This window comes from Dama dama, chromosome 3, assembly GCF_033118175.1.
Source record: "Dama dama isolate Ldn47 chromosome 3, ASM3311817v1, whole genome shotgun sequence".
NCBI lineage: Eukaryota > Metazoa > Chordata > Mammalia > Artiodactyla > Cervidae > Dama > Dama dama.
The window spans coordinates 56086090-56369393 of NC_083683.1; the positions used below are offsets into that span (position 1 = coordinate 56086090).

General features: G+C 36.5%; 1 protein-coding gene across 4 annotated transcripts; it reads right to left on the bottom strand.

Annotated features, from left to right (window-relative positions):
• Positions 1 to 46303: 46303 nt before the first annotated feature.
• LRRK2 (leucine rich repeat kinase 2) lies at positions 46304 to 239837 on the bottom strand. 4 transcript variants are annotated; one of them, XM_061129857.1, is made up of 51 exons: positions 239559 to 239837; positions 239194 to 239279; positions 234717 to 234826; positions 232114 to 232202; positions 228945 to 229079; positions 226445 to 226579; positions 215938 to 216069; positions 213357 to 213476; positions 212768 to 212910; positions 212596 to 212675; positions 210850 to 210956; positions 198737 to 198866; positions 196169 to 196290; positions 191193 to 191305; positions 180460 to 180604; positions 180186 to 180325; positions 177755 to 177883; positions 177510 to 177680; positions 168541 to 168799; positions 162898 to 163086; positions 157824 to 157942; positions 156857 to 156926; positions 155935 to 156152; positions 151118 to 151368; positions 150687 to 150835; positions 146428 to 146521; positions 143453 to 143639; positions 142159 to 142340; positions 135356 to 135585; positions 134821 to 134948; positions 132721 to 132939; positions 129208 to 129409; positions 128282 to 128370; positions 119059 to 119246; positions 118023 to 118177; positions 116815 to 116961; positions 116486 to 116677; positions 115685 to 115831; positions 112412 to 112512; positions 109460 to 109650; positions 99598 to 99758; positions 74245 to 74415; positions 72717 to 72817; positions 68596 to 68790; positions 66737 to 66930; positions 65435 to 65507; positions 64479 to 64663; positions 51926 to 52078; positions 50484 to 50692; positions 48047 to 48118; positions 46304 to 47179 (listed from the first exon to the last, which is right to left on the bottom strand). In XM_061129857.1, exons 1-51 carry the CDS (start codon positions 239707 to 239709, stop codon positions 47058 to 47060), a joined length of 7581 nt encoding a protein of 2526 aa, XP_060985840.1. In that variant the 5' UTR covers positions 239710 to 239837; the 3' UTR covers positions 46304 to 47057. The 4 variants fall into 4 exon arrangements, with proteins under 4 accessions (XP_060985840.1, XP_060985846.1, XP_060985833.1 ...); XM_061129863.1 differs by having other exon boundaries at positions 48065 to 48118; positions 196169 to 196293; XM_061129850.1 differs by having other exon boundaries at positions 196169 to 196293.
• Between the last annotated feature and the right edge of the window lie 43467 nt (positions 239838 to 283304).

The following is a 283304-nucleotide window of genomic DNA, read 5'->3' on the forward strand; positions in this document are numbered from 1 at the left end:
AAATTGATTTTCAAGAGATTTATAATATTTGCATTTATTCTTCCACAAGTCAGTTTTAGTAACATATTAGCAAACTGATATATAGCATATATTATCAAATCTCACAATAAATCCTTAATTTAAAAACCTTAAGATGTTTAAATTGTTGAAAACCATTAGGAAATAGATTTAGTAATAAATAAAGCTATCTACACTGTATGTTCACTTATTTTACTGCAATATGGAAGGAAAGATTAAGTTAAAATGCTTTACAGTCTAATGTTAATGGAGACAACTGAAAATTACAACAGATGGTTACACTAGTGCTTTGGAAATAAAAACATATCTATGAGGTACCATCTCATGCCAGTCAGAACGGCTGCTATCAAAAAGTCTCCAAACAATAAATTCTGGAGAGGGTGTGGAGAAAAGGGAACCCTCTTACACTGTTGGTGGGAATGCAAACTAGTACAGCCACTATAGAGAACAGTGTGGAGATTCCTTAAAAAACTGGAAATAGAACTGCCATACGACCCAACAATCCCACTCCTGGGCATATACACCAAGGAAATCAGAATTTAAAGAGACACATGTACCCCAGTGTTCATCGCAGCATTGTTTACAATAGCCAGGACATGGAAGCAACCTAGATGTCCATCGGCAGACGAATGGATGAGAAAGCTGTGGTACATATACATCATGGAATATTACTCAGCTATTAAAAAGAACACATTTGAGTCAGTTCTAATGAGGTGGAGGAAGCTGGAGCCTATTATACAGAGTGAAGTAAGTCAGAAAGAAAAACACCAATGCAGTATATTAATGGACATATATGGAATTTAGAAAGGTAATAATGACCCTGTATGCAAGACAGCAAAAGAGACACAGATATAAAGAACAGACGTTTGGACTCTGGGAGAAGGCGAGGGTGGGATGATTTGAGAGATTAGCATTGAAATGTGTATATGACCATATGTGAAATAGACGACCAGTCCAACTCTGATGCACGAAACTGGGCGCTCAAAGCCAGTGCCCTGGGACAACCCAGAGGGATGGGATGGGGAGGGAGGTGGGACAGGGGTTTGACACGGGGGAACACATGTACACCCGTGGCCGATTCATATCAATGTATGGCAAAAACCACCACAATATTGTAAAGTAATTAGCCTCCAGTTAAAACAAATAAATTAATGTAAAAAATATCTATAGGACTTACCTACAGTATCTGTGAATTGGTTAGGTGGCACAGAAACATACAATTGCATCACAGGAAAAATTTGAATTTGCATTTTTCCATGAAAGTATGTTTCTGCTTGAAGGTATGAGGAAGATGAATTGAAGATCTGTATTTGGTCTGTTAAAGTAATAATTTATATTAATAGCAATAATTAATATGTTAAACAGTTTTTATGTCTAAAAATGCCTGTATATGGAATATATTTTTAAAAACAGAAACATTTATAACATAGCTAAAAATGGAATAAAGTAATGCATTTTATGTTTATAATATTTTAAATGATATCATTAAACTTACCTGAATAATAATAACCTTGATTTCCAAACTTGTCATTTGTGACTGTTCCATCTCTATTGAACACATATTTGTCAACTTGAGCAGACTAATATTCAAAGCATATTGTTAGTTCATCTTAATTTTCAATATGAATATATCTAAGTATAATATTAATAAATGAACCTGAGATTTTCCCCATAAAGCTTCACTGTAATAGACTAACTTATAAATGTCTAAAATATTAAACACATTTAAAGCATTTCTTATATCAATTCTTAAAGGAGGATTATAAAGGACTTTTCAGCCCTGATTTGTAGATGAGGAAGCTAAAACCCAAGAAGATAACTTGGATTTCCAAAGGTCAACCCACTTGTAAGTAGCAAAGATCAAGCTAGGTACTCTCCCTCCCTATGTAGGTCATCTCCAGTTAAAGTGGTAGTCCCAAATACATGAAATTCTAAGCAAATATAACTGTCTTCTTAAAAGGGCCATAGATTTTAATAATCTAGTAAGTGTAAAAGGTTGACCTGTAATTAGCACCTTAGTTATGTGCCTATGTTAATTTTGATATTCGTAAGGATCCTTAGAACTATACAGGTCTCCCAGAGACTTTATCAATCTCATTTATGGTTTTAATTTCACAGTAAAGTCTCTCTTTTTCAACCTCCAAAATTCTGAATTTGTAGAGTAATTGACTCGAGTTTGCTTTAGGAAGCTGATTACTTACCGAATTCAAGAGGAGTGTAACACTATTTAAGCATGTTCCTGACTGACCACTTGGACATGGACGAAGCTCAACACTAATAGACCAATCTTTATCCTGTTAAAAAATACACTTATTAAATGTTTATTAAAATGTCATTGAATATATGTTATTACTATGTGATTCATTCATAATACATATTTGCATTTTTAATATGCAAAAGACTTACATTCAATCAGTCTGCTCCGAAACTAGAAACCTAGTTCAAGTCCATGGGACAGTCTAGGACTGGCCAAGAGTTTTACAGATGGTCCAAGTGTTTTGCATAAGATATAGACTATCTAAATAGTCTGTGATCTGTGGATTCTCTCATTAACCTTTTTTTTCTTTAAGCTTTACTTTTTGTCTAGTCTCTACGGGAATTGTGCTCCATTACTGAGCCTCATAGGACTTAAAGGTAACACAGCTTGTTTATTCTCTGGAAAATCCATGATGTCAACTTAAATCCAATGAGAGAAGCATTTAATTTGTAAACCCATAATATAAGTCATGTCAAATATTGACTTCCAGTTCTTATTTCAAGATTTAGGAATCTCTAATCTATATGAAGCAAATATTCTGTATATTTTTATTTATTTCCCTCTCACTTTGCCCATCCCCTAGCTTCATGGATTATAAGAAGAGTATGCAAAAAAGGAAAGGAGATTTGGAAAACTGACTTTTAATAACAGTAACTACATTTTTCAGACACTGGTCCCCATCTCTCACTTCAGGAGTCACAAATTCTACTCATCTTTGTTTCTGACCAGGAAGTTAAGTAAAATTGCTTATTCTCATGCCAGTTAAAGGCACAACCTACAAAATGGAATCTCTCTTTTATTGAAATTTTACTTAAAATTTTAATACTGAAAAGAGTTTAAATGTAAGGATAACCTCTATCATACTGTTATATTATAAAACTAACACATTATGAAAACTAAAAATAAATGTAAAGGAATAATGAAAAAAGAGGAAAATACTTTATGGAGTGTAAAAGATAGTTTCATTTGAGGCACTAGTGAACACATACAAAGAAAAGTAGAAAAAGAAAATCTTTTCCTGATATATTTAGAAAATTAATAGTAATAAAGATTTTGATTGTTTTTGCTTAGCAAAGAATTTCTAAGGAACACAGGTAATAATGATTGTCAATGTCAACATGTGACACAAAGCAGATACTGAAATATACAACCAATGGTAGAATGGCTGTTTGTTATTTTTTAATAGTAAATAAAGATGAAGATTGTGTTTAAAACTAGTAAGAAAAAATTTGGTGTCTGTATCAGTTTTCTCAAGTGTTGCAGACTATTACATACATGGATGGCCAAAAAGTGACAGTTTCCAGGATGGTTGTATTTAACGCCATCAAAGGTGGTAATCAAACTTCCTTCTATCTTACATCTCCCAGGACATAATGTTTTAGTGCAAGACCACTTTGCTTCTTGGCATGTGCTGTTAAAATGTAATGGTTATGAAAAGGTCATCAATTACATTTTCTTTATAATAAATAATAACAACATGAAAAAAATCACCACTTAAACATCTCGTTAAGTTTTATTATACCATCATCATTCCCCTCCCAACATCTCAGCCTTGATAAAATGTCTTTCAGACAATGGTATCTTAGTAATTTGTTTTGTACTATTTTTTAGTCTCTCAGTCATGTTTGACTCTTTGTGACCCCATGGACTGTAGCCTGCCAGGCTCCTCTATCCACGAGATTTTACCAGGCAAGATTATTGGAGTGGGTTGCTGTTTCCTCCTTCAGGAGACCTTTGTAACCCAAGGATTGAATCCATGTCTCCACACCTCCTGCACTGCAGGCGATTCTTTACCGCTGAGTCACCAGGGAAGTTCTAATTCCATTGAACAAAATAACTTCTGCCTGCTCTGCCCGGTATAATATGGTCTCCCACATTGCAGACAGATTCTCTACCATCTGAGCTACCAGGGAAGTCATAAAGAGACATATAGCTATTGATTATGTGAAATGTGGCTTGTCAGGCCAGAATGAGATCTTCTGTAAATGTAAAATACACATAGACTTGTAAGAACTAATACTGAAAAAGATGGTAAATCCTCTCAACATTTCATAATAATTTTATGCTGAAATGATAATATTAATATTTTGCATATGTAAAGTGGTGTTGTTTAGTTGCTAAGTCATGTCTGACTCTCTTGCAACCTCGTGGGCTGTAGCCCACCAGGCTCATCTGTCCATAGGATTTCCCAGGCTGGATTGTAGTTTCCTTCTCCAGGGACTCTTCCTGACCCAGGGCTCAAACCTGCATCTCTTACATTGGCAGATGGGTTCTTTATAACTGAGCCACAAGGGAAGCCCATATGTAAAGCACATGACTATGATTAATTCCACTTGTTTGTTTCTTTGTGCTTTTTAAAAATAATCAACTGAAAATGTTAAATTATATATGCAGATCATATTTGTGATTCACATTATATTTCTCTTGAACAGCATAGCTATATAGATTCAATAAATTATAGCTCTTGTTTTCCATAATATATTATTAATACATCATTATTTCCATAATTATTAATATTATTAATATAAAATATTTGTAATATTTATTATAAATTATATAATTATATATTATATAGTATCATATTATAGATCATATAAATAAATATTAAAATATTTATAATATAAAATAATTAATCATATATTAGTATATTATTAATATATACATAATACATTGCCTATTTGCTGAGAAAATATTACAATAAAAATGATACATTAATTTTCATTGAGTCAGATTATTTCCCCACAAGGACAAAGTACATTTCTAGAAAGTCCCTTGAATTCCTGCAGATATTTTGAGTTCCAGAGAAAAGTCATAATGAGGGATAGGGAAAGCTCTCTGGTCAGCGTTTTGTCCTGAACTTAAAAGTAAGAATCAAGTTATTCAACTAAAAGAGAAATAATCTACACTATCTCTGACACATTAAAATCCACTCTCAATCAAATATAGCTTCACCTATGTAACCTCATATAAAAATTATTTGAAAAGGGTTGTTTGTAATTGTATGTTTTAAAAATATTCTTGAAAATTAGCATAATTATTGTTTCATTATTATAACTATAATTTTGTAGTATTCTTCCTCTGTTTTGCAACCAGCAATTGGTTTACTATTCAAAACATTATTTCAGCTCCTTAAAAACATTATCTTTTAAAGATACACAGAAATCTAATATATTTACATGAAACACACAAAAATTCCTCAAAAAATGAAAGAACATAAACACAGAAAATGCCAAGAGGTTGAATTTTGTTTCTGAAAAGTGTAAGTGTGGAGTTAGGGAATTATTTCAAGTTATGCTAAAATATTAGTATTATTTCACTATCAATAAAATATAGACAAAAGGCACACACATACCACAGAGAACCACAAGAACCTTCGCGGACTTCTCCTGACTGATATACCTTTCCACCAGATTCACAGGGACAGTCAGACTTCAACACACATCTCCCTTTCTCTCCAATATCATCCAATAGATAACCTAGAGTACATTATATAAGATTAATCTCCAATACTATACAAACATCAGTAAATTCTCAAGCAGTGTATTGAGAAATCACTTTTGAGGTTGTTCTTTCAAGTGTAGACATACACTTAAAATGATAATTTCTATTTAAGAAATTTGAAAACTGGCAAGGGTATAGTTAACTTTCAGAGCCACACAGTAGTCCTATTGGGCCCAGCATAGGACTAGGAGATCATCTGTGTAGTATTATAGAGATAGAAATGCACATTAACTTTAAAAGTATCTCTATCCCTCCCTTCCTGTATGTTAGAAGGATAGATTATGAATAGGTGATAATTTATTCAATAAATATCTTGTTAGAAACAAGATCTCATTTTCAAATGTTTGTAACTTCATTTTCAAATGTTTTACCTTCTGGGCAGGTGCAACCACTCACACATTCAATGTCTTGAAAAGGAGCCACATTAGAACAAGTTGCAGGATTTGAGGGACCACATTCTTTGTAGATATGTCTTTCTGGGCAAATAGGTTTTTCTGGAGAAATATAGAAATATGCATACATAGAAATCAGAGGAAAATAAATGTGATAAATATATAACATTCTAATGAGGATCTTTTAGAGTAGGTATCTAAATTTCAAGATATGGGTCAATTTTTAAAGATAGTAACTAAATTATGCCAATTTCCCATGCATTACTTTATGATACAATATTTAATTTGAAGAAAATGTACTTTACATAGTATCATTTTACCTTACTTTGACATTGATATTCTATTTATGTTTTAACTTAAAAGATTGAACTAAGTATAAATGAAAAGTATATTCAGATTTATATGAAACTCATTTAGATTTTCTAATTTTCTGAAAGAAAATACCAGTCAACATACTTTTGATAACTTTCTAGTTATTTTTATGGAGATTTTACAGAGTTTCACAAAATTATGTATTTTTCCCAGTGACTTTTACTAATTACAAAGTCTATAAAGTCCCTAATTATATCTTAACACAAAGCACTTATGACAAGTCACTCCACAAAAGGGACCTCAATTTCTTCACAAGTACTTGTCAGAGACAAGACCTTTCTTTCACCCATGAGGTTCCTTCCAGGAGTTACAGGTATTTGAGAAAATTACTTTGAGACACAGCTCAACTTTCAATGTTATAGAATCTTCTTGATTTGGAGTCTACAATACATTTAAAACCTACCACAAACCACATCAGGATCATTTCTCCAGGATTCAAAGATGCCAGGACCATCCGAGGCACAGAGGCGGGACAATTCTGAGAAAGTGTCACATGTGGATGTTTTGTCTCTACTTTGGCAATACTCATCAATGCAGATCATTTTGTAGTCACTGGATAAAGTGCTAACCTTTCCACATTTCTCAAAATAGGTTCCAATAATTTTGTTACAGTACTGCAAGATAAAGCATGAAATTTTTTTAAAACAACAGAAAAATGAGGAATCAAAGGAATATTTAGGGAAAGGTAAGTTCAGAGGGGGGCGTTTGTACAATATTCTATAGCTTCGACAGGGGAAGTTTTTGAACACTGATTGAAACGGGGAGTTTTGAATTATGACAGTTCCTATAGTGACTGCTAACTGAAAACTTCACCTCTGATAATATGTAGTGACTTCAAAAATTGTACCTAATTTCATCCAAAATTTCTCTAAAGGTGACATGAAGTTCAGAACTCAAGAAAATGGAAAATATGAGAAAAGAAAAGATTGTCCATGCCAGAGACTGGGATAGTGGATGATTTTTTTTTTTACCATCTTGTTATAGGAATAAATTCCATGTATACAACAGTAAAACATAATACTACTACAGAGCTCATAATCTCATAGGAAACATGTAAGAAAAGCATGAGGCATTTTTATAGATCATAAATTCTAACGACTGGCATAGGGTAAAAGAGAAAAGAGAAAGTAATTCTAACTGCAAAGATCAAGGAGCACTTCACAAGTAAGATAGCAGATGATCTTATACAACATTATGGTTTAATTTGTTTTGATAGAAGCTGACAAGATGTTATAAATACAACATCCGTTGTCAATAAAACATGTTTCTTCTACCTATACAATTCATACATATCTTGATCTAGAGAATTTTACTCTAGATTGAAATAAGTATATGTGAAAATTCCTTCAGTCATCAAATGAATGCAATCTACCAAAATCAACATTCAGAGAATCATGGTAAGTGCAGAAAATTCAAAGCAAATGATGAATATTTTCAAGTGGTGTAGTCAAAAAATGATCTGTAACTTTTTCAAAAAGAAGATAAAGTATACTGGAGGTGACAATTCAGACTGGCTGTCTGAAGCAAAAGTAAGGTAGAGAGAGCAGAAAAGTAGTTCTTAGGAACACACTACAGAATTTCTAAACTGTAAAAGTCAAGCTAGTCCCCACTGAGATAATTATGGAGAGGTGAAGCATGTCAGTTTACAGGCCAACTAAAACACTGTTCAAAGGAAATTAGAATTATTGTACTAATATATAGTAAGTATCATAATGTTTTAGGGAAAAAATACTTATTTAAGCATCTACAGCTAGACTATAAAGCTGAGAAACAGATCATACGGACACTGGAGAAGAAGCAGTTGCAGAATTCTAAAAATAAGGTCTTTGTGTTAAGAAGAAAATGTTGGCTACTTAAACTGAAACCAAAGGGACTATTGCTGAAGTCTGCTATTAGATGAAATATGAATTTATTACCTGTACTCCATCTTCACAAACTTCATAGCTTTTACTAACAGCTTTGGAACAATCACCAGGAATTTTACTATCAGCAATGTGCTCACTGATATCATCTCCTTAAAAAGAAAGCAATGTTAACTTCAAGATATTAATTATATATGTGCATTGTTTTCAAGATAAATATAGACTTGACAATATAAACATACATTTTAACAATCATTCTTTATACAAAGGCAAATAGTTAGCTTTAGATTTACCCAAAATCAAATAATTGTAATTTCCTTTTGGGAGGGAGTTTTCTTAGATAAATGCATTGAAATCCTACCTGGAGTGCTGTTGAAGTTACCACAAAGACCACAAGTTGGATATTGCTTGTGAAGAGTGAGCTTTAAAAAAATTACATGTATGTTTATAAAATATTGAAAATATCTCAAGACAAAATTTAAGCAAATGGAAAGAGAGAGCCTCTTCATGTTCAATTTTACCTAAACTGTATACTTAGTAATATATCAGAGTCTTTTCTAAATGACCTGAATTTAGAATTTGCAAAGATCTGACTTCACCTCTTACTGACTATGTCTTTGCTTAGATTATTTAACTTTTATTATCCTGAATTTCCTGAGTCCCATTATCTGTAAAATAAGATTACTAATATTATGTACTTCAAGATATTTTAGATATTAGATTATGCTTAGTACAGTCCTTGATACATAAAGATTTCTCAGTAAACCTTATCTCTTATTTTCCTTGTATTATATTATTTTTATAACTGAAAGTAAAGAACAAAATGAACAGGACTATAAGAAAATCATAGGTGGACTTACTGAGAGTTTGTTGTTTTTGTCCCACATTAAAGACAGGATTCCTCTACGACTATTCAGAACATTATGTTCTCCATATTTTTTTATGTGAATCAACTTATTGTTATATGGTATCTGCACACTGAAAAGTATAAAATACAGTTACATATAAAAGATAACAGTATTATTGCATCAAAAGTTTTCTGATAATTCATGTTTCTATATTTAGTATCATAAATAATACTGCTGGTAAATATTAAAGGTTTTTCTAGTCATTTCAGAAGGGACACAATGACTTTTTTCTGATTTTGGAAAGACTTTTAAGAAACAATGAATAAATCTTTGGGGCTCTGGAGAAATGAACAAGAAGAAACTGGTTCGTTATAAGAATAAAATGATTAAATAATTTGAAATGTTCATAAGTAGCCTATCATATCTCATTTTCTTATCCTGAAAAGCATTCAAATACGTCATCCCTTCCAAACATAAATTGCTACTTCTAAAAATAATGGCCTAAGTTTCAGTGTATTGTGAAACCTCAAATTTTTATTTAGCATTAAACATACAAATGAAAGTTGAAATATTCTATTAATAGTTTCGTTGAATATGTGTGTTGCCCCAAATCTAGACTCAAAACAGTCAAACAGAACTACTCTTTTGTTCTACCACCTTGTTATAGGAATAAATCCCATGTACAGCAAAGTCTTACATATGTAAAAAGATTTTTTTTCTAAATGTCAATATGAGCACCAAAATAGGAAAAGAGTAGTATATCTTCACCAATCAACCTTTTTCCCCCTTTTTTGCTCAGGTTACTTCAAAATATTCTACATACTTTATTCAAAACACTATGACATTTACCTTTCACCATTAACTAAAAGTATATCACCAAAGATAGAGACATCATTGTTGTCAATTATAACTGTTATTTTTTCAATCTCACTATCATTGTTTCGTTTGATCTCAATATTGAAATCTCCTCCCGATTCAACACAGTGACGGCAGAAAGTATATGTGCATGAAGACTCAAAGGAAAAAACACGACCGTTGAAAGCTTTATATGCTCCTTTGCCCCAAGTAGAAGCTTCACCTACAAAATATTTAGGGTGAAATATTCATTATCATTTAGAACAATTAATGTAGCTTAGTTTTTATTTTTTAAGTGTTTATGTAGCAAGAAAAATATTCACTGAAAGGTACCAGTCTCACATCCATCTTAAATCTTTAATTTTCTTTACTACATACTGCAAAATGTGTTAAAAGTAATACCTGAATTCTTGGAAATACCCAAAGGTGGCTATTCCTGCTAAAACAAAAGAAGAAAAGCATCTTGTTTCCCCGCAGGAAAGGGAAACTGTCTCTACTGTGGGAGAGGATATATGGAGGGAAGCTAGCTCTGTTTGCTTCTTTGTTTCACTTTTTATAGAGATAATCTTTCTAATGTTGTCTGAGTGGGTTACCATTAATATTGGATGTGTCACAACTAAAAAATAAACTTTAAAAATTAATTAAAATGTGAAAAAAATATTAAATAAGTGTAAATAAGTATATTCTTTCTATACATATATATGTGTATGTATATATATATATATATATATATGTGTGTGTGTGTGTATGTTTATCTGTATGTATGGTGTATCTAGGTGTATAAAACAGATAGATGACGGGAAAATTTTTTAAACTGGTTTCATATTTTCTTTACTTTGAAACCTCATTACGTACTGGCTGATGGGCATATAAATACATATACAAATTAGAAATAAATCTATTACTTACCAATAATTGCGTTTGTTTCTGAGTATTTTGGCGTTGCTTCTGGAATATGGGATCCTTTTTCTATTCAACAAAATGAACAGATTACTTAAATTTCTAATATATATTGGCTTTAAATATATAGGATATTTGGTCTTCTATGTAGGAATTTAAAAATTGGTTTTGAAGACCATCCAATGGGTTTTTTATCCTAAATATATAATTTCATTTTGTGATGCTATGATTTGCCAAAGTCATATGCATGAGTATCTCTGAAGCCGATATTTTTTATTGTAGCAATCAGCTACAGTATGTTCAGACATCATTAACAGTTTATTCATTTTGGGTCATGAACAGTTAATAACATACGCTGCATTCCTTACAGAATTATTTTTTAGACTTCAAAAGTAGAACTTGGTGGCCTATTTTTATTGGAAGATACCACCCAAACAGGTCCAAGATAGATTTATTAAACCAATCTACTGTCTAATACTAGTAACTCAATTATCCATATATTAAAAAATCAATTATCCTGATCAAAGGGAAAAATTCATAACCTTGAAACTTGGGTTTCCCATAATCCTTTATTTCCAATGCACTGACTCTTTTATATGTGACCAAGTAAACACATGAAATCTTAGAGCAAGGTCTAAAAGCAAGCAACATAATACAGCAACAATTTTAAAAAGGGAATACTTTGATAGAACTTTTAAATATTTTTCACAATACCACTTATTGTATATCTTGAGGCCACTTCTCTTTATTACAGGCTGTCTTACCCAAGTTAGGCGAAAATAGATTGAATTCTGAATTTATTTATAAAATCAACCTTTAAATACTATATCTAAAATGATAAATGGGAGGTTGTATTGTTTTATTTAGGATCTGTTAAGATACATTTGAATGTTTCTTATTCAAAACTTGTTTCAAATATCCAATTGGTCATCTGAATTATGGTATTCAAAGAGAATAAGCACTTAGAAGTTCAATATTGCATGAGAAACATATAATAATATCAAGTTCCAGCAAATCAATAATCAAGAGAACATCTTATAAATACATTTTAAAAACTGAACATTAAAAATCAAACTACCTGGAGTGCTGAGTGATCCAGATGTACTGTAGTCAGATGAACTTGTGGTACCTAATTAATACAAAATGATTAGGCCATTTCTGTTTTTAATTTTATTTGGTAAAAATATGAAAAGTATATTTAAAAATCTGAGATATATATATATATCAAAGATCTAAATTCATCAATGGTGATGATAGCAGATTTAGAACCACATGATGCTATATAAGAAAAAAATTTTTATCAACTCAACAACCTGCTGGAGTAACAAAATTATAAGCCTCACTACTAAATGAACTGATACCAAATCAATTTATTCCAGATCAATTGCTTAAAGTTTGTTCAGGGAAAGAGAAAAGGGTTGTATAGACAGAGTTCCAAGTCTGCTTTTCCAGTTTCAACCAAACTTACTCTCACTATGAATTCTAGGTACTGTTTCAGAATGTCAAGTGCATAAAGGATTCCGCATTCATAGAAACTGGAAATATTAAAATTATTAATCTAGATGAACTGAGATGTTCAATCTCAAGATGTCTAATGTCAAGAGATATTAATGTCAAGAGATCCAGAATCTGCCATTTCAAAAGCACTAGATTTACTAGCAGCAGATATGCTACTGGGGAGACTATTAATTAATAAAAGTCTATCACCTAATTTGGAAAATTGAAAGCAGTTGAAAACTGACATCCAAATAGCAGAAAAATCTCAAATGGGCAACCACTCCACAATAGAAAGATAAGAGATAATAACCTCTTAGTACATGTCTCAGGAACAAAACCTAATAAATTTGAATACCTAGACTAATAACAGCAGGTCTGGGGTTCAGAATTTCAGTGTCTCTCTAACCATTTGTATCAACTGTACTTAAGCAAAATCAGTGACAATAAATAATGAAAGATTTCAAATATCTGAGTTTCACTGAAGTTTTGACCCCAAAATGTGTGTCCAAAGATTAAGAACAACCCAAAATAAAATTATTATTTCTGTATGACCAAATTCATTAATAGTCGGCTCTGAGGCCAACCATTACTACACCACACTTTATTTTTTGCTAATTATATTTCATTTTTTAAAAAGGTATTAATCCTAAATTTGAGTTCTAAGTATGAATTGTATTTTTCAGATACTCACTGATAACTTCATCAAAATAGTTCCCATAGCATATTAAGTGTTACTTTAACAATGTGCAACACAAATTTCAATACTATTTAATCTCATGCTTCCATTAAGTGGAAATAATAAGTTTTATGAGATTTTAAAAAAGGATGGCTCTTATTTACTCTTCTCAGGAATGGACCTGTTAAAAAATACTTTAGCCATCAAGGCCAGATATAAAATACAAAGTTCAAGCCCAACAAATCAACTGCCATTCTTCCACTTATGCAACTCCAAATCAATTTCACATAAAGACAACAAAAACTATCCCACACCAATATATTCACAACCACAAAACTAGTTCCACATTCTACACCAACATATTAAATTAATTTCATCTGATATCATCTAAAGATATTTCATCATTTTGGCACTTTCCATTGCTTTTTATATTTTATTAAGAAAAGTTATGATTTTCACTATTTTTTTATAATTTATGTTAGAATTCTGACTTTTAATTAACAGAAATAAACCTCAATTCTCAAATCAGGGGAACCAAATCCAATATCATCTTTTCCAACATCACAGGTACCTGTACCACTAACGCCAGTTTCATCAGATATGTTTGGTCCAGAGGTACCAACACCAAGTCCAGCTGCACCCTTGTTTCCTTCACCACTTCCAGAATTAGAAGACCAAATGTTTCCTCCTAATGGAAAATCAAGATGTGATTAAAGAAATAAAGAAGGAAGCAATTAATTTGGATTTCTTGGGAGCAGAATCCAGGTTAAGATATCTGAGCCACAGATCCAGGACTCAAGTATTCAGCCCCAGCAGATCCACCACCACTCTTTCCATTCCCACCAATTTACTGACTCCAAATCCCTACTGGTCAGATGACTCCAAACCAAATCCTGAATCTTCAGAAATGCCACTAAAATATTCAGCCCCAATTCTTGCATTCTTTCCAAATAGAAAATGATGGTCAAGAGAATTATTTCAAAGCATATCGTGATTTAGAAGTCTATGCAAAGACCATCAAAACCTATAGCACTAGAACTAGAGCCCAAAGAACCACCTACTCCATTTCTATCAGTCTATACCACTACGATCACTGTCGCCAAATCAATCTGAACCAGAATCTCCAAAACCTTGAGTTTAGCCCTTCTTTTCTCCATTTCTAAAGCTAGAAGTCCTTCCCTCTAGTGGAAAAATTAAAATGCTATTTTGAAAAATAATGAAAATTTGAAATGCATTTCAATTTTACTGAAAGAATCCAGGTTAGCAGAAAGCCTGAGTCATGGGCATTGGTCCTGAGATTCATGGATCCAGGCCCAGCGGACATTTCCACCCCATTCTATCAATCTGCTGCCTCCAAATTCCTTTTCACCAAAAGGTCAAGCATCAATCCTAAATTTCCAAAATTATCACTACTTGTTAATCCCTACTTCTTACACCAGTACTCCTACCAGAATATCAAAACTTTGTCACCAGAATATATTTAATAAATGTTATGGGTCAGAAACTTTTTTTCCAAAACTCTTTACTTCAAGTCCAAAATAAAAAGATTCAGGCTTTCGAGCTAGCAGAAAAATCAAAATATTATTAAACAAAATAATAACTATTTATAACTCAACTGGCTTTCTCAGGAAGGAGGCTGAGAGGATACCTGAACTACTGGCATCAGAGCCAAAGCCTTTGCGTTCGTCCTCCACAGATGCATTGCCACTCAAGCCATCCCCTCCAAGTTCATTGATTTCCAATCCCTGTTGACCAGAAGACCCTAAATTGGATTCCAGATTTTCAGAGCTATCACCAACATAGGTACTAGCACTTCTCAAACTGGTGTCACCTGCAGAATATAAAATGGTTGTCACAGAGTTTATAGAGAATATTTTATGATTCAGAAATGTATACATGCAAAAATGAGATATCAATACCTAGATCACTGGAAATGGATCCTTCAGATCTAACCACTCGATTTCCTTCAGCTGTTTTGCTACTAAAGTCACTGTCACCAAATGAACTTGAACCGGAAGCTCCAAAACCAAATGCATCATTGACCCTTCCAGCTCCAACTTCCCAACCAAAAGACTCTGTTTCAATTGATGAGAAAACAAATCAAGATGTTATTAAAATTTAATCTTTAATGATTAATTTGTTTTAAGGTATTATTTAAATGAAAGTGTTTCCGTGTTTCCACCACTTAATTTAATTAACTTAAAATTTTCCAGAGTAAGTCTTGATTGGAATACCTGAGCTACTAGCATCAGATCCAAGATCTTTAAATCCAGCCCCAACAGATGCACTGTCACTCAAGCTATCCCTTTCAAGTTCATCGATTTTCAATCCCTGCTGACCAGATGACCCTAAACCAGGTTCCAAATTTCCAGAGCTATCACCAACAAAGGTATCACCACTTCTCAAACTGGTGTCACCTGTGGAATACAAAATGATTGTCACAGAGCATACTGAAAACATTCTGTGATTCAGAAACTTGGCATGCACAAAGATGATATATTAATACCTAGATCACTGGAAATGGATCTTCCAGACCTAGCCACTTGATCGCCTTCAACTGTTTTGCTACTAAAGCTGCTGTCACCAAATGAACTCGAACCAGGTGCTCCAAAAGCAGATGCAGCATTGTCTCTTCCAGCTCCAACTTCCCAACCAAAAGACCCTGTTCCAACTGATGAAAAAAATCAAAATGTTATGAAAATTTAATCTTTGTTAATTAAGTTGTGAAATGTTATTTAAAGAAAAGTGTTTCCACTACTGAGTTTAATTAACCTAAAATTTTCCAGAATGAGTCTTTATTGGTATACCTGAGCTAATGACAACAGACCCAAAGCCTTTAATCCAGCCCCAACAGATGTACTGTCACTGAGACTAACCCCCCAAGTTCATTGATTCCAAAACCCTGTTGACCTAAACTGGAATCCAAATTTCTAGAGTTATCACCAACAGAGGTATTCAAAAGTATTTTAACCAATTAATTAATTTAATCAATTTAAAATTTTTCTGGAATGAGTCAGTTGGAATACCTAAGTCACAGGCATCTAAAATCTATGGATTTACCCCCAGCAGATCCCCTACCGCTAATTTCCCTCCAGTCAGCTCTACTGATTTCCAATTCCTTTTGACCAGATGTCCCCAAACCAAACGCTAAATTTCCAGAGGCATAGCTACTAAATTTAGCCCCTCTTCCTATGCTAGTGCTGTCTGCTGAAGTTAAAAAAAGAGACTGTCACCAGGGAATATTTAAATACAACTTATGAATCAATACTTTTTATACACAAAACCTAAATAGTAATATTTAGATCACCAGAACTTGATTTTCCAATGCTCCTTAGTTTTTTTTCAAGACCACTGACACCTACTCCACATGAACCAGAATCATCAAGACTAAATCCAATTTAACCCTCTTTTTTACCATCAAGTCCAAAATCAAAAGGCAAATGGAAAACTAAATGGAAACTTAAACTATTATCAGGAGCAATAAACAAAGGATGTAAATCATTTATGTTTTTTTCTTAATAGAGTCTGAATCAGAATTCATAAGTCACTAAAGAGAGAGCCAAAGTCCATGGATTTATGAACAAACTTCTTGCCATTCATTCTATTTCCATCAGTTTCCACATCTTTTAAGATAAATTGCTCTGACACAAAAAATACCTATATTTACTGTACTTTAATGAACCTCAGTTATGTCACTGACTTTAATTTCCAAATATAAATTGCTATTTATCTACAACTTTTGGTTATTGAATATATAAAACAATATTGAAGACCATTTTGAAATAAAAATTACTGTAACAAAATTTAACACTTTTGTTTTGCTTATCACCTCCTAATTCTTGACCATAGATATACACATTTGACAGTTTCAAACATTCTTACATTTCTTTTCAGGACAATCAGTTCAAATATGAGTAATAGAACTTAAGAATTCCAAAAATCATACAGAAACATGAGACCAAAAAGTTTTTGTTTCTTATGACAAAACTTGGAAACAAGAAAGTTTAAATGGCTTTCCCAAAGTCCACAAAAGGTTCATAGGAAAGACTATATAGAAACTGAATTTCTTCATTCCAGGTCCAAGCCCCTTCATTAAGCATTCATTCCACTTGCCTCTTCACTAAAATGTTTAAGTTGATTTCTGTTGATGAAAGCACAGATCCTTTAAGAATCAAACGTAGTTTACAAATCTCTCCCATGAATTCCTCTGACACTAAATCTGATTTGGTCAAAAATAACCATCAATTCCTGCTTTGCTAATTGACTGGTTTTTCTGTCGAAAGAAGAAACTAAGAAACAACCCAGAATATCTGTTTCACTTGCAGCAAAATTAGAGCCAGCTAATCCATTTACTGAATTCACACAAAATCCATTTTGGCCAGATGCACCCCAATAAACTCTATTTTTATTTGAAGCAGTGCCACCAAATTCTGTACACCAGAGACACTGTTGGCAAGACTATATGCTAAACTGGTTTTCTTTACCATACAAAAATAATCATTACAAAGAAAAGTTGCATTCATTCATATTGTAAAATAAATTAGTCTATACTCACTGCTTGAACTAGGCCTTCATTATAGTTTTGAATGTATCATCCCTTCCCCTCCATATATCTTTCCATATATAATTCCACACAGTATAATCAGAGGTGGGCATGGCAGCCAATATTCATGAGGTTTGAGAGAATTCCATAAGAAAAGTGATGAACTGGGTTCAGAGTTCATTTAAGATAAAGTTTCAATGTGTTCTATAGAACCTGAGCAAACAATTCACACCTCAGTGTTGTAAACAAGAGCAAATTTTTCTGTGTTGACTTATTAGTCATATTGAGTTTGTCAATCCCAAAGCAGATGACTGGACAGACAGGAAATGTTCGTGTCTTCCCTTCGGATATTTCAACCACAGCCCCACACCTAAAACTGCTGCTCCCTTTTCAGTTATCACCACCTGGACGCAAATATTAAATTTTTCACATAAAATATTGAAGCTATTTTCTTCACTGGATCTCTTTCTTTGTGTCTTTTGCAGAGATACAAACTATAGAAACTTTAGGGGCCAGGTAAGTAAAGTAAAAGTTCGAATCAGCCAAAAGGAAGAAGCGTATCAAATCAGAAAAGACATGCCTAACTTAAAGGAATCTAAATTTGTTTCTGATCGAACCAAAATTGAAGGCCACAAACTGCCTAGAAATCCTACTTTATAACATTACTTGGCAAATTGAGTATGTAATTTCAAGAGGAATCTTGATATAGAAAGTGGATTGTGGTTGCAGACAGAAACATGAGTGTGCACGTGTGTGTGTGTGCACGTGTGTGCGCGCGCTGTTGTGTCCAACTCTTTGTGACCCCATGGACTGTAACCCACCAGGCTTCTCTGTCTGTGGAATTTTCCAGGCAAGAATACTGGAGTGGGTTGCCATTTCCTCCTCCAGGGGATCGTCCCGACCCAGGAATGGAACCGGCAACTCCTATGTCTTATCTTATGCGTTGCAGGCAGATTCTTCACCACTAAGCCATTGAGGAAGCCCAAAATGTGAGAGACTGCACCAAAACTGGGTCCAGAAAGCATTTTAAATCGTTCGTTTACAATTATAAAAGTGATTGATCATCACAATAATAGTAAGAAAGATAGTTTAAGAAAATAAAATTTATCAGGAAGAATTTAATTTAATGTAAACTTTCCCAAGATTCTCTTAAAACAGAATTCATTACTCTCATTGGCGCTGGAATTAGTGTCTTTAAGGCCATATGCGACAAATCAAACAAAGATTATCTGATTATCCCAACTGGGAAAAAATACTTCTGAAAAGCGAAAGTGAAAAGCAAAGTCGCTCAGTCGTCTCCGACTCTTTGCGACCCCATGGACTGTAGCCTACCAGGCTCCTCCATCCATGGAATTTTCCAGGCAAGAGTACTGGAGTGGGTTGTCATTTTATTACCGCAACTGGGAAAAAGTACTTCTAGGTCAGTATTTTTCTCCAACCGTACCTGCTGGAGTGTCTTTTGACTCTAAACTATTAACCTCCCAAAGTTCTCTGATCTGTCTGAAGCAGCTCCTTGAGTGCTAAATCCAATGTTAAGGAGTAAACCAAGAGATTTCTTTCTTCTGCTTAAGTCACCAAAGGATGAACTACTGTTTAAAAAGGGACTTACTGTGAATAACAGAAATTGTTATATGAAAGCAGTATTGCTAGCACAATAAACGTGATTTGATTGCAATACTATGAAAAATATTATATTTTATTTTGTGTAAAAGTATTTTACACAATGTAAAAGTATTTTATTTTGTGTAAGCACCTTTATTCTGGTGGTGCTGGGAATGACATACACCCCTTATTAATTTAATCACCATGTCCATATCTTTTTGTCATAGTGGTAAGACTTCAAGAAATAGATGAATAGAGTTGTAAAGATTTAACTGATAAATACTAGAAATTCTTCCTCTCATGAATAGGGCAGAAACCTCCCCATCTGCTTCCTTCTCCAGTATTAAGCTCCAAGTTCCAAGGGTCAACCTTCTCCCATCAAAATACTCTACCATGCTGAATCCACGCTGTCCTTGGTTTAATAACAGCTGGTAAAATTAAAATGACATACCTGGTTCTTTTTTCCGTATTTCTGCAAAGAATAAAGATGAAAACATTTACTCATAAATTAACATTTACTCGACTCCTTCAGGTGCTAGTTTAAATGCCATTTCAGTGAGGCATACTCACAATGTAAAGTTGCACCCCCCATTTTAATCCTCCCAATTATCATTATATTCCTCTAATTAATTCCATAGATTTTATCACCTTGTATATATCATGTTTACTACTTATAATGTTTATTGCTTGTGAACTGTTTCCTTCCAGATTTTAAGCTGTTATAAACTCAAGATTTTTTGCTTGTTTTATTCACTGAGGTATTCTAGATGTCTTAAAATGTGCTTGAACCATAGAGGACACTCAGTTAATATTTATTTAATAAATATGTTAATAAACAAAGGCCTTTTGTTAAGGTAATATATACTGTATAATATATAAGGTATTAATGAGGTATTAATATACTGTGCTTTGTATACCATTCCTGGTTTTTTTAATCTCTATAATAAAACTGAAGTACTTTAGAATTAGTAACGCCTTAATAACTATAATATTCTTGTAAATTCATGGAAGACATGCATTTTGGTCACTGACTAGATAATAAAATGCATGATTTGTAAGCAGAACTTAAAGACTATGTAAGAGCAAATACAAATAATAGGAAGAAACTTAATTCTCTCTGTTGACAATAAGGGAAGAGAGACTCCCCTCTTTTTTAGATCATTTATTTTAGAAAACTTAAACTCCCTACCTTTCTCTACCTCTTTAATATGTTTGTTCATCTTCTTAAAGGTTATGTAAGCAACTCAGTGATGTTTCCTTAAGGGATTGGTGACTATCTTTTTGAAATGCTATCATCAAGGGAGAGAGCTCCCCTATGTCCTGGGTGATATGAACATAACTTCAGCTGGTGTCTGACTCCAAGGGCAAACTTCCCTCCTTTATGATTTTAAAGATACAAGAAAGTATTTTTTCTTATAAAGGCAACTAGCAAACACAGGTGGCTACCCTAACTACCAAGCAAACTTAGGACAAACCATTTGTGACAATTGCTGATGTCAATTGCTCTTATTTGAGGACAAGTTATTGTTCATCTTAAGGACATGTATGTAGTGGGTTTTATCTTCCTGGCTGTATAAAAGAGAACTATTTCTTTCTGTTCTTGCAATCTCTCCAGCTGTGATGTGTCTGTGATGTGTATCACACTCTGGTTTAATCCTTATTCAATAATAAACCTGCTTTCTTTCTCTTCTGCTTTTGTGAAGAGGTTTTCTGGGGTGGCAAAAGATTTTGTTTTTAATTATATTTCCCCAACTCCGATTTTTGGACTTAACCATTTTGCATGTTTCTAGCAAATATATTTTTCTATAGCAAACAATATCCAGAAATAAAATATTAAATTTTTGAGCATAGCAATGATTTAGTCTCCCATTAGTTGGAGGAAGAGATCCTTAACATTTAAGACATAATGAAATTATAATATTCACTTAATAGTGTTTGGTTTAAGATGAATTCAAGAGTGCTTAAATTACAGCCAGTTTATATTATTATGTTATTAAGCAACCCTCAAAATACTATTACTTTTACAACTCTTTTCCATATACAGCATTTTTTACCCTGAACTTTCCCTAAACCTGCCCCACTTCACTACACACTTCTCCCTTCTTTTATCTTCTCTCTCTCATTGTCTTTCTTCACTTCCATGCACTTTTATAACTGCATCTTGAAATCTAAATATCTTAGTTTGATGGCAAAGCAGAAAGAAATAAAGCCATATTCAGTACAGTGGGAAATTTGTGAACTTTTGAGTCAGACCCATCTGGACTCCCAGACTTGCAATCAGAATGCCCTTTGTCAATACCTCTCTTAGAGGGGGGATTCCTACTGTAAGCCACACAAGTTTTACTCTGGCCTTCCTTGAGTCATGGTCCTCCTTAGAGGTCAAAGAATACAGACACAGGGTCAAGGGTACATGCTAACCCAGAGCCAGTTCCATCTTCCCTCCCCCATTGTAGATCATACTATGCCTCAAATAATCTTGAGAGAGATGCCCATGAAGATTCTGGTAGAGGATTGGGACAACAGGGCTCCGGGCACACATATAAAAAATGAGGATGAAAAATATCTGCTTTATAATGTGTGTGTGCATGCTCAGTCGCTCAGTTGCATCTGACCCTGCGACCCCATAGACTGTAGCCCACCAAGCTCCTCTGTCCATGGGATTTTCCCAGGCAAGAATACTGGAGTGGGTTGCCATTTCCTCTCATTATATTTCACATATTTAATTCATGGTAAGTGTTCACTATATTCATCATATCTCTCCTGAGTTTAACCCCACAGATATAGTAGATCCTTTATTTTGTTAAACAAATATTTCTTCTGAATTTATTCATTCTGTTATTGAAATGAACAGCCTTGTATCTTAGCTGGTGTGCCATATTTGTTTCTACTATTTTATCCTTCTAGTATTTTATGATATAAAACTTGCTCAGAAATATAATGCCACTGGGGTCACCAGTAGTAATGGCCAGTATGTTTGTTGTATGTATCACATCTTATATGTGGTATGTATACCTTAATCTACATTCACATTTTTCTCATAGGTTTAAGAGATTTTTATAAATCTAGTAACCAGAGCAGTTTTCTATTTCAAAGGTTACTACCTTCATCAGTACTGACTAGGTATTAAAATGGTTGGCCCAGATCATACTAGAACACACTATGGTATGTTTGTTTGTATTAATAAGAAATATTTCAAGTGTTTTAATGATTTTTCCATGGAAGACATGTCCTGTCTCCAAAGAAAAGCAGTTCCACTCTATTGTTATTTAGCAGAAATAGCATAAGAAAAGAAAACAAAGTAATTTACCTGGATTTCTTTCAGCTATTATGTCATCTGAAGAAAAAGAAGAGAATTGCTGTCATTAGTAGCTTTTTTGGATAGATTTGCCAATAGAAAGTGAATCTTGATCGCAGCCAACGCTGCAATATATGAGATATTCCCATATACATCTGCTAACTGAGTCAATACTCAGGCATGAATATAGTAATTATTCACTGATCATAGTATCTTAATACCCCTCTAGACCAGCCCGCCAACCAGTTAATAGAGTCAGTCTAGATGCATGAATTAGGACACAGCAAAACATAATTCTTAGATGACTGAAAAGGTGTTTCAAAGCATTAATTATTATTCTATTGGCAAAATGTAGATGTTTTAGTTTAAAGTTTTTCATGTAGCAGAAATAATGCATAAACTAAAATTAATTAATGTGAATCAAGTGAGTACAACTTCTATTTTACAGCTATATACTAAAATTCAAATATATACAACTTACAGATAGTTACAGTATTGCTATTATTATGAATCAAGATGAACGTTCTTTGTATTTAAATAAATAAGAAGCTTGTCAAGCCATAGTAAGTGTGTGTGCTCTGCTTAGTTGCTGAGTTGTGCCTGAATCTTTGCAACCCCATGGATTGTAGCCTGCCAGGCTCCTCTGTCCATGGGGATTCTTCAGGCAAGAAAACTGGGAGCAGTTGCCACACCCCCTCCCTCCTCCAGGGGATCTCCCCAACCCAGGGATTAAACCTGCATCTCCTGCATTATCAGGCAGAGCTTCCCTGGTGGTTCAGCTGGTAAAGAATCCTCCTGCAAACTGGGAGACCTGGGTTTGATCCTTGGGTTGGGAAGATCCCCTAGAGAAAGGAACAGCTACACACTCCAGTACTATGGCCTGGAGAATTCCATGGATTGTATAGTCCTTGGGGTCGCGAAGAGTCAGACATGACAGAGCTACTTTCACACTCTTTACTACTGAGCCAAGGGCATGAACTAAAACAAACAGCAAATAAAGCCAGTTAAAAGGTAAAGGGCTTCCTATGTGCTTTGATAAATTGTTGCCAAAACTAAATTGTACATAGTTACACACACACACACACACACACACACATTTAGCCCAAAGATAAGAAAAAAATGGTTTACAGATAGGTTTTGGGATTGTTTGTCTCTGAAGAAAAATTATACAATAACATTCCCCATATAGGTTAAATATCTGGAAAATTCAATCTGAAATGTAGGTTGCAATTAAGAGTAATCCCCAAATCCTCTTGCAACAAATAAAGATGTCAAAAAACCATGCACGAACTCTTCCCTTCATGAAAAAATGTTCTGGCGTCTCACACAGAATACATACTCTTTCAACATATACAAGGATAATGAGCTGGGATCAAAGGTGCTCTCATCACAGGGAACTGAAGGCAGTAAGTAGGAACTAGAACTGGGTGCTAAAAGCAGCTGTAATGCTCCTATAAAAACATAAAACTAGATATTCAGCATAAGAGAAAGAAAGGCAAATTAAGAACAAACATAGAAACTCAGACACTATCTCCAGAGTAGACTCCAACTGTCATGCACATATCAGTAAATCCCAAGGGCAAAATTCCATGGTATTTAATATAATTCGCATTCATTTTTATGTCCTCAAAATAAGGTTAATCTGTGTTCAGAAGTTCCATTTCTTCATCGGTATGAAGATAGGCTATCTGTGGTTCATTTCAATAAGTTTACCTTGCAGAGAATTTGGTTACCCTCACATAGAAAACTTTTATATGTAGATCAAATATTTGTCAATGATCCTTAATTATTTTATTCGTTCAAAGCAAGTATATTGAGTGTCATTGCACCCATAGATCAAAATCCCACCCTTGAGTAGCTTACAAGTGTGAGATAAACAGTGAGGAGTCCTCGTAATTCACGAACAAAATCAAGTATGTATGAAAACTAAATATATCAATTTTCTGTGTTCCATGTTGATGAGAATGTAAATTGGTACAGCTATTATGAAGAACAGTATGGAGGTTCTCAAAAAATTAAAAATAGCACTACTATATGACCTATAAATTCCACTTGAGTATGGACCCAAAGGAAATAAAATCACCATTTCAAAGAGATATCTTCACTCCCATATTCAGTGCAAAACTATTCACAACAGCCAAGACATGGAAACAATATAAGTGCCCATCAATAGATGGGTAGCTAAAGAAAGTGATATATATTACACACAATAGAATACTGTTCAGCCTTAAAAAAGAAAATCCTACCATTCATGGCTACATGGATGGACCTTGAAGGCATTATGTAATAGGAAAGAATCTTTTGTATTTAAGTTAATGACATGTAAGTTTAAATTACACATAATGACCTATCTCTGGTAGCCGTGCCTCCCAGGTAATGAGCATTAAACTAAAATACTTTTGCTTAGCTCACAGGAAACATCCTGACTAGGACCAGCTGTGAACAACTACAGGAAGATTCCCTCCAGAGGCTAATAGGAACCAGGAAATGTTTGATTTATTACCCCCGCCTCCCTCCACACACAAACTTTTAGTATAAAAGAAGCCTGAATTCTAATTCAGGCAAGATGGTTCTTTGGGGCATGAGTCTATCTTCTCAGTTTGCCGGTTTGCTGAATAAAGTTGCTGTTCCTTGCCCCAACAACTCATTTCTTGATTCATTAGCCTGTCATGAAGTGAGCAGTATGAGCTTGAACTCTGTAACAATTACATTAAGTGAAATAAGTCAGAAAAAGGCAAATATTACACAATTTCCTTTTTATGTGGAATCTAAAAGTATCTAACTCATAGAAAAAGAGTAGAATGGTGATTTCCAGGAGATTGAGGATGGGAGAAATGGGAAGATCTTGATCAAAAGTACAAACTTCTAATTATGAGATAAATAAGTTCTGGGAATTCAATGTATAGCATCGTGACTACAGTTAACCATTTTACATCACGTACTTTAAAGGTGCTAAGAGAATAGATCTTAAATTTTCGCATCACACACAGAGATACACACACAAAATAACTGTGTGAGGCGATAGAGGTGTCAAGTAACTTTATTGTGGTAGTCATTTAAAAAATATATGTACACCAAATCATCCATCACATTGTATGCCTTAAACTTGGTCAATTATATCTTAATATAACTGAAAAAATTTTCTGTGTTCCAAAAGTGGGCTCAGAATAGACCTTGTTATCTAAAAGTGAAGATTAATTTCTGAAAGATACTGACCTGGATTTAGCCTATAAAATAGGGCTTCCCCATCTATAAAAAATGAAAAAAAAAAGGTGACAACAGTTAGATCATTTTATACTTCTATATAGCATATGGGTTTTTTTTAGCATATGTTTTAAAGCAATCAGAATAGTTCTATCATTTCCATTCTTCTTTTAAATTCAATATAAGCAATCTACTTTTCATATAAATAACTGTTATTTCAATATTAATTTATTATTTTGGATCTTTCTTATTTAACAAATCTCATCTACATAGATAGAAATAGTATATTTACCTATCAATATACTTAAAAGTTTCATTGTCAGTACATTCTTGGGAACATAGGTAGCCAATTAAATTAAATTCACACATTAATATTAACCAATACTTTATATCTTTTAATACTAGTTATATGTTTTACAGCTGCCAACATGAAGTTTATTTTCTGATTTATATTTCACTTGATTTTCCCTAAACATTTTCTGGTTAATGTGTTCATAAACAATGAATTAGACCAAAAAGGGGAAGAAGATAATCAGTTGTACAGATTTTACTCGAGAGAACAAAATAGTCTGGGAATAAAATAAGAACTGATTATCTATTTCATGCCAAATCTACTGAAGATTTATTCCCACTTAGCCAGGGAACTGTTTATTTCTTTGTATATATTTGTTGTTGTTCAGTCACTCAGGCATGTCCAACTCTTGGCCACCCCATGGACTGTAGCACAACAGACTTCTCTGTCCTTCATCATCTCCCGGAACTTGCTCAAACTCATGTCCATTGAGTCAGTGACACCATCCAACCATCTCATTCTCTGTCATCCCCTTCTCCTCCTGCCTTCAATCTTTCCCAGCATTAGAGTCTTTTCTGACAAGTCAGCTCTTCGCATCTATATGTTTACGGTTGATTTAACAATACAAATATTTCTTCTGCCTAATTCTATGAATGTCTTCTAAATATTTTCTCTCTCCAAATTGTGGTCACTAATTCCTTACCATCCTGTAACCTACTGAAAATGAAGGGAATCTGTTTGGATCCTAAAGTTCATTGACTAAGAGCAACAAAAATTCATTTTCACTAAGGCACTTGGAATTTCTTTTTCCAGGTATACTCCTTACTTCTCACTGTGAACTTAAAAAATTCTTGAATTTTGTCAATCAATAACCAGCCTATGGAAATCCTATTGAAACATTTGTGATCATTTACCAGAACTAACATGGAGATCTAGGAATTTACTTTAGAAACATTCTCCAGTTATCTGGTGAATTTAATATACTTTAGCAAATATAAGGAGAAGGCAATGGCACCCCACTCCAGTACTCTTGCCTAGAAAATCCCATGGACTGAGAAGCCTGGTAGGCTGCAGACCATGGGGTCGTGAAGAGTCGGACACGACTGAGCGACTTCACTTTCACTTTTCACTTTCATGCATTGGAGAAGGAAATGGCAACCCACTCCAGTGTTCTTGCCTGGAGAATCCCAGGGACGGGGGGGCCTGGGGGGCTGCCGTCTATGGGGTCGCACAGAGTCGGACACGACTGAAGTGACTTAGCAGCTGCCGCAGCAGCAGCAAATACAAACACATTTTGTTGTGATATATCATTTATGTTTTGAAAATGAAAATAATGTTTCATGATCTATTACTTAAGATATAAGAAATATATCTATGCAAACAGTCAAATAATATTTATATTTATATAAAATAGAAGCAAAGATTATAGAAAAATGCTATGTAAGATTATGAAAGTCTCCATTACTTGAAATAACATTATCTAATGGTCTATCAATTTCCCATGTAGCCAGATTAAGAATAGGAATGTTTCTCTTAATCATAGCAAATAATTGTAGTCTTCTTCATTCTAATTTCTCACAGGAAAGTAAAATGTGTCCTACTCAGGCAGGAAGGCCAGGGGTCTCCAAACAGAGGAAATAGGCTGCAGGTGCCAGACATTTTTATCTCTCTTAAGCTGCAGGAGGAAACAAACCAGCGATATTTTTTCTTCTCTATACAAATTTAAAAGGAGGTTTCTCTTAAAATGCTGTGTTGCCATGACACCTGGTTTCACCTGAAGCTAACTATTCTCAAACCTTGAGTTAACCAATACATTTCTTTTTCTTATGGAAATGTTGTCTTAAGCTATGTTAATGTGCTATGCATTTACCCCAGACTGTAAATTCCGCCAAATGGCCTAACCTACTTACTCAGATAGTGTTCCCCTAATCTATGTAAACGAAACCATTTGTTGATAATCTGCCCTTCTACAAGATTCAAGTCAATCGTTTTATGGCCAGGGATGAATTATCTGGTGCCATTCTAAATTCTAAGACTTTCCTTTCTTTTCATTAACAGACTGTGAGTGACTATATAACTTACAGCTAAAGACTAGGAAAGGGGTACTCTTTCCACCCCCTTCTGATGTCTATGTCAGAAGCTTTCTCTATCTCCTTTATACTTTAATAAAACTTTATTACACAAAAGCTCTGAGCGATCCAGTCTCATCTCTGGCCCCGGATTGAATTCGTCTCCTCCGGAGGCCAAGAATCCTGGCGTCTTATCGTTCAGCAACAACATTTCACTCCTAGATTTATAAAATAGATTTTTAAATTTCAATATATAACTAATCTCTCTTTTGCAGACTTTTCTCCTTATATTTAGATGTTACAGTTTCCTACACTTTTCAGAAACAAACTAAAGGTTGAGAAATACATTTGTTTCTAAATATTTTTATTTTGTTTTGCTCATTTAAAAAATATTTATTAGCAATATTATCATTCAATAAACTCTAGAAATTAATTAATTGATTTTCTATAATATCCATGAAAGTGTTAGCTTAAGAAACATTCTCCTTATAAAATTTTTCTTTGATGATGAGCTAGTCTTTTAACTGGTGATACTTTTATGATTTGTGAAAACTGAAATTATTGATGTGGGTCTTTAGTCTTGAGGTAGATGCAAGCTCAAAACAGAGTCATCAAAAACCTGTTCACTAATATCTCTAAGCATATGGATTACAGATAAAGATATTCCCTTAAGACAGGCTTGTTAAAGCTGAAATAATACATAACAAAATTAAAATCTAATTTTCTTACTTATTATCCTACTCATGGTACAGGAAAGATTTCCCAGAAGAAAAATATTTGAAATATAGAACATGAAACACTTCAACAAATATATGCATGGATCTATCAAACATGGAAGGATTCTCTAAATTAGTCATTTACCTTTGCAGATGATGCAAAGTGCCACAACCAAAGACAAAACTATTAACTTCATGGTGGTGGGTGGGACCTAGAAGCAGAAAACAGTCATTGTGGAGAATCAGATCCATAGGGTTCCTTCTATCTGGGGCTTTTATATGCACTCATACCACTGTCTTTCATCACGGGCTAGGTGTGGTAAGCTTAGTGATGACAGGGCAAAGGTAAATATCATAGCACACCAGAGATGAAATCCATCTCAAGTCAGTTTAGTGTCTTATTTCTGTGACATCTTCTATCTTGAATTAAGTCCAGCTCATGCCAAACGCAGACCATGCCTTCTCGCCGCCCTAGGCAAACAGCTAAGGCAGGAACTAAAAGTCCCAGGATTAAAAACCAAATATACCAATGATGTACATTTATCTGTACTTTACTAATCATTGCAAAAGTCATAATAGCTCAAGAAACTCAAATACTATGATTAAATATTGTAATTGTCTCTCTGTTAACAACGAAATGTATTTTAAACATTAACCTACCTGGAGACAAAGAACTCTTTTCTTATCGAGATATTAACAGGTATTTCCATAGAGAAATATGTGACTATCGCATAGGGTATACACATAGACATACTGACGTATTTAAGTGCACCATGGTTATAGTAATTATTACTCACAAGGATACATAATTCTCCAATAATACACATTTTACCATGAAATTTATAATCAGACATATAAGTAAGTAGAAGATGTATGAAAGCAGGCACATCAGAAAAAATGTTTCTGGCCAAAACTTGAATGCAAAATGCCATCCATGAATTATCTATGTAGATGTTCTGGGATAGAAAAATCAAGCTCAAATTAGGATTTAGGAAGAGAAGATTCAACCTGGGCTGAGCAGGTAGAGAGGATTGAATGCCTGATACTGGTCAATTGGACCTGAAAAACAGGAGGGCTGACCCCAAGGCTTTGATGATGCTTTGATGCTTTTCATGGCTTTGAGCTGCTTCTTATCTGCCCCCAATCACTACCAAAGAAGAACTTCAGAGGGAAAATAGTCTTCAGTTTATTCTCTCCAGAAAAGCAGAAGAATCCCAAGAAAAGGAAAAGGTATAAAAACCTTCCTTTCCTCCCCCTTTATTCACTCATGTCTCCACTAATTTCAAGGAAAAAGTGATGCCTGCCTCTTTTGAGGGCCTCCTCAGTACATCCTGACTGCTTGTGCTCCTGGGTTCCCTGCTCCTGAAGATCTTGCTGAATTCTTAGATCATTTTGAAAGGGGGCAGAATTCTGCAGATTTATACACTTAAAATTCACTTTCTTATTCAAGGTAACACATTTATTGAAGGCCAGGAATTTTTTAATCTGACATCAGTGAAAGTACCAGATGTTTACCAGTAGAACAGAAACCCCAGAGAGAGGAACACAGAAGCAATGGGGAGAAGGCTTTCGTGACACAAACAGAGAGGGAGGTAACAGAGGACTACTTCACCAGCCATATTTTTTTTTTAAACCCAGCTCTGATCCTTTCAATAACTCACAAATAAAGACTGCATGGTGAGAAGTTTTCTCCAACACAGAAAGCAAAAGTACAATTCAGAGAGAACATTGCCACCATTAAATACTGCCATTTGGGATGTTCTTTTCTTGAATCATACACTTCCTTGTAGAGATTTGGTCGCTTCACATTATCATTGTGACATAATTATTCTTCCATGTGCTTGACTGGGGGCTTAGGCATGTAGGAGATCTGAATGAAACATAAAGTTACTTAGAGGCTTTTGAGGGAAATAAGAATACATGAAAGATAGAAATTTTCTATAAGTAGAGTTTAGTATGCAACACTATCAGAGTTCCAAGAAAGACAGAGATTTTTTCACCTTGAGAAAATCAGGGAAATATTCATGATTTCATAGTCTAAGGGCTGGAAAAAGGCTTGGACATGCAGAATCAGGGAAAGATTCCAAGTGGGAAATGCATTAAGAATAAAGGCAAATGCAATTTCAAAATTTCAGTGTCTTCCCTCTTTCCAGATCACTACTTCTAGTAGTCTGATTATAACAATCCACTGATTCCCACTCAGAACTACAATCCATCGAGCCTATTTACCTTGCATTCATTTCATGACAAGAGTGAACATCAACATTTTAGGAATAAGTGAAATAAAATGGACTAGAAAGTGTGAGTTTAATTCAGATGACCACTATATCTACTTCTGCAGTCAAGAATTCCTTAGAAGAAATGGAGTAGCCCTCACAGTTAAAATGCAGTGTTTTGATGCAATCTTAAAACAACAGAATTATCTCAGTTCATTTCCAAGGCAAACCATTCAACATCACAGTAATTCAAGTCTATGCCCCAACCACAAATGCCAAAGAAGCTGAAGTTGAACTGTTTTATGAAGACCCACAAAATCTTTTAGAATTAACTCTAAAAAAAAAAAAAAAAAAAAAGTCCTTTTCATCATAGGGGTTTGGAATACAAAATGTGGAAGACTAGAGGTACCTGGAATAACAGGCAAGTTTGGCCTTGGAGTACGAAATGAGGCAGGGCAAAGGCTAAGAGTTTTGCCAAGAGAATGCATTGGTCATAGAAAACACAGTCTTCCAACATCTCAAGAGACAAATCTACACACAGACCTCACCAGGGCAATACTGAAATCAGATTGATTAAATTCTTTGCAGCAGAAGATAGAAAAGCTCTATACACTTAGCAAAAACAAGAACATGAGGGGGCTCTGGTTCAGATCATGAGCTCTTATTGCAAAATTCAGACTTAAATTGAAGAAAGTGGGGAAAACCACTAGGCCACTCAGTTCAGTCATTCATCATATCTGACATTTTGCAACCCCATGGACTAAAGCACGCCAGGCTTTCCTGTCCATCACCAACTCTTGGAGCTTGCTCAAACTCACATCCATCAAGTCAGTGGCACCATCCAACCATCTCATCCTCTGTTATCCCCTTCTCCTCCTGCCTTCAATATTTCCTGGCATCAGAGTCTCTTCCAATGAGTCAGTTCTTCACATCAGGTGGCCAAAGTATTGGAGTTTCAGCTTCAGCATCAGTTCTTCCAATGAATAGTCAGGGCAGATTTCCTTTAGGACTGACTGACTGGATCTCCTTGCAGTCCAAGGGACTCTCAAGAGTTTTGTCCAACACCACAGTTCAAAAGCATCAATTCTTTGGTGTCCAGCTTTCTTTATAGTCCAACTCTCACATCCATACATGACTACTGGAAAAACCATAGTCTTGACTAGATGGACATTTGTTAACAAAGTAATGTCTCTGCTTTTTAATATGCTGTCTAGATTGGTCATGATTTTCTTCCACGGAGCGAGCATCTTTTAATTTCATGGCTGTAGTCACCATCTGCAGTGATTTTGGAGCCCCAAAAAATAAAGTCTCTCATTGTTTCCATTGTTTCCCCCATCTATTTGCCATGAAGTGACGGGATTGGATGACATGATCTTCATTTTTGGAATGTTGAGTTTTAAGCCAGCTTTTTCACTCTCCTCTTTCACTTTTATCAAGAGGCTCTTTAGCTCTTCTTTGCTTTCTGCCAGAAGGGTGTTGTCGTCTGCATAACTGAAGCTTTTGATATTTCTCCCAGCAATCTTGATTCCAGCTTGTGCTTCATCTAGCCTGGCATTTTGTATGATGTACTCTGCATAAAAGTTAAACAAACAGGGTGACAATATACAGCCTTGACGTACTCCTTTCCCTATTTGGAACCAGTCTGTTGTTCCATGTCCAGTTCTAACTGTTGCTTCTTGAACTGCATACAGATTTCTCAGGAGGCAGGTAAGGTGGTCTGGTATTCCCATGTCTTGAAGAATTTTCCACAGTTTGTTGTCACCTATACAGTAATCCAAGTCTCCTGTTGTGCTCCTGGACTCCCTGCTCCTGAAGATCTTGCTGAATTCTTAGATCATTTTGATCTAAGATCCATTTGACGCATTCAGGATGGCCTAAATCAAATCCCTTATGATTACACAGTGGAAGTGACAAATAGATTCAAGCAATCAGATCTGATAGGCAGAGTGCCTGAGGGAACACAGACAGAGGTTTATAACATTGTACAGGAGGCAGTGACCAAAACCATCCCCATTCTTGGGGTAGTGCAAGAAGTAGTGCAAGAAGGCAAAACAGTTGTTTAAGGTGATCTCAAAATAACTGAGAAAAGAGAAGTGAAAGGCAAAGGAGAAAGTGAAAGATAAAGCCAACTGAACACAGAGTTCCAAAGAAGAGCAAGGACAGATAAGAAAGCTTTCTTAAGTGAACAATGCAAAGAAATAGAGGAAAGCAATAGAATGGGAAACACTAGAGATATCTTCAAGAAAATTAGAGATACCAAGAGAATATTTCATGCAAAGATGGGCACAATAAAGAACACAAACAGCAAGGATCTAACAGAAGCAGAAGAAATTAAGAAGAACTAAATAAAAAAGGTCTTAATGACCTGGATAGGATAACCACAACAGTGTGGTCAATAAGTGTGAAGTCAAGTGGGCCTAAGGAAGCATTACTGTGAACAAAGCTAGTGGAGGTAATGGAATTTGAGCAGACTATTTCAAATCCTAAAAGATGATGCTGTTAAAGTGCCGCACTCAATATGTCAGCAAATTTGCAAAACTCAGCAGGGGACACAGGATTGGGAAAGGTCAGTTTTTATTTCAATCCCAAAGAAGGACAATGCCAAGGAATGTTCAAACTATTGCACAATTGGGCTCATTTCACATGGTATCAAGGCAATGATCAAAACCCTTCAAGTTGGCTTCAACAGTATGTGAACCAAGAATTTCCAGATGTACAAGCTGGATTTAGAAAAAGCAGAGGAACCAGAGATCCAACATCTGCTGCATCATAGAAAAAGCAACGGAATTCCAGAAAAACATCTAACTTCTGCTTCATAGACTATGCTAGAGTCTTTGACCTTGTGGATCACAAGTTGTGGAAAATTGTTAAAGAGATGGGAATACCAGACCACATTACCTGCTTCCTGAGAAACCTGTATGCAAGTCAAGAAGCAACAGTAAGGCCATAAATGGAACATGGACTGGTTGAAAACTGGGAAAGGAGTACATCAAGGCTGTATATAGTCACTCTGCTATTTAACTTATATGCAGAATAAATCACACAAAATGCTGGATTGGGTGACTCACAAGCTGAAATAAAGATGACTGGGGGAAATATCAGCAACCTCAGATATGCAGATGACCCCACCCTAAGGGCGGAAAGCAAGAGGAACTAAAGAGTCTCTTGATGAAGGTGAAAAAGGTTAGTGAAAAGCTGGTTTGAAACTCAACATTCAAAAAACTAAGATCATGGGCATCCAATTGCATCACTTCATGGCAAATAGATGGGGAAACAAAGGAAATAGTAACAGACTTTATTTTCTTGGGCTCCAAAATCACTGCAAATGGTGACTGCAACCATGAAATTAAAAGATGCTTGCTCCTTGGAAGAAAAGCTATGGCAAACCTAGACAGTATATTAAAAAGCAGAAACATTACTTTGCCAACAAAGGTCTGTATAGTCAAAGCTATGGTTTTTCCAGTAGTCATGTATGGATGTGAGTTGGACCATAAAGAAGGCTGAATGCCAGCAAAATGATGCTTTTGAACTGTGGCATTGAAGTCTCTTGAGAGTCCCTAGGAGTGCAAAGAGATCAAATCAGTCAGTCATAAAGGAAATCAGTCCTGAATATTCATTGGAAGGACTGATGCTGAAGCTGAAGCTCCAACACTTTGGCCACCTGATGTGAACAGTCGACACAGTGTAAAACACCCTGATGCTGGGAAAGACTGAGGGCAGGAGGAGAAGGGGGCGACAGAGGATGAGATGGTTGGATGGCATCATTAACTAAGTGGACATGATTTTGAGCTTACTTGGGGACATAGTGAAGGACAGGAAAGTCTGGCCTGCTGCAGTCCATTGGTTCACAAAGAGTCAGACATGACTGAGCAACTGAATGACAAGTACCTTTCATTCACCTTCACTTCCCTCAACAATTCATGTACCTTCTTCCTTGAAGTTTATGATCAACCATTATCAATATTCCCTGGCATGAATCCCCAGTTCCCTTGACCTTCTCTATACTTGCTGGACAAAAATACAACCATGGCTTAAATTAAACTTTTCCCTATCTATACTAGGCAGATAATCATCACAGGGTAAAAAAAAAAAAAAAAAGGTCATGCTGTCCCATCTCTCTTAAATTCACCACCCCCAAGTGGATCCTTATTTCAGTCAGTCAAATATATTTTGTAATCCTTTTGCTTTTATGCTCTTCTACTTCCTATTTATTCTCCTTCCCCAAAAGCCAATGTCTCCTTCCCAACCTCCTGTCATCAATCACCTTACTTCCAAATTTACTAAGAAAATAAAAAACATTAAAAGAGAAAATCTACATCCACACATAAAGACATCTTTTAATATTTGTACCCTGAACTCTGCTAACCTTCTTATTAATACAAATGAACACTGTGTGCTGCCCCCTAAGCTTGATCTCCCATTTGTGTACGGGGTGCCATTCAGGAGCATCATGCCAGTAATTTCTTCATCTCTATCTGTATTATCAAGTTTTCCCTCCTCTTCTGGATTATTCCCAACAGTATAAATACATGCTATTATTTGTCTTTACTAAAATAAATGAATAAATATAATAAAACAAACAAATTTATGTATCTGAACTATTTCTCAATGAACTTGTTATTTTTTAACTATTGAACTCACTTCCCTCCCAGGTTTCTTAACACACTTCTCCGCTGCCCTTAATGGTTAAACTTCACAAGGGAGTTTCTTATGTTCATTGACTCCAACTCCTGACTTCTCATTGTCTCAGGAACTTATTAACTTCCATTGTTTTCTCTCTAGCACTTCACACAATGTGCTCTTGTCCAGGATACAGCTGATACTCTTTTGTGAATCCAATGGTCAGTTTTCAGTTCTTATTTTATTCACCTCTCAATAATACTTAACACATTTAATTCTTCTTTCTTGACACACCTGACTTCTGCAATTTCCAGTTTTTCCTTCTTCATTTCTTACTCCTGTTGATTCCTTCTCATCTACAAGCCCTCTTAACAAATGGACTAGAAGCTTAAATTTGGATCTCTTTTTCTAAACACTTTACTTCTGCAGTAAGTGTACCCAAGTTCTATGGATCTGCAAGGCCCTACGCCATCAGTCCCAACTCCGATCTCACCACCTACCAACTTAATCTCTTGCTCTTACTCTCTTTCCTCCAGGCTCAGAGGCCCCTCTGTCTTTGGTGAAGCTCACCAGACAGAATCAAAGTCTTTGCATTTGCTATTTCTCTAACTGAAATACTTTCTCTTTGGCTATCCACAGAATTTGTTCACTCACCTCATTAAAACTTGAGCTTTAATGACATATTTTGCAAAAAGCTAATGACCTGGTTTACATGTTATAATTTTTTTCCTCCAAAATAACTCTTTTCAAGGTTATAATTAAACCTTAGCCTTAAGCCACAGTCATCAAGACAATATGGTACTGGTACAAAGACAGAAATATAGATCAATGGAACAAAATAGAAAGCCCAGAGATAAATCCACGTACCTATGGACAACTTATCTTCAACAAAAGAGGCAAGAATATACAATGGACAAAAGACAACCTCTTTAACAATTGGTGCTGGGAAAACTGGTCAACCACTTGTAAAAGAATGAAACTAGAACACTTTCTAACACCATAAACAAAAATAAACTCAAAATGGATTAAAGATCTAAATGTAAGACCAGAAATTATAAAACTCCTAGAGAACATAGGCAAAATACTCTCTGACATAAATCACAGCAGGATCCTCTATGACCCACTTCCCAAAATATTGGAAATAAAAGCAAAAATAAACAAATGGGACCTAATTAAACTTAAAAGTTTTTGCACAACAAAGGAAACTATAAGCAAGGTGAAAAGACAGCCTTCAGATTGGGAGAAAATAATAGCAAACGAAGCAACAGACAAAGGATTAATCTCAAAAATATACAAGCAACTTCTGCAGTTCAGTTCCAGAAAAATAAATGATTCAATCAAAAACTGGGCCAAAGAACTAAATAGACATTTCTCTAAAGAAGACATACAGATGGCTAACAAACACATGAAAAGATGCTCAGCATCACTCATTATCAGAGGACCGCAAATCAAAACCACAATGAGGTACCATTACACGCCAGTCAGGATGGCTGCTATCCACAAGTCTACAAGCAATAAATGCTGGAGAGGGTGTGGAGAAAAGGGAACCCTCTTAAACTGTTGGTGGGAATGCAAACTAGTACAGCCACTATGGAAAACAGTGTGGAGATGTCTTAAAAAACTGGAAATAGAACTGCCATATGACTCAGCAATCCCACTTCTGGGCATACACACTGAGAAAACCAGATCTGAAAGAGACACGTGCACCCTAATGTTCATCGCAGCACTGTTTATAATAGCCAGGACATGGAAGCAACCTAGATGTCCATCAGCAGACGAATGGATAAGGAAGCTGTGGTACATATACACAATGGAACATTACTCAGCCATTAAAAAGAATTCATTTGAATCAGTTCTAATGAGATGGATGAAACTGGAGCCCATTATACAGAGTGAAGTAAGCCAGAAAGATAAAGACCAATACCATATACTAACACATATATATGGAATTTTAAAAGTTGGTAACGGTAACCCTATATGCAAAACAGAAAAAGAGACACAGATGTACAGAACAGTCTTTTGGACTCTGTGGGAGAAGGCAAGGGTGGGATGTTCTGAGAGAATAGCATTGAAACATGTATATTATCTATGGTGAAACAGATCACCAGCCCAGGTTGGATGCATGAGACAAGTGTTCAGGGCTGGTGCACTGGGAAGACCCAGAGGGATGGGATGGGGAGGAAGGCGGGAAGTGGGATCAGGATGGGGAACACATGTAAATCCATGGCTGATTCACGTCAATGTATGGCAAAAACCACTACAATATTGTAAAGTAATTAGCCTCCAACTAATAAAAATAAATGAAAAAAAAATAAACCTTAGCCTTAATGAGTTAAAGCCTCTCTATATGTAAAAGATTTAAATTATATTAGATAATTTATATATATTTTAAATAAATGTCCAGGAGATAAATAGCATAAATATTTGTCACTATTACTATTTCTATACCCTAATGTTTTATTAAAATTAATATTTTAATTTCAAAGCAAATTAAAAGCACTTTTAAGTTTCCTTTAAAGTCATTTTATACTTTTATGCAATTACTAATGCATCCTCTAAACACCACCCCCTCATCTCATATAAATCTTTGCTCAAATGCTACTTTCTCAGAGACACCTCCCTGAATATTTTAAATTGCAAACCTCACCCCAAGGCCCTTCTTCCCTCTCTGCTTGACTTTTTCCTCCATAGCTTTCACCACCATCTAATGTATGCATTTTTATTTAATCTGTTTAATACATGTAACTATTATCTATTGCTAGTTCTACAATACAAATTCAATTAGGACAGGTATCTTCAATGTGTTTTGTTCATTGGTGAGACCCAATACCTAGAAAAGAGTTTGGCATATACTAGATGCTCAGTAAATATTGAATGAATGATTTAATGAATAATTTTTGTTGGGCTCAAAAATAAATGTTACATTAAATAATATGGCAATGATAATAATAATAGGTGTTAGTACTGAAGCTATTTATGTTAACAGATTTAATTTAAATAATACAGTATCACTGAGTTAGACATATTGTACTAAAACAGAGAACACATTGATAGTTAAGAAAAATTTCCCACTATTTAAACTTTCTAGATCAGATTTATTCTCAATTAATAACACAGGGAAAACGCTATACTAGCAGTATTAATAGTTTTATTCGAGTTATCAACTTCAATTTGCCTGGTAGTAAGAAAAATTGTTACAAAGTTTTAATATGTTTTTCTTAGAATTTTTTCACTCTAAAGTTAATAACCATAGATCAAATTTGGTTTACAGTGGTGCTAAAAGCCAAGATGACAATAACATGCCAAAATTGATGCTTTTGAACTGTGGTGTTGGAGAAAACTCTTGAGAGTCCCTTGGACTTCAAGGAGCTTCAACTGGTCCAACCTAAAGGAGATGAGTCCTGGATGTTCATTGGAAGGACTGATGCTGAAGCTGAAACTCCAATACAATTGGCCACCTCATGCGAAGAGTTGACTCATTGGAAAAGACTCTGACACTGGGAGGGATTGGGGGCAGGAGGAGAAGGGGACGACAGAGGATGAGATGGCTGGATGGCATCACCAACTCGATGAGCATGAGTTTGAGTAAACTCCGGGAGTTGGTGATGGACAGGGAGGCCTGGGGTGCTGCGATTCATGGGGTCGCAAAGAGTCGGAAAGGACTGAGCGACTGAACTGAACTGTATTTATATTTGTGATCTTTCTTTGAGGTTTTTTTTTTTTTTTTTCATTGTGAACCAGATAATTCAATGATTATGCATGAAAGCATATAAGCTACAAACCTCATTTGTTTGACCCAAGTGCCTCTCTCCTCAAGCACTCCTTTTAGGATTACACTCCAGGTTATTCTTTTTGACCTTCTAAGATTTCAAAGTAACCATCACTGGTATTATAAAAGGAAAAGTATTTTTAAAGGAATTAAAACTATCAACTTAGCAAATGTTAAATAGTGCTCTTAAAAACAATTTTTCTAGGCAGTAGGCTCACTTTTGTTCTAGAATTTCTCATTAGGTAGCTGTGTTTACAAGGAAATTAAGCACTTTAACTCTTTTGTAATAGTATATTGTTTGGATAAAACCATCTAATAATACTAAAACATACACTGCATAACTACAGTACATTGCTTAAAACACATCCATCAAAAAGAACAATAGCTAGATGTTTCCTTCTTGATTTAAAAGGATGTGGCTTAAGTGTCTGTACACATAATGATATACTGGTGGAGGAAAAATCAACATTTGAAAGAACAGTGACATTAGAAAGGGAAGATATTTGTTTTATCAATACTGTTTGTACCAGAAGCAAATACAGAAAATGTTAAACAGTGTCTGTTTGGATTGCGGAACCAAGTTCCCTACTTTCATATATTATGATCTGAAATTATGTTTGTAAGTTGAGTGTCTGGAAATTAGAACTTTTTGCTGTGTGGGAAGCTTCATATAAAAAAAATAATAAGATACAATTGAATTTTTGAATCAATATTATTTAAATTTATATAAGTAATTAATAATATTCAACATTAGATATAGACAGTGAATAATTTTCTACAGTAAATTACCACCTCCAATCTAACTTTGCCAAATGTTCTTGCAATAATATTTAGTAAGCAGAAGAAATTGGTAATATAGGAACAGACTTTCAGAGAGTGATCTTATAAAAGAATAAACAAGAAACTTTGTCAGGGTTCTGATAACAATATTATAGTGGCCTTGATACATACAGCTATTCAGTCAACTTCTCTGAATAAAATTTTAAGAGGAGTTAGACTATTGCCCTTCTCTTGATAAAGAGGTTTATAGTAGTCATATCCCTCACTAAACTTTATGTCTTCTCTCTGCCCTGGTATCATTGAAATCATTTCTTGTGCTCAATGTAAGACATATTTTTAAAGATCACTCTATTTGTCTTTTAATATTACCCTCTCACCCCATTTATTATATTGTTCCCTCTTTCTGGCTTTCTTCTGCTTCTTAGCATTCACTGCTGTCTTTTCATTCTTCCTGGACTTTCTTAGTTAGGCATACTTCTCAACCCACTTCCATTGGCCTTCTACTCTATAAACCGAGTTCTTTAAATGGTTACCATGGACAGCTTCATCACATTTACTTGCATTGTTATTTAGTCCAGATAGATCCTTATTGAACAGTCTGTCACTTTTGATACCATTGGGCATCTTTAAGCTGTCTCCTCCTCAGCCTGTTCCTTTTTCTCTCTTCTGAAGCCAGATGTGCTCCAGCGCCTTCTTTCTCCAGTATGACCCTCTTCATTGGCCATCTCATACTCTCACATTTTAAAATGATGGTGTTATAGAATGAATCGTGATCCCTCAAAGATTCATATGTTCAAGTCCTAAACTCTAGTGCCTCAGATTAACCATATTTGAAGATAGGGTCTTTAAAGAACTAAATTAAAATGTCATTAGGGTGGGACTCAATCCAATATAATTGGTGTTCTTAAAAGAAGATAAAATTTTAAGACGTGTATACAAAGAAGACAATCTGAACACACAGGGAGAAGATGGCCGTCTATAAGCCAAGGAGAGAGATCTAGAGCAGTTTCTTCCCTCACAGCCCTCAAAAGTAAACAGTCTTGTCAACACCTGTGATCTTAGATTTCTAGGCTCCAGAACTGTGGGAAAATAGATCTCTGCTGTTTAACCAGGGGGCGCTAGTGGTAAAGAACTCTCTTGCTAATACAGGAGACAGAAGATTCGCGGGTTTGATCCCTGGGTTGGGAAAATCCTCTTAGAGGAGGGCATGGCAACCCACTCCGGTAGTGGGTTGGAATTTTGCCTGGAGAGCCCCATGGGCAGGGGAGCTTGGTGGGCTACCGTCCACAGGGTCACAAAGAGTCAGACACCAATGAAGTGACTTAGCACATATGCTGTTTAACTGCCCAGTCTTCAATCCTTTGTTATAGCAGCCCTAGCAAACCAATAAGATGACCTCTCAAAGGTCACTTACAGATCTACCTTTGACATTATTTTTTCTGAGTCTTGGATCAGCACTCACAACTACCTACTGAACATTCCCATCTGCATGTTTTACAAAAAGCAAAAATAAATGTCAAAAATGAAATAATCATCTGCCCCAAACCTGCTACTCTTTTCTACTTTTCAGTATGTCTTAATACTCAACACTCTAACCTTAGAAGCTCAGAATTATTTTGTGTGTATAGTGTTAACTGTAATGTTAAAACTGAGTAAGGCAGTGTGCAATGATGTTAGCTAGCAATAAATGATATATTTCCTTATCTAAGGAATGTTTTGGAATGACTTATTCCCTATCAAACCATATGCCCTACTAAAAACTAAACACAAAGAGATAAGAAGAACTATAGAAACTTAAAAGATTTTTTAGTAAATGTCTTCAGGACAATTTACTTTGTTCAGTGCAGGTAAATTAGTATGATCTCATTTTCAATTGAGAGATAATATGAGTAAGTATATAAAATGTAAATGTATAATTTAAGAAATTTTTATACAACCAAATCCCATCCAATCATCAATGTTTTAGATATAAACCATTTTCCAGCATCCTAGAATCCCCTACCTGCCTGCTTCTGAATCATAATTCCCTTCCCCCTTTATAAAGATGATCACTGTCTTGACATTTGTAGTCACCATTTCTTTACTGCTTCTAGTTTTGCCATGTATCTACGCATACTTAAACAATAGAGCTCAATTGTTCATTTCATTTTAAAATGAACGAAGCAAAATGTTTATTATGTTTTGCTTTAATCACTCAATGCAATGTTTATGAGAATCACCTAGGTCTTTTATTTTATTTGTGTGTCTATGTGGAGCTATCTTTTAGTTTATCCTAATTTAAATTCTCAAGTCTTCTTGTATGAAGATTGCTATTTTATCAGTTCTAGCCATTTCTTAGCCATTGTCTCCTCAGATACAACTCTCCCCTATCCTTCTTCTAATAGTCCAACCAGAAAATTGAAATTCTTACCCCTATCCCACAGGATTCTTGACTACTCAGCATATATGATTGATCTATTTTCCTATACCTGCTGCACTATAAAAAATATCTTTTGACTTATCTTTAGGTTCATTAACATTTTGTTCATCTAAAATGCTATTAAACTAATCTATGACACTTTTGGGCTACCCCACTGGCTCAGAGGTAAAGAATCTTCCTGCGGTGCCGGAGACCCAGGAGACACAGGTTGGATTCCTGGGTCAGAAAGATCATCTGGAGGGAAAAAGGGCAATCATCTCCAGTATTCTTGCTGGGAAAATCCCATGGACAGAGGAGCCTGGTGGTCAGTCCACGGGGTAGCAGAGTCAGACACGACTGAACATGGCATGGCACATGCATATTTGCCCCCAAAAGTAAGTCAACAAAAGACTCAATTTCACCATGCTCTCTGAATGCAAAGACAACAAAAAAGAAAAAGATGGCTTCTTTTAACTATAACTATTGTACTTCTCCTTTTTAGAAGTTTCACTTGCTTTATTTTCAAATCTCCTTAGTCATGCAATACTTCCGGTTTCCCGATACCTGAAAAAATGTTCAAGCTTATCTTTTTTGCAGATTCTGTTTCTGCAGAAACAGAATTAGGACTCTTAGATGAACTCTTTTGCTCTGAGTTGATCCTGAAGCTTCTCTCTCATGTTGTCATCTTTACTAGTAGGTTTCGTATATTAAAATATATACCACTAGTCTTTAAAAACTTATGTTACTTGAGAAAAAGGACAAATAATTCCTTCAGAGAAGATGTAAGTTTTTTTTTTTTTTTTTTTTTCTAGGCACCTAAACAAAACAACTTTCAATAGAATAGTCTTCTGATGTTTTTTGGAAACACATGTGATGTTAATTTGGTCTGTAAATCAGTTATGAATTAAGAGTTACAATGTCTCAGATTTATTCAAGTCTCCCAGATTTATTCAAGTACACTAGTCACATAAAACTGAAATTACCTCATTTATGTTATAATTTCCTATTATAAGAAGGAACTGTCCAGAAATTTTAAGAAATTAATAGATGGTTTAGAATGACAAATTAAATTTCCCATATATGACTATGTGCCAGGGGTATTGTGCTAGCCTATAATGTAGCTCAGACATGGTGGATATGAAGCAGATAAATTTTTTAAAAACCCATATTGTAGGAGGGGAGGGAAGAAAAAAGGGGTTCATTGCAATACATGAAAGTTACCTACAAAAAAAGTAATTCTTTGCTAAGGCAGAAGAGTTTTCATTGGATGATCTTCAACCTTAACCTTGTTCTCTACTCCCAATTACCCTCCCGCTAATAAAAATTCAGAGCATTCTCACTCCACCCTGTAACACAAAACATTACCCAATTCAGAACAGGGATGTACCATCAGGAAATAGGCAGCTGCAGGCAATTCACTGGAGAAGAGAAAATCATAAATCCTATCAGTCACACTGATTTTCATATTAAGAAGTTATGTCCATAGTTAACACCATTGACAGAGTTGCACCTAATATGTTTATTTCAGTAATTGAAGAAAAAAATCCTGTTAGCTGTTTGCAACTACCACTTTGACACAAGGAAATCCCCTTGCTGTAATAGTCTGACATGGAATTTAGACCAGTGTAGGACAGAAAAAGTGGAGAAGGCCATGGCAACCCACTCCAGTACTCTTGCCTGGAAAATCCCATGGGAGGAGCCTGGTAGGCTGCAGTCCATGGGGTCGCTAAGAGCCGGACACACGACTGAGCAGCTTCACTTCACAGGACAGAAAAAGCAAACCAGTAAGCAATGAAACCAACAAGAAGACCATCTCTTTTGCTACTTCTGCACTGTTTCATCAATATATGTCTTACTGTCTTGATGAAAAATAGCTAAATAGTTCACACATAATCAATAATGCTTGCCAGAACTAGATTTATAGAGGCCTCCTTTTCTTGACATCTAAAATTCCCATATAAAATGTATATTTTTTATTATAGTAAATACTTATGTTTTGATGATGGTTAGTAGTTTTTTTAGTGTTCCAATTAGAAGAAAAAAATTTAATGACTATTTTTTAATAAATCGGTCTAATTTTTTGTATAGTACTCAAGAGTGAGAAATTCTTCTTAAAATTTCTATGAGATTTGAAAATAGAATATATTATGCCCACTGGGTTATATCCTAAGATCCTGACAACTGGTTGTACTACAGGAAACTGAATAAATCTCCAGGAGAAAACTTCAGTTAGCAACTCCTATAGTGGAATGTAACATGCACAGATTAATACAAAGTTTAGATGGATTACAGACTTATATGTGAAAAACAAAACAAAGTTTTAAAATTCACAAATGTGTTTTTAAAATGAATTTAATGTTCATTTTGTATTTTTCCATAATTGCCTTTTGGAAAAATTGGCATGTAAATACAAATAACAATGAGAAATATCACAGAAACAAATAACTCCATTATTTCTGACTTTTTTTTTTAACTACACAACAAATAAATTAAAACATAGATCTTTTTGAAAATGGAGAATCAGGGTTAATAATTTATAAAGTACCATTAACATAAAGAAATTTAAAGGTTTCATATAATAAAATTCTCAGTTATGAGTCTATTAAATGGACTAGTTATCATAGGCTTCCCTGGGGGTTCAGACGATACAGAAACTGCCTGCAATGCAGGAGACCCAGGATTGAACCCTGGCTTGGGAAAATCCCCTGGAGAAGGGAATGGCAACCCACTCCAGTATTCTTGCCTGGAGAATCTCAAGGACAGAGGAGTTTGGTGGGTTTCAGTTCATGGGGTTGCAAAGAGTCAGATATGACTAATCAGCTAACACTTTTACTTCACTTTCATCCTATCACAGGGAATAGTTTGAAATAAGAAATTTTGGCCAGGGCCAACAGATTTACCAAAAAAAAAATTTCTTTTAAAGCAGAAATGACACTTAAATGGTTACCTAGGTACTTGACCCTGACACTCCTAGTATGAAGGGAAGGGAAGGGAAGTGAAAGTTGCTCAGTCGTGTCTGACTCTTTGCAACCCAATGGACTATAAGGTCCATGGAATTCTCCAGGCGAGAATACTAGAGTGGGTAACCTTTCCCTTCTCCAGAGGATCTTCCCAACCCAGGGATCAAACCCAGGACTCCTGCATTGCAGGCGGATTCTTTACTAGCTGAGCCACAAGGGAAGCCCAAGAATACTGGAGTGGGTAGCCTATCCCTTCTCCAGCAGATATCCCTGACCCAGGAATAGAACCCGGGTCCCCTGCATTGCCGGCGGATTCATTACCAACTGAGCTATCAGGGAAGCCCAACACTCCTACTATAGGAATTTATTTAAACAGCTGAAGTGTAATTTAGAAGACTAGGTTAGCAGGTACCCATCAGAGCTAAAGCTCTTTTCTATTTCAGCAAACTGGAATGTTACATTCTTATCCCCATGGTCTTGGAGGGAGTTGTATAATTCTCTAATTCTGAAAATAGAGTTTCTACCTGACTGATGTAGAATTTGCAGGTCGCAAATTAAGGAAGAAGATGAGTACTAATATTTGGAGTGAAGAAGATTGGGAATAAGTAGTCAGTGGTGGGGTTTGGCACTTAAAATCAAAATTAAAACATAACAATATCACTTGAAGGACTGAACATTTTATTTACACCAATTATAAAACTTTACGACTTCACATTCGAAGACAGAGTTGCAATATAGGAAAGGAAATAGCTACCTCTTTCTTGAATAGGTGGATTTTGACATGTTGGTTTCTTATCTGCACATTTTATGGCATTTTGTTTTAGATGAAGTGAAGTTGTATGAGATGTATTGTTTACATCAGCAACAGAAAGAACTCATGTTCCAGCAAAGGGCTTCATTAGTGCAAATTCAATGACTATTTAGAAGTATATATGATAACTGCATTTTAAAGCAATCTAAGAAGGAATGTATTACATTAAAACTTTTCTAATATTTTTATTACACTTTGCAGAATATCTAGACATAATCCAGCAACAGACCTGTCTTAATCACAGAATGCAAAATAAACATAACCTTCATTATGAGTAACAAAACAAAAAATTATCCACTTTGTAAGTTTCAGTATAAGTACTACAATCAAGTACTTTTTAGATTTCCTTTTATTACTTAATCCACAAATTTAATTAGGACATATAAGAAATATTACATTTAAAATAGTTCTTTAAAATATACTTTCACTGGTAACAATTTTGTACATTTTTACAAAATAAAATCTATAAACATTCCTTCATATACACATTAGCAAACAGCAAGTAGTGGAAATCACTCTTTTTATACATAAACATTTTTTAAAGATATTTACAGGAGAAGATAACCATTTTTCTATCCAAAGATAAAGATTTCCAATATCCCTCTTATTCAACAGATATTCTTCTCATTTTTTCAGCTAATTCTTTTCTCACTTCAATATGTTTTTCTAAATTTTGCACTTCATGTGGAAGATTGATGTCCCAAACAGACAGGCAGGACTGTATCTCTAGAAAATTAAAAAACAAATCATGTTACAAAGATCTGCCATGAAACATTTTTATCTTAATTTTGTTAATTTATATCTAGCTGTTGGACAAATGTGTATGTGTGTATATGTGTGTGTGTGTGTGTGTGTGTGTGTGTGTGTGTGTGTGAGCTCAAGCGTGCCTGACTCTTTGTGGCCCCATGAACTGTAGCCCTCCAGGCTCCTCTGTCCATGGAATTTTCCAGCAGGAATACTGCAGCAAGTTGTCATGCCCTCCTCCAGGGCATTTTCCTGACCCAGGGATTGAGCCTGGATCTCTTAAGTCTCCTGCATTGGCCTCTAGATTCTTTACCATTAGTGCCTCTTAGAAATACACACACACACACACACACACAAATATACACATATGCATATAAAAGTAACATACTAAATTATTACCATTTATAAGAAATTATATTTGGAAAGTGTTTAAAATACATTATAGAACTAACCACTAAGTTTTAACAATGGACCTTTAGTAACATAAAACTTCATTTTCTGAAAGAATAAAGCTTCTTCAAACACTTTTCAAAATCAGACTATGATTTGGATAATATGGAGTAGGTAAGATCTAAGGAAAAATACCCATGCTGGGTTTGAGCTAATTCTCATTTAATAGTGGTTGCTAGCTCTACTTCACCTGATAAATATATTACACTGCTAAATCACTAAAACCTAATTTTGAAGATTTATATCCAAATTATTTGAACCATAAAGAAGCTATCAGTTAAAAATGCCTAAAGTTTTATGCATATGTAATCTTTACCCTAAATGTATAAAAACATAATATGTTATAATCATTCATGTCATTGCAGTCCATTTGGAATACAGTATCCTATTAAACATTACCTTTTTGGTGCTGCGTACCTTCAGCACTTTTCCGGTTATACCCCAAAACCAGCATGACATTTTTAAGGCTTCCTTTATTAAAAAAATAAAACAGTTCTATTAAAACAATATAATAAGTTGGACTTTAAAGAGTGCAAAAGTTCATATTCTAAGACACAAAAACCTTGGAAATTAACTTACAATTCCACTACTTAAGAAATCCCTCAACTGAGTTTGAACAAAAAGTACTCTGCAAGGTGACCAGTACGTTGTTAAAGTTAGAAAATTTGGTCTACCTTCTTGTTATGATTCTTATTGTGTGAATCTGAGAAAACAGCTGAAACTCTCTGCAAAATGGGCTCAATATTTATATATTACTCCAACAAAAGCTAAATATCAAAGAGATAGTGTATGCAAAAGTGATTTTAATACTATAATGTGCTGGTCAGATGTGAAGCATTTGGATAGAGAGTTGCATGGACATGTAATATACTGACATACAGTCATATAACCATATTTTATTCCCAAGTCATTCAATAATTTATTCAACAAATATTCATCAAATCCTCTATGTACCAGGCCTTAGGCTAGGGCCTGGGAATAAAGGGGAATAAACACAAGCAGACTCAATCCATCACAAAAATAGGGTTAAGTTCGGTAAAACTAGAGTTCATGTAATGTTGGGGCTTCCCTGGTGGCTCCGCAGTAAAAAAAAAAAAAATCCACCTGTAGTGCAGAAGACGTAAATTCGATCTCTGGGTCAGGAAGATTCCCTGGAGGAGGGCATAGCAACCCACCCCAGTATTGTTGCCTGGGAAATCCCATGGACAGAGGAGCCTGGCGGGCGTCAATCCGTGGAGTCACAAAAGAGTCGGACATGACCTAGCTACTAAACAACATCAATGGATGTAACTTTAGCAAATGAATAATAAAAATGCTGGAACAGGATGAAGACAAGAGTAAATTCCTTTTCCAGGAATGTATTAAAGAGAGACAAATGGAGTTTATAGTCTAGGGATGAGATTAGTTACTAAACAGTAACTAAGTTAACTAGGCAAAATGAAACAGCACACAGAAAACTTTGAGGTAGGATGAAGCATGGGTTTAAGAGGGGCTGAACTTTCTTCTAGAGCAGAAAGAGCAGAGAAGAATACGGCTAATGACAAAGGCGAGAGAACTGAGGTGAAGCTAGATCATGCTGTATATTGTAGATTATGTTTCAATTATTTAAAAAATCAATTAAACTCATTGAAATTGCCCTATAATGTCAGTAATGAACAACCATTTGGATACCAAGTACACACAAATTAAAGGATACAACCACCTTGGTGAGGAAGACTAGAGAGACAGCCCCTCATACACCTGCTACTTTGCTTGCATGGATAAGTGTCCTGGCAGTCGCCAGTCACTAGGAGCCCCTAATTCTAACTTTTGTGCAACTGACACTATTCATGGAAAATTTGTGAGACTGAAGAAAAACACTTGTCTCTCCTTAATATATTTCTGTAAAAGGAATTTATTGTTGTCTTCATCCTGTTCCAGCATTTTTATTATTCATTTGCTAAAGTTACATCCTTGGATGTTGTTTAGTAGCTAGGTCATGTCCGACTCTTTTGTGACTCCACGGATTGACGCCCACCAGGCTCCTCTGTCCATGGGATTTCCCAGGCAACAATACTGGGGTGGGTGGCCATGCCCTCCTCCAGGGAATCTTCCTGACCCAGAGATCGAATTCACGTCTCCTGCACTAAAGGTGGATTTTATTTTTTTTACTGCAGAGCCACCAGGGAAGCCCCAAAGTTACATAAACTTTAGTTTATAGAACTTAACCCTATTTTTGTGATCAACTCTGTTTAAATACTAAGTCTATTCCCTAAAGCAAACAACTAATCAAAATAAGAGTTCTGAGTGAGCATCATGTGCTATCATGATTTCTTCATAGTTGAGTAGAAAAGTAGGAAAAACAGAAAACACAAGGTAAATAAAACATAATGATTTTCCAATATTTGTACTTAGATTATGAAGTATATATTGCTATAAGAATATACACTGTAGCAGCATATACTGTAAAAAAATATAAATTTATTTACAGAAAGAAAAACTAAATGGTATTCCTTAACAAGGGTAGAAAGTTTAAACTAAGATAAAAATAATCTTCTGCTTAAATTTCTTTGTCAAAAAGTTAAAAATACTCAACATTATATATTTTTTGCCTTAATTATAAAGAAAAAAGAGAAAGTAAGACCTAAATTTAGTGTTCACTTACAATACCTGCTTCTCTTATGGGACTAAAAACATCTACTCACTTCATGCTTATAAGGCCCCTATTCAAAATATATCCTGCAAAATTTCACTGTGAATTTCTGAGACACTTCATACAATGTTGGGAAGTGAAGAGAAAACATATTCTTATAGTCTTAAGAGAATATAAAAAAAGATTTAAAATAAGTAAACTTGCCTAACTGTGCAGTCATCATGACTCTAACAGAATCACAAAAGTTGTGAATTATACGTATAATTCGACGAGTTGAAAGATCAAGGAGTAAGATATGGCCTCCTCCAGTTCCTATCCAGAGAGCAGTGTTCTTCTGAAGGCAGAGAGTCTTCACTCTCCCAGAATAAGACATTTTGTGTTTCGATTCCTTGCTTACTCTGACCAGTTCTTCCCTAAAACCATAAAGCAAGCATGCATTAATCTTTTTTGTTCAAAAATAAAGAGATAAAATAAGTGTGACTATATATACAGACACACACACACACACACACACACACAAATATATATATATACAACATTTTGGATTATGAATATATGACAAGATTCATTACATATCATTAAAATTATATGAAACTAATTTTGCTAAATATAGAAAGTCAAAGAGCCACATTTTGCTATTTAAAGCATAAATTATCAAAGATAACAATTGCCTCTTCAAGAAACTCTGAAATAAATAAGATGGATATAATTTTTATATATAACAAACCTATGCAATCCAGCAATAAATGAACAGTATCTGCTCAATATAAAGAAAAAAAGCATTAGTTTCAAAATTTTTTCATGAATTTTGTTATAAAACAAAAGAAAAACTACAGTCATATACATGTAAAAGATATGAATCCAAATCACTGAATTTTTCCCTGAGCTAATGAATAATTCATGACAAAAATGAGGTATCCAGATGTAAAAAATTCCAACAATTTTAGAACTCCAGGAAAGAACCTTTTTTACCAGGCAGAACTGTCCAGTCTTCCAAACAGAAATCTCCTCACCATCCAGAGAAAAACTAAAGTGCTAGTAAACTTTGAAATCTCAATTTATGAATATAGTATATAATCAAAATGTTCTCCAGAAGGTAAAAAAAAAATTCTATACAGTAAAACCAAAATAAAACTATACAGTAGCTAGCAAATAAGACTGGTGATGATCCTAGATGCCAGCAGCAGCACACAAGGTATGCGGGTTATGTGAAGCCTCCTACACACTTGATCCTGGTTAGTCTAATACATTTTTCATCCATATTTTATATTGTTTTGTGACTTCTTCCTTGTAATACCTTGAAGAAACCATATCTATTATGTTTCCATTTTTTTCCAAAGAAGAAATTTGCTGGATACCAACAGATGGTGCCAAAAAGCATTAACGATTTTGTTTCCGGATTTTTTTTTCCTTAACATTTTTCTATTTAGAAGTATAAAGGAAGAAAAAGAAGCCATACTTCCTCCCTCTGTGAAATCTGAAGTGTAAGGACAGTTACGGGCATGAAATAAAGAACCCATGACACTGTACCTACATTCAACAACACAGTCACACTTACAAATGTGATCAGCAGCTAGGCCCCATAGTACTCCCTCCACAGTAAAATAATTCAAAAAAAATAAAAAAATTTTAAAAAATTGATTTACTTTAAAAAGTGCACACAATCTATCAGTTCACAGCGTTTTTCAGTCTTCTTATCCCACACTTCCACACATGGGCTATTTTTCTTAGCAACATAAAGAACTGTGTCTACCACCACTGCGATGATGTTGGAATCACTGAAAGATGTATTAGAAAATCTAGAGGGAATGAAAAGAATGTCATTTAATTTTTTTATTATTTCAAAATGTAATACAACTTCATATTAGCTCTTAATGCATATAAAGGATTAACACTATATTGAAAAAGAAACAATTATTTCATATTATCCCCTAACCATTCTGAACAGAATACTTTGATACTTCACCTACTTCTGGTTACTTCATATTTCTTCCTTGATGATAAAATTTAAATTTGTTTCCCATTTTATTAATTTCAGTTTTATCTGGTTATTTATAGACTATTATATTATCTGAATATGTATAGTATCTTGATTTCTAAGAAAATCATCATAGTATCTGTAACTTTATAATACTGCAAAAAAATCCATATTGTCAAGAGTGACTGGGAAATTAAGGTCACCCATTTACACGTAAAATCATAAGAACTTTAAATCCACCTTAGTGGCAGTCTTCAAATATTAAAATATATCTGCCTCAACACAAGCCAGTCAAGGGATGGGGGAAAAAAAATCCACACTGTCATCCAAATATTAGAAAGCAAATTGTTATTTTTCCCCTTTGAAGATAAAGGAAAATGACAGACATTTTTAAACAACTACCTTCCAACCTAGTATATTTGGCATTTCACACATTTTGCAAACAGATTGGCTACCAAAGGCTCCATCTGCATGGCAAACTCCAAGCTGTACTTCAAGGCTTAATTTAAATATCAGCTCCTCTCAAATTCCTCCCTGACTGACTGAAACAGACCAGCCATTCCTTTTCCCATAACTGATACATTAAATATAAAGTATTAACCTGTATTTAATAATATTACAGACATTATTAAATATAAAATCATATTCATTAGTATGTCCCGACACCACCCTGTCTCTCTACCATGGTATCTGCTTAATGGGAGGGAGATGTCAGACAACGGGTGACAACTTCCAAGAAGAAGTAAATATTTCCAAGTGTCTGTGAAACTGGGTCCTAATCTCTTTTCGGAAATGAATATCTTTGAGAGCCTGATACTTATGGCCATTCTATCTAGTAAAGCATCTACATTCCAAATCTTAAAGGGAATTTTAGGGGGCTAATTGATACCATGACCTCATAACATTCTATGTGAAATATAAGAATTGGGGGCAGGACTTCTCTTCTTATATATGCAGGCCTGTTTAAGTTGGTTAAAAGTAGAAGCTACAGAATAAGAATATGCATGTGTGCTAAATTGGTTCAGTTATGTCTGACTCTTTGCAGCGTTATGGACTGTAGCCTGCCTGGCTCCTCTGTCCATGGGATTCTCCAGGCAATAATAATGGAGTGAGTTGCCATTTCCTTCTCCAGAGGATCTTCCCAACCCAGGAATCAAACCCGTGTCTCTTACATCTCCTACACTGGAAGGCAGGTTCTTTACCACTAGTGCCACTTGGGAAGCCAGAATGAGAATAAGTTTAACCAAATATTTACCATATGCTAGGAAACAAATCTCTGGGCGGGGAACAGAAAATCCTCAAGCATGAGAATTTACCATATATAGCAGTGTATCTGAACTCTGACCACACTTTAGAATCACTTGAGAGCTAAACATAAATACAAACATGGGGGACCCACCCCAGTCTTAATTCATCTGCTTTAATTGCTCTGAGGTAGGTTCAGGGCACCCTAGTGGCTTCTAATGTGCGGCCAGTTAAGAAGCAGTATGTCTAGTGGTATTGAGAAAATTATTTTTAAAAGTACATTTATAAAATTTTGTGACAGATACTGTGAGGGGAAATAACAAATACAATGGAAGGAAAAAAAAAATCCAAGGCACCCAATCGCCGCAGGTGGGATCATAGAGAGCCACCCAGAAGTGACTCTTGGACTAAAACAGACAACAGGCATAGTAGTCTTCCAGAAAAACAAAGAACCACATGTAAAGGCTGGAGTGAGAGGGAGTAGGCTGTCTTCAAAATTAAGACAAATTAATTTTGACTAAGGCACAGAGGGTAAGGAGGTTGCGAAACATGAATCTACAGAGATAAGCAAGGACTAAATCATGAAAGTCTGGTAAGTCATCTCAAGGAACTTGGAGTTCATGCAAAAGACACTGGAATATACTGGTCAGTTTTAAGCAGGGGAGTGGCATCAGCTTGATTTGCATTTTAGAACAATCCCTCTGCCTGAAATGTTGAGAATGGATTGAACGGAAGACAATCAGAGGTTTGAGAACTCTCTGCCATTGTTAAAATGGCCAGGCCTTTGATGGTAGATGGCAGCTTGGCCCATGGTAGCAGCAATGAAACAGTAAGAAGTATAAGTATTTGAGAGTCAAGAAGAGCATCAAGTGGTTAAAGAGTTAACACAGAAGAATCAAGGATTTTTCCCAAGTTTCAGTCTTGGGCAATTAGATGGATGTTGAAAAACTAGGATATTCCCTGAGATAAAGAATTCTCATTTAAAGCTAATAATAATCATGAGAATTATCTAACATTTATTGGGTGCTTACCAAGTGCTGGATCTTGTATTAAGTTCCTTATATTACTTTTTATTCTTTAGTTTTTCAAGTATCTCTTTAAGACAGGTTACATTACCATCCTCAGGTTAGAGAGGACCAAAGATTTGAGAAGTTCTTGCCAAGTTCACATAACCAATACATGACAAAGGCAGATATGAACAATCTATGCTCTTATTCAAAGCCTACACCGCTTCTCACTGAGGAATATGATGAATAAGAACCAACTGCAATGCTCTGGTTAAAACACAATTTAAAAAACTGAAACAACAAATTGGAACAAGGTTTATATTTTATTTTATTCTGCTTGAAATTGGTATCACTAACTTTTCTTTTGAGGAAATGTCTGCATAATTTTCAACTCTAGAGAAGACTTAATTCCTGGTTCATTTCCTACAATCAGTAGTTAAAATTATCCACAGGGAAAGTGTGCAAGATAAGTGGAGGAGAAGACCCTGAGTCGACCTCTTCTCACAGGCACACCATCACAACTATTTGAAAAACAATCATAGATTAAAAAAAGACTAGAACCTACCAGAAAAGATCTTCTACAACCAAAGATACAAAGAAGACATCAAATTGAGAGAGGCAGAAGAGACTGGGTCATGATATGGTCAAATCCAATACCCCCAGGTAGGCGCTTCACAAATGGGAGAACAGTTACGACTGCAGAAGCACTCCCAGAGGAGGGAGAAGTTCAAACCCCACTTCAAGCTCTCCAATCCAGAAGTCCTGCACCAGGAAGACAAGCCCCCAGAGCATTTGGTATTGAATGGCAGTGGGGCTTACTTTCGGGAGTCTCAGAGGGCTGGGGAGAACAGAGAATTCACACTTAAAGGGCACACACAATACACCACATAGTCCGGAATAGAAGGCAGAAGCTGGGGTAGGAGGCAACTGCAGCTCACCCAGGGGACACAGACACTGGCAGGCCAACACAAGCTTCAAGAAACCACAGGCCACACAGCCAAATATTTCAGGAACCAGTCCCACCCACCAATAACATGCTCTGGGACCCCTTTGCCCTGAACAAAGAATCCAGGACTTGTTTCTGCCTGCCAGTATGCCACACTAGCTCCACGACCTGATTTTATCCATTAGTGGGCAGGAAACAGCCTCTGGGTCTCCTGGACCCTGACTCCATCCATCAGTAACCCAGCACTAGTCCAGGGTTCCCCAAAGTTCCACAGTCAGATGCCTGGTAACCCAGTACCACAAACCAGAGGTCATCTTAGCCTCCAGACAAGGCAAGATTGAGCAACCAAATGGACCAGAGGCCAACCAAGTTTAGCAGACTGCTCACATAGTCAGCCAGCTGCAACAGAAAGACCATATACGGGGGAACCTGTAGAGCATATAGTGCTGGTGATGAGAGGGGAATACACTGCTGGGAACAAAAGATGTCTCCTGCAAAAGGCCAGTTCTTCAAAGTCAGGAACCATAACCAACCTACCAGATAAGTCAATATAAAAAAGCAATTCAGGCAAAATTAAGAGACAGAGGAACATGTATCAAATGAATAAACAAAATAAAACCTCAGAAAAAGAGCTAAGTAAAGTTGAGTTAGGCAATCAACCTGAGAAGAGTTCAGAGTAGTGATCATAAAAACGATCATAGAACTCAAGAGAACTGATGCACAGAGCAAGACATTAGAAGCTTTAACAAAGATTTATAAAATACAAACAACAACCAAACAGAGATAAAGAATATAAGTGAAATTTAAAATGTACTAGAAGAAACCAAGAGTATATTAAATGATACAGATGAATCAATCAATAACTTGGAAGAAACAGTAGTGGAAATCAATGATGCTTAACAGAAAAAAAAATAATAATGATAGAAATGAGGACAATTTAAGAAACTAATGGGACAACATCAAGACCAATAATATTCACTATAAAGTGAATAAGAGTCCAAGAAGAAGAAGAGAGACACGGAGAAATGGGCTGAGAGCATAATAGAAGATATAATAGATGAAAAATTCCCTAACCTGGGAAAGGAAATAGATACCTAAATTCAGAAAGCAGAGTCCCATAGAGGATTAACTCAAAAACAAACATACCAAGACACACTGTAATTAAAATTTAAAAAAATAAAAATACAGAGATAATATTATAATAAAAGAGAAAAACAACAAATAACATACAAAGGAGTTCCCATAAAGTTATCAGCTTATTTTTCAGCAGAAACTTTGTAGGCCAGAAGGAAGTGGTATGATACATTTAAAATGATGAAAGGGAAAATCTTAAAAACCAAGAATACTCTATCTAGCAAGGCTCTCATTCAGATTAGATGAGAAATCAAAAACTTCACAGACAAGCAAAAGCTAAAAAAGTTCAGCACAACCAAACCAGCCTTACAAGAAAAGTTAAAGTAACTCTCTAAGTGATAAAGGAAGGGCAACAAGAAAATTGAAAATTATAAATTGAAAAACTTCATCAGTAAGGGCAAACTGGTACTAAAGATAGGAAAGCATCCATACACAGAGCTAATAGTAAGGGTAAAAGACAAAAGTAGTAAATTCATGTATATCCACAAGCAGTTAAGACACATACAAAGAAATTATATTTAAAACATGGTGTCAAAAAACCATAATTGTGAGGGGAGGAGAGTACAAATGCAAGGATGACAAAATGTATTTGAAATTAAGAGATCAGTAACTTAAAACAGTTAAAGACTCTGCCTGTTATGCAGGAGACCTGGGTTTGATCCCTGGGTTGGGAACATCCCTTGAAGAAGGGCATGGCTACCCACTCCAGTATTCTTGCCTGGAAAATTCATTGGTCAGAGGAGCCTGGCAGGCTATACCACAGGTTGGAAAGAATCAGACACAACTGAGAGACTCTCACTTGTATTTTCTTCCATATATATTTCCACATGTAAAACTCACAGTAGTGACAAGCCAAAAGTCTATAATAGATATAAACAAAAGAAAAAGGAATTTGAAACAGCACTATAGATATTCATCAAAATACATGAGAGAACAACAAAAGAGAGGAAAGGAACAAAACGCACCTACAAAAACAAACTCAACACATTTAGCAAAATGGCAAAAAGAACATGCATATGAATAACTATTTTAAATGTAAACTAGACTAAATGCTTTAATCAAAGACAGAGTGGTAAAATCAATACAGAGACAAGATTTGTATATATGCAGCCTACAAAAGACCCAATTCAGATATAAACTGACTGAAAGTTCAAGGACAGAAAAAGGAATTCCATGCAAATGGAAACTTCAAAAAGCTGAGGCAGCAATACTTATATCAGAAAAATAGATTTCAAAACAAAGTCTTTTATAGGAAACAAAGAAGGACATTACATAATGATCAAGGGATCATTCAAAAAAGATATAACAATTGTTAATATCTTCACCCAACATAGAAGAACCTAAATATGTAAATCAATTATTAACAGACATAAAGGGAGAAATCAACAGTAATACAGTAATAGTTGAGGACCTTAACACAACACTTACATCAATGGACAGATCATCCATACAGAAAATCAATAAGGAAACACTGGCGTTAAATAACAAATTATACCAGATGAATTTGACATGTATATAAACTGAATCACATTCTATTCAAAAGCAGCTGAATACACATTCTTTTCAGTACACGTGTAACATACTCTTGGATATATCACATGCTAGGACACAAAATAAGCCTCAGTAAATTTAAGAAACTTCAGTTCAGTTAAGTTCCGTCACTCAGTCATGTCCGACTCTTTGTGACCCCATGAACTGCAGCACGCCAGGCCTCACTGTCCATCACCAACTCCCAGAGCCTACCAAACTCATGTCCATTGAGTTGGGGATGCCATCCAACCATCTCTTCCTCTGTCGTCCCCTTCTCCTCCTGCCCTCAATCTTTCCCAGCATCAGGGTCTCTTCAAATGAGTCAGTTCTTCACATCAGGTGGCCAAAGTATTGGAGTTTCAGCTTCAACATCAGTCCTTCCAATGAACACCCAGGACTGGTCTCCTTTAGGATGGACTGGTTGGATCTCTTTGCAGTCCAAGGGACTCTCAAGAGTCTTCTATAACACCACAGTTCAAAAGCATCAATTCTTCTGTGCTCAGCTTTCTTTATAGTCCAACTCTCACATCCATACATGACCACTGGAAAAACCATAACCTTGACTAGACGGACCTTTGTTGGCAAAGTAATGTCTCTGCTTTTTAATATGCTGTCTAGGTTGGTCATAACTTCCCTTCCAAGGAGTAAGCATCTTTTAATTTCATGGCTGCAGTCACCATCTGCAGTGATTTTGGAGCACAAAAAAATAAAGTCAGCCATGTTTCCACTGTTTCCCCATCTATTTGCCATGAAGTGATGGGACTGGAGGCCATGATCTTAGTTTCTGAATTCTGAGCTTTAAGCCAACTTTTTCACTCTCCTCTTTCACTTTCATCAAGAGGCTCTTTAGTTCCTCTTCAGTTTCTGCCATAAGGGTGGTGTCATCTGCATATCTGAGATTATTGATATTTCTCCCGGCAATCTTGATTCCAGCTTGTGCTTCTTCCAGCCCAACATTTCTCATGAAGTACTCTGCATAAAAGTTAAATAAGCAGGGTGACAATATACACTCTTGACGTACTCCTTTTCCTATTTGGAACAAGTCTGTTTTTCCATGTCCAGTTCTAACTGTTGCTTCTTGACCTGCATACAGGTTTCTCAAGAGGCAGGTCAGGTGGTCTGGTATTCATATCTCTATCAGAATTTTCTACAATTTATTGTGATTCACACAGTCAAAGGTTTGGCATAGTCAATAAAGCAAAAATAGATGTTTTTCTGGAACTCTCTTGCTTTTTTGATGATCCAGCGGATGTTGGCAATTTGATCTCTGGTTCCTCTGCCTTTTCTAAAACCAGCCTGAACATCTGGAAGCTCATGGTTGACGTATTGCTGAAGCCTAGCTTGGAGAATTTTGAGCATTACTTTACTAGTGTGTGAAATGAGTGCAATTGTGCAGTAGTTTGAGCATTCTTTGGCATTGCCTTTCTTTGGGATTGGAATGAAAACTGACCTTTTCCAGTCCTGTGGCCACTGCTGAGTTTTCCAAATTTGCTGGCATACTGAGTGCAGCACTTTCACAGCATCATCTTTTAGGATTTGAAATAGCTCAACTGGGATTCCATCACATCCACTAGCTTTGTTTGTAGTGATGCTTCCTAAGGCCCACTTGACTTCACATTCCAGGATGTCTGGCTCTAGGTGAGTGATCACACTATCATGATTATCTGGATCATGAAGATCTTTTTGTAGTTCTTCTGTGTATTCTTGCCACCTCTTCTTAATATCTTCTGCTTCTGTAGGACCATAGCATTTCTGTCCTTTATTGAGCCCATCTTTGCATGTAATGTTCCCGTGGTATCTCTAATTTTCTTGAAGAGATCTCTAGTCTTTCCCATTCTATTGTTTTCCTCTATTTCTTTACACTGAACACTGAGCAAGGCTTTCTTATCTCTCCTTGCTATTCTTTGGAACTCTGCATTAAAATGGGTATATCTTTCCTCTTCTCCTTTGCTTCTAGTGTCTCTTCTTTTCACATCTATTTGTAAGGCCTCCTCAGTCATTTTGCTCTTTCGCATTTCTTTTTCTTGGGGATATTCTTGATCCCTGTCTCCTGTACAACATCATGAACCTCTGCCCATAGTTCATCAGGCACTCTGTCTATCAGATCTAGCCCCTTAAATCTAGTTCTCACTTCCACTGTATAATCATAAGGGATTTATTTTAGGTCATATCTGAATGGCTTAGTGGTTTTCCCCACCTTCTTCCATTTTATTCTGAAGTTGGCAATAAGGAGTTCATGATCTGAGTCACAGTCTGCTCCCCATCTTATTTTTCCTGACTGTATAAAACTTCTCCATCTTTGGCTGCAAAGAATATAATCAATCTAAATTCAGTGTTGGCCATTTGGAGATGTCCATATGTGGAGTCTTCTCTTCTATTGTTGGAAGAGGGTGTTTGCTATGACCAGTGCGTTCTCTTGGCAGAACTCTACTAGCCTTTGCCCTGCTTCATTCTGTACTCCAAGGACAAATTTTCCTGTTACTCCAGGTGTTTCTTGACTTCCTACTTTTGCTTCCAGTCCCCTATGATGAAAATGACATCTTTTTTTGGTTGTTAGTTCTAAAAGATCTTGTAGCTCTTTATAGAACCATTCAACTTCAGCTTCTTCAGCGTTACTGGTCAGGGCATAGACTTGAATAACCGTGATATTGAATTGTTGCCTTGGAAATGAACAGAGATTATTCTGTCGTTTTTGAGATTGCATCCAAGTACTGCATTTGAGACTCTCTTGTTGACTATGATGGGTACTCCATCTCTTTTAAGAAAATTGAAATCACATAAAATAGCTTTTCAGATCATTTGCTGAGATTAAAAATCAACCATAAGGAAACAACTGCAAAATGCACAAATACATGGAAACTAAATAATATGATACTAAATAACATGGGTCACTGAAGAAATCAAAGAAGAAATAAAAAACAACTGAAGACAAATGAAAATGAGGCATGAAGATCCAAATATATGGGATACAGTAGAAGCAGTTCAAAAAAGGGAAATCTATAGTGAAAAAAGGTGACTTCAGAAAAATTAAGATTCTCAAATAAACAAGCTAACCTTTCACTTGAAGGAACTAGAAAAACAGGAACAAACAAAACCCAAAGTTACCACAGGGAAAAATATCATAAAGATAAGAGAAGCAGTAAATGATATACAGTCTAAAAAACCAATAGTAAACATAAATAAAACTAAAAGCAGGTTAAGATAAAATTGATAATCAAGAAAAAAAAGGGAGAGGGCTCAAATTAATAAAATCAAAAAGAAAAATAAGTTACAACCAACATCACAGAAATACAAAGGATCATAAGGGATTACTACAAACAATATGCAAAAAAAAAAAAAAAAAGATGATATAGAAAAAAATGGACAAATTCCTAAAAATGTATAATGTAACAATACTGAATCAGAAAGAAATGTTAAATATGAACAAAACAATCACTACTATTGAAATTGAGCCAGTAATAATAAAAAAAAATGTCCCAACAAACAAAAATCCAGGACCGGAGAGCTTCACAGATGAATTTTATCAAACATTTTCAAAATATTTCAGAAAATTATAGTGGAAGGAATGTTCTTGAATTTATTCTATGAGGCCAGTATCACCCTAGTACTGAAACCAGACAAAGAAAACATACAAAAAAGAAAATTACAGGTCAATACCACTGATAAACATAGATGCAAAAATCCTCAACTAAATATTAGCAACCCAAATCCATACATTAAAAGGATCATCACTATCAAGTAAGACTAACCAGGCAGTGCAAATATTTTTCAGTCTCCACAAATCAATCAATGTTATATACCACACTAACAAACTGAAGGATAAAAATCATATGATCATCTCAATAGAGGCAGAAAAGCCTTTTGACAAAATTCAACATTCATTTATGATTAAAAAAGCTCTTCAGAAAGTAGGCACAGAGGGGACCACAATACAGGTCATATATGGCAAGCATATAGTTAACATCATTCTCACGGGTGAAAAACATCTCCTCTAAGGTCAGGAACAAGACAAGATGCCCACTCTCACCACTTTTATTGAAGATAATATTGGAAGTCCAAGACACAGCTATCAGACAAGAAAAAGAAATAAAAGGAATCTAAATTAGAAAGAAAAAAGTAAAACTGTCACTGTTTGCAGATGACATGATACTACACATAGAAAATCCTAAAGACACTGCCAGAAAACTAATAGAGCTCATTAATGAATTCAATAAAGTGGCAGGATACAGAAATCTGTTGCATTTCTGTACACTAACAACAAACAATCAGAAAGAGAAATTAAGGAAACAATTCCATTAACAACTGCATCAAAATGAATAAAATAACAAGGAATAAACCTACCTAGCAGATAAAAGACCTGTACCTGGAAAACTGTAAGACTCATGAAAGAAACTGAAGATGATAGAAACCGATGGAAAGATATACCATCTTCATGGACTGGAAGAATTAATAATGTCAAAATGACCATACTACCCAAGGCAATCTATATATTCAATGAAATCCCTACTAAAACACCAACAGAATTTTTCACAGAACATAAAATTTGTATGGAAACACAAAAGAGTCAAAACAGTCTTGAGAAAGAACATAACTGAAGGAACCACCGTCTCTGACTTCAGACTAGATTACAAAGCTATGGTAATCAAAATAGTATCGTACTGGCACAAAAAAGACACACATATCAATCAAATACAACAGACCAGAAATAAATCCAACTCACTTATGTTCAATTAATCTACAATAAAGAAGGCAAGAATAAGAATGTACAATAGAGAAAAGACAGTCTCTTCAACAAATGGTGCTGGAAGAAATAGGCAGGTATATGGAAAAGAGTGAAACATATAAGATTCTCTAACAACATATACAAAAGCAAACTCAAAATGGATTAAAGACTTGAATGCAAGACTGGATATCATTCTCTATCATAAATTGCAGCAATAATTTTGGGGGGATCTGTCTCCTAAAGCAAAGAAAATAATAGCAAAAATAAATGGGAGGAGCTAAGTAAACTTAAAAACTTCTGCACAGTGAAGGAAACCATCAACAAAATGAAGACAACCTACTGAATAGAAGTAAATATTTGCAAATGATATGACTGATAAGGTGTTAATATCCAAAATACATAAGTAGCTCCTACAAATCAACATTAAAAATACAAAAACAAAATTAATAAAAGGACAGAGACCCATTAGACATTTTTCCAAAGAAGACATACAGATGATCTACAGGCACATGAAAAGGTACTCACCATTAGTATCATCAGAGAAGCTTAAATTAAAACCAGAGTGAAATATCACCTCACACCTGTCAGAATGGCTAGCATCAAAAAGACCACAAATAACAAGCATTGGCAAGAGTGTAGTGAAAAGGGAAACCTCATACACTGGTTGTGAAAATGGTGCAGCCACTATGGAAAAAAAGTATGAAGATTCCTCAAAAAACTAAAAATAGAACTACCATATGACCCAGAAATACCACTCCTGGGTATTTATTCAAAAAAAAGAAGAAATGATACAAGCACTCTAATGATAGGCAAGATATGGAAGCAACCTAAGTGTCCACCATCAGATGAATGAAAAAAGAAGATATGGTATTATAAATATACAATAGAATAATACCCACCAACAAAATGATTGAAATTTTGCCATTTGCAACAACATGGATGAATTTAGAGGTTATTATGCTAAGTGAAATAAGTCAAAGAAAGACAAATACTATTTGATCTCACTTATATGTAGAATCTAAAAAATAAAACAAACTAGTGAACATAAAAAATTAAAACACACTCACAGATACAGAGGACAAACTAGTGTTTACCAATGTGGAGAGGAAAGAGGGGAGGGCCAAGATAATGTTAGGAGATTAAGAAGCACAAATTACTATGTATAAAATAAGCTAAAAGGATATACCATATAACACAGGGAAGATAGCCAATATTTTATAATGACTATAAATGGAATATAACCTTTGTACCTCAATAAAAAAAGAAAGAACAAAGAAAATTATCTAAAATGTATGTGTAAAATTCATATCTTCTGTAAAATAATGAGTTGATTGTCTTTCAAATTCCATGTTTAATTTGATACAGAGATAATCAAAATGATAAAAATTTAAAGTGATAAACACTACTAAAATTACCATGGATTTTCATATTTTATCCCAAATGTGATTAGACTGGGTGATTTTTTTTAACATTCCTATGCCAAGTTTCATAATGAATATTTACATTTACAACAGAGAAATAAAGTATGCATTTTGAAAGATTTTTGTTGGGAACTACAGACAGTATTATTGACATGATTACAAAGAATAAACATTAATAAAATGGTAAATTATCTGCACAGAAAGGAATAACTCACCGCTGATTTGTCCTGGTCTCAATGAGTTTCTGAATGGTGAAATCATCAGAAAATGAGAAAACTTTTGTACCACATCCTCCCCACATAATGTTTTTTTCAGTTAAGTTCACAGATTCACTCAGACACATCAGTGGAGTGCTGACATTTCCTATGTTGAGTATCTTCAAAGGAGTGGCTCCTTTACACTTTGCCAAAAAGAGAAAACACATTCAGTAAATTGAGTATCTACAGAATGAAATAGTGTAAAATTTGAGATTTTTAAAAACTACTTTCCCTCTTAAATGGTTAGAGGTATAAAAAAATATTCAGCATACATTTTTCAAATGGCTTACAAAAACAGGATTTAATTCAAATAGTATTCAGTTATCTTTATAACCAATCTCTTCACTTCTCCATGCAAAATTTGTACAGCAGTAACCTAAAAATTATACTATAATTACTTTATCTCTCATTAGATAATAAGCTTTTTTGATAACAAAGAGTATGAATGGGTAGGATGTTAAATGACTAGATGGAACCACAGATGAATGAAGGGTGGAGAATCAATGCTTTAATGATAAAAGTGAATCTTAAGAACAGAAAGTCAAATGATTTCTTCAAGATTAAAGAATAGGTTGATAGCAAGCCAGACTTAAAACTTGTTTCCCTTGTCTTCCACAATATATTTATAAGAAATTATCTACTTCACTTATATAAACATGGAATTATTTCCATCACTAACACTATATTATAAATCAGATCTCATTTATCAATTTTTCCTTGGTTCATTCATATACACAGTTAATCACCAAGTACTTATAAAGAATCTATTGTGTACAAGACTTTCTGAAGCAATGAAAAGATAAAAAGCAGAATACATGATCCTTGGTGTCAGGGAGTTTATAATCAGAAGGAGGCTGGTGATGAAAAAACATAAAACAATTTAAATTTTGATGCAGAATGTGTTCAATATTTACCTTAACAGTTTTATCTTCAAAAATTGCTAAGTTGCCATCAGCAGTTCCCACTAAAAGGAAATTTTTTTGCTTGCTAAAAGAAAAAAATGTCAAAATTGTTGTAAAAACAATGATTATAGAGACCAAGATGGCTTCACATTCCCCCTAGCTTAACTAAATTTTAGACAGGTTTTTCTTCTGGTTATTGGCCCTGACCTCCCTTTCCTTACAGCATTCACTAGAGAAAACGTAAATTGTAACTTCTTTCTCCGCCCATTTAAAATGCAGATCTTCTCCTAGACCCTTGCAAGTTTTATAACTTAAGAATGACTTTCTCAAGGATATGAGAGCCTACTCTGAAATGTCATCAGACTATGACATGCCTTCTCATAGTCTTTTTAAGACAGTAGGAGCTCTATTTCAATAAGCAACGATCAGCAACACAGATGGCCTTATCACATTGACCCTCCTCCTCCCCCAAAGTCCTCCAGCACTTTTCCACTAGCTCGTTAAAGGGTTTAAAAACTCTCCCATCCTTTATTTCAGCAGAGCTGAGTTCAATTCCTCTCCCCTACTGCAATTACCTTAAACATAAAGTCTTCCTTGCCTATTTGACTTCGTCTGATGAAATTTTTGACAGTATCCAAACAATAATTTTTGGATCATTGCCAATGGAGTTTATATTTCAGCCACCAAAACTTGGACTTCACATTTTTCTAATACTTATTTATTTTCTGGTACTGACTGAAGGATATGACTTATAATCTAAATGACTCATGGAAATCATACTGCCCCAAATATTACAGCAACTAATCTATCACTCATATCTGAAATTCTGCCATTTCAATAACAGATAATGTTTAAGCCATTTTCACCTATTAACAATTTATGAATTCATTTATTGAAGTTTTTTTTTTTTTTTTAAAATCTGGTAGTTAGTTATGTGCTATGCTTTAGAGGCATATAACAGATTATCGATGTACATGTATTTAGAGAAAGAATCAGAACTCTTTTTGGTAGAAGCCCTATGAAAGTACATTGCTGTCATGAGTTGTGAAGAGTTAGAGCGATAATTGAGGTAAAATGAAGCAAGGCTGGGGGGTCTGAAGAAATGACTGACCTATTTTTTAACTGCCTCAGCCTTATCTGTCTACAGGAAAACACAAACATCTTTGAGGCCTCCTATAATTCCCTTTAAGACAGGCAACCAATGGGAAAATGTTAAAAATTAGGAAGCTGTGCTGATACTGCAATAATTTTGCACATAATTAAGTCAACTAAAAGATAGGTAATGTTCCTTCAAGGTCAAATTCACTGTCTTACCTTTGCTTGGAAAAGGAATTGCAATACAAGCAAGTAACAGAATCAGTCATCTTTTCAAGAGTATGCCTCTTTCTCCCATCTTCAGTATTAATGACAAGGAGCATGCCAGACTGTGTTCCAGACACAATCCAACTTTCCTTTTCAACAGGAAGATACACCAAGGCAAGGCACAGTATTCTACTATCAGTAACTTCCTATTAAGAAAAGAAAACACACTCTAAAGGACTTTGTTCTACCTTAAGTGTCTAGAATTTGTACAGAATTGTGTAATCCACATATTTAACTTCTTATTTTCTTGCTTTTAATTTTAAAAACAGTGACGATTTTAACTTGCAACAATAAATGAGTTAATTGGCAAAGAAAAGAAAAATGTCTGTCTAGAATGTACCTGAAACTAAAATTTAAAAACTGAAAATTATTTTCAGTATCGTTTCTCACTCCATCAAAATAATACAAGAACACTGTTCAACCTTAAGAATAATATTTAGGCACAACACATTTCAAAGCAACTGTCAAAATATTAGACTTTTTAAGTCTAGAAATTTACCTTATAATTCCCAGTACAATTAGTGACCCATCTTATAGAAGCCAAGCCCAGATCTCCTCTATCACCCACCCTCAGCTGTTCTGAGTGTTGGCTACCAAGAGCTCAAAGCTGCACCCTTCACTACCTTCAGCCCACAGGGAGCTGGCTTGTTCAGAAGTGGCTGGGAGATTACCCTACTCTACCATTGGGCAAACTGTGGCTAATGACCAACTGATAAGTGGGAATGACATACTAGACCACTTGCCTGGTGAAAGAATTAATCTGTGCTGTTATCACATTCCAGAGTTTCTTGGTAATGATTGAAAGTTGGAGGGCTACATACAGTCCTTGGGGTTGAAAGATTGAGCATGAATGCACATACACAAAGCTTGAAGCTAGACTTCCACAGAAACTACATTTTGGCTGAGCTTCTTCCCCTGACCTATGTGGCTTCCCGTATCTTCTTTAAAGTTTCTCTCTCCTTGTGCGCTCTGCTTAGTCGTTCATTCATGTCCGGCTGTTTGCAACCCCATGGACTGTAGCCTGCCAGGCTCCTTTGTCTATGGGGATTCTCCAGGCAAGAATACTGGAGTGGGTTGCCACACCCTCCCTCCTCCAGGGGATCTTCCCAACCCAGGGATCAAGCCCAGGTCTCCTGCATTGCAGGCGGATTCTTTATCATCTGAGCTACCAGGGAAGCCCAAGAATACTGGAGTGGGTAGCCTATCCCTTCTCCAGGGGATCTTTCCAACCCAGGAATTGAACAGGGGTTTCCTCCATTGCAGGCGGATTCTCTGCCAGCTGAGCTACCAGGGAAGCCCTCTCTTTCATTAAATCACTCATTCAAAATCCTGCTTCAGTCTCTGTTTCTAGGGATCCTGACCTAAGACAAAACATTGTGGTTTTAAAACAAAACACATACCACTTAATTTCTTGTGAATGTACTTGTTCTAACAGGAAGCTAATTTAATAACAAGTCTACATTAGCCCTTATTTAATTTTTTCCTAAGTAACTTTTTTTTAAAAGAACCAGTTGAGTTGCTGCAGTTCCACTTGACAGTCATGGGTAGTGTCGAGAATCTCTCAGACTTCTTTCTTGGGTAGGCCCCGGACAATCACTTTCCACCCAGGAGTTGGACACAGACAGCTCTGTCACTGTGTCCCAAACCAAACACCATGCCTTCAAGCCCTCCCTTGGCCCTGGCCCCAGCCAGACACTTTACACCTATGCATTGAATGCTCCCAAGTAACTTTTTAACTGGCACAAACTTTAAAATAATTCACAAAGTGAGTTTTCTAGAATATCACTAATTTAAAGAGTATTTGGATTTACCTCAGGAGTGTATCTTTCTGTATTTAAGTCCAGACATGAGAGCTGTCCTTTGTCCGTGTGCCCACAGCCCAGCCAAATCCTCACGTTCTTGCTGCTGTGAATCGTAGCAACCATGCATTCAACAGTAAAGCTTTTAGGGACTGATATACGTCTCATCAGACAGATTAACTCAGCTGAATTCAAAATGTCAAAGACCTGAGAAGTTTAAAAAATAACACACATCAAATTAATACACGTCTGCTTCAAAGATTATGATGGTAGTTTTGATCATGATGGTAGTCACTAAGTCGTGTCAAGAGTCTTTGAGACCTTATGGACTGTAGTCCACCACGCTCCTCTGTCCGTGGGATTTTCCAGGCAACAGTACTGGAATGGGTTGCCATTTCCTTCTCCAGGTGATCTTCCTGACCCAGGGATCAAACCTGCATTTCTAGCTTGGCAGGTAGATTCTTTACCACCAAGACACCTGGGAAACACCTTGAAAGATTATATCATTGTGCATAACGTTACAGTTAAATGTTACAGTTCCATCAAGAAAAATCTAAATTTGTTATTTAAACTGTGACCCACCCAGAGCAAAAGATTAACAAACTAGAGATAAAATTACATTAAAACAATACTTATTTTTAAACTGTGCATGGTGTACACACATTATTATGTTGGGTGTATTTTGTAACTTGAAAAGAAATTCCCAAAGTGCCAAATTAACAGAAAGTTAGCAGAATTAGGAGCTATTCTTCATTCAGTTTTATACCGCAGAAACACATCATGTTGAAGATAAATATTCGAGCCAACAACAGACTAGAGCTTCTATCAGTTGAAGGGAAATGAAATTTTGATCTTTGGGAACAAGCTTCCCTGGTAGCTCAACTGGTAATGAATCCACCTGCATTGCAAGAGACCCCAGTTCAACTCCTCGGTTGGGAAGATCCCCTGGAGAAGGGATAGGCTACCCACTCCAGCACTCTTGCCTGGAGAATCCCCATGGACAGAGGAATCTGGTGGGCTACAGTCTATGGTGTCACAAAGAGTCAGACACAACCGAGCGACTAACCACAGCATGGCAACAAACTCACAAATGACCTCTAGATTCTGTTTTCGTTTTTCCTTCAAGCACTGAAGAACTAGAGAGATGGCATAAAGTCAGTGTAAGGAGACAACCAGGAGTCAGGAAAATGGAATTAGAGTCTCATGTCACAGCCACTTGCCCACCATGCAGGAGACGCCAAGAAAGCTCCTTTTCACCCAGTGCCTCATCTGACAAAGCCATGAGTTTACCTATCTTGCCTAGCACACACGGTATTTTAAATAGGCATGAGAAAGTTTTTGAATACTGTCATATGCTAAAAGAAAAAAACCCTCAAGGTGATAGGTAAGCTATAAAATACAAGTGAAGTATAAGCAAAAATTAAAAAAATAAAAAGTAAAACAATAATTAAGCTTTGGAGAATATCACCAAGATAATTTTTTTTTTAAAGTCTGTATGATTAATACTGGTAGCAACCAGAATTAAAAAGTAAGACAAGTAGTCAACATGATTATAGGTTGTTTGATATAGATAGTGTATACATGTCCTCAGCTATTTCTCAGTAGGAAACTGAACAAAAATTTTTCAATTAATTATTATACAAAATTGAGAGTCCACAACATAAAAACACCTCTTATTTTGATATATTAAATGTTTCATTTAAAACATAGAAAGAGGGACTTCTCTGGCAGTGGTTAAGACTTCCACTACAGGGGGCGAGGGTTTGATATGGTCAGGAAACTAATATCCTGCATGCCATGCAGTGTGACCATGAAATAAAAACAAAATAAAATTTTAAAAACTGTAAGAGTTCTATTTCCAATAATATGATAGAAAAGGTTATTTGGACAAGCCTTCCAGCTAACTACAATTTAAAACGTTGAAGAAATTATTTTTTTAACCTCTTAAAAACATTAGGAATCTGACAACACCATACAGAAATATCAGGCCAAATATTAATGAAAGGCAGAATCCAGAGAGGTCAGATGAGCCCCAAAGCCTGATTTTCCCTTAAGGCACTAGTCTACTGAAGTAAAACTGGTATGTGGTTTTGAATGCCTTGTGGGGCTGGTGGGAAAGAGTTAAATCTAGGGATGCCCAAAGTGGAGAATGTAGCAATGGGATAAAACTGGGACCCCAAAGGGCCACATATTCAGAGTAAATGAAAACGAGAAATAAAGCCATGCTCCACTCCCACTCCCATTAGTCTATAAGGAAAGTGGCCTTGGGACTTCACAGACACAGGGTGAAAGAGCAAAAGAACCCTGAGAAACTATTATTCATAAGCTGCTCTTAAGATTTACAAATAAGATTCCCATCACCTAGGTGATTCAAAAACATCTCAAGCCAGGAACTGAGTTTAAGGCAATTCAGAGCAAAAAATATCCAATAAAAGATATGCAAGACCTGTATGCAGAATTGTAAAACTTTACTGAAAGACACTTAAGACGTAAACAGAGAGATAACCCACATTCAAGAATACAGAAACTTAATATATCATAAGGCTGTTGCCTATAGATTCAATGCAAGTTTAATCCAAAGCACAATCGAATTTTTCAAAAAAGTTAACAGTGATTTAAAAACTTACATGGAAAAACTAGACCAAAGAACAGCTAAGGCATTCCTAAAGGACAACAATTAGGGGGAAAAAAGACTATTAAAGCTTCAGGAATTAAGAGAGGACTGTACTGGAGGAAAAACAGGTAAACTGACCAATGGAAGAGAGTATGTGTGCATGTATCTTTAAGAGTATATCACAGAGTGCAAACAGAAAAAAAAAGATCAATGGAAGACAAAGGAAGAAACAATTTCATAGATGAAACTGGAAAATAGATTATCCAAATGAAAAAAAAGAAAATTGGATTTAGATAAAAATACAATTCCTGATGAATTAAGAACTTTATCAAAAGCAAAACTTTTAAACTTAATGAAGAAACCATAGGTAAATATTTTTGTGGCTCTGGGAGAGATAATGGCCTTTTAAAACAAGATTCTAAAACTAATAGCCATAAAAGTAAGTACTATTAAGTTTATCTCTATTAAAATTAAGAAATTCTGTTAAGCAAAAGGCACTCCATAGGAAATAAAAATGGGAACCATGAATTGGGAAAAGAAATTTGCAACATAGGTAACCAACTAAGTTTTAGTATACAATGTAGAAAAGAAAGAAGCTGTTTTTAAATTTCATTTTTGTGCAAATAACCTAATAGAAAAATGGGCAAAACAATGAACAAGCATTTTCCAGAAGAGAAAACATATATATCACCAATGAATATATAAAGAAATGCTCATCCTTATTAGTAACCAGGAAAATGTAAATCAATGTATAAAACTGAATCCATTTTGAAAAAATTAAGAAGTCAGATAGTACAATACTTCAGGAGAATATATTTTAAAAAACAGCTACAATAACATACAGGTGATGAAACTGTTAAGCTGGTACAACTTCTTCAGAAAATGATTTAGACATTCCCATATTCCGTGATTCTGCAATTCAACTCCTAGATATATAACATAAAGCAATTCTTATGTAATTTGCACTAGGAGATGTACAACCATGCTCATAATAGTACTGATAATCACAAAAAACTAGAAACAATACCCATTGATATGGTCATGGGTAAATACATTGTTGTGCATTCAAACAATGGAATGGAATAGCCAGGAAAGAAATCAACAGCTATGTTCAACAATATGGATGAAGCTCACAAAACAATGTTGGGAGAAAAACTGAAAAATCTCAGAACAGCATACGACTGCTTCCATTTTAAATAAATTATGAATACAGGAATATTAAACTGAGTAGTGAAACCTTAAAGAGGAAATAAAAATGATTAACATGAACGTTAGGAGAGTGGCCGCATTGATAGGGAAAAAGAGTGATGCAATCAGAAAGAGGCATATGTGCCTTTCTGGAATGTTCACCCTTTGTTTTGTGCCTGGGGTGGTGAGAGGATGTAAAGAGTTTTACTTTATAACTGTTACAAACTGTGAGTGTATTTATATGCTTAAGTATATATATATATATTTTATAAATAGATAAATATTTTTATGTTCTGCACAAAATATTGATAAATTTTAATGATATGAATACCTGGGCAGAAGTAGGTCTTTCTTGAGGATTTTCTTTCAAACATTTTTTAATTAACTTCTCAACCATAGGCCATGGGGCACAACCATATTCTTTAACTGGATCTAAAACATTAAAAAACATATCACACTAAAACACTGAACAAATCAGAATGATTATTTTATTTCTTCTCGATGTGTATGAGAAGTCCAGACATTGCAAAGGAAACACTGATCTCTATAATTCCATATTTATTATGAACTGTTTATCACTCTTAAAGCTAATTTTGTTAATTATCGCCACTAGAAACATTAAAAAAGAGTCCTTGATTTTTATAGTATAAAAAAAGACACAAATACCAATTGAATAAAAATAGATTTTCACTTCATACCTTCATTTCAAATAGAGTTTGAGAACACTTTTGTTCATATATTAGACTTTTTTGCAAATACTTTTATTTTAATATTCAAAGTAGGCAAGCATTCAGTCCTCATATCCCCACAGTCATTTGTGAACATTTGTTTTTAAATATGCCATTTTTCTGGTCAGTGTAGAATAGAGACCTGAAAACTTTTCCTGGAAAGCTAATTGATAAAATGAGGGAGATGACCCAGATTGTGCATGAAGTATTTAGTCAAATAAAAATAGATTTCCTTCTGTTGGGAATCTTTAAGGTCCCCAAAAGGAGATAATTATCTTCCCTGTAGCTGGAACACAGTGTACACTAAAAACTTTTCTTAAGTGAAAAGCAGAAAATATGAGAAACAAATAAATATATTTAAAAGAATATTTCAGAATGCAAACTGAAGTAACAGTTAAGGAATGAAAGAAAAAAGTCCTAGAATTTCTTTAAAGCATAAGTGAAAGTGAAAAGTGAAAGTGAAGTTGCTCAGTCATGTCCGACTCTTTGCGACCTCATGGACTGTAGCCCACCAGGCTCCTCCATCCATGGAATTTTCCATGCAAGAATACTGGAGTGGGTTGCCATTTCCTTCTCCAGGGGATCTTCCTGACCCAGGGATCGAACCTGGGTCTCCTGTATTGTGGGCAGACTCTTTACGATCTGATCCACCAGGGAATCCCTTAAAGCATGAAGCAACCATTCAAAATGAGATCTGATCTCATTAAACACTCATTGACTAATTCTTGCTAATATTTACTACTAAAAATTATTATAGTAAATAATTTGTTTCATTCCTGCATAGAAATTACTTCACTCAAGAAAATGAAAATACTCCAAGCTAATGGACACTTAGAAACTCTTTATGAGAAGAAAAGTCACTAAACCTGGACTTATAATAGTATTTCCTTTTCTGAGTATTCTTCTAAATATAATACCTAATATATCAATATTTAGAATACTAAAAAGAAACCCTATATCTTCTACGTTTCTATATGATTTATATTAACATCACAGAATTTAAGACTATTCATGCACTAAACAAAAAAATTATCAGTTGTAAAATGAATTAGTCTATAAATAAAATTAAATAACTTAGAAATGAAGCTGCTAAATTAAAATATAATAATCTTTATTGTAGATAAAACTTACCAGGTAATTTCCCTTGTATTGCCAATTCATCAAACTCATTTGGAAACTTCAGACCTTCTGCTATCCTACCTCCAGTTGTCAAAATGTCATAAAGTAGCAAACCAAATGAATAAACATCAGCTTGTTGGTTATAAATAACATTTCCTCTAGCAACTTCAGGTGCACGAAAACCTGAAAGAAAACAGACACATTAATAAATATGCTCAAACCCAGGGTTTATATACCCAAGGAAGTATATATTTAGGCCTCTATGCTAATGAATAGAAGATGAGTCTAAACAGGCCATATCATCTTTAAATGGAGATATCTTAAGTCAATTAAGAGCCATATCCCAAGACATTTCACCCACGGTCAATTTGGAAGAATAATAAGGAGAAAGATGCAATAACAAATTATTTAGTGATGATTCACAATTAAATAAAGCCTAAAAGGGGGAAAAAAATCTACATCCTTCCTAATAATAACTATTCTCAGGGTAGTATTTCACACAGAAGAGGAGACAGGAGGCAGATTTGCAGATTTTACTCCAAGTCACTTTAACCTGGCTTAAAATGTTAACGGACTTATTATTTCAAGAACGTGTGACTCTACTCCTTCAACTCAGTTGAAAACTAAAAAGAAAACCACAACTAAAATGAATAAAAGCTCTCTATCTTAAATGAAGTTTCATGCCTGAAATTCTTTTATAAGGAAATAAAACCTTTCATCTCGCAATAAAGATAAATCACTTTAATCACTTCAGAAAAAAAGAGTAATTTCAACATTACCTATAATAATAAAAATATTAACAATCTAAAGAAATCCAACTATATAAAGAAAATAAGTTAAATACTGTACACTATGCAGTAGCTTAAAATAATTTTTAAGATGTTATAATGTAAATAAAAAATGTATAATATAATTCTGAATAGACAAAGTTATCACCTGAATTAATTTTCTTAGCTGTGATAATGGTATGGCTATTATGCAAGCAAACATCCTTATACAATACTAAGAAAATACATGCAAATACATTTCAGAATGACACAGCATGATATCTTCAACTCAATTACAAAGACTCATACTCAAACAGAACAAACAGAAAGGGAACAACAATGTGGCAAAAAAGTAATAATCAAATTATATGAAGGGTATATAGGTAAATATTATACTATTCTTTCAACTTTTTCAAAGGCTGAAACATTTTCAGAATAAACAGTTAATGGGAATGTGCAAAATTAAAACTACAAAGAAATACATCCAAATGTAATAACAATTATTTACAAGTACAGAAATTATGAGTAGCTTTTATTTTCCTTTATAATTTCAAATTTTCCACAATGGACATATATGATCGCTATGGTAAATATATAGCCAGGAAAACATAATGAAGTATGAATTCATATCCTTCAAGGAGTAAATGACTGAACTGAGAAAGTGTTTTTAACAGCACTTCTCAGCAAAAGACAAAGCTCGTCAACCCTTTAACAAGCTAGAAGGAGTCAAAAGGATGGAGACAACAAATTTGAGCAGGATAACCTCTACTGAACTAATTGTAAACATTCTCTCGTGAACAGTTTGCCGCATTTATTCCTCTTCTCTCTTTCTCTGTTACCATTTTCACACATTTGTATCTGAGTGTGTGTGTCTTCTTCCTTCTCTGTCACTCCCTCTCACTCTTTCTCGTTCTCTCCTTGTCTTTGTGCATGTACAGAAAATATTTGACATTATATTAAGTTGAAGATAAAATATTTCAAACCTAAGTATAATATGTATCCTTAAGATAAGGATATAGGGGGATCTTTAGGCAGGAATACTGGAGTAGGTTGCCATTTCTTTCTCCAGTGGACCACGTTTTGTCAGAACTCTTTTCTGTGACCCGTCCATTTTGGGTGGCCCTGCATGGCATGGCTCATGGCTTCACTGAGTTATGCAAGCCACTTTTGTCATGACAAGGCTGTGATCCATGAAGGGGATCTGAAGAATCCGTTGGACTACAAAGAGATCAAACCAGTCAATCCTAAAGGAATCAACCCTGAACATTCATTGGAAGGACTGTTGCTGAAATTGAAGCTCCAACACTTTGGCCACCTGATGCAAAGAGCTGACTCCCTGGAAAAGACCCTTATGCTGGGAGAGACTGAAGGGAATAGGAGAAGGCGTGGCAGAGGATGAGATGGTAAAATAGCATAACCAACTCAATGGACGTGAATTTGAGCAAACTCCAGGAGATAGTGGAGGACATAGGAGTTTGGCATGCTACCATTCACAGGATCACAAAGAGTCAGACACGACTTAACAACTGAACAACAGGATAAAGACATTTTCTAACATAGCTATAATTCTCACATCTAAGTGAAAGAATTATATAAGTAGTTAAGATAGTTCTAAAATAGATCCCTACTAAACTGTACCTATAACATATTGTATATATATCACAACAGTTTCTAGTTTATATCACTATAGCATTTTACATACACCTTCCTAAATAGGCAGATGAGAACTTTCCATTTTACAAAGAACATAATCATCACGAAAGTATTAGATGTTTTCCTAAGGACACACAGAAAATAAATGGTAAGGTTAAGAATACTTAAAAACTGTGGCTGGATCTCACAGCAGGCTGGAGGCCAGCCCTACTCACCAGCATGTCTCAACACCAGCTGCAGCTCTACCACAACTGGAGGGTGCATCCAGCCCACCTAGAGGACTCTGAGCACCTGCCTCTGGGGGCCACGTGGGACTGCACTTCTGATTCACAGAGTGTATCTCCTTAATAAACCCACTCCTTCAAGAATAGGAGAGATCACAGACTTACTCAATACATACAAACACAGAAAATGAGGCAAATGAGAAGACAGCAGAAGCTGTTCCAACTGAAACAACAAAACAAAACTTCAGAAAAATAAAAACAGTGATAAGCAATCCACTTAATGAAGCACTCAAAGTAATGGTCATAAAGATACTCAATGAACTTGAGAGAATAATGAAGGAACACAGTGAGAAACTGAACAAGGAAAAAACATGAAAATTGTAAAACAGAGTTTTATAACTGAACTGAAAAATCACTGAAGGGGGCTCAATAACAGATTAGATGAGGTAGAAGAATGAGTCAGTGATCATTCTAAGATGATGGAAGACAGAGCAATGGAACTCATCCAGATAGAGAAGTAAAATAAAAATACTGTTTTACATGGACATACAATAAAGTACCTTTGTGACATCATCACCCAGAATAACATCTGCATTATAGGGTTTTCAGAGGGAGAGGAGAGAAAATGGCAGAAGAATTATTTCAAGGAATAGTGTTAACAGTCTATAACAAACATAAAGACATTACTTTGCCAACAGGTCAAAGCTATCGTCTTTCCAGCAGTCATGTACAGATATGAGAGTTGGACCATAAACTAGGCGGAGTGCCAAAGAATGGATGCTTTTGAATTGTGGTGCTGGAGAAAACTCTACACGCGGACATTACCAGATGGTTAATATCGAAATCAGATTCATTCTATTCTTTGCAGCCGAAGATGGAGAAGCTCTATACATTCAGCAAAAACAAGACCTGGGGCTGACTGTGGCTCAGATCATCAGCTCCTTATTGCAAAATCCAGACTTAAATTGAAGAAATTAGGGAAAAACAAAAGGCCATTCAGGTATAATATATATCAAATCCCTTATCATTATATAGGGGAGGTGATGAATAGATTCAAGGGACTAGATCTGATAAAAGAGTGCCTGAAGAACTATGGACGGAGATTCAGACCACTGTACAGGAGGTGGTGACTAAAACCACAGCCCCAAAAAATAGATGCAAGAAGGCAGCGTGGTTGTCTGAGGAGGCCTTACAAGCAGCTGGGCAAAGAAAAGAAGAGAAAGGCAAATGAGAAAGATAAACTCATCTTAATGCAGAGTACCAGAAAAGAGCAAGAATAGGAAAGACTTCTCAAGTAAACAATGCAAAGAAATAGAGGAAAACAATAGAATGGGAAAGATTAGAGATCTAGTCAAGAAAATTAGACACCAAGGGAACATATCTCATGCAAAGATGGGCACAATAAAGGACAGAAACAGCAAAGACCTAACAGAAGCAGAGGAGATTAAGAAGAGGTGGCAAGAATACACAGAAGAACTGTTTAAAAAAAAAAAAAAAAAGATCTTAATGACCTAGATAACCACAATGGTGTGGTCACTCACCAGAGCCATACATCTTGGAGTGTGAAGTCAAATGGGACTTAGGAAGCATTACTATGAACAAAGCAAGTGGAGGTAACAGAATTCCAGCTGAGTTATTTCAAATCCTAAAAGATGATGCTTTGAAAGTGCTGCACTCAATATGTCAGCAAATTTGGAAAACTCAGCAATGGCCACAGGACTGGAGAAGATCAGTTTTTATAAAAATCTCAAAGAATGGCAATGTGAAAGAATCTTCAAACTACTGAAACTTTGAGGCTGTGAGCCGTGTGCTACACTGGGATTAGTAACCTCCGGAAGAAAGGATTTCAAACCAGAGCCAGAAATGAGGCGTGAGCACTCAGAGCTCTTTGTGTAGCAAAGTTTTATTGAAGTATAACAGATGGGGAAAGCTTTTGACATAGATGTCAGAAGGGGACAGAAAGACTGCCCCATTGCTAGTTTTTAGTTAGTAAGCTTCTAATCAGAGGAGAGAAATGCCTCAAAGCTGAGGGAGTTTCACCAAGCCCTTCTCCCACAATATGCACTTTTGAGATAGCGCATATAGTGATACAAGGTATGTCATCCCCAGTTATAAAACAATTAACATGAATACTGGTTTGCTGAGCCATTATCTGTACAAGGTTTGAGAAAAAAAAGAAAACGTCTGCCACCTGTAGTTTATTCCTCTTGCCACTTGGGGACCTCGGGCCTTCCTACCTGTTACCCTCTCACTACTGCACAATTGCGCTCATTTCATATGCCAGCAAGGTAATGCCCAAAATCCTTCAAGGTATGCTTCAACAATACAGGAACTGAGAATTTCCAGATGTTCCAGCTGGACTTAGAAAAGGTAAAGAAGTCTTGTTAACTTATTCAACATCAGTTGCATCATAGAAAAAGCAATGGGAATTCCAAAAAAAAAAAAAAAATCTAATTCTGATTCACTCACTACACTAAAAGCTTGGACTGTGTGGATCACAACAAACTGTGGAAAATTCTGAAAGAGATGGGAAAATCAGACCACCTTACCTGCCTGCTGGGAAATCTGTATGCAGCCCCAAAAGCAACAATTAGAACTGAACATGGAACAACAGACTGGTTCAAAATTGGGAAAGGAGTATGGCAAGGCTATATATTGTCACGTTATTTAAACTATATGCACAGAACATCATATGAAATGCCGAGCTTGATGAAGCACAAGCTGGAATCAAGATTGCAGGTAGAAATGTCAACAACCTCAGATATGCAGATACCACACTAATGGAAGAGAGTGAAGAGAAACTAAAGAGCCTCTTCATGAGTGTGAAAGAGGAGAGTGAAAAAGCTGGCTTGAAACTGAACATTGAAAAAACTAAAATTGTGGCATCTGGTCCCATCACTTCATGGTAAATGGAAGAGGAAAAAATGGAAAACAGTGACAGATTTCACTTGGGCTCCAAAATCACTGCAGATGGTGACTGCAACCATGAAATTATCATACACTTGCTCCTTGGAAGGAAAGCTATGACAAACATAGATAGTGCATTAAGAGCAGAGACATCAGTTTGCCAACAGAAGTTCATATAGGCAAAGATATGGTTTTTCCAGTAGTCATGTATGGATGTGAGAGTTGGACCATAAGGAAGGCTGAGCACCAAAGAATTGGTGCTTTCAAAATGTGGTGCTGGAGAAGACTCTTGAGAGTTCCTTGGACTGCAAGGAGATCGAACCAGTCCATCCTAAAGGAAATCAGTCCTGAATATTCATTGGAAGGACTGATGCTGAAGCTGAAACTCCAATACATTGGCTACCTGATGCAAAGAACCAACTCAATGGAAAATACCCTGATGGGAAAGATTGAAGGTGGGAAGAGAAGGGGACAACAGAGGATGATGTGGTTGGATGGCATCACCAACTTGATGGACATGAGTTTGAGCAAGCTCCAGAAGATAGTGAAGGACAGGGAAGCCTGGCAAACTACAGCTCATGGGGTCACAAAGAGTCAAATATGACTTAGTGACTGAACAACAACGAAGACTCTTGAGAGTCCCTTGGATGGCAAGGAGATAAAACCAGTCAATCCTAAAGGAAATCAACCCTGAATATTCATTGGAAGGACTGATGCTGAAGCTCCCATACTTTGGCCACCTGACGTGAAGAGCTGACTCACCGGGAAAGACCTTGATGCTGGGAAAGACTGAAGACAAATGAAGAGGGAGGCAGGAGCTGAGATGGTTGGATAGCATCACTGATCAATGTTCATGAACTTGGGCAAACTCCAGGAGATAGTAAGGGACACAAAGGCCTGCCATGCTGCAGTCCATGGGTTCACAAAGGGTCAGATACATCTTAGCAAGTGGATAGCAACAACAAATGGTTGAAAATGTCCCTAATCTGAGGAAGATTTCCCTAATCCAGTCCCCACATCTCTGAGATAAACAAAAAGAGACACACACCAGACACATTATCATTAAAATGGTAAAAGTTAAGGATAAAAGCAACAAGCAAAGCAACATATTACACACAAGTGAAATCCTATAAGACTATCAGCAGACTCTTGGACAGGAACTTTACATGCCAGAATAGAGTGACACGGCATGTTCACAAATTGCACAAAGGGAAAAAAAAAAAACAACCTTCTAAACAAGAATACTCTACCCAACAAAGTTATCATTGAGAACTGTAGGAGAGATTGGGAGTTCCCCAGATAAACAAAAGAAAAAGGAGTTCACCACTTTTTCACTCTCCTCTTTCACTTTCACCAAGAGGCTCTTGGGTTCCTTTCTGCCATAAGGGTGGTGTCATCTAAACATCTGAAGTGATTGATATTTTTCTCAGCAATCTTGATTCCAGCTTGAGTTTCATCCAGCCCAGCGTTTTGCATGATGTACTCTGCATATAAGTTAAATCAGCAGGGTGACAAGTATACAGCCTTGACGCACTCCTGTCCCAGTTTGGAGCCAGTCCATTGGTTCATGTCCGCTTCTGTTGTTTCTTGATCTGCATACAGATTTTTCAGGAGGCAGGTAAGGTGGTCTGGTATTCCCATCTGTTGGGGTCCTTTAATGGACCGGAACCTGGTGGCACGGAGCCGACGATAAGAAAGTAAAAGAGAGAAAGAGAGAGAGAGACAAAAAAAGGACCCGGGGACCTAAGCTCTGATGGAGCAAAGGTGCTTTAATGATTTTTCTATGAGTATATATAGGCTGTGGTACAAGAAACTTCTTCCGGGAATGATAGAATCAGAAAACCAAACGTACAGCAACCGTTACCAAGGGAACAAGGGGTAATGTTAGTCACAAGGTCAGGAGACAATCCATATCTCAAGAAAGGGGAACGAGACTAAGTAGTTTTATCCTAAAGAGAATGTTTACTAAAGGAGACCCAAGCCTGCCTCACACAATGACCTCAGCCCCTGGGAGCAGCATGCTGTTCTGCTTGAAGAGGGACAAAGGACTCATGAGAGACAGCACGTAGGAATCCCCCCGTCAAACATTCCCTGACACCCATCTCTTGAATTTTCCACAGTTTGTTGTGACCCACACAGTCAAAGACTTTAGCATAGTCAATGAAGCAGAAGTAGATGCTTTTCTGGAACTCTCTTGCTTTTTCTATGATCCAATGGATATTGGCAATTTCATCTCTGGTTCCTCTGCCTTTTCTGAATCCAGCTTGAACAGCTGGAAGTTCTCAGTTCACGTACTGTTGAAGCCTAGCTTAAAGAATTTTGAGCATTACTTTGCTAGTGTGTAAGATGAGTGCAATAGTGTGACAGTCTGAACATTCTTTGGCATTGCCTTTATTTGGGATTGGAATGAAAACTGATCTTTTCCAGCCCTGTGGCCACTGCTGACTTTTCCAAATTTGTTGGCATATTGAGTGCAGCAATTTCACGGCATCATCTTTTAGGATTTGAAATAGCTTAGCTGGGATTCTATCACCTCCACTAGCTTTGTTCATAGTGATGCTTCCTAAGGCCCATTTGACTTCACACTCCAGGATGTCTGCCTCTAGGTGAGTGATCACACCATCATGGTTATGTGGTCATTAAGATATTTTCTGTATAGTTCTTCTGTGTAGTCTTGCTACCTCTTCTTAATCTCTTCTTTTGTTAGGTCCATATCATTCCTATCCTCTATTGCACCCATCTTTGCATGAAATGTCCCCTTGATAGCTCTAATTTTCCTGAAGGGATCTCTAGTCATCCCCATTCTATTATTTCCATATCATGGTTACTTTAAATAATGCCGCAATGATCATTAAACCACGTACGTCTTTTTGAATTCGTGTTTCTATTTTCTTCAGGTAAATGCCCAGAAGTAAAATTGAAGGATCATACAAAATTTCTATCTTCAATTTTTTGAGTAACCTCTACCCATATAGTTTTTGGAAGCTAAATTAAATCATCCAATTATTTATTATTCATTCAATAGATTTATTGTGTATCTGTTACATCAAGGTACTACTAAAAAACTTAAAACCTTTGGCATTTTCCCACTTGACTGTTAGAAACATTGGACTTAGAACTGTAAGATCTCAGAGTAGGGAGAGACTTGAGGGGTCACTTAGTTTAAATTTTAATTCATGGCACATAGCTTTTTACATTAGTTTTTTAAATCCCTTTAGATAGCAATCCACAGATCTTATGGCTGCACAAAAGGTTAGAATTTTTCTCAAAATTAGTCAGAGACAATAAGAAAGATAATTTTGAGGATACAGAAAGGAATATTTACTTCAATAAGGAAATGGTTTCAACCTTCTTATTTTCTTCCTTTCAAAATGTAAGTATCTTCACTGACACAATCCCCAGTAGGAGAATGTAATGCCTATTTATATAGCCAGGAATTACCTCAATTATTAAAAAAAAAAATGCACTCTTAAGTGCTTCTTGAAATTCAATGAATGAATTTCTAATGATTTTATTTCAACCAATGAACTTTTAATGATCTTATTTCTTGATCATGCTAACAGTTTCTTCTAAAGTTATCTATGGAAAACAGATGCCGTTAGGAAAAATCTCCCTCAAATAAGAAACCCTGAATGATGACAGGACTTTAATCCTTCATCATGGATTGGTCTGGATCAAACATATTGTCATAGATATAAAATGACATTTAATCCAAAAGGTATAGAGAATAACATGAAATATATTATCCACAATTATACCTTTAAGTACAAAAATGCATAAAGCATTACTATAATTCATTTCTCTGAAAATGATAAATCTACTTGAAAATCATTAGTTTCAAGAACTCTGAGTAAATAACACTTTAAACCAGACTGTCCTATAAAATTACATGCTTACAACATTGATTACTCTACCTAAGCAGAATGACTCAGCACTGAAACTGAAGGGGGGATTTAGACCCAAATTGCAGGAAAGATGGGACAAAGGTGACATCAGAGTAGCAGAGAAAAAGACATATTTAAATAAATGATAAGAGCATAGGTTGTTTGATAAAGAAAAAAGGAGTAGCTACATTATTCAACACAACTAATAAACTCTTGATGAACCAAAAGTTTTAACATAAAATGTAAATCTCCATTTATGTGGCTGATTCATGTCAAAGTATGGCATAAACCACCACAATATTGTAAAGTAATTAGCCTACAATTAAAATAAATAAATTAATTTTTTAAAAAGTACTAAAAAATATTCCAATTAAATGGATAATATTGGAATTTAAAAGGCCTCCCTAATCACTCTATCAGAGATGGGTGGTGTAAGCCAACAGGTAGAGAACTGGGGAATACATTGTCTTTGGAGAATTTTAAATAAGCAGCTACCTGCACAGGATAATTACTACTGACCCTGCCTTTGATATATCACTGACTGAACATTTCAGGAAAAATTAAAGATCATTTTGTCTAAAAGAATCAAACTCAGCAATAGCATAATACCATAAACAAGATTAAAAGACAAACTCTAAATTGAAAAAATCTGCAATACACGAGAGACAAAGAGTCAACATTAATTGATATCAGCTTTACAAATAAGTAAGAAAAGTAGATAAATGAGTAAAGACAGAAAAATATACAAAACATGATAGGAAAAATACATGTCCTATATATAAATAGGTATTTGAAAATTAAAAACATTAAACTATCACTTTTTGACTATTAACTTCATGAAGATTAAAAATAATAACAAACTTAGAATGGAAAATAGGTGTTGTAATTCAAGTATTGATGGAATTTGAATTGATAAACTGTCAGGAAGTATTTAACAGGAGGCTTCCTGTGTGCTGTTTTAGATCTGTCATGAATCCTCTGTTCCTTATTAATTCCTGAATATTCAGGAATTAAGAGGAGAGGCAAGCCTCTTCCGGACTGAGGAATGCATGCATTTCCTTCCTTAGTTTCTCCATATGGTGATAGGTAACTATTTACGACCCTCTTTTGACATGGATCACCTTTTGGCCTTATGGCCTCTATTGCTCCTTGCTTCCTTGGTAAACTTGTAAAGCCTGGTCTCTTGATCTTTATCTAAAGAAGCTACTGGTATATATACTCTTACAAAATTCAATAAAGCACCCTTGTTCCATCAGAGCTTGGGTCCCCGTGTCTGTCTTTCTCCCTCTCTCTCTCTCTCTCTCTCTCTATTTCTGGCTGATTCCCCGGAGTGTGAAGGCTGGCTGCGTAACCCAGGGAATATTAGCCTCTTTCCTTCTTTTACTTTCTCATTGTCAACTCGGGACCATCAGGTTCCAGTCCATTAAAGGACCCCAGCAGTAAACCTTTCCAGAAGGCAAGTGGTGTTTCAAAATTCAAAATATGCTTATCCAGCAATATGATCTGAAATTTACTGTTTAAAAATTAGCTTCATAAATGGAGTATTAATTTACAAGCCTTTTAATTAAAGCTTTTTAATATTTCAAAAAGTTAGAAAAAATAAACATCAAGATAAGATATAGTTTAAGTGAATATAGTTTAAGTGAATTACTAAAATATTATGTAAATGTTAAAACTGATATTTAACACAGAAAGATTTCCCTGAAATACCAAGTAGAAAAAGAAAATAAAGAAGTAGAATTTACAATATAATATGTATATAAACCTCTTAAGCACGTCTAAATCTAGATATATCTCTGTGTTACCAAAGTGTTATTATTCCACTAATTCATGAGAAACACATCTTTCAACCTGCTCAGTATCATTCGCTGTTTTCACGTCAGGACCTTATGTTTTGAAAATCAAATCTTAACTTAAAATGACTTGCTTGAACTACTCATCATGGAGTCTTTCACCTCAAAAACCAAAATGGGGAGAGGAGGAGAATGGAAGGCATTAAAACCTAAGATATCAACATAACATTTGATTATCAATCTAAACCATAGATCCTCCAAGCTACTCTACATGTATCCTTATCACTGATGACTTCCCTGGAAAAGCAACTGCAGTTTCTTCACAATTTTTTGCCTTGTATTTAACTATGCTGGTGACCATGGTAGGAACAGGAAAAATAACATTTCAAGCTATTCAATGTATTCATCACTAAATTTAATTTGGGATGAAAATGAATGTTTTTAATATCACTTGTCATTAGAAGGCTAGAAATAGAAACATATCCTGCCTGTTTACAAAAGGACAACGTTGTCATCTGATCTAATACTATGAATGATCTATGGTGGGTATAGATTGTACTACTGTACCACATGGTCACCCTGTTTAGCATCAATGACCCTCAAAAACTAGAAATTTTAAGCACTTACTAAAATCCTAAATATACATTGTTGTATTAGACTGTTCAAATAAGTCACTTCTACTTCTAGGTAAAATGGAACTAGGGACTAGACTTACCATCCTGCATAAAACAATGAAATAACTAGACAACAAAGACGAAACTCCGAATACTGGGAAAAGAAGACAGTGACCCCTGAGAGAGAGCAGGCAAACAAGGTGGGTTCTCTGAGGGCCTTTCAGAGGACTGGATAAAGGGAAGGCAAACAGAGCCGGGCCCCTGGTTAAGAAGACAAAGCAGAATCTGGGAAAGCAAAGACAGATAAGGAATGTGCCAAGTGTGGTGCTAAACCCTTTATATGAATTTCTCATTTCTACAACAATCCCTAAACAGATACTATTATTAGGCACTGCTGTTTAACCAAGGAAAGGAATTAGGTGATTTCTCCAGCCCCAGCTAATAAGTGGTAGAGCAAGGATTCCAACTAAGACACTCTGACTTCATAGCCCAAGTTTAATAGAATCTATTTAAAATAATTCCCATTTGCTTCATTTTTGTTGAAACATAAGTCTAAATCTTATTCATATATACTCACTCTCTTAACATTTTGTTTATATCACAGGCTCACACTCTCAAAATCTAAATTCTAATCATCTTATTAAAAATTTTTTTACAAATAACATTTTCCCCAATGTGAGAAAGTACCAAAATTTGACTTGCCTATCTTATAATTGATTAATATAGGCAATGACACTGTTTATATGATGCAAAGATGGGAATCACTTGGAGATCATTTAAATAGCCTCACTGTCTGGGCTCCGTGGTGATTCCATGGTAAAGAATTCACCTGCAATGCAGGAGACCCAGGTTCAATCCCTGGGTCAGGAAAATTCCCTGGAGAAGGAAATGACAACCCATTCTAGTATTCTTGCCTGGGATATTTCATGGAGAGAGGAGCCTGGTGGGCTACAGTCCAAGGAGTCACAAAAAAAACTGGATACCACTTTGCGACTAAACAACAAATGTCTGGGCTCCACCCAAACTAGTTAAATCAGAATCTTGGGACCCACACATTTGAAAGTCTTCCAGAAGCTTCTAACATGTGCCCACACTGAGAGCTCCTGGTCCACAACTGTAAAAGACAGACCCCTTAAGCCTACATGCTATCTAGTTACAGCCAGAATTAAAAACACAACCAAATAATCCTCCATCTATCACTTAGAACACAGGGAATTTCTTGCACAAATCATTTTCTATATTAGTACATTTTGCCTGAAATGTCTCCTCCTGCTTTTCTATCAATATTAATTATTTTCTCAAATCTCAAACTTCTCCCTTAAGATGTAAATTTCAGAATCACCTCCTCTATGAAGGAAGTCCTAAAGACCTACGGCTCAGTTAAGAACTTGCTCCTCTGCACTATCACTGTGCCTTGAACTATATCTCCTGTTGAAACTGACACAATGCTTTATAATTATCGTTTATAGCCCTATTTTTCCTGGCAAAAATGTGTGCTTCTGAAGGAAAAAATTCAGTTATTCAGGCACATTCTCCAAGTTTACCATTAAAGCAACTGCTAACACACTTGGAGCAACTGCAATATGCCAGTCCTTCTCTTGTTACTTACAAGGATTGTTTCATTTTATCCTTACAATAACTCTGTTGAAATAGGCATTATTTTTCTCATCACAATTTACAGAAATGAAAATCGAGTCCCAAAAAATGAATCTTGATGAACACCACACAGCTATGTTAAGTAGTAACACCACATTGGAATTTGGTGTTTATAACATTTGATATATTATTGCCAAATGTATGAATAAATGAATAAAAAATAAGAATATTTTCCCCTAGAGAATTATTATAACAATTACAATGTTAAAATAATTGGGAAAATATGATTCATTTGTCTAGAAACTATATTTTTCAGATAAGGCTGCAGTTTTACAAATGGAATGAATTAAGATCCATAAATCAAAGATATGAGAAATTTATAAATTAGGTCTGATTATATATGACAAACTACATGTAAACATATACTTTCTTTTTACTTTCAGAAAAGTCTGAGTAGAGCATGTTTCATAATTCCTATCAGATGATAGGTATAACCAGAGAATAACATTTTTGTTTACCCAAAGACTGTTGTATTTCTGTGGATGTTGACTGAGTGAAAGCCATTGGTCAGTATCCATCTCAGTCAATAGTGCAACTGTCGTAAGGCCCAGAATTAACTGTTAATACCAACCAGATGTAATATAAACATATCCAGTTGACTGAGTTAAAATTGAATCTCTTTAAATTATTTGTAGTTCCATCCTATAGTTACCTTTCAAAATATAGACAGACGGTGCTGTGGTTCTTGCCAGTAACTGAATTGTCAATACCTTTGCTCACAAGCTGTGGTGGTCGCTGGCTGGGACTGTGCTCTTAGGAGGCTCAGGTTTGTATCTTGTGTAACCCTAAACAAATTTTAATAGCCAGCCCCTAAGCTTTAGTTTCCTTATCTCTAGACTAGGAATAGTAATACGACTTATGTCAGAGGGTCATAAGGATTAAATAAGACAGTCAAGCCATGAAAAGGGCTAAGTGTGAGACAAGCACCTCTGTCAATGCCTTTCAAGGCAAGATTTGCTCCCATCACCTCCTTCCCTGAGACAAGAGTAATGAACCAACACTCACAGCCCACATGGGGTGAATACACCACAGTAAGAGATGGTACAAAAATATACAAGAGTTTAACACATGGTCTTCTGTTTCTCTAAAATTTCTAAGTTAAACCTTATATTGTTTCTCACGAAGTTTCAAGTATAACAGTAACAAAGAAGATTCATCGGAAAGGAAAAGAGAAGGAGAGAACTAAAATCATATGAGTGGTAATGATCTTCCACTCAAACATAATCGCTCTGGGGGAGGAATTATGATGGTGCTAGCAGTGGTAACAATTACTGTTATTTAAAAAGTTTAAATTTGAGTTTAGGGCTGATGTGATTAGAAGTGTTCTAACAACAATAAATACGGTAATGATACAGAGAAGCTCCAAGATATAGCAAGGAAAAATGCTTACTATGCAGCCTGGGGAAAAAGGGGGCAGAGCAGAAAGGATCAGGCTCTGGGTTTTCCTGTCATGATCTTTCTCCTGCACATTGACAGAACAGATTAAAAGGGATCAGGAACAAGTATGTGACTTGATATGAAAAATCAGTTGGATATTGAACTACAGGCAGGTTTTGACCCAAACCAGGAAGTAAGACACTTAAAATGAAGGGTCATGAGTTGGAAGAGAGTTGAAACAAGCTGGCTGCTGGTAGCCCAGGCCACCGAGGGAGCACAATCAACAAGGGTCAGAGAGATCCACTGCCAAGTAAGGGGCTGAGGCTTCAACATCAGGATTTCCTCTCCATGAGCAAAGTGACAGGGCTGAGGGGAGGAGGAACAGACTGCAGGCCCCAGATGAGTGGCCTGGCCCAACTTCATGAGATATGACAGTAATGACAGATCTTCTAAGAGAAGAGCGCTGTCAGCTGCCTATATTTCTAGGTGGGTTTATGAGGCCTGTGGAATCCCATCTTCAGTACTTGAGATGTATGATCCTACCATTTTGCTTTGTTTGACTGGATTTTTAAATAACTAAGATTGATCATGTAAACCTCTGTAAGTACAGGGTAGTTTCACGTGATCCAGGGGAGTGACTACAGGCGTACCTTGGAGATACTGTGGATTTGGGGCCGGATCACCTTGATACAGCAGTAATAAGTGCGTCACACAAATGTTTTGATTTTCTAGTGCATATTTAAGTTGCTTACACTGTTGTTGCTTAGTCGCTAAGTTGTGTCCAACTGTTTGTGACTCCATGGACTATAGCCCACCAGGCTCCTCTGTCCATAGGATTTCCCAGACAAGAATATTGGAGTGGGTTGCTATTTCCTTCTCCATGGGATCTCCCTGACTCAGGCATCCACTGCATTGGCAGTTGAATTCTTTACCACTGAGCCACCTAGGAAGCAAAAAAAGGCAAATAGCTGCCCTTCCCCACCAACCAAAGCCTCTCCACCTTTTCTACATTACATAGAATATTTTACCATACAAAGAGCTTGCTTTGATTACAAAAAGGAAAGTCTCAGTAAAGATTTGAAAATATTCAGTGGTTGGATTCTTTCATTTTAAGTAAGAGGTTTCATAAAGGGTTAGCACTTGAAAGAAGCAAGACAAAGCACATCAGAAGCTGTTTTCCACATTAAGTAAAAAAGGAAAATATAAATAAGATACTATATCAGGAAAACTTCTTATAGGATGAAATATTTTAAATTTCCCAAGAAAACAATTTTAATTTCTCCAAAGCAGACACTGGGTAACAGCATAAGTCACACCATATAGCAGTTTATTAATAGAAACAGCCTTATGTCTAAAATTAATGTACATACCTTAAAGACAGTTTATTGCTAAAAACTGCTAACCATCATCTGAACCTTTAGCAAGTCATAATATTTTTGCAATAGTAACATCAAAGGTCATTGATCACAGACCACCATAACAAGCATAATAATAATGAAAAACTTTGAAATACTGTAAGAATTACCCACATGTGACACAGAAACCCAAAGTTAGCAAATGTCATTGAAAACTGGCTCTGATAGCCTGGCTTGATGCACGGTTGCCACAAACACTACAATTTGTTAAAAAAAAGAAAAAACAACACAACAACTGCAAAGCAAAATGAAATAAGGTTTGCCTGTATAGATTTAAAGTCAAATAGCTCTGGATTCAATTCTTATTTAGATTGAGCTTTATCTTGGCCACTTACTGCATGACTTTGTGCAAGTTATACAATCTCACTGAGCCTCAGCTTCCTCATTTTACAGATGAGAAGATAAATGCTAACTTTCAGCCCTGGAATGAGGCTAGGATAACCATGTGTCTAATGTACCTGGACCTGAGCCTGGGATGTAGCAGGTGCTGGAGCAAGAACAATTATCTTATTATTATTGAACAATCCAGAGGCACTTGCACCCAGAAAATATACCTTGAAATATTTATGAGAATGCACACTCTATCTAACAGAGCTATGTAAAATGAAAGAGAAGATATGTATATAAAAAATAATAAAACCAGAAAATAATAAAACCACACATTGGAAGCTGGGACCATTTGCTCATCTAAGGACATAAATTGAGGAAAGAAGAGAGGGTAGGGAACAATTTTGACTACTCAGATAAAGTATTTTCTTCTGTCTTAGGAATATGTTTTAATTGAGCTGCAATCACCAAGATGATGTAAAGCCACTTGCAATTTTATTTACAAACAACCATGTAAGATTTCTCTAAGGATAGAGTTGGCCCCACCAAACAGATGTCAACCCTTCAATTTTCTATTCCTACTCAAACTAAAATTTGAAAGACAGGATATCTATACAGATCACTTGACCTATGACAGTTTCATAATAATGAATCTGAGACAAGAAGAGGAATGCGAGCTGAGAAAGGGAGAGAGGATTTCATGTGGAAAGAACATGTCTAAGATCATGAAAATACAAGAACACAGAAAACAGGATTTTCACTGGTATAAAGTCAGTTAACAATTAAAGTAACAGGAGTATTACAGTAGGTTTGATAAAAAAGGGTTAGAGATGACTCTTAAAAGCAACATTAACTGATGATCTTATGACCAAGTGTTTTAAAACTTTTCTTACAAACTTCCCAAATATCAAATTTTAATGAAAGTTCTTTTGACTTTCAGCTAACTTTGAGATGCTTTAGTGGGCCCCTGAGGCATGTCAGAGAAATATTAACTAGTATTATTCAGTATGATAAATTACAAAGAGAGCATTATCACATGAGCAATAAATCCACCTAAAAATATACTGTATGAATGAATACTATTTATACAGACATTCTAACAATTATATGAAGCTTCAAATTTTGGATACGTCCTCAGTTCAGTACAGTTCAGTTACTCAGTAATGTCCAATTCTTTGTGACTCCATGGACTGCACATGCCAGGTTTCCCTGTTCAACACCAACTCCCAGAGCTTGCTCAAACTCATGTCCATCGAGTCAGTGATGCCATCCAACCATCTTATCCTCTGTCATCCCCTTCTCCTCCTGCCTTCAATCTTTCCCAGCAATAGGGTCTTTTCTAATGAGCCAGTTCTTCGCATCAGGTGGCCAAAGTATTGAAGCTTCAGCTTCAGCATCAGTCCTTCCAATGCGTATCCAGAACTGATTTCCTTTAGGATTGACAGGTTTGATCTCCTTGCAGTCCAAAGGAGTCTCAAGAGTCCTATCCAGAACCACAGTTCAAAAGCATCAATTCTTCAGTGCTCAGCTTTCTTTATGGTCCAAGTCTCACCCATACAGGACTACTGAAAAAAACCATAGCTTTGACTAGACGGACCTTTGCTGGCAAAGTAAAGTCTCTGCTTTTTAATATGCTGTCTAGGTTGGTTATAGCTTTTCTTCCGAGGACCAAGTGTCTTTTGATTTCATGGCTGCAGTCACCATCTGCAGCGATTTTGGAGCCTAAGAAAAGAAAGTCTGTCATTGTTTCCATTGTTTCCCCATCTGTTTGCCATGAAGTGATAGGACCAGTTGCCATGATCTTAGTTTTCTGAGTGTTCAGTTTCAAGCCAGCTTTTTCACTCTCTCTTTCATCAAGAGGCTCTTTAGTTCCTTTTTCTTTCTGCCATAAGGGTGGTGTCATCTGCATAACTGAGGTTATTGATATATCTCCCAGAAATCTTGATTGAAGCTTGTGCTTCATCCAGCCCAGCATTTCACATGATACACCTGAATATAAGCTAAAGAAGCAGGGTGACAAAATACACCCTTGATGTACTCCTTTACCAATTTGGAACCAGTCCCTTGTTCCATGTTCACTTCTAACTGTTGCTTCTTGACCTGCATACAGATTTTTCAGGAGGCAGGTAAGGTGGTCTGGTACTCCCATTTCTTTAAGAATTTTGGGCGGTTTGTTGTGATCCACACAGTGAAAGGTTTTGGCATAGTCAATAAAGCAGAAGTAGATGTTTTCCTGGAATTCTTTTGCTTTTTCTATGATCCAACAGATGTTACCAATTTGATCTCTGGTTCCTCTGCCTTTTCTAAATCCAGCTTGAACATATGGAAGTTCTCAGTTCATGCACTGTTGAAGCCTCACTTGGAGAATTTTGAGCATTACTTTGCTAGTGTGTGAGATGAGTGGATCTGTGCAGTAGTTTGAACATTCTTTGAAATTGCCCTTCTTCAGGATTGGAATGAAAACTGACCTTTTCCAGTCCTGTGGCTATGTCCAAGTATAATGCTACAGTTCTATTTGTTATGTTAAACTGTTATATGTCATAACAGTAAGCAAACTTCTTTATCAATTACACTGTAATAAAATGTTTAAATATGATTTTAAGTCTTTTGTAATCTACAGACAGTTATTATACTCTGACGCTCTTACAAAAGTGCTTCATCTTCAAAAGGATACATAGGAAGGCTACAGAGGCAGTAACAACAGTTGCATATCAAGATGATGGCTATGCAAAGATTCCAGCCCATATTCATACCAAACAAGAACCCATCCTGCCCCTGAGGCCCCTAGATCAGGCATCCAGAGATCTTTACTCCCTAACAGACAGGGTTGACACCGCTACTCAGCCCTGAAGCACCTAGAGAAGATAAATGTCACCAACCCACGTCCCATTATATAATAGGAGTAAAATCTCTTGAGGGAGTGATTGAGACAGGGAGGCAGCAAGGTACAAAATTTAAAAGAATAACATAACCCAAGAACATGACATAAACTGATTAGAACCAACTAGGTCCAAGATGGCAGATGAGGTGACTTTCACTACACCTTGAGCCTCAGTATACACTCACTGTAACACATCAGAAAGCTAAATGATACACTCACAGGCAATATGACAGTTCCAAGGCAGACCATAAAGGTCAAAAAATGGGCAGTAGCCCAATGCCTAGAAACCTCCTCCTCTTTCCCACAATAGCTGGAATATTCCTCCCACTCATCAGCCAATGAAATTACTCACCCTTGTAAAAACTTAACCCCTTCATGGATCACAGCCTTGCTGTGGTGAAACAGCTTGAGTAACTCAATGAAGCTATGAGCCATGACCTGCAGGGCCACCCAAGATGGACAGGTCACGGTGAAAAGTTCTGACAAAATGTGGTTCACTAGAGAAAGGAATGGCAAATCGCTCGAGTATTCTTGCCTCAAGAACCCCATGAACAGTATGAAAAGGCAAAAAGAAAAGACACCAGAAGATGAACGCTTCAGGTTGGTAGGTGTCCAGTATGCTACTGGGGAGTATGAAGAGACTGGGCTAGAGCAGACTCTCAGTTGTGGATGTGTCTGGTGGTGAAAGTAAAGTCCAATGCTGCAAAGAACAATATTGTATAGAAACCTGGAATGTTAGGTCCATAAATCAAGGTGAATTGGACATGGTTAAGCAGGAGATGGAAAGAGTGAACGTCAACATCTTAGAAATTACTGAACTAAAATGGACAGAAATGGGCAAAATTTAAATCAGATATCCATGATATCTACTACTGCGGGTAAGAACCTCTTACAAGAAATGGAGTACCCCTCATGGTCACCAAAAGAGTTCAAAATGTGGTACATGGGTGAAGTCTCAAAAATGACAGAATGATCTCGTTTCATTTCCAAGGCAAACCATTCAACACCACAGTAACTCAAGTCTATGTCCAAACCACTAATGCCGAAGAAGTTAAAGCTAAATGGTTCTATGAAGACCTATGAGACCAACTAGAACTAACACCATCAAAGATGTCCTTTTTTCTCATATGGAATTGGAATGCAAAAGTAGGAAGCTAAGATTTAGCTGGAGGAACAGGCAAGTTTGTCTTTGGAGTACAAAATGAAGCAGAGCAAAGGTTAACAGAGTTTTGTCAAGAGAATACACTGGCCACAGTAAACATCCTCTTTCAAAAACATTAAGAGATGACTCTACACATGGAAATCACCATAGGGTCAATATCAAAATCAGACTGATTTTATTCTTTGAAGTCAAATTGGAGAAGCTCTACACAGTCAGCAAAAACAAGATCTGAAGCTGACTGTGGCTCAGATCACCAGCTCCTTACTGCAAAATTCAGGCTTAAATTGAAGAAAGTAGGGAAAACCACTAGGCCATTCAGGTATGAAATCCCTTATGATTATACAGTGTAGGTGATAAATAGATTCAAAGGATTAGATCTGGTAGACAGAGTATCTGAAGAACTATGGACAGGATTCATAAAATTGTACAGGAAGCAGTGATCAAAATCATCCTAAAGGAAAAGAATGCAAGAAGGCAAAGTAGTTGTCTGAGAAGGCTTTACAAACACCTTAAAAAAAAAAAAAAAGAGGAGTGAAAGGAAAGGAGAAATGGAAAGATATACCCATCTGAATGCAGAGTTCAAGAGAATAGCAAGGAGAGATAAGAAAGCCTTCTTATATGAACAATGCAAAGAAAAATAGAAGAAAACAATAGAATGGGAAATACTAGAAATTTCTTCAAGAAAATTGGAGATATAAAGGCAATATTTCATGCAAGGATGAACATGATAACGGACAGAAACAGTAAGGCCCTAACAGAAGCAGAATAGATTAAGAAGAGGTTGTAAGAATACACAGAAGAACTACACAAAGAGGTCTTAATAACCAGTGATAACTGGACACAGATAACCAGGATGGTGTGGTCAGTCACCTAGAGCCAGATATCAGGGAGTGTAAAAAATTCAAATGGGCCTTAAACAGCATTACTACAAAGTTAGTGGAGGTGATGGAATTCCATGTGAGCTATTTAAAATCCTAAAAAGATGATGCTGTTAAATACATGCACTCAATACATCAGCAAATTTGGAAAACTCAGCAGTAGCCATAGGACTGGAAAAGGTCAGTTTTCATTCTTATCCCAAAGAAGGGCAATGCCAAAGATGCTCAAACTACTGTACAAGGTTTGCTTGTATGGTAAGATTTTCTTATACTGCAAGATTTGCTCAAAATCCATCAAGCTAGGCTTCAGCAGTCCGTGAACGGAGAACTTCCAGATGTACAAACTAGATTTACAAAAAGCACAGGAACCAGAGATCAAATTGCCAACATTTGCTGGATCATAAGAGAAAGCAAGGGAATTCCAGAAAAACTTCTGCTTCATTTACTACACTAAAGCTTTTGACTATGTGGATACAACAAACTGTAGAAAAATTCTTAAAAAGATGGGAATGCTAGATCACCTTACCTGTTTCCTGAGAAACCTGTATGCAGGTCAAGAAGCAACAGTTAGAACCAGACATGGAACAATGGACTGGTTCAAAACTCATAAAGAAGTCAAGGCTGTATATTGTCAGTATGCTTATTTAACTTCTATGCAAAATACCTGGCTGGATGAATCACAAGCTGGAATCAAGATTGCTGGGAGAAATATCAATAACCTCAGATATTCAGAGGATACCACTCTAATGTCAGAAAGCAAAGAGGAACTCAGGAACCTCCAGATGAGCATGAAAGAGGAGTGTAAGAAAGTTGGCTTGAAACTCAACATTCAAAAAACTAAGATCATGGCATCTGGTCCCATCATTTCATGGCAAATAGATGGGAAAACAATGGAAACAGTGACAGATTTTATTTTCTTGGCCTCCAAAATCACTGCACACCTTGACTGCAGCCATGAAATTAAAAGACACTTGCTCCTTGGAAGGAAAGCTGACAAATCTAGACAGCAATTTTAAAAGCAGAAACATCACTTTTCTGGCAAAAGTCTATATATTCAAAGCTGTGGTCTTTCCAACAGTCATGTACAGATGTGAGAACTGGACCATAAACAAGGCTATTGTTGTTTAGTTGCTAATCGTGTCTGACTCTTTGCAACCACATGGACTACAGCCTGCCAGGCTTCTCTATCCACGGGATTTTCGAGGCAAGAAACTGGAGTGGGTTGCCATTTCCTTCTCCAGGGGATCTTAATGACCCAAGAATAGAACCCATGTCTCCTTCATTGGCAGGTGATTTCTTTTACCAATGAGCCATCAGGGAATGAAGGCTGAGGCCCAAAGAATTGATGCTTTCAAATTGTGATGCTTTCAAATTGTGATGCTAGAGAAGACTGTTGAAACTCTCTTGGACAGCAAGATATTTTTCCAGGTGGCGATAGTGGTAAAGAACCTCCTCCCAAAGGAGGAGACACAAGAGATGCAGGTTTAATCCCTTGGTCCAGAATATTCCCTGGAGAAGGGCCTGGCAACTCACTCCAGTATGCTTGCCTAGAGAATCCCATGGACAGAGGAGCCTGGCGGTCTTCAGTCCATAGGGTCGCAAAGAGTTGGCCAGCAAGGAAATGAAACCAGTCAATCCTAAAGAAAATCAACCCTGAATATTCACTGGAAAGACTGACGCTGAAGCTGAAGCTATAATACCTTGGCCACCTGATGCAAAGAGCCGACTCACTAGAAAAGACCCTGATGCTGGTGCAGATTGAGGGTAGGAGGAGAAGCAGGCAAGAGAGGATGATAAGGTTGGACAACATCATCAACTCAGTGAATGTGAGTTTGAGCAATGTCTGGAACATAGTGAAGGACAGGGAAGCCTGGCACGCCGAGGTCCATGTAGTTGAAAAGAGTCCGACATGTGAATAGCAACAACAACATAAAAACTGACAATCCCATACCCTGGTGCCTCTCTTGCCTTCCAAGATGATCCACACTCTGTCTGTGGAGTGTGTTTCTCTCTGAATAAACCTTCTTTCACTTTAAAGAAAAAAAAATGCTACATTAAAATATAAGGTGAGAAAATGATGCCTGTGATTTCTGACAACCATAATATGACAGTATTTGCATAATATGATATAATATGCAGAATGGATATGTTTCATTTTACATAATAACCTTGACTCATACTGTTTTATAGGGTCAAAAAGAGACACTACAAAATTTTTAACTATTTAAGTGTTAACAATCTATAAACTATGAAGAAAGAAAAATGAAGTTCAGTAGTTAAAGGTTTAAACTCATGTACCAATCAGAACCCTCCTACCCTGCTGGTGGAAATGTAAATGGTACAACCATTAGGTAGAAATGTGTGAAGGTTCATTAAAAATACTAAAAATAGAGCCACCATATGATTCAGCAATTCCATTCCTAGGCTTATATCTGGAGAAAATCACAATTTGAAGAGATACATGCACCCCAATGTTCATTGCAACACTATTTACAATAGCCAAGACATGGTTATCAACCTAAATGTCCATTGACAGACACATGTATAAAGAAGATGCAGTACATATATACAATGAAATATTACTCAGCAATAAAAAAAGGATGATATATAGCCATTTGCAGCAACACCAGATGGACCTGGAGCTGACCATACTAAGTCAAAGACAAATGTCATATCACTTATATGTGGAATCTAATTTTTTAAAAAATAACACAAATGAACTTATTTATTAAAAATAAGACAACAGAACTTATTTACAGATATCAAAAACAAACTCATGATTACCAAACGGAAAATGTGGCTGGGAGGGTTAAAGCAGGAGCTTGGGATGAACATACACACACTACTACGTGTAAGATAGATAACCAACAAGGACCTACTGTTTAGCACAGGGAACTCTACTTCAGTAAAGTTAAAATTTTTAAATTTTTTTTAAATTTAAAATTTGGGGGACTTCTCTGGCAGTCCAGTGGTTAAGACTCCATACTTCCAGTGCAGAGGGTTCAGATTCGATCCCTGGTTGGGGCACTATGATGCTACAAAGCACAGTCAAAAGATTTATACACACACACACACACACACACATATGTTAAAAAAGAGTAAGAAAGTATGCTTATATCAAGAAGAGTGCAACAAAGAACTCCAGCAGCAATAAAGTCCTCATCTGAAACTCTTGGAGCTATAATTATTTAGGGTTAATACTCAAGAAAGTTAGTAATAATGCATATAACAAATTACACAAAGCTTCAGTGGGATCAGAGCCACACCCTATACTCAAACATGTTTATATTTCTGCCATGAAACATACACATTCACAGTGAGTATGAGAAATAAAGATCGTAATGAGAGTCAATTCCATTAGGCCAAATTTCACCATGAAATCAGTTATTTAAATAAAATCTTTGGATTTTCAAAGTTATTTGAATTTCCTAGCTACAAAAAAAAAAAAAAAGGTTTGTGATCCTAAATCTGGTTTGCCTCATTTTATGTAAGTGTTAACAGTAGCTAGATGAAAACTTTGTGGTTCCCTTACCACCTCTGTAGTAATTCAATGTTTTTAAGAAATCCAACTTTTAGAAACATAACTTGACATCAAACATACTTTGTTTTATAATTTGACTTTTCCCCTAGAAAATTACATCAGTAGATTTTTTTTTCCCTACTGGATACAATGATCAAAACCACAAATGTACTGGTCAAGATTATAAATGAACATCTGTTCACAGAGTGACAGGCTTCAGTGTTCTCCTAAGTCTCCTGAACTCACAACTGAGGGCCGTGGTTATCCGTCCTGAAGAGGGAATTATCAAACGAACCTTCTCACGTACCTGGAGTGCCCTCTGATGTTTTTATCCCCATTCTACAGCAGTACTGAGCAATCCCATAGTCCGCAATCTTGGCGATGATGGCAGCATTGGGATACAGGGTGAAAAGCAACACGTTGTGGGGCTTCAAGTCACGGTATATAATCATGGCCGAATGGAGGTATCTGCCATAAAATGCACAGGAAATCTTATTAAAATGTGAGTATATCATAATATATTTTGGCATGATTTTTTAAAAATACACATATTCACTAGGCAAAGCATCAAAATTCTGTGCTAAGTTTTACCTTCAGAGTTAAAAGATACTGTAGAAGGAAATCAAAATATGTAAGTCCAGTTTTACATAGAAAGTTTATGCATTTAAAACAAACTAAAAGACATGTTAGTTCTGATAAGTGATTTAAACTTAAAGGAACACTTTAAGCAGAATATGTATTTTTTTGAGACTTCTTTCCTGTATACTTTAATAATCACTAAAAGGAATTTTGAAACCCCTCAATATCATGTAAATATTTTAATTGGTTTAAAAATGAAAATACATTAAATAAGAATTCATAGTATTTTGTTATAACTCCCATTTATTTAACAATTTTAGAAATTCTTCCTAGCCTTTAAAATTCTCTCTCTCCTTTGATATTTTTTTTTCTGAATAAAATATTTCCTAACATTTTGGAAAATATTTTCTACTTTTTCAATAGTTAATAAATTAAAATAAAAGACTTTTTTAGCTATTTGTACTGTATCATTTGAAGATGTAATCTACTTTAAACCCAGACCTACTATGAATTAACAAAGAATAGCTTGAACTGAGAGCTGGAAGGAGTAAACCACTATCTTGGGAAAGGTGATACGGGGAATTTTAAAGTCTTTCCTTTTAGAAATTGATCCATTCAACAATTGGCAACCAGAGTTTGACATTCACTGTAGATGAAGACTAAAAACTAGTTAATATAAAAAACAAAACTAAGTTTTCCCCTCAACCAGGTCTTGTCCATTTTAGAAACAAAAGCTATCACTAGTTCTAAAGTAACTCTATTATCTTTCCTTACCCATCTAAAAAATTCAGATTTTTCCCCAGCTCTTTTTACCCTACCCCATGACATCAAATTTGCCATAGTTCTGCACATGACCTCACAACTACATTATGTCCTACCTTGAAATTACATTTTTTTCACAGAACTACAAGGCTGTATACTGCCACCTTGCTTATTTAACTTATATACAGAGTACATTATGTGAAATGCCAGGCTGGATGAAGCACAAGCTGGAATCAAGATTGCCAGGAGAAATATCAATAACCTCAGATATACAGACGACACCACCCTTATGGAAGAAAGCAAAGAAGAACTAAAGAGCCTCTTGATGAAAGTGAAAGAGGAGAGTGAAAAAGTTGGCTTAAAACTCAACGTTTAGAAAACAGATCATGGCATCTGGTCCCGTGACTTCATGGCAAATAGATGGGGAAACAATGACAGACTATTTTCTTGGGCTCCAAAATCACTGCAGATGGTGACTGCAGCCATGAAATTAAAAGACACTTGCTCTTTGGAAGAAAAGCTATGACCAACCTAGACCACATATAAAAAAAAGAGACATTACTTTACCAACAAAGGTCCGTCTAGTCAAAACTATGGTTTTTCCAGTAGCCATGTATGGATGTGAGAGTTGGACTATTTAAGAAAGCTGATCACCAAAGAATTGATGCTTTTCAACTGTGGTGTTGCAGAAGACTCTTGAGAGTCCCTTGGACTGCAAGGAGATCCAACCAGTCCATCCTAAAGGAGATCAGTCCTGAATTGGAAGGACTGATGCTAAAGCTGAAACTCCAATACTTTGGCCAACTAATGTGAAGAACCAACTTATTGGAAAAGACCCTGATGCTGGGAAAGATTGAAGGCAGGAGGAGAAGGGGACGACAGAGGATGAGATGGTTGGATGGCATCATCGACTCAATGGACATGAATTTGAGCAAGCTCCGGGAGTTGGTGATGGACAGGGAAGCCTGGCGTGCTGCAGTCCATGGGGTCGCAGAGAATTGGACATGACTGAGTGACTGAACTGAACTGAAATTACATTTTTTCACAGAACTTAAGAGAGGTAAATTTAAATCCTTTTTTTGTGGCTTTTGGTTTAAGCTCACCTTATATCAATAAATATTTGCTCCATTACTGAGTATTAATCACTGCTAGAGGGATTAGGAGCAGAGAGGCAGAAATACCCTGAACTTTCCATTGATTGATGACCTAGAATGTATGTATCATTTAACTTCATCAATAGAAGATTCCTTCTCTTCCAGGATGTAGTTAGAACATTTGGCATTAGGCCTATTCCTTTCAGTAGACATATTTTTGGCTGAAAGTAAGAGAGATATACTAATGAAGCTGACCTTAACAATAAGTAATAGGCTTAAAAGAAAAATTTACTGAGGGCTTACTGAAAGGCCATTAGCTACTCTTATCCTGTTGAAGAGAAAAGCTGGGAGATTAAGAAGAAAAAAGTTAAAGCCAAGTCATACATTATTGAATAGCATCCAAATCCTTCCTAATGCATGCCTCTTTCAGAATATTTAAAGACTACAGACTCTCTCAAAACACTTTCCAAAGGTTAAAAAAATTAAACTTAATTTTAAATAATGTCACTGGGAAGGAAAGATTATCTGGATTAGTTAAAATGTTCAATTACAGAATTTAATCTTAAAAGCACAGTTTTAATAGCTTTAAATAGCAGAATAGCTTTCAAAACATAACAAGTACAGATGTTGCCTTAGTAAGAATAATTCAGCCATAATTTATGTATTATATGACAATGATCATTGTCAAATATTTTATTAAAACAAACTAGCTAAACTCAATTTAGTTATTTTTAAATTGTGATTGTTATCAATGTTGCAAAGAAACTCCTTTGCAACTTACAGTAAACTTTATCTCAACCTAAAGAGAATTATTCTAACAGAATATCTTCATTCATTTAAAATATATATTTGGCACCTATGAGGGACAGTCACTGGGGATATAAAGGCATCCTCGTCTCCCTGCTCTTTAGGGCCACAATCGAGAGGGAGAGGTGGGTATTCTAAGAAGACTGCAAAAATGTGATACTTCCCTAGCATTTGGTACTACATCCCTAGTAGTTCCAAAGCAGACCCTCACACTAGACTATAAGTTTTCAACCTTGATAAGGGCAATATAAGCTCTATCTTTCTTTTCCCTCTTTAGCAGCCAGTGCAAAGTCCTGCATGGAGCAGAGTCAAGAAACATGTGTTAGCCAGGTCAACTCTTCATGGTGCAATTAGTCATCATGGTGAAGACAGTATGTGAGCAAATTCTAGAGGAATATGAGTTTTCTAGGTGGAGGATTTTTTGACAAGACAGGAATGACAAATACAAGAATAGACACGGATGCCAATGAGAAGTCAAGTCCTTCAGCATGGTTGGAATGAGGGCAATAGAATTAAAGTAGTCTGGAGAGGCAGGCAAGAGGCATACATAAAGAGTTCTGAGGCTATGTCAGGAATTTAGATGTATCCTCCAGATAACTTGAATTGCTAAGGAGTTTCAAGAATACTTAAATTTTTATTTTGGAATAATATATCAGAAATATTCCATAATTCCCTGTAAATATCAGACCAAGACAGCAGGAGTGGCATAAAAATAAATTAATCAAGGACCTAACGGACAAAGGAGTACTTACTTTTGGGGGGGGGAGGGGGTGGTCTGGATGTGGCTACAAAAACCTTTGTTGGCTAATGGGATACAAAATAAAAAACAGATTCATGATGAAACAAGAGAAAATAAATTCAATTTTGAAAATATTGAAACACAAACTTATAGGAAATATAGTGTACTATATCTTTAAAGGTTCAGTTCAATTCAGTTCAGTCGCTCAATTGTATCCCATTCTTTGCGACCCCATGGACTGCACACCAGGCCTCCCTGTCTATCACCAACTCCCAGAGCTTACTCAAACTCATGTCCATTAAGTCGGTGATGCTATCCAACCATCTCATACTCTGTCGTCCCCTTCTCCTCCCACCTTCAATCTTTCCCAGCATCAGGGTCTTTTCCAATGAGTCAACTCTTTACATCAGGTGGCCAAAGTATTGGAGTTTCAGCTTCAACATCAGTCCTTCCAATGATCACCCAGGACTGATCTCCTTTAGGATGGACTGGTTGGATCTCCTTGCAGTCCAAAGGACTCTCAAGAGTCTTCTGCAACACCACAGTTCAAAAGCATCAATTCTTCGGCGCTCAGCTTTCTTCACAGTCCAACCCTCACATCCATACATGACTACTGGAAAAATGATAGCCTTAACTAGACAGACCTTTGCTGGCAAAGTAATGTCTCTGCTTTTTAATATGCTGTCTAGGTCGGTCATAAGGCAAAAAGATAGGACACTGAAAGATGAACTCCCCAGGTTGGTAGATGCCCAATACGCTACTGGAGATCAGTGGAGAAACAATGCCAGAAAGAATGAAGAGACGGAGCCAAAGCAAAAACAACACCCAGTTGTGGATGTGACTGGTGATGGAAGTAAAGTCTGATGCTATAAAGAGCAATATTGCACAGGAAAACCTGGAATGTTAGGTCCATGGATCAAGGCAAATTGGAAGTGGTCAAATAGGAAGTGGTCAAATAGGTCAAGTGGGCATGAGTGACCATCGACACTTTAGGAATCAGCAAACTAAAATGGACTGGAATGGGTGAATTTAACTCCAATGACCATTATATCTACTACTGTGGGCAAGAATCCCTTAGATGAGATGGAGTGGCCATCATAGTCAACAAAAGTCCAAAATGTAGTACTTGGATACAATCTCAAAAATGACAGAATGATCTCTGTTTCCAAGGCAAACCATTCAACATCATGGTAATCCAAGTCTGTGCCCCGACCAGTAATGCTGAAGAAGCTGAAGTTGAATGATTTTATGAAGACCTACAAGACCTTCTAGAACTAACACCCAAAAAAGATGTCCTTTTCATTATAGGGGACTGGAATGCAAAAGTAGGAAGTCAAGAAACACCTGGAGTAACAGGCAAATTTGGCCTTGGAGTACAGAATGAAGCAGGGCAAAGGCTAATTGAGTTTTGCCAAGAGAACGCACTGGTCATAGCAAACACCCTCTTCCAACAACACAATGAAGACTCTACACATTGACATCACTAGATGGTCAACACCAAAATCAGACTGATTATATTCTTTGCAGCCAAAGATGGAGAAACTCTATACAGTCAGCAAAAACAAGACCAGGAGCTGACTGTGGTTCAGATCATGAACTCCTGATTACCAAATTCAGACTTAAATTGAAGAAAGTAGGGAAAACCACTTTAACATTCAGGTATGACCTAAATCAAATTTCTAATGATTACACAGTGGAAATGAGAAATAGATTTAAGGGACTAGATCACATAGACAGAGTGCCTGATGAACTAAGGTCAGAGGTTTGTGACATTGTACAGGAGGCAGGGATCAAAACCATCTCCAAGAAAAAGAAATGCAAAAAAGCAAAATGGCTGTCTGAGGAGGACTTACAAATAGCTGTGAAAAGAAGAGAAGTGAAAAGCAAAGGAGAAAAGGAAAGATATTCCCATTTTAATGAAGAGTTCCAAAGAATAGAAAGGAGAGATAAGAAAGCCTTGCTCAGTGATCAGTGCAAAGAAATAGAGGAAAACAATAGAATGGGAAAGACTAGAGATCGTTTCAAGAAAATGGATACCAAGGGAACATTTCATGCAAAGATGGGCTCAATAAAGGACAGAAATGGTATGGACCTAACAGAAGCAAAAGATATCAAGAAGAGGTGGCAAGAATACACAGAAGAACTGTACCAAAAAGATCTTCATGACTGAGATAATCATGATGGCATGATTACTCACCTAGAGCCAGACATCCTGAAATGTGAAGTCAAGTGGGCCTTAGGAAGAATCACTACAAACAAAGTTAGTGAAGGTGATGGAATTCCAGGTGAGCTATTTCAAATCCTAAAAGATGATGCTGTGAAAGTTCCACACTCAATCTTTAAAGGTAGTTGAGGATTATAATAAAAAGCTCAAAGCACCAGACAATTTAGAGATACAAGTTAATAGCTGACTATAGAATATGTACAAGATAGATATGCACAAGATAAAATATGTAACATTAAGAGTTCTTGGATGTCACTCTAAACAGCTCCATCATTTAAGGGGCTGCAAAGTCATGTGACTTTATTGTCTCTTTCTATCTCTGTAGTTATGGCTCTATGCTAAAATATATTTGGGAAGACAAACCCTAATGCTGAGTATTTTAAAAACACTTAGTGCTGGTAGAAGATTGCTAGCTACTAAAATCTATTAGCCTTTTACGGCGCAACACCCAGAAGGTACCTGGGCATTATGCTGAAAACAAATCAGGAAAATATGCTGAGATTTCATTTACTTTATCGGCAACTGCTGGACTTATTATTTTATAAGTAAGGTCTCTAAGAACCAGAGATCAAACTGCCAACATCTGCTGGATCATCGAAAAAGCAAGAGAGTTCCAGCAATTCATCTACTTATGCTTTATTGACTATGCCAAAGCCTTTGACTGTGTGGATCACAACAAACTGTGGAAAATTCTTCAAGAGATGGGACTACCAGACCACCTGACCTGCCTCCTGAGAAATCTGTATGCAGGTCGAGAAGCAACAGTTAGAACTGGACATGGAACAACAGAGTGGTTCCAATTCGGGAAAGGAGTACATCAAGCCTGTATATTGTCATCCTGCTTATTTAACTTATATGCAGAGTACATCATGAGAAATGAATCATGCTGGAAGAAGCACAAACTGGAATAAAGAATGCTGGAAGAAATATCAACAACCTCAGATATGCAGATGACACCACCCTTATGGCAGAAAGCAAAGAACTAAAGAGCCTCTTGATGAAAGTGAAAGAGTAGAGTGAAAAAGTTGGCTTAAAACTCAACATCCAGAAAACTAAGATCATAGCATCCAGTCCCATCACTTCATGGCAAATAGAAGGGAAAACAATGGAGATGATCAGAGATTTTACTTCTTTTGGGTTCCAAAATCACTGCAGATGGTGACTGCAGCCATAAAATTAAAAGACGCTTGTCCCTTGGAAGAAAAGTTATGACCAATCTAGACCACATATAAAAAGCAGAGACATTACTTTACCAACAAAGGTCCATCTAGTCAAAACTATGGTTTTTCCAGTAGTCATGTATGGATGTGACAGTTGGACTATTTAACAAAGCTGAGCACTGAAGAATTGATGCTTTCGAACTGTGGTGTTGGAAAAGACTCTTGAGAGTCCCTTGGACTGCAAGGAGATCCAACCAGACCATCCTAAAGGAAATCGGTCCTGAATATTCATTGGAAGGACTGGTGCTGAAGCTGAAACTCTAATACTTTGGCCAACTGTTGCGAAGAACCAACTCATTGGAAAAGACCCTGATGCTGGGAAAGATTGAAGGTGGGAGGAGAAGGGGACGACATAGGATGAGATGGTTGGATGGCATCACCAATGCGATGGCCATGAGTTTGAGGGCTCCAGGAGTTGGTGATGGAAAGGGAAGCGTGGCGTGCTGCAGTCCATGAGGTGGCAAAGAGTTGGACATGACTGAGCGACTGAACTGAACTGAAGAACCAGATAAAGTTATATAAAAGATGAGATCTTTCAAACAGTGATGAATTGTTTAAAAAATCAATTATTCATTTCACAAATAAGTACTTTGGGAATCATGTAGATGATTTAGGAAAAAACTAGGACCTGGAGTAAGTTAAATTAAGGAAAATGACCAATACAGTTTTTGAAATAGGTATGACAAAAACCACTACAATAGTGTAAAGTAATTAGCCTCCAACTAATAAAAATTAATGAAAAAAAAAAACAAGACAGTTGCACTTTTCCTTGATTAATTTAGTACAAGGTTCCCCCTGGTGTTCAAAAGTAGATACAACAACCCAGATCCAAATCTGCTTTTATGTTTGGAGGGCTTCCCTAGTGGCTCATAGGGTAAAGAATCCTCCTACAATGTGGGAGACCAGGGTTTAATCCTTGGGTTGGGAAAATCTCCTGGAGAAGGAAATGGCAAACCACTTCAGTGTTTTTGCCTAGAGAATCCCAAGGACAGAGGAGCCTTGTTGGGTTTCAGTCCACGGGGTTGCAAGGAGTCAGACACAACTGAGCAACAAACACATTTTTGGTAGCTCTGACGGTAAAGAACTTTCCTACAGTGTGGGAGACCCAGCTTTGATCATTGGGTTGGGCAGATCCCCTGGATAAAGGAATGGCTAGCCACTCCAGTATTCTTGCCTGGAGAACTCCACGGACAGAGGAGTCTGGCGGGCTACAGTCCATGGGGTCACAAAGAGTAGGACCCAACTGAGTGACTTCCACTTATCTTATAATAATCTGTTTTTCAATAGCTTCTGGACTTTTTCAGGAAAAGAAATTTACTTATTTTATTCTCCTATTATATTTATACAGTATTAATAGTTAAATCCCATATATCAGCAGTTTAGTTTTATTTATTTGTGAGCAATGTTTGTTTTCCTTACCATCCGTTCCAGTTAAGTTTTCTGGATACTGCTCAAAAGAAACAGACACTATTTAAGAAGTGAAGGGAGAGAAGGAAATTTGCATCCACTCTGAGGCTACCATGCTCCAGGCAGTCTACCTTCCCTCTTCTTTCCTCCCTCTCTCCTCAATGCCAACATACTAAGGATATGGCATTCTTGGTGTACAGTACAACTGTGAACAACCTGCAAAGTCCCCATGTCATGGCACTCAGATTGTGGTGGCAAAGACAGACAATAAACAAACTTCTAAAATGAAAATACAAAGAATACTAGGCGATGATAATTGCTACAGGTGCCCGAGAGACATGAGGTAGTCAGGGACTTCCATTCTGAGGAATCTGAGTGACATAAGTGAGTCAAGGGGCTATCTGCAGGTTAGACATTTGTGGCTGAGAGAAGAGGGGATACACAGCTCCTGGTATATTCCGGAAACCTCAGGAGGGCTGTGGCTGAGAACGGTGACCAGAGGGTGTGGTGGGAGAGGTTTGAGAACAGGAGAAAGATGTGATCCAGCTTCCATATTAGAACAATCACTCTGGCAGCCATGAGAAGGATGACTACAAGCTGACTGGAGTTGGGAAGTGGTGGAGAAGGGGGAAATCAAGACTTTAATTTGGGATGTCTTCAGTTGTTACAGACAAACTTGGGACACTATACATTAAGTATTAGACACAGTTTAGACACTACAAAAAACAGAGAAACAGAGATTTAAAATATAAAAAACAGAGAATTAGAGAAATAAAATCAAAGGAAAGTAAGTACATTAAGCAGTGATTTATTTCAGTCTCTATCTCCAAAGGCCATGGCCTTTTCTCTCTGTTGAGCTGCCTCTCCAAGGCCCTGTCTGGGTACCATCCAGCCGCAGGGCTGGTGTACCTCGGAGACACACTATGGTCTTTCAGGACAACCCGACTTAAATAACTCGTCCCTTTCAGAAATCTGACCTCATCTCTCCTCATCAGAATTATCCATGATAACTGACACTTTCCTTGATAGTTTGAAGCCTCACCCACATTTTTTTAGGGGAGGGAGGTCAATGCATGGTTAAGATCATGGGCTCTGGAGCAGGACTTCTGGATTCAAACTCTACTTCTGTTAGCTATGAGGTGTGCATGCTCTTCTTACTCTTATTTTATGAAGTTACAAAATCTGAACAGGGAAACGGTATTTTTACACTCAAATCGTTTGTGAAATATTACCAGGACACATTGTTACAGTGAAGCGCTGTCCTCAAAGTCTGAGAGCAAGTTTGGGCTCACATTCACTACACATTGAATAGAAAACAGCATGACTGAATCAATTACCTCAGGCCATCGGCCACATGTAGCACAATTCTGTGCTGCAGGGTTCTGGTAAGACTGGTTTTGTCTTGCTGAAGCAGGCGGTCCAGGGAACCTTTGGAGGCTAATTCCATCACCAACATTCGAGGACGAATCCCAGCTGCCAGCAAAGATATTAAGCTGGGATGGTGAAGGTGGCAGAGCACCACCAGCTCCTGCAAAGTCATTAAGAGTAAATAGATGTCAATTCTTACCCAAATGCCTCCTTCCGTTAGTCCATCAACACTTGGAGAACAGTTTTCCCTGAGTGACTGGATTACAGCGAAATTTCCATTTCTTCTTTGAGCTTATTTATATTTTCCACATTTTCAGAATTAAACCAGTGGTTTTGCAACTACACTGTGAATTAAAATTTAAGTTCTTTTCTATTTGCTTTGCTTTATCAGAACATTTAATGCTGGGACAATACATACACTGTGGCAACATTAACAGTTCATTCAGTCTCACCTACTGAATCTTCCTTAGCCACAGATTCCTGAGCAGCCACTACGGATCAACTGCACTTGGCGTCTGAGGAACAGCCTGCCTATTATCTCTGGTTTGATGACTAGAAAGGTTTACAGAGAAGAGTATCTAAGTCTACAGAAATATCTGCCATTGCCCCCTGCCTAAAAACTCTCTAAGGACTTCCTGTTACTTTCAGATTGAGATCGCATGCACTTACACAGCCTTCATGGCCTGACCTGATCTCTCAAACCTCAGCTCCTTGCTCTCTCCTCCTTGTTCACCACCTGGGTTAGTAAATCCCCAACAGCCCAGTCCCAGCATACACCCAGCTCCTTCCTTCCAGCCACAGGGTATTTGCCCTTGCTGATCCCTCTGCCTGGAAATCTCTTCAACCTTCACATAGCTAAAGTTTTCTTGCCATTCAGACCTTCGCTTAAAACTCTTACTTCCTCAGAGTGATCGGCCCTGGTAATCCCCAGGTGCAACAATCTCCCTCCAATCCAAGAAGTTAGCTGGAAGAGAGAGGTCTCTATCCTGATTCTAGGCCATATCACATGAGACTTTATCATTTCTTTCATGATATGGTTGTTTTTGAATTCTATACACATTTTATTCTGTATATTTCACTCTACTCTGAAATTATACTTGAAATTTATACCTTCTGTGATATTAAATTTATTCATGTTTTAAACTATGATTTCAGCCGAAGCTCTGCTTCTTAACAACTAGCTTCAAAGATGTGGAGTATCAGTGCCAACTGCATTTATCAGGAAACTGAAGTATGAAGAATTCTGCAAGCTGAAGAAAAAAGGCTCAGTGCCCTAAGAGGAGATTTTTAAGAACACAGGCTTCAAACTGCAATCATACTTCCGGAGTAGATAAAAATCTTTTTTTTTTCCTTCCTATGTCTGATTAGCTCAGTTGGCTAAAATTGATGAGAACAAGTCAATTTAGCTCTGTTTTCTTTCATAGGCACAGACAGAAGCCTAATCCAAATTTCTTATCCTAGAAAAACAGCTCACTGATTGCAGACAGCCAGGAGCAAAAGACTGTAACAGATCAGCCCTGATTCATAACCACAGGTAGAATGACCCTCAAAATGTAGCACTGAACACTGAAGTGTTTTCCTTTTTTTTTTAAAAGAAATATTACATACACCCTATTTTTCTATTTCTATTATTTCCTTGGTTCATCTAGCTGCCCATACACTAATCAGTCCCACATGCTTTTCTAGTGTTCTGATTTCCAACAAGGTTTCCTGAGCACGTTACATAAAATTTGAAACATGTTGAAGATTAATGATCAAGACTGAAAAATCTATTTATACAACAAACTACCTACAGAGAGAAAAGAGATTGTGCCCAGATTTGGTTCACTGATTTACAAAATATTATATACAAAATGTTTATTAGTTTATTCCTAGAGCTACTGTGTAACTTTTGGTACTAATAATTAAAATTACTCCAGGACATTTTACACAGACATGAAATTTTTTTCATTATTCAGAGTAACTAACATATTGCAACTGTACTTTTTGTTTACGTTAGTTATTTAGATTCAGATATAGGCACAATTTTTTTTTCACTAAATCAAGAAAAAATAAGAATAAATAGACTCAAAAATACAGTTGAGTTCTGGTATAAGATTGCAGAATCCACACTGGATTTTATCTATCTTCACTGTGTCTCTCTCACTCATCCCTACTGTTAGGAAAGACTCAGAAAAAAAAAGAAATAAATCCCCACCAGTATTCAAAACAAGAGAGGGCAATAGAGTGACTGCTCTTGGTTATGCAATCAACTTTCATTCTTCCTCAGAGTATCCTGGACTTTGGCTGTGGTACCCAGCCCTCACCTAAACAGCTGATGAACTTTAAGGGGAATTGATTCCAATCAGTTGAAGGGGAACTGATTCCAATCAGTCCATCACGGACTGCAGTGCAGTCCATGGGGGTTGCAAAGAGTTGGACACGACTGAGTGACTGAACTGAACGGACTCCAATCCCAGCTTCAGGGAAAAAGGGGAATTTTTTAAAAAAATGCCCTGCTCATTACCACAGTGACTGGTTCAACAGCGCAGACTTAAGCCAGTCAACAACAGCACTGCCCTGAATATTGGTGCTTGCTGAAATAAGAACATGTGACTTAACTGAGTCCAGGAGAAGTTTTCAAATGGACTACTGTTGTATGGATTTTGGTTCCTTTGAATTGCAAAAATGCAAAAGAGGTGCCCTCTTTTCTTTTGGACTTTTGAAGCCTGGAACAAGAATTCTCAGAATACTGTCTTTTGTTTGTTTTTCAACAGGAGAAACAAAACAAATCTATTTCACTCCATATGGAAAGGACAAAAGTGGGATTTTATAACGAAACTCAACTTCGAAAACAGGGTCAATACAAGCATGTGCCAAACAAGGGTTCCAGAAGATTAACAATGTATTATTTAATGTAATAATATTGCTGCATTTCTTACTTGTCTTAACAGCCTAAGTGATGTATGTTTATTAAAAATCTTCACAGCCACTTCTTCTCCTTTGTACGCAGCTCGATAAACAGATCCAAAACTGCCGTCACCTTTCAAAAAGAACGTACAAAGCACTTGGGTTAATCTGTGCAAGCAGAAAAGCTCAATGAATTGTATCTTTTGTAGTTATATCTGTTTTGAAGAGAAATCTGATCCACGAGTCTCACTGAATCAAGTCTTCTTTAATGCTTGCTCTTCCTTTTTCTACTCCAAGAACCAAGACGCAACTAAAGATTTTGTCTCTAGCCTTTCTGTCTTCCTTTCACATACTTTCTATTAAATTACCTCATGCATTCCCTAACTTCACCTATCTCTGTGTGCAGAGGATTTTCATATTTAAATCTATAGTCACAGCCACCACCTGAAGTCTACCCTATATTTACAGCTCTGTGTTGGAGATAACCACTGGTGTGCTCTTCTGAATCTCAACTGCATTCCATCAAAAGTCACATTCATCATCTTTTCTCTAAAATAGTTTTTATCCTACCTTTCATACATCTGATAAAACAAAACTCTTTTTGTGGTCATTCTGGAGTCAAAAACCAAAAATTTATCTCATGACTCATAAGATAAAGTGCCTCATGCCAGCCCCACAGCTGACCAGATCTACCGTGCTGCCTCTCTTAAGCCCAAGCCTCCCTTTCCATTTCCACTACAACTGCACCCTCTTGGTACCTTCATGCTTCCTGCCTACACATGGGGGCCTCATGACTTCATTACCCCTAACTCATTCTCTCTCTCCTGAAAAATTAGCTCTGTAATTACATTTTGATTATGTCATTCTCTTGCTCAAAAAACAAATCATTCTACATTGTCTCCCAAATGAAATCCAAAATCAAGTTCATATTCTTTCTGCAGCCCCAAGTTCCCTTTGTGGTTCTCCTCCTGGTTCTACTTATTTCTACTCTCACGCTCTAGGCTCTGGGCCAGTTGTTCTCCTCCTAGATTTGGCTTCACAGTACATCCGAAGAGGTTTTTGAACATAGGAAAGCCTGAATCTATCCTCAAAGATTCTGACCTAATCAATCCCAGGAGGTACCATTCATCAGGAATTTTTTTCTTTTAACTCTGCTGATAACAGCATAAACCACCAGGGTTGAGAACAACTGATCTAGCAAACTGGAATAGTCAAAATTTCTTAAACATGCTTTCTATCTTCAGAACGCCATCCTCTTGTTATGCCATAATTTACAGAGCTCTTGTTTCTCCCTCAGTTCAACCAGTACCTCTCTGATTGTAAAATGTTTTTAGAACAATTTATCTGGTTTGTTTAGGTCAGTGTTCTCAATCAGGGTGGTGATGCTCCTGACCTCCAACCACCACCCTTGACAGTGTTTGGAGACATTTTTGATTGTCACATCTGGGATGGGGTGAGACGATACTCCTGACATCCAGTGGGTAGAGACCAAGGATACTCCTAAATACCATGCAATGCATAAGACACTCCCCATAACAAAGAACTATCCAATTCCGAATAGCAAAAGTGCAGAGGCTAAGAAACTCTGATCTAGATTGCTTTTTGTAAATATACATAGAACTTATGAATTTATTGGAAATGGGGTCAGAGTATAAGGAGTACTCATAAACATTCTCCTATCTGTGTGAAGTGTGTGTGAAGTGAAAGTCACTCAGTCATGTCCAACTCTTTGCAACCCCATGGACTGTAGCCCACCAAGCTCCTCTGTCCATGGAATTCTCCAGGCAAGAATACTGGAGTGGGGAGCCATTCCTTTCTCCAAGGGATCTTCCCAACCCAGGGATTGAACCCAGTTCTCCTGCATTACAGGTGGATTCTTTACTGTCTGAGCCACCAGGGCCCCACCTATCTGCTAAATAAGAGTATAAAACACAGGTGCTTTTGAAGGTAGTCCAAAAGTACAAACTTCCAGTTATAAGATAAATAAATACTAGGTATGTAATGTACAATATGATTACTATAGTTAACAGTGCTATATAATATATATGGAAGTTGTTAAGAGAGTAAATCCTAAGAGTTCTCATCAGAACTAATTTTTTTAATATATTAATATATGCAAGTATAGATGTTAATAAAGTTATTGTGGTAATCATTTCACCATATACATAAGAGAAGTTATTACACTGTACACCTTAAACTTATATGGTGCTATATGTCAATTACATCTCAAAAAATTGGGACAAGGCACAGGTGTTTCAAAAAATGAATTTTTCGAACACTTCTACATAACATTGCTCAAAATGTGTCCATTAATCCAAAACACATCTTTTAGTGCAGTAAAGAGGTATATTTGGGAGAGCTGTATTGGATGGCTTGAGACTCTTTCAGAGAAAGAAAATAGTATGCCTGGTACTTGCCTGTATCTGTCAAATGTTTGGGGTTGGTTAAGATCTAAGATTCAGTGTTGACAATTCCGCATTTTGTGTTAACCTACTAGTACTAATATATTCACTTCCAGAGTTCTAAGGTATTTAAAATCATCCTAAATTTCCCAATCAATGTAAAAATTAAAGGCACAAAGGAGTTTATTTACTCCTACATGTCATATCCCAAATTTTAGACTTGGTTTATTAATAATATTAATATTCTGGCATATATCTTAATCATCCTCTCTGTAAAAATTTAATTAAAATTAAATGTAAATATTCATAACAGCAACAAATACTCCACAAAGTAAAGTCAGAATTGTCTTTAAATACTTTACATTAAATAAATTCAATACTCTTCTCAGCTCCCAAGGACTCTCAGGAATGTTTAGAATTTGAGTACATCACCAATCTAATGTTTTTGAATTTTTAAACCCAAATTGGTTTTTGTGACTATTTTAATGAAAATTTATGATTGTTATATAGAATAACATAACTGCCTCTATCACTACACATAGAGGTGTTCCTCCTTTACTTATTCTTTTTGCAACTGGAAAATGGCTGAATTACTCCTCTGAAAATTTCCTAACTGCCTTCCCTATCACTGACAATCAAACAATTAAAACCAATGCAAGGATGTGTTTCATAAATACCTGTGCTTCCACAGAGGTGGAAACCTAGTGTACAAATGTCTGTATGCAAAGGAAATTCCAGATTTGTAATACATTACTTTAAAATATATTATCCCAAAGGAAAAACATTACAAAAATATATGAAGGCACTAAAAATTATGACAATTTTATTATATGTGAATATTTGCTAGATTATAAATAAAAACCGTACGCTAATTTTTATTCTCAAACCAACGAAAACAGTTACCTAAGAGAAACTCTGGAGCTTGTTCAAATTCCAATTCATCATTATTCAGCATAATATTTCTAGGAAGATCAGCCAAAATCAAGTCAGGAGCAATCTGAGATATTGGAATTGTGAGCCTTGGTTGATCTGGATTTACTAAGAGGTCTCCTGAGAAGTACATAAAACATTTTTTTAAAAGGTAAACCTTTAAGATTGTACATAAATTTGTCCTTTTGATTTACAGAAACAATCACATATTGTCTATGCTTTCCAATCACTCATGTTCACTTTCCAATCTTATTTTTCTCTAGAAAATTTGAGAATGTTTTAAAAGTTGAGTTACTCTCTATCTATCTGGAAGTTTAAAAACTCATTCCTAGGTTCACTCACTAGAAAGTAGAATTCAGAACTGCCTAGGCCATTGATATATGACTAGGAAATTATATATTCTTTACTTTCACAACATTCATGGAACACAGCATATGGCTGACATTACTAAGTTACTTCCATGTATCATCTATTTTAATCTTCATCACAATTGATGGCATAGTTTTGGTTAGTAATCTCACTTCACAGATGACATAACATTGCCTAGTAGCCAGTATTCAAATTCTCACACCAACATTTTTTCTGAATCTAGAGTGTAAGATCTTACTGGCAATAAATATATTTTTCTGAACTGTTAACTATAATTGAATGTATCCTCTAACTTATCCCTTATAAATATGAACAATAAATTTTTACATTTATTTCAAAACTCACTTCACAAATATTGAAAGGATCACTTAAAAACATTTGTAAGTTGTGTCAACACATACATACCTTCTTCTGCTTTCTTCATCAAGTTGTCAAGCAATATTTTTTGGTGCTCTTCACCATCATTAAAACTATATAATGCCCATTTCTTCAGCAGAGTTTCTCCTTCACCACAAATATCAATCTCCAATAATCCAGGAAACCACTCTTCCATGAGAGAATCAATGTGGTCCACAACTTGGCCCAAAAGAACACAGCCTATGTAATCCAAAGAAAGTGTGATTAACATCCTAGCTGAACCTTATCCTGTCACAAACTGAAAAGAACTACAGAGACTTTTTTAGAAGTTTAGATTTCTTTAGTGGTACAATTCAGTTTTGAATTAATTTCCTTACCTTTTCTACAAGAAGGAACTGTAATTTTTAAGAAACTCTCTGCGTGATGATCTAAAACTTCAGATCCTACTAAGCAGTAAGCTTCAGGAGACCAATTCAAGTAGATGCCTTGTCGCCAATACATTCTGTTTGGACGAAGTGCTCGTTCTGAAAGAAGTTTAAGTGAACCCAAATATAGCTATTAATTATTTGTTTTTCCATAAACTGTAGGGGAAAAAAAATCATTGTACATACTACAAGTGACAGTAATAGAGGTGTATTTGTTTTGAAGGAAAGTACTGGAATTGTTAATGATATGTTATCTATTAAATATAATATTAAATATTTTATCCTCAATTTTGAAATGAAACAAACAAATACCCAGTAGATTACCTAAGCCAGATTTCAGGTTCATGGTGTCAAGCAGTTTAATGTATGTAATAGATGAAAAAGAGAATCACAAACAGCTTCCCATAACTTTTAAAAAGAGGTTGGTGGTAATGCTAAAACCAGCACTTTGATGTACTGCAACTGTCTGTATGTTGATTAACTGCAAGCAAGATAAGGTTTCTTTCAAAATACAGTAACATCTCCATAAAGCTGATTTTAAGCACAAAACAGAAAAATTATATTTCCCCCCTTGGAGCACTAAGATCTCTCTTTCTTCCAGGAGGAAGAGCTAGCATTGTAATTTATAATTATAGCATGATGAAGTCTTTATTCTTTTTTGCAAACCCCTCAGGGACCATGCAGCAGAATAGAGCTATTATAGTCCCCACAGAGACTGGTCTGAATGGTTAGAACCTGTTACTCTATTAAACAAAACTCCCTGACTGAAGTGGTGGTCATTTCTAGTTTTTCTTTCTCCACGCATGAATGTGTATTTGTGTGTATGTGTAGGGAGATAGGTGTTTTAAAGCCAATGACTCTGTAATTTCATCTTTTAAAATTGCTGCTTCTAGTCTGCTTTGACTTGCAAAGCAAGATATTCATACACATTGTAAATGTGTCTAAAATAAGTACACATGGGCTTTGAGGAACTTTATTCTTAACAAATTTCATGAATTTATCTGTGTATATTTTTATTTTGGCCATGCTGAGGTCTTTTGAGCTTATTTCCTGATTTTCAGCTGCATTACAAACCAGTAAACTCTAGGAAAATGACATATTAATTTTAATATGCTTTCCACCTAACGTCTCCAAATATTAATTCTTCAGTAAATACATACCTCTTCCTGAAAGCATGTAAGGTGAAATTTCAAGCAACCGATTGATTAATCTTGACCAAAAGCCCATTGGAAAATAAGGCATTTCATACAGTCGAATGATAATTTCAGAGTTCTCACAATGGGGAAGCTCTATGACAGGCCTGTGGTCAGACAAACTAAAGATAAAAGCACACTATCATTATATAGCTTCAGAAAACGCCCAACCATGTTGACCAGAGTGCTTTACTACTTGAAACCAATGAACTGATGATGATAAAGATTCTAAGCAATTTTATTTTTTAGTAATGTTATTTTGCTACATACTCTTCCTACTTCAAAATTTAATGGTTAATCAATTCAAATCATGCTCAGATAAAGTGATACATAAAAATTTTTCAGTAATCCTATTTACATTATAAATAAATTATTATAGTTAGTTATGTATAACAAGTAAAGGGATTATATAAAACTTCAAAAATTGTATGTCCTATAATCAAGTGTATATCTGTGTTTAGAATTAGTTACCATCCATCAATCAGTGCAATTTACACTTTTCAATGTCATTTACTTTATAACATTTCCCAGGTTTTATAAGGCAGTAAGAAAAATTTCTATAACACGGGCCTAGAATTTAGGACTCCACTATGTTGGCCATATCCTCTGAAAATTCACAGTCATAAATTATTTAAAGACTCTGTTGAAAACTTACCATTTCTCCAGAATCTGCCTAATAACTCCTTCAATATTATATAAGGAACATACATACACACACAGCAACACAAACACACACATTCTAATCTCCACTATTAACCTTTCTCAAATAAACTGAGCATTGTCAAATCAAATAATAATTATATATATATATATAAAATCAGTCATTTACATCTTTAAAATGTCAAATGTAGTTTTCATCAAAAGAAAATGTTATATTTCAGTACAAAGTTTACACAAGAAGTAAAAAATTAGTACATTCATCATAGACCAAAGTTACTTTCACAACTAAAAGAATATATGGTAAATTTCCATAGGGTAATTAAATTTTTAAGTTTTGGCTTACCTGCTTGGAACCAGTAAATATTCTTCTCCAATTGGCAAGGCAATCTGGAATTTTTCTAGGAGTTTAAAGTACTGTGCCATGTAGTTCTTTGGAAATCTCTTTTTCTTTGAAAGAAATTTTTCCACATCTCTACGTGAAATAATTCCCTTAGGATGTTTTGGAAAGCCTTCCACTTTCACTGTCAAAATCTGAAAGGTTTAAACTTATACATAATCATAGAATTCATTTTCTGGGAAGTTCTGAATTTAAAGAATTTCCTTTGCTCAGTAAAAATGATCAAAACAATTCTAATGTTATCAAGTGAAACAAAGGACCTAATTTCTCTACCTAGCAGCCACATAAGCCTAGCATCTTTCACACACACACATACACACAGAAATTATTAAAATAAGTGAGTGAATCCAGATCAGAAACTATGGAGATCCTCTGATACCAATGAACCACAAGCCTTCCCCAGTTCAATTAATACATCAGTCCATTACTCCACATCCTTGTTACAATCTCATCAATAATATATTCCTGAGGAAATTATCTTCCAGACTGTTATCACTACAGATTTGCAACAGAAATGTTACTTTACATTTATACAATCGGACGTGGGTTTCCATCAGTGGAAAGAGAGTCAGCTTAGCAAATTAAGTGATTCTCAAACAAAGTAGTCACTGAATTGCAGTGGACTCCATGCAGTCTGAGTCATAGGTCTGGGACAAGGCTTGAGAATCTGCTTTTTTAACAAGAAACTCTGAAGATTCTAATGTGGAGACCATAACTTGAGCTTTGATCATCATCACAGCAATTAAAAATACGAGTTGAGAAGAATTCAGGTTCAAATCCAAACTCTACTGCCAGTTGTATGACCTTGAGAAAGGTATTTAATTTCTTTACCCACAGTTTCCTTCTTTGTAAAATGAGAAATAAAAGTGACTGTCTCTTAGACTGCCATGAGAACAAAATCACATACATAAAACATGCAAAATACATATCACTATTTTTAGCAAATAGGAAGCCCTCACATTTTACCAATCCTGTTTACATATTCCTATTTCTTTTACTTGGATAAACGAATTTTTAAAAGAGATTTGTGCTTAATTTTCTTTAGTAGATCTATAATATTTAGGGATACTTAAATAGAAACAAACACTATTTGTATTATTATCATCATGTGGTTGGGTAAAATACCGGATTGTAAAATCCTCAGGTCTGAGGACTTGTCTTATTCAACTCTGTTTCTAATTTGTACGTATAATGTTATTGAATCTGTGAATAAATCATTGACTTGGTATTTAATGCAATGTATAATGGGTCATTAAATAATTAAAACTATAATTTGGGACTTCTCCCACATTCTGTACTCTATAGCCCAAACTGCTCTTAAAGTGTAGGCAGTGAGGAAAACTGCAGTTTTATTGTTTCTAAAGTTGCTAAGTCCCTGCTGGCCTGAGTCCTTTTGAAGGAGGTTGCCATCACAGCCATTATGCCTACCACAGTTTGGCCTCAGGCCAAACTACAGGGAGGGAACACTGCCCCACCCATCAGCAGAAAATTGTTTTCAAGATTTACCGAGCATGGCCTTGCCCAACAAAAGAAGACCCAGTTTTCCCCACAGCCAGTTCCTCCCATCAGGAAGGTTCACAAGCCTCTTATCCTCATCCATCAGAGGGCAGACAGAATGAAAACCACAATCACAGGAAACTAACCAAAGTGACCACATGGACCACAACCTTTCCTAACTCAATGAAACAATGAGCCATGCCATGTAGGGAGACCCAAGACGGAAGGGTCATGGTGGAGAGTTCTGACAAAACATTCACTGGAGAAGGGAATGGCAAACAACTTCACCATTTTTGCCCTGAGAATCCCACTAACAGTATCAAAAGGCAAAAAGATACGACACTGACTGTGAATATTCCAGGTAGGTAGGTGTCCAATATGCTACTGGAGAAGAGCAGAGAAACAGCTCCAGAGGGGATGAAGAGTCTGAGCCAAGCAGAAACAAAGCCCCATAATGAATGAGTCTGGTGGTAAAAGTAAAGCCCGATGCTATAAAGAACAACATTGCACAGGAACCTGGAATGTTAGGTCCATAAATCAAGGGAAATTGGAAGTGATCAAACAAGAGATGGCAAGAGTGAACATCAACATATTAGGAATCAGTGAACTGAAATGGACTGGAATGGGCGAATTTAATTCAGATGACCATCATATCTACTACTGTTGGCAAGAATTCCTTAGAAGAAATGGAGTAACCCTCATAGTCAACAAAAGAGTCCAAAATGTAGTACTTCAGTGTAATCTTAAAAACAACAGAATGATCTTTCTTTGTTTCCAAGGCAAATCATTCAATATCACAGTAATCTAAGTCTATGCTCCAACCACTAATGCCAAAGAAGCTGAAGTTGAATGGTTCTGTGAAGACATACAAGACCTTCTAGAACTAACACCAAAAAAAGATGCCCTTTTCATTATAGGGTACTGGAATGCAAAAGTAGGAAGTCAAGAAACACCTGGAGTAACAGGCAAATTTGGCCTTGAAGTACAAAATGAAGCAGGGCAAAGGCTAACAGAGTTTTGCCAAGAGAATGCACTGATCAGAGCAAACACTCCCTTCCAACAACACAAGAGATGACTCTACACATGGACAACGCCAGATGGTCAAAACTGAAATCAGACTGATTATGTTCTTTGCAGCTGAAGATGGAGAAGTTCTATACAGTCTACAAAAACAAGACCAGGAGCTAACCATTGCTCAGATCATGAACTCCTAATGGCAAAATTCAGACTTAAATTGAAGAAAGTAGGAGAAACCACAAGGCTGTTCAGGTATGACCTAAATCAAATCCCTTATGATTATACAGTGGAAGTGACAGACAGATTCAAGGGATTAGATCTGATAGACAGAGTGCCTGAAGAACTATGGACTGAGGTTTGTAACATTGTAGAAGGCAGCGATGAAAACCATCCCCAAGAAAAAGAAATGCAAAAAGGCAAAATGGTTATCTGTGGAGGAATTACAAAGAGCTGAGAAAAGAAGAGAAGCAAAAGGCAAAGGAGAAAAGGAAAGATATACTCTGAATACAGAGTTCCAAAAGATAGCAAGGAGAAATAAAAAACCCTTCCTAAGTGATCAATGAAAAGGAATAGAAGAAAACAGCAGAATGGGAAAGACTAGATCTCTTCAAGAAAAATAGAGATACCAAGGGAACACTTCATGCAAAGATGGGCACAATAAAGGACAGAAATGGCATGGACCAAACAGAAGCAGAAGTTGTTAAGAAAAGGTTGAAAGAATACACAGAAGAACTAAACAAAAAAGATCTTAATGACCAGATAACCACAATGGTGTGATCACTCACCTAGAGCCAGACATCCTGGAGTGCAAAGTCAAGTGGGCCTTAGGAAGGACCACCATGAACAAAGCTAGTGGAGGTGATGGAAGTCCAGCTGAGCTATTTCAAATCCTAAAAGATGATGCTGTGAAAGTGCTGCACACAGTATGCCAGCCAATTTGAAAAAATCAGCAGTGGCCACAGGACTGAAAAGTTGTTTTCACTGCAATCCCAAAGAGAGGCAATGCCAAAGAATGTTCCAACTACCACACAATTACACTCATTTCACACACGAGCAAAGTAATGCTCAAAATTCTTCAAGCTAGCTTCAACAGCACATATACTAAGATGTGCTGAATTTGAACAACTTCCAGATGTTCAAGCTGAATTTAGAAAAGACAGAGGAACCAGAGATCAAATGGTCAACATCCCTTGGATCATAGAAAAGGCAAGAAAATTCCAGAAGAACATCTACTTTTGTTTCATTGACTATGCTAAAGTCTTTTAGACAAAGGACAAGACTGTGTGGATCACAACAAACTGTGAAAAATTCTTTAAGAGATGGGAATACTGGACCACCTTACCTGCCTCTTGAGAAACTTGTATGCAGGTCAAGAAGCAACAGTTAGAAACGGACATGGAACAACCCACTAGTTCCAAATTGGGAAAGGAGTACATCAAGGCTGTATATTGTCACCCTGCTTAGTTAACTTATATGCAGAATACATCATGAGAAATGCTGAGCTGGATGGAGCACAAGCTGGAATCAAAATTGCCAGGAGAAATATCAATAACCTCAAATATGCAGATGACACCACCTTTATGGCAGAAAGTGAAGAAGAACTAAGAGCCTCTTGATGAAGTTGAAAGACAAGAGTGAAAAAGGTGGCTTAAAACTCAACATTCAAAAAATTAAGATCATGTCACCCATTCTCATTACATCATGGCAAATAGATAGGGAAACAATGGAAACAGTGACAGACTTTATTTTCTTGGGCTCCAAAATCGCTGCAGATGGTGACTGCAGCCATGAAATTAAAAGAGAATTGCTCCTTTGAAGAAAGCTATGACAAACCTAGATAGCATATTAAAAAGCAGACATCACTTTGCCAGCAAAGGTTCTAGACGCCTAGTCAAAGCTATGGTTTTTCCAGTAGTCATGTATGGATGTGAGAGTTGGACTATTTAAGAAAGCTGAGTGCTGAAGAATTGACACTTTTGAATTGTGGTATTGGAGAAGACTCTTGAGAGTCCCTTGGACTGCAAGGAGATCAAACCAGTCAATCCTAAAGGAAATCAATCCTGAATATTCATTAGAAGGACTGATGCTGAAGGTGAAGCTCCAATAGTTTGGCCACCTCATACAAAGAGACAACTCATTAGAAAAGACCCTGAGGCTGGGAAAGATTGAAGGTGGGAGAAGAAGGGGACGACAGAGGACAAGATGGTTGGTGGCATCACCGACTTAAAGGACACGAGTTTGAGCAACTTCCAGAAGATGGTGAAAGACAGGGAAGCCTGAGGTGCTGCAGTCCATGGGGTCGGAAAGAGTTGGGAATGACTGAATGACTGAACAACAACAAAGTCACTAAGACCTTCTCTGACAACTCACTCTCCATCCCCAACCACACTTGAAGCTTTCTTTGTAGCAATCTATACCACTCAACACATTAAGTATTCTTGATTTGGTTGTTTCCTCCCATTTGAACATCAACTCCATGAATGGAGAAACCTTATTTTCCCTACTGCTATATAGCCCCAGTACCAGAACAATATCTGGAACATCATTAGGTTCATAATATATATTGTTGAATGTGTGAATTTGGGGAAAATAAAGTTTTGAGCATTTTATCATAGTGTTAGGCTCTCAGGCACTAGAGTCAAACCACTTGGTTTAAAATCCCAACTCTAATTCTCCCTAAATACGAATAATATTACATTTATCAGTATGCAATTTAATAAATTATTTAACCTATCAACTTCTTCATCTTCAAGATGGGCACTTAAATAGTGCCATTTAAAAGAGTTGTTTCAAGAATTAAATGAGATAATCTTTGAAAAGCATATAAGTAACCTCTCATATGTCAGCCATTATTACATACTTATTCTATTTTACTTAAGACAACTGATTTTAAAATAGAAGTTTGTGCTTGATTTTTTTAGATCTATAGTGCACTACCACTATATAGAAAAGATCCTGGTGCTGGGAAAGATTGAAGGCAAAAGGAGAAATGGATGGCAGAGGATGAGGCGGTTAGATAGCATCACCAACTCAATGGATGTGAATTTTAGCAAAATCTGTGAGATAGTGGAGGACAGAGAAGCCTGGTGTGCTTCTGTCCATGTGATCGCAAAGGAGTGTAACACAACTTAGCAACTGAACAATAATCACTACTTGTAGCAGATAGTTTCCAAAGACGGACACATTAATTTTTTTCTCTCCCTACGTATGTAGGTTGCTTAATCCTTCAAGATATAAAATCCATACATTTTCCCTAAGTCTGAACAAGGCTTGTGGTTGCTCTGGTTACCAGAACATGGCAAAGCTAACATTTTACCAGTTCTGTGCCTGGCCTTTAAGAGGTCTACATATGTATGAGGGGTCACATGGAAGAGAACCAACAAACCAAAAATGTGAATATACCCTTCCTGGAATCTCCAGCCCATCTTAATGAGGAAGTCAAGCAAATGACCCCTGCCAATGCCATGTGGAGCAGACCCACTTGACTGAAAACAGTAAACCCACATAATAGTGAGAAACAATAAACTGTTGTTTTTCTCCAGTAAACTGTTGACGTTTTTCTCCAAATTTACTTATGTACTCTAGGTTTGTGGGTATTCTGTTACATACCAATGAAAAAACTTAAACCTTTTCATGAATTTATCACCTTTAAAATACCTCCTATTATTCCTGCAGCTTGGCTATTTCTACGGCTAACTTATGCTCATATGCAAGGAAAGAGAGTCTTCCAAATTCCTCATACATTTTATCAAGACTAAATCACCATGCAAGCTTTATAATAGTCAACACAGTTGATCCAGTGAGTCCCTTTCATATTTCTTTTATCATATAGTTAGTTGAGTTTTGCAAACTTCTTTGTGTGTTAATGAAAACTTCTTTAAAAAGTTTAGTGACCTAAAAGCTCAGGGCACAGAGAGGGTGAATGGGCTCATTAGAGCTCCTGCACCATAAATTACTTCTGCCCTTGCCTTGATGATTCATGGAGGTGAATACCCCTATTTATTTTTACTGATTTAGTGTCAGGCAAGTCATTCTTATTTTCACTTGATTACTTATAGCCTTAAACCTTAGTAAAATAACATATTTCAACATATCAGCATAAATAAAAATGACGGCACTTTTTACATTAATAAGAAATTTAAATCATCATTTTACTGACCCTTTAGATCCATCTTTCAAAATAACTTGAGCTGTTCAAATTCCTAACTTAATTTTCAATTAAATTAACATGATTATAGTATAACTAATAGTATAACTATGCTAATGAGAAGAACTTTCATGGAGTTTCCACTTAATTACTCCACAGTATCGTCAGGGATTTTATTTAGTCATGGTGGAAATTTGATTTTGTTAAAAGATAGTGATTTAGATTTAAACCAATTCGTTATTCTATTGAATATGATGTATCCACCCTAATGTCCACATGTTCACAACTTTAAATATTCCCAATTCATAAAGAAACACATGCACTCTTTGGTGCAACTTTAGCCTTTTCTTGACTGTACAGAGCTTAGTTATTTTCTGATAGAATGTGCCACCTAGGGTAACAACTCTTCAGGGTATAATTAAAACCCCCTTTCCTACACAGAATGCATATAACTACACTATATTTCTTTTTATTTAGTTCCATACATGGCACATTTTTCAAAAATACATGAATACATCTTTATAGTTTTGATTATTTTTTTTATTTTCTGAAATAAGTATTTAATTACCAAATGGGTTCAATATAAAATTTCACTAAAATGTATTGCTCATTTTTACCAAACTACAAAAGCAATGTAGAAGATAATATTGTTATTATTGCTATTTTACCAGGGAAGAAACAAAGGCTGAAAACATTAAGAAATGTCAAAGTTGATAAGTAGGAGAGATTTGAACACAGGTTGTACTGACTCTAGAGTTTAGCTTGACCACTAAACTTTCCTGGCTCCATTCTCCTTGAGTAGATGAGTAATATCACACTTTCCATGGCTTATTGCATTAGGGTGAAAATCTCATTTAAAAATATCTACCAGAATAGTAGTAACTGCCCAATTACAATTAATTGCCAACTGTAATGTTTCAATATGTTCTCAGGTTCCATGGTATAGGGTTTAGCGGTAAAAGAGTTCCCTCTTTAAAATATCTTTTTTTTTTCCCTTAGATGAAATTTAGGAACTATCATTCAGATTATCTGAAAGGATTTAATTAACATTATGGTTGATTAGAAAAGAGATTTCTCATGTAAAAAGATTCATTTTAGTAACTATAAATTATAAGAAAAATAGCTGCCGGTGAGTACACATGCTAGAGACTCCCTCCCCAAGCTCACTTCAATTCATGAATCATCCAGACACAGTCGTCCTCCCCAAGGTGATTTTGTACTTCCTAAAATATTTGGAAATGTCTGGGCACATTTTTGCTTCTCATACTGGGAAAGCACTACTGGCATCTAGAGGGTAGAGGCCAAAGATGCTTCTATCATCCTACAAAGTACAACAAAGAATTACCTGCCCCCAAATGTCCACAGGGCTGACGCTGAGGAACCCTGAGCTAGGGTGTTGTCTGAGAGGTTTTCTGTGGCAAATCTACAGAGAGGATTATGGTAGCTAATTAATATAAACTCATTGGCAACTGATTATTATTGATAGAAGAAATCATTTTCCATATGAAATATAAAGACAGCCATAACTACCACTTTTCAAAAGGTAAGCATTTAAGAGTTTTATATTACATTGAAAAGTCACAATGTCCCTCCTTGTTGTCTGCACAGAGGTTTCACAGCCTCATCAATCCAATTATGTCTGCCAGGCTCCTCTGTCCATGGAATTCTCCAAGCAAGAATACTGGAGTGGGTAGCCATTCCCTTCTCCAGGCCAATCTTCCTCACCCAGGGACCAAACCTGAGTCTCCTGCATTGCAGGCAGATTCTTTACCATCTGAGCTACCAGCGAAGCCCAGAGTTTTATATTCCACTGAAGAGTCAAAATTTCCCTCCATGTTATCTAGACAGAGGTTTCACAACCCAACTTTCTTATACTTATTTACCCGACAGATTTTCACAAACCTTTCATTCAATTGATTATATCAATAAACAAGCCAAACAACTGTGAATATAGAAAATGGCAGAACAATTTGTGTAGAAGACTGCATAAAGAAAAACTTCTTGGCTATAGAAAGGTACTATGGAATAGAGCGACACAAATACCTATCTATGAATTGAAAACAAAGACATTAAATTCTAAGATGTCTTATCCTCCTTCACGAAGTTCTTCTTTATGCAGTCTCCTAACAAACTGTCCTACCATTTTCTATATTCACAGGAGTTTCTACCTTCAGTCAGTTCAGTCACTCAGTTGTGTCCAGCTCTTTGCAAGCCCATGAACTGCAGCATACCAGGCCTCCCTGTCCCTCACCAACTCCGAGAGTTTACTCAAACTCATGCCCATTGAGTCAGTGATGCCATCCAGCCATCTCATCCTCTGTCGTCCCCTTCTCCTCCTGCCTTCAATCCTTCCCAGCATCAGGGTCATTACCAATCAGTTAGTTCTTCACATCAGGTGGCCAAGGTATTGGAGTTCCTACCTGAACTAAACACACACTATAAAGCTCAGTGCTCTCGGTGTCACCTGAGGTTCATTCCCCCCACGCCTCAGAAGTCTAACACACCAACCTGAGCCATGACTTTACAAAGCCACTTGGGTTCCACAAAATATAAGTCACTTAGCTGCAGCGCTGGGTCTTGAAAATGAAGAAGGACCCCTGTAGGAAAAATCAAAAGTGAAACATACAATTTAGAATATGAAAATAGCAAGGGGCTTCAGAGGGAATCTAGCCCAGTCTCCTCATTTTACAGATTAAGAAACTTCAGCATCGCTGGGGTCAGAGCCGAGACCAGAACCAGGGCATCCTAGCTTTCCTCTCAGGCAACCATTGATTCTCCAAGTGCCAAGTTAAACCATCACAATAATAATTTTAATTATTAATATTAATTATTAATTAATATAAATTATTAATATTAATTATTAATTAATATAAATATTATTATATTATATAACCAGGGCATCCTAGCTTTCCTCTCAGGCAACCATTGATTCTCCAAGTGCCAAGTTAAACCATCACAATAATAATTTTAATTATTAATATTAATTATTAATTAATATAAATTATTAATATTAATTATTAATTAATATAAATATTATTATATTATATAATAATTATTACTATTAATAATTCTCCTGCGAGTGTACAAATAACCTCCACATACACTGCATTCATTTGATACTATGAAGGATATAGCTTGAACTTAGGGTCTCACAGCTCCTAAATACTACAGTCAAGCTCTAAAATCCACATGTCACTCTGGCTGAGAGAAGATGTTTTCCACTACTGTCCTTAGATAATTTCTAAATTTTTCTCTTATGACATAATATATGATTCAACATCAGCACACATGATGATCTTTCAAAAAGAAAAAAAAATCAGCTACCTATTAAAGAATTTTGTCAGTATTCTTTTAAATGTAAATTCTATACAAGGGTCAGATACACTTTCACCAACTCTACTGTAGAGCTTTGAAAAAATATGTAATAAACAAACCTGATTCATTTAGAAAGTGAACTGCATGAGGAAGCTCATTTTCATCTAACTGCAGCTGGTGTTCTCTCACAAGTTGTAATAATCGTTTCCGGTCAATTACAGGAAATTCAATTGGCACATTTTTACGCTCTGATAAAATGATTTTCTCAAGTTCTACGTAGCAGTCTGGAATCAGCTGCCCAACAACAGGCTGATCTCGGATCTGTGAAATTACAGATGACAAGCTGTAAAAATCCATTTTATACATCTATATGTCAGTTGGTTGGTAAATTTTGTGCTAATCAATCAGAAAATGATTATTTTTAATAAAATCAAGATGCACTGTAAAACCAATTAAATTGTGAGAAATAAATAAGATGATCTTAAAATAAGAAAAAGAAAAATGAACACAGAAGCCAATTTGGAAAGAACTATCAAATAACATTGTATGGAAATAATTATCAAGGTATTCAGAAAATCCATAGCAAAATCCAAGACAAATCATTAACCTTAAATAAAGGACCTACTATTTTCTAAGACATTAAATCTACAGGCAATAGATATGCTAACATAAAAGTCAGGATTGTTAGAGCTTTTGGACTTTATTTTTTAGATGAAAATATCCATATCCAAAGTAAAATTAAATTTTGTTCTTGCTATTCGCAAAATGCAATATTAGTGAGATGTACATATCAACAGTGAAGTGTGGAGACAGACATGAAATTTCCCCACCAAGCTATGCTTTTTCATGGAGACCCGAACTTGGAAAAATAAAAAATCATCTAAACCCCAATGATTCTATGTGAGAGGATGATTTGGGGTCTCTTACACTTAGAATCTAAGTAAAATCAAAAGTTTAATAGAATGACCTTATGATGAGAGTTTCTGTAATAAAAATATTTCCAAACATTTTTTCTTCTTAAAAATCTAATTTTAAATAGAAATACAACTTTAATAATAGTAAATGTCTTTGCAAACCACCAGGTGGCAAACTCTCCTCATTTCTCAACCCATGAATATATTCTTGACAATAAAGAATAAAATTTCTACCTGAATTCTTCAACTTATTACAAATAGAAATTGGGTTTATTATACCTGCACACACACACACACACACACACATAAACTTTATACTTGTTCTTTATCTACTCTTAACCTGATCCTTCAGGAACCTGATTTATAGCGGCCATAACCATTACTTACTTATTTACCTCCAAACAGTTGAGATTGTTTTGAGGTACCCCTTGAACCAGAAAATTAAATATAATTTCACTAACTTCCACTTTTCATGGTCCCTCTCTTTATCACTTATAAATTAAGATAAAACAGAACTTCAGATTGAAGTTTGTGTTTAACCCAAGAGGGGAAACCTACATATAAAAGTAAACAAGAGTTCACACAGCAGTAAAGTAACAGAGGGATGGACTTTACAGGGCTGGATTATAGGCTGATCAAAGGATCCCACTCTGCTAAGGGGCTGGACAAGACGGAGAGGGACATTGTTGGCACTGATTTCTATTTTGTCCTACTTCCTTTAACCTTTATCATCAGGTCACCAACAGGCAAAAACAGAAAGCTTTTATTCTAAACTCTGCAAGGACACATGTTAATAAGAGTGAGACACACAAAGATTAGAAAAGATCATGGTAAAAGGAAAAGACGAAAAACAAATGAAAGGCCAAACAGAAAAAGATTTCTAATAGATTAAAAGCTGCTGACTGAATACAGGTTGAGGCACCTCAGGGAGGAAAGAATATTCAAGTTCTGGCAGGCTTATTGTTTTGGGGTCATCTGAATCACTATTCTGCAAAGCAGCCAATTGAATTTTCAAACCAATATAACAGAATGATGCATCCATTTGCAATATATACCTTCCTTCAAATAATACTGCCGTTTCTCAAAGCATTTGTTTTTAACCTCCTCATCCGGTATTGCCTTCAGAGCTCATGTACAAGTGCAGAAACTGGTCTTATTGCCAGTAAACTTGTCTAACTTGCTATTAGCCTAAAGTAGTACCAGTCCAGCTTGATGAGTCAACTACTTTATTCATAGACTTCTTTAACTAAATTCAAATTTTCTCAAAACAAACTCATACTTTAAGAGTTCTTTTTTAAAATATGATAAATGGTCTGATATCAATGATAAAAGAGAAGCTATTAAAATATTATAAGTAACAGCAATGTTCTGTAAGTACAGATATAGTCTCAAAAGGAAACTCCCCGGGTAAAGAGAATATTTAATTGAATATATTAATTTGGTGCATTTGTTTCTTAAAAGTCATGTCACTCTTTAATCATATGTCTCACAAAAGAGTAGCAAAAACTAGAGATAAATGATATTTTATTCTTCTAATGTAAAACGCCATTGACCCACATTTGTGAAGGCTTTTAATGATTGTGATAAATGTGTGGAAAGATATAACTGTGCAAATTCTCTCTCTGGGCACCACAAAGACTGGCACATTTATAAATGGCTCATTAAGCTTTGGACAGACCATAATCTGTGGATATGGAACAGAACTAAGCTAACTGGACAACGTGTTATAACCAAGGTGACTGTATAATTTATCATCCAAACTGGAATGCTTCTGAGAATGTAGTGAGACACAATTAATAATTATACTGGGACTGTCGAGGCAAAACAAGACCCTTGTTATAAGCCACAGCTTTGGTCATTAGTACTAATGAGCTAAACCAATAGAGGCTAACAGTGAAATCCACCATTGTGTTTGTCATATTGAACTATTTTAAGTGTTTTTCAGTACAGTTTATACCTTGCTATCTGTAGAGCCCAGGTAAAATTTCTTTCTCTTTCAAGTATTAAAAACAAGCATTTGTTACCCAATTTATTTGTGTTTTATGAACTCTATGAACTATATTTGTCTTATCAGAAAGAAAAACTTTGTAAAACAAAAACATAATTATTAAAGTTTGTATGAATTAGAATATCTCTTATACATTGTTGAAAACCAAATTAGTGACCGTGGTGACCAGATGAAAGAGACTTCTCTCAATATTGAAGAAAAAAAAAATGTTTGAAAGGGGGATCACAGTGACAAAGATGTGAAGGAACAACAAAGACCAAGATGAACATAAAACAGAAACTCCAAAAAAAAGGAGCAGATGGAGAAAAAACAGTCAAAGAAAAATACAAGAAAGATAACTCCAAGATCCCAACATCCATCTTTATCCTTTTGATTGAATCACTACAACAGGATATTGGGAGAGAAGGGCATCAGAAACATGTCCCCGGATTCTCTCAGGAACATTCTCTCAGCCTCTCAGACATCCTTTTAGTTTCTCTCAGGATCCTCAATCATCTTTAATTCCCAATTCTGTGAGTTCAAAATTAAGTCTAATATAAATAATTTTAAAATTAAAAGTACTTGAATAATGCTAACAGCTAAGAAAAATCCACACTTTTAAGATAGTTGTTCTCTTCTCAAGACTGCTGACATTTCTTAGCAGTTGCAGAATGTAAGAGTTAATAAATTATATTTATCTACCACCTAGGGAAAGCAATGAACCATGTTACCTTGAAATTAAGGCTCTCATTGATGATGGTTTTCCGAAGTTTTGCCAAAGCATCGGATTCCTCAGTGGCATTCACAAAGTGATAATCCCGTATTGCAGGAAACCCTCGTTTGTTCAAGAGTTCCTTGGTAATTTTACTGATACAGGCTTTGCGCTGCTTCTCATCAGTAACATCTAAATGTGTGCCAACAAGAATCACAGGGGAAGAAGAAGCACGGGCCTATGGAGAAAGATACAAAACACTCTTGTGTTTGTTTTAAAATCAAGACTGCATATATTTCCATTGATATTCACTTTCTACAAAATTCACTTGAGTTGAAATGAGAATCCAAAAGACTTTAAGAAGAAAATGACAACTGTCTTTTCTTCCTTAAACCTAAGGAAACAAATTAAACTTAAGAAATTTCTAAAAGTCATTTTTATTTTTATTTATTGTCACTTTTCAGGCAGCCTATATGACAGTAATAAAACATTTCTTTATTCTGTGCCTAAAATGGGTTACTTTTTAAGTGTGCATTGGGCTTCTAGATAAAATAGTATTTAATAACACCCAAATAATATCAGAGTAATAAAATTTGTTTTATATTTTCTCTTCCTTATCTGTGAATTAAAGCTCATTAATAGTAATTCAGTGTGGATAAAACAAGTCACTAAAGCAGTAAAGCATTTGGACAGTAATTTGAAGTAGAGGATTTATTTGGCAAAAACAGAACTATGTTCAGCAAGGTGGAACTGAACATTATTTTTCATACAAAGTTAAAAGCACATTATATTTCCTTCCTGACCACTTGCCCAGTCCCCATCTCTTTGAGAGAGAAAAGCTTCATCTAAATTATTTCATCTGATTGATGACTGTCATTTATAACTTTATTGCTACTTCTGTCTTGGGTATTCCTTTAGAAAAGGTGTATGGATTCATTACGAATTCCAATGTATTGTCTATAGATTATAAGATAAAGTCAAGCACGTATCTGCTGATACTTTTTAAATTGACCTGTCTTTATACTTAGAAATGTCTCTAATAGTAGGTTTCCCTGGTGGCTCAGATGGTAAAGACTCTCCTGCAATGCAGGATCCCTGGGTCGGGGAGATCCCCTGGAGAAGGAAATGGCAACCTACTCCAGTAATCTTGCCTGGAGAATTCCATGAACAGAGGAGCCTGGCGGGCTATAGTCCATGGGGTTGCAAAGAGTCAGGCATGACTGAGCAGCTCTCACTCACTCACTCAAAGCAAGTACCACTGCAACTATACCATTTGCTCATTTTGGCTAGCTATAATAAAGTTTTTAAAAAAGGAAGTTAAAAAAATCACCAAAATGACAAAATAAGCTTAATGGAGCCAAAATACATGACAAAATTTCCTGGCAAATCCTTCTAAGGTTTGCCTCACAGAAGAGCCTACTAGAGCATTATTCAGTGACCATTCATTTTTACTTTAGTCTCAATTCTAAAAAGGCACATATTTTTAAAACCATATATACATAAAGGAATATCTAACAGCAAGAGACAAAATGAAAAAATTACAAACTTTCAAATACAATATTCATCTGGGGCCATTTAAAACTGTAAGTCCAACAGGGCTTTACACTAAATTGCCTCTGAGGACACAGTTGGTAATGCATAGATTGCTTCTTTTTCTTACTACAGTTTATTTTAAATTAAGGAAATTCATATTATACTTAAGTAATAATACCAGGGAGCTCCTGAAAGCCTCCTGGTTAGGATCTTGGGCTTTCACTGCCATGGTCCAAGTTCAGTCCTTGGTCAGAGAACTGAGATCTTGCAAGCCACACAGTGCAGCCAATAAATAAATAAAATTAAATTAAAAAGAATATAAAAAATAGTCTAACATATATTCTCATTTTTAACAGATTAAAAGGGATTCAAATTTCTATACCTTTCATTAACATAGAACATACTATTTTCATGTCACAACTTAATTACTCCTAAAATTTCCTAACTCTAAGTGCTTCTAACTTTCTTGCAAAAAAGTATTTGAAAAGTCTGTTTGATGGTACTATTTGCCCCAAATAAATCACCTTATACACAATAAGAAAACCCATGAACTATTTTCTATTTTCAAATTATTAGATCATATCACCTTTATATTGAAAAGCCAAGGCTTCATGGCATCAACTTCAGCTTGCCCTTTGCTGAGGTCATAGACCGCAAGATACAAGGCTCGTTGGGTCATAAAGTGGGGATGAGTGCTGTAGAACTCCTCACGACCTAAATAAAGATCGGAGAGCTTTTCAGTCTTCCAGAGAACAGACAAGAATCCTCTTCTTCAAAAATAAAGTTACGTGGCACTACCCACTATTTACCACACACAAAAAAAGAGAAAAACAATCAAAAGATAATAGTTACAAGATTACACTGGGTTTTTACTAGGGACTGACAACTTCTTGCTTATGTGTCAGCTACATAGCTTCAGCTGACATGTGCTGGTTCCTAACATTTCCTTCCATGGCTTCTCCATTCTGGTGGCAAGGGAAGAATTAGGAGAAATAAATGACTTTTGGAATAATTCCATATGATCCATCAGGTCTCTGTAGTATTGGAACAGAAAATTCACTTTTTAAATCCCTTTTTAAAAAAAGATATCTGAATAAAAAAAAATTTAGCAAAATAAATACCTGCAAAATCCCATACATTCAGAATGAGGTCTTTCTTCCCTTTGCCTCTTATTTGGATGGGCCAGTCTTTCACATCAATGCCAACCGTGGCACCTTGCATCCCAAGATCTGATTTCTTGATTTTCATCAACTGCTGCAATAAGGTGGTCTTGCCACTCCCAGTATTTCCCACAATCATAAGTTTCATTCGGTTATAGGGCACAGCCTTTTTCAACCGCTGCTGAAGAAACCTGGTATTTGAAAAACAAAAATAAAATAATAAATTGCTTACCAGTGTACTTAGGCTATAGGTGAATTCTTACACATTGAATTATTTTGAATATCAAACTGTCATAATGTACAGTATGCCAAAGAGCACATAACTCATAATAACTTAATAATGCATGTGTCTTTCAATGCACTGTTAATACATCTACTTTGTTAGTGATGTTGGTCTAGCTAATAATGATTGGAAGCCTCAACAAATATAATGACACTAGAAACAATCAAAGTATCAAAATCTTTGTAATACTCATAAAAATTTTATATAAAACACATAGACACATGATTTCTTTAAATATCACAAATAAAACTCTAAAAATTATAAAGCATAAAATTTTACAAAGCCCATAGGATAAAGAATCAAGGTAGATCTATGTTTTGTTTTTTAAAGAACCTCCATAATGTTCTCCACAGTGGTTGTACCAATTTGCATTCCCACTAACAGTGTAAGAGGGTTCCCTTTTATCCACCCCCTCCTCCAGTATTTATTGCTTATAGATTTTTTGATGATGGCCATTCTGGCTGATGCGAGGTGATACCTCATTGTAGTTTTTATTTGCATTCTCTAAGAATCAGTGATACTGAGCATCTTTTCATATACCTCGTGGCCATCTGTATGTCTTGCTTGTAATGATGTCTATTTAGGTCTTTCACCCATTTTTGATTGGACTGTTTGATTTTTTGATATTGAGCTCCATAGGCTGTTTATATATTTTAAAGGTTAATCCTTTGTCTGTTGCTTCATTTGCAAATATTTTCTCCCATCCTGAGGGTTATCTTCTCATCTTGTTTATGGTTTCCCTTGCTATACAAAAGCTTTTATGTTTAATTAGGTGCCAATTATTTGTTTTTATTTTCATTATTTTAGGGGATAAGTCAAAAAAAGATCTTGCTGTGATTTATGTCAAAGAGTATTTTTCCTGTTTTCCTCTAAGAGTTTTACAGTTTCCAGTCTTTAATCCATTTTGACTTTATTTTTTTATATGATATTAGGTAGAATTCTAATTTCATTCTTTTACATGTAGCTGTCCAGATTCCCCAGCACCACTTACTGAAGAGGCTGTCTTTTCTCTATTGTACTCTTGCCTCCTTTGTTATAGTTTCAGTTCAGTTCAGTTCAGTCGCTCAGTTGTGTCTGACTCTTTGTGATCCCATGATTTGCAGAACGCCAGGCCTCCCTGTCCATCACCAACTCCCGGAGCTTACTCAAACACAAATCCATCGAGTCAGTGATGCCATCCAGCCATCTCATCCTCTGTCATCCCCTTCTCCTCCTGCCCCCAATCCCTCCCAGCATCAGGGTCTTTTCCAATGAGTCAATTCTTCGCATGAGCTGGCCAAAGTATTGGAGTTTCAGCTTCAGCATCAGTCCTTCCAATGAACACCCAGGACTGATCTTCTTTAGGATGGACTGGTTGGATCCTGCAGGTTGGATCCTGCAGTCCAAGGGACTCTCAAGAGTCTTCTCCAACACCATAGTTCAAAAGCATCAATTTGTCGGCGCTCAGCTTTCTTTACAGTCCGACTCTCACATCCATACATGACCACTGGAAAAACCATAGCCTTGACCAGACGGACCTTTGTTGGCAAAGTAATGTCTCTGCTTTTTAATATGCTATCTAGGTTGGTCATAACTTTCCTTCCAAGGAGTAAGCATCTTTTAATTTCATGGCTGCAGTCACCATCTGCAGTGATTTTGGAGCACAAAAAAATAAAATCTGACACTGTTTCCACTGTCTCCCCATCTATTTCCCATGAGGTGATGAGACCAGATGCCATGACCTTAGTTTTCTGAATGTTAAGTTTTAACCCAACTTTTTCACTCTCCTCTTTCACTTTCATCAAGAGGCTTTTTAGTTCATCTTCACTTTTTGCCATAAGGGTGGTGTCATCTGCACATCTGAGGTTATTGATATTTCTCCTGGCTATCTTGATTCCAGCTTGTGCTTCTTCCAGCCCAGTGTTTCTCATGATGTACTCTGCATATAAGTTAAATAACCAGGGTGACAATATACAGCCTTGATGTACTCCTTTCCCAATTTGGAACCAGTCTGTTGTTCCATGTCCAGTTCTAACTGTTGCTTCCTGACTTGCATACAGGTTTCTCAAGAGGCAGGTCAGGTGGTCTGGTATTCCCATCTCTTTCAGAATTTTCCACAGTTTATTGTGAGTCACACAGTCAAAGGCTTTGACATAGTCAATAAAGCAGAAATAGATGTTTTTCTGGAACTCTCTTGCTTTTTTGATGATTCAGCAGATGTTGGCAATTTGATCTCTGGTTCCTCTGCCTTTTCTAAAACCAGCTTGAACATCTGAAAGTTCATGGTTAATGTACTGCTAAAGCCTGGCTTGGAAGAATTTTGAGCATTACTTTACTAGCGTGTGAGATGAGTGCAATTGTGCAGTAGTTTGTGCATTCTTTGGGATTGCCTTTCGTAGCAACTGGAATGAGAACAGACCTGTTATAGTTTAGGTGACCATAAACATAAATGTGGGTTTATCTCTGGGCTTTCTGTCCTGTACTACTGGTCTATATTTCTATTTTTTGTGCCAGTACTATACTATAGTGTTTTGATTACTATAGCTTTGTAGTATAGTTTGAAGACAGGGAACTTGATTTCTCCTGCCCCATTTATCTTTTTCAAGATTACTTTAGCTTTTCAGGGTCTTTTGTGTTTCCATGTAAACTATAAAAACTTTTGTTCTAATTCTGTGAAGAATGCCATTAGTAGTTTGATAGGAATTGCACTGAATCTGTAGATTGCTTTATGTAGTATATTAATTTTCTATCAATTCTATCAATTCTTCCAATAGAAGAACATGGTGTATTTTTCCATCAGTTTGTATCCTCTTTGATTTCTTTCATCAGTGTTTTTTAGTTTTCTGAGTATAGTTCTTTTGCTTCCTTAGGTAGATTTATTCCTAGGTAATTTATTCTTTTTGTGATGGTAAATGTGATTACTTTCTTAATTTCTCTTTTAACTCTTTTGTTTCTAGTGTATAGAATGCAAGAGATTTCTGTGCATTAATTTTGTATCCTGAAACTTTACCAAATTCATTGATAATGTCCCAGAAGTTTTCTGGTGGAATTTTTTGGATTCTCTGTATATATGTATATATATATATATATGTATGTATATTCTCTGTAACATGTCATCTGTGAACAGTTTTATTTCTTCCTTTTCAATTTATATTCCTTTTATTTCTTTTTCTTCTCTAACTGCCATGGTGAGGGCTTACAAAACTATGTTGAATAAGTGGTGAGACTGGACATCCTTGTCTTGTTCCTGATGTTAGGGGAAATGCTTTCAGTTTTTCACCACTGAGAATGATGCTTGCTGTGAGTCTGTCATATATGGCCTTTATTATGTTGAGTAAGTTCTCTCTATGCCCATTTTCTGGAAAAGGAAATGGCAACCCACTCCAGTATTCTTGCCTGGAGAATCCCAGGGACAGAGGAGTCTGGTGGGCTGCCGTCTATGGGGTCGCACAGAGTCAGACAAAATTAAAGAGACTCAGCAGCAGGAGCATGACCATTTCTGGAGAGTTTTGGTCATAAACGGGTGCTGAATTTTGTCAAAAGATTTTTCTGCATGTATTGAGATGATCATATGATTTTTATTCTCTAATTTGTTAATATGATATACCACATTGATTTATTTTCATATATTAAAGAATCCTTGCATTCCTGTGATAAACTCCACTTGATTATGGTATATGATCCTTTTAATTTGTTGCTGGATTCTGTTTGCTAGTATTTGGTTGAGGATTTTTGTGCCTGTGTTCATCAGTGATATTGGTCTACAATTTTCTTTTTTTTTTTTGGGGGGGGGGAGGTCTCTCCTGGAGGCTCAGTCCATAAAGAACGTAAAGAATTTGCCTGCAATACAAGACCCAGGTTTGATCCCCGGCCCGGGGAGATTCCCTGGAGAAGGAATCTTTTTTTGGATATCTTTGTCTGCTTTAATTATCAGGGTGACGGTGGGCTTGAAGAACGAATTTGGGAGTGCTTCTCCTTTTGAAATATTTTGGAAAAGTTTTAAAAGGATAAGAGTTAGCTCTTTTATAAGTGTTTGACAGAATTTTCCTGGGAAGTCATCTGGTGCTGGACTTTTGTGTGTTGGAAGGTTTTTAATGACAGTTTCAATTTCATTACTTACAATTGGTCTTTTATATTTGCTAATTCTTCCTGGCCTTCTAATGCTCCTGGCCTTGGAGCAATCCCACTGCTGGCTATATACCCTGAGAAAATTATAACTCAAAAAGACACATGTACCCCAGTGTTCATTGCCGCAGTATTTACAATAGCCAGGACGTACAAGCAGCCTAGATGTCCATCGACTGATGATAGGCAAAGATGTGGTACATATACACAATGGAATGTTACTCAGTCATAAAACGGAATGAGATTGAGTCAGTTAAAGTGATATGGATGAACCTGGAGCTTGTCATAAAAAACGAAGTAAGTCAGAGAGAGAAAAACAAATATCATATATTAACACATATATATGGAACCTAGAAAAATAGTACTGATGGACCTATTTGCAGGGCAAGAATAGAGACAGACACAGATTACAGACCTGTGGAAACACGGTGGGGAAGGAGAGGCAGGATGAATGGAGAGAACAGTACTGACATATATATACAATCCTGCTTACAGTAGTGAGAAGCTGCTATATAACAGGGAGCTCAGATCAATACTCCGTGATGACCTAGATGGGTGGAATGGCGGGGGAGGCTCAAGAGGGAGTGGATACATGTATATATATAGCCGCTTCATGATGTTCTACAGTAGCAACTAACACAACATTGTAAAGCAATTATATTTCAGCAAAAAATATCAAAAACATCAAGGTAGAGTATATAAGCATACTGTTATACTGATCCTTGATAGTGAGGTTCTATTTGGTACATGTACTCATATATGGTACACATAATGTATATATTCATATATGTTGTACATGCATACAAATAATGTACATGGAAAGGAAGAGCATATTGGTTAAATTACACTGATACACATAAATGATTTTACTATCAGCAGATAATATGTTGCTATTCCTAACAATCTTAATGCAAAAGTAATTGAAACTTACTAGAAGTGCTACAAGTGGCTAACAATACCACCTTTGAATTAACAGAACATGTAAATGTTCTCAAAAATAAAATGGATACAGAAAAATACATTTAACTATGATAAAGTTGCCACAGTTCAAAATTAGAATAGTAAACTACATCATAAGTGAATCAGAAAGAATATTAACTGATTCATTCTCCCAATTAATAGGACTCTGAGCAGCATTCTTGATAATCTGCATCACTAATAAACAAGAAAATCAATGTTCCAAATATCTATTTATTAAGACTTCACCATTCTTTATCATTCTTCAAAGAAGCAAGTGAGAACTACAATTTCTAAATTATCCCAGGTCTATGTTCTCTCTAAAAATGTTAAAAAGTTTTAAAAATATTTAAGTTACACAGTAGCTTGATAGCATAATACTCTGAAAACTTCTTACAACTAAATGTTTAGTAAGAATTGAACAAATTTTATATAAGCATCTTTTCCAGTTTCAGGAAGGAAAATCATGGGAAATAATTATGTAGGATGAGGGGTAGTCATGTTTTTTAGCATAGCTGCTGACAAACACTTTGATCATAAAATAGAAAGTTAAATGTAAATTAACAAAATTTAAAGAAGAGAATTAGGTAACTAGATAACTAGGTAATTAGGAACTACAAGTTCACTGATAATGCAACAATTATTAATTGTATGCCAGACTCTGTGTTTGGTGCCATGAATGAAACAGAGTAAACACAGCCATGGTCCCTGACTTAGTGGATATTATAGGCAAGTCAAGGATACATAGAGAGGTGATAACTGAGTGGAAACCTGTAACATAAATGTAGATAGGAGCAGTTTGTGGAAAAAAAAACATGATTTTATGGGTTGGTAATAAGACTAACATGCTCAAATGATAACAAAGAGTAGAATAAAGTTCATTATTAATTTGCAGTTCATAAAATATAAAATCAGAAACAAGCATACTTGAACGTTTTGGTGGTTTCAAAAATGATCAGGTTGAGTAGGTTATCAGCTTCATAGGCAAAACAGAAACAACTTTATATCCTTTAAGTAACTATAATGCTTTAAGATATAATAGACATATGATAAATACTTCCTACATGAAACCCAGATCGAGAAGCCATTATATCCTGCTCTATTTCATCAGATTGATAATTGGTAATAAGAGAACAAAGATTAATAATTTCCTTTTAGAGTCCATTTCTACTGAAAAGCAGAATAAGGAGAAGTCGTTTTCTCAAACTTAACTTGGCCAGGAGGAAATAAAAAGCTCTGAAGTAAAACCAAAAAACCCATTCACTAAATAAAAGGCAAATGACATACAGTACATCATGCTAGATGGTCCTATACATTCTTTTTTATGAATTGTAACTATATATCCACCAAAGTAACCAGAAAAGTACATCGGAAACAAATTTAGTAAAAAAAAAAATAAATCAAAATAAAATTATCTAACCTTATGATGTCTTTGGCTTTACATCCTACATGTTTAAAATCAAAATTAAGATGCAGTTCATCCAAAGGAAGATCCCATATTTTGCTTAATTTCCCCATTTCATTGGGAAAGGATCTCAGTTCCAAGTTGTAACTAACATCAAGAGATGTCAGATTTTCAAGACAGCCAATCTCAGGAGGAATCTTAATGAAATAAAAAAGAGCAAAAGCTGTTGGTGGGAAGGAAGAAAAGTGTGCTGCCAAAAAAACAAGATGCTACTAGAAAACAAGAGAGGCTCAGAGAATCTATGAGCAAACTGTACAGCCTTCCAACAGAGTTCTAAAACTTTCCAAAGGTTTGTCATAGTTTCCATCAAAAATGTCTGAAAACATAAATATAAAGGACTTACCCGAAACAATCTATGGCATTTGTTTATAATCTTTTAAAACCCATTCTCCCTTGGAAGCATATTTCATCGCTTCACAACATTGAAATAAAGAAGATTTTTATATGTATCCAAATCCAATCATCAGTGGTTTCAGGCTATTCCCTCTCACTATGTTCTTCAGTAAAACCAAAGATCTAATCATCACAAATTTACATATAATTTAACATTCTCAAAATACAACTAAATGTTTAAACCTTAGGTGGCATAATAATTGCAATATTCCAAATTTTTAAGTAACACTCATTATTTTTATAATAGCTAACAGTAATCTGATGCAAAAAATCTAGGTACCAAAATTATGCAGTTATTCTGGAACCTCATGGTTTCAGACACATTACTCTCTGGCTTTTATAGGCACTAGGCTTGAAGCTGGCAAAAAATATGTTTTCTGGGATGAAGGGATAGTCAATTTCAGATTTATAATAAAGACTGATCCATTTGGATGAGGGGGTGGGTGAGTATGATGGGAGAATACAGAAATTTAAGAATGTGGAAAACAATGTCAGCTGAAGAACAAAGGCTATATATTGCCTGGTGAAACTTGAGAAATGCAGCATATCTGAGAGTCTGTTAACAGATCAGAGATTTCATGATAAATTGACACAATTAAAGCATTACAAGTATTTGTAATTAAACATATATAAATATATATATATTCAAAATAAAAGAGAGTACAAAAGGCAATCTTTAAGGAAATTAAGCATGTTAGTATATCCATTTACTTCGGGGTAGGAGTAGATCTTACTCAAAAAGTAATTCAGCAGTATCAAATAACAGATTTTGAAATGATCGTCTTTGATAACAGACATTACAAAAGCACATTTTTTTCAAATTGGCAATAATTTTAAATAAATATGATCTCTTTACCTCTTTCAGTTTATTATGAGAAAGATGTAGCTTCTCTATTCTAGACCATGCACATGCTTTTTCACTCAAGTCCAAGATACTGATCTGGTTATGACTAAACAAGAGTTCCCTTAAGTTCAAAGATCTCCAGTGCACAGGACCTGGTAGATATCGAATATCATTGCTGCTCATATCTAAGGACCGCAGACTGAAACAAGACAACGTCGAGAATAAAAATCAAATGAGTATTTCCTAAATACATGAAATAACATCACAAATAACTTTCAGCAGAGTGAGAATAAGATATAATTTTAAAACTAATATTATTTAAGTCAGTTCTAATGAGGCAGATGAAACTGGAGCCTATTATACAGAGAGAAGCAAGTCAGAAAGAGAAACAACACCACTGTATATTAACGCATATATATGAAATTTAGAAAGATGGTCACAACAATCTTAAGTGCAAGGCAGCAAAAGAGACAGAAATGTAAAGAACAGGCTTTTAACTCTCTGGGAGAAGGCAAGGGTGGTATGATTTGAGAGAACAGCACTGAAACATATGCATTACCATATGTAAAAAGATGACCAGTGCAAGTTTGAAGCGTGAAGCAGGGCACTCAAAGCCGCTGCTCTGGGACAACCCAGAGGGATGGGGTGGGGAGGGAGGTGGGGGGGGTTCAGGATCGGGGGACACATGGGCACCCATGGCTGATTCATTTCGACGTATAGCTAAAACTATCACAATATTGTAAGTAATCATGCTTCAGTTAAAAGAAATTAATTGAAAGAAAAGAAAATTTTTAAAAAACTTATATATGAGTTCACAGGTATGAGTTTTTTGTATATGTAAAGGTATATACGGTAGGAAAAAGAGGCATGTCTTAATAGGAACATTTAAATAAGGCCCAATAAAAACAAAATTGAGGTATAATTTCCCTACTTGAGAAATATAAAAATGTCAATCAGAATGAAAGATCATATTTTACAAACACTTACGATGTATGAGAAATCATAATTAACAAATGCAAAAACAGTCATTAAAATTCCTGCCTTCTATACAAGATTCACAAATATGTAATCTCATTCAAATCTGGAGGGATCTTTCAGAGGTCAGGTCCTCGAGTTTATTATCACTTTTACCAGCTTGTCTCAGTGTGAAAAATATCATTACACTGAGCATGATATCTTGTATCCAGTAGGCCCTCAATGAAAACATGTTGCTTTCATGCAGGAATAGCTACCCAAAAAGAAAATGAAGCGCTCAGCCATATCCGACTCTTTGCAACCCCATGGACTGTAGCCTACCAGGCTCCTCCGTCCATGAGATTTTCCAGGCAAGGGAACTGGAATGGGGTGCCACTGCCTTCTCCGGGGGATCTTCCCAAAACAGGAACTTAACCCCCAGGTCTCCTGCATTGCAGGCAGACGCTTTACCATCTGAGCCACCAAGGAAGCAAAGTTTGTAAGAAATAGAAGGAAAACACATGTCACATATAAGTTTACATGTGTAGAAAGACTAAAGATAGCAACTGTGGTATATTTGACTATGTAAAAGGTTGCCTGGACTTTTACTACTGTTACTGATTCCTTTCACCCAGCAAATTTGAAGCATGATAAATTCTAAGCTCTGCTAGACCAAGATTCAGATCTATAAAGCAACATTTTTGCTCTACTTTGTAAATGATATTAGATTTTGCTCTAGTTACCTTATAAAAATGTTGAAAGCAATAAAATTAATTTGACTATATGAAAGGTAAGACACGTATGTGTGACCAACAATGCAACTGAGACAAAATTGACAGTCGTCAAGTTGTTCAAAGGCAGTGCCTCTTGGCTTTAAGACTAAGCTTGGAGTCTAAAGGTGGCCAAGTACATGCTCATTTGTGAAACAAGACAATAAATTTAAAGAAATACATATAAACACTGGAAATGTATGCCTGAAGATGGTGCCTGAAGGTACAGTGTAATTAGGGACTGGATAAATTTCTAGCTCTCTGGGAAGAAACCTTCCTTATGACATTAATCTCCTAATCAATTATTATAAATAAGTGGTGTCCAAACACGTTTTCAGAAAAGCATTATGTTTAAAATATAAGACCGTCTATATTCTATAGGTGCTTGTATGTCAGAATTAAGAGTCTGAAATCAAACTACCAGTGTGGTGGTTTGAAGTATGACTTTGGGCAAGTTACTTCCTCTCTTTAATGAAACAGTGTTCTCATTATAAAGAAGAGATGATAACAGCAACTACTGATATTTCATAGGATTATTAGGAAGATTAAAGATATGATCCACTCTTAAGCAATTAGAACAGTGTTCCACACATTTTAATGCTAGTTTTAAATTGACTATTATATATCTATCTCACACCTTCCATGGCTAAATTACAACTATTATTTACCTGTATATGTATATATATATACATATATATATATGTATATATATGCACATGTACCTTTATGGATTTTGCTTATAATATATAACACTAGTAGAATAGTTATTTAAGACGACAACATCTTTGAAAGCCATTTAATACCCGAATTTGTAGTTAACAGGAAGCTTTATTTTTAATGAAATTAACTAAAAATATTCCCAAATACCTGAAACTACATAAATTTCCACCAAAAATGTCATTCAAACATAACTGAAATATAATTTCGAAGTTAACAGTATCTTAGCAACATAATCCCCAAAGCAAGTGAAATTTTAAAAGTTAAAGTGACAGCCAGTACAATCTCATTTGATTACAATAATGTAACCATTAATTACTCTTCAATTGTTTCTATGCAACAACACATTAAATTAAAATAAAAGTTTAAAAGTCCAAACAACAACTTAGGTCTTTTGTCTAATAAAAATCAAACATTCATAGATTTTAAAACATTAAGCTTAGTAGATTTAGAAATCTATTACATTTATATGTCTAAGCTAAAACCAAGTTTCTGAAAGTTCTGTTCCAGCTCATGTAGTTTTTAAAATTAAAATAATAAACTTACTGTGGGAGATGTAAAATTGCTTCTGGGACACACGTGAATCTGTTTTGAGATAATTTTAGGCTTGTGATAGAAGAAGGCAAAAAAGGCATAGCAGCTAAGAGAAAATAAAGGTGAGTTAATGAACATTTTAATCACTTTAACTAGATTTCTACCAGATTCCACACTAAGACAGCTATCAGTGATCTGACATGTAATTTAATTTCCATTCTCACCCTGACAATAAAAAGTTTTATTTTTAAAATTAGTTAATACTACCACAAAATATTAAAATAATACACCATAATTAGAATCTTCTAACCTGAAAGCTCTGCAAGTGTCTAAATATAAATTCTTCTCACGTCTGCACAAAGGAGAAATCATCAGAATATTCATTTCAAAGTATGTATGATGTTATGTGACATATATTATGCATGCATGCAAGCATGCTAAGTAGCTTCCGTCATGTACTACTCTTTGCAAACCTATGTACTGTAGCCGGCTAGGCTCCCGTGTCCATGGGATTCTTCAGGCAAAAATAATGGAGTGGGTTGCCATGCCTTCCTCCAGGGAATCTTCCCAACCCAGAGATCCAGGAGTCTCTTATGTCTCCTGCATTGGCAGGTGGGTTATTTACCACTTGCAACCACCTGGGAAGCCCTATATATAATATATGTTAATTCAAATCACTGAAGTAAGTTTAAAAAACCATTTTGGAATATCTTACTAACCACAGCACGATATAAAAATTCTCTTTAAAACCATCTTGTAAAGAATATTCTATGGAATAATTATGAAAATGAAATTGAAAGTGATAGTCACTCAGTCGTGTCTGACTCTTTGCGATCCCATGAAATGTAGCCTGCCAGGCTCCTCTGTCCATGGCATTTTCCAGGCAAGAATACTGGAATGGGTTGCCATTCCTTTCTCCAGCATATCTTCCTGACCCAGGAATCGAACCCAGGTCTCCTGCATTGCAGGCAGATTCTTTACCATCTGAGCCACCAGGAAAGTCCATTGAATAGTTATGGATGTTACTTAATATAAGGATTCTTTGATCATATGATCTTAAGAGAATGGGGAAGCATTAGGCAAAATAAAGTGAAATATCTCCAAGCTGTCAACACCCAGGTCTCCCGCATTGCAGGCAGACTCTTTACTGTCTGAGCCACCAGGGAAGCCACACCAAAGCTGTCAACATTTTGATGTATTTTATGAATTTCCAAAAGGGAAATACAGTATTAATACAAGGTACCTCCAAGGAATAAAATTCTATGGAACATAATTTTGGAAACTAAATAAATCATACTGCCTTTTTTGTCATCTGTAAAAGTGCACCTAAATCAGATGAAGTCTGAGATTGTTTAGTGATCTGAAAATCAGTGGTTCTGTGAAAGTGGTTTGAGAAATTATTTCTTAGCATTTTCAAGGTTAATAATATGGGTTATCCTTTATCAAGAAACTCTTTAAAGGTCAAAATGTTCCAGGACATTACTAGAAGCTGTCTTCCTAAGAAGCAGAAAGGTACATGCTATACCTTACCTATTTCCAAAGAGTATTTGTAGCAAAATAAATTAGTATAATAGAAGTAATTCTCTACTTAGGAATTAAGAGTCTTTAGGTCCAGAGATTCTTGAGCTTTCTCATTCCATATGAGAAAGACTCATAAAATCAAAGAACTGAAACTTCATTTCACAGAGGAATTTTTAATGGTTAGGGTTCCAATGAGGTTATCGCCTCCATAGGGTGTTTTTCCAAATACAAGGCCACTTCTACAACTATTAAATTTGTGTCATGCAAAGAAAGAGGATTCCTGAAACAACTAATTAATTAATTCTATGTTCCTGAACATTTCACAAAAAATCTCAGTGCTTCAATTTCCTCAATTAGTCAAGCAGAGGTCATACTTGTCCTACCCTATAGGACTTTTGTGAGATTCAGCTGAGATGACACAGTGACCATACACACAGCCCAGGGTCCCTCAGATGCTCTTTTTTCTAGATCCAATTAAATGCAACAAACACAGACACTTCCCTATCTCCACAATTTTTATCGGATCCCCTTGAGGTACCCTCGTAGCATCTTGAAACTTATCATCATAGTACTTAGTGCAATACACAGTTACACTCATTTGTTCTATCATTACTTACTGTCTGTCTTCTGAACTTAACTACATGCTCCTTAAGGACAGAGTCTGAATTGCTTTGCTCATTAGTGAATGAATAATTCTATACCCAGATTCAGGCTCATGGTAAGAACATGGTCAATATTCAGGAGGGTGAAAGGAAGGGAAAGAGAAGGAAAGTAATTCTATGTAAATGAATATGGATAGTAGTTTCTCAAAAATATATAAAAATAAAATATTTTAAAGTAAGTACTCAAAGTATATTCTGCTATTTAATAGAATTAAAAATTATTTTACCAAATCAGGTATAGAATAGGCATGTGGGTGGCAAGGTATGTATGGCCTCCATTAAGGAAGCTAAAATAGGGGGAAAGTTCTCATTTATTACCATAAAAGTACTTTGTCCCTCAATATTAGAATTTGCAGACAGGCTAAAGTGAACATAAATCCCTGCTGTCTCACATGCTAAGAGAACATAGAGTGTTCCAGGATTTTTAACAAAAGTGACAATCATATAGTCCGTGATTATAATATTTTGAACAGAGCAAGAGCTCAATGATTACACATTAAGCTAACTAATTTGAAAACTTTTAAAAGATTAATTTGATTCCTAAAAAATAATAATAGCACATATACTCCAGAAAACTGCTGAACCAATTTCAGTAGGAAACCCAGTATTTCTGCTTCAACCATCTCAGGCAGCCATACTGAAATTTTAGTATAATCACAGAACCACAGATTTATGACTACTTACACTCCAAGATACTGCAGTCTTGGGCTTCCCTGGTGGCTCAGTGGGAAAGAATCTGCTTGCAGTGCAGGAGACCTGGGTTCAATCCCTAGGTTAGGAAGATCCCCCTGGGTTGAGGAGGGAATGTCAACCCACTCCAGTATTTTTGCCTAGAGAATCCCTTGGACAGAGGAGCCCAGCAGGCTACTACAGTCCACGGGGTCACAAAGAGTTGGACACAACTGAGCGACTAACACTTTTCATAAGATATTGACATTTTAGCCTATGACAATAACAGCATGTTAAATAGCATAATATAATTTTTAATATTTTAGAATTTTAAAACTAGACTAATTTTTAGAGCAGTTTTAGGTTTACAGAAAAATTGAGAGGAAAATACAAAGTTCTCCCATATTCACCTTTTCCCCTCTCCACCACCAGCCCACACACATACATCTTTTCTCCATTATGAACACCTAGAATAGAATGTGCTGTGTGCTTAATTGCTTAGTCGTGTCCAACTCTTTGCAACCCCATGGACTGTAGCCCACCAGGATCCTCTGCCCATGGGGATTCTCCCAGCAGGAATACTAGAGTGGGTTGCCATGCCCTCCTCCAGGGGATCTTCCCAACCCAGGGATTGCACCCAGGTCTCCCACATTGCAGGCAGATTCTTTACCATCTGAGCCACCAGGGAATCCCTAGAATAGAATAGTTTGGTATATTTGTTATAAGTGATGGGCCGATATTATTAAGTAAAAGTCCACAGTTTACAAGAGTTCACTCTTCATTTACAATAGAGTTTCCTCCTTGACAGGTCTTCCCTGGTAGCTGAGCTGGTAAAGAATCCGCCTGCAATGTAGGAGACTCCGGTTCAATTCCTGGGTCGGGAAGATTCTCCTGAAGAAGGGATAGCCCATCCACTCAAGTATTCCTGGGTTTCCCTGGTGGCTCAGATGGTAAAGAGTCTACCCACAAAGCAGGAGACCTGGGTTCAATCCCTGGGTTGGGAAGAGCCCCTTGAGAAGGGAACAGCTACCTACTCCAGTATTCTTGCCTGGAGAATTCTACGGATAGCCAACACTCTCTCCCTCACTCCAAGATCCTGAAAATTGCTGGTTGTTAGCTTTGCCATTCCCAAAATGTCATAGAGTTAAAATTATACAGTGTGTAATCTTTTCAGATTGGCTTCTTTAACTTAGCAATATGCATTTAAGTTCCCTCCACGGCTTGACAGCTCATTTCTTTTTATCACCAACCTGCAAACTTTGTATTTAAAACTCTAGCATAATATTTAACTGAAACACCACCTTTAAATCCCCACCTAAAATGTTCATACAGGACTCATGTGATTACTTTTATTTGTTCCATTTGACCCATATAACACTCAAAATGACTGGAAAGAGAAGTCTCATGAAAAGCACTTACCAAGAAAATTCATTCTGGCACTTAAAATCTCCACTTTAGGACAAGTCTCAAGGAAGTCCTCTGATAAAGATGAAATGTGGTTTTTACTAAGGTTTAAAATCTTCAGTTCCTTCAGGCTCAAAGGGGAACATATTTCTGATATTTTATTTCTAGTCATAAGAGACAAAGTGAGGATTAAATTGCATATATTCACAGGCTTTGAAGAAACACAGTCAACCATCTTCAAAAATAGCATCAAAGCACATTTATTAACTTTTAAATTAATTGTAAATATTTAAGTCAACTGATAGAAGCTGTATTATGAATTGTCTCAGTTCTTTATCACTCTACCATGTAAAACTCATTACTATGGAAACAATGTCACTGTGTGTCAACCTTATGAAACTTCAATGTGAGGCAACCCTTTTGTCTTCAATGAACTCCATGCTTACCCTTCTAAAACGAGCTGTTCCAGTTTCTCTACCACGTCCCCAAGGTTCGCAGGAAGAGAAGATATCTGATTATACGACAAGTTAAACTGTTTCAAGGTCGGGCACGTCACAGCAGGGTCCAAAACTAGCGAGGGTCCAATATCATTTCGAGAGACATCAAGGTTAGCAATACAATTCATTTTCAACAAGTAAGTGGGAAACGATGTAAATTTATTACTATGCAGATCCAAATGTGTTAAACATTTCAGAGTCTGAAAAGACAAAATTTTTTAAATTTTAAATGAACCATCTGAAAAACTTAAATCTAGCTAATATTTCTGTCTTCCATATCTCTGGTAACTACAACCATTAAGATTTTTCCAAAAAATTGAAAATACAATTTACAAGACAACTTCCGTATACTCACTAGTCCTATCTGCTCTGCTATAAAATGGGTAAAGACAGGAAAAATACTAATAGGTGGACAGTCAAAAGCAGGCTCACCAAATAAGGTTTAGAGTTTAATTCAGTTTTTGTGGTAAATTATTCTTACAATGAGTAAAATGGAAGAATAATAATAGGTTTCAACAAATACTTGAACAAATGACTTAATGAATAAGCAGTACAACATAATCCTGGGAATATATTTTTCTCTAGCTTTTACATATTGTTTAACATTTTAATATAAGTAAGATATAACCATAAAGTAGTCATGTATATAATACATGTGTTATTTCATAAACCCCTCTTTCAAACAAAATATTTTGTATTAAAAGTCTATTTTCTATTTTTAATATATTATATATTTATTATATTACTAATAATTATATATTAGTTATATTTCTAATGTTTATACTCTATCATTTATTTATATTATATATTAATTATATGATTATGCATCATAAATATATTATAAATTATATATAAATCTTTTAAATTTGTACTATAGACAAATATGTCTTACAAACTATGCATAATATATGAATTTTAAATATATAAGTTATATGTTATATACAATATATATTATATAACATACTTATAGTATATATAATGATCTATATTACAAGCTATCTATACAATTATAAATATATAATACTATCTGATAATTATAAAATAATAATACATAATATAAAACATGTCATTTTATATATTATATACAATTTATTATTGTAAATATATATTTTATAATTTATACAGTACATATTATAATCATAAATTATATAGCATGTAATATATAATGTATGAATGTTATATAAATGTAAACATTTGAATAATATATAAATGACATTTATATTATATATTTATATCATATATATCACATTTATGTGATATAAATATTATATATTTATTTATATTATGGACTTCCTAGGTGGCACTAATGGTAAAGAACCTGCTGCCAATGAAGGAGACATAACAGACATGGGTTCAATCCCTGCATTAGGAAGATTCCCTGGAGGAGGGCATGGCACCCCCTCCAGTAACCTCGCTTAGAGAATCCCAAGGACAGAGGAAGTCATAATATTATACATAAGTATGTAATTAAATACTTATAAGTATATAATTTATATACATATTATAGAAATACATTTTAATGTAAATAAGAGTTAACCATAAAATAATCATGTAATAATACATGTTTTTTTTTGTTGTTTTTCCATTTATTTTTATTAGTTGGAGGCTAATTACTTTACAATATTGTAGTGGTTTTTGCCATACCTTGACATGAATCAGCCATGGAGTTACATGTGTTCCCCATCCCGACCCCCCCCACCCCACCTCCCTCTCCACCCGATCCCTCTGGGTCTTCCCAGTGCACCAGGCCCGAGCACTTGTCTCATGCATCCAACCTGGGCTGGTGATCTGTTTCACCCTAGATAATATACACGTTTCGATGCTGTTCTCTCGAAACATCCCACCCTCACCTTCTCCCACAGAGTTCAAAAGTCTGTTCTATACGTCTGTGTCTCTTTTTCTGTTTTGCATATAGGGTTATCATTACCATCTTTCTAAATTCCATATATATGTGTTAGTATACTGTATTGGTCTTTATCTTTCTGGCTTACTTCACTCTGTATAATGGGCTCCAGTTTCATCCATCTCATTAGAACTGATTCAAATGAATTCTTTTTAATGGCTGAGTAATATTCCATGGTGTATATGTACCACAGCTTCCTTATCCATTCGTCCAATCCGAGCTGAGTTTCTACTTTATTTTCAATACTGATGGGCATCTAGGTTGCTTCATGTTTTATTTTATAACCTCCTCTTTCAAATGAATTTTCCAGTTTGCTGTGATTCACACAGTCAAAGGTTGTAGTGCAGCCAATGAAGCAGAAGTAGATGTTTTCCTGGAATTCTCTTGCTTTTTCTATGATCCAACTGATGTTGGCAATTTGATCTCTGGTTCCTCTGCCTTTTCTAAATTCAGTTTGTACATCTGTAAGTTCTTGTTTCATATACTAATGAAGCCTAACTTGGAGAATTTTGAGTATGACCTTGCTAGCATGTGCAATGAGTGCAATTGTGTGGTATTTTGAACATTCTTTGGCATTGCCCTGCTTTGGGATTGAAATGAAAACACCTTTTCCAGTCCTGTGGCCACTGCGGAGTTTTCCAAATTTGAGGGCATATTGAATGCAGCACTTTAACAGCATCATCTTTTAGGATCTGAAATAGCTCCGCTGGAATTCTATCACCTCCACTAGCTTCGTTTGTAGTGATTCTTCCTAAGGCCCATTTGACTTCACACTCCAGGATGTTTGGCTCTAGGTGAATGATCACACCATCATGCTTGTCCAGATCATTAAGATCTTTTTTGGACAGTTCTTCTGTGTATTCCTGCCACCTCTTCTTAATATCTTCTTCTTCTGTTAGGTCTGTATCATTTCTGTCCTTTATTGTGCCCATCTTTGCATGATTGTTCCCCTGGTATCTCTATTTATCTTGAAGAGATCTCTAGTCTTTCCCATTGTTTTCCTCTATTTCTTTGCATTGTTCATTGAGGAAGGCTTCTTATCTCTCCTTACTATTCTTTGGAACTCTGCATTCATATGGGTATATCTTTTGTCTTCTCCTTTGCCTTTTGCTTCTCTTCTTTTCTCAGTTATTTGTAAGGCCTCCTCAGACAACCCTTTTGCCTTTTTGCATTTCTTCCTGGAGATGGTTTTGACCACTGCCCCCTGTACAATGTTACGAACCTCCATCAATAGTTCTTCAGGCTTTCTATCAGATCTGATCCCTTGAATCTGTCTGTCACTTCCACTGTATAATTGTAAGGGATTTGATTTAGATCATACCTGAATGGACTACTGAAAGTTTTCCCTACTTTCTTCAATTTAATTTTGAATTCTGCAATATGGAGTTCATGATCTAAGCCACAGTCAGCTCCAGGTCTTGTTTTTGCTGACTACAGAATCTTTGAATGCCCTAATATATACTATAAATATTATTTATAATATATAAATGGTATTTATAATTATTTATATTATATATTTATGTATAAATATATAACGCCATGTTCTCTTCATATTCTCTTTGGTTTAGCTAGGCTAAACTCTAGTTTTCCTTCACTTACTCTTTAGTAAATATTTATTGATAGTCAGCCAAGTGTCAGTCATTAGTTTCTTGACAAATTACTTCAGTAATCATCTATACAGCCTCTACTATACTTACTAGGCACTGAGGGTAGACATGAAAGGGTAGATTAGACATGAACAGGCTGAAACAGTTTCTGTTCTCAAGGAGTTTACAACTTAGTGAGGACAATATACCTTAGATTCAAATTTATAGTGTGAGCATTGGAGGAAAAAGAGTGGATGCCATGGAAATCCAACCGAGCCTAGAGACTGGATCTAAAATGAGCCCCTGTAACTTTGAAGATTTAGTCAGGTAAAAGGAGGATAGAGAGGGGCCATATTTTAGACACTGTGGTGGGGGTAGGAATCACCTTTCTTTCTTCTCTCTCTTCAGATACACAAACTTTAATGGAAAGATATCACTTAAATATATTTAAAAATCATACAACTCTGCTTTTAAAGTGTCAAAATTATGGTAAATTTTATAAGCTAGAAAAAGGGGAAATGTACTTGCAACAAAATTAGTTTTTAAAAAACATATAATTCTTTATCAAACTTTGCAGTTCAACCCAAGAATTCATTTAATAATTTAAAAGACAGTATTATGATCATTTTAATTTGTAAGCATATCTTTGAATTCTAATGTATATTACATAAAAATAATGAACAAAGTAATGAGTCAGAGGACTACCCTATCAGCAGATTACTTTAAAATTTAGTTGCTATAAAATAGGAATTTTGAGGGTAAAAATCAATTTTTAAGGTGTATATAATTTAAAAAATTGATTAATGCCTTGTGGATAGTTTAGTTGAGCCTCTTTGTTTTGCAGACAAGAAAATGAGGTCCCAGAGCAGTTGAAGTGATATGTTCTTATTGTCATACAGTTGGTAGCTGAACAAAGTCAGGACCGTCAGACCAGATCTAATTTAATTTAAACAGTTTAAGTTGTCTTAATAGAATTAAATAATTGAAGGCATAATCAACATGCAACCTTGCCAGACTTTAATACATACCATGAATCATCAGGAAAGAACCTAGAATTCCTTTTTAATCAGATTTCCATTTCCACTGTCTGCCCCCAAAGATGCATCTGAAAGACCACATAAGCTAAGATACTTGTGTGACAACCAGAACAATGGAGGAATTACTGTCCAATGACACAAAAGTAGAACCTTCTTTTTAAATATTTAAGCATACAACTTAGATACAAATGTAGATGCTCTTGAAATATCCTGAGAATTATAAGGATAAATTAAATTTACTTCACACAGCTGTTGTGGAAAGCTTGTGAGTGAATTCTGGTGAAGCTCCAGCTTTTCAAGATGCTCCAAATGGCCACTTATACAGGAGTTCTGGCTCAGGGCATCAACATCTCTTAGTTCATTTGCTGAAAGGTCTAACGATGTAATATATTCTCTCTCAGAAGGCAGGGAAGAAATGCTCTCTGAATGCCTCATATGGGACTGGAATTTTGATGCTCCTTTTGTCAAAAACAAACAATGGAGACATAAGCAAGTAATTTAAGTTTACTCAGTAAATGCTTATTGATCATCTACCAGTGTCAGGTTCTCTTCAAGGCATTGGAATAGAAAACCAAACTATGAAACTTTTATTCCAGTGTCAGACATGAAATTAAATAATAAATATTAAATCAGGTAGTCTAAGTAATATAAACAACAACAGACCTAGAGAAGAACATTAAGAATGGCACTGGTGGAGGGTTTTTATTTACATTTTAGGAAAATAGCAGGAAGGATGAAAACTGTCTGGTATAACATCATAAAAGCTTAAATTTTAAATTTATAGTTGTGTTCCCTGATGGCTCAGACAGTAAAACATCTGCCTACAATGCAGGAGACCCAGGTTCAATCCCTGGGTTGGGAAGATCTCATGGAGAAGGAAATGGCAACCCACTCCAGTATTCTTGCCTGGAAAATCCCATAGACGGAGAAGCCTGGCAGGCTACAGTCCATGGGGTCTCAAAGAGTCGGACAGGACTGAGCGACTTCACTTTCACTTTCATTTTTCTACAGAATGATTTCTATGGAATCACTAGGTAAATAAAATTTGAAGGTTATGTATGATGAAATTGGTACCAAGGAAATTTGGATAATCAGAGGAAATTTAACAACGTGGTATATTCTGTTCAAAATATCTATTTACTTATTACTTTCAACTACTTACTGAGTGAATCATCTGATGAAAATATTTTTCTTTTTCTCTTTAGTAAATCTTCATCATCAAAAATGGGTCCCTATTAAACAAATAAACATTTATAACAAAATTACGATCACTGTTTAGAGCAAAAAGAATATTTTCCTAGCTGATTTCTTTAGGAGTCACTATAAGATTACTGGGCTTCCTGGTAGCTCAGTTGGTAAAGAATCCACCTACAATGCAGGAGACCCTGGTTCAATCCCTGGGTCGGGAAGATCCCCTGGAAAAGGAAATGGCAACCCACTCTAATATTCTTGCCTGGGAAATCTCATGGACAGTGGAGCCTGGCTGGTTACAGTCCATAGGGTTGCAAGACTCAAACACAATTTAGCGACTAAGCCACTACCACTGTAAGATTATTATTAATAGCTAAAGTATTCATGGAACCAAGCCACACCATAAGACACAGACCTAGTCTGTGCTCCACAGACATGATACTCTACAAAGAAAAGAGAATGTAACTATTTCAAAGTGTACAGAGCACATATATGCCCCAGACATGCTCAAGTCTACAAACGGAAATTCAAAATAGCATATGCACGCATGTACACACAGACACATATGCATATGTGTGTGTGCGTGTGTATGTGTGTGTGTGTGTGTGTATATATATATATATATATATATATATATATATATATATATAGTGGCTCAGCTGGTAAAGAATCTGCCTGCAATATGAGAGAGACCTGGGTTCAATACCTGGGTTGGGAAGATGCCCTGGAAAAGAGAAAGGCCACCCACTCCAGTATTCTGGCCTGGAGAATCGGATATGACTGAGCAACTTTCACTTTCACTTTCATATACATAGAGAGAGAGCATTTTCACACATTAGGGAATTTCTGTATCTAGTTTTGACACACAATTTCAGTTATTAAAAGAATAACAAACAAGATATACAACATTTAACTACAGCTTTTACAATATACCTTACCAATGAACTGGAATGTCTTTGCAAATTTGGTGAGCAACGTTGCAAGGCAGGATCTCGGTAAAATTCTCCCACGCTAATTGAATTTGATTTCTTTTTCACAAGAAATGAGCCTTCACTTCCTGAACAATAACATAAAGGAAAGTAAAAAATACTGACCTAATCATAAGATGCTAGCATCATAGTTCAATCACAAAACATTTCTAAGCACATTTTCATGAATGAAATTTATCCAATTCCTTTTGTAACATCTTTAAAGTAGAAATGATAAAGTATGCTGGCTTTTCATTTTCAAATTCAACATTTTTTCATCCACAACTATTCATTGAATGGCTGTCACAAGGCTAGAAGCTGAGTAAATGCAGGATAAAGATAAACAGGAAAAGTAATCCAGACCTTAAGCAAGCTCACAATAGGCAGGAAAAAGCCAAGTAAAAAAAAGAAGTATAGTTACAAGTGCTAAAATTAATACATGGAACAGAGAAAGTTTACACATAAATCTGATCAGTGTTAATACTTTTCTGTTTCTCTGAATTTTTCTTTGAAAATTTTCAAATCTTGTTTTAAATATTGGAATCACACTTTAACATTCAGCAAGTTTAAGTACATTTTTATTTAATTATGTATTGTGCAGTTTAATTTATGAAATGACATTAAAATAAATACAATGAGTTTAGCTGGCGGTATTGTTTTGAGAGAGAGGTGAGAATTGCTTTTAAAATTATGGACTTTCAAGAAAATAAGGATCAATGCTGAGTTATATTTTAAGGATAAATAATGTACAGCCACTTTTGAGAACCATGCTATTTTAAATTCTACCACTGTTTATCTCTGAAGCATAAAAACTGTGTCAAAACAAATTGTAAAATTTACCTAACCAAAAATCAATTCATTTTACAGTTGCATTTCTGATGTTATCCTTTATTTTAAAACACTTAAAGAGAATTCTTCTTTCAGCCCTGATGATATAACAAACACTGAACTTAACCTCCCCACAACAAATAACTAGAAAGTTGGGCAATTTTTTAAAAATAATTGGTTTCAGACATGGGCTTCCCTGTAGCTCAGGGGTAAAGAATCTGCCTGCCAAAGCAGGAGATGTGGGTTTGATCGTTGGAAAGATCCCCTGGAGAAGGGAATGGCAACCTACTCCAGTATTATTGCCTGGGAAATCCCGTGGACAAAGGAGCCTGGTGAGCTACAGTCCACGGGGTCACAAAAGAACAAGACACAACTTAGCTCCTAAACAACAGGCTAACTTAGAAGTGTTCTAGAATCAGTTGGATGCCTAAGGTTCCTTGACCAAACTTCCTTTGGGCTTCCCAGATGGTGCCTGCCAATGCAGGAGATGCAAAAGACACGGGTTCAATCCCCTGGAGTAAGAAATGGCAACCCATTCCAGTATTCTTGTCTGGAAAATTCCACGGACAGAGGAGCCTGATGAGCTACAGTCCATGGGGTCACATAGTTGGATACAACTGAGTGACTGACCACACACACACACACACACACAGATATTGAGCTGCAGACAGTGTAGGACTGTGTAATCCCTGAAAGAATGAAAACAAACTATATGAACCTTTCAGGCACCCTAGCTTCCTGCCTGTAGGCAATATAAGGGCTATGGGCAGTGAAAAGGAATTTAAACAAAGCCCAGTGGCCTTCCTGAGATGAGGAAATGGAGATCAGTGTTCATGGAGATTAACTTAGATGGGAGTTGCAGGGCAGACTCATGGACGGAAAAGAAAACAAATGAAGCAAAAACCTGATTCTTTGAAAAAGATCAATAAAATTGATAAATCTTAAGTGAGACTGAAGAAGGGAAAAAAAGAAAGACAAAAACTATCAATGTCAAGAATTAAAGATCAGATATCACTAATGATCAAATAAACATTGGCAGGATAACAGAATTATTATAAATATCATTAAACAAACTGCTAACATATAAAGAGGACAGATTTCTTGAAAGTTTCTAATTATAAAAACTGACAAAAGAAATAATAGAAAATCAAAATAACCATAAATTGATTACTTTTATAATTAAATATATTCCCCCTCTGCACCATAAATATATTCCTAACATACAAGGCTTTACTAATGAATTCTACTAAACATTTAAGAATAAGACCTCTCCTACAAAAAACCTTTCAGAAAACAGTGGAGTCAGGAGCAATTTTCAATTCATTTCAAGAAGCTAGCATTACTCTCATAGTTACAAGGAAACTAAACTACAGACCAATATCCTTCACAGACATAATATCCTTAATGAAATTTTAGAAAATCAAATCAAATAATATTTTAAAAGAATGACACACCATAGCCAAGTGAGATGTATCCCAGAAAAACACGTTTGGTTTAACATGAGAAAACCATGGTAATAAACTAAATAACAGAATAAAGGGAGAAAATATGCCCATTGTAACAGATGCAGAGAAGCATTTTCCAACACCCATTATGATAAAAAGTCTCAGCAAATAATTACTAGAAATGAGCTTCCTCAACTTGATGAAGAGTATCTATTAAAAAAAAAAAAAGATAACATCATACTTAATGATAAGACACTGAGTGATTTCCCTCTAAGTTTGGAAACCAGGGAACAATGCCTACTCTTACCACTTCTATTCAACATAATACTAAAGATTCTAGCAGTGCAACAGAACATGGAAGTATTTTAAAAGACAGATTAGAATGGAAGAAATAAATCTTTTTTAGCAAATGGCATTATTGTGAACATAGAAAAAAATCTATGGAGTCAACAAAAAGCTGTTAGAACTCGTGAGTTTTGCAAGGCCACAGAATACATTAATGTACAAAGAAATCAACCACATTTCTGTAAACCAGCAGTGAATGAATTATTGGAAATGAATTTTAAAACAATACTATTTATGACAGCATCAAAAAACATGCAATACAAAACACTGGAAGGAGAAATTTAATACAAATAAACAGAAATAAATACTACATTTATATCTCAGGAGACCCATTAAAACATCAGTTCTCTCATTTATTTATAGATTTAATCTAAAGAAATTTTTATTGATGTTAATTCTGTATTACATGATAATATATTATTTATACATTAATTTTATATTAAATGTAGACTTAATTCTAATAAAAATCCCAGCATAAAATTAATTGATTCAAAATGTAATATATGGAAATGCAAACAAGCTAGTATAATAAGAACAATTTTCAAAAAGACTACCACCAGAGAACTTATACTACCAGATTTCAAGACCTGCTTTTAAGCTAAAGTAGTCAAGAGAGTGTGGCTTTGGATAATGATCTAAATCAATTGCACAGAATAAAGAATGCATAAATAGAACAACATTTATATGGTCAATTAAATTAGACAAACATGCCATTAACTCAACAATGAAATAAAGTATATTCAACAAATTATATTAAAACAACTGAATATCTAGTGGAAAAAAGTACATGTCAATTCTTCACTAATACTATATACCAAAATTAACTTAAAATGGACTTAGACCTAAAGGTAAAAGCTAAGACTTTCATATTTCTATAAGAAAACACAGGAGAAAATATTCACAAATTTGAGATAGGAAAAGATTTCTTAAATGATATAAAAAGAACACAAATCAAAAAAAGAAAAAAACTGAAACACTGCAGTTTTTAAAATTTAACAATTCTGCTCTTTGAAAAACATCAATAAAATAAAAAAGACAAGCTATAACTGATAGAAAATATTTATAGTTCATATATCTGTCAAAGGACTTCTACTAAGAATATATAAAGTACTCTTACAATAACATAATAAAACAAAAACACAACTAAAAATTAACAATGATCCGAACAGACACTTTGCAAAGAAAATATATGAATGGTCAACAAGAACATGAAAATAATCTCAGTAGTTTTCAGGGAAGTGAAAATTAAACCCAAATGTGCTAGTACTACACCCTCAGTAGAAATGGCTAAAATTAAACTGACATACAATACTAAATGATATAGTGTGATGAGCATTTAGAGAAGCTAGAATTTTTGTATATTGCTGATGGGAGTATAATATGGTATAACCACTTCAGAAAACAGTCAGAGATAAATAGATATCCTATTTATATGAAAGTTGAGAAAATATTAATTTAGTATACTGTGACAGAAAGAAGACCAGAGGTAGGGGGCAGGTTTGTTGCGAAGAGGCATGTAAAGGGACTTTTTTGGATGACAGAAATGTTGCATAACTTAACAGTGGTGATGATTACATGGATATATAAATGAAAACATATATTTAAAATGTGCATATTTTACTTTACACTAAGTATGTCTCAATAAAGTTGGTTTCTAAAAATACTTGAACTTGAGACATGAAATTTTTGGAATAATCCTTACTTACCGCCTTCTCAAATATGTTTATTCTATCACCCAAAGTTTTAATCATATTAATCATACTATTTTTAAAAAATCACCTCACCCCATTTTTACCAAACTGCATTCTGTTAAATGACAGCATTAATCACTGTCATTAATATCTTGCCATTTCAATTTTTTATCTCATGAGTTATTAAAATATTATTTTTAATTCTAACAAACATAAAATATTTATAATGTACTTCCTATTTGCAAGCACTCTCTCAGACACTTTACATACATTTTTCCAAATTCCTATAAATAATCCTGGAAGGTTAGCAACACTACCTTTAATAAGGCTAACAGGTTTACACAAACCAGAAAAGGCTCTAGGCAGTGATGGAATATGAAATCCAATTCAAGTCTGAATCAGTGTTTTCACTGCAACAGCCACCATTCACTGATTTGGGGGAGTACAATAACACTTAAAAGTGTAGAGATATATTTTCTTCATTGCCTCAACTAATGGTTAAGTAACAGTAAGCAGTAACTAATGAATAGTTTTCCTCAAGTTTTTCCAAATGAAGTAAACCAGGTTTTTGTCTCAATTTGCATTGTTCTATGCCAGAGTGTGTATATATATATGCATATGTATATATATATATATGTGTGTGTGTGTATATGTATATATATATATGTGTGTATATATATATATATATATATATACATTAGAGCATAAAGGGAACAATTGTTTTGAAATAGTCACCTTCACTATCCAGGTCATCACTTTGACCAAACACACTGTCAATGTAAGACTCAGGAATGAAGGTCCATTCATCAAATTTATCAACCATTTCTTCAGAAAAATTCCCATTGCTGCCTGAGCCAGCTCCTTCCTCCACAGAACTTTTCATCTGATATCTGAGCACCATCCTTGCCAGGGTGGATCCTATATCTAAAAATAAAGATATATCAACAGCTTCTTAGAAATCAGTAATTACACAAATATAAACATATCAAAGTTCCTTATATAGTTTCATACTGTTAAGAGAAATTCTGATTCTTACTTTCAAATCACTTTACAATCATAATATTCTATAAAGTCGCAGGTAATAAACAAATTTTTAAAAGTCATAAAAATTTACACAAAGCTTTCATGTCGGTGACAAAACTGAACCATTATAAAACTAACTTGACTCTTGAAGGGGCCTGGACTTTGAACCCTGACAGGCCTGTGTTCAAGTTACTTGCAAGTTGTACAAACTGCCTGAGTATCAGTGTCCTAATTGAGAAGTGAAGACAATAGTACACATAGCACAGGATTACAGAAAAAATTAAAGAAAATGATGCACATGAAGCTTTTAGAATAATACTTTGGACACAGAAGATAATAAATGATATTCTTATTTTTATAAACTATTTGCAAAGTGATTCCTTCTACTAAGAAATTTGATAAAATTTCAAAATTAACTTGCTATTTTACTGAATTTTATATTAAGCACTATAATGAATAAATAAGTTGACACAGTTCTCATTGTCCTAAATATATCCTGGAAATTTTCTTCAAATATTACTCTTATAGCTCACATTACAACATGTGTACATAATTCAGTCAAGTACTACCTGGAAAATACTTTAAAGCTTGGAATTCAAAATGTTTTTTACTCAGACCAGCTGTCGAAAAAATTAAGGCTATGCCCTGCAATATTAGGAAAGACTTGAAGTACTTATAAAACATTTCATATAGAACCAAAAGAATACAGTGAATGTAAACTTCCCTTCTTATCTTCAGAGAGTCCTCAATTCCTTTCCATCAGAAAACAAGATTAAAGTTAAGTAGGTTGTTGGCATGAGACTGGTTGAAGTGACAAAACATGGAATCTAATCATGTCTCATTAGTTCCCAAGGTCCCCAAAGGCAATCAGCGAATCCATTTCTGGATTTTTTTTTCCAGACATATTATTCTCATATTCAAAATTTATGGCTATCACATCCCAACTGTGTTTTCACCAATACTATTAATAAAAAAAAAAAAAAACACTGTTCTCTGCTTTTTTCCCCCTTAAGAATACATTCTATCTCTGGACATTTGGATTTGCAAGGTGCTTTTCTCTCAGTGATTGCAAAGCATTACACTGTACGAATATATCAATTTATTATTAATTTGAATAGTTTCTTTGGGAAATATTTTGATTTTTTCCTAATTTTTTTTCATTATGAACAATATTTTAATGTGCATCCTTGAACATAATTTTTTGTGCACATTAGGAATGCTGTATCCTGGATTCTTATCACTACATTATTTGATCAAAAAAGGACATTTGTTGTCCAGTCACTCAATCGCATCCTTCTCTTTGCAACTCCATGAACTGCAGCAGGCCAGGCTTCCCTGCCCACCATCTCCCGGAGCTTGCTCAAATTCCTGTCCATTGAGTCAGTGATGCCTTTCAACCATCTCGTCCTCTGTCGTCCCCTTCTCCTCCTGCCCAGTCTTTCAAAGCAACAGGGGCTTTTCTAATGAGTTAGCTTTTCACTCCAGGTGGACAAAATATTGGAACTTTGTAATCAGTCCTTCCAATGAATATTCAAGACTGATTTCCTTTAGGATTGACTGGTTGGATCTCCTTGCACTCAAGAGTCTTCTCCAACAACACAGTTCAAGAGTATCAATTCTTTGACACTCAGCCTTCTTTATGGTCCAAATCTCATATCCATACATGACTACTGGAAAAACCATAGCTTTGACTAGCAGACTTCTCTGGAAAGTAATGTCTCTGCTTCTTATTTAATATTCTGTCTAGCTTTATCACAGCTTTTCTTCCAAGGAGTAAGTGTCTTTTAATTTCATGGCTGCAGTCACCATCTGCAGTGATGCTGGAGCCCAGGAAAATAAAGCCTGTCATTGTTTCCACTGTTTTGCCATTTTTTGCCATGAAGTGATGGAACTGGATGCCATGATCTTTGTTTTCTGAATGCTGAGTTCTAAGCCAGCTTTTTCACTCTCCTCTTTCACCTTCATCAACAGGCTCTTTAGTTCCACTTTGCTTTATGCCATAAAGGTGGTGTCAGCTCCGTATCTGAGGGTATGGATATTTCTTCTGGCAATCTTGATTCCAGCATGTGCTTCAACAAGCCTGGAATTTCACATGATGTACTCTGCATATAAGTTAAATTAGCAGGGTGACAATATATAGCCTTGACATACTCCTTTCCCAATTTGAAACCAGTCCATTGTTCCATTTCCGATTCTAACTGTTGCTTCTTCACCTGAATACAGACTTCCAGGAGGCAGGTAAGGTGGTCTGGTATTCCCATGTCTTGAAGAATTTTCCACAGTTCGTTGTCATCCCACAGTCAAAGGCTTTCATGTATTCAATGAAGCAGAAGTAGATGTTTTTCTGGAATTCTCTTGCTTTTTTATGATCCAGTGGATGCTGGCAATTTGATCTCTGATGCTTCTGCCTTTTCTAAATCTAGCTTGAACATCTGAAAGTTCTCTGTTCATGTACTTTTGAAGCCTAGCTTGAAGCTAGCAATGTAGCAGGTGAAATGAGTGCAATTGTGCGGTAGTTGGAACATTCTTTGGCATTGTCCTTCTTTGGGACTGGAAAGAAAACTGACCTTTTCCAGTCCTGTGGCCACTGCTGAGTTTTCCAAACTTGATGGCATATTGAGTGAAGCACTTTCACAACATCATCTTTCAGGATTTGAAATAGCTCAGTGGGAATTCCATCACCTCCACTAGTTTTGTTCATAGTGATGCTTCTTAAGGACCACTTGACTTCGCACTCCAAGATATCTGGCTCTAGATGAGTGATCACACCATCTTCATTATCTGGGGCATGAAGATCTTTTTTTTCTATTTCTTCTGTGTATTCTTGCCACCTCTTCTTAATATCTTCTGCTTCTGTAGGTCAATACCACTTCTGTCATTTATTGTGCCCATCTTTGCATGAAATGTTCCCTTGGTATTTCTAATTTTCTTGAAGAGATCTCTAGTCTTTCCCATTCTATTGTTTCGCTCTATTTCTTTGCACTGATCACTGAGGAAGGATTTCTATCTCTTCTTGCTAGTTTTTGGAAATCTGCATTCACATGGATATATCTTTCCTTGTCTCCTTTGCCTTTCACTTCTCTTTTTTTCACAGCTATTTGTAAGGCCTCCTCAGACAACCATTTTTGTATTTCTTTTTTCTTGAGGATAGGTTTGATCACTGCCTTCTGTACAATGTTACAAATCTGTGCATACTTCTTTAGGCACTCTATAGATCTTATCCTTTGAATCTGTTTGTCACTTCCACTGTATAATTGTAAGGGATTTGATCTAGGTCATATCTGAATGGCCTAGTGGTTTCCCCTCTTTCTACAATATAGGTTTGAGTTTGGTAATAAGTAGTTCAAGATCTGAGCCACAGTCAGTTCCCAGTCTTGTTTTTCCTGATTATATAGAGCTTCTCCACCTTTGGCTGCAAAGAATATAATCAATCTGATTTCAGTGTTGAGCATCTGGTGATGTCCATGTGTAGAGTCACCTCTTGTACTATTGGAAGAGGAGTCTGCTATGACCTGTATGTTCTCTTGGCAAACCTCTGTTAACCTTTGCCCTGCTTCATTTTGTACCACAAGGCTAAATTTGCCTGTTACTCCAGGTATCTCTTGACTTCCTACTTTTGCATTCCATTCCCCTATGATGAAAAGGACATCTTTTTTTGGTGTTAGTTATGGAAGGTCTTGTAGGTTTTCATAGAACCCTTCAACTTTAGCTTCTTCTGCATTGGTATCTGGGGCATAGACTTGGATTACCATGATACTGAATGGTTTTTTGTGATTACTGTGATTACTGTGCTATTGAATGGATTGGACAGCAAGGAGATCCAACCAGTCCATCCTAAAGGAAATCAGTCCTGACTATTCATTGGAAGGACTGATGCAAAAGCTGGAACTCCAATACTTTGGCCACCTGATGCATAAAACTGACTCGCTGGAAAAGACCCTGATGTTGGGAAAGATTGAAGGTGGGAGGAGAAGGGGACGACAGAGGATGAGATGGTTGATGGCATCACTGACACAATGGACATGAGTTTGAGTAAATTCCGGGAGTTTGTGATGGACAGGGAGGCCTGGCATGCTACAGTCCACGGGGTCACAAAGAGTCAGACACTACTGAGCAACTGGACTGAAACTGAATGGTTTGCCTTGGAAATGAACAGAGACCATTCTGGCATTTTTGAAATTGCACCCAAGTCCTGCATTTTGGACTCTCGTTGACTATGAGGGCCACTCTGTTTCTTCTAGGGATTCTTGCCCACAGTAGTAGGTATGATGGTCATCTGAAGGAAATTCACCCATTCCAGTCCATTTTAGTTCACTGATTCCTAAAATGTCAATCTTTTTAATTACATGTACTTTAAAAAAGGACATGGATGTACGTTTAAAATATTAATGCTGTTGTTCAGTCACCAGGTCGTGTCAGACTTTTTGCGACCCCTTGAATTGCAGCATGCCACACTTCCCTGTCCTTCACTATGTCTGCAGTTTGCTCAAACTCATGTCCATTAAGTCTGTGATGCCATCCCCTCCATCCATGGAATTCTCCAGGCAAGAATACTGGAGTAGGCAACCATTTTCTTCACCAGGGATTCAATCCAGGACTCAAACTTGGGTCTTCTGCATTGCAGGTGGATTCTTTACCATCTGAGCCACCAGGGAAGCCCCATAACACTAATGGATATTGCCAAATTTTCCTTACAAAAGGAAAGTTTGAATTTATATCAATAATATGTGACATGCCTGTTTCCACCTATGCTTATCAACATAATTTATAACCAAATTTTTCTATTCAAAATGAACTATTATAGATACTAATGATAACTGTCATCAACATACTTACTACATACAAGACCTATATTAACTAGAAAACACATCCTTAAGTGAAATGCAAAGTATACTAACTTGAAAATGCGAAGTACATACGTATATTTCTACACATATATTTTAATTCATATGTAAGCGTATAGCAAGTCCAGGGGCAAAAATAATCTACATTGATTACCTATAGGTAAAACAGTAAGTTACTATTATTTTCTTCCTTATGCTATTTAAGTTTTTCTATTTTTAAAGGCACGTAGATTATTTTATAATAAAAACTAAAATACTTAACAAAGAAAAGTAACCTCACAGAAAGATCTCAGTTTTAATTTACTTTTATAAATATGGATTTGCTGGGTCATAAGGAACTTAAATATAATGTCAATTTCAGCACTGAATGATCAAAAAAAGGAAAAAAGCCAAGCCTTTACAATATTTTTTACTTAAGTTGCACCAAATGGAATGAAAACTAAAAGATTAGTGATTTTTAAAAATACTACTAAAATTAAACCTTCTACAAAACTTGCTTGAAAATCCTTACTTGTCTCTTTTCTTAAATAAGATGTCTTATCTGGAAATAAAGGACCAAGCCAGGAAGGTTCAATTTTTCCCATACAAAATCCTCCAAGACAGATGCTATTATTGGCCAGATCCAGGGCAAGTCTCCTCAAGAGTAAGCTGATGATTTGGCTGTTGCCTTTCCCAATGCTGATTGTCAGAGCTTTCCGGACATCCTGCTCACGAGATCCACTATTCAGTAACAATTCTACCAGTTTGGGATTGCTTGCTTTCTCACATACCTATTAAAGAAAAAGAGAAGGTAAGCATATATTTTTTTTAAAAAAATCATTTTCCTTTCTAATACTGGTAATCAAACTTGGTGGGAGTTTCCCCTGCATCTTTAAATTTTCAGTTCAGTTGCTCAGTTGTGTCTGACTCTTTGCAACCCCACTGACAGCCGGCTTCCCTGCCCACCACCAACTCCCGGAGCTTGCTCAAACTCATGTACATTGAGCTGGTGTTGCCATCCAACCATCTCATCCTCTGTTGCCCCCTTTTCCTCTGTCTACAATCTTTCCGAGCATCAGGGTCTTTTCCAATGAATCAGTTCTTCATTCAGGTAGCCAGAGTTTTGGAGCTTCAGAATCAGTCCTCCCAATGAATATTCAGGACTGATTTCTTTTAGGATTGACTAGTTTGATCTCCGAGCTGTCCAAGGGGCTCTCATGAATCTTCTCCAACACCACAGATCAAAAGCAGCAATTCTTCAGTACTCAGCTTTCTTTATGGTCCAACTCTCACATCCATACATGACTACTGGGAGGACCACAGCTTTGTCTATATGGATCTTTGTTGGTAAAGTAATGTCTCTGCTTTTTAATAGGCTGCCTAGGTTTATCAAAGCTTTTCTTCCAAGGAGCAAGCATCTTTTAATTTCATGGCTGCAGTCACCATCTGCAGTGATATTGGAGCCCAAGAAAAGAAAGTCTGTCACTGTTTCCATTGTTTCCCCATCTATTTGCCATGAAGTGATGAGATTGGATGCCATGATCTAAGTTTTTTGAAAGCTGACTTTTAAGTCAGCTTTTTCACACTCCTTTTTCACTTTCATCAAGAGGCTCTTTAGTTCCTCTTCGCTTTCTGGTCTTTAGATTTAGAATGGAATAAAATAAGGCAAAACTCATTCTTGAAGTAAATTAGGAAAATAAAGTAAGATTAGCACCACAAATATCAGAGAAGCATAAATTAAACCTGCCATGTGAGAGCCACTTAGCATGAAAAAGACAACATGATACGAAGTAAAACTTATAGGCTTGAAGTCAAAATACCTGAGACTCCATCAATTTACACATTTCTCACACCTTCTGGACTTGTTTGCTTATTGGAAGATATCTGGGAAACTGGTACCTTAACATAGGAAATGCGACTTCATTTACTTGGCAAATGCCTTGCCTTCATTTGTGACATAGAATAAGTTTGAATATAAATATTATTAAATTCACAAATGTCACATGCCAACGACAGTCATCAGTCACTGGTTTTCCAGGACAAGAATTTGAATTTCTACAAAGATATATGCTGTCTGTCAGTTTTCAACCTTTTCCTGAAAGTTATGTTTTCAGAGCATGTCCTCAAGGCGGATTAACATGGTAACTGCTAGAAAAATTCGAGTGACCACAGTAAGCAGAGAGAAGCCTTAGCAACCTGCAGCATAGCCCAACCCCAGCAAAAGCTTCTGAAAGGCAATGGAATATGATGCTATCAACTACAAGAATGAAATCATAAATAATGAAATTATGATGTCAGGTATTGTGCTACCTTCTGTAAACAAATGATCTCCAATTATTTTTTAAAAAACCCTATGCCATAAAAAGTATTACTCCCATTTTATAGATGAATATTTAGGAAAAATATGTGATTTGTCCAAAATCTTAAGAGCTACTTCATAAGACACTTGGATTTGAAATCAAATCTGCAGATGCCAAAGCTTGTGGTCCTTTCACAACCTAATACTAATGATTTAAAAAAAAAAAGAAAGAAATATCTATTTAGGTTTTCTGCCCATTTTTTAATTGAGTTGTTTGTTTTGATGATATTAAGTTTCATGAGTTGTTTTTGTAAATTTTAGAAAAATGGGCAGAAGACCTAAATTGACCTTTCTCCAAAGAAAACATACAGTCAAGAGACACATGAAAAGATGTTCAGTATGTTAAACTAATCCTGAAATGCAAAGCAAAACTACAATGAGGTATCACCTCACAACGGTCAGAATGGCTATCATCAAAAGATCCACAGAAGATGACTTCTCTGGTGGTTCAGGAGTTCAGTGGTTAGGAATCCACCTGCCAAGGCAGGGAATGTGGGTTTGATCCCTGGTCCAGAAGATTCCACATGCCTTGGGCCACTAAGCCCATGCACCCCAACTACTAAAGCCTACATGCCCCAGAGCTCATGCTCTGCAACAAAAGAAGCCACCACAATAAGTCCACCCACCACAACTAGAGAGTAGCCCCCACTTGCTGTTACTAGAGAAAGCCCATGTGCAGCAACAAAGGCAGTCAAAAATAAATAAATAAATATATTCTTTTTAATCCACAAACAATAAATGCTGGAGAAAGTATGGAGAGATGGGAACCCTCTTACATTGTTGGTGGGAATGTAAATTGGTGCAAGCACTGTGGAAAATAGTATAGAGGTTCCTTAAAAAACTAAAAATAGAGCTACCATATGATCCTGCAATCCCACTCCTAGGCATAAACCCAAGAAAAACATGGTACAAAAGGATATATGCACCCCAGTGTTCATTGCAGCACTGTTTACAGTAGTCAAGACATGGAAGCAACATAAATGTCAATCAACAGAGAAGTGGATAAAGAAGTTGTGGTACATATATACGTTGGAATATTGCTCAGCCATTAAAAAGAACAAAATAATGCCATTTGCAGTAACATGAATGGACCTAGAGACTGTCATACAGAGTGAAGGAAGTTGGACAGAGAAAGAGAAATATTATATGATATCATTATATGCAGAATCCCCCCCCAAAAAAATACAAATTAACTAATTTACAAAACAGAAACTGACTCATAGACTTAGAAAACAAATTTACAGTTACCTGGGGAGGAAGGATAATTAGGGAGTTTGGTATTGACTGTACATATTGCTGAAGTACTTAAATAACCAAAAGGAATCTACCATATTAAAAAAAAAAATTGAGAAGGGACGTGAGAATGATACACACAAGATGAGATTAGACATGCATTGATAATTCTTGAAGATAACTGATGGATTTGTAGGGATTTATTACACTATTCCTTCCACTTTGGTGTATGTTTAAAATTTTCCATAACAAAAAAAAAGTTAAAAAAAAATAAAAATTAGTTTAAAAAGTGATTTTTTTTTTAAGGCAGGAGCAGAGATTAATCAGAGGTGATGGTGCCCGTGGGCCAAATCTGTCTCTTCCCACCCTTCCAACCACCAGAGAAAGCAGTGGTTGAACCTTGAGGCTGTGGGCCCAGTCACTCAGTCGTGTCTGACTCTTTGAGACCCCACGCACTGTAGCCCGCCAGGCTTCCCTGTCCATGGGAATTCACCAGGCAAGAATACTGGAGTGGATTGCCATGCCCTTCTCCAGGGAATCTTCCCAAACCAGGGATCAAACCCAGGTCTCCCACATTACAGGTAGATTCTTTATAGTCTGAGCCACCAGGGAAGCCCGATGTGGTCTATTAAGCACTTGAAATTTGCTATAAGTGTCAAATGAGCTGTTAAGAGTAAAATATCCACTGGATTTTGAAGACCTGGTATTTTAAAATGTAAAATATCTCATTATGTTGAATATTTTGGATATATCACAAACTCGTTTAGTAATATTTTGAATACATTGATTAAGTGAAATATATCACTAAAAGTCTAAATAAATAAAAGGAAAGATCTTAATATTCAGGGTACCAGGTCAGGGGGAAAAGTTGGTTGAGGGAAATTCCTGAATTCTTCAGAATTAACATGTGTCCGAACCTATTTTGGAGCTCCAAAATCACTGCAGATGGTGACTGCAGTCATGAAATTAAAAGATGCTTGCTCCTTGGAAGAAAAGCTATCACCAACCTAGACAGCACATTAAAAAGCAGAGACATTACTTTACCAAAAAAGGTCCATCCAGTCAAAGCTGTGGTTTTTCCAGCAGTCATGTATGGATATGAGAGTTAGACCATAAAAAAAGCTGAGCACCGAAGAATTCATGCATTTGAACTGTGGTGTTGGAGAAGACTCTTGAGAGCCCCTTAAACTGTAAGGAGATCCAACAGATCAATCTTAAAGGAAATCAGTCCTGAATATTCATTGGAAGGACTGATGCTGAAGCTGAAACTCCAATATTTTGGCCACCTGATGCAAAGAACTGATTCACTGGAAAAGACCCTGATGCTGGCAAAGATTGAAGGTGGGAGGAGAAGAGAATGACAGAGGATGAGATAGTCGGATGGCATCACTGACTCGATGGACGTGAGTTTGAGCAAGCTCTGGGAGTTGGTGATGCACAAGGAAGCCTAGCGTGCTGCAGTCCATGGGGTCACCAAGAATGGGACACGACTGAGTGACTGAACTGAACTGAACATGTGTCCAAGAAGTTTGAGGGGACAGTGCTCTGGTTTGATGGAACCAACTAAATGCCCACCAGCCTTCAGGAACACCCCCATCTTCAATCTGTTCTCCCAAGAACCACTATAGTACTTTTCTAGTCTAGATATGATCAAGCCATTGTACTATTTTATAGGAGAGAAAGTGGTCTCCCCGTGCTACTCCTTCGCCATCTTGGCTCCTCCCCTCCATTGTACTATTTTAAAATCTTCTGAAACCTTTCTGCTCCAGGACACTCCATCAAATACAACAAGCAATTTTTCAAACCTCATTTATGCTATTTTTATAGCCTCCAATGTCTAATTTTGTTGTTCATCCAGAAAAAAAATATTCTTGAAGGAATAGCTTTAAAGTCTCTTGCACTAAGTCCTTGCCATAACCTCCCAGGCTACACACCCTTTCTCCTCAGGAGCCCATCCCATTTTGTTTAACACAGCACTTAGCACGCTGAACCAGACATGTTTATCTGTTTGATAACTGGAATGAAAGGCATGGATGCTGCTGCAATTCAATTTGCACCTCTGTAACCTAGCACAACGCCTACAGAATATATCTAACTTAGCGAATTACTGAAAATCTGCAGGAGTCTGGCAGGCTACAGTCCATGGGGTCACAAAGAGTCAGACACAACACAGTGACTGAAAAACAACAAAAATCCACTAAGGGCCCACAGGAAATTTTAAAGGAAGGAAGGAAAGGAAGAAGGGAGGGAAGGAGTGGCCAAAAAAACTCAATCACAAATGCCTTCTTTTGGAGTCCAGCAAACTTTTCTCTCTAAATTATGGTATTTACTGCCTACCTTCTATTAAGGTGATTTATGTTTTACTCTCTTAACTCCCAATTGACCCTTTGAAACTACCTTGAAGCAGGACACCCCTTTCATATTCTTTACTAATTATCTAGCACTGTGCTTTCCACAGAGAAGATGCTCAATAGATTTTATAGCAGAATTTTCCTTGGGGCACCCAAACTATCCAAGATGATTTCTGACATATGGTGACATGAAGAGAGAAATATTTGTCTTTTATACCAGACAAAAGAAATAAAATAAAATTAGGAAAATAATTCATGAAAGGGAAAAAAAATTACTGCCCAGATACCCTGGTGCTCAAACTGTAAAAGAATCTGCCTGCAATGTCAGAGACCAAGGTTCGATCCCTAGATTGGGAAGATCCCCTGGAGAAGGAAATGGAAACCCACTCCAGTATCCTTGTCTGGAGAATTCCATGGACAGAGGACCCTGGAGGTCTACAGTCCATGGGGTCTCAAAGAGTCGGACATGACTGACAGACCAACACTTTCATACACAGTTCTGTATTTTAATAATGGGGATAATTCAAATATATAAAATCAAAGTGCAATTTACTATCCTTTCCCATCTTCTCTCTCTATTCTAATTTATAAATAATGCAGCTCACAATCAAAGCCAAGCACTTTAGGCTAGCATTCAAGAATGAATGTACAACCCTCTCCCCTACCACCACCACTATCATGAATCTGTTATGTAAACAGGAGATTAAAGCAGGCACAAGGGAGGCAGATTTTCCACTACTTACCTGGAAAGTTAGTTACTCCTCAGGCAAGTTACTTAACCTTTCTGCGCTTCAATTCCTCACATGCCTAATAAGATAATACTAGGCATACTCCTAAGGTTGTTGTCAGGATTTTATTAAGTAAAGGACTCAGAGCAGGGCCCAGGTGGCAATGAACACCACAGAAGAGCTTGCTGTTATTTTTATTCAGCATTCATTATACTTGCTCTTCCCACCATGACCTGATAAATCTTATTTTCATGTCTCTATTCATGCATTTTCATACCCAATATTAATCCTCCGAAAGCCTAATAAGATTAACTCCACCCTTAATAATGCAACATTGGTACCTGGATAAGTCTTGACTATGCTTTTGTACAAAATAAGGTGTGTTCTAACAGTCTACCCACAAAAATCAATGTTTACTATTTATTAGATATAAATAATCTCTGACAACCAGGATAAATTCCTTACATTTAAAGATCTGATTTTGTTTTCAGAAGAAAAGACAGAAATAAGCACATTAAGTCCAAAAGAACTGGGAAGAAGAAAATAAAAAGCCTTAGTACAGAAAGATTTGAATAAATTGAGAGAAAAGTAGAAAGCCGTCCCTGTGCAGAATGTAGAGTAACTGTACTTAAGGGCTTTTAGGTGAGTTGTTTTCTCTACGAAAGACCTGGAGGAAGCTCCCTTTCAGTTCTCTGCCATATCTAAGTAACATTAACATAATGATCTGAAGATCACACAAAAGAAATACAATAAAAACATTAAATTATTGAGGGAAATAATTTAATTATTACCTTTAGTAACAGAGAAGCAACTATTTTCAATGTTGCCTGCTTAGATGAAATTTGACTAAATTTAAATAATTTGATTATGTATTTGGCTTTAATGAATGAGTTAACTGCATGAAAATGAGTTACAGATTCAATTTCCTTTTATGTAGATTGCTAAGTAGTACTACCTTAATCTTACGGTTAACAAATTGATTTGAACCTATAGACGAGCAGGAAATTGAATAAAGTGAGGCTTTAAAAGTAAATTATTGAAAAACACATCACTCTGCTGGTTATTTAATAATACATATTCAGTTCAGTTCAGTTCAGTCACTCAGTCGTGTCCAACTCTTGGCAACCCCATGGACTGCAGCATGCCAGGCCTCCCTATCTATCATCAACTCCCAGAGCTTACTCAAATTCATGTCCATTGAGTCAGTGATGCCATCCAACCATCTCATCCTCTGTCATCCCCTTCCTCTCCCACCTTCAATCTTTCCCAGCATCAGGGTATTTTCCAATGAGTCAGCTCTTCACATCAGGTGGCCAAAGTACTGGAGTTTCAGCTTCAGCATCAGTCCTTCCAATGGATATTCAGGACTGATTTCCTTTAGGATGGACTGGTTGGATCTCCTTGCAGTCCAAGGGACTCTCAAGAGTCTTCTCCAACATCACAGTTCAAAAGCATCAATTCTTCGGCGCTCAGCTTTCTTTATAGTCCAACTCTCACATCTATATATGACTACTGGAAAATCCATACCTCTGACTAGACAGACCTTTGTTGGCAAAGTAATGTCTCTGCTTTTTAATATGCTGTCTAGGTTGGTGATAGCTTTTCTTCCAAGGAGCAAGTATCTTTTAATTTCATGGCTGCAGTCACCATCTGCAGTGATTTTGGAACCCTCAAAAATAAAGTCTCTCACTGTTTCCACTGTTTCCCCATCTATTCACCATGAAGTTATGGGCCAGATGCCATGATCTTAGTTTTCTGAATGTTGAGTTTTAAGCCAACTTTTTCACTCTCCTCTTTCACTTTCATCAACAGGCTCTTTAATTCTTCTTGCTTTCTGCCATAAGGGTGGTGTCATCTGCATATCTGAGTTTATTGATATTTCTCTCAACAATCTTGATACCAGCTTGTGTTTCATCCAGTCAATAATGCATATTAAATCACTACATAATTGTTTTGTTGGAAATATTAATATCCAGAAAATATACATAGGACTACCTGAATACTACTGCAAACTCTAAAATGTATACAGTGAAGACAAATTAGAAATGACATGTAATGCACTCTGATATTTGATTGAATTCCTACTGTATGTACAACAGTGAGTTAGATATTCTGAATAATACAAAGATGAACACTGTATATCTCTACCTTCACACAACTCACAAACCATAAAGAGGTGTACAAAAAGTGTCATGGACTTACACAGCAAGTAAATCTTTATTTCGTATGGAGGTCAGGAAGTGTGGGAAGAGCTTTACTGAGGACAGATAATTTGGTTTACATTTTGAAGGCAGAGCAGAAGAATTAGATGTGTTTGCGCAGCACATGAGGGAAGGGAGAGAAGGCAGGCAGGACCACAGTGCCTCTCAACTGCAGGATGGCCCACAACAGGAAGGTCAATGTGGACAGACCCCAAAGTGTGCAGTGCACAGCCTATGGGGCCACCTGGGGTGGCCCTGAGGGCAGAACTTTCTAGACAGAGAAGTTGAAAACAGAAAGAAAATACTTAAAAGATGACTCAAAACAAAATAAAACTGTGTGGTGTGTCCCTGGAGAGTGATTCGCACAGAGATGCACAGTAGGAGACACATTTAAAAGTTATTTATCATCTTAACAAAGTAGGTAAACATGTAAAGGGAATGATTAGATGATAATGCCTAAAGAAATATGCGATTTCTGAAACTCTATGAATCTAAATTCTACTACAAATTACAAGCAACTGTGCCATAAACTGCTAAATTCTGTAGTGAAGAATCATACGATGTAGGTAAGGGCTATACAATAGCAGGGTCATAGAAAAAAAGACAAAAGTGAATCTTTGAATATTTACCTGACAAATCAAAGAAGTTGCTTCTTTTGCTCGATTGGCATCCGCTCCCAACAGAAGCAAGCATTCAACCATGATGCTGTTATTCTGATCACATGCTTTCTCCAGCAACACACTTTTTAACTCATTATCAATAGTCAGTTTTGCAAAGCACTTGCAACAAAGGTTTAGAAACTAAAAAGAATGGAAGTGAGGATTAGAGTCAGCGAAATGTGTAACAGTTAGAATACAGATAAAAAACACTGTACCTGTTGATCCTTTTGCTCCATGATACTGGAGGACAACTGATGGAATATTACTGAATCAAAGGAGTGATGCACCAGTAGCTTGGAAAAAGACACTGACAATTCCAGTATTGTCAAGACTGTTTGAAATCCCTGAAAGTGTGACCAAAAATAATAGTAACAAGGTAATTATGGACAAAAAAGAATAAACAAATGATATAAAAGAGAGACTATATACGGTACTTAAAATGGGGTGTTCACTTAGCTAAGTAGATACATTTATTGGGCTTGTACTTTAAAGCTGTAAACTTTGAAATAATGTAATAAATACACTTTGCTCTCTCATTACTATGAAATAAGAAGATGCACACAGAGAATAAAGATGCTAAACTCTAGTCTAGCCAAACAGGAAAAAAACCTAAAACACCTAATTCACCAAAATTTGGTTTTTAAAGATTCCTTGCCTAAAGCCATACCTACAGGTTGGAAGTTAGATATTAATCAGGATTAGAACAGCAGAGTCAGCTGTTCTAATAGATCAGTGACTGGAGTTCTTTAATACAAGACTGCAGATCAGGTTCTGTAGAGAGCCTAGCACTTCCCCCAACAATTTTTTGTGTTATCTTCTGAAATTTTAATCTCAGACAAATGTGAGCTCCTAGACTGTGTTCATCATGAGTACATTTTAGAAAAGCTCTAAAGACACTCTGAGATTTATATCCTTTTAGCAAATCATTTATAAGGAACTGATCGGACACACCATTACATTTTAGAACCACTCAAAGAGTTGTCTAGGTTCTATTTATGTGATGATTTAAAGAAAGAATGAACTTTAGACTTGCCTATTATATACATTGGGTACATTCACCAAAGATCAGTTTTACTTTTAAAATTTTTATCTTTCCAAAATATATTAATGAGATCATCTAAATGTTAAAAATCATTATTTTGAGCTCTTAAGATGCTAAGTTTCTATAAATGCTTCTATAAATGCTTCCTAACATTTCTATAAATGCTTCCTAACATTTGTAGCAGCAAAGCAGATAATACAAACACAGAAAAGGCATATAATTCAAACTCAAAACTTACAAGCACTGAACTGGTCAAATAAAGTATGTTGGCAGGCAAAATTTAGCCCACTGGTCAACAGTTTACAACCTCTACATAAAAATTTTAAAATTTATGCCTAGATGAATAAATACTGAGTGAGAGCTTCATACCTGCACAAAATAATTTACTTTACCTCGGATTACTTACAATTAATTCTGTCTTGGCTTTAGTCAACCTAGGTTCAGGCACATTACAGAAAACCAAAACCCATTGTTGGTTCTAATCTAAGAATGCTATATGTTCAGCACTTTATGATTTAAACGCTTACATGCATTTTCCCATTTACTAATAATATTTGTGCAAAAATCAGAGCTTAGACATTTTCACTCCTGGTCAGTGCTGCCATTTTTGAAAATATTTGCTGAGTATGGTTTATGAAAGTTGTAAACTTCATTACCAAAAACACTACAACCAAGTCAGAAATTCTTAAAAAACAAACAAACTTGTTTTGTTAACATTAAAATAAAAGGACTCTGAAATAATTTACTACTTCATATTCCCTGAATTAATCCTAAACCAATATCTTGGATTCTTCATAGAGAGCTAATATAGATTGTATTTTAAATTTTGCTTAATGAAGAATGGTTAAAATATTGTTTCACTGCAAGAACAAAATTAAGGGGAAAAATTACTAAGTAAGCAGCTCAAATAAAACACAGAGAATGACAAACTTCATAATAATTGTAACCTTTATTTATATAACATCTAAGCAAATAAAAGTCCCTTGGACAGCAAGGGGATCAAACCAGTCCATCCTAAAGGAAATCAACCCTGAATATTCATTGGAAGGACTGATGCTGGGGCTGAAGCTCCAATACTTTGACCACCTGATGCAAAGAGCTGACTCATTGGAAAAGACCCTGATGCTGGGAGGGATTGAGGGCAGGAGGAGAAGGGGGTGACAGAAGATGAGATGGTTGGATGGCATCACCGACTCAATGGGCTTGAGTTTGGGTAAACTCCAGAGACAGCAAAGGACTGGGAAGCCTGGCGTGCTTCAGTCCAAGTCCGTGGGGTCACAAAGAGTTGGACATGACTGAGCAACTGAGCAACAACAAAGAAAATAAAGCCCAGCTGGCTGAAATTTCTTTAGCATGTGCTCTGCTTTTTTCATAGAAAAGATAAATGACAAACGTACTAATTTTAGAGATTTAGTAATGAAACATAACAATATTTTGAAATTCAACCCAGTTCTCTTCATCTACTATAATAAAAATAGTATGAAATGATAAATGGTTTTCAATTAGCTAGAATATACCCATTAATGCTAAGTAGGAGTTACACCAGCTGCTCTGAAAGAGAAATCCATACAAGATCTCAATTCCCTTCAAAATAATGCACATACTTTTATCTGTACTTCACCAACATCCTTAAATCGTTGTAGCGTGGAAATCAGAATTTTCGCCAGCAGATACCCAGTTACCGTGCATAAATTCTTCTTTGTAATCAAACATCCTATAAGACTTAAACCCAGACACTGAATTTCTAGAAAAATAAAAGAAAACATAATAATAAAATGCACTGTTTTAAATATCAAAAACTGAAGAAAAAATTTAAGCATGTCCAACTAATAGCTAAAGGCCTATAAAAATCTAAATCCTGACTTTAGCTGTACCAACCTTGGTCATCTGGATACATCTGCAGTGTATGAAGCACTGAATCAATAGCGCCTTCCAGGGATAACACCTCTAATGCATCAGGAAAATGTGTTATAGACGAAATTACTTTTAATCCACACTTCTGAATCCCAGGATTTCCAATGAACTAAAAGTCAAAAGGATAATTAAGAACATTTGCTGTGTTAAAAAATGAATTCTAATACTTACCTTAGTTAAAGCCAGCTTATAGGCTGATGAAACATAAACTAAGGAGTCCAAATAAAATTACCATTCTTGATTCTGCCTTGTATTGCTAGTTACTTTTATTTATTATTAAGAATAAGAGCTAACATTTTTGCACTTATTAAGTACCTCTTCTTCGCCAGGCACTGTACTAAGTAATTTCACATGCTTTTCTTTTCAAAGCATCCTTATTAAATATATACTAATATGATTCCCATTAAAAGATGAGTTCATTGAATGTAGATGGTACACTGCTGAGAAGATACCGAGTCAAAGACATTTGCTGTCACAACCTAAACTCTTAACCATAAAAATGCAATGCTGTCCCTCATCATAGAAAATACTAACTGTGAATTTACTCTTTATATGTTTACATGTTATACCTCATCTATTCCCCATCAAGTTTTGTACAATAGGTTCGCCAACTTTAAAGATGCAGGAAAAAGAGCTCAAGTCACATAGCTAACAATTGTCAGGACTAGAACTTCCCTGGTGGCTCAGACGGTAAAGAATCTACCTGCAGTGCAAGAAACCTGGGTTCGCTCCCTGGGTCAGGAAGATTCCCTGGAGGAGGGCATGGCAATCCACTCCAGTATTATTGCCTGGAGAATCCCATGGACAGAGGAGCTTGATGGGCTACAGTCCATGAGGTCACAAAGAGCTGGACACGACTGAGCATCAAAGCATAGCACAGTCAGGACTAGTACCTTAATATAAATGTTTCTGCCTTAAAAGTCAAGAATCTTAATCTCTTCCAACCTTTTAAATTCAATTCTTCCAGAATTTGACATTATTTGACAGGTATTCTAATAGAAGCCACTACTTTTCCAAGGCCATCCTTCTCACTAACAAGAAAACAATCAACAACACACTTTCCAATCATGTGACAATCACAATCACACCTCCCCTCTTTCAATGTCTGTGACATTTACCTCTTACACTCTGCTTTTCCATGGTGCTCTTCATGATGTTCTAGGTAGTCACTCACCTAGAGCCAGACATCCTGGAATGTGAAGTCAAGTGGGCCTTAGGAAGCATTACCTCAAGCAAAGCTAGTGGAAGTGATGGAATTCCAGCTGAGAGATTCAAAATCCTAAAAGATGATGCTTTTAAAGTGCTAAATGTGCTGTCAATATGACAGCAAATCTGGAAAACTTATCAGTGGCCATGGGACTGGAAAAGGTCAGATTCCAACCCCAAAGACGGGCAATGTCAAAGAATGTTTAAACTACTGTACAACTGCACTCATTTCATATGCTAGCAAGGTTATGCTCAAAATCCTTCAAGCTAGGTTTCAGCAGTATGTGAACCAAGAACTTCCAGATGTACAAGCTGGGCTTCAAAGAGACAGAGGAACCAGAGATCAAATTGCCAACATTTGCTGGATCCTGGTGAAAGCAAGAGAATTCCAGAAAAACATCTACTTCAGCTTCACTGACAATGCTAAAGCCTTTGACTGTGTGGATCACAACAAATTGTGGAAAATTCTTAGAGATGGAAAACCAGACCACCCTACCTGTCTCCTGAGAAATCTATACATGGGTCAAGCAGTAACAGCTGGAACCGGACATGGAACACTGACTTGTTCAAAATTGGGAAAAAAGTAAGACAAGGCTGTGTGTTGTCACTCTGTTTATTTAACTTCTATGCAGAGTACATTATGCAAAATGTCAGGCTGGATGAATCTCAAGCTGGAATCAAGACTGTCAGCAGAAATATCAACAGCCTCAGATATGCAGATGATACCACTCTAATGGCAGAAAGTGAAGAGGAACTCAAGAGCCTCTTGACAAGGATAAAATAGGAGAGTGAAAAAACTGGCTTGAAACTCAACATTCAGAAAACTAAGATAATGGCATCTGGTCCCATTCAGTTCAGTTCAGTTCAGTTCAGTCACTCAGTCGTGTCCGACTGTTTGTGACCCCATGGCAAATAGAAGAGGAAAAAGTGGAAGCAGAGATAGATTTTATTTTCTTGGATCCAAAATCACTGTGGACCATGACTGTAGCCAGGAAATTAAAAGACACTTGCTCCTTGGAAGGAAACCTATGACAAACCTCTTAAGTTTATTAAAAAGCAGAGATATCACATCAATAACAAAGGTCCATATATTCAAAGCTATGATTTTTCCAGTAGTCAGGTATGGATGTGAGACTTGGATCATAAAGAAGGCTGAGCACTATAGAATTGATGCTTTCTAACTGTGGTGCTGGAGAAGATTCTTGAGAGTCCCTTGGACAGCAAGGAGACCAAAGCAGTCAATTCCCAAAGGAAATCAACCCTGAATATTCATTAGAAGGACAGATGCTAAAGCTGAAGCTCGAATCCTTTGGCCACCTGATGTGAAGAACTGACTCACTGGAAAAGACCCTGATGCTGGGAAAGACAGACAGCAGGAGGAGAAGGAGGTGACAGGATGTGATGGTTGTACAGCATCACTGACTCAATGGACATGAATTTGAGCAAACTTCAGGAGATAGTGAAGGACAGAGAACTCTTCTGTCCACTGGGTCAAAAAGAGTCAGAAACGACTTAGCCACTAGAAAACACCTTCACTATAGAGCTGAAACATCTTTCAGTCAGACCTCAAATTCTGATGTAGCCTCTTCAACAAAAACCTACTGCCTTCCAACCTGTTTCACCTCCCCCTATTGTCACTGAAAAGATTTTCATTTATTTCCCAGTCTTGTCCCTCAATACCTCTCATGTGTTTTTTATTCGCATCTTTCTTCATATAGATTATGAACAGAAGCATCATTTTCTCATCCTGTGTCATCCTCCTCCACCACTGAACTGCTCAGCTCAGATACCATTTCATCTATCATTTCAGCAAGACACTCATATTCTTGTCTCCTTTGGCAATTTTCCTCACCATTATTTCCATCTTACCAATTCCTTGAGTAATAAAAGTATATCAGGTTGGAGTCAATTAAATTTGGGCTTGAACTGTCTCATCACTTAAAGAGTTCCATGAATCTCTGGGCCATTAAAAATGACGGAAATAACATTTACTGATAAGTGGTATTTAGTCAGAAGGTATTATTCAAAAATATAAAGAAACTCAAAGTGGTGCAGGGTGAAACTGAAGGGATGGCTCAAAGTTTGCCTGGGTTTCCTCACCTCGAAAATGATTCTAATAATGCAGTATTGTTATGAGGGTGAAATGAGATAAATCATCATCCATGCAATGAACACCGAGTGGCAGCATAATTCAGGCCTTGGGATGAACGAACACTCTTCTCAGAAGTGAAAGACTTCTCACTGGGAGAGAATATCCCTAAATTGATCTTTCATTCTATCAAGCTACCACTCCTCTTTCATTTCTAAACTTATTAATAGAAAAGTCTACACCCACTACCTCTACATTCTTCCCACCTCTTAATTTCACATAATCAGGCTTCTGTCCTAACCACTCCAAATTAAACCATTCAATGAAAAAAGTTCTTTAACAACTGAATTGCTGCTCTTTCCTCCCTTGATTTCCATGACACAGTAATCTCCCTAATTATTCTCAAGCTTTAAAACTATTCATTTATCCATCTCGTTCACAATCACTTCTTTCAACTCCAAACTTTGTCCAAAGAGCTTTTCTTAAAACTCTTCTATTCATGGATGGAATTTCATACACGATCATGGCTTCAAGTCACCATAACAACAATGGCAACAACCACGAGGATAACCAAAACCTAAGGAGCGCTTGCTATGTGTCAGACATTCTTTAAAGCACTTCATATGTATTAACTCATTTAATCTTCACACTCGCCCTATGAGGCGGACACGCAATTATTATCCCTATGTTACTGGTGAAAAAAATTGAGACACAGAAACCGTTGAGCAGATAACTCAAAGCATAAGCTTAAACTCTCTTAAGTTCGAAGTCCATATTTCTCTTTGTTTGACACTAGTATCTTAGATGTTCAAAGTTAAAAGTTTATTATCTTCTCAAAGAAAAATAAGAAAACTCAGAGTGCCATTTTGAACTTTGTTTTATACCACCCTTTCTGCCTCCTAGGGAGGTCAGCCTGAGGAGTACACACACGTGTGCTGAGAAGGGCCCCAGACCTGGTTTAATACCCTGCAGCCACCACCTTGAAATTCTTAATAATTTTAAACACAGGGTCCTGCATTTTCATCTTGTACTGGGTTATGTAGCTGGTCCTGCTCTTAAGCTCAGAATGCACCCACAGGCTTATTTTTATGCGAAAATTAAGTCCAATTGGTACCTGATGGCTCAGACAGTAAAGAATCAGCCTGCAGTGTGAAGAGACCCCGGTACCACCCCAGGGTTGGAAAGATCTCCTGGAGAAGGAAATAGCAACCTACTCCAGAATTCTTGCATAGAAATCCCACGGACAGAGGAGCCTGGTGGGCTACAGTCCATGAGGCTGCAAAGAGTCAGACACAGCTGAGCAACTAACACTTTCACTTTCACTTTCACTTATATTTATAAAGTATCCGTTCCTGCCCTTAATACCATTACCTCTAACAAGTTGTTACTCAGCTATTGGTTCTGCTCTCTTGAGCTTCCCCAATCTCTATTTCAGGTGCAGTTTGATGGTGCACCTGATTACTAGCAACAGGAAATCCATGATTTGTCTATGTAGAAAGGGAATGCAGAGTATCACATTATTATATGTGATGGAGTTCAAATAAACTATTTGATGATTTTAAATAGTGATATCTAATTTTGACAGTTTCATAAAATTTGAAAAGTAAATATCATTATGTATATATGTATGTATGATATTTACAAGCCTATAATGGACTTTCACTTACTAAATGTTCTATCTTGAAAATAGTGATTCATTACATTGTTATTCAAACAGGGATTGAAATTAATTTACTAGCAAGTGTTGTCCACATGAAATTTTTGAAAGTACCAATGTTGAAAAAAAAAAAAAGAAAGTACCAATGTTGGACATCTACAAATACTAATTAGAAACATCCTGTTACCTATGCTTCACAATTTTCCAAGTTTTTTCAAAGACTACAAAAACAATCAAAATATTTTCTCTAATGAGTCAGCTAGCCAACTCAAGGGGAAAATGCCCTCATCAGTCTCTTTCCTAACTGCCAGCCAAGTCAACTGCAACTAAGAAAAACTTTCCAGAAAAAAAATGAATGTACAGCTAAAAAGAAGATACCATAGTCCGGGACTAACACTGAGATATATCCTAATAAAGTAGATTCCAAGAAAATGAATCCTTTGGGCATCCAGATAAAAATACCGAACCATTTAAAAATGAGAAAAGAATTAAATTGGTCTCAGGCTGTTCCACTAAAACATTCAGTACTACAAAACAGTGAAATGCCTAAAAGGTTTTCAAAGAAAAGAAAACAAAACCCCAATACTTTGCAATCAACCAAACTGTTTTTTCAAGTGTCCAAATACAGAGACAACAACAAAATTTTCAGGAAATGAATCTTTTTTTAAAAGAAACAGACAACTAAAAAATAAATGGAAAAGCTGTAGCAAAAGAACTTGCAGTGATGACTGTAGGAAGAAGATGAAAACGACTTATTAAGTATGGTTATAGAATTGAATGTAAATATTTTAAAACTTGTCAATGTAGAATTAATTTATTTAACAAAGTTGGTTAGAAAATAGGTAAAAATAGGAAGATGGCATGAATACTTCAATTTTCTCATCTTTTATAGCCATGAGTCCAAAGATAGTTTTAAATCTAATAGTAATAATATTAACATTTACTGACTGTATACTATGTGCCAGGCATTGTATAGAGTACATGGCATTATCTCATAAAATTCTTCATAATTATCTCATAAAATTATCTCATAAAATTCTTCATAATAACCCTCAGTGAAAAGCCATTTATTATCTTCATATTATAGATAATGTAACGGAGACTTTAAAAAACTTGTTCAGAATACATTAGTCTATAGATGGTGAAGCCAGGTTCAAATACAGATATCCTGATTCCAGGGGCCATACACATTAGAATATGTTATACATTTAAAGTTATAAAACTAAAGACCATATAATCTGCTTTAACTGAGTGATAAAGGGAAGAGAGAAGATATAAAGAAGTGAAAATACACTAATTTCACCAAAAGTATGCATAATATGCTAATATATGTGAAGGGGAAAAAAGGAATACCTGGGTAATATATTTGTCATATTCATGGAAAACTGTACTTAATTCCTTGGCAACACATTAGGAATCTCACCAAGTTGCTTTTAATCCCTACATAGACCTACACAGTCTCAAAATATTATAATTTATTTACTTAGGATCTATTGATAAGGATTGTATTGTCAGCACAGACTAAATTAACCTGTAGTAACAACCTCAAAATTACATAAGCTGGAAAAAGAAAGCGTTCAATTTTTATTCATGCTTCATACGTGTTATAGATCAGGAGGGGGCCTCTGCTCAGCACAGCCACTCTGGGAGTTGTGCTAAGTGAGCAACCACCAGCTCAGATATCACAGGTCACAGTACCTGAGAGAGTATTCTATAAGATGCCTCACCAGCAATCAAATGCTTGGTCCAGAAATCACAAATGAAACCTCTACTTACAACTCCTTGGCCAAAACCATTACATGATTCAATCCAACTACAAAAGCACCAATAAATACAATCCCAGAATCACCAGAAGGGGGCAAACAACACTAATGATTACCATGTAAGCATTTAGTTTGCTGCCACATTCTTCTTACTACAAATAATGCCACAATAAATATTCTTGTTAAAAACCTTTGTGCACATATACACGTGCATCTATATTATAAATTCTTAGAGTTGGATAGCTGGTCAGAAAACATGTCCATTTTAATGTAGATGAGTATTATTAAATTTCCTCCAACAAGGTTTTTGTTCTGTTTTGTTTTTAATTTACATTTATTTAATAATGATTGTGGGCTTCCTTGGCAGCTCAGACTGTAAAGAATCTGCCTGCAATGTGGGAGACCCAGGTTTGAGCTCTGGGTGGGTAAGATTCCCTGGAGAAGGGAATGGCTCCCCACTCCAGTATTCTTCCCTGATTGAGAATCTATGCCAGATTCATTTTTACTTTTAAATCTCATCCACATGAGATTTGATTCTTTAAATGAGTAATGTAAATACACAGCTCCCTTTGCTTTCTCCAGATGGCCAGAGAATTAGTTGATTCAATACAAGTTACTGAGCAATCTATTTTCCCTTGTGGTGGTTGGGAAATATCATACATGAATTGAAAATCTGCATTTGAGTCTATCTCCTAAATCACCATTATGTGATACGGATCTATCTCTAGTGCCAATGTCACATCAGTATAATCACTAAAGTTTTATAATACATTTGATAAACTCTTAATACTAGAGTTAAGCCATATTAATTATTTTCTTTCTCTAAATTATCTTGATTATTCATGTAATTATTTAATTAATTTTCTCAAAATTTTACATTAGCTTACCTAGTTCCAGAAAATACCATTGTTATTTTTATAAGGATTCATAAATGCAGATAAATTTCCATTTTTTTTAAATTAGTAATCTTATCAAAACAGAGGGTATATATGTTCCTATGTTTAACTCTTCCTTTGTACTCCCAGTTGAGTTTCAGAGTCTTCTTTGGAGTAGTTCTATAAACTTTTATTTGCCTTACTCCTATGTAATTTCTCTTTGTTTTTGTTATTGCTGTTGCTTTCACAAATCAGCTCTTGCTTTTGCTATATATTAATCACGATTGAAATCAGTATCTTCAGTATTTAAACTGAGTACATGTTGCTTTAAGGTTTTTGAGAAGCGCACACGCTCTTTGACTTGTGTACGTTTAATGAGAGGATTGGTCTGACTTCGTAAGTTTCTGGACAAGGCAACAGCAATGCCACTGCATACAAAGCACAGATGTGACCAAAATGCTGAGATGTGACCAAATGCGATTTTCTACTGTGTTCTCCAGAGACAATACTGGGTAAATAGATCTCTCCGGAACAGATTACTGAAAGTTTTCATGTGTAGAAAAAGCTAAAAGATCAAGCATAAATGGAATGTTAATATTTCAGACAGGTTTAACTTCAGTCTGAATGTTGCTGGATTTATGTACACCTCCAGACATTGATTCACTTTAATAAATACTTTTAATAATCTTTGCATTGTAAACCTTAGTTGAATCTCAAATTCTATCTTATTTGGAAGTTAGCTACCCAAGAAGAGGCTTATTTTTAATGGCAATTCATTTTACTGCATCAACAGTATTTGGATCTAAAATCTCTGATGTCTTGTAACATTTATTCAGAGCGACACATGCAATTAGGGGATTTTAGAACTAAAAATGTATATATATTCATCTTTTAGAGCATTTTTTTTCTCAAGCACGGAAAAGAATTAGGGGAATTACACAGGGGAGGTTTTTAAAAATAAAACAATACCACTTCTGCTTCCCCATGACCTTAATTCCTTGCCCACAAATGGCAATCACTATTTAGTGAGATGCTATGTCATTACCCAAGTGTGGCTTGGAAAATAAAGAAAGGGGTAGGGAGGTTCTCGGATTTCCCTGGTGACTCCCAGCAGTAAAGAGTCCACCTGCAATGCAGGAGACCCTGGTTTGATCCCTGGGTTAAGAAGATCCCCTGGAGAAGGAAGTGGCAACCCACTCCAGTATTTTTGCCTGGAGAACCCCAAGGAGAGAGTAGTTTAGTGGGCTATAGTACATAGGGTCACAAAGAGTCGGACACAACTCAGTGACTAACAGGGAGGTTCTCAACCACTTCTCCTGGGATTATATAGCAAAAGAAAGTAAGACCTAGGAGCACAATGATTTTCTTGGCATCACAGTACTGATGGCAGTTAAGTACAATCCTTCTCCCTTGCCTGGCAACTCCTTCCCACTCTATCACACCTGTGTTCAATAATGTTAGGAAAGAAGACATAACCAGAATCAAAGTTACCAAAAGGCTTTTCTGGTACCACTTGCTTTTCACCAACACACATCATGAATAAAGTTAACTATTCTTTCCTCTAGTACTAAGCTTCTCCGTTGGCTCAGTCAGCAGAGTCTGCCTGCAATGCAGGAGACCCAGGTTCAATCCCTGGGTTGGAAAGATCCCCTGCAGAAGGAAATGGCAACCCACTCCTGTATTCCTACCTGGCAAATCCCATAGACAGAGGAGCCTGGTAAGCTACAGTCCATGGGGTCCCAAGAGTCAGACACAATTTACCGTACCTAAAGTACTGTTCATAAAACTAGCGCAGCTCATAAGAGCTAATACCAAACAACTTAAGTGTTTTTTTATATTTTATGCATAGCTGTTACTTCCCCAGCCAGATTATGAGATCCATTACAGAAGGATACAAAGCATATTCATTTTTGTCCTCCCAGCGCCTAACACAGTTCCTTCCACATTCTTATTTTCACCAAGTATTTCTAGAATTAAATTCAACCCAAAGCTATCTTCAAGAATCATATTAAAGTCTGAGTAAAAATGACTCAAATATATCATAGACAATTACATTATCAAGTTCAGTTTAAAATGAATGTCTGAAGATCTCTCTGCAGGTTCTTCTATTTGATTCATGACATTTTTCAAAGTACACTAAATCAAAAGGAATTATGTCCATTAATTACTTTGACTACTCTTTTCCTTTCATAAAAACATTAACCTACTCTTTACATCTTTACTTTTATATCTTTTATAAAGAACCAATTCATCTTATGTTAAACTTCCAAACCATCTTAATTCCATCAACACCTTTTTCATTGCACAACATATTTTCTTCTCTTTTTTTTCAGACTCTGTATGATTATTAATTTATTAATTATAGCATATCATTGCAAATGTACATAGTTATGTGCATGCTCAGTTGCTAAGTCATGTCCAACTCTTTGCGACTCCATAGACTGTAGCCCGCCAGGCTCCTCTGTCCATGGGATTTTCACAGCAAGAACACTGAAGTGGGTTACCATTTCCTTCTCCAGGGAATCTTCCCAACCCAGGTATCAAACACGTGTCTCCTCCATCTCCTGCATCACAGGCAGATTCTTAACTGCTGAGCAGCAGGAAACCCAGTGTTTGTAAATGCCCAGTACTAGGAAGAAACAATGAACACTGAGCTATTTCACAGGTTATCTCTAAGGAGTACAATACAAAAAAGCACAGGGAATAAAAAAAAACTTCAATGTTGCTCCCTGTGTGTCTTCATGGACTGAACCTTTCAGCATGGGACCAGAAAAGAAAGACCAGGAGGACAGAAAGAGAAAATAGCAGCCACGGCTCCTGACATCACTCATGAGGTTAAGGTGAACATCCAGAGTTCTCTCTCTGACTGAACTGACTCAAATGGATTTATCAAAAGAGCCTGTCAAAATCTGCAATTGACCGTGCACTTCTCTCAGCTGGCATGGCATCTCTTCTTCTTACATCCCTACTGTCATCTTATGTTTCTAAACAGATAACTTCTTACTATCATAGTAAACAGAACATGGGAAACTTAAGCTAATAAAAGCCCCATACATCCCCAAATTTCTAGTTAAGAGTATAAAGGCAGAATCTCATATTATACATACCCTGTTCAAAGCTGCCAGGACCAATTTGTGAATATCATTCCTGAAACACTGCTTTTCAATCATATTTAGCTTATGCTGATATTCAGTATCTTCCCTGTATTCTTCTGGGATGCCTAAATGCAAAATAAATACAAATCATTTTCTCATAAAAGATTTAGGCTGAATAGAATGTCATTTATTAGGAATGATTATAATTAACCCAACAATACATATACATGTTGTACCTTTTTCTAATCCATGGTTCTTTATCAAAGAAATAACTCTAAAGTTTAAGAAATTTTTAAAAATTGTTCATCACTGAATATAAAATAAATACACTATATATGGATGTTTACTGAATTTAAAGTAGCAAGAAGTTACTATGGTGGAGCAATTTTCTGGAACCAACAATCTCTTTTTTGTGTATTAACAAACAGTCTGTACTCATCATAAGAAGCTAGATTTTTATGCAATGGTGGATGATTTGAAAAAAGTTCAAAGTTATTTGGACTATAACATAAAAAGGTCAGATATGAAAGGTAGACATAAAAGAGTAGCTGGAATAACAGTGGAAAATTCATCATTGTGATGGTAAAGAACATGTAGTTTTATCAAAAGTCCTCTAAGGCTGTACAAAAGTATTAAGTAACTTAAAGAAAATATACTTTATTAAGCTACATTGTAGCTGAACTATCCCCAAATGGTTGAAAAACAGGAAGTCAAAAAATATTGAACATATACAGAACATATAATAGAACATGTAAGTAAAATAATTGTGAATGATGTTTCTAAAACCTATGACTATAGAAATAATTATTAATAAGCAATACCTTATAATCTTTCATTTCAGTAATTTGTATTAATAAACATTATAAGTTGGCTGCATATAAGTTTTCATTTACTTAACAAAAATTTGAATGCCAACAGTACATGCAAAGGATTTTGCCACATGCTGAGAATACCACAAAGAATTTGACAGGCGTGATTTTCACCCTTCCACCCTCATTTTAAAATTTATTCAAACAGGTCCTGACATTCACTACAGCTGTATGACCCTGAACAAGCCACTTAAACTCTAGTGTCTCATTTTCAGTGACCAAGACCACATTAATTTCTAAAGCTGCCTATTATATCACAAGCAGATGTGACCATTAAAAGCAGTCCTGTTGAAATGTAAAAACTTCATGCCAAATGTAAGAAGTCTTACTGAATGTCTTTCTTACATTAAGACCAAATGAACATTTCCAAAATTTCATCTCTGGTCTTTGGCATATCACTTGAGGTTCTACTATCCAGAATTGATATAATTTCCTTACCAGATGATAGTTCTTTAAACTGTTAGAACTGCAAACTTTTTGAAGAGGGGACCTATAACCTAATCATCTCCAGATTACCAAGAGTTCCAAGCATAGCCCTTTAGCTATAACAGCTGTTCAATATCCACCTGTTGCACAAATGCGTCTTTACAAAGTACCCATTCTAATTCAGGCTGGTGCTGGTGCTGATGCTAAGTTGCTTCAGTCGTGTCTGACTCTCTGTGACCCCCAAGGACTGTAGTCTGCCAGGCTCTGCTGTCCATAGTACTCTCGAGGCAAGAAAACTGGAGTGCGTTGCCATGCCCTCCTCCAGGAGATCTTCCCGACCCAGGGATCGAACCCACGTCTCTTAAGTCTCCTGCACTGGCAGGCGGGTTCTTTACACTAGCACCACCTGGAAAGCCCCTAATTCAGGCTGCCTGGGTGGAAACCTTGCTCCGTTATATAAGCCATGACCTTAAAATCTTTGTATCATGTCTCAGTTTCATCATCGGTAAAATGGGGTGGGGGGAGTAGAATCTGACTGATGGGTTGCTATAAAAATTTTTAAAGTTTATATGAAGTACTTTGAATAATGCCTTACACATTTGTTATTAACGAAATATAAATGAATGGGTTTTAATAGTTTCATAACCTCTTGAATTATCTCCTCTGCAAAGTAAACAAATTCAGTTTCTCTGACTGTTTGGCTTTATATTCATAATCATGTTCCTCTATACACTTCCCAATATGCATATGGCCTTTCCTAAAGAATTTTGCACTGTTTCCCCTAGAATTGAACAAGGCAAGAAGGAACAAGTCAAATGATATTTTATTAAATATCATTTAATAAATTAATTATTTAATTATTTAATTATTTAATTATCATTAAATAGGTCTTTAGTGTTATTCTTTTAAAGCACAGGCTCAATCACTTCAATAAGTTATTGTTATAAAAAAGGAGGAAGTGAACAGTACCAGATTGAAAACAATTTAAGTGACATAATACTAGATGCAACACGTGCTCCTGAATTAGATATTAAATTATACAAATTTGCTATAATGCACATCTGTTACAATTAATAGTTTGAATATGGTTTAGTTAATAATTGTATACATGTACATCTAAACATCTTATAAGTACTACTTCAACTTAACACGTCAAAACCATAATCATATTCAACCTCAAAACTACTGGGGTACTGATATAGTTACTCACTGACATACGGAATCATATGCTATAGGATGGTATGCGCTCAGCTGCTTCAGTCGGGTCCGACTCTGTGCGACCCTATGGACTATAGCCCGCCAGGCTCCTCTGTCCATGAGATTCTCCAGGCAAGAAGACTAAAGTGGATTGCCACATCCTCTTCTAGGGGATCTTCCCCATCCCTAACTACAGGGTGGTATAGTATGGCATAATTACAGCATGATAGAATATGGTTATTTGTGTGGCGTGCTATTGGTAATACAGTTATGTTACCACAGAGTGAAGTAGATGATTAAGCCTTTACCTAATAGAGAAATGTATTTATATATTGATATGCTTATAAGGTATGTCTATTAATATACATATTTTCATATATAAAGTATCACCATGAATTTATAATATTATTTTCAAGGGCACCTGTTTAATATACCTAAAAACATTATAGAACTATGATTTATCATTTAAATACATCATTTCATACATCTAAATTATTACTATCAATGTCACTTCAGGATCATCTCAGAACAATAAAACAAAAGAAATTCTATATTCAAAACTTACTTTTTAATTAAAAGAGTATTATTTTATTAACAGACAATTCTGAATGTCTTTTGGCTATCTTTAAAACTCAAATGTACTCTCAGAAGAATAAGGTTGACATCTTTAAAGACAATCAAAAGGATTTTATTTGCTTTTTACAACCTATAAAATTTTTTAAAACTCTCAATAATATCCAAGCAAAATTATGTCTGTTAAATTATATCTCAAAAGTTGTTTGACAATTTGAATGGGACATGATTCAATTCAAAATTTACTGAATTTTTGTCCAAGTTTCCAGGGGATTTAAAAAAAAAAAATGACTAAAGAAAGCCCTTTCCTTGAAAAATTCTATACTCTTATACTCAGAAATATAAATGCCAATATTACAACAGAAAATTGTAGGTTTAGGAAGATTTCATTTTAAAAGGACCAAAAAAATGAACTTCAAAAGTACTGGGACTCTCACAGAGCAAAATAATAATAACCCTGATATTCAGGAGTCAGAAAATCACACCAAAGGTGCCTCCTAATCACCTCCCACACCCATCCTCTCCTTCTTTCTTGGCTGGGCTCCCATTATGTCTCATCTGGCCATCACAGCCTCCAGCCTAGTCTCCTTGCAGGAGGCTCTCCCCTGCCAATCATGCTCCACACCATACTACTACTGTTATAAATGGCAGCTTTAGTTATGATACTGCAACTTTCAAACACCTTTAATAAAGTTTTTGAATTGACTTGCATTAAAAAAAAACCACAAACTGCTCAGCCTTCTGTTCAAGGCCCTTCCCTCTCAGCTTCTGCCATCCTTCCACATTCACCCCCAGGCACTGCCCTCCTCAACACCAGGCTCCACTCATCCCAGACCATGTGTTCTTTCTCTTTCTGCTTGAAATGTCCCTCCTGGCCTTTTTACCAGGTCAGCCTTACTCACCCATCAACTGCAAACATCACAATTTCTCACATACTCTTTTGAATAAACTATTTGTGCTTCCATCAATATTTTCATAGACTTTTATAATATGAAAGTGAAAGTTGCTCAGTCATGTCCAACTCTCTATGACCCCATGGACTGTAGCCTGCCAGACTCCTCTGCCCATGGGATTCTGCAGGCAAAAATACTGGAGTGGGTTGCCATGCCCTTCTCCAGAGGATCTTCCCAACCCAGGGATTGAACCCAGGTCTCCCTCATTGCAGGTGGATTCTTTACCATCTCAGCAACCAGAGAAGCCCCTTAACAGGCTCTCTCAATTGTCTGGTAATTAGCTATCTGTTTCTCTACCTCTAAGCTCCTATAAGTAGTACAATCCTGTCTTTTTTCACCCATTTTTTCAGACCTTTGCAGTCATCACAATGTATAGAACATAAGAGGCAATTAAGAAATACATGCTAAAGGAATGGAGGAGCAGGTGTTTTAAATGGGTTTAGAGGACAAATAAAGTCATAACAAATGTAAGCAGGATGTAAATGGGGTACAATGGACACTATTGTAGTTAATGAGTAAAAGCCACATGGTTATATTTGAGAAAAATGCATTCAACCACAGGGTAAAGAGGGACTGGAAAGAGGCAAGAGAGGAAGTGTGAAAATTAGTTAGCTATTATTATAATTGAGACAGAAAACAAACAAAAAACTTGAACTCAGCAATGTCAACAGAAATACAAAAGAAATAGCAGAGATGACACTATCGTTGGAGTTGAAGCACCACACTACATTGCAATTATTTTTCTGTAAATAAACTATTGATGCGTCTTACTAAATTTTCATGTAAATTTATCTGACTCTTCTATCTCATCATTTTCCCGCTAGTTTTATTATTGGGCTACTGCAAAGATTTGAATTTGGTTGGCAGAAACTAGTCCTTTAATTTTTGCCTGGAAAGTTGGTAGTTCATGAAAAGTCAAAGAATTCATTTACAATAACAGCTCTTCCCACAGTCAATTTATGTAACTTACCTGGAACTATAAAATGTAACAGAGCTCGAAGTGCTTCCAGCTGCACCGATAATGATGTCTCATGACTTTTCATGACTGTTATTATTTTGGGGACCACGGCTGCCATTGTATCCAGGGAAGTGCTACTGGAGATATAATATTGAAATGCTTATTAAAAGTCCAACCTGACTCCAATACAAACACCGATTTGAAACATGTACAAGAAAACAGGACTATTTTATCAGAAAAGGCTATGTGAACTCAGTAACATGAGCAAACACAATTTAAATTCTTATTCGGTCAAACTTTGACCTCAAGAAGTTAGATTTCACAGGAAATTGGGAAGTCTTTTACTTTAGTTTTCCAGAACTAACAACCTCCTTTTGATCTGTACAGGGTCATTGGCAACAACCCCTGGAAAGAAGGTATTATTTGCATTTTCTAGGTAGAGAGTTTAGGCTGACAAAGGTTAAACATCAAGGTCCTTTCACTGGAACACGACAGAGTCAGGGCTGGAATGCAAACTCTGACCGCCAAGTTCAGAGAGCTGTTTACAGCATAACTACCGGCCCTTTCCTGATTAATACCCCAGGACTTCTTGTATTATGGTAGTCTTAATTAGCTTTATTTGCACTAAAGTGTTGGTTTCTCTAAGCCATTTTAGCAGTTATTTAACACACACACAAATGTATGTTAATCTACACATAAACGTAGATTTCAGTAGGTCCTACCAAATTTAATAGAGGCAGCCCTTGCTTTTACATGGTACCATATTGACTAAACATCTGCATATCACTTTGCATGGGTCTATGGTTACTGACATATAGTCCCTCTTTACCATCTGAAAGTCCCAGTTTATACACATCCCCTCTTTGCAGCCTCTCTCCTTTGGTTACCCTAGCTTGATTCACCAATACCCTACGATTTTACACATCCTTGTCATTGACTTATCACACTATATTGTAATTATCTGCTTACAAATGAGATTTTTAGGGGCAGGCACGCTGTCATAGTTAACTCTGAACACCCAGTACTGGAAATTTATGCATTTTACATATGAGGAAACAGCCAGAAAGATTAATTGGCCAGCATCTACAACATCTTAAAATGTCCATTATTCCACTGTGTTTTTCCCTCCTTATAAAGGTTCACACACTGACAGGACCATAAACAATCACAATTTTACATAAACTTTTCATTTAAATGTCAAGAGCAACATTTAGAAAAGAGAGATATTGTTTAAAGTTATGACATGTAAACATAAATAGATAAGCTGGACTTACATTGAATTATTACATTTACATTACTTTAAAACAATGTATCTTTACATTAAAAACAAGGTAATGCTATTCATTCTAAGTCTGTAAACATGTTACATACAGTTTATCATGCTACATGCATTTCACTTAGTCATATTGGAAAGTGAAAGTGTTAGTCATTCAGTCATTTCTAACTCTCTGAGACCCCAGGCTCCTCTGTCCATGGGACTCTCTAGGCAAGAATACTGGAGTAGGTAACCATTCTCTTCTCCAGAGGATCTTCCCAATCCAGGGATCAAACCCGGGTCTCCTGACTAGGAGGCAGATGTTTTACCATCTGAGCCACCAGGGAAGCCCTACTAATATTTAATACCTGTTAGTAAAAACAGTTATGTTTTATTGAGGGCTTAAAATGTACCATTTTCCTAAGTCTTTTGTTCAAACTTATTTAATCCTTACATTATAAGCCAAAAACTTACGAATTTGTTATTATTATTCCTCATCACCAATGAGAATTCTGAAGTTTAGAGATCAAACAGCTGACTCAAATTAGTGGGAAAACCAGGACTCAAGATCAGTTTTTACTGCAACATCTGTGGCATTTGACACAGGACAGTTTTCTAATGCTGTTTTTCTGTTTGAAATTTATTTGGACTATGTCAAAGTTACCTCGCATTCTTTGATCTAATAAAGTACAAAAATGTGCTGAGCACATCCTTCGGGAGGCGATAACTCTCTGTATTATTTTTTAGTCTTTTAAACAAATTTTAGATAGATTCCACTTCCCTTCCCTCCCCACCTCACCACTACTTGCCATTCTATCCCAAACCTGCATTATCCACCCCCAGATAAATGATATGGTCTCCCTGGGCCACAAACTAGACATGTAATCTTAACATCCCTGGGATTGAAATAAAAGTGATAAATGCTTCCCCAGGTAAGGAATGAGAGCAGGAAGAAAAGACAAAGCTAATTCTAATGAATGAATATTGATAAATATTAGTTTTTGTGAGAAAGCAACAATTAGAAGCCATATCCTAATTTTATATCTTCCACATAACAAAATTTTAAAAACTATTTAAGGTTATGTGCTATATAAGCACCATTTTTCAAAACACAGTCAATACCAATCATAAAGCACAAAAGCAAATTTTCAACATATTTCTATATATAAATAAAATAAGTCTATGTATTACTGACATGAGATTATGCTGCAAAATGTTTCCATCTTCAAATGCCTTGTTTTTATTCTTACAATTATGCTCAAAATATTGATATTCTACCTGGTCCAATATTATATATCCTACATAAATTCATAAATATTTATTACCTTTCTTCGAAAAGATGATTTAGCATTTTACAGCCACTTTCAGCCACTTCAGGAGAATGCATATGCTTCTGCATTAACTCCAATACATTCAGATATATTCCTTTTGACAACAGGATCTTTCTAAAATTAACTACAAGATTTTTTAAATGTTACTTGAATAAATGAAAGGACATTGTCATAATCTTGCAATAAGACACATACTATTAAAGATAATCAAAGTTCATCAGAATGTATATACAACTATACATCAATTTATATTTCAGTGACAACTTAAATATCATTAATTTTTTTTCTTTAAAATATATACTATTTCCAATTTTTTCATATTTATTAACCACTTGAGGTTTTAGTGTGAAAGTTTCATTCACAGAGGAAACTAGGGGAATCTGATTACCATCCATGTGAAAAGAATATTTTTGAAGAAATACATTTTTACATAATGCCCTCAAACATAAGAATGAAAACTAAATTTCATTCTAATTATAAAACAACTTCACAAAATAACTGAAATGATGTAGAGCAGAGGCTCACTGGTGACCTGGGAATAAGTTAGAGATGAGTGACGATCCTGTCAGCCCTTGAGGGATGGAGGAAGTACAGCTGAAACCAGGCTGGGTTGCCCTCAGCCTTCTCCGCTTACTCCAGTGGACCATGCAAACACTATCATTTCTATCTGTGCTATGATACACAAAGTTATGAACAGCACTAATAAAAAACATATAAAACATAACCACATATTTTCACAAAATAATAACAAAGCTTAAGAAACACATAGATTGCTTTACAATTGATTTCACATTATGTGTGGAAAATGATGACGAAATAATTTTCCTCTTCATAATAAACTTTCTTCAGTAAATGCAAATCCAGTGTCTTAAAAGTATCCATAATACCTTAAAGTTTCCATATAAATACCACTTATCTTGACGCCTCTATATAAATATCAATTCCAACATTATAAACTATATTTCAACACTGAAGGTGGCAGGAATGAAACTGAGAGAGCTTTAAATACTATTTTTTTTTAAATTAGTTATGCATCCAAAATTGAGAATAAAAGAAAAAATCAGACAAAACTCGTAAGTAGAAGTAATATATGTATTCTAAATTACTGACAAAATCTGAAAACTCATACTCTTTCAAAATCTGAAAAATCATCAAAACACGGTAACAAGTTGGTTATTCAAGTGTTAGTGAGGATGTGGATAAAAGGTAATGAAAACTGGTACAGTTGCTATGGAAAACAGTATAGAGATCCCTTAAAAAACTATGAACAGAACTACCACATGATCCAGGTATCCCTCTTCTGGACATTTATATTTAAAAAAACATGAAAATACCACTAATTTGAAAAGATAAATGTACTCCTATGTTCTTCATAGTATCATTTATAATATCCAAGATACAGAAACAACCTAAGTACCCATTAACCAATGAATGCATAAAGAAGGTACGATACACATATATGGTACAATACTACTCAGTCATGAAAAAAGATGAAACCTTGTCATTTGCACCAACATGGATAGACCCTGATGGTATTATGCTAAATGAAATCAGTCAGATGATGAAAGATAAAGACTGTATGATTTCACTCACATGTAGAATATAAAAAACAAAATAAATGAACAAACCAATCAAAAACAGAGTAGCAGTTACCAGAGGAGAAAGGGGTAGGGGAGGGTGAAGTGTCTAAAGGGGATGAATGGTATGGTGATAAACGGAAACTAAATTTTTGGTAGTGAGCACACTGCAGTGTATACGTAAGTAGAAATAAAATGTTGTATACATAAAACTTATTGTAAACAAATGCTAATCCAATAAAAAATTTTACTGATTTTCAATTAATTAAAAAAAGAATAATTTGATTATTTTGCTCAGTCAAATCAGAAGCTTTAATAGGTCCTCCTAAAATAGCTAAATTCTAATTAAGGAAATATTTTAAATCATAGAAGTTATTCTAGATCAGCAGTTCCCACACTTCAGAGTACACAAGAATTCTCTCAGTGACTTGTTAAAACAGATTGCTGAGTTTCAACTACACAGTTTATGATTCATTGGGTCTATAATGGGGCCCTAGAACTTACGTTTTTAAAAAGTTCCTAAATGATGTTGCTGGTCCAGAGACCACACTTTAACAATCACTGTCTTGGACATTAACCCAATTTGAGATTTGAAAATTAAGAACAGAAATTACATCATACAGTATACCTTGGAGAAAAAATTACAGCATGGAGTCACTTTAGAGTTTATAGAACATTTTACACATCTAATTTACCAGCTCTCTACACAATACTCATGACCTCTTCTACACCATTTTAGCAATAAATTATCTGCTATAAAAGACCAATAACTAAAAGCAACTTCCTTCAGGCCTTCACTTCAATAGTCACCTTCTTTCCTCACTGCCTAGTCACAATTTCGTCACCTGTGAACACTAACATATATACTCTTTCTTTGCTTCATATTTTGTTTGGCTTCACATTCTTTGTGATACAGTCAAGGTCCACATATCATATATATCAATTAGCCTTTTTACTTATCTTTCCCACTAGAGTATAAGCTTCATGAACCTGGGATTTCTATTTATCTTATATACCTCAGGTGTCTAAGGTTCAATAAATACTAATTTTATTAACTAATTAATTAAATGGATAAAATGTCACACAAGATGTTTGAACCTTGACCTGGGAACTACCATGACAAAACCCAGTTTTGCTGGCCACCAAACCAATCATTTTCCTATAAAACTATACCTAGCCCTTCATATGTAATGTTCCCAAGTGTCTTTCAATGGAGACTGGTGAATGAGCTGCTTAAGTTCTTACTATTCTCATAAGGGAGAACTCCAAGGACTATTCAAAGGGATCTGAAGAAAGTTAACATGGCAGGGAACCAAGAACAAAGAAGTATGAAATCAGAAAGACCAGATAATTGAGTCTGAACAAAGAAATCAAGGCTAACTTCAAATGTAACCAATCCTGAGGCACCACAGTAACAATCAGCCCAGGGAGTGATCAAGATTGCACAGAAGATTCTTCTCAGGGAAGACCCTGAACTCACTTCCTCCCATGAGCACACCAAAATTATAACTACTTACAGTGCAACGATCTATGAAAATGATCTGAAAACTAGCAGAAAAGATATTCCACAAGTAAAGATATAAAGAAGGAACTACATGAGATGACAGGAAGGATGGGGAATGTGATATAGTGAAGACCCACACTACCAGATAAGCAACCAATAAACAAGAGGATAATCACAGAGGTTATTTACAGAAGTTCTCCCCATGAATCAAGGGGTCCAAGCACCTCATTAATCTCTCAAACCTGGAGGTACTGGGCTTGAGCCGCTAGAACATCTGGCTTTAAAAGCCAGCAGGGCTTGCACAAGGAGAGAGCAAGAGGACTATAGGAATCAGAGACTTCACTCTTAAAGAGCCCATGCAAAGTCTTATGCACTTGGAAACCCAGCATACAATAAGTTTAAAAGAGTCTGGATCAGACCCACTTGCTGATCTTGGAGAGTCTCTCAGGGAGACAGAAGGCAACTGGGACCCCCTTGGGAGAGTCTCTCTCCAGAAGATGCTGCTGACAGCCATTTGAGGTAGCATATTTTACCACGAGGACACTGGTACTGGCAAGTGCAATTTTGGAGTTCTGCATCTATCCAATTAGCACTAGGAATCAGCTGCACTTACCAGCAGGTAGGCACCAGAACTGAAAATCCCCAGGGCCCATAGTCAGCTGCCCTGGGACTCCCAGGCTCACAGCCAGCCACCCAGGATCCTTACACTACCAACCAGCATGTTAACTCCGACTCCAAAACCCTGTGTCTGCAGTTAACTGCCCCAAGACCTCCCAGACCTTAAGTCAGCCATGACAAGACACAGCCCCACTTACCCGCGGGATGGAACCAGTTCCAGAAACCCCTAGACTGTGCAGTCAGCCATACTACGACCCAGTCTTGAGCACCAACGACCAGCAGCGTCTACACAAGGAGGTGTAGGCAGCTAACCCACCAGAAATGGGCCCTCCCTACGTCAGCACCACAACACTCAGAGGCCCACCCAGACCATGCAGAGGGTACCACTAGATCACAAGGCTCTGTTAACCAGAAAGGACTGTACTGTACAGACACTTCTCCAAGATTAGGAAACATGATCAATCTGACTAAATACACAAACAAAAACAATAATTACGCAAAATGAGGCAACACAGGAATATGTTCCAAATGAAGGAAAAAGATAAAATCTCAGAAGAAGAATTAAGCCAAGTGGAGATAAGCAATCTACCAGACATTAGTTCAAGGTAATGATCATAAAGATCCTCAACAAACTCAGGAGAAGAATGATGAATATAGTGAGTTTACCAAAAAGCTAGAAAATATAAAGAAGAATGAAACAGAGTTGAAACAGGATACAAAACTGAAATGAAATGAAAATTAATACAAAGAATCAACAGTAGATTAAATGATATAGAGGAACAGATTAGTGAACTAGAAAACAGTGTGCTGAAAATCACACAAGCTGAACAAACAGAGGAAAAATAAATTTTAAAATATGAGAATTCTCAGACAACATCAAGCATACTAACATTTTCATATAGAGATCCAAAAAGGAAAAGAGAGAGAATGGTAGACAAATTATTTGAAGTGATAATAGCTGAAAAATTCCGTAAACTTGGAAAGGAATAGATATCCAGGTCCAAGAAATACAAAGTCAAATACAAGATCAATAGAGACAGAGAGATCCATAAAAAGACACATTGTAATTAAAATGACAAAACTTGAAGATTAAGAGAGAACATTAAAGCAAAAGAGAAGCAACAGTTACATACAAAGGTACTCCCGTAAATCTGTCAGCTGACTTTTCCAGATAAATTCTGCAGAATACCAGGGAATAGTGGGATCCATTCAAAATGCTGAAAGGAAAAAATAATCTATCCAGTAAGGTTATCATTCATTTGAAGGAGGGATAAGAGTTTTAAGACAAGCAAAACCTAAAAAGAGTTCAGCACCACTAAACTAGCTATAAAAAAAAATGTTGGAGAGACTTCTCTAAGTGGGAAAAAAGAAGACCACAACTAGTAAACAAAATTTATGAAAGGAAAATATCATTGGTAAAAGCAAATGAGAGTAGTAAATCAACCACTTAACAAACTGGTAGGAATAGTAAAATTATCTATGTCTACAGTAAGTATAGATGGAGACAAACAAAACAAAAAGATGCAAAATATGATGTAAAAAACATTAAATGAGAAGACAGTAGCAAAAATGTAGGGATATTTTAATGCTTTCAAAATGAGGAGATCATCTTCTCAAGAAAGTAATATTGCATAAAAGAAAAATAGTTTAATGCCTTATATGTGCATATGTGTCCACATGTATATTTATCTATATACATATATATCTAGATAGATACAGATATCTATCTACACATCTATATATACCTTCATAATAATCAAATGCATCCATATTTTATCAATAAAACGATAAAGTAAATGAGAAAGAAAAAGTTAAAAGAAAAAGTTGAGATCATCAACTTAAAATAATTTTATACATACATACACACACTTCGCAGTAAACACAAACTAAAAATCTATATAGACAAATGATGAAAAAAGAAAGTAATAACATAACACTAAAAACAGTCATCAAATCACAAAAGAAGAGAACAAAAGAAGAAAGGAACAAAAAGAACTACCAAAAAAGCATCCAAAACAATGAGCAAATAGAAATAAGCACACACTAGACACAGGCTACCCACCCCAGTATTCTTGGGTTTCCCTGGCGGCTTGGATGGTAAAGAATGCACCTGCAGTGCAGGAGACCTGGGTTCGATCCCTAGGGTGTGATGATTCCCTGGAGGCAGGCCCAACAACCCACCCCAGTATTCTTGCCTGGAGAAGAAGCCCCATGGACAGAAGAGCCTGGTGGGCTACAGTCCATAGGGTGGCAAAGAGTTGGACACAACTGAGTGACTAAGCACACAGCATAAATAATTACTTCAAATATAAAGGGACTAAATGTTTCAATCAAAAGAAAAATAATAGTTGAATGAATAATAAAATAAGATCCACATATATGCTACTGACAGGAGACTGAATTCAGATCTAAAGACACAGACAGACTGAAAGTGAGGGGATGAAAACAGGTAACCCATGCAAATAGAAAAGAAAAGAAACCTAGAGTAGCAATAATCATATTAGACTAAGTAGACTTTAAATAAAGGCTATCACAAATGACAAGGAAGGACATTACACAGTAATAAAGGGATCAGTCAACAAGAAAATGTAACAACTGTAAATAAATATGTACCCAACATAGTAATAACTAAATGCATAAAGCTAATATTAACAAACATACAGAGAGAAGCTGACAGCAACATGGCAATAGTAGAGAACTTTAACACTTAACTTACATCAATGGGCTGATCATGCAAACAGAAAATTAGTAGGAAAACACTGTCTTTAAACAATGAATCAGATGGACTGAATAGATACGTTAGCACATTCTATCCAAAAGTAGCAGAATAAATATTGCTTTCAAGTGCACACAGAACATTTTCCAAGATAAATCATGTGCTAGGCCACAAAACTAGTCTCAATAAATTTAGAAAGACTTAAATCATTATCAAGCACCTTTTCCTATGTTCCCTGGTGGCTCAGACTGTAAAGAATCTGCCTGCAATGCAGGAGACCCAGGTTCCACCTCTGGGTCAGGAAGATACACTGGGAAAGGGAATGGCAACCCACTCCAGTACTCTTGCCTGGAGAATTCCATGGAAGAGGAGCCTGGCAGGCTACAGCCCACAGGATCGCAAAGAGCTGGACCTGACTGAGAGACTAACACTTTCACGCTTTTCCTACCATGACACTGTGGGACTAGAAATCAACTATGAGAAAAAATTACAAATTACCCAAGTACATGCAAGCTAAACAACCAATGGGTCACTGAAGACATCAAATTGCAAATGAAAAGATAAATAGAGTAAAAATAAACTAAATAGAGACTAAAATATCAATAGAAAATATTAATGAAATTTAGAGCCGGTCCTCTGAGAAGATTGGGTTTAGTTTGATAAATGGGGCTTCCCAGGTGGCGCTAGTGGTAAAGAATATGCCTGTCAATGCGGGAGATACAAGAGATGAAGGCTTGATCCTCGGGTTGGGAAAATCACCTGGAGAAGGAAATGGCAACCCACTTAAGTATTCTTGCCTGGAAAACCCCATGGACAGAGGAGCCTGGCAGGCTACAGTCCACGGGGTCGCAAAGACTCGGACACAACCGAGCAACTAAGCAGTCACACACAAACAAAACAAACAAAAAAACAAATTCTATGGGATGCAGCAGAAACAAACAAACAAAAAATTTCTATAGGATGCAGCAGAAGTAGTTCTAAGAAGGAACTATATAGCAATACAAGCATATCTAGGAAACAACAATCTCAAACAACCAACCTAAGCTTATACATAAAGGAATGAGAAAAAGAACAAAAAACTAAATCTAAAATTAGTACAGGGAAATAAATCACAAAGATCAGAGAAGAAATAAACTAAAAAGAGACTAAAAATCAATAGAAAATATTAGTGAAACTTAGAGCTGGTCCTCTGAAAAGATAAACTAAATTGGTAAACCAATAAACAGACACATCCAATAAAAAAAGAAAGAGACAGAGAGGACCTGGGCCCAAATCAGTACAGGACCTAATTAATTTTAAAGGTTTTTGCACAGCAAAGGAGACTATACACAACACAAAAAGACAACCTTCAAAATGGGAGAAAATAACTGCAAATGAACCAACTGACACAGGATAATGTCTAAAATATGCAAGGAGCTCATGCAGCTCAATATCAGAAAAAACAAATCACCCAATTAAAAAATGCACTGAAGACCTAAACAGATACTTCTTCAAAGAAGACATACAGATGGCCAACAAACACAGGAAATGATGCTCAACATTGCTCATTATTAGAAAAATCAAAACTACAATGAGGTATCACCTCACACTAGGCAGAATGGCTATCATCAAAAAGTCTACAAACAATAAATTCTGGACAGGATATGGAGAAAAGGGAACCCTCCTACACTGTTGGTGAAAATACAAATTGATACAGCCACTATGGAAAACAGAATAGAGATTCCTTAAGAAACTAGGATTGAAACTACTATATGACACAGCAATCCCACTACTGGGCATATACTCTGAGAAAAACCATTAATTCAAAAAGACACATGTGCCCCAAGGTTCACAGCCGCACTACTTATAATAGCCAGGACATGGAAGCAGCCTAGATGAATAGATAAAGAAGATATAGCACATATATACAATGGAATATTACTCAGCCGTAAAAAGGAAAGGATTTGACTCAGTTGTATTGAGGTGGATGAACCCAGAGCCTGTTTTACAGAGTGAAGTAAGGCAGAAAGAGTAAAACAAATATATATTATCACATATATATGGAAACTATAAAAACATTATTGATGAACCTATCTGCGGAGCAGGAATAGACATGGAGCTGTAGGGAACAAACCTGTGGACATGGAGAGGAAGGTGAGGGAACAAACTGAAAAAGTAGCATTGACATATATACACTACTACGTGCAAAACAGATCCTAGTGGGAAGCTGCTACAAACACAGGGAGCTCAGCGTGGTGCTCTGTGATAACCCAGAGGGGTAGGGTGGGAGGTGAGAGGAGACTCAGGAGGGGATATATGTGTACTTAGAGCTGACTCACGCTACGGCACAGCAGAAGCCAGTACAACATTGTAAAGCAATTGTCCACCAATTAAAAATAAACAATAAATCACAATCAAAGCCACAGAAATATAAAGAATCATAAGAGATCACTACAATTACATGACTATAAAATGGACAACCTGGAAGGAAAGGACAAATTCCTCGAAATATACAATCTCCCAAGACTGAAGCAGAAAGAAATAGAAAATACAAACAGACTGATTACCAGTAATGAAACTGAATCAGTAAATAAATAGCAACAACAAAAAAAAAAAACAAGTAAACAAAAGAAAAAAAACTTTCAACAAACAAAAGTCCAGCACCAGAGAGCTTCAAAGATGAATTCTACCAAACACTTAAAGAATAGTAAATGCCCCTACTTCTCAAACTATTCTAAAAACTGAAGGGAAAGGAATGCTTCCAAACCCATTCTACAAGGTCAGCATCACCCTGACACCAAAACCAAAGATATCACACAGAAAAAAGAAAATTACAGGCCAATATCACTGATGAGTATAGATACAGAAATCCTCAACAAAATATTAGCAAACTGAATTCAACAATACATTAAAGGAATCATACAACATGATTCATCCCTGGGATGCAAAGATGGCTCAATATTCACAAATCAGTCAATGGGATACACCACACTAACAAATTGAAGAAGGAAAATAGCATATGATGATACCAAGAGGCAAAAACAAGTTTTGACAAAATTTAGTATCAATTTATGATAAAAACTCTGAACAAAATGAGTTCAGAGGGAGGATATCTCAAAATAATAAAGGCCTTATATGAAAAGGTAAACCTACAGCCAATATCATACTCAATCAGGAAAGCTGAAAACATTTCCTCTAAGATCAGGAAAAAGACAAGGATGCTCACTCACTTCATTTCTATTCAACACAGTATTAAAAGTACCAGCCACAAAAGACAGAAATACAGGGAATCAAAATGGGAGAGGACTGTCACTGTTTGCAGATGACATAATATATACAAAGAAAATTCTAAAGATTCCACCAAAAATACTAGAACTAATAAATGAACTCAGTAAAGTTGCAGGTGCAAAGTTAATATACAGTAATATGCTATGTTTCTGTATACTAAGAATGAACAGTCAGAAAGGGAAATTAAGACAACAATCCCATATACAACTGTATTAGAAAGAATAAATCTAACTAAGGATGTAAAAGGCCTATACTCAAAAAACTATAGGCACTGGTGAAAGAAAATGAAGATGACACAAACAAATGAAAAGCTATACTGTGTTCATGAACTGGAAGATTTAATACTGCTAAAACAACCAAATTATCCCAGGCAATCTACAGATTCGATGCAATCGCTGTCAAAACATCAATGGCATTTTTCACAGAACTAGAACAAACCATTCTAAAATGTGTATGAAAACACAAAATACCACAAATAGCCAAAATCTTGAAAAAGAACAAACTGAAGGTATCATAAGCCCTGATTTCAAACTATACTAGAAAGCTATAGGAATCAATACAATATGATGCTGGCCAAAAAAAAAAGACAGACACATAAATCAATGGAACAGACTAGAGAGCCCAGAAATGAAAACTTAGATGTTCATTTAATCTCCAACAAAGTATGCAAAAATATATGATGGGGAAGACAGCTTATTCCATAAATGGTGTTAGGAAAACTGCACAATTACATACAAAAGAATCAAACTAGACTTCTTTTCACATGATATACAAAAATAAACTCAAAACAGATTAAATAATTAAGTGAAAACCTGAAATCATAAAACTCCAAAAAGAAAAGAAGCAGTATGCTCTTTGACAATGATCTTAGCAATATTTTTTTTCAGTTTGTCTCCTCAGGCAAGGGAATGAAAAGCAAAAATGAATAATGGGACTGCTGCTGCTGCTGCTAAGTCACTTCAGTCGTGTCCGACTCTGTGCGACCCCACAGACGGCAGCCCACCAGGCTCCGCCCTCCCTGGGATTCCCCAGGCAAGAACACCGGAGTGGGTTGCCATTTCCTTCTCCAATGCATGAAAGTGAGAAGTGAAAGTGAAGTCACTTAGTCATGTCTGACTCTTCGCAACCCCATGGACTGCAGCCTACCAGGCTCCTCCATCCATGGGATTTTCCAGGCCAGAGTACTGGAGTGGGGTGCCATTGCCTTCTTCGGCTGTCTCCTCTCTAAGATGCCTCAACAAAAGCAGCAAAGTCCAGTGTTCATTTTAAAGAGTGAGACGCGCCCCCCAACCCAGGCCTCCGCACAGCAGAGGAAGGGAGACTCAAGAAGAGCAGCTCCCCTTTCTGCCACTTCCACTGACTCATTATCCTTTGAGAGCAACCCCGATCAATCTCTCAGGGCTTGGCCAGCCCAAGCCTTTTATGATGGCTTTTTCAGTGCCATCAGAGGTGAAGTGAGAAAGAATGAAAACAAAGAAGTGATTTTCCTCTTGATCTGAATTAAATAACCATGTAGGGAAACATGCATGAGGAGGCTTTTTTCACTCTACTCGGGTTCTCTACTAAAAGTTGATGCTAACACTGGTCTTTTTTTTTCAAGCTTTCAGTGTTTTTCTGTATTTTTCTCCCTTCAAGAATATCCTTCAAGAGCTGCCAAGTCCTAATGCTTTTATGATTAGTTTTCTCCCAAGACTTTCGGGCCGTATTTCCTATTTATGAGGGCTGAGCCCTAATAAGAGCAGCCTGAGCCTCAATTCTAAACCTCAAGAGTTCTTCCAAAGGTATAACAGCTATTTTTCTCTTCTAAATAATGGAAAGCTGTAAGATTTACATGTAAAAGACTATTTTTTTTATTTTTATAATGGATAATTTTAGTATATTTTATAATGGTGAATCTCTCTCCATCCACTGCATTCCCAAGAAAAAAACACAGGAACAGTGTATAAAGGAAACTGGGGCAGAAAAGCGACCATTTGGCCACTGTTACAAATATTCAAAACAGTACCACTGAACACAAGCTAAAAGTTCATCCATAAGAAATTGGACCATAAATGAGGACATAGGTATACACTGGGAAACTACACAACCATCAAACATGGTAATGTGGGAATTTATATTTAGCAACATAAAAAAAGGAATGTAAAATTTGGTTATAAAAGACTATAATAGGATCCCATTTCTCAAAAAAAAACATAAAATGTATTGCATATGTCAAGTGTAAGTACATATACAGAAATCCAGAAGAAATACATCAAAAGGTTATTTTCCTCTTTATCTTTTTACCTATTTGTCAGTGTATCTATATATCAGATATATATATATTTATATATTTGAAGTTTTTACAATTATCACTTTTATAATTTTTAAAATTATATATAAAAACAAACATGTTTCATTATACTAAAAAATATGGTGTACCTCTTACCATTTTGTTCTAACAGAGTTGACAAAGCATTTGCAGATGCCTGGAAGACTTCTTTTGATGAAGAATGCATCAGCATGGACAGCATCACTTCCCTGTGAGCTGGGAACCTTTCACAAATTCAACCACAACATTAATAGTAATCTCTTTAATAATTAACTCAAATATTCACTTACTGTTATCTAATCTAACAACCAATAAGGGCAGATAAATAGTATTTTACACCACCTCTACTCACAGGAGAGAATTATAGTTAAGCAGTGTTCTATTTACATTATACAGATATATATAGTGTTCTATTTACATTACATTATATACTACTAATAAAGTAGTATTTCTGTTTCTTCAAAGTAGATAAGCAGTAGAAGGAGAAAATAGAAGACTCAGTAGATATATAAATAGGTGCTAAGAGTAAAAAGATTAAGTGAGAAAAAGGAGATGATGTAAGCAAGAAAGGAAAAATTAAGAATCATAAAGAAGTAGAGTGAAATTTTTTAATTTAGAGTATAAACATATTTTAATGATGTATTTATTTTAGCAGTCTCCTGTGAATTTTAAGGGATTAGTATCTATGAATTAAAATTTTTATAAATTGCAGCATGAAGCAACCTTATCCTAACTTCCTTAAAACATTGCTCAAAGCAGATTAGTTTCCATTCAAACTAGAGACATTTAAATAAATAGAATCTGTCATTAACTGCCTTCTAATTGGCAGTAGATCACTATGGAAACAAGGGCTTCCCTGATAGCTCAGTTGGAAAAGAATCCACCTGCAATGCAGGAGACCCTGGTTCGATTCCTGGGTCGGGAAGACCCCTGGAGAAGGGATAGGCTACCCACTCCAGTATTCTTGGGCTTCCCTTGTGGCTCAGCTGGTAAAGAATCCACCTACGATGTGGGAGACCTGGGTTCAATCCCTGGGTTGGGAAGATTCCCTGGAGAAGGGAAAGGCTACCCACTCCAGTATTCTGGCCTTGAGAATTCCATGGGCTCTATAGTCCAGGGGGTCACAAAGAGTCAGACACGACTGAGAGACTTTCACTTCACTTCATTATGGAAACAGGCTGTTAGAATATGAGGTGCAGAATATCACTATTTAAATTTCCAAGGTAAGTCATTCAAAATTTAAAATTGAGAGGATATGCAGAGCCAACAGTAAAAACATAAGCAATTGTTCATGGACATGAAACAAATCAGACGTACAGAACTCCTGGTTACAATGTGCATCTTTGTCTGGTCTTATGATGTTTAAATGGAGATCCCATAGAAAGCATCCTCAAGAGCTGACAGTTATACAATAACCCTCTCAAGAGAAGACAGGTTAACACCACCACATAAAGTGGGGAGTCACTAGAGGAGGCTTCTAACCGTATCCAGTCACTGATATTGACAACCTCCAGGCTAGTAACCACAATAAAAAAGGTCACAGATGGCTCTGCGATTTCTGTCAGGTGAGAATAATTAGTACTTTTAAATTATTAGCCAGAAAACTGAAAGGTTCTTTCTTGATGATTCATAACTTACTGAACGACTCTTGATTCTAAATTTCTCAGTAATAGCTTTCACACAAAGAGAGTTTTACTAACTATTGAAGACAACAGGCATCAAAATATTATATATCCACAAGTATTTTATGGAAATACTTATTATAAATACTTATATCAAAAATATTTCAAACAATAAAAATTTCAGTGAATTGATTAAAAATATGACTAAAATTTTCTATCATATAAAATCAAAACTACTAACTGGCCATCTTCATCTCCAATCTTCTCGTGTAAACTGTTTTGATACATAAGGAGATTATTCAGGGCCCAACAGGCAGCCTCCTGGATTTGGGAAGGAAAAAAAGAAACCTTCAAAAAATAAACTATTGAACAAACAATTTTGAAGGACTATAAAATTTATGACAGAGTCAAACCTGCACATGCTTGTTCTTCCTATGCCAAGTTAATGCTTTGTAACAGGCTTCCAGCCAAAACAATTTTTCTTCTTCTTCATCATCGTCATTCTCCTGATTCTCATTCTTTTCCTCTAAGTCTTGATTTAAGAAAATGGTCTCAGCTTTGGAAAAATGGAAACATATAACTTATGTATACTTTGAGTGACCAACTCTTAAGGCTATTATTTTCAAACATTATTGACAGAGCACTGGTTAACTAAAAGATCTCTTTAATATATTACACACTTTATCATATTGTTATTCCATGTAGATAAATCAGATGGGGGAGAGGGTACCAAACAAAACTAATAGGCTAGAGGAAGATTAATTAACAAAATGAACTGCTACTTATAAAGCTAAATCAAGGATATATTCACTGATATCTGAACTGGGATATTTATTACAACTTTCATTCCCTTGAAAGTATCCTCTATGAGAAAATGTTGTCACATTAGGAAAAGAAAAAGCATTTAAGGGTTCCTTCTCTATATATAACTTTCCTGTTATAATGTCAACATTCAAGGTCAAATGCACCTGAAAGGATTTCCTTGTTAGTAAAGTTACTTACTGAGGAGTGCTAAGCAGCTGAGGGCTGCGATCTGTAATACTGCATTTTCTGAATACCGCTGCACAGCCTTCACCACAAACTCATGCACCTCATTTAATACCAAGATATTAAAGAAATTACCTAAAAGTTAAGTGACATATTAGCAGAATTCTCATCCATGGAACTTATATTACCTTTAATTATGTAACAGTATTTAAATCAACATATTTGAGTAGTGATAACTATTCTTAATTACATTAAAACACATTTATTGTAATTAAAATCACTTAGTGATTGCATAAAGAACTAAAAACATTCCATGCACTCATTCAACTATCTTGCTTAGACAACAGAAATGACTGGGCCAAAAACAATCGTATGTTTGAGTTATATTAACTTGTGTTCTTTCATCCCCTCTCATGTCTTGTTGCTGTTGTTTTTTCGCAAAGTCTTGTCCGACTCTTTTGCAACCCCATGGACAGTAGCTCGCCGGGCTCACATGATAATACTGCAGTGGATTGCCATTTCCTTCTCCTGGGGATCTTTCCAACCCAGGGATAGAATCCACGTCTCCTGCGTTGGTAAGTGAATTCTCTGCCACAGAGCCACCAGGGAAATCCCCCTCTCGTCATCATCATAAAAAACCACGAGGTGGAGACTTCCCTGGTGGTCCAGTGGTTGAGAATCTGCCTTGCAGTGTGGGAAAGGGTTTGATTCTAGGTTGGGGAACTAAGGTCGAATATGCCGCAGAGCAACTGAACCGGAGAACCGCACCTACTGAGCCCACCTGCCACAACTAGAGTCTATGCTCCACAATGAAAAATGCCTCATGATTCGGTGAAGATCCCGCGGGCCACAACTAAGACCCAACACAGTCAAATAAATAAATATTTTTATACATGGCACTACAATATTCAGTGTACAAAACAGCTTAATTTTCCTGTCTTCTAAAAGATAAGAAAAAACCTCCCTTGTCATTAAATGCTTTTACTATAACTCACTAACAATTACCACAATCCCTTGTAGGAATAAGAATGAAACTTCTAGTTAGCTACATGTGTAATTAGATAATCCCTAGGATACACAGCCAGAATTGGAAAAGATCCTATACCATTAAAAGCCTAAAGTCCACACTAATTATTAATCAAAGTTTCAAAATCAAAAAGCAGATTAACTAGTGCAACTCTTCTGTATCAGCATCTTTCTATGTTCATATCTCTTCCACATTCATCCATTAAGCTGACATAATCCCCAGTTCTTAGTCTCTAGTTTTGGAAAGTCATTTCAAAAAAGATTCTTTTCTACTTTTACTGGCTTATCTAAACTTCAGTTGTCTCACCCACTTTTCCCTACAATTATTTCTAAGTCACTGCCAACAGCTGCTCTACCACTGACCAACTTTGTGACTCTGAGCAAACACCAGTGGCCGTATCTTATTTTTAGACAATTTAGGTGAAAATACATTATGTTACAAAAGCTGCCATAAAAAGATAAAAAGACAGCTTGACATTTTCAATACATATAACTGACCACCAAATCATTATTAGCTAGAACTATGAATCACTTTTTTAAAAGACAGAATATACTATAAAAAAACAGAAAAAGGTAAATCAGGTATTTCACAAAAAAAGAAAGCACCAAGAGCAAAGAAATATTTGAAAAGATATTCACCTTCCTTCACAATTTTCACAGTAACATAGACGGTAGTAGCACAAAACAAGAAATAAACCAATGTCCATGGATAAGAGTATGGATAAATAAACAGTGGTATGCCCACATAACAGAATACTACATACAACAATGCCACGCTTCCCAGGTGGGTCAATGGTAAAGAATCTGCCTGCCAATTCAGGAGATGCAGGTTCCATCCCTGGGTTAGGAAGATCCCCTGGAGGAGGAAATGACAACCCACTCCAGTATTCTTTCCTGGATAATCCCATGGACAGAGGAGCCTGGCGGGCTATGGTTCATGGGGTCACAAAGAGTCAGACACGACTAAGTGCACACACTGCTTGCACATACAGCTATATGCAACATATTCATCAGTCTCATAAACACAGTTTTTAAAAACTTGCAGAAGACAACATTCAGCATGATACCATTTTTATTAAGCAATATTAACAATTTTATTTACAGAGATACATAAACACAGTAAAATTTAATTTAGAGCAAAAGGTTTATTAACACAAAACTCTGGAGAGTGCTCACCTCTATAGAGAAAGTGGAAGAAGGGCAGAGCCCAGAGTAGCTTTACCAGCACTGGCAAAGTACTAATACTTAAATGTGATGAGGAGTTCTTTTGCATTGCACTTCACATTTTCTGTATGTTATGTTTACTCTTTTGCATGCAATAAATATTTACATAATAATACTTCAAATATAGCATTAACAATAAGATAACACTTCTAATATTGCACACATTTATTTTTGCCACTCCTTTTAAAATTCCACCTAAGCATGGCATGACAGTTTGCTACTTTACAATATTTCCATCAAGTATATGTTGATCAGCTACCTATGCATCAACATACAACATATGTATGCTATATACACTTACATCATATATACTGTGATAAAAAATTAACCAAGAGTTGTAACTTACCTAATGTAAGCCTATGGAGCAAGCAGCAACTCACTTCTTGAATTTTTTCACTGATAGGGAATGCTTTCATGGCTTCTACCACAATATTATAACACCTGACATTGCCACTCATGAGGACTTCAACATTACTACCTAAATTTAGAGAAATCATAATTATCAATAAGGCAATAATTTTCCCCATTGATATATGCATACAAAAACATCTCACAGAGATTTTAAATACATGGCAGTATAATGGCTACAATACCAAATTTAAATGTCATTTTCTGTCAAATAACTATAAAAATACTATGTTGTTCATTGTTAATGTAACAGACTTTAGAACTCATCTCTAGGACTAAGGGAAGGTTGCTTTATTCCTGTATCTTGGCTTAAAAATGTAAACAAATAGGGAAATTTGAAAATGCTTTTATGTAAGTCAAAATATGTAAAGTCCTGGCCGTTAGTTTTCAAATAAATGAATTTGGGGCTTGTTTCCTAATGAGGCAGTATTCCATTGGATAATAGATTTTCATTGTTCCTTTTTCTCAAACCATTAGAAAGAAAAGCAAGATTATATCACATAACAGAAGAGCTAGAATCAGCCATGATCTATTCCTATTCATTCCAGAAGAGCAGCAGCAGAATAGCCAGTGTAAAAGTCACAAAACCAAGCTTCCTGAAGGCTCTGCCACAGACAGGGAAAAGAATGGATGAAGGGGAGAGAAGAGGCAGAATATTACAATATATGACTAAGAGATAAACATAAATGAACCACAGGGAAGGAAAGAATTCACTGGAAAAGGCAATTAATCAATAGAGACAGTATGTGAACCCATGTGGAGAAAATTAATTTATATGTCTCAGTGAAACGTGTACTATTCTTAAAACAGAGAGAAAAAGGTGTGCAAAATAAATTTCTTCCTTTTTTGGCACAAGCTTTTTTTCCTAAAAAATACATTTTTAATGTGTAAATTGTATTTTAAAAAACACTAAATATGGAAAAGATGTTGTAATTAAAGAAAATGGCATCTTAAAACAATTACCTGCTTATACTCAGTACCACAGATATGATTTGCTCTAGATTCAAACGTAAAATCTAAAACACTTGCTTTTGTATTTTTAGTTGCCACTTTCTTTGACCATTCCATTATGAATCAGCAAATTTACAGTGAAGATATGTCAATGTGGGTAGGAAAAAATGAATTTCAAGAGAGCCAGTACAAAACAAATAAATGTATAGCCAAGGAAAGGCAAAATGAAAAATACATTCAGTTTGTTGGCAGTAGGTGACTCAGAGAAGTTTAAATTCCATTTTCCGGGGGTGGTCCTAAGATAGAGGAATAGGATGGGGAGACCACTTTCTCCCCCACAAATTCATCAAAAGATCATTTGAACGCTGAGCAAATTCCACAAAACAACTTCTGAATGCTGGCATCAGACACCAGGCACCCAGAGAGGCAGCCCATTCTCTTCGAAAGGAGGTAGGACAAAATATAAAAGATAAAAAGAGAGCCAAAGAGTTAGGGATGGAGACCCGTCCAGGGGAGGGAGTCGTGAAGGAGGAGAAGTTTCCAAACACCAGGAAACCCTCTCACTGGCGTGTCTGTGTAGAGTTTTGGACTCTCAGAGGGAAACATAACCACGAGGAAAAAAAAAACAATCCACAGATTACTTGCCTAACTGCAACCCCCAGCGGAGAAATAGCCCAGATGCTCACGTACACCAGCAGTGAGCCGGGGCTGAACAGGGAGGCACGGGCTTCCCCTCTCCCCCCCCCGACCCACCCCCACCAGCTGGAGGCAGAGAGGCAGGCAAGTGACAGCCAGAGCTGGAAGGTGAGGGGCAATCTCGGCCCCAGAGAGCATCCTCCACCAAACTGTGAGCAGGCTCCCAGTTGCTAACCAAGCCTTCCTGGGATCCTGGACAGTTGACATCCACCAGGAGGGCTGCAGTCAGAGATCAGTTCCCCAGAAGAGACACACGGCACCCAGGAAACCAAGGGACTGGGACCAGGGAGATGACAAGACGCACCACCCACCTGGGGAGAGTGTGCTCGCCAGGCACCTGGTCACCGGAGCTGCTTGGACCTGGGAAGGGCACAAAACGCAGGTCTAACAGAGTCTGTGCCTTTGTGGAGTACCCGAGAACCTGATCAGCTAAGACCTGGGAAGTGCATGAAACCCTGAACCTGCTTTGGACAGTTCCCCTGCAGAGCAACCTGGAGCCTGAGCAGCGTAGACCAGGAAAGCACACACGCCAGTGTGGCCTAGACACTGAGAGCACTCCCTACACACACCAGTGATACTCGTTTGCAGTATTCCTCCCTCCCCACAGCACAACTGAACAAATGAGCCTAAATAAGTGACCACCTTCCCCGCCTTGTGTCAGGGCGGGAATTAGACACTGAAGAGACTTGCAAACAGAGGAAGCCAAAATAAACAAAGAAGAGAGAACCACTTTGGAAGTGACAGGTGCAACAGATTAAAACCCTGTCGTTAGCACAGACTACATTGGAAGGGGCCTATAGACCTTGAGAAAAAGTATAAGCTGGAACAAGGAAGTATCTGAAACTGAACTGACCCCACACTGCCCTCAACAGCTCCAGAGAAATTCCTAGATATATTTTACTATTATCATTTTCTTTTTTTTCTTTTAGTTTTTAAGTTCTTTACTACTCCTTTAATTTTCATTTTTATAACCTACTATTACCTTGCCAAAGACTCTATTTTTAAAGCAAATTTCATATATTATTTATAATTTTTGTGATTTTGTTTTATTAATATTGTATTTTTGAGAAGTCTAACCTCTACTCTAGATTTTTAATCTTTGCTTTTTGGTATTTGTTATCAATTTCATACCTTTAAGAATCCAATCTTCAGTATCTATTTTTACTTAGGAGTGTGATTACTGGCTTGATTGCTCTCTCCCCCTTTTGACTCTCCTTTTTATCCCCCAGGTCACCTCTAACTCCTCTCCCCGCTTCTCTACTCTACCCAACTCTGTGAATCTCTTTGGGTGTTCTGGGCTGTGGAGAACACAGGGAACTGATTACTGGCTAGATCTGTCTCTCTCCTTTTGACTCTCCCTATTCTCCTCCTGGTCACCTCTATCTCCTTCCTACCTCTTCCCTTTTCTATGTAACTCCATGAACCTCTCTGAGTTTTCCAGACTGTGGAGAGCACATAGGGAATTGATTACTGGCTAGATTGCTCTCTCCCCTTATGATTCCCCCTCTTCTCCTCCTGGTCACCTCTATCTCCCTCCTCCCTCTTCTCTTCTCCATGTAACTCTGTGAATCTCTCTGGGTGTCCCTCACTGTGGAGAATCTTTTCACCATTACCTTACATGTTTTATCATCAATGTGGTATGGATGGAGAAGACTTGAGGTTACTATAAGAATAAGATGGAAAGCCAGAGTCAGGAGGCTTAAATTCAAAACTAGAGAACATCAGAAAACTCCTGAACCCAGGGAACATTAATCAACAAGAGCTCATCCAAAAGCCTTCATACCTACACTGAAATCAAGCTCCACCCAAGAGCCAACAAGTTTCAGAGCAAGATAAACCAAGCTAATTCTCCAGCAACACAGGAACATAACCCTAAGCATTAACATACAAGTGGCCAAAAGTCACACCAAACCCACAGACACCTCAAAACTCACTACTGGACACTTCACTGCACTCCAGAGAGAAGTGATCCAGCTCCACCCATCAGAACACGGACACAAGCTTCCCTAACCAGGAAACCTTGACAAGCCACTCATCCAACACCACCCACAGGGAGGAACCTCCACAATAAAGAGGAACCACAAGCTTCCAGCATACAGAAAAGCCACCCCAAACACAGCAATCTAAACAAAATGAAAAGGCAGAGAAATATTCAGCAGGTAAAGGAACATGATAAATGCCCACCAAACCAAACAAAAGAGGAGGAGATAGGGAGTCTAACTGAAAAAGAATTTAGAATAATGATAGTAAAAATGATCCAAAATCTTGAAAACAAAATGGAGTTACAGTCAAATAGTCTGGAGACAAGGATTGAGAAGATGCAAGAAATGTTTAACAAGGAACTAGAAGCAATAAAAAAGAGTGAATCAATAGTGAATAATGCAATAACTGAGATCAAAAACACTCTGGAGGGAACCAACAGTAGAATAACTGAGGCAGAAGATAGGATAAGTGAAGTGGAAGATAGAATGGTGGAAATAAATGGAGCAGAGAGGATAAAGGAAAAAAGAATTAAAAGAAATGAGGATAACCTCAGAGACCTCTGGGACAATGTGAAATATACCAACATTCAAATCATAGGAGTCCCAGAAGAAGAAGACAAAAAGAAAGGCCATGAGAAAATACTTGAGGAGATAATAGTTGATAACTTCCCTAAAATGGGGAAGGAAATAGCCACCCAAGTTCAAGAAACCCATAGACTCTCAGACAGGATAAACCCAAGGCAAAACACCCCAAGACACTTATTAATCAAATTAACGAAGATCAAAGACAAAGAACAAGTATTAAAAGCAGCAAGGGAAAAACAACAAATAACACACAAGTGGATTCCCATAAGAATAACAGCTGATCATTCAACAGAAACTCCTCAGGCCAGAAGGGAATGGCAGGACATACTTAAAGGGATGAAAGAGAAAAACCTACAAGCCAGATTACTGTATCAGCAAGGATCTCATTCAGATATGATGGAGAAATCAAAAGCTTTACAGACAAGCAAAAGCTGAGAGAATTCAGCACCACCAAACCAGCTCTTCAGCAAATGCTAAAGGATCTTCTCCAGACAGGAAACACAGAAAAGGTGTATAAACCCAAACCCAAAACAACAAAGTAAACAGCAACAGGATCATACTTATCAACAATTACTTTAAATGTAAATAGGCTGAAAGCCCCAACCAAAAGACAAAGACTGGCTGAATGGACGTAAAAACAAGACCCCTATATATGCTGTCTACAAGAGACCAACCTCAAAACAAGGGACACATACGACTGAAAGTGAAGGGCTGGAAAAAGACATTTCACACAAATAGAGACCAAAAGAAAGCAGGAGTAGCAACACTCATATCAGATAAAATAGACTTTGAAATAAAGGCTGTGAAAAGAGACAAAGAAGGACACTACATAATGATCAAAGGATTAATCCAAGAAGAAGATATAATAATTATAAATATATATGCAACCAACATAGGAGCACCACAATATGTAAGGCAAATGCTAACAAGTATGAAAGGGAAAATTAACAGTAACACAATAATAGTGGGAGACTTTAATACCCCACTCACACCTATGGATAGATCAACTAAACAGAAAATTAGCAAGTAAACACAAACTTTAAATGATACAATGGACCAGTTAGACCTGATTGATATCTATAGGGCATTTCACCCCAAAACAATCAACTTCACCTTTTCCTCAAGTACACATGGAACCTTCTCCAGGATCAATCACATCCTGGGCCATAAATATAGTCTTGGTAAACTCAGAAAAAATTGAAATCATTCCAAGCATCTTTTCTGATCACAATGCGATAAGATTAGATGCCAACTATAGGAAAAAAACTACTAAAACTACAAATATATGGAGGCTAAACAACACGCTTCTGAATAACCAACAAATCACAGAAGAAATCAAAAAAGAAACCAAAACATGCACAGAAATGAATGAAAACATAACAACCCAAAACCTATGGGATTCAGCAAAAGCAGTGCTAAGGGGAAGGTTCATAGCAATACAAGCTTACTTCAAGAAACAAGAGAAAAATCAAACAAATAACCTAACTCTACACCTAAAGCAACTAGAAAAAGAAGAAGAAATGAAGAACTCCAGGGTTAGTAGAAGGAAAGAAATCATAAAAAATAGGGCAGAAATAAATGAAAAAGAAACAAAGGAGACCACAGCAAAAATCAACAAAGCTAAAAGCTGGTTCTTTGAGAAGATAAATAAAATAGACAAACCATTAGCCAAACTCATTAAGAAAAAATGGGAGAAGAATCAAATCAACAAAATTAGAAATGAAAATGGAGAAACTGCAACAAACAATACAGAAATACAAAGGCTCATAAGAGACTGCTATCAGCAACTATATGCAAATAAAATGGACAACTTGGAAGAAATGGACAAATTCTTAGAAAACTATTACTTTCCAAAACTGAACCAGGAAGAAATAGAATATCATAACAGGCACATCACAAGCATGGAAATCAAAACTGCAATCAGAAATCTTCCAACAAACAAAAGCCCAGGACCAGTCAGCTTCACAGCTGAATTCTACCAAAAATTTAGAGAAGAGCTAACACCTATCCTACTCAAACTCTTCAAGAAAATTGCAGAGGAAGGTAAACTTCCAAACTCATTCTATGAGGCCACCATCACCCTAATACCAAAACCAGACAAAGATGCCACAAAAAAAGAAAACTACAGGCCAATATCACTGATGAACATAGATGAAAAAATCCTTAACAAAATTCTAGCAAACAGAATCCAACAACATATTAAAAAGATCTTACAGCATGACCAAGTGGGCTTTATCCCAGGGATTCAAGGATTCTTTAATATCTGCAAATCAATCAATGTGATACACCACATTGTATCATGGATGTTGAATTTTGTTAAAGGCTTTCTCTGCAAATATTGAAAGATAAAAACCATATGATTATCTCAATAGATGCAAAGAAAGCCTTTGACAAAATTCAACATCCATTTATGATAAAAACCCTCCAGAAAGCAGGCATAGAAGGAACATACCTCAACATAATAAAAGCCATATATGATAAACCCACAGCAAACATTATCCTCAATAGTGAAAAATTGAAAGCATTCCCCTAAAGCAAAGAACAAGACAAGGGTGCCCACTCTCACCACTACTATTCAACATGGTTTTGGAAGCTTTAGCCACAGCAATCAGAGAACAAAAAGGAATAAAAGGAATCCAGATTGGAAAAGAAGAAGTAAAACTCTCACTGTTTGCAGATGACATGATCCTCTACATAGAAAACCCCAGAGACTCCACCAGAAAATTACTAGAGCTAATCAATGAATATAGTAAAGTTGCAGGATATAAAATTAACACACAGAAATCCCTTGTATTCTTATACACTAACAATGAGAAAACAGAAAGAGAAATTAAGGAAACAATTCCATTCACCATTGCAATGAAAAGAATAAAATACTTTGGAATAAATCTACCTAAAGAAACAAAAGACCTATATATAGAAAATTGTAAAACACTAATGAAAGAAATCAAAGATGACACAAATAGATGGAGAAATATACCATGTTCATGGATTGGAAGAATCAATACTGTGAAAATGAGTGTATGACCCAAAGCAATCTATAGATTCAATGCAATCCCTATCAAGCTACCAACGGTATTTTTCACAGAACTAAAACAAATAATTTCACAATTTGTATGGAAATACAAAAAACCCTGAAAAGCCAAAGCAATCTTGAGAAAGAAGAATGGAACTGGAGGAATCAACCTTCCTGACCTCAGACTATCCTACAAGGCTACAGTCATCAGGAGAGTATGGTACTGGCACAAAGACAGAAATATAGATCAATGGAACAAAATAGAAAGCCCAGAGATAAATCCACGAACCTATGGACACCTTATCTTTGACAAAAGAGGCAAGAATATACAACGGAGAAAAAACAATCTCTTTAACAAGTGGTGCTGGGAAAACTGGTCAACCACTTGTAAAAGAATGAAACTAGAACATTTTCTAACACCATACGCAAAAATAAACTCAAAATGGATTAAAGATCTAAATGTAAGACCAGAAATTATAAAACTCCTAGAGGAAAACATAGGCAAAACACTCTCTGACAAAAATCACAACAGGATCCTCTATGACCCACCTCCCAGAGTAATGGAAATAAAAGCAACAGTAAACAAATGGGACCTAATTAAATGTAAAAGCTTTTGCACAATGAAGGAAACTATAAGCAAGGTGAAAAGACAGCCTTCAGAATGGGAGAAAATAATAGCAAGTGAAGCAACTGACAAAGAATTCATCTCAAAAATATACAAGCAGCTCCTGTAGCTCAATTCCAGAAAAATAAATGACCCAATCAAAAAATTGGCCAAAGAACTAAACAGACATTTCTCCAAAGAAGACATATAGATGGCTAACAAACACATGAAAAGATGCTCAACATCACTCATTATCAGAGAAACGCAAATCAAAACCACAATGAGGTACCATCTCACGGTGGTCAGAATGGCTGCTATCAGAAAGTCTACAAACAATAAATCCTGGAGAGGATGCAGAGAAAAGGGAACCCTCTTACACTGTTGGTGGGAATGCAAACTAGTACAGCCACTATGGAGAACAGTGTGGAGATTCCTTAAAAAACTGGAAATAGAACTGCCATACGACCCAGCAATCCCACTGCTGGGCATGCACACTGAGGAAACCAAAATTGAAAGAGACGTGTACCCCAGTGTTCATCGCAGCACTGTTTACAATAGCCAGGACATGGAAGCAACCTAGATGTCCAATGGCAGACAAATGGATAAGAAAGTTGTGGTACATATACACAATGGAATATTACTCGGGTATTAAAAAGAATGCATTTGAATCAGTTCTAATGAGGTGGATGAAACTGGAGTCTATTATACAGAGTGAAGTCAGAAAGAAAAACACCAACACAGTATATTAATGCATATATATGGAATTTAGAAAGATGGTAACAATGACCCTATATGCGAGACAGCAAAAGAGACCCAGGTGTAAAGAACAGTCTTTTGGACTCTGTAGGAGAAGGCGAGTGTGGGATAATTTGAGAGAATAGCATTGAAACATGTGTATTATCAGACGTGAAGTAGATCGCCAGTCCAAGTTCAATGCATGAGACAGGGTGCTCAGGGTTGGGGCACTGGGATGACCCTGAGAGATGGGGTGTAGAGCGGGGGTGGGAGGGGGGTTCAGGATGGGGAACACATGTACACCTATAGCTGATTCATGTCAATGTATGGCAAAAACCACTATAATATTGTAAAGTAATTAGCCTACAATTAACATAAATTAATTTAAAAATAAATAAATTCCATTTTCCACTATTGTTCAGCCCCATATACTTTTAAGAGTTTAACTTTCCATGAATAAGATTTTATAACTTTACTAAGAAAGGGCTTTCTTTCACAAGAGTTTTTACTGAAGTCTCATATCTATAAGATTCCATGTTTGAAATCATATGTTTATTATATATAATATATTTACTATGTATATATGAGATACAAAGTTTTTAGTAATACTGTCAAGGTTTTAACCACATTTATTATATTACATTCAGAGAAGGCAATGGCACCCCACTCCAGTACTCTTGCCTAGAAAATCCCATGGACAGAGGAGCCTGGTAGGCTGCAGTCCATAGGGTCACAAAGAGTCGGACATGACTGAGCGACTTCACTCACTTTTCACTTTTATGCATTGGAGAAGGAAATGGCAACCCACTCCAGTGTTCTTGCCTGGAGAATCCCAGGGATGGGTTCACACAGAGTCGGACATGACTGAAGTGACTTAGCAGTAGCATCATATTACATTATCAGGTACTACTCTACATTTTTAACATTATTTAAGTGATCTAATCCTCACAACTTTACACATGTGAAGATGAAATTATTACCCATAAATGCATGTGTAAATCCTGTACAAGCCCAAATAGGTAATAAATGAAATACAAAATGCTCAAGTGTATAAAACAGAAGGAATTGAAATCTGAAGTAATAGACGCATTCACTGATGGCATACACAGCAAATTAATTTTTTGTACTTTTTTATTATAAAAGTGGCTAGATTTCAAAGCATCACCAAAATGCTAACCAAGAATCAAGAAATAAAGTTCTAACTCCTTCCTGTGGCTTTTCAGGCCTTTTAGCATCTGATTATGTCTCCAGTCTCATGCACTAATTCTTATCAAGCCCTTATTTCACCTCCATTAACCAGCATACAAGTAGATGCTCAGCTCTCTACATGTGCATTTCACACACACATGCATTCACACACTTACAAATATAGTTTACTGAGCTACTTTTATCCTCTTGATTTTTCTATGCTTTCTTGCTCCAGGATCTTTACACTTTAAGATGTCCACCCCTGGGTTACTGCCTGCACTTTTATTTCATCTCACATTTTTCTGCACACAAAGCTGTCCTCATCATTCAAGACTCTGCTGAGAGATCTTGCCTCACTCCCTGTTTGTTCTCATAACCCTAGGTACTTCTGCCAACATTTGCCTTATAATACTCTGTAATCACTTCTGTGCTTATCTGTATATTGTGCAGTACTATGGGAATACAAAAGGCAAGAAATATTTATATTTTTGCTACTATTTCTCCAGCACAAAGCCCAGAGCCAGCAACAGTACTAAATCAATAAACAAAAATTAATCAGATGAATAAACAAATGAATGGCTTTATCACCTACAGGTCTCCAAGAAAAACATTTTTGAAACACACTCAGAAAGAACATATATTGCAATTTTCAAGTTCAAGAAAGAAACCATGTATGCAGGCTACTTACAGGGAATTGCTAAGGAATGTAAACAGTGCAGTACATGAAGCACAATTTCCTCTTCATCTTCAAAATTTTTTAACGCACTTAGCAATATCATATAATCTTTATTTTCAACAAATTCAGTCAGTTGCTCCTCTGAAACTAAAAAATGAAAAACAAAACACTGAAAGAGCTGAAACGTGATTTAAAAGTTTAATTACTCAAAAATATAATATTCATGATAATTCATGATAAGACAGTATACACAACAGACATAAATTAAAGGCTATACTTCAGCAAATATCCCTTCCTAGGAATTTTATAATGGGAAAACAAGCTATTGAGGTAAAATAATTTTGTTTTGACCTATATCAGTTACTACTAGTTACTCCATGTTTTGAAATGTAGTGACTAGTTCTCAGAAAACCAAAATTATTTATAATTTCATTTGAAAGATTCTAGAGCAAACTAATCTATGACTAACAAAGATGGCTTATTGAAGTGAACATATCACAATACTTAAAAAGGAGTGGTTACTGGTACACTGTTCAAGGGCAGCTAAGCTAAATGCCATCAGTTCAAGAGGGATGAACTTCAGCAAATGACAAGTAATGAGACTTCAAAATACTCTATCGTAATGGTCTTGACTTCATCAGAGAACAACAAATGTCCTCATTAATTTTCATAATTAGTCTTTGGATCAAGCAGTGAGCTTCATTTAGAGTCATTTTATTGGGTGGGAACCTCAAAAACATGTATAAAAATCTGGTTTATCTGACCTGAAAATAACACTGACATAAATCAGAAAATGCAGCACTCTTCATGATCAACACTAATTTCTGTTGTTCAACTTTATACCAATAGTCCATGTAATATAATGTGAAATTGACTGGGTTCTTCTAATAAAGGTGGAGTATCACCAAATCTTCTCATTTTATGGAACAGTTTCCAGATCATAGTTTTAAATTTTGAAAATTAACTTTACAGGTGTCACTAAGTCCTGGGGAAACTGATACTCTTCAAAACTTCAGAAGTGTTTCTACTCTACATTTACAATCACAATATTGTTAGCGTTGATCTTTCTATCACAGTGAGATCTCCTTTTCAACATTCTTTGGTGCCTCTTCACAGGTCTTGGATCCCACAATGCTGGTGAGAGTTATGTTAACCCTTCTTTCCTGAATAAGGATGTGCCCTTAAACTGCAGCACAGAAGATTACAAGCTCTCAAGACAATAATTCCTCAAACTCAATTCTGCCCAATTCTTATCAAAAGCTTAGTTGCCAGATGTAACATTTAGAGAAGATAGCCTGAGAGACATGCACCTCCTCCATTCCTCTCCTCCACCAAGCCCCTTCACCAGAGAGCTGAGGCCCAGGCCCAACCTGTGCCCTTTGATAGTCTCTTTCACTGAAATGACACTTTGTGTTCCTTACAGAATATGTGCATTTTATCACCTCATCCAGGGAGACTCAAGGAGGATTTTCTCCAAGTCTCCCATGATTGCTTCTTCTGATTAATGGGTTTACTTTTATTTCAAGTAACTTTGTAATCAATGATATTTCTGCCTCTTTTCTTTGCCTGATAGAAAGCAAAGGGCCAAATTTCTGGTCCATCTCTCTGCAAAGATACGGGATCTAAAGTAAGCAATAAATTTAACCTAGCATCATATTTTCCCCTCACCCATTTCCTCATTCATTTTTTTCCCTCTAATGTATTATAAATATCTATAAACTACTTAAATTCTTTTTGGAATAAGGCAGGAAATTAAACAGTATAAGGTGATCTACTCCATTCCTGGAGCTGCCAGAAACTGGAATAGGTAAACTGGTATGGACATAGGGCCCACTGAGGTTCTTATTCTAAACCCCTACCATTGTTGGTTCTCAATGACACAAAAGGTGCTCTCAAAAAACTTAGTCAACTGGACTGTAATGGAGATAACTAGCTGTGTGCCCTCAGGCAGGTTACTCATTTCACTTCTCTGATCCATTTCATCATCAAGTCAGTGGAAGAACCAAAGGTTTCCACTAACTATAAAATTACATGGTTATCTCTGTCATCAATCTCAGTGTTATGTGATAAAGTACATATTAGTCTTAGTCCTAAGGGACACTTCGTAAACTTTCTGTTCTTTATCCAGAGCCTTGAGCAATTTCTAAAATCTCTGGTGATGACTCAACATCATAAACCCAAATTTAAGTTGTGCTTGACTCCATTGTTTCACTTTTTTCTTTTTTAACTCCTATACATCCAGTTTACAAAGTGAACCTATGCCTTGTTAAGCAATGGAAGAAAGTTTACTACAATTGCATAATTTATAATCCATGAATGGAATTTACTCTGTAAAAAACAAGCAATGTTTCTGAATTAACTCCATTACCTACCCTTGACTGACAATTCAAACTTTAGTAAATAGTACAGTTTTCAATATCTTCTTATCATGATACTTAATCCTACTTTTCCTACTATAAACCCTTTTTTCTTATATAAATATCAAAATAAAGAGTTTGACATTTTTAAATACCTCTCTCAAACAGCACATGTAAAACTTTACATCCAAGTTTCTGGACTTCATCACTGGCTGAAAATGTGCGCATGGCATCGAAGATTAACAAGAAAATATCATTTTCTTCATCCAATATCAGCAAAGTGATTTTACCTATTTTGAAGAGAACAATAAGCTCCAAGTAAATAGCTGCTTTAACATTTAATGTCTCAATTTTTACATGAGGGCTATGATGATTAGTGAACTTCTCTTTTTGATGAACCACGTAGTTGCCCCAGCTGTTAGCCCTATCAAGCTCTATGGCCTTTCTAAATGAGATAAATCCCCAGTACACTTTCCTATAACTTGTGATTCCCAATCAATGACCATTACCAAGACCTCTTGCCCCAAACTCCTGAAATATTTCTGCCTCTTAGACAACATCATCTGAATGCTCCATGGCCACCCCAAACCTCACCTACTCCAACTGCCTCTCTTCATCAATGACACCACCTTGGATCCAATAGTTACCAGAGAAACTTAAGTCATCTTCCTTCTTTCATTCTCCCTCTCTCTTCTCATTCTCTGCCCAACCAAAGAATCAACTCATACTAAGTCCTTCAAGTCTAACCTCTAAATATTCAAAAATTCCTTTTGAACTAGGCCCCTCCATTTCTATTTTGTTCTGGACCCCATCACCTCTCACCTAGAATGCAAACACAATTGCTTAACTGCTCTGCTTGGTGCAAACTCCTACGTAACTAGTTGACCCCCTGCACTATATTTCTAAAACACAAATGTGATCTATAATTCCCTTTGAAGTCTCCTAAGACATTCTCATACTCCTCAGTCTAACAAACGAGACTCTTCACAGATTACATGTATCTCACCAGCCTCACGTCCCTCCCTGAACTACTGACTCCAAACACGCTAAGCTCTCTGCTCATCACAAACACATTTCCTTTGATATAAATTTTTGCATTCACACTAGCTGAGTGGAATGCCTGTGCCCTTTTCTACCCCAAATATAATGCTACCTTAATTCAAGGTATAACATAAACAGCACCTATTCGGTCAATAAAAACTGTAGGAGGGGTAGTCATAGCATACACGTATACAGCACATAACACGTCAGACATAGGTTGAAGTATTGACAGTTCACTCAAACGTGTGTAAACCACCACAGCCCCACGAGATAAGTGCAATCCTCACATCAGAGATGAGAAAACAGCCACAGAAGTGACCCAGTAACTCTGCCCAAAGTAGAACAAACAAGAGTCAGAGCTGGATTAAAATTTAGACAGGTCATGGACATGCCCTTAAATCCCACAAATAAGCCTAGCTTCTCTCTGTGTTCCTATGGTGGTTTTCTTCCTATCTCTGTTATAGTACTTTTCTCATTAAACTGAAATTATCTCTTTAAACGCTTTTTATCTTTTTGTTGGGCTGTTCAATTCTGTAGCCACTAATCACATGAGGCTACTTAAACTCAAATTTAAATTAAGTAAAATTAAATAAAATTAAAATTTAGCTCCTCACATTCCCCATGTTCAACCACCAAATATGGCTACAAGCCATGAATTTAAACCTGTACAGTATTTCCTTCATTGCAAAAAGTTATATTAGACAATGGTGCTGGACTGTGAACTTCTTCATTGCAGGAACTCTGCCTCAGCTGTCTGAGAGTTCGCTAGTAGCCAGCGTAGCAGTAAGTGCCCAATAACTATCACATCAGTTAACAAATAAGCCAAACAAACAGTGGTTCATAAATTAGCCTCTAATAAAGTATCTGAAATGAACTCTAAAACACATTACAAACTTCCCTAAAAACTCAAAATTCTCAATGTTATATAGAAGAAATTAACTAGTTTTTTGCAAAACATATCAAATTTCCTAATGTCTGCATGCTGCTAATCTCAATATATTCATATTGGGAGATTTTTCAAATTCATAAACCACCTGTCCACCGCCAAATGGAGAATAAATCTTCACACACTCTCAAAAAAGACTCAAAAAAAGGATGAGTTTAAAATAAATCATGATTAAGACTAGTTTGGAGGAATAAAGGACAAACCACTCCACTATTCTTGCCTAGAGAATCCCATAGACATAGGTGCCTCGTGGGCTACAGTCCATGGGGTCATAAGAGTCAGTTACGACTTAGCAACTAAACCGTCAAGATTAGTTAGCACATTCTACTACATATTTTAATAAAAGGCTCTGGTGAAGTGGTGAGGACCCTCAGGCCTTTCCTAACCCTCTTCTTTCATTCTCTGATCTTCTCCCTCTGTCTTCCTTTCTCTTTCTCCTAATGGCCCTTCATCACTTGGCAGGGATTATGAAAGCATTTAAAATCTTACCACCCACACATCCAGCTCCTCTCATGCCCTCCTCCTAGACCTCTGCAATGCTGCACATGCTGTTCTCTTGATCTAAAGTACCCTTCACACGTTGAAGGAAAGCCTCCCTATCCTTTCTGATTAGCTTCCCTGTAAGCAGTCTTTCTTCTTAGAATCTCACATCATAGCAAGTGTCCAGCACGGCAATGATCACAACGATTGCACCACAGCAACAGTCTTTGTTTCCAGGTCCATTATCCTTCAAGCAGAAGTTTACTCGGGAAAGAACCTGACACGTGAAATAAGAACCTGTTTCTACTGCTTTTTGCTGAGGCAATCTCTCTGGTTTCAGGGTTCACTCAAGGGATGTTTTGAGGATTACGCTTGTAAAAGCATATGAAGTATTTTACATGTTAAACCTAGCATTTAGCAAGCACAAAAGAAGAAAGGCTATATATTTTTATTATGACATATTACTATTATGTCATACTCTAGAACATGTTTTATAGAAAACACATTAGAGATATCATGGAGAACAAATACTCGTGACAGGACATGTATGGCTAACAAACTAATGGGAATATGAGATGTGGGACCAGATCGGAGAAGCAAAGCTGAGGACATAAATTAAATTTGGGAATAATATACAAGGTGATGTTTAAGGCCAATACATTGGGTGGTATTTTTGAGAGAAAAAGTTTAGAGAAAAGAGATAAGGAGAGAAAAGGAAAATGGATACACAGAATTTTGGAAATCATCAATATTGAGGTTGTGATATTATATTTTTAAAAAATTAAAATACATTTAGTAAGTGGTTTAAATTATTTTTTAACTTGTGTCAACATTAAAAATACGTGTGTATATACTACCTGAAGTTAGGAGAAGATCTAAGGCCTTCAATCCAACTGTTGTCAGGTTGACACTGGCATTATGAACTGTTAGCATTTTAAGAATCAATCTGTAATTAAAAACAAAAATCAAGATCATCCTAGATGTTTACTCTTTTAGATATTGTCTTTTACTCATCTACATTTTTATTTATCTCATTGCACTTCATTCCCTATATTGAAGCTAGTGTCTCTTTTCCCCATAAACCTGATCCAGGCTTATAATGATTAACAGGGAATTATTATGAGTCTCAACAGAAAAGCTATAACTTTTTCCTCAAAATATTTAAATTCAATTATTAACTACTTCACTCAATTCTATATTCAAAATAATACTGAGTTAAATGTTCTAAGGGACTAGTCATTTTATATGTGATACAAACTTGTGAATTTTATGTGACATATTTATATATTAAATTATAGAGATGTAATTAAAATGTTAGCTTGCATACAAAAATTAAAAATCATTTGAGTATTTAAATTATTGATTTTTTTTACTATTTTTAAAAGAGAAATTGATATTACAGAAAGTGAACCTAGTATATCAATAGTATTCAGTTAGTTCAAATACATTCAATTTGAGCCCCTGAGTTATTAATTTTAAAATATACAGTCTGTAGTCTATTCCTACTCAGGGCTGATTAATTTTAAAATATACAATCTATAGTTTATTCCTACCCAATGCTGCATGGCTTTCTGTTGTTAGAAAATAGAGCTTCCATGGCTTCACTTAGATTCAAGAAACTCGGCACATGGTCTCCAGCGATGAGGTAAGGAATTGAGAGGCTCTCTCCTTCAACTCTGTGAATTCTCCTACCTACGCTGCCCCTACCTCTTCTTGAATCATTCCCACTATTCCTGACTTCATTACCACACAAGAGATTTCTCCTTTAGTACTGTAAGCCTTTGAAGGGGGAAAGTCCATGAATATAAGGAGATATGTTTTATAATAACTATTGGCTGGAAATGATCTAATATACTCCACTATAGAGAAGAGTAGAGAAGAGTGTGTCTACATTGTTCACACTACTTCTGACCTAAAGGAGGGATGTAATAAATACCTAATGAACAGAAGATGAATAAATGATGAGTGAGCAAATAAATGAATGAAAAGAAACTTCCTGTAGAAACATTCACATAAGTTAACTGGAACATTCGGTTTGTACCAAAATATGAGTAAATAAGTTTTCCAAGTCTCCCTAAAGTTACAGATTACAAAGCTTTGGGGATTTGGGAAATTCTCATCCAAACCAAGGAACACATAACATTACAACTATTAATTGCAGGCATATTTTGCCTAATTCTTCATTAAATGCTGTATTCTTTATTACTGACATAGAATTTCAGGGATTAGTTTGGAGATGAGAATATCTATTAATTGTAAAAGTCTCTTTGCAAAGCATACTCTTTAATGCTAGAAACTGAAAAACAGCAACTCATATTTATCAAAGATGGAAAAATATACAAGCATAGGTATACTCGCCTATGAACAAACAGCTCTTATTTGTCTAAATTTGCAGCCACGGTTAAAGCTAATAGAGATGTAAATTTTAGTTTTTCATTAATTATGTTTTCCACAGAAATGCATCTTTGGAAATCATAGTATTCACTTTTCTGAGGTAAAGAAAAGTCACATTAAGTATAAAGAACACCTAAACTTGATGACAGAAGATATTTTATTAAATGTCAAGAAACAAAAAAGTTATCCAAAAGTTATCCAAAGTTATCCAAAAAGGACTTTCCTGGAAACACAAAAAAAATTTTCTTAACTAATTATGGCTAAAGAAGTAGTCTCATTTAAGAAGTCATTATGTTGAAAACTGCAATAACATAGCTAGTAAATAGCTACCAAGATTTGGCTGCAGATGTGCTGAAAGATAATTTCCTCCTTTTTCTTCATTTTGAAAGCTGCAGTTTAGGCTCATTAAATATATACATATGAATATACATAAATGTGCTTTTTAAAGACAGTAAAGCATAAATTTCTAAATTACTATTTAGAGAACTTTTTAGTTTCCATATTTTTGTTTTGAAGACGTAGCGGTCTGTGTCCTGTGTGTGTGGGTGCTAAGTCGCTTCAGTCATGTCCTACTTGGTGCAACCCCACGGACTGTAGCGACCAGGCTCCTCTGTCCATGGGATTCTCCGGGCAAGGACACTGGAGTGGGTTGCTGTGCCCTCCTCCAGGGGATCTTCCCAACCCAAGGATTGAACCCACGTCTCTTACGTCTCCTGCATTGGTGGTAGGGAACTTTACCACTAGCATCACCTGGGAGGCCAGTGGTTTGTGTCAATTCTACTATTAAAAAGTAAAAAAAAAAAAAAAAAATGTGTCCATTTGAATTCATAAGCATTCATCTACAATTTAATCAATTGTATAACTACTATTATTAAAATAATAACAACACCTAACATTACCTCAAATGTTAGTCTTCTCAGCTCTCTATAAATGTAAATTATTGATTCAAGGAGAACTATATGTATTTTAAAGGATTTTTATCAGTTTGGCTTGAATTGCAAATAAAATGTATCAAGAGAAGGGCTGTCATACAGATATTTAGTGCAATATATTTTTACATACTTACTGGTGAACCCCAAGGACTTCCCAATCATGTCCAATATCATGGGGTCCCATTAAGCTTTGCATTGTATGTGGACAGATTTCTATTAATTTGCATAAAAGTGACCAACCCACCTAAAAATAAGAAAGGCAAATATTCACATTTTAAAACAAACACACATATATGGAACATATTTAGTCAAAGAATCTCTTCATTCTTAATAGACTAGGTGACTATTATTTTAAAATAGTTATTTTAAAACAAAATTATACTCAAAATGCTTACTCAAAATTATACTAAAAAGAAGTATGACAAAATTATACTCAAAAAGCAAGTCATATAATTAGAAAACATCTTTCTCCAAAAATCTCCTGAAAGGGCATACAAAAAGTAACATTTCTAAATGATGAAGGAAACAGATTGCCTATTGTCTAAATAAAAAGCAATAAAATAAAACTTAAAAAATAGTTTTAGAGGACATACCAAGACTATGACATACAGGAAAGGCTAGTCTCAGGGCTTTGTACTTTTTAAGGCACATCCACCTCACATAATTTATTTTAAATATTTGGGACTTTAATTAAAAGAAAAAATGAAGTAGTTTGGAATGGAAGATTAGGAAAAGCCAGAAATTTTGACAGCCAAGTATAAATTATCAGGAAAGACTGCTCCCCAGATAATAAAGCTAAGACAAACGGCAAGAGAAGTAGCACTGTCTGATGACTGCAACATCTTTCACACATAAAAGAAAAAGGCACCATGAGATGGAGAGTAGGTAGAACTTCTCATTGGACTCCTCTAGACTTCTTCAGTGTACCTAAATATGAGTTGATGAGGTCAAGTTGATGAAGTCCTTAAAGTCTTTCACATTTCCAAATGAACTATGATTTTACTGATGCATTTTAAATATACCTTCATTCAGTTCACTTTTACAAGTGATGCCAGATTGAATAAGTTGCTCTTTACTTCTAAAAAATACATTTTTAAATATTAATGGTATTTTAATTCCAAACGAGATTAACTCACTCTTCCTGCCATATATTCCTCTCCAAATTCAAGGACTTTTCAATTCTTCCTACTATGTTACAAAACTACACTCGATATGGTCAGAAAAAGAAGATGCATAGATATTCAGTTCTACAGATTAATGGAGAAGTGCCTAACCATGATGTGTGATAAATACCAATATCATATGAAGTTTGAAAGCTGGATTCACTGTCAGGAAAAGTTGCTCAGGGAAGAATATAATACGGAAAAAGTGTGATTTGAGTCAGATTTCAAAAGAACTATAAATTTGGTTACTTAAAACAGTGAAATGGAAACTTCTAAAACTGATGAGCTGTGAGGAAGAGAAGTAAGATGCTAAATAGAGAGGAGGCTGCCAGAGAGGGGCCCATTGCTAAATGAGACTGAATGTGTGAGTTGGAGCTGAGTAGCACAGAGTTGAATGACCAGGGGAGAAATTTCTATGTGTCTGAATAATAATGGCACACATTTCCTAATTGTTTACAGGAATAAAGAAGGGGTATTTATATGATAAAAGTGATTATACAAGAGTTCTTTACAAATACCATTTTGAGATCTTTTCTGGATTAAGCATGAATTGCTTTACTCTGTCACTACTTCCTCTTACACAATTTCAAATTCCTTGAAAAGGAAGCAATTTTTGACAGCTATTTTTACTTATATGTGAGTAGACATCCTCCTCCACGTAAGTTGAACAGATATTGACAATCCAGATGCCATAGAAACTGGCTATTTCTGTGCTTTTATAAAATATATCAAGATTTTTTCATCTAAGTATTTCAAAAATAACATTTGGAACAGTTTCTGGTGGGAAATAAATCATAAATCACACAGGAAGCTATACTCATCTCTGTACCTGCATGGCTGACTCAAGAAGAAAACCTGTTTTGCTTTGGTTGGTGAAATAGCAGCATCAGTAAAATTGCTTTGCAAAAAGACTGAAGCAACTGAGCTTCTATGATTAAATAGAATCGCTGGCTGCAAAGTGGAGGTAACAACTGATCCACTAATGTATTCAATTAAAAGCTTATCTTTCAAAAAGAGAAACCTCCCATCTTGGACAGTTGTAATACAATTGGTAGTTTCACTTCATTATAATTATTCTGTAAACTCAAGTTATCTAATTAATGCACAATGGGAAACATCTAGGGTTTAAAGAAAATTTTAGTCACTTACATGTATTTCACTCACATCAAAGATTGAAACTGTGTGAATAAAGTAATGTAAAACTGAAGAACACAGAGAAATGTTCAGGTGACTTGCAGGAAAGAGATTTATAAGACAAATAGCCTAACTACCAACTGTCTAAAGACTGTGATTTATTAAGGAGAACTAATAAAGCATGAAAAGACATTGAAAATAAAAATTCAGAGTCAGGAATGTCATGTTAAATTCTGAAAACAAACCTTGATGTTTATTTTTGAAGGGTAATTTAATTCCCTAAATTCATCAAGTGCTTTTTGGACTTTCAGCTGATTCAATGTATAAAGCTTTAAAGTATACCTATATTAATTTCACCAGTAATATGCATAAATTTGAAGAAGAAAATATTTTCTTTTAAGTAGAGTATTAAAATAACCTTTTGATAAGATCAATGATAACTTAAATCAATAATGTCAGTAGGCATAGCATGGCCACAGTATTTGTACCAAACCACTGTACTTTTTACTTATACAAAAAAACATGTGAATTCAGCACCTACTATATTATGAAAAAAGACTTTGAAGGTGTGTGAAACTTGAGTCCTGACTCTGTCACTAGCTCTGTGATACTAAATGAGCTACTTACTCTGAGAAAAAAATATTCAGTGAGATTTCTGAGAGGGAAGTAAGATTTCAGCAAGAATCAAATAATATATACACACACATAATGCCCTTTGCAGGTTAATATACTGCGCTACAACTAGTAATTCTATTGCATTAAATCACCAAATCAAAAGACAATTCCTTATTTTCTTACTTTGTCTTTGGTCCCTATTGGGCAAGGATATTGAATGACATTCATAACTACCCCAAACATGTCTGGGATCTGGCAGTTTCTAAAATGAAGAAGAATTAGGAGGTGGGTATGCTGCAGACTCCCCTGGATTCTCAAGTCTAGCACTACCTCCTCTGCAGACCAAGCCCACCCAGGGCCCAGTTGTTCAGAGTTGTACCTGGCAGAGGAGACTCTACCAAGAACAGAATCCAAGGAATGGAGTCTGACAAACAAGGCAATTTTGAACACCAAAGCAGAGGCAAGTAAGAAGGATGATGTGGGTAGAGAGCAGCAAGCACAAAAGGCCAGTGCTGGAGAGTGAATCATGTTTCATAGGCAAAATTTCAGACACTGGGTGTTAAAAGAATAGTGTCTTTATCATGCCTCCATTTTTTTCTTGATCTTATTTGCTAACAGCCTGAAAATCAATAGGCAGATGGGATATACTTCAGTTGAAGAAAAATAAAAGCAACCATTTATCACACACACACATATATATATATATCTTCATATAAAAGAAGCTAGGTATATGGTTTACCCAAGCTAGACATAGCTGGACACAGAGATAAGCATAACATAGACTGATACAGACAGAGATTCAGATAATTCTTACATCTGTCTAGCCTTTCAAGTAGATATTAAGAAATACTGCACCTCGATAGAGTTCAAAGTTCAATTCTCTTTCCCTTTAGAATCTAACGTGCAAATGAAAAAACTAATGTCAGTTCCCCAAATCTCAAAATCTACAAAGGAAGTTATCCTTAAGCAGTAATTTTGTTTTGACGGTGTATCAGACTTAATTTTCATCTTAAGGCTCCTTTTCAAATATATCTGAGATATTTAACAAATTTCTGGGTTTCCTATGATACAGGTTCTAAAAGTTTCACTTTTACATTCATTTTATATGAAAATAGTTGAGAAGTACAGATTTAAACTTACAAGGGCATCCTAAAACATTACTCTCTTTAGACAATACAAGGTGTACTACAACTAAAGAAGGTTAGAAACCTGTCTTCAAGTTTAAAAAAGAAAACCTTAAACCTATGAGAGTTTGCCAGTAACTTCAATTCACTAATTTAATTATTAATTATATTACTGTTCATTATTCCTCTTTCCCAAACTATTCACAGTGGTGTCATCTCTAGAACATGCTGTACATTGGGAAGAATCTTAGAATAATTTCATTTAAACACTTAGGAACACATCTAGCCAATGAAAGAAACCAAACCTCAACCCATTATTATTCCCCTGCCATCACCATCCATATTCTGTCAATTCTATAGTTACTTTTTAATGATAATTAAGGAGCACAGAATAGGCCCTCTTACACCGTTAACATCTGATAATGATTTAACAATGCTTCCATCTTAAAACCACAGACAGTGGTTTGTCAGCACAAATCTCAGAAATAACCCAGAAATCTGGGTACAAAGTATCATTAGAAAAACGCCTACTTCCAAAGAAGGAGAAATGGGCGAAATGAAAGCAACTCTTTTACCTGCTGCACACTAGCGACTCTCATATACGAGTCCAAGACGATCAACAGAGGCACGTGGACATTTTTGTCTTGAAATAACTTGGAGGCTGGAAAAGAAAGGGGGTAAGGAAAAGGCGCAAAGTCACGACTCATGGCACCCCCTTTTAAGTCTGAAAAGGAGGGAGAACGCAGAAGAAGTGAGCGCAAGACCTTCCTAGAATTGTCAGCTCTTTTCTGCCCAAAGGAGTGGACAGCTTTCGACTCAAGAGTGCAGGTCTGTGCGGCCACAAAGTTGGGAGGAGAAAGTTTGTTTAAAAGGCCGGGGAAAGCGTTGAGGGGAGAGGGGGGTGCGGGCGGTAAGGAAGAGTTTCCCGACAAAAGATTACCGTAATCGGCGTAAGTAAACACCAGCATATCCTCCAGGATTTGAACCAGCGTCTCTATCTGTTTTCCTTCCTGGACATTGTTCAGCCTAACTATCAACTTCTTCAGAGATTCCTCGTCCTCCTCGCACCCCTGGCTGCTGCCACTGGCCATGACCGACCCTGCTCCAAGCCGGCCGCCCCTCCCGCACTAAGGCCGGCGGCTCCGGGAAGGAGGAGACGAGCCCAGCTCACCGGCCGTGGCCAGCGCTCCCAGCCAGCCGCATCAGCACCCACGCCCGCCTGTTTATGCGAAGGCGGCGGCTCCCGCCCTCTCTCGGAGCCCTCCTCCTCAGCGTCCTCCTCCCCCACGCAAGGCCAACACCCCGAGGCCTGCAGGGGCGCAGGCCGAGGTCCGGCCCAGCGCAGAACCTTGCCGGGTGCGCAGGGCTCAACGAGAGCGGCCGGGGGTGCTGGGGCCGCGCCCGTGGCCCCCGCGCGGCCCAGACGAGACCCTGGGCGGGCGCAGCCTCCCGGGACCGGATCCCGCCCGCCCGGGCGCTGGGGCCGGAGTCGCGCAGGAAGAAACCGACTCAGCGGACTCCGCCGAAAGCCCAGGCCCCGGGCCCTGCAGAGGCCGGGGAGGCGTGCGGTCCTCACCCCGGGCCACCCCCTGACCCGCCAGCCTGGTCTCCTGCAGCCCGCGGAAGCTCTGGGAACTAGGAAGAAGAAAAAAGCCGCCGCAGATCTCCAGGTCCAAGAATAGAAATCGGGGCCTTGGGAAAAGAGAACGCCGCCCAGTTGGCCCCTTGTAGGAAAACGTTCTCTTTGGAGTTCCCCCTATTGGGAGATGAAGAATCTCCCCCCCAAGGATGGACATAGTTAAGCAACCAAAATGTGCTTTTCTATGGTTGCTACCACTCGTTTGTAGGAAAGGAAATAAAAACATTGTTCCTGTTAACTGGGGGTCTGTTGGCCAAAAGGCCACGAAAATTAGCTTTTGAAAATTTGAGTTTGCACTCGGTAAGATTCTGAAAATTGGGGCACACCAAAAAGTAATGCAATTAAACCTAAAGAGAAACAAAGACGGGGTAAATGATATGAACAGGTGACAGATACAAACCTAAACATTGTTCTGTTGATAGTCAAAATTACTAAAGTGTTTGAAAAAAAATAATTATAGTAATGTGTTTTTCAAGAAGAGAAACCTGAGCAAGAAAAAAGAAAGACAAGGCTGGACAGAAATGCCCTATTGCCTTCAGATCTGTCCTGGAATAGGGGTGAGGTCATTCACAAAGAAGAAGATTGAACTGGAAGTTAGTACATCACAATTTAAATCCTTTTATTTCACTTCTGTTACCCAGTTCTGACGACAATTTTGAAATGGGTAAGACATCTACTTACCCTTCTTTTACTGGTGAGGAAACGGAGACTTAGAGTCCAGTCGCTAAGGGAAGCATTGTTGGTGTCAGAGGATTAGGAAATTGAGTCAGGACTTAAATGCAGGTAGATCTCTTAACCTCAAACTGAAGGTTCTTTACACTCTACCACTTTAATCAAGTCATGGCGTTGCTAATTGCATCAAATTACCAAAACAAATTCCAGCTGGATTAAAAAGTTAATGAAAGTAACTAAAAATAAAATATAAATTAGCAGTTATTTAATCTTGGTATGAGGAAACAAAAACTAAGAAAGGAACTACAGATTGATATTCGTGACTCCATAAAAATTCAAGTTTTCTGCAAAGAAAACAACATAAAACTAAAAAATGGCAAACTGAACAAAAACTATTATAATACATATGACAAAAACAATTAGACTTAATCTTTTAAAAGTTATTACAAATTAGTGGGGGGGAAATGACGCTCTGCAGGTACCCCAGAAGAAAAATGGACTAAAGTTTTGAGCCAGAAATTCACTGTGAATGGGCAATAAATATAAGAAAAGTAGAAAAAGAAAAGTATATTCATAATTATACAAAAATTGTAATACATGTTCATAAAATGTAATTTTCTGTGTATATGAGTGTACAATAATAAAAATGAGAGAACTGGGAATACATTTCAAAAATATTTTTAAAACCTTTATGAGGAAATTATTAAACTATATTAAAAGGCATTATTAACAAGGTATAAATAAGTGAATAGGCCATATCAATTAATGGGAAGATTAACTACCAAAAAGATGCCAATTACCCCACAGAGTAATAAAAAAACAGTGCAAGACTAACGAAAATCTAAGCAAGATAGCAAGATTTTTTTTTTTTTTTTTTTTTTTCAGTGAAACGGACAGGCCTAGAACAGGAGAGACACTTCTGAAAAAAGACAAAGCAAAATTGCCCAATTAGACATTGACTCAGGCAGTCTAACAGCCTTTATCAGTTTCCCAGAGAGGAAAAATCGCCTGACAGTGTCTTCCTGTGAATTAGAAAAATGTGTGCACCTCCTTCCACGCAGACACAGTTCTGCATGAGGGTGCACAGAGGCAGGATTTGGACTTCAGACTCCACTCATCCTGTCACCCTGGTGTCCTAATACAAGGTATATGAAGCTATGTGTTGACTGTCATTATGTTGTAAGAGCTAATCTGTTCAAAAAGCCAATGAAAGAGTATCTGGAACCCAGAAACATACCCTTACATATATAGAAATTATATGAGAGATGTTGCAGTGTGTAACAGTGGAAAGAGAATAGATTATTTGATAAATGAATCTGAGACTATTGGTTGTAGAAAAAAATATTAAAACCTTTACCTCAGATACCATATTAAAAAATAAATTCCATTGAGCAATTTTATATGAAAAACATAACTTATGAAAGTTTTGAGGGGGAAATGACATTTTATGACATTAAGATACTGAAAGGTAAGACATAACCATAATAGTTCATAAAGGAAAAGATTAAATAACACAGGGAGCCCAGTCCAGGGCTCTGTGACAACCTAGAGAGGTAGGATGAGGGGTGGGGGTGGAAGGGGGACTCAGGAGGGAGCGCACATATGTATACTTATGGCTGATTCATGTTGTTGAGTGGCAGAAACAATACAACATTGTAAACAATTATCCTCCAATTTAAAATAGAAAATAAATAAAGGAAAAGACGGTTACATTCAAACACATTAAAATTTTAAAATGTATACAAAGACCCAACCAACCAAGTTAAAAGATGACCCCAAGCTGGAAGTTTTTTGCAACACGTATAACCAAGAAAATGTTAATAAGAATATGTAAAAAGCTATCATAAAGTGTTAAGAAAAAGATAGCCTAGTATATATATGCGTAAAAGACATAAAAGGCATTTACAGAAGAGAAAATGCTATTTAAATCTATCAAAGATGCTCAGCCCCACTAAAAACAGAAGCACAAATCAAAGTCATAATGAGATATGATTTCACACCCCTCAGATTAACCAAAAATGTAAAGTTTGATAATGCCAATGATTGCCTAGAATATGGAGAAACTGTAAGAACTGTAGGGGCTTCCCAGATGGCTCAGTGGGTAAAGAATCCTCCTGCAATGCAGGAGATGCAAGAGACTTGGGTTCAAGCCCTGGATTGGGAAGACCCCCCAGGAGGAAGGGTATGGCAATCCACTCCAGTATTCTTGTCTGGAGAATCCATGGACAGAGGAGCCTGGCCTGGCAGGCTACAGTCCATGGGATGGCAAAGAGTCGGACACAGATGAAGCTACTTATCATGGACATAAGAACTATAGAATACTTATACAATACCTGTGAGACTGTAAATCAAAAAAATCACTTTGGAAATCTATATGGAAGTATCTATAAAGTTGACAATGTAAGCATCTTATGACCCAGCACTTTCTTTCTATGGATATTCTTTGGAGACACTCTCACATATGCATAGGAAATGTGTATTAAAATGTTCAGTTTGGCATTTGTTGCTTATAATGAAAATGAAAACCACTTGAATATCCATCAACACTTACATTTCATATATTTATGTAATAGACTTACATAAATCTGTGAAAATTACTGAACAAGAGCTTCATGAATGCATGCATGCTAAGTTGCTTCAGTTGTATCCAATTCTTCATGACACTATGGACTGTAAGCCCTCCAGGCTGCTCTGTCCATGGGATTCTCCAGGCAAGAATACTGGAGTGGGTAGCCATGCCCTTCTCCAGATCTTCCTGACCCAGGGATCAAACCTGCATCTCTTTTTTCCCCTGCGTTGGCAGGCAAGTTCTTCACCACTAGTGCCACATGGGAAGCCCAAATCAGCATGACTAAACAGCAAAAAAAAAAAAAAATATATACACACACACACACACACACACATATATATATATATATATGAAATACCGGGCTTTTTAAAAGTTGCAGTAGGACACATATCCTACTGGGATATCAATACTATAATACTGAATACACAAAGTTGCACAGTAAAAGTATAAAAATTATGCATGGGACTAATAAATTCTAGCCAGTGATTACCTCTGGGGAGAGGAAAGTAGAAATGCACCCAGGAAGAGCACATTGAAGGCTAGAATTGTATCTGTAACTTTTTTTCTTAAGTTTACTTTTGGATACATGAATGTTCATTATATGGTTATCTATGCTTGTATTCCTAACAGTTCATAATAAAAAAATTAAATGTATTTCAATTTCACTGGTGCTCAAAGTAATAAATTAAAAAATAGATTAATTCCTTTTATTCACCAAATTGGCAAAGAAGTCCTTGAAATTTGTTTGGAAGTTTTTGTATGAAGAAATAATAAATTATTCATAATATATAAAAGTAAAACATAAAATAGCAGGACTTTGATCCAAATTTTGCAAAAATAACGAAAAACTACATGTCTAATGAACTACTGAAAGTAGATAAGATAAACAAATGTGTAACAAAAATTCTTATGAGGTCATAGAAGTAAAAGCTGTTTTTATGTGGTATATATTTTTCTGTATTTTTCAAATTTTTTACAGCAAATAATGTATTATAATAAAAAATGGCTTCCCAGGTGGCACAGTGATAAAGAATCTGCCACTAATGCAGGTGACACAGGAGACACAGTTTTGATCCCTGGGTGGGGAAGCTCCCTTGGGGTAGAAAATGACAACCCACTCCAGTATTCTTGCCAGTAAAATCCCATGGACAGAGGAGCCTGGTGGGCTACAGCCCATAGAATCACAAAGATTTGGACATGACTGAGCACACATCCACATTTATAAAATACAACCTTTATAAGTACAAAACTTATTTGGAGAATATAACTTACCACACTAATAAATATAAAATACTTTATAGGGCACAAGCAAAATAGGAAAATTCAAACTGAATTCTAGGAGATTCACTGGATATATGCAATAATTAAGACTACATGGCCTACAAACAATAATCCAAGTAATGTAAGCTTGTTTTCGGAAATATTTAACTGATGGCTGTAAATTCCTTGAGAACCTCTTGAGTCTTATTCTATACCCACACGCCAAAATGGTTCCTGGCACGGAGTAGCCATTCCATGAATATCTGTCACTTGGATGAATGAGTGACTGTAAATGGAAGACCGGAGGAGTAAAACAATCTTTCCAAGTCATCACAAAAGGCAAAACTGAACTGTGTGACAGGATATTCTCAAACTCTCAGTCCAAACTTTTTCCAACATTTTGTTGTTCTTATGTGAGTTTCATTAAACTAGATTAGAGCTGTCTAATCACTGAAACTGCACTTCCCTTTTACCATCTATGCCTTATATATACAGAAAGCAAGCATTGTTTTTTCTGGTTTCTGAACTAGAGATAAAATTTTCAACTGTGCTTGTGATGTAATATTCTCCCCTTATCAGTTGAAATAATCTCTCATCAAAATCAAATCCAAGTTACTCTGAAATTAGAACAGTATCACAGTCTTCAAGCTTGGTTTGCTCAGAAAATTAGTCTCCAAATGTATATGCTAATATTATATTTTAGTTTAAATTTTTAGAAGTGCATATGTATATGAGTATTATGCAAAAATAAAAGCAATATCATAGAAAACCAATTCAACATCTATCCCACCCAAAATAGATCATTTCCTTTGTGTTAAATGGACATGTTATAGGTGATCAAAAATATTTCTTGAATTGAAAAGAATAAATTACTATTCACAGAACCTCAGTTGATAATACTAAGAACAAGAAAATTAAATGATGCATCTTTTTATTACATTTCTTCATTAGAAAAAAGAAACTTGAAATTTCTTTTTAGGAGAAACATTATTTTTACAACTCAATAATTAAATGGTATCTTTAGAATATAGTTTCATATCCCTTCAAAGGGTAGTTATAAAATAAAGATACATACACACTTAAGTTCCAAATGAAAGGCTATATATCAATGATATCTTTCACCAGTAATACTAGAGTTTCTAGAAAATTTAGATGACTATCATAGGTGAATGATTTTACTTAAGTCTGTCATAAGCATACATCTTTCTAGACTATTTAAAATCTTGACTGTTTAATTACAGTGCTTTTTTGAGATTAATAAGAAGACAAATTTGAACTATAAAAATAAACATATTCTGGGATATTCAGTTATTAAGTCAATAGCTATTGTGTATCTACTGTGTTTGAACTCTGCTTTGTATATTAGGGACCCAGAAGATAGAGTCTCTACCTAAAGTAGTTCACAGTCTAGTGGGATAGATATTCAACACTTATGAAGCAAAACAGCACAGTGAAAGTAGAAGAAGCCCAGGAGGTATAGGAAGCGGGTGAGAAGGAGAAAAGGGAAGAAAGGAGGCAAGTGTGTGAAAGAGGAAGTGTTCACCAGTGAGGTAAGAGCAGGAAGGACTGAGACATGTGCTCTGGTGTGGGGCACCGGGAGACCCTCCTGACCAGGGTTCTGTGCAGGACAAGCCCTGAAGCCTGAGTGCTCTGCAAATGGAAATGATTGCTTTACAAGCACAGTTAGTCTTCATGTATTTTTCAGATCTTAATGAGGTGTTATTTTTCACATTTCAAGCATTCTGAATCTACTTCTTGCTCCTTACTGTCTCTCCATTAGCATCAGTTTTCTGCAGCCAACAGTTGGAAAATGTTGTTTGTTTTATTGCAAACCAGAAAAGGCCAAGAGAGAAAAATCTTAATACAATCTTTGTTGTTATTGGCAGCCAAATCATGGGAATTATAGGAGTGAGTTACCAACCTCCACAAGAACTTGGGGGGAAAAATGAAGCATAAAATCAACAAAAGCAGATGAGGCCAAAAATAATATATTAATATCCTTCAAAGAGACACAAATGCACCCAGGCTGGCAACACTATGTTTAACTAGTTAAATATATTAGCATGTCTAAAGAATAAATATATTTGTGTGAAGAGTATTGGTAGACAACCATGAAAAGACAGAAAAAGAACGAAATAGGCAAACTTGAGTAATGCCAACCCAGGAGAGGTTCCTATTAAGATGAACTTTAGTAGAGTGGACCAAAAGCAGACTACACTGTTGGAGAATGTGTCTTGACTATTGGATTTTGGACCGTCTGATGAAGCTACCCTATTATGAATAAATGAATTTAACATTAGTTTGTTGAACCTCTGTTACTGCCAAGCACTGGGAACATGAAAGTAAACATAAAGTTTACAATCTAGAGACGTTATAGTGCTGAATGTTAAGTGATATCCTGAGGAATATGTAGGTTACTATGAGAATACATTGAAAAGGGAACTTTGGGGCATAGGAAAATAATGAGAAGCCTTTCTTCTACTTTGGAAAGCACAGGCCTGGAGGTAACAGGGAGCAAGACAAACGTTCTAGAAATTAAACAATAGTCAATATAAACAGAGTCAGGAGTACAAAACTAAGTTGATGCACACTGGATTCCTCAGGAAGCAGATTCTGAGACTGAGATTAGTGTGGGGGAGGGCTACTAGAGAGCACTCTTTACTAGGGAGTATGGAAGGAAACAGGACTGAACAGAGAAAAGTTGGGCTGTATGCAGTGTCAGCAGAGGGCTCAGCTAAAGCCACAAGGGCTCCGGAGCTGAGATGGCCCTCAGAGAGTTCCAAGTTGAGATAATGGGACCAGGTCTTCATTTCTCCATGTGGACCTGTCATTGAATGAAAGTATTTTGGGGAATGGAGAGTGGCATGACTTTGTGTGAGAGAATTCTCTTTAGCTAAGGCAGTTCTGAAAAGGGATGACAGCTGAGGGCTACCTGCCAACAATAGTCCCAGGAGCTAGCAGAATAAAGCTACAGTCCTCAAGGCAGATCTGGTAGCTGACTTACAGAACAATTGCATGACAGGTGGGAGATAAAATAGGGAAGGTGAGCCAAGATCACATCATGAAGGGCATTGTAAGTCGTGTTGGGGACTTTGGATTTTACATAAGGAAAACAAGGTGCCCAGTGCGGAGTTTTGCTTAAAATAGTGACATATGAAGATTTGTGCTTTCACTATGGCAGGAGTATGGTTCAGCGTAGGAAAAGAAATTGAAAGGACAAAATTGGAGGAAAATAAGATTGCATTTGGAAACTCTTGAAAGAATTCAGAAGAGAGATGGCAGTGACTTGATTGAGAAGGCTATGGCAGTAAAGATGGAGAACAGCAATGGATTTGAAATAAAGTTCAATCACAGAATAAAATGAATTAGGTTGCTGATTTGATTGAAGGTGCAAAGGAAGAAGTACAAAACTTACCAATTAAATGATGGTGGTGTCATTCATCAAGCCAAGAACCACCAGAGACAGGGCAAGGCCCAGTGGCAAGCTCAATTTTGGAATCATAGATGTTACATATCTGTGGTACATACAAGTGGTAAGTGGTTATATCTATAGGTCAGGAGGAAAGGGGAACATGTGGGCCTCCACATTTTTATTTTTGCCTCCAACTTAAAAATAATAAATCATCCAGAAGGAAAAGTGAAATCTCCTATAGGACAAAAAATGCTTGAGACTATAAAGGAGGACTCCAAAAAAGATGACAAAGATAGAGCAGGCAAAGATGCAGGAGAAAAACCGATGGAGAATGATGAGTAAGACATAAGGGAGACAATGGGCTCAAGGGGAAGATCTGCCACCGTGTCTAACATTCCTGGTAGAGAGATTGGGGGTTCCCTTGCCACAAGCTGTACTAGGAGAGTAACGTGGATTGAAGCCAGACCACAGGGGCAGGAGTCAGTGAGTTGAACTCTAAGTTCAACTCTAGCAAGAAAGCATATATACTGGAGGTGGTATTGAAGTGGCATCAAGAATGAGGTATTCTGTATCGTTTAATGATACAGAAATAGCAAAAGCCAGGAGGAGATAATTTATTGAAGGAACTCCCAGTGGAAGCCCTGTTGCTCACAGGATCTGGAGTATAAATAACAGGGTTGGAATTAACCTCAGGGAGGTTTTGGAGTAACCTAAAGGAAGGAGGAAGGGTGATTATGGAGGCAGGTAAGTTTGAGGGGTAGAATAACAGGAAATAAGAAGAGTCCCCATTGTAATAGTAGGACACCTGTGAGATTGTCTGTGAAGGATGGGAACATGTTGGAGTTGGGGATTAGAAGAAAGAAAGCTTTGAATTTGTATTGAATGGGAAAATACCTTAATTGAGTAGCTTGTTGCTTCTAAACATTTAAGTAATCTATTCACCTGATTTCGTGCTCAGCAAACCACTAGTGTTTATAAGCTGATTTCCCGGTAGTTTTCTCAAAAATTTTTAGTTATTAATGTGATTGTTGTTATGATTACTGAGAACTGTACTATGCAGGATGATACATGAATTCTGGTCCTCGTGGCAGTTATATTTCTTATTGTAATCAGTACATTAACATTTTTGCTTCGTACTACTTGGAAGGGTAAGTTTGGTTTGTGTGAATGCCCTTGAATAAGTTCAGTGTGAATGCGTTGTCCGTATAGGCCAAGTATCTGCACCATCAAATTTAGGAGCCCAGGGCGACATGCCAGCTTTGCCCTGTACTCTGGGAGAAGGCCCCCTTGGAGGAGAGCCAACCAGATGTTTCTGTCTTCCGCTGTCTTGAATTTCATGTATTCTTTTAAGCTCTCCAGTATCAATTATGGGACACATCCAAAACCAGAGCTAAACTAGAAGTAAATTTGAAAGCATTACAACAGGATATAGAGAACAGTTTAAGTCCATTACAAAATAATAGGGTCAGAAAGGGAAAGTTTTGACAAAAAATAGAATAAAACTTCTGATTTGTTGACAGTCAAGGTTACCACCTTCTTCTCTAAAGGCATACCAATTCATTCCTTCATTGACTCATTTAGTTTATAAGTATTGATTACCCACTGCCCACTGGGAAGATGGTTATAAGCAAGTGAGATTAGCTCCTTTCCCTATAGTATCTACTGCCAAATACTGCCAAGATGAAAAGTGTACAGAGGGAATAATAGAATGGAATAGACTAGAAAGTGTACTTAGCTATGTCAATCTCTCATGATAAATTTCTTCTGTGATTCAATCCAATTATTCAACAATTGACAAAGATTAACCAAAAAATCTTGTGCCATAATTCACAGAAAATAATATTAAGGTACTAAAAAAATCTTTTAAAAAGGAAATAGTGTTGCTTGAAAAGAAAATCAGATAAGACATTAAGGAATCATCACCTTTATTTTTCTAATTTGAAGAATAAACAGAAGAGAACGAGAGTATTTCTATTCAACAAGTTAGTACAAATGTTGCAACTGAAAGATAAGTCTCAATAATAAAAAATAATAAATAATAAGTTAATATAAACATCCAGAGTAGGATTTTATCATTAAAATATATTATGTGCTTTAGGAATATAGTGAAGTCTTTAGTACAAGGTCTTTAGAATACTTACAAAGCAAATCACAGGGGTTCCATACAATCTAGACTACACACTTCACCATATTCTGTAACATAGACCTGGCAAGGATAAGAGAAATAGAGAAGATGGAATATAACTCAACCATAAAAAAGAATTAAATAATGCCATTTGTAGTAACATGGGTGAACCTAGAGATTATCATACTTTACTAAGTAAAGGAAGACAGGGAAAGACATATTATATGGTATGGTCTATAAAAAAAATATGATATAAAATGTAAATACACCCCCAGACACAGAAAACAAACTTAGACTTACCATAGCAGAAAGTTTGAGAGGGAGATAAACTAGAAGTTTGGAATTAATATATACACACTACTATACATTAAATAGGTAAACAGCAAGGACCTACTGTATACATAGGGAACTATACTCAATGTTGTTTAATAATCTATAAGAAATAATCTGAAAAAACATAGATATATATGTGTATATATAACTGAATCAATTTGCTGCACATCTGAAAGTAACACAACATTTCGAATCAACCATATTTTATACTTAAAAAAATAAACACGATAAATAGAGAAAATGAAAGCAGTAACAGAAGTTCTGCTGGCAACATAAGCTAAGTCAAGTTTTTTACTGTCATGCATTCACACACACACGCACACATGTTCTATCTATAAATGATCCCAAAGAGGACTAAAAAATCTTTAAAAAGCTAAGATCTTAATGCCCAGAACACTTGCTACAGCAGAGAGAAGAAAGAGAAACAGAAATCACAGCTTGCAGATGTAGAACTAGCTATGAGACAGTGACTATGCCCCTCAAGTGTGGGGTATTTCTTTGTACTTCTGGTTCAAGGACATTATGAAAACATCCTGGGCAAAGTTTAAAGTCATTTTCCTCCATATTGAGCAATGCTTATGTAGTGCATTGCTACATAAATTTCTTGTCACAGATGGGAATAAAAGAGTGGATGGGGCACTGGAGATAAAGGGACACAAAATTTGCTGAGTCCCTATACATGTGCTTGCCAAGTCACTTCAGTCATGTCTGACTCTTTGCGACCGTATGAACTTTAGCCCCCCAGCCTCCACTGTCCATGGGATTCTCCAGGCAAGAATACTGGAGTGGGTTGCCATGCCCTCCTCCAGGGATCTTCCGACCCAGAAATCAAACCGGCTTCTCCTGCATTGACAGGCAGGTTCTTTATCACTAGTGCCACGTGGGAAGCCCAAGCACCAATAAATCCTACTTTATTCATGACATTTTATGTATGTAACATGTTTAAGTTCAGCAACCCTAAGAGGTAGCTATTGCTCCTATTTTTCAAAAAATAGTGTTAGAGAAGTAACACCATACACAAAGATAAACTCAAATGGACTAAAGACCTAAATGTAAGACCAGAAACTATAAAACTCTTAGAGAAAAACATAAGCAGAGCACTTGATAGCATAAATCAATGCAAGATCCTCTATGACTCACCTCCTAGAGTAACAGAAATAAAAACAAAAGTAAACAAGTGGGAACTGATTAAATAAAAGCTTTTGCACAGAAAAGGAACCTATAAGCAAGGTGAAAAGACAACCCTCAGAATGGGAGAAAACAATAGCAATTGAGACAATTGACAAAGGATTAATTTCCAAAATATACAAGCAGCTCATACAACTCAGTACCAGAAAAACAAACAAGCCAATCAAAAAGTGGGGAAAAGACCTAAACAGACTTTTCTCCAAAGATGACATACAGATGGCCAACAAACACATGAAAAGATGCTCAACATTGCTCATTATTAGAGAAATGCAAATCAAAACTACAATGAGATATCACCTCACACCAGTCAGAACTACCATCATCAAAAAGCCTACAAATGATAAATGCTGGAGAGGATGTGGAGAAAAAGGAATGCTCGTACACTGTTGGTGGGAATATAAATTGATACAGCCACTATGGAAGACGGTATGGATATTCCTTTAAAAACGAGGACTAAAACCATCATTTGACCCAGCAATTCCACTCCTAGGCATATACCCTGAGGAAACCAAAACTGAAAAAGACAGATCTATCCCACTGTTCATTGCAACACTATTTTCAATAGCTAGAACATGGAAGCAAGAACATAGATGTTCACTGATAGATGAATGGATAAAGAAGTTGTGGTACACATCCACAATTTTCCAGTAATTAATGGAATATTACTCAGCCATAAAAAGGAACACATTTGAGTTATCCAAATGAGGTGGATGAACCTAGAACCTATTATACAGTGTGAAGTAAGTCAGAAATAGAAAGACAAATATCATATTCTAATGCATATATATGGAATCTAGAAAAATGATACTAAAGAATTATTATTTACAGGGCAGCAATGGAGAAACAGACATAGAGAATAGACTTATGGACATGGGGAGAGGGGAGGAGAGGGTGAGAAGTGTGGAAAGAGTAACGTGGAAACTTACATTACCATATGTAAAATAGTCAGCCAACGGGAATTGCTGTCTGGCTCAGGAAACTCAAACAGGGGCTCTGTATCAACCTAGAGGGGTGGGACAGGGAGGGAGAGGGGAGGGAGGTTCAGAAGGGAGGGGATGTATGTATACCTATGGCTGATTCATGTTGAGGTTTGACAGAAAACAACAAAATTCTGTAAAGCAATTATCCTTCAATAAAAAATAAAATTTAAAAATAGTGTTAGACAAGTTACAAATTCCCTAAGTAAGATATGGAGCTGGAGTTCAAATATATAACTGTGCAAAATGCTGGGCTCAATGAAGCACAAGCTGGAATCAAAATTGAGGGGAGAAATATCAATAACATCAGATATACAGATGACACCACCCTTATGGCAGAACTTGAAGAGGAAGTAAAGAGCCTCTTGATAAAGGTGGAAGAAGAGAATGAAAAAGCTGGCTTAAAACTCAAACCATTCAAAAAACTAAGGACATGGAATTCAGTCCTGTCAGTTCAATTCAGTTCAGTAACTCAGTGGTGTCTGACTCTTTGCAACCCCACGGTCTGCAGCACACCAGGCTCCCTGTCCATCACCAGCTCCCAGAGCTTGCCCAAAATCATGTGCATTGAGTCTGTGATGCCATCCTATCATCTCATCCTCTGTCGTCCCCTTCTCCTCCTACCTTCAATCTTTCCCAGCATCAGGGTCTTTTCTTACAAATCAGTTCTTCACATCTGGTGGCCAAAGGATCAGAGCGTCAGCTTCAGCATCAGTCTTTCCAATTAATATTCAGGATTGATTTCCTTTACAATTGACTGATTTGGTCTCCTTGCAGTCCAAGAGACTTTCAAGAGTCTTCTCCAATACAGTTCAAGAGCATCAGTTCTTTGGCATTCAGCTTTCTTAATGGTCCAACTCTCACATCCATACACGACTACTGGAAAAACCATAGCTTTGACTATATGAACCTTCATCAACAAACTAATGTCTCTGCTTTTTAATATACTGTCTAGGTTTGTCATAGCTTTTCTTCCAAGGGGCAAGTGTCTTTTAATTTTATGGCTGCAGTCACCATCTGCAGTGATTTGGAGTCCAAGAAAATAAAGTCTGTCACTGTTTCCATTGTTCCCATCATTTCATGGCAAATAGATGGGGGAAAAAAATGGAAACAGTGACAGTCTTTATTTTGTTGTGCTCCAAAACCACAGTGGATGAGGACTGCAGCCATGAAATTAAAAGACGCTTGCTCCTTGGAAGAAAAGCTGTGACAAACCTATACAGCATATATAAAGCAGAAACATTACTTTGCCAGCAGAAACATCACTTTGCCATCGTCTATCCAAAGCTATGGTTTTTCCAGTAGTCATGTACAGATGTGAGAGTTGGACTATAAAAAGAGCTGAGCACTGAAGAATTGATGTTTTCGAACTGTGGTATTGGAGAAGACTCTTATGAGTCCCTTGGACTGCAAGGAGGTCAAACCAGTCAATCCTAAAGGACATCAGTCCTGAATATTAATTGGAAGGACTGATGCTGAAGCTGAAGCTCCAATCCTTTGGCCATCTGATTGGAAGAGCTGACTCATTAGAAAAGACCATGTTGCTGGGAAAGATTGAGGGCAAAAGGATAATAGGACAACAGAGGATGAGGTGATTTGGTGGCCTCACTGGCTCAATGGACATGAGTTTGGTCAAACCCTGGGAGATAGTGGAGGACAGGGAATCCTGGTGTGCTGCAGTCCATGAAGTTCCAAAGAGTCAAACATGACTGAGTGACTAAACAACAGCAGCAACTGGAAGCCATTCTCACCAGGAAGGACTGGGCTGTGGACAGTCATCACTCTGTATAGCCAGAAAGGGAGAGACCCCCAGTGATACGGCAGATCTGGGGCCCAGATCATCATTGCAGTGGTTGTTAACATTTGCTTTGGCTGAAAGCATATCAGATAAGAGTCTCTGTGACTTTGACTTGTGATTTAGAGTCCACAAAGGGAGATGACTTGTTTTAAAAATTGAGAGCTAAATTTGGGTTCCTATACAGTTAATTTACACATCATAAAATGTAACCTACATTTTATTGTCCACACCAGATTAGGGATCAACAGAGACGAGCATCAGTTCTCTGGAGCTGTCATCCCCTGATTTGGGCCAATGTCAGTTCCTTCATGGTCTTCCACATATGCCTGGAGCCCCCAGGATGTATATCAGATGTGTTCCCCATAGTATTCTTTTGACTACTAAGTAGAAACTAATTTAATATTTTTCTTTTCTTTCTTGGGTAGATTATAAACTCCATGATACTCCATGAGTTTTTTTCACTCCTGTGTCCACAGAGTTTAGTCTTTTTTTTTTTTTTCCCATAAGGGAAATTGTTTTCTTCATGGAAAAGCATTTTATTTTAAATTTAGTGGTGTGCACATGTCAATTCCAAACTCCCAGTCTAACCCTTCTAATGGCTGAGTAATATTCCATTGTGTATATGTACCACATCTCTATCAATTCATCTGTTAATGTATATTTAGGTTGTTTCCATGTCTTGGCTATTGTAAATAGTGCTGCAATGAACACTGGGATTCATGTCCTTTCAGATCAGGTTTTCTCTGAATAAATGCCCAAGAGTGGGACTGCAGGATCATATGATAGCTCTATGTTTAGTTTTTTAAGAAACATTCATGGGATTTCCTAGGTGGCTCAGGTAAAGTATCTGCCTGCGATGGGCTATGCTCCCTGGGTCAGGAAGATTCCTGGAGAAGGAAATGGTAACCTACTTCAGTATTCTTGCCTGGGAAATCCCATGGACAGAGGAGCTAGGTGGGCTACAGTCCTTGGGGTTGCAAAGAGATGGACATGACTGAGCAACTGAGCACAGAGAGAATCTCCATCCTGTTCTCCACAGTGGGTGTACCAATTTACATCGCCACCAATAGAGTGTGTGGGGGGTGGGGGGAGGGTTCGCTTCTCCCCACTCCCTCTCCAGCATTTATCATTTGCAGATTTTTCTGTGATGGCCTTTCTGAGCAGTGTGATATGAGGTATTTTTGATTTACAGTGTTGCCTGGCCAATTCTATGTCTCTTTTAAAGAAATGTCTCGTTAGATCGTCTGCCTATTTTTTGACTGGGTGGTTGTTTTTTTGATATTGAGCTGCATAGGCTGTTTATAAATTTTGGTGACTAATTCTTTGTCCATTTCATTGTTTGCAAATATTTCCTCCCAATGTATGGGTTGTCTTTTCCTTTATTTTTATTATATTTATTTATTTATTGAATAATTATTTTTCAATTGAAGGATAATTGCTTTACAGGACTGTGTTGGCTTCTGCCAAAGATCATCATGAATCAGCCATAGGAATACATATGTCCCTTCCCTCTTGAACCTCCTGCCCACCTCCCTCCCTATCTCACCTCCTACGATGTTACAGAGCCTATGGGTTGTCTTTTCATTTGGTTTATAGTTTCCCTAGCTATGAAAAAGCTTTTAAGTTTTAATTAGGTCCCATTTGTTTGGTTTTGTTTTTATTTCCATTGCTCTGGGAGACAGATCAAAAAAGATTTTGCTGTGATTTATGTCAAAGAGTGTTCTGTCTATGTTTTCCAATGCTGTCTTGAGAAGGAGAGCTGGAGGAATCAGGCTCGCTGACTTCACACTACAATTATGAAGCTACAGTCATCAAGAGAGCATGGTACTAGTGCAAAAATGAAATATAAATCAGTGAAACAGGATAGAAAGCCCAGAAGTAAACCCATTTATGGCCAATTAATCCACAATAAAGGAGGCAAGCCTTTTGCAGGCTTGGACTAGGAGCAGGACCAGAAAACTGGAGCCCATTCAACCATTTATTTCCTAGATCACATATAAAACTCTGTGAAAGTCGCTCAGTTGTGTCTGACTCTTTGTGATCCCATAGAGTATACAGTCCATGGAATTTTCCAGGCCAGAATACTGGAGTGGATAGCTGTTCCCTTCTCCAGGGGATCTTCCCAACCCAGGGATCAAACCCAGGTCTCCCGCATTGCTGGTGGATTCTTTACCAACTGAGCTACCAGAGAAGCCCTATAAAACTCTGATTCTGGGCAAAAAACTTCAAAGAAGAATCCAAACCCTAAATGACAGAGATTTAATGCCCTTCCATCCAATGGAACAGCCACTTATAATTAGAATTCAGCTATGTTAAAAAAAAAAAAATAAAGATAGTGAAAATATTTACATGACTAAGTGTGCCATCTGAGATTTGATCCTGCTATTACACTTCTAAAATTTTAAATGTAAAAATTCTTTAATGCTTCTGCAATGAACTCATTCATTTAGCAAATACTTACTGAAGGACTTCTAAGTAAGTGCCAGGCATTTGGGATAAAATGATGAAGAGTTATACACCAAATCTTTCAGCCTAGCAGCAGGATAATCTAATAAGTGAAATTAAATACAGTATACTAAGAATAATGATAAAGTAAGAGAAACAGAAAACTTATAGGAGACCACCTAACTCAGAGATTCACACAAGAGAATGTTCCCCCAGGAATAGTCCTGAGAGAAAGAATACACTGAATACTGGAGAAAGTAAGATAAACATGGTGTTTAAGGTGGGGACTGGTGAGAATGAATGAGTCCATAGAGGCCACCCAAGGTCCAAGTCACTGAAGGCCTTGAAAACAGAATTAAAAGATTTGGGCATTTAATTGGTTGCTCCAGCTTTTCATATCTACAAATTTTTATCAAGTTTCTAAAGAAGTTTTCTTTCTCTAGTTGCCTTTCCATATATACTGGTTACTGATTCAGCAGGAATAGACTCTCCAATGTGTAAATTTTCTGGTTAGTATTTCCATTTGTGCAAGAGCTGTGCCATGCAGCAGGCAGTAAGAGAAATCTTGAGTGTCAAGTGTTTTTAACCAGAAAAGGGCCATTTCCAATCTGGCTATTACCTGAAGATGGGCCCTTATTGCCCAGGACTCATTTATCTCTGTTTCACTTCCTTTGTTGCAATATCAAACAGCCCCATGATTGCGGCAGCTCAGGTACACTTCTGTTTAAAATAAGGAAGCGGAAATATGCTTCTACTTTCATTTTAGGTTTATATCATCATCTTTTAATATTCCACTTCTGAAAATGAGGCTACCTTCAAAAACTAACCAGATTAACTGATTTACCAGGTTTGGCAGAAGTCTCACAACCCACCCAGAACTACACAAGGTCAGGCAATGTGGAAATAGGCACTGGTGGGTGGTGTGCTCAAGGGTAGGTACATTGAGCCTTCCTAAAATGAAAATTTTATATGATCATTTTTTTTTCATTTATTTTTATTAGTTTGAGGCTACTTACTTTACAATATTGTAGTGGTTTTTGTCATACATTGACATGAATCAGCCATGGATTTACATGGGTTCCCCATCCCGACCCCCCCTCCCACCTCCCTCTCCACCCGATCCCTCTGGGTCTTCCCAGTGCACCAGCCCTGAGCACTTGTCTCATGCATCCAACCTGGGCTGGTGATCTGTTTCACCCTTGATAATATACATGTTTCGATATTGTTCCCTCAGAACATCCCACCCTCGCCTTCTCCCACAGAGTCCAAAAGTCTGTTCTGTACATCTGTGTCTCTTTTTCTGTTTTGCATATAGAGGGTTATCGTTACCATCTTTCTAAATTCCATATATATGTGTTAGTATACTGTATTGGTCTTTATCTTTCTGGCTTACTTCGCTCTGTATAATGAGCTCCAGTTTCATCCATCTCATTAGGACTGGTTCAAATGAGTTCTTTTTAATGGCTGAGTAATATTCCATGGTGTATATGTACCACAGCTTCCTTATCCATTCATCTGCTGATGGGCATCTAGGTTGCTTCCATGTCCTGGCTATTATAAACAGTGCTGTGATGAACATTGGGGTGCACATATTTCTTTCAGATCTGGTTTCCTCAGTGTGTATGCCCAGGAGTGGGAAAAATCTTTCAACCATGTCATTAGCATTTGGAAAATTTAAAGCCATTTAAACATTAACTTTGTAGTTACTGGTTCAAATGCAAGAGGCATTAGCTTAATGATAACTAAAAATTTCCATCTTCCAAAGGCTGGAAAGATTCCAGTGGATACCCTACCTGTTCAGGGCAGTTGAATGAATAAATCATTGTTATTTAGTTGAATTTATAGGCACAGTTTATAATGGAGATGTAGATTACAATTTAATGAAAGTTACAAACATTTGAGACAAACAATGGATCCAAAAACATATCTCAAACTGTTTTTTATACTCCTGAATGGTATGAAGCAAATTGAAAAAAAGTCGCATACACAATAATCTCATAGCCAAGCAGAGACTGACAGAGTAACAGGCAGAAACGCTACAGGCCCCCAGATGGAGGAAATGGGCTGCTTGTCAGAGATTTTTTATCTCTCTTAAGTGGCAGGAGGAAACAAAACACAAGTGTCAGATTTTTTTCCCTTCTCTATACAAAATTTAAAGGAGGTTTCTTTTCAAATTCTGTGTTGCCATGATGACACCTGGTTCCACCCGAACTTAACTTTTCTCAAAACTTGAGCTAACCAATGCGTTTTTCTTATGGAAATGTTTTTCTTAAGCTACATTAATGAACTATGTGTTTACCCTAGACTCTGTCTTTCTTCAAGTCGGTTTCGCCTAAGACTCAATTGATAATGAATCAACAAACTAGCATGTTATATTCATACAAATGTTCTCTTAAGCTATGTTAATGAGACTTTGTATTTGCTTGGAAATCTGCCTTTCTTCAAGATTCATGCCAATCATTTTATGGCCTAGGATGACTCGTCTTGTGCCAACATTATCTCAAAATGCATGATGTGGGTGAAGGGCCTGGTGCCACTCTCTGAGTTTTGAGACATTTCCTTTCTCTAATTAGCAGCCTGCTAGGAGGTATATAACTTCCTGCTAAAGACTAGCAGGGGGCCAATCTTTCTGCCCCCTTCTGACGTCTTTGTCAGAAGCTTTCTCTATGTCTTTTATACTGTAATAAAGCTTTATTACACAAAAGCTCTGAGCAATCAAGCCCTGGATCGAATTCCTCTCCTCCGGACACCAAGAATCCCGATGTCATTCATGGCTCAGCAACAACCTTTCAAGACTAAAATTAGTTTATAAAGTGATAGGCTTTTGAGCTCACTTAGCTTGACAATTTATCTACTGCTTTGTTATATTGAACTTAGCTTGCGTGAATTCTACTTGGGATCCATGATATGGGCTGCTACAGAGTTTATGTAAATGCCATATTTTCCCTGCTCTGTAATGTCCAATAGTGCTGTCCACCAGGTCCTCATGAAGTAGGCTGATATTACACAGTGGTATCTAAAACCTAACCATGTAGTCTGGTCTTCTGTGAGTGAAATAGACAGCCTTTGTCAAGGATCCAGCCTGGCCATAGATGTTTGATCAGTTTTAGCCCCTAGTTCTTGAAAGCCAGTAAATTTGCAGTTTGGTTGTAGTCACTGGCATAATTTACCAACTCTTTGATTTCAATTGTGCCTGTGAGGTGGGAGCCATCATACACTCTGGTCATTTTCCAGGGTAAGAGACAAGACCAAACATTTAATGATTCAGCATTGCTATGTGACACAGGAGAAGCAGAGCTTTAATCCACAGTTACTCAGGATTTTATTGTGATTCTTTTCATGTGAGACACATTTAAAGCCAGAGTTTGAGCAAATTGTGTCTTTGTGACCTCTTACATTAAATAAGCAAAGGGGGAAAAAATCTTTCATTCCAACAAGCTTGTAAGCTTTAGAACCTCTAGGCAAAATAACTGGAAGTTAGGGGTTATAGAAAAGTAAGCAAGGGAGTTCCCTGGTGTTTGCACTTCCCCTTGTGCAGATTGGATCTCTGATTGGGAAACTAACATCCCTCAAGCCCTGAGGTGGAGCCAAAACAAAAGAAACAGCAAGTATAGCACCAGAACTCTACTCAATATTATCGGTAACCTATATGCGAAAAGGATGAATTATACATATATATGTATATTCACTTTGCTATGCACCCAAAACTAACACAGCATTGTACATCAACTATGTGCTATGTGTTGTGCTTAGTCGCTCAGTGGTGTCTGACTCTTTGGGACCCCATGGACCGTAGCAAGCCAGGCTCCTCCATCCACGGGGGTTCTCCAGGCAAGAATACTGGAGTGGGTTGCCATGGCCTCCTCCAGGGAATCTTCCCCTCCCAGGAATCGGACCCAGGTCTCCTGCATTGCAGATGATTCTTTACCATCTGAGCCACCTATACTCCAATAAAAACTAAATAAAAATTAATTAATTATTTTAAAGTAATCAGTTAAATTGCTAGACTTATAGTAGAGATTAATGCTATAAGAAAATAAATTATAGTGTTGGAATATTAAATTCATTTGAGTTTTATTGGAAAGCAGCATTCTTTCTGAAGTTAAAATATAAAGCTTCTGACTAAACCAAGCTCAACAAATATCCTGAAATAAGATTGTAACAGTTCAGTTCAATTCAGTCACTCAGTGGTGTCCGACTCTTTGCAACTCCATGAACCGCAGCATGCCAGGCCTCCCTGTCTATCACCAACTCCCGGAGTCCACCCAAACCCATGTCTATCTAGTCGGTTATGCCATCCAACCATCTCATCCTCTGTCGTCCCCTTCTCCTGCCCTCATTCTTTCCCAGTATCAGGGTCTTTTCAAATGAGTCAGCTCTTCTCATCAGGTGGCCAAAGTATTGGAATTTCAGCCATGAAATTAAGACACTTGTTCCTTGGAAGAAAAGCTATGACAAACCTAGACGGTGTATAAAAAAGCAGAGACATCACTTTGCCAACAAAAGTTCATCTAGTCAAAGGTATGGTTTTTTCAGTAGTCATGTATGGATGTAAGAGTTGGACCATAGAGAAGGCTGAGACCGAAGAATTGATGCTTTTGAACTGTGGTGTTTGAGAAGACTCTTGAGAGTCCCTTGGACTACAAGGAGATCAAACCAGTCCATCCTAAAGGAAATCAGTCCTGAATATTCATTGGAAGGACTGATGATGAAGCTGAAGCTTGGCCACCTGATGAAAAGAGCCGATTCATTAGAAAAGACACTGATGCCAGGGAAGATTGAAGGCAGGAGGCAAAGGGGCAACAGAGGGCAAGATGGTTGGATGGCATCACTCACTCAATGGACATGAGTTTGATGAAGCTCTGGGAGATGGTGAATGACAGGCAGTCCTGTCATGTTGCAGTCCATGGGGTCGAAAAGAGTCAAACACAACTCAGCAACTGAAAAAAACAATGTTAACAAAGTAGTTTGCAATATAACAACAGTAGAGCTCTTAAATTCAACTGGGAAAAAGGATTTACATAGTTTCATTAACAGAAACAATAATCACTCCCTCCCCAAAAACCTTAGGCATTTTCCTAATAAGAAATGTGTTCAATGGAAGCAACCTAGATGCCCATCAGCAGATGAATGGATAAGGAAGCTGTGGTACATATACACCATGGAATATTACTCAGCCATTAAAAAGAATTCATTTGAACCAGTCCTAATGAGATGGATGAAGCTGGAGCCCATTATACAGAGTGAAGTAAGCCAGAAAGATAAAGAACATTACAGCATACTGACACATGTATATGGAATTTCGAAAGGTGATAACGATAACCCTATATGCAGAACAGAAAAAGAGACACAGAAACACAGAACAGACTTTTGAACTTTGTGGGAGAATGTGAGGGTGGGATATTTGAAAAGAACAGCATGTATACTATCTATGGTGAAACAGATCACCAGCCCAGGTGGGATGCACGAGACAAGTGCTCGGGCCTGGTGCACTGGGAAGACCCAGAGGAATCGGGTGGAGAGGGAGGTGGGAGGGGGGATCGGGATTGGGAATACATGTAAATCCATGGCTGATTCATATCAATGTATGACAAAACCCACTGGGAAAAAAAAATAATAATAAAAAAAAATAATAAAATAAAATAAAATTAAAAAAAAAAAAAAAAAGAAATGTGTTCAGTGTCTATTAAACACATAATTACATAGAGAAAACATCCTCAAACTTTTTAAAACACATGATGATTTGAAATAAATGGATATTCCATGTTTCTGGATGAAATAATTTTTTAAAAGATCTATAAAGCTTTTAATTCATTAAATTAAAATAATTTGCAAATTAATTTACAAATATAACATAATCCCAATAAAAATGTCACTGGATTTATTAGTGCAATTACATTTATTTTAAAAATACATCTACAAAGGCACATTAGAAAAACTGATAAAATTTTGAAAAAAGAAAATTTTGAGAGAAAATTTGTTCTATTAGATATTAAAGTATTTTGCATGGCAAAAACAATAGAAGAGTAGATAATTGTTGCTAACATTGTTAAACAATGGTACAGAATTAATAAATCTAAAACAGAATTTAGTGTACATGGAAACTTAGTACTGATCAGAGAAACCTTATGAATTAACAGGGAAGAAATAAATTTTTAAATAGTTTTGTATAAACTCAAGTTATTCAATGGAAGTAAAAAATTTATTTCTCACATTAGAATAAACATCAGAATAAATTCTAGACAGATTATGAGACTAAATATAAAAAATAAAAATGTAAAAGTGTTTTCTGAGTATAAAATTTTTTAAACTCTACTATAAAGGACAATATTATATTCAATTGAATTTTTAAATGTTTAAATACTGTGCATGCAAATACACTAAACTTTTACTTGGTAAAGAACAAACAGAGGGAATATATTTGCAAAATATATGGTGGATAAAAACTTAATATTCTTTCTTCTTTCCTATTCTTCTTTCTTTCCTTCAACAAACATTATTAAATTCTGATTAGTCCAGTGTAGTAATTGAAAATGCAAAGGCAGAGAGCACAGATTCAGTCCCTGTGGCTGCTGCTACCCAAAAGTTACTGTGTATGGGAAGAACTGTAGAAAAATGTTCTCCTGATTGTTGCAAATTGGGGAATGATCGCAGCTCTGTGAATTGTCCTCAGTTGATGCCCGTGGGCAAGACACATGTACAACTCTGTTTGGGAACTCTCCAGTTCTCCTGCCAAACCACCGAAAACGTCAAGTGAACATTACTTATAAGCAGGCAAAGCAGAAGAGATTAGGGGGCACTTAAACCTGAGCTGAGGCTTTAGGGAAGATAGCTGGGAGATGTGGAAATTAAATTGTAGGAAAATGTGCAAAATTCACACAGAGAGACACAACAGTGTAAGAGCAAAAATGAGATTCTCATTTTGTAAAGAGCTCTTATAAGAGAAAAAAATGGCATCACACAATAAAATTAGGCAAAATACATCGAAATTCATAAAATATTACTCATGAAAAATTTCTCATTCTCCCAAGTAATCAAGGATATGCAAGTTGAACCAGCAATTCAGATGTCAATTTTCCTATAAACTTGAGTCAAAAGCCCTGAAAGAACTTATACCCTTTATTCAAGTAATTCCACTTCTAAAATTCTTATATCAAATAAAACAAAAATGATAGAAGCACAAAGACATGTGTAAGGTTATTCATTGTTAAACTTTGTGTATGCTATTAAAATCAACTGATAAAAAGATAAACAAAAGGTAGTGTTTCCAATCCAGTCAAGTCCAGCTCTTTGCAGAGTCATGTCAGAATCTTTGGACTGTAGTCCACCAGGCTCTTCTGTACATGAAATTTTCCATGCAAGAATACTGGAGCAGGTTGCCACTCCCTAATCCAGAGGACCTTCAGGATTCAGGGATCAAACCTGTGTCTCTTGCATCTCCTGAATTTCCTGCAATGGCAAGCAGATTCTTTACCACTAGTGTCATCTGGGAAGCCCTGTGTATTCAATAGAATAAAGTTCTAGCACATGCTATACCATGGATGATCCTTGAAAACATATGCAAAATGAAAGAAGCTAGTCACAAAAGACCAAATAAAGTAGTGATGGTTGCTTAGAGTTAGGGGCTGGGGAAGAAATGGGATGGATGGACAGTGGAGTGGTAACTAAAAAGCATAGGGTTTCTTTCAAGATAATTAAAATGTTCTAAAATTGACGGTGGTGATGTTTACACATATTGGTAAATATGTTAAAAATCATTGAATTGTATACTTTATATGGATGAATTGTATGGTATGTGAATTATATCTCAATAAAGTTTTAAAAAATGATATGTATGATAGCAAATAATAAAAAAAAGAAAGAAAAAATCCTAATGTCCAAAATATTTTAAAATAGTTAATATTTCTACCTAAATCTATCTATCTAATATCAACATTGGTTAGCCAGCTATTTCTGAATGTTTGTATTTTGGGGTGGTTTTTATCTCTTTTTTCCTCACTAAAACTCTTCTGTAGATGAAAGTGAAAGTGAAAGTTGTTCAGTCGTGTCTGACTCTTTGCAACCCCATGGACTGTAGCCTGACAGGCTCATCTGTCCATGGAATTCTCCAGGCAAGAATTCTGAAGTTGGTAGCCATTCCTTCTCCAGTAGGCATCTGATTATTTTCTACAATTAAAGGAAATAACACATTAGGAAAAAAAGGTTAAAACAAACTTGCAAAATTTAAGAAAATGCTCAAAACAAAACTTCTGAGAGGAAAATATAGGACCTATAAGTTAGAAAATTAGAAGTAGTTCATTGGATTTCTTTTTCACTGGTTCTCTTTTTTAAATTGTGGGTAATATTTTACACAGTTAACTTTATGCCCTACACTTCCTGTGTGAGCCACAAGCTATTTTAAACTTCATTTCTCTCATGTTAGTCATTCAGAAGAAAAAGCAAGCTGTTTGTAAACGATATACAGCTCTAAAAATTCCATGTTCTTCTTTCAATTTCAACATTTTAAAAGAATGATTCAGTAATAAGATTTCTAAATTGATGATTCACTTAGAAATGAAAAAAATGTAAATAACTACTAACAAAACATTTAAAACTATAACATACCTTCCTCTTGAAGTATGGAGTTGAAACCACTTAGAAGCAATGTTTTCTAAAACCATCTTCACCATTTCAAAATGGAAAGAACATATTGTGGTTATGTAAGGAAGTATCTATAATTTTAGAAATTTTTATGTAGGGGTGAAATAATATAATGTCTGTCATTTGCTTTAAAATATTTCAGCAACACGAAAGAAAGGGGAAAACTGATGGATTAAATATATGTGGCAAAACTTTGATAATTCTTAATTTTGACATTCTTATATATTTAAGCTTATTTTGTGTTTCGAAAATTTTCATAACAAAATGTTTTTGAGTGGAAGGGACTTTTTAAAGTTCTTTAAAGGACTATAAACAGAATTTTAAAAAACAGATCAGTAAAATATACTGCACATAGAAGTTTATAAATCTTAATTAATATAAACATACTAAAGACACATAAATTCATTTTCTGATTCCAAACATCATTTTTTCCAAGTGGAAAAAAAGTTTAATTCTCAGTTGCAAATTAGAAGAGGTATGAGACTTTCTCTCTATTGTTTGTCCTAAGAGGTAAAATTCTGACCAATGGATATAAACTAAACGAGGAAAAATATTCCAGAGATAGACTAGATGGCCTTGGGAAGATGTAATTTACTACCCCTGAAAATGCAACTAGGAATTCCTTCTCTCAGGAAGTCAACTAGAGAAAGACTTGAACCATCAGATGTGGGGTTGGATTAAAAGTTCTTTAACTTTGTTTTTCAACCAGAGAGTCAGTGAGGCATAATAATAAGCTGGTTACAAGGTTTATAATTATCAGGCTAGTCATGCTCAACCTCTGGGCACCTACAACAGAGTATCCATCTCTCAGGGTTGTTGTGAAGATTGAATGATAAATGTATGTAAAGTGTTAGAACCCTACCTCGCCTGTAGTTGGCACTATAAAATATTTTGCTTTTCTAACATCAAAAATAATAAATTTTATGACTATGATGATTAACATCATAAGCTTTGGTGTCAAATATCTGGTTTCTAACTCCAGTTCCACCACTTAATATAATCTCCCTATCTCTCTTATTTAAACCTCAATTATTTTCATTTTCTTGATTTACTATTTCCTTTCTTTAGATCTTTCCATGCTAACCTCCAAATAACAAGTGTTAAAATTCAATACTAACTACTGAATTTTCCACAGTTTATTGTGATCCACACAATCAAAGGATTTGGCATAGTTAATAAAGCAGAAATAAATGTTTTTCTGGAAATCTCTTGCTTTTTCTATGATCCAGCAGATGTGGGCAATTTGATCTCTGGTTCCCCTGCCTTTTTCAAAACCAGCTTGAACATCTAGAAGTTCTCAGTTCACGTATTGCCGAAGCCTGGCTTGGAGAATTTTGATCACTACTTTACTAGCATGTGAGATGAGTGCAACTGTGGGGTAGTTTGAGCATTCTTTGGCATTGCCCTTCTTTGAGATTGGAATGGAATTTTCTAGTCCTGTGGACACTGCTGAGTTTTCCAAATTTGCTGACTTATTGAGCTGACTTATTCACAGCATCATCTTTTAGGATTTGAAATAGCTCAATTGGAATTCCATCACCTCCACTAGCTTTGTTCATAGTGATACTTCCTAAAACTCACATTCCAGGATGTCTGGCTCTAGGTGAGTGATCACACCATCATCATTAACTGGGTCATGAAGATCTTTTTTGTATAGTTCTTCTGTGTATTCTTGCCACCTCTTCTTAATGTCTTCTGCTTCTGTTAGGTCCATACCATTTCTGTCCTTTATTGAGCCCATCTTTGCATGAAATGCTCCCTTGGTGTCTCTAATTTTCTTGAACAGATCTCTAGTCTTTCCCATTCTATTGTTTTCCTCTATTTCTTTGCATTGATCGCTGAGGAAAGCTTTCTTTTCTCTCCTTGCTATTCTTTGGAACTCTGCATTCAAATGGGTGTATCTTTCCTTTTCTCCTTTGCTTTTCACTTCTCTTCTTTTCACAGCTATTTGTAAGGCCTCCTCAGACAGCCATTTTGTTTTTTTGCATTTTTTTTCACCTTGAGGATGGTCTTGATCCCTGTCTCCTGTACAATGTCACGAACCTCCATCCATAGTTCATCAGGCTCTCTGTCTATCAGATCTAGTCCCTTAAATCTATTTCTCACTTTCACTGTATAATCATAAGGGATTTGATTTAGTTCATACATGAATGGTCTAGTGGTTTTCCCCACTTTCTTCAATTTAAGTCTGAATTTGGAAATAAGAAGTTCATGATCTGAACCATAGTCAGCTCCCGGTTTTATTTTTGCTGACTATATAGTGCTTCTCCATCTTTGGCTGCAAAGAATATAAACAATCTGATTTCGGTGTTGACTGTCTAGTGATGTCCATTTGTAAAGTCTTTTCTTATGTTGTTGGAAGACGGTGTTTGCTATGACCAGTGTGTTCTCTTGGCAAAACTCTATTAGCCTTTGCCCTGCTTCATTCTGTACTCCAAGGCCAAATTTGCCTGTTTCTCTAGGTGTTTCTTGACTTTCTACATTTGCATTTCAGTCCCCTGTAATGAAAAGGACATCTTTTTTTGGGTGTTAGTTCTAGAAGGTCTTGTAGGTCTTCATAAAATCGTTCAACTTCAGCTTCTTCAGCATTACTGGTCGGGGCACAGACTTGGATTACCATGATGTTGAATGGTTTGCCTTGGAAACAAACAGAGATCATTCTGTCGTTTTTGAAACTGCATTCAAGTACTGCATTTCAGAATCTTTTGTTGACTGTGATGGCTGTTCCATTTCTTCAAAGGGATTCCTTCCCTCAGTAGTAGATATAATGGTCACCTGAGTTAAAATTCAACCATTTCAGTCCATCTTAGTTCACTGATTCCTAGAATGTCAACATTCACTCTTGCCATCTCCTGTTTGACCACTTCCAATTTGCCTTGACTCATGGACCTAACATTCCAGGTTCCTATGCAACACTGCTCTTTACAGCATCGGACCTTGCTTCTGTCACCAGTCACATCCACAACTGGGTGATGTTTTTGCTTTGGCTCTGTTCATTCTTTCTGGAGCTTTTATCCACTGATCTCCAGTAACATATTGGGCACCTACCAACCTGGGGAGTTCATTGTCCTATCATTTTCCTTTCAGTGTCCTATTTTTTTGCCTTTTCATACTGTTCATGGGGTTCTCAAGGCAAGAGTACTGAAGTCGTTTGCCATTCCCTTCACCAGTGGACCACATTCTGTCAGACCTCTCCACCATGACCCGTCTGTCTTGGGTGGCCCCACACGGCATGGCTTAGTTTCATTGAGTTAAACAAGGTTGTGATCTGTGTGATCAGATTGGCTAGTGTCTGTGATTGTGGTTTCAGTCTGTCTGCCCTCTGAAGCCCTGTCTCAGTGCCTACCATCTTACTTGGGTTTCTCTTATCTTGGACGTGGGGTATCTCTTCACAGCTGCTCCAGCAAAGCACAGCTGCTGCTCCTGATCTTGGACGTGGGGTATCTCCTCAGGGCCAAGGCTCCTCACAGTGGACATGGGGTATCTCCTCTCGCCTGCAACTGCTGACCTTGTACATGGGGTAGCTCCTCTTGGCCACTGCTCCTGACTTTGGAAGTGGGGTATCTCCTCTCCGCCACTCTTGTGCCACACAGCTGCTGCTCCCAAGAGATGGGAAGACCAGACAACCTGACCTGCTTCTTGTGAAACCTGTATGCAGGTCAGGAAGCACCAATTAGAACTGGACATGGACCAACAGACTGGTTCCAAATAGGAAAAGGAGTACGTCAAGGCTGTATATTGTCACCCTGTTTATTTAACTTATATACAGAGTACATCATGAGAAACGCTGAGCTGGAAGAAACAAGCTGGAGAGAAACAAGCAGGAATCAAGATTGCCGGGAGAAATATCAATAACCTCAGAAACACAGATGACACCACCCTTATAGCAGAAAGGGAAGAAGAACTAAAGAGCCTCTTGATAAAAATGAAAGAGGAGAGTGAAAAAGTTGGCTTAAAGCTCAACATTCAGAAAACTAAGATCATGGTATCTGGTCCCATCACTTCATGGCAAGTAAATGGGGAAACAGTGGAAAGAGTGGCTGACTTTATTTTTGGGGGCTCCAAAATCACTGCAGATGGTGACTGCAGCCACTAAATTAAACGACACTTACTCCTTGGAAAAAAAGTTGTGACCAACCTAGACAGCATATTAAAGAGCAGAGACATTACTTTGTCAACAAACGTCTGCCTAATCAAGGCTATGGTTTTTCTAGCAGGCAAGTATGGATGTGAGAGTTGGACTATAAAGAAAGCTGAACACAGAAGAATTGATGCTTTTGACCTGTGGTGTTGGAAAAGACTCTTGAGAGTCCCTTGGACTGCAAGGAAATCCAATCAGTCCATCCTAAAGGAGATCAGTCCTGGTTGTTCATTGGAAGGACTGATGTTGAAGCTGACACTTCAATGCTTTGGCCACCTGATGGGAAGAACTGACTCATTGGAAAAGACCCTGATGCTGGGAAAGATTGAGGGCAGGAGGAGAAGGGGAGGACAGAGGATGAGATGATTGGATGGCATCACCGACCCAATGGACTTGGGTTTGAGTAAACCCTGGGAGTTGGTGATGGACAGGGAGGCTTGGCGTGCTGCAGTTGATGGGGTCACTAATAGTTGGACATAACTGAGCGACTGAACTGAATTATTGAATGTATCCATGACACAGTATTGATACGCAACAAATGATGTTCATCTTATTACAACAATGGTGACATTCCTCCACTCAAAAATTGTATAATCCCAAGAAAAAGTTACTGAATGACACTAATTATTTTAATATTTGATTTCCAACAATGTATTTGTTAAAACTATTATATACTGTGCTTGAAATTTACTTTAAGAATAGAAAACTTACTGCAGAGACAATTTACTGAGAGACACTTTGGTCATTAGCAGAGTTGAGGAACCCTTTGAATCTCCTGCCTAGAGCTCCACCAGAGTTCATCCACTCACTGACTGGTACCAGTGTCATTACAGATAACTTATTCTCTCCAGAGTATCCACATCCTATTGCCAGGAGACTCTTCCAAAAGTAAAATCTCTGTGGTGTTTATGACTTATTTCAAGATCTTTGGGATAAAAGTTAAGAAACTTAAAATATGAGCATTTAACATATTTAAATATGCTGTTACAATTTCATCAGTATCTACGGGAAAAACTGCCATTCAACAACAGTTTAAGGTTTACTATTTTGTTGTTAAAGAGATATTTTAAAGTAAAATCTGTATAGTTCTCTCCATTCACCTGTAACTGAAGTAGAGTCGAAAACTGAGGGCACTTTGGTTTAAAATAAGAAGCGTGAAATTGGGCATCAGCATCTAGCTTAATGTTCTTGCTAAGGTTAGTGCAAAAAAAAAGAAAATAGCGAAATATAACTGAAAAATGTCCAAAATATATGACTTTTGCAATTTAGCAATATTAAAGATTTGTGTGTGTTAGTGCACAAGCAGTTGTGTCTGACTCTTTGAGACTCTATGGATTGTAGCCCCCAGGCTCTCGTGTTCACGGAATTTTCCAGGCAAGAATACTAGAGCATGTTGCCATTTCCTTCTCCAGGGTTTCTTCCTGACCCAGAGATTGATCCCATGTCTCTTGCATCTCCTGTATTGGCAGTCAGGTTCTTTACCAGCTGAGCCACCAGGGAAGCCCATATTAAAGATTTACTTTGGAAAAGTATGCATAGAAGGCTGAACTCACAGTATCAAGTAGTTTTTTGTTTTTTTTTTTTACCTCTGATAGAATTTACATATGCATATATATAGAATAAGATCTTAAACACCTTACCCATTATAATATTGATGCATATTAACTCAGCATTAAAGTAAAGGAGAATAATGACTTCCATATTTGAACTATATTATCCATCATGTTCCGTCTTTCTAGATTTTGTTTTTAGTGCAAACTATTTCAATTTTAGATGAAAATTTTCTCTAAAAGTTTTTCTGACTGTAACAATTCTGGGTAAAAGAGATGAAAACTTCTGGGCAATTTTCTTAAAGTAAAATAGAAAACCTACATTGAGAGATTAAAATTAATTTTTTTAGTGGGCACTCTTTTAGCTAATAGATTAAAATTTTCTGTTTAAACTGCAACCTATGAATTACATATTGAAGTTTTAAGATTTAAATTCTCTCAGACATTCTGCAATATATCATCCTTTAGGTTATTGGTTAGTGTCAAGAACCACTTAGAATTTGAATCCCATAATGGAAAGAGGCCAAATCCAAAAGTAATACCCAGTTAGGCCTTGGTGATGCCAAGAGCTGACCTCCTCTCACAACTAGGCCTTGCTGGTCTATGCAGCCTAAAATTGCATAGAACATTAACATCAGGCAAGGCCACTCTGTCACTGTGACAGATCAACACAAAAACTAGGACACAATGCAATCATGTTTGAAAACATACAAAAACATGAACTTTGTCTATTCACAAATATGACCAAATATTCCCTGTCCCAGCTGCTATAGACTGTTTGAATTTATATATTGAAACCAAATCCCCATTGAATTAGAAGGTGTGGGCTTTGAAAGGTGATTAAGTTATGAGGGTGGAGCCCTCACGAATGAGATTAGTATCCTTACAAAAGAGACCCCAGAGACCTCCCTTGCTCTCTCTGCCACATGAAGACAAGCAAGATGCTGTCTGAGAACCAGGAAACAGGCTTTCATTAGATACTGAATCTTGAACTTCCAAGCCTCCAGATCCCTCAGAAATAAATTTCTGTTGTTTAAGCCACTCAGAATAATGGTTTTCTACTAGAGTATCATGAACAGACTAAGTCACTAGCTAACAGGAGTGATGTCTGATTCTTTATCAATTATACCTTTAGCTTGTGCTGTGCTATGCTTAGTCAGTTTTGTCTGACTCTTTGCTACCCCATGGACTGTAGCCAGCCAAGCTCCTCTATGTCCGTGGGGATCCTCCAGGCAAGAATACTGGAATTGGTAGCCTATCCCTTCTCCAGGGGATTTTCTTGACCCAGGAATCGAACCAGGGTCTCATGCATTGCAAGCCGATTCTTTACCAGTTGAGCTACCAGGGAAACCCATCTTTAGCTAAGATCTAGCCTTTTCTCCTAAGGCTTCCCTGGTGGCTCAGGGGTAAAAAATTTGCCTGCTATGCAGGAGACTCAGGTTTGATCCCTGGGTCAGGAAGAGCCCCTGGAGGTGGTCAGGGCAACCCACTCCAGTATTCTTGACTGGAGAATGCCATAGATGGAGGAGCCTGGCAGGCTTCATTTCACAGGTCACAAAGTTGGACAGGGCTGAAGTGACTGAGCATGCAACCTTTTCTCCTAGCTAAGATCTATTTCATACTGTTCATGGGGTTCTCAAGGCAAGAATCCTGAAGTAGTTTACCATTCCCTTCTCTAGCGGACCACATTTTGTCAGAACTCTCCACCATGACCCATCTGTCTTTGGTGGCCCCACACAGCATGGCTCATAGTTTCCTTGAGTTAGACAAGGCGTGTGGTCCATGTGATTAGATTGGTTAGTTTTCTGTGACTGTGGTTTTCAGCCTGTCTGCCCTCTGATGGAGAAGGATAAGAGGCTTATGGAAGCTTCCTGATGGGAGAGACTGACTGAGGGGGAAAGGGTCTTGTTCTGATGGGCGGGGCCATGCTCAATAAATCTTTAATCCAATTTTCTGTTGAAGGGCGGGGCTGTGTTCCCTCCCTGTTATTTGACCTGAGGCCAAACTATGGTAGAGGTAATGAAGATAATGGCAACCTCCTTCAAAAGGTTCCATGCAGGCACTGCTGCGCTCAGGGCCCCCAACCCTGCAGCAGGCCACCGCCAACCCACACCTCCCCAGAGAATCCTGAACACTCACGGGCAAGTCTGGGTCAGTCTCTTGTGGGGTCACTGCTCCTTTCTCCTGGGTCCTGGTGTGCACAAGGTTCTATTTGTGCCCTCCAAGAGTCTGTTTCCCCAGTCCTGTGTAAGTTCTGGCAGCTCTATGGTGGGGTTAATGGCGACCTCCTCTAAGAGGGCTTATGCCAGACCAGGTCTGCTGCACCCAGAGCCCCCGCCCCTGCAGCAGCCCACTGCTGACCCGGACCTCCTCAGGAGACACTCAAACACAGTTCTGTTTCAGTCTGGGTGGGGTCTCAGGGTCTTGGTGTGCACAAGGTATGTTTAAGTCCTCTGAGCATCTCTGGTGGGTATAGTGTTTGATTCTAAACATGATTTCACCCCTTTTACCAACCTGCTTGGGCTTCTCTTTTGCCCTTGGAGGTGGGGTATCTCAAAGTCACTCCAGAGCTGCACATCTGCCCCTCCAGCATTGTGCAGCCACTGCTCCATTCAATATCACAGTAGTGCAAGTCCATGCCTCGACCAGTAATGCTGAAGAAGCTGAAGTTGAAAGGTTCTATAAAGACCGACAAGACCTTCTAGAACTCATACACACAAAAAAAGATGTCTTTTTCATTATGAGGACTGGAATGCAAAAGTAGGAAGTCAAGAAACACCTGGAGTAACAGGCAAATTTGGCCTTGGAGTACAGAATGAAGCAGGGCAAAGGCTAATAGAGTTTTGCCAAGAGAACACACTGGTCATAGCAAACACCCTCTTCCAACAACACAAGAGAAGACTCTGCACATGGACATCACCAGATGGGCAAAAATGAAATCAGATTGACTATATTCTTTGCAGCCAAAGATGGAGAAGCTCTATACAGTCAGCAAAAACAAGACCGGGAGCAGACTGTGGTTCAGATCATGAACACCTTATTGCCAAATTCAGACTTAAATTGAAGAAAGTAGGGAAAACCACTAGACCATTCAGGTATGACATAAATCAAATCCCTTTCAAGTATACAGTAGAAGTGACAAATAAATTCAAGGGATTAGATCTGATAGACAGAGTGTTTGAAAAAGTATGGACAGAGGTTCATGACACTGTACAGGAGGGAGTGATCAAGAATATCCCCAAGAAAAAGAAATACAAAAAAGCAAAATGGCTGTCTGAGGAGGCCTTACAAATAGCTGTGAAAAGAAGAGAAGTGAAAAGCAAAGGAGAAAAGGAAAGATATACCCATTTGAATGCAGAGTTCCAAAGAATAGCAAGGAGAGATAAGAAAGCTTTCCTCAGCGATCAATGCAAAGAAATAGAGGAAAACAATAGAGTGAGAAAGACGAGAGATCTGTTCAAGAAAATTAGAGACACCAAGGGAACATTTCATGCAAAGATGGGCACAGTAAAGGACAGAAATGGTTTGGACCTAACAGAAGCAGAAGATATTAAGAAGAGGTGGCAAGAATACACAGAAGAACTATACAAAAAAGATCTTCACGACCCAGATAATGACAATGGTGTGATCACTCACCTAGAGCCAGACACCCTAGAATGTGAAGTCAAGTGGGCCTTAGGAAGCATCACTATGAACAAAGCTAGTGGAGGTGATGGAATTCCGATTGAACTATTTCAAATCCTAAAAGACGATGCTGTGAAATGCTGCACTCAATAAGTCAGCAAATTTGAAAAACTCAGCAGTGGCCACAGGACTAGAAAAGGTCAGTTTTCATTCCAATCCCAAAGAAAGGCAATGCCAAAGAATGCTCAAACTACCACACAATTGCACTCATCTCACATACTAGCAAAGTAATGCTCAAAATTCTCCAAGCCAGGCTTCAGCAGTACATGAACCATGAACTTCCAGATGTTCAAGCTAGATTTTAAAAAGGCAGAGGAACCAAAGATGAAATTGCCAACATCTGCTGGATCATCGAAAAAGCAAGAGAGTTCCAGAAAAACACCTACTTCTGCTTTATTGACAATGCCAAAGCCTTTGACCTGTGGATAACCACAAACCATAGAAAATTCTGAAAGAGATGGGAATACCAGACCACCTCACCTGCCTCCTGAGAAATCTGTATGCAGGTCAAGAAGCAACTGGACATGGAACAGCAGACTGGTTCCAAATCAGGTTCTGCCAAGCCTGTATATTGTCACCCTTTTATTTAATTTATTTTTTTTTCTTTTATTTAATTTATATGTAGAGTACATCATGAGAAAAGCTGGACTGGATGAAGCATAAGCTGGAAGCACAAGATGAAGATTGCTGGGAGAAATATCAGTAACCTCAGGTATGCAGATGACACCACACTTATGACAGAAAGTGAAAAGCTAAAGAGCCTCTTGATGAAAGTGAAAGAGCAAAGTGAAAAGTTGGCTTAAATCTCAACAGTCAGAAAACTAAGATCATGGCATCTGGTCCCATCACTTCATGGCAAACAGATGGGGAAACAGTAGAAACAGTGACAGACTTTATTTTCTTGGTCTCCAAGATCACTGCAGATGGTGACTGCAGCCATGAAATTAAAATACCCTTGCTCCTTGGAAGAAAAGTTATGACCAGCTTAGACAACATAGTAAAAATCAGAGATGTTACTTTGCTAATAAAGGTCTATCTAGTCAAAGCTATGGTTTTTCCAGCAGTCATGTATGGATGTGAGAGTTGGACTATAAAGAAGGCTGAACGCCAAAGAATTGATGCTTTTGAACTGTGGTGTTAGAGAAGACTCCTGAGAGTCCCTTGGACTGCAAGGAGATCCAACCAGTCAATCCTAGAGGAAATCATTCCTGAATATTCATTGGAAGGACTGATGCTGAAGCTGAAACTCCAATACTTTGGCCACCTGATGTGAAGAACTAACTCATTTGAAAAGACCCTGGTGCTGGGAAAGATTAAAGGCTGGAGGAGAAGGGTATGACAGAGGATGAGATGGTTGGATGACATCACCAACTCAAAGGACATGAGTTTGAGTAAACTCCAGGAGTTGGTGATAGACAGGGAAGCCTAGCATGCTGAACTCCATGGGGTCGCAAAGAGTAGGACATGACGGAGTGACTGAACTGAATTGAAGACCTATTTAGATATAGAATCATAGAAGCACAGAATCTTTGCCAATGCTTTCCTCTTCATGTTCTCCTTTCTCTCTGCATGTAAGCTTTTGAAATAACACTTATTAAGTACTTTCCACATCTTAGCTTCTCTTTCGTCTTCACACATGTCCTCTGAGGTAAGTCCCCAGTGGCACTGTGAGATTGGGTAATACCTAGCTGACGAGCAGTCTAGAAGTCCAGTCACCCCAGTCTGGATGAAGAGCACGTGATCTTAATCACTACAGTAATTTTCATCTTATAAACAAAACAACGCATAAGCTGGACTCCACTTCTCTTTTCTGGTTCTCTCTCATTCTTTGTCACAGTTGAGCTTTGGTTTCCTTGTTGTCTACCTTCTCTTATTCCCATAAGCAATGTCATCAGAGTACTGTCTCCCATGCCCCACATTTTATCAAAACCACCAACAACCTCAGAATGACATGAAGAGAGGACAGGCTTTGGAATCATACAGACCTGAATTTAAATCCTAGTAAGTTATTTAATACCTCTAATTTTCATTTTTACCTCATGCAGTCCTTGAGAGGTCAAAAAAGATAACACATACAAAACACCTGGTGCATTATTTGCAATAAAAATAATAATGTATTAGTATTTCTGACCAATCAGTAGCATTTGATGTTGTTAACTACTCTTTCTATCTTGAAACAACCTATGCTTTTGACTTCTTGAAGTCCATCCTCTCTTGGCATTCTTCCAATTTTCTAGAAGATCCTTGGTATATTTCAAAAGATTATTTTTATTTGCTTAAGTCACAAATATTGGTATGCTCTAGAGGCTTGTTCTTTGCATTCTTTCCTTCTTGCTTGAAATCTTGCTAGGTTCTCAATTTTTGTGTGTAGAGAGGGATGAGAACTGAAAGGATTTTTCAGAATTACTAAAGGAGTTTTCAAACTACACACCTTCCATCCTTGACCTAAGGGAGGTTCTGATATATTCCCTCAGGGGCATAATGCACTGTGTTTGAATTTTTTGTGTGATAATTAGTCTTCCTGGGTTTAAGAATTTTTAGTATTTCTTTGTTTTGTGACATACATAAAAGCACATCTAAAATTGTTAAGTGACAGTGTAGAGGCAACTTAACTCTTCTTTTCCTTACATTCCTTTCTTGGAAGAGTCATAGACTAGGTACTATCACTAACAGTTCTAACCTCTCAGAGAGTGATAGAGATTTTCATTCCATACTTAACTGCCCTTGAGGATCTTCTGGGGGAGAAGCTGCCATCATTCGCTCACTCTTATACTAGCTCATTCCCAAGAGAAGAGGAGAGAGTTACTTGATTGAGAAAACTGGTGAGACTGGTATATATTAGCTGATGTTTGTTTACTGGTCAAGTTAACGCATTGAAAGCTCTTGCCCATAAGTCATCTTATTTGTTGGAGCTAATTTTTTCTCTCACTCTGTTCTTGGATCTTGCATACCTTGTAAGCAGTGTGTGTGTGTGTGTGTGTGTGTGTGTGCACGTGCACCCTTGCAAGACTACAAGTGCTCTTTCCTGCTTCGAGGTAGTTAATGCCACTTGCAATACCCTACATGAGAAGCCTGTAATTAGCCCAGTTCTCTTCCTGTGTCTAGAAGGTTTGTTGTTGCTGTTTAGTCATTCAGTTGTACCCTCTTTGCTACCCTGTCACTGTAGCCCGCCAGGCTCCTCTGTCCTTGGGATTTTCCCAGTAAGAATACTGGAAGTGAAAGTCGCTCAGTTGTATCCTTCTCTTTATGATCCCATGTAGTATACAGTCCATGGAATTCTCCAGGCCAGAATACTGGAGAGGGTAGCTGTTCCCTTCTTCAGAGGATCTTCCCAACCCAGAGATCGAACCCAGGTCTCCCACATTGCACGTGGATTCTTTACCAGCTGAGCCACCAGAGAAGTCCAAGAATATTGGATTGGGTTGCCATTTCCTCCTCCAGGGAATCCCCCTGACCCAGGGATCAAACCAGCATCTCCTGTGTCTTCTGCATTGCAGGAGAATTCTTTACCACGGAGCCACTGGGACAGCCTAGGAGGTTAAGTAAGTTCAAACCATGATGGGAGGTAGGGGACCCAGCAGCATTCACCCATGTAGGGAGAGTGTCATGAGAAAACTGTTTGGTTTTTTCCCAGGTATTTTCCCAGTCACTTTGCTTTTTACTCATTGTGCCCACTCTGTCAGGACACTAGAGGAGAGAATAGGTAAGCAGTGATCAGCAGAGCAAAAATAAAATTAATGCATCATATTCATTATTGCATGCGTTTCTTTTAACTAAGGGAATGTGACTTCCTTCTTATGAGCTGGTTTTTTTAGGTAACTGAAGACTACAGAATCCCACAACCCTGAGCTAAGACCACTAATTGAGATTTTCTACATTTGACCACAAAAGCTGCATGATGTACTGCTTTTCAAATGTGGCCCGCAACTCATTAGTGTGTGAGAAAAAGTTTAACAACTTATTACCAGGATTTTTTGTTGTTACTGTTGTTAATGAAAAAGAAAATTTTAGAAATTATTGGGGTTTTCTTGGAGGGTGAGAGCAAAAGAGAGAAAAATAATTTCAGCATAGTTAACAGTCTTAACACTACATAACTTGTAAGTAGCAAAGTAGAGATCCAATTGAGACCCTCTGAATCCATGACATGTGCTTTTGGTTGCATGATACACCTCAATTTTACTGATTTCCAGTAACTTACCTAATTTACTCAGGTGATTGTCTTCTGAAACACGAACATGGTAATTAAATTCATAGTTCTTGGGGTTCAAACCCCCAGCAAGTTACTTTACTTCTCTGAGTCTCACTGTAGAGATAACACAGGAAGAAGGGTGTTAGGATTCCAACACAAGAATGTAGCCTATAACTGGGTCTTTTCTAATGAGTCAGTTGTTCGCATCAGGTGGCCGAAGTATTGGAGTTCCAGCTTCAGCATCAGTCCTTCCAGTGAATATTCAGGCATCATTTCCTTTAGGATGGACTGGTTGGATCTCCTTGCAGTTCAAGGGACTCTCAAGAGTCTTCTCCCACACCCCAGTTCAAAAGCTTCAATTCTTCAGTGTTCAGCTTTCTTTATAGTCCAACTCTCACATCCATACATGACTGCTGGAAAAACCATTGCTTTGACTAGAGAGACCTTTGTTGGCAAAGTAACGTCTCTGTTTTTTAATATGCTGTCTCATTAGGCCTTGAAAATACCAGTGTAGAGTGCTCTTTGGTCAAAAGAATCCATAAAACACCAGTTAGTTTTAGGAAGGAAGCAAATTGTGAAACAAGGAACTTACCTTATTTATGCATCTTGCCTCAAAGACTTTGAAAAGAAGTTATGAGTCAAGAACCTTTAAAGATGACTTAACAAATCTGGAGACGTGAGAGAGGTCGACATAACTAGAGTAATACAGGAAGTAAAGTGGCTTCTGTGTGAGAAAATATCTAGGATGGTTTCTTCTGAAAAGATAAAATAAAATGAAATCAAAGTTCATAATATGATCACAGGTTAACACAGGGCACATGTAGATTCCCTCACCAATCACTGACTTTCAGAAGGGAGAGGACAGACTTGACAGAACATTAGGATTATGTAGGAACTCAGAAGTCATTCTAATCCAACCCCCTTATTGAAATCAGGGAACTGAGATCCTGAGAGTGTAGTGACACTCTGCTGGCAATATCAGAGCTAGAACTAGGCTTTTTTTTCCTCACTCCAACCACCTCTCGACTCCATTCAGAGTCCTCTTACTGCACCTTGACTGGTAAATGATGCCTACAAAGGAATTCCTTTCAGGCTGGTTCAACTCATTCTTGCTTTGCAGTCCTGTATGCTGTACCTTCTCCATGGATTTATTTTTAAAACACACACACACACACACACACACACACACACATATATAAATTGAAGTAAAGTTTATTTACAAGTTATCTTAGTTTCAGGTGTGTATATATGTAAAACTATATATATATAATACATATATAATTTTTCAGATTCTTACAGGTTACTACAAAATATTGAGTATGTTTCCTGTGCTATACAGCAGGTCCTTCTTGGTTATCTATTTTATCTATCGTAGTGTGTGTATGGGATCAGACTTTCCTGATAGCTCAGCTGGTAAAGAATCAACCTGCAATGCAGGAGACCCAGTGCGACTCATGGGTCAGGAAGATTGGCTGGAGAAGGGATAGCTACCCACTCCAGTATTCTCGGGCTTCCCTGGTGGCTCAGACGGTAAAGAATCCACCTGCAATGCGGGAGAGCTGGGTTAGATCCCTGGATTAGGAAGATCCCCTGGAGAAGGGAATGGCTACCCACTGCAGTATTTTGACCTGGAGAATTTCATGGACAGAGGAGCATGGTAGGCTTAGTCCAAGGGGTCACAAATTTCAATATCTTAATTTATAATACCCACAGCACTTTCCCCTTTGGTAAACCATTGATTTGCTTTCTGTGTCTCAGAGTCTATTTCTGTTTAATAAATATGTTCACTTGTATCATTTTTTGTAGATTCCACATATAAGCAATATCATATGATATTTATCTTTCTCTGTTTGGCTTACTTCACTTAGTATAATAATCTCTAGGCCCATCTATGTTGTTGCAAATGTCATTATTTTATTCCTTTTATGGCTAAGAAATATTTTATATATATATATGTATACATACACACACACACACACACACACACACACACCCCACATCTTCTTTATCCATTCATCTATTGATGAACATTTAGGTTGCTACCATGTCTTGGCTATTGCAAATAGTGCTGCAGTGAATACAAGGGTGCATGTGTCTTTTTGAATTATATTTTTGTCTGGATATACACCCAGGAGTAGGATTGCAGAATCACATGGCAACTCTATTTTTAGCTTTTTGAGGAACCTCATACTGTTTTCCATAATGGCTGCATCAACTTACATTCCCACCAACAGTGTTGGGGGTGTTCCTTTTTCTCCACACCCTCTCAAGCATTTTTTTATTTGCAGATTTTTTTGAATTATGGCCATTCTGACATCAGTGTATGGTGGCACTTCATTGTAGCTTTGATTTGCATTTCTCTAATAATAATTAGCAATACTGAGCATCTTTTCATGTGCCTATTGGTCATCTGTATGTTTTCTTTGGAGAAACATCTATTTTGGTCTTCTGCCCATTTTTTTTTTTTTTTTGATTGGTTTTTTGTTTTAGAGCTGTTTATATATTTTTGAAACTTATCCCTTAGGAAATTATTCAGTCACATCATTTGCAAATATTTTCTGTCAGTGCAAAAGTTGTCTTTTTATTTCATTTATGGTTTCCTTTGCTATGAAAACACTTAGAAGTTTTATTAGGTTCCATTTGTTTATTTTTGCTTTTATTTCTATTGCCTTAGTAGATTGACCTAAGAAAACATTTGTATGATTTATGTCAGAGAATGTTTTTGCCTGTGTTCTCTTCTAGGAGTTTTACATCATCACTCTTTGACGTAGGGTATATCAAGAGTCAGGGCCACTATCCTGACTATCTAAAATAATGTAACCTAGATGCCAATCAAGTTCTGCTATTAACAAGACAGCAGGCTCAAAACAGAGTCAGATGGGAAAGTCCGTGTCACCAAACTGAGACTGAACATAGTCACAGTTTTGGTTCTCCCAGAAACAGAATCTTAAGCCAATCAATCAGGAATCACCTGGTCAGTATTGGGTAAGTAATCTGCCAAATGCCAGCACCTATCAAAAGAGTAACCTTTGGATAACCAATCTGCTCTATTGCCTAGTAAAGCTTCCTTATTCCTGCTCCAAATCTCTTGGCTTGTATAACTCATCTGATTCCTTTCAGTCTGCTTGACTGGATGCTGCCTGATTAATGAATTACTGAATCTTCAAAATCTATTCAGTTGAATTTTGTTTTTTCAGTTTTGGTAGTAACAGTGGAATCCAAAGTTTCAGAGGCACTAAGAAATGATGGTGTTAGTACCCACTGAACACTTCCGAGTTCTGTCTTGCTGTTTCAAACAGCCATGGATAAGTTTCTTTCAGATTCTAATCCATGTTCTCATTATTTTTGACTTTCCAATCCCAGTTTAACAGCTCAGTCTAGGTTGACAGAAGGCTCTATCAGAACCACCAGTCCTTAGAACTTGGTTAGTCTACAATTGCTGTCCAGGGTTTAGTAGGTTAGCTTGACCTGGCAGATCAGTCCACCTGGATCTAGCCCTTGGCCAGTCCACAGTACCGTTTCTTTGGTTATTGCTGATGTCCATACTCCTGCTCCCTCAGTTACTGTTATTACTTTTAAAGTGCACATGAGGTAAAAGAATAATAGATCCGTTGCTGATGGGAGTCTCAGAAGCCAAAATTGCAAAATTGGTGGGTATAAATCAGGCATTTAGAAGCTATTAGAGAATTAGCCACTTAAAGACTGGTGCTAGGATAAATTGGTACCCTGGAAAACACCACAAAACTCTCAACCCAGGGGCTCATTCCTCTTAGGTATTCATTTAATTCTGACAGACCCAAGCCTTATCTAGAGAAATAGGATACTCAAGTCTCAAATAATTGAGTCCTTCACCTTCTAGAACACCTACTTATTTTTAAGAACAATGATCTTGAAAACCATAGATATCTATAATAATGGCAAACTCTTACTAATGAGTACACTGGAAAGCAATGGTTCCCAAATCAAATAATGGGATTTGATCTGCAGAATGGGATATCTATTTTAATTGTCTGTAGAAGCCTCCCAAAACTTTGAGATTCCAAAACAGCTTCATTGCAGTTTTC

Bases quoted from the DNA above. Each gene is read 5' to 3' on its own strand.
- LRRK2 (XM_061129850.1), bottom strand. From the start codon at position 239,709: ATGGCCAGTGGCAGCAGCCAGGGGTGCGAGGAGGACGAGGAATCTCTG. The intron at 180,605-191,192 runs GTATGTATAATA...TTTGACTTTTAG, and splicing joins TCCTGGCAGCTTTGAACAGG to TTCATTGGAAATCCTGGGAT. The intron at 109,651-112,411 runs GTAAGAAATGCA...ATGACTTTGCAG, and splicing joins CACTTAGGCTGTTAAGACAA to GAGCTGGTGGTGCTCTGCCA.